The 288,358-nt window shown below is 40.3% G+C and overlaps 1 protein-coding gene across 2 annotated transcripts; it reads right to left on the minus strand.

Annotated features, from left to right (window-relative positions):
- Positions 1 to 15,904: 15,904 nt before the first annotated feature.
- Positions 15,905 to 219,477, minus strand: PPP3CA (protein phosphatase 3 catalytic subunit alpha). Of its 2 annotated transcripts, XM_074823175.1 has the most exons (14): positions 218,892 to 219,477; positions 129,853 to 130,053; positions 74,889 to 75,013; positions 65,483 to 65,594; positions 64,033 to 64,178; positions 61,605 to 61,744; positions 51,241 to 51,318; positions 49,306 to 49,400; positions 39,477 to 39,602; positions 36,743 to 36,817; positions 27,871 to 27,955; positions 23,696 to 23,793; positions 20,949 to 20,978; positions 15,905 to 17,657 (listed from the first exon to the last, which is right to left on the minus strand). In XM_074823175.1, exons 1-14 carry the CDS (start codon positions 218,947 to 218,949, stop codon positions 17,464 to 17,466), a joined length of 1,563 nt encoding a protein of 520 aa, XP_074679276.1. In that variant the 5' UTR covers positions 218,950 to 219,477; the 3' UTR covers positions 15,905 to 17,463. The 2 variants fall into 2 exon arrangements, with proteins under 2 accessions (XP_074679276.1, XP_074679277.1); XM_074823176.1 differs by lacking the exon at positions 20,949 to 20,978 and having other exon boundaries at positions 218,892 to 219,476.
- Between the last annotated feature and the right edge of the window lie 68,881 nt (positions 219,478 to 288,358).

Here is a 288,358-nt window from a genome sequence, read left to right on the forward strand (position 1 = left end):
AGAAGAGGTGTTTGGTTTGCAGTGTGCATGACAGTGTGGAAACCTTTCCAACCAGGTCCTGTAGCGGCATAGCTGAGGCAAGGGCAACCTTGTCCACGCTGCTGGGCAGTGGGAAAAGAGGGGGCATGGAAAGCGAGAAGTGATACTTTCTTCTGTTGAACACTGCAGAAGGGTGAGCCATGAGCGCATTTTAAATACCTAATGGAAGACAAGTAATCAGTAGCAACATTAATGATCATAAATGTTGGTATTTTCAGCCCTCCAAGATTTTCCACCGTGGAAAGGATAACTGCACATGTCAAAGACTGGAGGGATTTGGGCTCTTTGCTCCTCTGTCTCAATCTGAAAAACTCAAGCACTGATTTTCCTTTCTCTCCACTAAAACCCTTCTCTGAAAAGACAAAGGCTGATGAAGAATCAATGATTTAATACTTCCCAATGGTCTTTCTTCTGAAGATTAAAAAACCAAAAGAACAAGGAAATACCTTTGTTTTCAAATGCAGGTGCTTTTTTTCTCTTCATATTTTATTCATTGCATGGCACTTAGAAACTTCACTTTTGGCTTCACCTCCGTCTGTCAAGGCAGGCCCTGGGTGCCTGGGCTCGGGTGGCAGCTCCCCCAGCACCATGCGAGTGGCTGCAGGGAGGAAGGGCTGACATGAAGAGAGATCAGAGATGAAGACACTGCTGTTATGAACCAAACAGATGAGCGGAAGGCAACAGATTTCCCTTCCTATGCAGAGGAATGGAGAGGATGCCATAGGGCTACAGACTGGCAGGTGTCATGGCTCCTCCACGTTCCTGCAGGGAAACGCACCCAGGGAAAACTTTGAGACAGTTGATAGGAAGCATGAGCTTCACGCACCTGCGTGGCGGCAGGTCCCTGGTGATCACTAAAATGAGAGCAGGTATTTACATGAACTGCGGTCAAAACTTTTGGGATTAAATTAATCCCTGTGCAGACCAGTTTATACAGCCATTAGGAGACATCAGGCCTCAGAGGCACCGGAGGCAGCCAGGTACCAACTCCCAGACTGTCTCTGAAGCTGGCATGGAAGCAGAAATGGAAACAGACACCACCAGCACACCTCTAAGGTGTGCTGGCTCCCAAAGCTACTGTGTGGCCCACCTTTTGTGCATCTCCCTGCTGAAGAAATGAACTACTTCCACAGGAGCTACCAGGCATGGGGTGGGGAGTGGAAGAAGCTCCATTAGCCCCAGAAACCTTGTGAAGGGCTGGCTGTGCTCCCTGACAGCAGGGCAGGGAGCAGATGCCATCCCACAGAAAGTACCTTCTCTCTTCATCCACCGGCCACTCATGCCCATACGACCTTGCACACAAGTGCTGCGAGCAGTCGTCAGGGCTCTGTCTCAACAGAGGTTGGATTGAATTAATTAATCCTTAGATATTTCTCTGGTTACTATGTTAGGCCATCGCCAGCCAAAGGGAGGAGCCAGCAGAAGAAAGCGTGGCATGATGGGAGCCAGGGAACCAAAAAACACCACATTAATTTTTGCAGCAATTAACTCTGTCTGGGAAAGGCTGCAGCAGTGTGGCGACAGGGGTCCTAACGAATGCTGCTTTCTTATTAATAATTCACGGATTTCACCAGTGTGAGGTCCAGCTGCTCAAACGCAAAATGAAATCAGCTCCCTCCTGGGTGTCCCAGCGGGGAGGGCACAGGGGGACTAGAGCTGTGGAGGGGCCAGGGGCAGATCCCCAGCAGGATGGGCAGACACTCAGTTGGTCTACATAGTGTAGCGGGGTCTCATGAGGAAAGACAAGAGAGCTTGCAGGAGGAGCACGTTAAGGACGCATGCCTTTCCTGCCTCTAGGCAGTATTTTCCTAATTCATCCCCCAGGAGGCTGTCCTGCTGCTGCAGGGTTTGCCAGGCTACCTCTGCCCAAAGAGCCACACTGCAAAGCTTTGCTTTCATTTGAAACCACCTCCTGCCCTTCAGGTTGTCAAAAGACCAAATCAACCAAACCCCCCTCCCCAAAACCCCTCAAAACCTGAAACAAAACAAAAAAAAACCACCTCAGGAGGAGAAAACCAGTCGGCAGCTGGCTACCATGCAATTGCTTTGAACCATGCTAGGGTGATGGGCTCAAGGACATGACACAAAGAGTTCAGCCAGCCAGATTTACAAGCCAGAGCAAAGAGAAGGGGAAATGCCCGTGGCCCTGTTTTGTGTATAGTTTGCATGATTTTTCACTGGGGTGAGACAGCCTGCTGAGGGACCTTCAGCCAGAAAGAAAAGTGAATAAAAACAGTCACGGACAACTTGCCGCAGTGAGCCTAAACTGACTGAAACGGTTGATTGAAGAAGGGACCAGAAAGCTTTATTAATTAATTGACTGGCAGTGGGAACACACAGGCAGCACCAACCCCTGCCTGCATCTGCTGCCATCTCCCTCCTGCGGGCCCCCCCAGCCAAGGTGCCCAGGACAGAGGGAAAAGGAGGGTCCTGGCAATTCACATGTCCTCCACTGCTTTGCCACTCCTCATGCTCCCAGGTATCAAGGCCTGCGTCCCCCGCCCAGAGGCAACCCAGGTGCCTTTGTATGTTTTTAATGAAGGATATGACTGTGCAGTCCATCAGTACGTGAATGCAAAGAGAACCTAGAAGTTTAAAAAAGAGCTTTTAAGATACGGTCATCATAAAAACAATGTCTCTGCCAGCGCACACACCACACAGCACACTATGGTTCCCTGGGCATCATGGCAGCAGCCACCTGTCCTGCTCTGCCCTGCAGCCATCACCAGCCCCGAAATCTCCTTTTGTTCCCATGGAGCTGGGGCAGATGTCCCCCAAAAACCATGGCAGTGAGACCCCTGACGCTGACAGATTTTGGCTTGTCTCAGCGGTGCAAGTGGCGGAGAGCAAGCACTGCTGCCAGACAAGCCCTGAGCCAGCCAGGCTTCGACAGATCGCTACCAATAACTTGCAATCTCCCTGGAAACACACTGGTGGGCTTTGCAAAGAGTGGGACCCAGATTTATGGTGATGATGGGACTTTTCATTTATTTATTTATTTCTCTTCACCTCCCTCTCCAGTTCTGTGTCCAAGCAGCCCTAGGTTGTAATTAGCAGCGTGATGCTTTCCCACCTCTTACAAAAGTGCAGAGAAAACCAGAACGTGGTGGGCAGGGAAACACAAGCGGGATTAAATACCAACATAAATCATTCCGAGGGTGTAGGACTGGGAACAATTTTATTTTTCACATTTCACTCAGTATTTAAAAAGCACAACCACCTCCGAGCTCCAAAAGACACCACCTCGCCTCCATTGTGAAATGGAAACCAGGGCGATGTGTGGTTCCCATCCTCCAGCCTCCCTCCCTCCCACCAAATTCCTCTCTGCTCCCTTGGATACCACCAGCTACTGCTCAGCCTCAGCCCCATGTGCTGCACCCTTGGCTGCGTGCCTTGGATCAACCTGGAGATCAAACCCAGCACAGAAGCTGGAGGTCCTCCACAGGGGCACCTGCCAAGGGAGGATGTCCCTGATGGCCTTATACCATCTGAATAATTCCTGTTGCTGGCCTCTGTATTTATGTATGTGGTTTTTCATCTGCAAAATTGGTGTGCTTGATCCCCCTTTCCTCTCCCTGCTTTTCCAGTGAGAAGCTGCCCATTGCAGGGCTGCCCCACAGTCTTCCTTCCTCCCTCTCTGCCTTTGCTTCCAGGTTTGTTATGTATTAGCTGCAATGGCTTCTGGAAGTTTTGTGGCATTGTGTTTCTCCCCCTTTGCCATTTTTTTCTCCTCATGCTTCATACTCAAGTATGAGATATTTGTTCTTTTTCAGGAATCTGATATTAAGAAGGTTGCAGCTGCTCCAAGAGGCCAGGAAGCTCTGGAAGACAGGTTGAGCAGGAACTGTGACCTTTTCTGTATTCCCTTCTCCTCCTCTTCCTGCTGCTGCGAGGCCGAGGGGGACCCTCACCTCACATGCTCTCCCTCTGCACTCATCCCACGTGCATGTCCCACAGCTTGCAAAGACACGCCTGTGGCTCCTGCTGAGCTGCCTTGCTGGCTCCAAAACCTGAGGGGAGCTTTTTGTCGGTGGGGACCGGGACCCCTTTATCCTGCCCCACACTGCAGGGAGCCTCACACTGAAATCAGTCGGGTGGGGGAGCCCAGAAGCTGCCTGCGCCAAGGAGAGGGGTCTCACCAACCAGTCCAGAATAACATTTTTCTATCTTTATGATTCACAGCATTAGGAACAAAACGTCCTGGTTATTTTCCTAATTCTCATTGAAACCAAAGTCTCTTTGGGAGTGCTGGAGCAGACTGACGGGGCAGAGCGGGTGCGTGGTCCTCATGTGGCTCTCCCCAGCACGGCATGGCCAGGACCAGAGCCAGGAAAGCCCAGGCTGCTGCATGGAGCCAGGAGCACCATGGCCGCACCTCCTACTGCTCCAGCAACCCCCAGCTCAGCGTGGAGGCCATACAGATGGGCAGGTGGCGCAGAAAAGCTCTCACCTCCTGCAAGAAAATGCCGCCTCTGTGCTCGGGAAGGATGGGCATCACAGGGACCATGGGGTAGCAGGCATGTGAACCTCCCATCTCTCCTCAGTGGGACACTGCCTCACACAGACTGATGGACACACACATCGCTGCATTTCATACCGCAGCTCTCACCAAAAGGTGCAGGCAAAGGTCTGGCAAACACAGGTTTTCTTAGCCTGTAATGCTCCCGTGCCTGACTCTTAGTAGATTTGTACGCTAAACCCAGAGGGGTGTCTGGGGCTGTTACATGTCATTACAAGACTGATAATTGTATCAGATGTAATCTCGCCCCACCTCCGTTCAGCCCTGCACAGATAAGCATTGGAACAGCTATGTAGCTTTAGGCAAGAAGGAACCCAGACATGACAAGTAGTGAAAACGCTGCAAATCCCTCCCTGCACTTGTAAGATAAATACAGTCCACCCTCTTATCAGCTGCAGCACAGGGTCCCAGAGCCAGCCTGCATGTCCTAGGGAGCACCTGGAGTGCTGTGGAAGATAAAAATCAGCAACCCGTAATTAACCCCACCACCGGTTCAGGGGGCTCACCTACCAGTACAAACGCTTTCTCTTCTGGTGAGCCCCAACAGCAGGTTTCTAGTGCTGTCAGGGACCCTGCACGCGCCTTAGTGGTTAGTGCCCATACGATTTTGGGCATTATAGGCCATATTTAGAAATCCCCTCTGTCACCATGGCAACAGGTTTTGCTTACACATAGTGATGCACAGGCGCCTGTGCTCCAAACCTGTGCACAGAGCAAGGCAAGGACACCGCGAGCTCCTCCCTGGGGGGCTGCATCGCTGCTTACCACGCAGCAGGGCTAGTTTGGCCTTTCTGAATATTTTTGCTGGACCTTTGAATGAATCGCCTGGCATGGAAATGGAGGAGAAAAAAAGAGTTCCCATTCTCTCTTTCTTCCCAGGAGGTGCAATTCAGTTCAGGGAAGTGGTCCACAAAGAACCCCTTGAAGGATGTACCTTGCAAGCCTCTGTTGTTCTGAGCTGCACTCTGCAAAACTGCAGCTTTCCAGGAGGGAAAGGGGAGAGGGCTGCGGGAGGCAGTAGGCAGCTGTGCAGCCACAAATCACCCTGCAACATTGCTAGGGATGGCGGCAGCTTTTGAAGAGGATAAGGTCCTCACCGATGGCCTGGGAGGATAGAGCACCAGAAAGAGACTTTGGAGAGGGCTGAATTTAAAGCACCACTTATATCACTTAAATAAATTATTCCCTGCATCCTCCATTGCTTCTGGCTGCCGGCGCCACGCTGCGTAACATCAAGTGCTTTTACAGCACGGGAAGAGAGGTCACATATATTTCATGCTGGGGTTTTCCCCTTTGTTTTCTTTGCGTTGAGGAGGACTCGCGTCCTGCCAGGGAGCCCTCAGGAAAGGAGAGGAGGCAGGAGAGCTCCCTGGGGAAGCAGCGAGGTGTGCTGTTGAGCTAGGAAAGGGCCATGTGTAATAGCAACATGCAGCTTCCCACCGAGCTTTTCATCTGTAATTTTCAAGCCATCACATCCCACGGTCCCTGGCAGCTGTTACGGGTGTATCTGCTACGATCCACTGACGAAGCAGTAGCCTGCCTATAACCGGGCAACAGCCATCCCAAAAGGTTTAGCACCCAAGCCAATTACAAAACCCCAGGGTTTTATTCTAACAACATACAAATGCTCACACGAGCATAGCTTAATTTAATTTTCAGTGCTCAGCAGAAAATGTTTTTTGTTGTACCTCAGCTGTGGCACAGAGATAAACGATGTGTTTAGTCTTTTGACAATTTTGCTAAAGCTTCATTCCCAGCTGATCTCTTTCAAATGATCCATATTTCAGGGATTTTTATCCTTAATTAATCTTGGCAATAATAAGAAAAAAAAAATAAAATGGAGTTTTGAAAAAAATATATTTTCTGCTATTAAAATCATACTTTCTTCCATTTCTCTCTCCTTTCCCTCCACTCCCCCCAGCCTTGGCCTTTCACTGCCCTTGCAGACAGGCAATACCCGAGACCTCTCCAATGTATGTGATACCGCAGGAGACTGGAAATATTTCTGAGCCAGGAAATAATGACAGTTATTCCATTAGATACAATGGTTTTCTTCCACAAGCTTCACTAAAAAAGCATTACACAGTTAATAACATTACCTAAAACTCCCTAGCAGCTCTAAAATGGCCCAGATATCCTTTTATCCTGCTGCTCCAGGCTGTATCGCTCTCTTCTCCTAAGAACACTTTGGGAAAGCATGCTGAACTGCGTAAAATATTTTTACAATAAACGTGCTCTCATCATCCTGATGTAAATCCCAGCAACTGACCGGGCAAGCCCTGCCGGGCTCCTGCAGGTCCGGGTCTTCTGCAAATACATGCAGTGTGCTCCAAGCAGGCAAGCTAGCTCAGCACCGTTGCACATCTCCACCTATACAGAGTCATCTCTAACCTATTGCTTCAGCTAAAGTGGGGTATGGACAGGCAAGGCTGCCAGGCCAGAAACAGCAAGAAAAATAACAATAATGTTACCCAGACATGCGCTTTTCAGCTCAAAAGTGCTGTTTGCTGGGCTGTGCTCTGGTTCCCGAGAGATTTTGGCTTAGTGAGCCGCAGCTATCCCTCCCGGCCCCAGTCCCCACAGACCCGGTGCCACGGGTTGACATAGCGCTGAGAGATATGGTGTAGATGGGAACTGGCAGTGCTAGGTTAATGGTTGGACTAGATGATCTTCAAGGTCCTTTCCAACCTAGTTGATTCTGTGATTCTGTGATTCTCTGTGATTCTGTGGGGTTTGCACCCACCAGTGCCAGCAGCCAGGACAGGCTGCAGGTGCTGTCGGTGCTCATGCTTGTGCACACAGGCTGATTTTAAGCCACAGCAGGGTCCCCTGCGTGCTTCAGCTTTCCCAAAGAGGGAGGGAGAAAGTCCCTCTGTCTTTCTAGGAAAGGGCAGTGAACCCAGAGGAAGGGCTAGATTAGACATGCGGACATGGGGGCAGGGGGAAAGGCAGACATGGCAGTGTCCCAATTTTGTATCTTGTCTCTTGATGCCTGTGGGGTAACAAGGCAGATCCAATCTAAAATGCTGAAAAAAGATCATATTCCCTCCTCAAAACACCTGTGTTAGTTAACATATATATGTTTTATATGTACATATACATGTGTGTATATATACACACATATATACACATATATATGTAGCTGATGCTACATTCACACTCCGGATGAAACTGTGAGGAGCTGGGAGTAATTTCAACACACTAGATACAAAGGTTGAGTTAACTGTGTTTAAAACCAACAATAAAAGCACAACCCATAGGAAGAGGAAAAAGACAAAAGTATTTCCATAGATAGTGTTACCTAAATGTTCATACTCCAGCACTGGCACAGGAGCAAAGATGCCAAAGACCAGCCCAGCAAGAAATCCTGGGTGATGCAGAGTAACTGTGTGCTCTGTAACTACTGCATGGATATCTTAATGGCTATCTGTATCTTAATAGTCAGCGTAATTTAATGTAGATCTCATAGCACATATCTTCCCTCATTGCGGAAGATCACTACAGAGGTGCTCGTTCATGAGGATGAACCCCGTTGAGTTTTGGACAATGGTTTAGAAAGTTTAACAGAAAACTCATCATTTTGGAGCCACCAGCCCAGCCATCGCAGGAACCATGGCTGGGAAGCTGGGTGAATCAGGACCATGATCACAGACATCATTCCCCTCTTTCCCCTTCTGGAAGCTGAAGACCCGCATCCCTGGGGAGCCCGAGCCGGGTGCACCTGCTCTTACACCCTTTGGCAGGGCTGTGCAGGTCTCGCCCAGTGTGTCTGGCTGGGAGTTTTGCAGGACCATGCCCCAGCCCTTCCTGAGCACGGGAAATGAGCCTCATCGTGGGACAGAAAGCTGGCTCTGCGGGCTCAGCTGGGGCATTTCCCTCCAGATTTGGCGTTGAAAGGGAGCATTTAGCACTCAGGGCAGGCAGCCCCACCGCACTGCTTCAGACCCTGTCCTCAGGTCCCTGACCCAGTCTCTCCTTGCCCGTCTCTAACTCTCAGCCCCCACAGAAGCCATTTGCTCTGACTCAGGGGCCAGAGGACATATCCTCATGCAGGCTCTGACAGCTCAGTGCTGCTTCCCAGGCAGCTGAGCCTCCCCAAGCCCCCCTGGCAGCAGCGGGGCTTTCTGGGGACAGGAATCCCCACACCCCCCCCAGCCTGTGTGAGTCATCGAGCTGTTAGAGACGGGAGGTTATTTCTGGATTTAGCTTTCTGGACTGAGGGAAACACTGCCGTGTCAGCACCCAGCTGTGCTTTTAAGAGGTGCGTTGTTTGGCAAGTCTTGCAAATCTATTTCCATACGAAAGCACACACATGAATCACTCCTTATAAGAAAAAGCTGTGGAGGTGAAAGGGCCAAGAGAAATTATTTGCTGGGAGATAGCAAAGGCAAAACTGACCATTAATTTTTTCTCCACTGTGACTAATAGCCATACAGAGGTGGAAAAGACCAGGAGAAGCCTCCCCTTCTCGCCCCATCCAGAGCTGATCCCTCTGCTAATTTTTGCCACCAGCTCCTCAGGAAGGATCAGTGCTATCACTTACTGATGCCAACTTAACTTCTGGGGTGACGTCAGCACTTCTCACTACATATATAATAGCTTTTAGTACCAATATTATTTCCTCATCTCCTAAAAGAAAAAAAAAGTCTTATTCTCTTGCCAAGTCACCCTCTCTCTGCAAATATCAGTGTTTTCCTAACACCACTTACTTGCAAGGAACACTCCTAACTCTGTTAATAGGAACAAAAAGCTTGAGCTGGTGACCTGCTGGTGATGCTCTTGCACTCAGGGCCAGTCTCCATGGAATTCATCAAGTTTTATTCTGTTTTTTGTGAGCAGCAGCTGCCTGGACACACAGGCATCTAGGTCCAGGCATGGTGGAGGCAATGGCAGCAGCATGGGGAACTGAGGCAAGGACACCCCGAGATCACGTGGAGGTGTGCTCCTGGTGCAGCCAGGCTGCAGTGGGGACTTGGCCGGTGTGTGCCCTCCCCACACGCGGAGGTGGGTGCTACGAGCCAGGGCTGGCAGTGGCATTTGCCTCCCTGCAGGCCAGCAGCTGGCAGTGCCCTAGGGACCTGGGAAAAGGAGACAGGGGCAAAACGGTGGCTGTGATAAAGCAAAAGAACGAGGAAGAGAGAAGAAAAAGGGAAGAAAGCCAAGGGAAAGGAAGAGAAATGTGTGGAAGGCAGCTCCCTCCAGCTGAAATCCCCCCTAGTAATACTGATCCCACCCCAGTAATCTTAGTATCCCACCGAAAGCTGGTGAGGGTGTGCAGAGAGATGGACGTAAAAAGAAAGGGGGGAACAATTTATGATGCCACAAGCATTTCTTGCTTAGCTAAATTTCTATCTGCTACCCCTGAGAAACCTTTTCACCACCCAGAACCTCCTCTCCCAACACCAACAGCTGTGATCCTCCCTTCAGCTGACTCCTTTCCACCTTAAATTTCATGTACAGATTCCTGACATCCATAACTTGTTTCTGTACTGTACTGCAGCAAACAGCCCCACTCACACACATTTTGGTCAGCAGTTCCTTCAAAATTTACTTTAAATCTCTGCAGGATTACGCTCAGACCAATGGCCCTGTGGTTGCTTCTTATTTAGATATACTTCTGTACTTATATATTCTCCAAATGTATTTTCAAAGTATACCGCCCATTTAGAGAGCTGCTAAAGAGCATTGCTATTTGATGAGTAAGCAAATGTGGTATTTTCTATTGTGACTGTAGGGAAGAAACTATTGCATTTTCCTGGAATAAGTGCATTAAACGCAGAATTTGCTTCTGTCTCAATTCCTGTAGTTCTTGTTTCCATATCCTAAATCTCATTCTTGGCTCTCCTGCCACAGTCCTTTAGCCAACACATCTACTTTAAATCTCTCCCTTGTCCTCATTGCATCATTTCCCACTTATTTATACCTTGCTCTTTCTATTCAAGTGTCTGGAAAAGGTTTCTGCTGCTTTTTGACCATGATCAGCAAAGACAACTCAGCTGGACTCGTGCTGATTTTCAGTGTATTCCTACACTTTACTGGCCATCCCCGACTTATCTGGCCGACAGGTCATTTTTCCATTCCTTGTTAGCTTTTTATTTTTCTCTGTTTGTTTAACCATTACCTGGTTAGCTTGCAAGCCCTGCCTTACAAATTTAGTTGAGATTTGAGGTCCTCATAATTCCTGCCCTTTTATCCCGTAGAGAGCCCAGGTGTTGGCTAGTCATCCCAGCTGACTTTGTGGCAACTCCCTTGTATCAGGTCCAAACCCCTTAGTTACAGGCATCCTTGCCTTTAAGATGAACTGATTCAACTCTTCAGCATGCAGTACAGCAATCCTGCAATCTCTGCTATTGCTTCTGCCAGGACTGTGAGCCTCAGCCTGCTCTTTATCACAGGTCTGCCCTCCAAAACTTTATTTCCCATGCTGTTCCCTACTCTCCTTTTATGCATGACTGCCTTCAGGTCACAGCCTGAACTCTACCATCATCTTTAAGTGCACATCTAGTCTAAGGTGAATTTTATCAGCCTAAATAGTTTCTGTCATTGCCTACCCAAAGGCAAAGTACATCATACAGCTTCTGTATCTTCTCATCTCAGCCTTGCAGCATAGAGTGCTCAGGTCTCTTCCAGCACTGCCACCACCACCTCTTCTGCTATCTACCTTGAGAAAGGAATGAAATAAATATGCCAAGCTGCTCTGCCAGCCCCAGTCCTCATTCCTTTCCTTTCTCTGGCGCCCTGGTCCATGGCTGCAGGGCTTCCTCAGTCTTTTGCCTAAACATCAGATCTGCAGCCTTGTTTAAGCTCGGCCACAGCGTCATATTCCCTTCAGAGTGCACTTTCTTCTCGTTCTAGAAAAATGCAGTTCAAGTGCAAATCTTATTAAATATGTACTGAAAACAATAAACCACCAAGTGACAGATAAACAAATTAGCTTCTCCTCAGGCAACCTCCTTGGAAGGTTACTTCTCCCTCCCCAGGGAGGCAGAAGATCTCTCATTTATGTGATGTCCTGATAACACGTGCAGATCTGCACTACCGTAATGACTGTATACAAATCACATGCTTCAGGGCTTCAGCCACTTGCCTGCTGAATCCAGGAAGGGACTATTTCCCTCAGTACAAGATTTGCCAGAATTTTTTGATGACTTCTTTGCCTTCTTCTGAAGCACTGAGGATCAGCATTAGGTGGGACACAGTACAGGACAGACGGTGAAGGTCCTCCCTCTTGCAATTGATACCCACCTTGATAATTTGTTCATCAAATTTATTACCAAATTTAGCAATAAATATTATCCCAGTCTTTCACTGTCCTCTCAGACTGGTGAGGCATTCATTTTCTCTTACCTTCATGGATCTGTATCTTAGTACATCTCAGCTCTGTGACTGCAACGTACCTCTGCTTCTTCCGTTTTCTGAGGTATGGCTCCCATCTCTTTGACTAACAAGGCCAGAAATGTCTTCACTTGTCTTAAATATTATTGTCATCAATATATGTTGTAGAAATGTAATGGCATATACAGGTAATTCAACTTCCCCCCGAGCAGCACTGGTGAGACACACCTGGAATACTGTGTCTAGATCTGGGCTCCCCAGCACAAGACAGACATGGACTTAATGGAGTGAGTTCAGCACAGGACCACGAGGGTGATAAGGGACTGGAACATCTGACCTATGAGGAGAGACGGAGAGAACTAAGACTGCTCAACCTGGAGAAAAGGTGTATAAATACTTGATTTATAACATGAAGTCAGTCTCTTCTCAGTGAGGCCTGGTGACAGGACAAAAGGCAGTGGGCACAAACTGAAATAGAGGAAATTTTTAAATGTAAAAAAAAAAAATAATCTTTTTTTACTGTAAGAGCTGCCAAGCACAGGCACAGATTGCCCAGAGAGGTTGCAGAGTTTCCATCCTTGCAGATACTCAAAACCTGACTGGACACATTCCCGAGCAACGTGTTCCAGCTGACCCTGCGTGAGCAGTTGGGTTGGAGGACCCGGTCTCAGCAGTGCCTGCTGGCCTCAGTGAGTCTCGATTCTGTAACCTAACAGGCTCCTCTGGCCTAAAATGCTGTGAAATTAGTCCAAGTCAGTGTTCAACAGCTCATTTAAAGCAAAAGAGATTAATAAACACCCAGATGGTGAGTGAAATGGGCTTGCTCGATTGCACTGTGGCTGTCTACATCAACTGACTCAGGGATGTAACAGCTAAAGTATGAAAAAAACACCTCTTGCTCAAGTCCTGCTGCTGTAAGAGTCGCCTAACTGGGCACCCAGACCGAAACCTCCAGCAAACAACCATGCAAGGCTCCATCCAAAAGGGAGAGGGGGCATTGGTGAACCCCAGAGCAACTAGCGATGGTCACTAGTGGACTCCACAAGCGAGCAGACACTGTCATGTCTGCCACCATTCCTGCAGACTTCCCACTGGCAGCAAAATCAGCCCTTTAGCACATTCTTTGCCAAGTTACTTCACCTAAAACAAGCTTTTGACAGGGACGACGGAGCCAAGGCAGTCCTTCCCTTTGCAATTGAGTGCCATGGCAGAACACTGCCCAAAGCGCACAGCTATCTGTCAGCTAGATGAAACATGGTGTCACATGTAAAACTGAAACTGCCCTCAAGTTATATAAAAAAAAAAAAATCAAAGCCTCCTAAAACACACATTTTATAATGTTCACCAGGCTTGATACCGCAAAATCAACTCAGCAAGACAAAAAAAAAATCTGCTACATCTAGCTCCATCAACTCCTCCTTTTTGTGACCCCCATGGAGCTGGCTGCAAGTCCTCTGTGTTTTCACATACATATGAACATCTACACATGAACGCATGTGAACTTGGATATACTTTTTCCTAAATCACTGAAGAATCAGAAAGTTCATCCTTTTGCATGCCAAAAATGGCCATATTTAGCAGAATTGAACATTCTCCCAAAAGCAACTAAGAAAGTGATCTGCAAACTATTTTCCAAATGGTTGCTTTGGTGCCTGTGGTTTTTTAACATTTGAAATAGCTGATTCTCACATCCCTCTCTTTTTGAAAGAAGTGGGAAGAATCATGGATCTGACTAATCTGAGCAATAGTACCTTGAAAAAAGAAGGGAAACTGATTTCTAAGGACTAAAATTGTAAATTGTTTGAACCTAGAAAGTGTCCCTACATTTTCATTTTTTACACTCTGAACTCCACTCTTTCACTAAAAACCAAAGCTAAAGTGAGAGGAGACAGAGATCAGGTCTGTGCTAACAAGAAGCATCTTTCAGTGCCTGTTTTTAGCCCTGCTTTCTGACCTCAATTTCACTGGCCACACTTTCAGGAGAAAGCCAACTTATACCCAAACTCCTCTAGAGGCTCCAGACGATGCTCCTCTGGCAACAAAAAAAGGGTGTCAAGGAAAATGCTGAAAGAATTTCCATCTGAGCCTGACAGTTGGCAATTCTGGCACAAGCTTAAGCAGGATTAAACCTACCAGACTTCTGGGGGAAACCCTGGACAAAATTTGAATGTTGTCGTCTTCAGAAATGTATGCTAAGAGCTAATACGCTTCATGTTTAATAGCTGTTGAAAAGGAAAATTATGACAGTGCAGAAAATAGAATACATGTGACCCAATATAGTATCTCACATAGTGGGAATAAAGTGGTTAAAAAAAATACAGTAAATCCTGATGTAGGCATGAATGGTTATTTTTGTTATTAAAATAGCATCTTTGGTAAGAAGGAAGAAACCTGTACTGGGAGACATACTCCAGTGTATGGCATGTCACTGAGTGAGGCCACGAAATCCAAAACTCAGCCTTCAGTGGCACCAGGATTTTTCTTCAAATTCATCTACAGCTCCTTCTGCAGCAGGAAAAAGGAAGGACATCTGGAAGAGATGCGATGCCCTGGAAAGAGATAACCTTTGGAAAACTTTTTTTGTCCTTATAGGAACATTTGAGTATAGCCTAGACTATCCCTCAGAGCCAGCCCAGGAACCTGCCCCGTGGTAGGACAGCAGGACTTGCTCCAGAAAAGAGCCAGGCCATCTTACCTGGACACAAGGGACACTGCTATTTTGCATGCTCAGGACATCTTTCATTCTTCTAAGATATAAAAAGTTCAAAAATCTTCCTACTGACCAGACAGACTTTGTACATTTCCTAATGTATTACCCTGGACTACCTTGCTTACCCATAAGCTCTTCGGCAATTACAGCAGGCATTTGCCAACTCACTACTGACTTGTAGCATGGATCTTTTGGGTTAAGTCTACCAATTGAGAGGTCTATGCTACACTGTCACTGCTGAGAAGAAAAACCCCTTTCTTGCTGTTAAATTGGTTTGGGCAATTGCCAGGACCCAGGTCAAATGAAACCAGACAGCACATGTTGCACCGCCCAACAGCACCGCTCTATGTTGCACAAAGTGCCTGCTGAGCGCTAGTTCAGGCGTCTCTACGGAAAAACTTACCTGAAGTAATCTACAGTTGTTCAGCTAGCACAAACTGGCAAGAAAAGTGGTCACTCAAACTTTCACCATTACTTTTTGCAGAGACCACGCTCATTAACAGCTTCACTGATCAGATGAATAGCTTAGACTCTGCACATCTCTCCCTTGTGCTGTATTTCTATACAATCCGAAATAAAAATTTAAATCTAAAATTGATCCATCTTCCTAGTCCCGTATATTATGAATTCTCTTTTTTTTTTTTTGCCACCTGTCATATTTTGCGAAAATTAACAAGAGCTAAAGTGGGAAAAACACATAAGAAAGCAGGTACCAAGTCAACATTTAATAATGCTACTTGAAAGGAGCACTAAAGCAATACCCAAAACATTGCACTGTGTGGCACCGTCCATCAGTTCTTCACAGGATGACAGACTGGGGAAGGATGCTGATCACAGTTAGGGAGAAAATGAGAACAAGGCAGAGCGTTGACAGTTCGTCTCTGACTAAAAGAGAGAGCATTTGAAATCTGAAATTGTTGAATTTTTTTTTTCTTAAAGGAACATTGTAAATTATACTAATTGACTTTTTCAAATACTCCAGATGAGGGGGGAGAAAGCACACAGAGGGTACGTGTTTTCTTCTGCACCCTACTTGTGGGATACATCCTACTCATTTTAGTGAAACCCCAGCTTTCTAACCAGAACCTGGGGAAAGTCTGCAGATGTTCAGTAGCCTAAAACAGCTGGGCAATAAAGGAACTTTTTTCTTGGTAAAGAACTGACCTTGAATCATGAAACAAGTAATTCTTCTCTTACACCATCGGTCTTCTCCTGTCCAAAGTAAAAGAGAGCAACAAGCGCACACACGTGTGTGCCTGCGTGCACTTCTGCAACTGAATCAGCAAGAAAGAGAAGAGTGCTTAAGTTCATGCACATTTTTATTGAGTAGTAATATAAAATGCTTCTTTCATTGTTACAAGTGCATGCTTTGATTGCCAACATTTCGAAGTCAAATTACAAAGGCAAGGCTGTAGGCTGTAGTGAATTACTTGGGCACTTATACAATTGTTAAAAAATATCAATGGACTGTTTTGTTTCTTTTTCTTTTTTAGAATGAACCAGTTGAAACCCGTAACTGATATACAAAGGGAAAAAAGTGAAAAAATTACACATTTTGTGGCACATGACAGAACAGAACAAAATGACTAAACCATTATGACATTAACAGTTATCATGCATTTAGAATTTCACATGTAACTACAAACTTATTTAAATTTCACAAGGTTTGCTAAACATGCTACCCATCTATATGTGCACTGACAAGCTTATGTTAAAAACTTTAAGAATACTCTCCCCTTAGATTTTTCAAAGCTTTTTTTTGATTACAAAATTTCAAAGGCATTAAGCATTTTTTTAGAGAATATAAAGTACGCCAGTATACATACATTTCCAGTATAAGTCAGACCACTAAGCGCATTACAGTCCCATACAGGCCTATACAGCCATTTTTTCTTAAAAAACATGCATAGGCAGATTTTTACAGAATATAGATGCTTTTCACTGCACTTAATATGGTGTCTTGTTCACTATACTTAAAAATGCACCACTCATAAATATTTAAATTCAGCAAGCCACAACCAAGACTTGATTTACCAAAAAAACCCAGAAAACCCCCCAAACCAAACCCCCCTAAATATAAACAGCAAAAAAAGATAAATGTTATAATTATTCCAGTTTTTTTTAAAACAAAGAAAAGGATAATTGCTGCCAAATTAGTAAGATAAGTGTTATATTTAAAGAAGGGCATTGAAGCACACTAAAGAAACCTGAGGTAAGCATAATCTGTACAAAATTAAACTGTCTCTCTCTCTCTCTCTCTCTCTCACTCTCTCTTTCTCTTTTATTTTTTTTGGCATTTTAAACAAATTTCCAACATTCTTTTTTTTTTTCTTTTTTTCTCTATATTTTTAAAGACTGCCTAATTTATTTCATAGCCATTGTCTGACAAGAGTAGCAAAACATTATCAATAAATAGTCCTTATTTAGTTTGTACATTTTGTTAAAAATGTTTCGATGTTGTCCATGTTTAGTGCTGCAACTGTAAACGTACAATAGTTAGTAAGAAATTAAACAAAGTTTTCATGTCCAGTAACATAATAAAAGGCCTTTCAGTAACATATCTAGACGTTCCCAAAGCAGTAGGAAAACATGTTCATTCCCCTAACTTTGCAATATATACCAGCATGAGCTTTCAATTTTCTACAAGCATTTTAAAGGCATATCCAAAGGAGGTGTCTCTCCCCCACCCCCCCTCCCACCAAATTAAAGTTGATGATCTCTTCGTAGATGATTTTTGTAAACTGAATCCAACACCTGGCCCCCAGAGCAAGTAAGCTATTATCAGAGGCAAGAACATCCCACTGCTGATGTGCAGCAACCCCATCGCGCCCTGCAGCTCAACCCCCCTCCCAGACAGTGGTCACTGAATATTGCTGCTATTACTGCCGTTGCTGTCCGTGCCATTAGTCTCTGTGGAGATTGCCTTGTTGATGGAGTTAAGGTTGGCATCGGATGGCACGTCTCTGCGCGGAGGCATTCGCTCATTAATTCGATCTAAGCCTTTGGCCTCTTCGAAGCTAGTGATCTTATGCTGGGGTGAAAATCCTTTGATAGCTAAATAAAGGATTATTAAAAAGTAAAATTAGCAAGGTAAACTCTTGGCAGCTTTTCCCCCAACTTAGCAACGAGTGCGAAAGTCCTTCTTTGCAAAGGTGGCAATGAGAAGATCTGACAACACAACTGACTCCTTACCGTTCTCAGAAAGAGCTGTGGTTAACCCACCTCTTGAAACACAAGTATTTTTTTCAACAAGATCAACTTCCAATATTTTGTTGTCCACTGGGGTTCAGCTTAAAATGCTAAGAAGCTGATGTGAAACTATAGTTTGCAATTAGGAACCATGCTTAGGGCACAGCCGTGAGCCAGCGAATTAGCATTTATCATTATCACTTACAGCCTTAAAGACATCGTGCCTCGCCGTAACATCCTTGATCAGGCAAAACTCCCATTTGACTTTCAAAGACCAGGGGGAAAAAGCACTGGCCAGTTACAGATGGTGATGACACGGTGAGGCCAGTTTGCAGGATATACATTAAAGCTATGGAAGATCTGAGGTGACCCTACGGCAGGTTGCCTTATGTTCTCAACACAAGCGAAGCTGCTTGTTGATCGCTTGGGGCAGTTACCCTCCCCGACACATCCCTGGACTTCTAGAAAGCAGCTTGAGTCAACCAGCAGTAACGCTGTGCAACATGGACCAGGGATATCATCATTTCGGCACATTCGTACAATTTAATTTTGGAAATGCACTGACAAAGGACCAAAGTTCCAACTGAACCTGAGGACTTTTGATCTGCCCTTCAGCAGTGACACTGATGAGGCCACACTGACCTCAGAAGGCAGCCACAGGCTGGGGAATGTATTTGCAGAGTGTGATTTTTCACTACTTTTTTTCTCTCTTTAATTGAAGAGTTGAAGATCTTTAGATTTAAAGCAAAAGAGAAAAAAGCACTGTAGGCAAACAGCAGGTCACAGCTCCATAGATAATTGGTCATAGCCTTCTGTGTGTTTTTCTCTTATCTGCACCAAATCAATGCACTGCAATTCCAGAACTGGCACTTTTGCTATGCCTCTATCTTAACATGCCATAGAGCAGAAATGGTGTGTTAGTACCAGGAAACTGCAAACTCCCTGGGGAGAAAATGGTAGGGGAGTTTCAAAGATCAAATTCAGTATTCCTTCCCTCCCTTTATCTTCTCTTTACCCCAGAGTACTCCTGCTCTCCTTCCAATATGCAGTCCCGATTCTGGACAAGCTGGTAACTTCTGTTAAAAAAACAAAGCGAACAAACCCCAAACACCAGAACATCCCTGGTACCAATCTACCACTCCTTGCACTTTGGGGGGAGCGAGAAAAGCGTTTTCATGCTGATATTTTTGCCAACCATTCCTGTGAAAATGGGTAGATCCTGTTTGCCTCAGGATTTTAGTTCCTTAGCCAGTTTCACAAATGTTATATTGGAACTTTGTGAAGTGCATGGGTTTTAACATGTATTATACTTCAACTCAGAAAAACAACAACAACATAATGGTGATTAGTCGAGTGAGCAGGGATGGAGCAGTGAAAACAGAACAGACCCTACGGTGAATTTTTTCAAGGCTTTTTTTTTTTTTTGGGGGGGGGGGGGGGGTGTGTGTGTTTTTGTTGGTTTTTTTTTTTTTTTACCTTATCTTCTACCACAAAAATGAAGATGTCTAACAAGCACCCAGGCCAATCCCTTAAAGCAACAGTTTAATGGATGGCCGTGTTGAAGCTGAAACACTTGCTGTGTCCTGGAGCTTGCCAGTAGCACAGCCCGGATGGTGTCATCAGGCCCTGAATCAAACTGCAGAGGGACAATTGGTAAAGAGTGAAACATTTTCTCCATGGTTACCTTTGTCTACGTAGACTAGTCGTAACGACTATGGTTATGGTGTCTAACTAGCAAGGATGGCAAATCAAGAATTAACTTGAAGGGTGCATATTGCTGGAATGGGGGCAGGTTCAATCGATTGTATTTCAAGCAGACACATTATTGTCTGTAATACTGAGGAAGGTGCTCTGCTGTAGTTGCTGGTCAGACAACGAGTATTAGCAGTTTACATTGAGAGTTTACTAAAACACAACACATAGTCACAGAAAATCACAGAAAACAGCCAAACTGTCAACAAGTATGCACACTGCAGATTAGAGATTGCCGATAGGAATAGAGAATTCCAACATAAATAGCAGCTTACTCACTGCTATTTAGAAAGCAGTTGTATTTTCTCTTACTTGTTTGTTCTGTAATTTTATTCACTGCTTAACAAAAATCAAAACCAGATTCAACTGGCCAAAAGGGCACATCTTATCAACGGACAGCAATCATCAGATTTTTTTTTTAATTAACTAAAAAAAAAAAAAAAATATCCACAGAAAATTTGAGAGGGGCAAGAACAAAATACAACTGAAGAATTTTGTTTTAAAGGGGAATTCTGAAAATTCTTCTTCCAAAACTTTATAATGCTGAATGAATATTGTGCATCTACATCGCAATATGTGATTACTTAGGTTTTAACCATAGTGTTAAAAATTGCTTAAGGGTTAAGTTAGAGGTCTGTCAATAAAGCACCACAGTTTTCAATACTAAACATTCAGAAATCTTCCGAGGCAGCCAGTCACTTTATATTTGTAACTAAAATGGTGCTGGTGTTAATGGTTGCTCTAATGTAAATATCCAGTGTGTAAACTGCCACTACCAGGGGAAGCAGACATCTTGCAGACAAATGTCTCATGTTGTTTTACTTTTAAAGAGAAACAGAAACATGCTGAACTGTAACAAAAGACCAAAATAAAAATTTTTTATTAGTGACCTAAAAGAAAGGAAATGAACTGAAGCAAAAAAGAAAAAGAGAAAAAAAAAAAAAACAAACACAAAGAGAGAATACTTATAAAAAGCTGTGTGTTTTCCTCGACCAGAGATTGCTGAGGATGGTTTGAGGCAGAGACAAGACCCAGCCTCCAGCACACAGATTTTGAGCTATGTGTCACAGAGCATTTACGAGCTGCTGCCAAGTTATGTCCCATGAAATCCAAGTCCCCTGATCTCCTCCTGTGGCATTACTCAATGCTTAGTTCAACATACAGCAATTCCAACGTGATTGTAACTTTCAGAAAGAAAAAAAACACAACAGCAGCAATGGAAAAAAAAACCAAAACACAACCAAAAAACATTTTCCCCTTTAAAGCAATTACATTTTGGTTAATACCGAGCCACAATTGTTAGCCCAACACCCACACAATCTGTACAAGCTACAGCAAAATGAATACACCCAGCAGAGCCCTTATCTGTTGTGGCACCAACAGAAAGGGGACTGGCCAATTTACCTTCATCAGCCTCAATAGCCTCAACAGTAGCTGAAGAGAAGAAAGGGGTAGCAAAACGAATGAGAAAAATGAGCAGAGGATTTTAACTCTAAGAACAAGTCAGTGAATAGCAAAGGAGCTACAACACTAATGTTACTGTAAGTGCTGGATTTTGGCAAAACAGACACACACAGAAATGCTTACACAAAAACAATAATTTGCAGATTGAATTAAGCTATAGTTTGTTTTGAAGCAGAAGTTTCACAAACTAAAAGTGTTTAAAGACACATTTGAGTAGTTTTCTTTTGACTCAAAAGAACTACAAAATGAAAATGTCTTCCATATTGCACATCTGACCCGAAAAGATTGTATAATTCTCCCAGCTTTGAATAAAAGCAGTTTGATTTGCCCTGTCAAAAGAGAATGAAAAATGGCATAAAGCCATCACACAAAATTTGTACCACTTATGATGTCATCTTGAAAGGTATTAGCTGCCAGTACAAGGCAGAAGAGCCACATACACAACTTCTCAGAACGATTTTTTTCTCTCTGCTGACTAGAAGAAACCTCCCCACAGCATGGGACAGAGTTTGCTCAGACAGCTTTGGCTTCGTCTGCAATCTCGCCCAGCCTGCTCCATCTGTAAGCTTCCTTTTTGTCAACCCAGTCTCTGAAAACAGCATTCTTCTAATATTTTATTTAAATCAACAGACATAGATACAAGATTGAAAGCTGTTGGACCTCCAAAATTGCAAAGTCTGGTCAGAGAGAGTAAAGTTGTAATCGGGAGGTTGCTGCAGTGTTATGAATACCACGTTACCACTGTTTTGAAACCATTCATTGTTCCTAAAGACATAATTTCATTTTAATTCTACCCATCAGCTTTGACACGAATTTGTTTCTACAGTCAGAGATTTAGAAGCTGATGCAAATCAGCAAATGCTGTCCAATATAGCAATGGTATAGCTCAAATATTTAAAAAGAAATTTTGATTTTCAAGAACTTCTCTGGTTTAGAGAAAAGATCAAGAAGTCAAGTTTTTAGGAATGCCTCTCTTCTTCTTTGTCTTATTTTCTTCTATGTAAAAACTTTTTTCATCCTCCATAAAACCCAAACAAATTTTTTTTTTGTAGTTAGGATGTTAAATATGGATTGAGATCAATACTAAAATATGTATACTATTGTCTTGCTGCATGGGGAAATGAGAGGAGCTAACCTGCATGCACCAAGGTAAGCCTATGCCTCTCAAACTACAGAGCAAGAGAGATGGCAAAAAACAAGGAATGAAACCAATACAAACTTAAATGAAAAGGAAACATAACTAGGATGAGAAATTAAAATAACCAGATCCAAACCAGCACTGACACATTAGAAAAAAAATGACAACTAAAATGTATACTTCCACAACAGAACGTACTACTCATATTTTCTGTTAATACATATGGTAATATGAATGTGTGCTTAACAGAAACTATGTAAACTTCAGATTGTTTGGTGAATGGGGTACTATGTGTTAACTAATGCAGAAGCTTGTGTATAGTAATGTTTTACTAAGCCAGAATACTGCAGTATGAGGAGATTTTCCTTTTAGCCATTGTAACAAGAACTCTAGGCAATTTTCTCAAATTCAATTCAATTGCTAATATTTTGCCAGGGCAACAGTAGCAGTTTCCTTGGACCAAATTTTCTGACAAATGTAAAGCAACTATACAGAGAAAAGCCTAGGTAAAGACCACAATCCCATTAAGAAAGGCATCCTGTGGAATCATATTGCAGCATTTTCAAAGCAGAACGTTACTATGTCTGTAACACACAAGTCGTCAATAAGAAAACGGGAAGGGAAAAAACGGGAAAAGGTTTACCACCGTATACCTGAATCTTCTAGGTAAAAGAGACAGTAAAGGGAAAAATACAGAGAAAGAAAGCTCCAGGAAGGAAACAGGAAAACAAGAGGCTGAGACTGTGTTAAGGTTATAAAGCATTTCTATTTCTTACATCTACTGCCAACAGAACCTCAATAAGCAAGAGACATTCTTGTGTGCCTACAATATACTCTACAGCAATACACACACATAAAAAGGAAAGCTTACAGTAGTAAATTAAATACTTTGCAGCACCTTATTCCAAAAGGAATATTTCATCAAAGGCAGCCCTACTAGAGACTTACAGATTTCCTGTAACAAGAACCACTTGGTATAAAACTGAACTGACAATCTGTATTGTTTTGTGTACAAGACAAACGTGGTGTTTGTAAGAGCCTCCCTTCACTTGGGCTTAAATCAGACTGAAATTGTTCCTATGCTGTCACCTAGAATTGCTAGGAGAGAAAATCTAATTCCAGAGCTATTTTCCATTGGTGATTCTCTATGAGGAAGAACAAATCAGATAAAATAAGAGTTTGAGTGTTATTATCTAAAGCTGAACCTTCAGTACTCCATGTATCAAAGGCTGCTCTTAAAGAAAAACCCCAAAAGATGTTGTAAACTGTGGAAAGAGCACACTTCACATGCGATGCTGATCCACTGTTCTGAACAGTTGATTTTCAGGGACTTTCTTCCCCCCCTCTTTCTTTGAAAATCAGTGGTACGTAGTAAGCCTTGAGAAGTGGCCTTACATGAACTGCTCACAAATGCTCCAGTACAAACTACCTGATTTATTCTGTTCTTTATTTTTTTCTGAGAAGACTGGGGTTACTTTTCTTAGGTTCTGCAGTTGAAAACCAACTATTTTTTTTACACATAATGACACACACAGGTAAACATGCTTACCGCTTTGCAGTGTTTGTTTTCCTCCAGAGAGCACACCACTGGGCAGCATTCCTGTTGGAGTCAAACCCTTCAGCGTCAGCACACTTTCACTCTCTTCTCTGCAAAAGGAAAAAAACAAAACAAAAACAATTGTCTGGTTTTTAAACACGGAACACATTTTAGACACCTTAAGCTACACCTGTCCTGCAATGATTTGGTTATCTCCAATCTCCTTACCAGGATAGACTGAATCCAGTGATAACATCAGCACCAGTGCAGTTCCCCTCACTGCTGTGTGAGTGGTTCACCTTTGCACAACCTTATACACAGATTCCCACTATAGTTAACACTATAACCTGCATCTATGAAACAACATACAACATACATTTGAATATATATACACAAAACCACAAACTTGATAGGAGGAGGATCAAAGGAGCAGTTATTGCCAACAATACATTTAAGCGTCTTACACTGTGTGGTCCAAAAATCAACTTAAATTGTTGTTTTTCTTTTGTCTACACCAGCAGTTGGGTGCATTATTTATTAATGATCATCAGCCACTTAAAAAAAAGCAGCTAAAAACTCATTAAAATTAATAAGCACTTCCACCCTTACTAGCCCTGTTCTTAACAGTTTTGTATGCTAAAAATGATACTGGATTAAAGAAAAATGTTTTAGGAAACCTAAATATGTTTTGCCAGTCTTCAAACACATACAGTTTTTAATATATGGCAAGAGGAACACAACAGCTCTATCCAGACAAGATGTTAAATGCAGCTTTCTACCAGCACTGTAAAGCTGACTGTGATGACATACTTTCTCAGCAGCAAAATTGACCCAAATTCTTTAAGAGAAACATATTTTGAAGTGCTTTACTTTGAAATATATAATGACATTAAGATAGAAGAAGCAAAGACAGAACTTAGTTCACTTGAGGATAATGTGGTTTTGTCTATCAAAACTGTCTCTCAGCAATTCTACGACTTACAATTTTCTAGACCTACGTGTCCTGAATTACTCATGTATTTTACACAACTCTTGTTTACCTACTAGATATAGTCTTCAAGTTCTATTTTTAGTTTGAAAATGATTCTCCTTGTACATGCTTTTCTTTGTGTAGTAGTCAAAATCAAATTGTGACTGTTTTCCTTGCACGTTTCCTAAGCGATTAGAACTAATGCAACAGCCAAATACTTCCAGAACTAACACAGTATTTTCATCATGAATTACACACCAAAGTTTTTGCTTTCTGTTGATTATTTGGCTCTGTAAACAAATGCATAATTGGCATTTTCAATTCAGTCCACTTCATCTCTTTTTTTTTTTTTTTTAATTAAACTGAAATGGCACTTTTAGCTTCACCTTCATAGGTTAAGTTTATTCACTTTATCTTTAAACAGCATATTGCCAAGAAACCTTTGTATCACAAATTTTGAGATTGTTTAGCCTTCAGTGTTCCTTATTTTCTACTTGACACCCTTTAATTCCATTTTTAAAAAAGGGAAATAAACTGATTAAATATCTTATTTACCTCCCTCCTGTCTAAATATAGCCAAAGAAAAGTCAGACTTGAGAAACAAAGTTGCAGAGAGGCAATGACAAGGAATTGTGAGGTCTTCCACAGAGCTTAAGCCAATCTTTCTATGATGGCTAATCTTGACAAAGCTCATTTCTAACTTCTGAAACGCAATACAACACCATTTTGATATCTACTTTTGAGACTAATGTGGCTGAAATTATCTCAGTTTTACATTCAGGTTACATCCTCCAGGAAGGTGACCACTCCAGCTCAAAGAAGAGATGTTCAACTGAGTCCTTTGAAGTTCGTTACATCAAATACTGATCATACAGAAACTCTTTTCAAGAATTAGTGAAATAAATTTCATAAACCAGCAATGATTCAAACAGGAACTTCAAAGGTTTCTGAAATACGCTGGTTTAGGTGATGGTGCCACCGCAGCCTTTGTGGGGTTACACAGAATTATCAGACACTCATGTGTTACATGTAGATTGCACTGACAAGACAGAAAAAATAACCCAGGCTTTTCTATAGGAACAGTATTTGCAAGAATAACCCCATGTAATTTTTGCTGTCTACAAGGCTGGCACCTAGCTGAGGAGAATCAACCCTTTCCAGCAAAAGAGAAAAGGTACTCCCAGGGGGGCAATGGTGGCTGGGATGAAACATCACTCATCCCTCTGGAAGACTGGTGAGCAAAACTGCCCATTGGAGGTACCTGTTTATTTGCTGACTAGACCTCTGACCACAGCAAGGATGTGATGTATTTGCTGGTTAAAGCTAAGGGAGAACAAAAATGCTCTTCATCTTCAGTCCTTCCTGCAAAGTTTTAAGGTCCATCAGTAACCAAGAACTGTAAAAGGTTCAGCAGCTTCAGTGAGTGAACCGCTGGCTTTCCCCTCTATGAGATAAAGTCCATTCTGGTCTTCTGGAAATGTTGGGATGCATGTGGTAGGGGCAAAAAAAATGTCTCATGAACAGCTCTGAGATGAACTTGACTGCTTTTCAGGGAAAGATCAAGACTGATTCCCATCAGTGTCTTAAAATGTCAATTTTTGTGAAATAATTTAAAAGGGCTCAAAGTTTCAAATGGTGCTTAGGCCCTAAGCTATGAAACTTATGCATATCACTTTAGACAGGACACATGAAAGAATTAACCTGTACCCTTGTTCCATCCCGGAAACCATTGAAAAGCTTCTGCCCCATAGTTCTCTTTGAAAAAGTCTTTGACATATAGGTGATATCAATCATCTGCAAGTTATCAAAACCCAAATATATCAGCTGAGCATCCAATTTCAGGCCCTTGAACATATGAAAGTCCGCGTTTCTGTTGAATTCATCCTGTACTTCAAAAGAAGCTCCACAACAAAATACAGCGGATCCAGAAGCTGCAGTTCAAGGTTATGGTAGAAAGCCAGGTTTCCCAAACTTTGTTTGCTCAACTATCATCAGAGAAAAATAATCGTGCTGTTTTATGAAGGTGGTGGCAATGTCAGCTCCAGGCTCTCTGCCAGACTTGGTACAGAGGAGCAGGTGGAAACAGTTGATTGCTCCCCCATCTTGTTTAGGGAAGAGGCATGATGCCAACTTTTCATTTTTTTATGGGTACCACTTTGAAGTAGCTTGTGCATCACTAGCAATCCACATATAACACTTTGGAAACCCCAGGTACAAAGTCCTCCATCTCAGTATGCTATTTAAAGCTGTGCTGCTGCAACCTGCAACGCGTGGGCAAACTGCTGTGTCCGTGCAAAGCACCACTGACAACCTGCCCACTGCTTGCATGCTGCAGAAGAGTCTCAAATCAAGCAAATTTGAGTGTTTCATCTGAAATTATGAGTGTATTCTTCAGGTAACTATTTTTATTTTCTCTTTTTATATCAATCATACAATTGTACCAATACACTTTTAAAAAATGCCTTGATTTTGCAACTAATGGTAATAGCCACAAACTGACTACAGCAGAGCAACATACAATTTCCTGAGGAAAAAAATCCCCTTTGCTGAAAGCGAGGGAGAACTGTATTTTCTATATTTAGACGTCAGCACAGCACAGTACAGCATGTTTTCTCTTTTGCTCAGAGACATCAAATGGAGAGTTCTAAACATTGGGTTGCAATTAGTTACTTATGTTGATGTGTTTGGGGGAGTGCAGCCCAAGGTAACAAGTTGCTGTCCTCTGCACAATGATTTCCTGGATTTTTAGTTATATGACCCTAATGCTTTCATCTTTAATCACCTTTGCTCATGGCTGTAGCAACAACTGTGGGTGACAAAGCAGGACAGTTGGCTTCCTTTTTAATGAGAGATGATGTGGAACATACCCTTTTCTCCACATCTAACTCTTGCCTCACAGTGGCTGTTAATTAGTACATCTTGTGAGCAAAAGTCTTTAAAAAAAAAAAAAGGGTAACTGCAATTTTCTTTGCTGATGTCTTTTGTTTGTTTGCCTGTTTTACATTCAGCAAAAGCCCTGAGGTAGAAGAATATTCAGAGCTATAATAAATAGCAGTATTGTATAAACAAAACAATCTTTAAAGGGTTCCAGTAAAACTCAGTTGGGTGGTGTACTAAAATATAAAATTTGCTGTTTGATTAACAGTAGAGTGCTCTAAGTAATCATTCAAAGATGTCCTTTAACATTAAAAAAATATGAAACAGCACAAAACCTTACCTTAACACTGAGAAAACTCTAGCCATTTTTCCTATTGCTCTTATCTTGTTCCTTATAACCTCCTTTCGCGCAGCAGCTGTTGCTCCTATGGAAAACACATTAAAAACAGTTATAGGGATTTGTAAATAATACATCACTACTCTGAACTCTAAATAGAACAAACATCATATTAATGCCATGGTTTACCAAACTAAGCTATATCTGTAGTCAAAACTAAAAATACTATTTTTTTGTTATTTACAGCTCAAGACTGATCACTTTTGAATTATCTAGCTATTAGTACCTTTAGAGATGTGATCCTTTTCCTGCTGCACATTAGAGCTGCATGTTTTTTTATCAATGTAAGCTAATTTTCCATTTCAAAAACATTTTCAGAGACCATACTCTTTTGAAAACAAGTTTCTTAGAAAATGCCAAAAAGATAGTCAACATGAACAGTACCCAAACCATAAAAAGAATTAAAAGTTAAACAACAATGGAGGTGTTAAACTTTTAAAAGTCTGTTTCACAATCTTATCATTTTAAGTGAAAAACAATCACATTTCACTTAGTTTTCTAAAAAAAGTGATTGGGTTAAGCTTAAGGCCAAGAGGATCCACAGTTAGTCCTATTCCTAGTTAAAAACATATATAAATGGTTATAAAACCTGAAGGCAGAGTCCTGAAAACCAACATGAAATGGTAGGGATTGCATTGGCTGGCAGTGGTTAAGAGAGTTCCACAGAGCAACTTCCTTGTCATTACTGCTATGGCCTGCTCAAAATTGTAATTACTTTGAAATTTGTGAATTCATACAATAATCTACCTTTAAAAAAAAAGTATGCTGGAACAGAGACTACAGTTCAGCTAAGTTTGCATGTGTAATTGTTACTTGGATATCATCAAAACCTAGAATATTATCTGTACATCCAAGAGAACCACCTGAATGGGAAAAGCAAATAGTCCTAAATTATCAGAATGAGGAATTTCTTTTAATAAGGACCCCCCACATCCCCAAGAAAATGCCATGTTATACTAAGTAAACCAGTTTCATTTAATTATCACAATCATAATCACATACATCGTGAAGGTATCTCCCAAAGGTTTCTGAATGACAGGTAACCCCAGCTCTTATAGATGCTGCCTGACAACTCCTGCCTCAGAGGTTCAAGAACGCAACCTGAAAGCCACTACACATCACAATAACACTTCTTTCTTCGCTGCTCCAGAATTCAAGGACAAAAATGAAATTTCTATTTTTCAATTCCTAGCAAATTGATCCATTTTATAAAGTGGAGTCCATCATAGAAACTAAAATAGCAGAAAGGGCCAAAGATGAGGGAGGTGGTTATGGCAGCAGAGGGGACAGCCCCAGGGAGCCGACGCAGCAGCAGAGACAGCTGCCTGCAGGGACCAGGCAGGGGAGCAAGGCACTGCTGAACGTGGGTGAGAAAACCTGCAGCCACGAGGCCTTGCCGTGCAGACCTTCCTTTGCTGTATTATGAGTGCAAAGTGACTTTAGCCCAACGGGCTCATAATGAAACACGGGCTCTGCTGAACTCAATGGCAAACGTCCCGTCTGCTTCAGTGGCGCCAGTGTTTCACACACTGCACCTCCGCAGTGCGGTCCCAACTGCTCTGGACAGTACTGGAGCGGTCCAACGCTGCCACAGAGGACATTTGCTGGGTGGCTTCTGTGAGTTGACTGTGCAATAATTCTCACAGTTCCAGTTTTCTCCATGCAGCTCTGCTGATGGCAGCCCCAAGGCTCTTCTATCAGGCCCTGTCACTTTTCCTACTGCAGATTTCTCAATTAGATAAACTCGTAACAGTTTGAGACTACTGCTGGAAATGCAGCATTGCTTCATGACATTTACTAGATGACTAGGTGGCCTGGCATTTTAGAAGAGGTGAAAAGGAGGTACGCTTTTTTTCCTGTGCTTGAATTTCAAAACAAATGGCCATCCCTTGCAAAAAACTTTCAAAATTGAAAATAAACTCAACTCAAATTCTAGAGCTGTTCAAAAGGAAGCCAAGTAACCACAGGAGCAAATATCAGAGATAATGACATAAAAACTCAGGATGAATCTCACTGCAACTATTAACATTGTGGTCAAGATCAAGCTTAACCCCAAACAGTGCAAAAGTTTGAAAAAGTGGGAGCTTGATAGCCATGCACAGGGAATCCTGCAGAGCTGCTTGCGGGGTTGTGTGTCCCTGACCAGCCTGTGTACAAAGGGATCCACAGGAGCCACCTCATATGTCCGCACAGCTACCACAGTCTGAATGCTCAAATGTTGATAACTGTATGCTTACGTACTGGGATATGCTCATACGTCTGCTGAGGAGCGTGAACTAGATGTCGTACAATCATGCATGCTACTTTTGCATGCATCCATCTTTTGAGGCACGTATTAATGCATTATTTCCAGGTATTTCTAATTGTCCTCCTAGACTGTCAAAATCATGAGCCTATATCTTGAGGTTCAAACTGGAAGAAACTATGCTCAGAATGACAGCTTTCAAATCTCCCACATATAAAGGTAAAAATATTAAGAAAAGATATAAAAAACATAAAGATAAAAAAGATATAAAGTCTTAGGCATAAATGTCTAATTCTAGACAATAAAGAGTGGGAGAAACAGATGTAATTCAGTTGTAACTGAATTAAATATATTTGTAACAGCTTAATGAAAAATTTAAATTAAACAGCAATGATTCAGCTGGGTTCGTCAGGAAATAGAGAGAGTACATTCCTGCCTCAGTTATTATGATGTCACTGAATTGTACTCTCAAGATACACCAGACATGGTTTTCAGCTTTTTTTACCCTGAAAGCACTTAAACACAATTTGTCTTTTTCTTTTTTCCCCCAAGTGTCACTATCCCTACTTGTTTCATACAGACCCACACTATTCTAGTTGATCATATAATTGACCTTTTTCAGTCACTGTTTAACTTCCAGAAGACTTGAGAACTGAAAATTGGAAATGTAATTTATGACCAAAGTGAAATACAATGCCCTACATTTAAATATAAAATAAGAATGGAAAAAACACAACAGGTTCAAATGGAGTATTTTGTTTCTCATTAATACACATAAAAGATTACCAAAAAATACACTGAAAAGATTTTGATCTCCACTGAATTTCATAGTTTGTAACAGATCTGTGAAAATGACTTAAAATAGTCTATGTTTACTAAATGTCAGTAATGATTTTCTTTATCCTATTTCTTTTTTTAAAAATGTTATTTGCTAAATAATGCACCTGATATTCACAATGTTTTATTGCCCTATTAGTTTTAACTGAATATCACTCACCTGATACACTATTTGGACTTCCTAAATATTTATACATAAATCTTACTCACATTTCAAGTGTGAATACTACAGTTTAGTATTCTGAAATTCACTATTAATGCGAATCCTTATAAATTACTCAAGCTACATTTAAGCATACATTGATGTGAGAGTAAATGGATCATAACCTGAGAACTGGCTATGGGTAAAAGGGTTAATTTTAGCCTTTGCAAACATTGCCTGATACCTCTTAAGTTTTCACTTTTCTTCAATATCTAAACAAACCCTATTAACATGAAGGAACTTAAAAAAAAAATCATGTACACAGTCAAATTTAAAGTTGGAGTGGAAATATTATTTGGGAAGTAGAATTAAAACTCTGAATCTTACTTCAGTAATTCAACACGTTCTGTTGGATTTCATACTTTGTAGCATCCAAACAAAGCTCTTGCAAGCTGGATATGTAGGACTTACATGAAAAGTAATTTAGACCTTCAGATTAAGAAGCAGAACAATGGGAAAAAAAGGACTATAAACTCTTATATGTAGATGTAGGATTGAACAGATAGAAAACAATACTGAGTAAAAAAGCCAGACCCAAATCTCTCACTGTTATCCTTATATTATATATTATCTAATTAAGCATTAGGAAAATTAATGAAACTTAAGCCTTCCAACTTATTGAATACCTTTCTTCTGTGCATAAATGGGATCTTCTTATGAATTCCAAAGGGGGGGGAAAGAAAAAGATCAGTGATGTTTGTAGAATGAAAATAAAAAATAATACAGAACATTTGACAACATCAATGGAAACGCAATGTTTAAGTAAAGTCTGAAAAACAGAAAAGAAACAAATTAGGCAGGGAACATCCAGAAGGAAAGAAACAGATTGAGAATGATGGGGAAAAAAAGAAAACACCTTTCCAACTTAACGCTTTGTTAGTAGGTTTTGCAGGAAACCAACATGCAGGCAGAAGATCAGCAGCAAAACTTAGCGTCAGTGTTACCACCTCTTGAACGCATACTTTCTCCTACATCACTGCAGCTGTTTCAATAAGGCTTAATTACCCCCCAGTTTAGGTGGGGTGTGCCTGCCTGATGACACCTCTTTTCTTAGAGGAATCAAGCTAATTCTTCCAGTTTATTCACATCTGATAGCTGAAAGAATAGTTTACTATCATAGACATGGCTGCTGCTTCTGTCAAAATCTGTGCTATCTACTACCCCCATGCATTTGTTCAAATGGTCCAGCAGATTACAATTATCAAACCCAAACACCACCATGGTACAAGGTATTGCATTTTAAAATCAACTATTTTTGAGAGCAAGACAAGTGCAGCACTTGGTGCCCAGGCACAGCTGCTCCATGAGACATATTTTGGGGGCACTGGTTATCTAGTGCACACTGCTAGGTTGGTCTAGAGGCAGAGGACACCAATGTGCTGTATTATAGCTCACATGAAAAACGCTTTGGTCATGGAAACAACCATACCTGGCCAAATAAATGAATGAATAAATAAAAGTTCACATTAAAATGCCTCTCTGCCACCAACTCACAGAGAGTAGGTATACATTGCAACCTTGATGGTTTAGAGGAAGAACAACATAAACCAGTGGGAAAAGCTCTCAATTTATTTCTCAGTTAAAAATGAAGTCATTGAAAAGCTAAGACTCTCTCATTTGTCCAGGTAGTATCATGAACACCCTTACCAAGGCACTGGTAAGTAACTGAGACCTGATGACAAGGACTTTGGTTTTGCTCAATCAGTCTCTGTGTAAGTTGGTGCAGAGTTTGCCCCAGGTGCAGTTTATTGCACTGAAGAGCTGTGGCAAATTTCATATGGCACTGTTCACAGCAGAACCAGGTTTTGATCGGCAAGAGACATTTAACTTTGTAATTCTCTTTAGGCTCGGACTACAGCACTGTACTGGGGAAGCTGTATTCCAACTGAGGAATAAATGCTGCAGCTAGCACTGTGACAGAGGGTTTTCTGTGAGAAGGCTGTGAGCCACAATGCTGAAGGCAATACAAAAATTAATGCAGGTAATTTAGGAGTGTCTATGCCAAATCATGATAGCGATGCATACAAAGCAAGACTGTGCATTTGTGTCATCTATTACATTATTGCATCCTTTTAATTAGCAGCTTAGTTTTTTCAATCAAATGCATGAGGCCAGAAATGTTGCTACTTAAAATAAAACAGGACTCCAACTATATGCTGGCTAGGTAAGACGTATTTGCAGCTCCTATTGCTAAGCAATATGTTCGATGCACAAACCATAGAGCACATGAGCTAATGTTCACCCAAGACATTCTTTGCTGGATCAGATTATATTGCAACCACCATAGCAAATAGGACAGAAAGTTCAGCAAGAGTAAACTATCAGAGATAAGAAAACTTGACCTATCATATCTTCTCATTTTTAAAGCAAGTGAAACCGAAAGGCCAATACAGGCCAGCAGGGAGATATGGGATAAAAGGCACTATGATTGCTATTTAGGCTTTCTCTCACTAAACGTATACAGAAACTGCCTACAACAAATTGATCAGATCCCCATGATGTGTCTCCTTAAGCAAAAAAAAAAAAAAAGGAGAAAAAAAACAGGGAATACATGCTGTTGAGCATCCTGCTCATGGCTAGATGCAACATGCATGACTCAGAACCAAAAATAATAATAATAAAAAAAAAAAGGGCTCACAAGAACACCATGCAGTGAGGTCAGGCAATGCTGATGGGGTTTTGTTTTGAAGGGGGAAGTGAGAGGGGAAGACAGGGCAAGAAAGTGTAAGAAAAGATAACAAATGAATGAAATGACTGATCAGTGCAAACCATACTGATGGATCATTCTCATTACATGTGGGAACCCAGGTCAGGGCATGTTCAAACTGCAAGGAGAGAAAGGAAATCAGCAGCGAGCCCTGAAATCTACTGATGATGTAAAAATAAGTGATGATTTTAAAGAATCATTCCATCAAACAAAACGCATCTGCTGTTGCAGATTAGCAGTATTTCCCATAGAAGGAAACGCCTGTTAAGAAAAATGTCAGTGGGTGAATAGGATTGTAGTCCTCCAAGGAAGCTGGACAGAAATTATTGAAAAAGAATAATGGAATGTTGAGCCACTACAAGACTGTCAATGCACAGCCCATACAGCAACAGTTTTATGCTGATAATCATTCCAGTCTGTTTCACCAAGAACACAAATGAAATACATTTCTCCCCAAAAATGCAAGGCTCTAAGGAAAAAAAAAAAAAAAAAAAAAAGAGAGAGAACTCAACTATCTCTGAGAGAAAGAGGATTTTTGTTTGGTGTACAGATAATAAATCAGAACCCACCAGGAAATCATTAAAGATATCAGCCTCTATTTAAATTTAAATCAACCCTCAAATTTACTTTTATGCCCTAATCCTTCAGTCTCCTCCATGTGTATGATCCCCATGAGTCCACTGCTTCCAAGCGTGCGCCCACAGCAAGCTGCAGCACCAGCACCACAGATCCCATTTTACAGCTCTAAGGGGATTATCTGGGAAAGCAGACATGAACATATGCCAGCTCTGGTTTTAGCTATACATGCTAAAGACAACAACATTTCTAATATCTTCCTTAACATAATGTTTTACACAGAGGAATCATTCATACAGAAAAAACTGAAAGCAGATTTAGACAACAGTATTAGCATTACAGTACCAGAAACAGTTTAATTATTCCTCATCTGGAAACTTTTAACGCTGTTAGATATCGTTATGCAGTACACACACATGCAAGCCCAGAGGATTTCAGCGTGTCTCCCTGCTTAGACACCTGCAATGCTGCAAACTCCACGTCTGGATGTGGTAAAACAACCAGGGAGACGGCAGGGGGGAGGTTCACCCTCCTCCCAGAAACACCGCAGTAGATGCAGAGACCTCTTGCAGCTGGAGAGTGCTGCTGTCCCCAAAGGCCCCTAACACCTCATCATTTCTGACTCTGCTTTTGAAAATGTGCTCCTGAACTGTAACTTAGGCATAGGAGTGCTGACACACTAAAATTTTAGAAAAGGACTACAGGCATTGGCCTATCTATCCTCAATGGAATGTTATAGTACAGCTTTTAAAAAAGTATCAGGCCAATGCTGAATTAATTTAAAAATCCTTCCCATAAAGCTTTTGCTTTGGCATTGCATTCAGTGGAATTTCAGCCTGAGCTTAAGTGCTTTCTTGAGCCAAGGATTTTAAGCACGTGGTTTTGTTGCTACTGTATTTAATTTGACACAGTTTTTACTCATTGTATGCCTCAATACTGTTTCACACGCTGCTTTAATTATACAGTAGCTACTTATTTAAATTTCATGAGAAAAAAATTGGGCACAATATTCAAACAGGTGTTTTCTTCTCTCCACTGATTACTGGTTTCAATACATTCAGTCTTTGTCCCAAGTCCTGCAAGATAATTGTTCATGTCCACACTCCGTGGAGGCTGCAGAACAGGGAATTCCATCTGGCTTTTCAGAGTGAAATCAAAGCACTATCATCCATACAGTTCCTCTCCATCGCAAAGGAAACATTTGTCAAAACCCGTGATCTGGCTTTCTCTTCCAAAGATTAAAAATAAAGACTTTGAGAGAGAAGTTTAATTATTAATTACAACTCATTAAATATTTGTCTTACTTGAAAGTTCTTCATTCTCCCTGTTCATTCATTCTACCTACAAACATCCTGAGAATATTTGGTAGTGCTAGATTTTTCCATGTTATTTTTAAATTTTTTAATATTTCTGTTCTTCTCATAGATTTTTTTTTTAAAAACACTGAAAGCATTCATAGTAAGATCATTGGTGATGAATGGGATTTTTTTCAGTTTTGCTCAACTGAGAAGGGACATTCCACAGAGCTGCAATTTACTCTTACACAGCCTAACAGGAAATAACGTCTAATAAAGTAAATTGACTTATAAGAATCCCCAAATTGCAAGATATAAAGTATCATTTACAGTCAAACAGGTACAAGGCAACTTACATTCTTATGAACTCCAACCCAAATGACAACAGAAGTGACCGTTCGTTCCTCTCTTCTTAGCAGAAATATCAGGTCAGAACATTGTCTGTGTTTGCACATTTATTTTTGTTGATTCTAATGCTTCTTAAAGCCTTTTAGATACACAACTGCATTAAAAGAGGTGACGAATGAAATATTTCAAGCACAATCTTCCAAAATTGCAGTACCAATGTTTTGGAAGAAGCTCTTCAGGAAGTTTATTTCATTGTAGAAAGATAATTTCACTGACATAATTAAACTTTCTACAGGAATCCCTGGGATCTTATGCTTGAAATCAACATCTGACCTCTTTGTGACAACACAACACAGACTTCAGGGAGAGAAATACATTTTTTTAAACAAAAGAGTGAGACCAAGGAAAGGGTTAAAGCAGGGCAGAAGGTCCATTAATTCTTTCCAAAGCATGCAGTACAGCAAATCCACTGGAGTCTAGCACAACAGTTGCTTTCAGTGGCACAGAACTTGAACAGGGCTCAGAAAATCATCCCAGGGTTAGTAAATAAACTTCTAAAGTAGTTTCAAGGCAAACGATCTCAACCAAGGGCAGGAGGCTCTTACCATCAAACCCATCTTCCTCTGTCCCTAATTCATCATCTGAGCAGATGTTCAGCACGTTTACCAGCATCTCTGTCACTAAAATGGAAAACAAATGCAAAATTTTGATATTAAGCTTCCCATGGTCTGTCAAAAAGCAAACTCTAGCTAGTAGTGTTAATGAAAATTCAGTACAGAAATGACACCCACTTTTTAAACATGACCTTGTTTTATGTATGTAGTAATATAAGTTTGAAGTGTTTTGTGTAGTTAATAAAAAGTACATGTTCCCATAAAAATTGTTACAAATATAATGAACACCACAACAAATAGACCTTAAAAAAAAAAGTGTTTACAGCCTCTCTTTTTGCAATTGCCAATGAACTAGGTAACTTTTGTTTACTCCCCCTCAATACATTTTTGCCTTTATTCAGCTTGGACAACAGCACTGATTGCTCTCCTCTTGCTGCTACATTGCAATAGCATTTGATTTCCTCACTCAGTAAATGGAAAGCCATTCCAATTGAAAAAGTTACAGCAAGAGGGATCACAGAATATTTATTTATTTATCCAGGTTTTTGGCACTGTACTTTCAGTTCAAGAAAACATTAACCCTTGTAAGATGTCCACAAAGGGGCAGTGTCCCTTGAAATCCAGGACAAATAGACTAGATGATCATTGTAGGTCCCTTCTAGCAGGAACTACTGTATATTCAATAGAAACATCATTATCGGTGAATTCAGAATATATTCAACTCTGCAACTTGGGCACAGAAGGGTCAGCCTCAGGCTGCCCCTAATCTGGTCCCAGCTCCTTCTAGAAAAGCAACAGTGAGACACTAACCAGAGAGCACACAGAGTGAGAACAACCGAAAAAAAAAAACACCAGCAAAAAATCACAACCAAGGAAATGTAATTTAGAGATCAAAAAAGCCAAAGGTACAAGGTAGAATATGAAATCATTAGCAGATTGAGAAAAACTCCACTACATCTACATGTAGTAAGCATCATTAAAAGGGTTACCAGGCATGTCTAGGCTTGCACTAGCTACACAGGTTGAAACTTTAAATTTTTTAATCAAGTGGTTATTAAAATCCTCTTCTATGACAACTATGACGGCTTGGAACATTAGAAGGGTGGGATAAAGCTATATTTTTCCTACATTAGTGAAGGATTTAATACTTCTCTTTGACAGGATTAGTGGAAAGACTTTCCACATTAAGAAGGACCAGTGAAACTAACAACTTCCTACCTTTGTTGGCCTTTGAGGAAAAAAAAAGCTATAAAAAAAAGGAAACAAATAAAAGCTGTGTAGAACATCAACTCTTACATCCATGAGTTTTGTTTTGCAGAGAAAGGGAAAACACTGATTTCACTTCTCAGGGCTCTAAGATTTCCAAGCAACTGGTAAGAGTGACCACTGGGAAGACATGAAGGAGAAAAAAAATTCCAAGAAAAAAGAAGGAGGAGTGTCCATGGTCTCAGAACATCAACAAATCTGACCATGCATCCTGCAGCCCCACCTGAGGAGGCCACCAGTGGGAAGCCTCTGAAAAAACGACCTCACAGAACATTTTACAGGACCTGCAATATGTATGAAGAACAGGCCTATCCTAAAAACAGCCTGGCTGAGTTTATGGCTGAAGAAAATGAAAGCATTTTATCTGCTTCACAAGAGTCTGCAACACGTGTCAGTGTGGATTATGTAATGCCTCCATTAGTGGAAACAGCTGTCTATTCTTTGTTAATCCCTACTTCATTGTCTATCTGCTTTGTTCACAGAGACCTCAGGCATCTAACCAGCAGCTTTCCTTGTACAAAAAGAGTAGCTGAAAACAAAGCTGGTCATGACTGCAGGTAAGAGCCACAGCTGGTTGTACTTCCAGTTGCCTATTAAGAGAGAACTGTTATTCCAAGCAGCTTTTAAGAGTTTATTACAGTTTTCTGGCAGTAATTGCTGTTGCAGCAATATACTATAATGGATGGATCAAAGCAAGCTTCATCTCAGGTCCTGAATAAAATGACTTGGGGTTTAAGCAGTTTGCATTATGTATTCATTTAATATGTTAGACCAAAGTGTTTTCATGCCTTTTGTGTGCTTGCCATTCATAGCATGAAGTTGTCTTCAGGCAACGTCAAGAGCATCATGTTTCAATAAAACATGATTTATGTTATTTACAGTCTTCTTGACAGTGATGAGGCACTATATGCCCTGGGCAAAGAAGGGGCTGAGGAGCAGGTTTTCCTTCTTCCTGCCATCTCTCTACTCTCTCCAGGAACAGTTAACTAGACTGTGTCTTAGCATCACCAGCTCCATGTTTGCTGGTGAAAAAGCAACCCATCATCATCTTATCAGAAAGGTCAGTTGGGTAAGGATGTAACCGTAGTAGTGAAGTCTATTGTGATGTCCCTCAAGCAGTAAGCAATAGCCAAGGGAATGCCCAAGACCTTATAAAGGAACAAATAATAAGAATTTTATTCAGTGAATGCACCTCTGGCCTGCAATGCCATAAAATCTATTTCTACAGCAGAAACATAATGGCATCAGAGCTTGGCAAGAGTGGAAATTACAGGAACATATGAGAAGTGTGATTAACCATTAGTATTTGCTTGCCCCTCTAAGGCCTTTTTCTACAAATTTGTCCTCAAAAGCAAGTTATCTGTCTTCAAATTATTCTTGCCATTTCAAATAAATGAGGCCACATGCAGTGACTAAGAAACCATTTTGCAGATTCTATGAACACAGCCAATTTACATACCTTTCTCACCCACAAACGGCAAGGACCAGGTAAACACATCCATGAAGTTTGGAAGCCAGTACGGATGAGGGGAGCAGTTGAACTGTCTGATATTCATAACGTTGTTCTCATATTTCAATACTGCAGCTAGAAGGGAGAAAGGAAAGAAACAAGAGAGATGTCAGTCACACACGTGTGACTGGCTACCAGACCAGTAACGCTCACAGCATGCACAGCCTGCAGAGCTGCACCAGCTTTCAACCACTTGACCCAGTGGCAGCACCTGACTGCTATCTATAATAGGATACAGCCTCAAAGAAGTTGCAAGCCATTTCCAGTCTGAAAGTGGTGTCATCAGCTTTCCCTGGCACTAAGATGGGTTGGTAAGTGAATTAGTAACTCTGAGTAGTCATGAACATCGGCTCTGGGATCTGCCACCAGCGAGGAACGAGGCAGAGTATCCACAAGCATCCATTTCACACAGTTATCTGAGCTCCTCACAACCATACATTGGAGATAACAGAGAACAGATTTCATCACTCAAGAGTTTGAATGCTGCTCTGCCAATGAACATTTTCAATATATTTAATTCATAGTATTGTGCAGCAGATGATACTTTCTTCTCATATTATTCAAACTCTAGGCACAAGAGACAGTATAGTATATATAGTATGAATAAATACTAATATGATTTGTCTTGCACCATTTAAAATTTGTATCATTCTTGTCACACACACACAAGGACTACTTTTGCAGATATATATTTATGCCATAGACACTTTTTAAAGCAGTATGACAAGTTCAGTGTTAAACTTGTGTTAATGGACTTCAGGTATCTGAAACAGGATCTGATTAACTTTAACCTGGTTTTGCAATATCAACAGAACAAAGTAAATCAAAATATTACAAAGCATATTGGTAAGAAACAGCTATTTATTTCTAGAAGAGACCAGAGCTGTACCCAGGCCCAGTGCAGTCAGAAGTCAGATGAAAAAGGGAAAGGCTGAATGTGGCTTGGGTATAACTGTGAGGGCAGAGAGTGCAAGCGGGAGAGAAAGGGACAACATCAATTTGGTTAGGGAGGAGCAAAGTAACCATGCTGAAAATGCAGCAGATGAAATAAAATGAACTCAACAATAAACCTAGGTAACTGCCCTTATCAAAACATTTGTCCAAAGCATGAAGTTTGCCCAACACTATGCTAATACTATGTTCCATGCCAAATCTAGACTTTCACGCACTTCTAAAATTTTTATAGCTATATGTGGTTATTAGGATGCTGTAGATTACTCAAACCTCAGGCCATTCATTGAGACCACCTGGAAGAACACAGAATGGGGATGGGTTGAGCAGCTGTTTGTATCGCAGGTCTGTTTGCTGGCTTTAAAAGAATGTATTGAGGGGAAGCTTTAAATAATAATGGACTTTCAATGAAAATCATCCAGTGCTGGATTTCTATTGTTCACTTTATGGGCCAACTGCTTCAGCTTGGGAAACAGTAAAACTAAATCTCATCCCTTCCTTCTCCTTTTTTTCTTTTTTTTTTTTCTTTCCGTCTTCTTGCAAAGACACATGTAATGTAAAATCTTAATACAGTTACTCAACCTGGTGACAGTATCTCTAACTTAATTAGGGTATATTTTAATTTACAGAATCTGTTTCCTGAAATTCAGTAATTTCTAAATTGCACAACCACAGAATGCATGTGATCTTGGATGTGAGCAGAACCATTTATGAAACAGAAGAGCAAGTATTTCTTTGCTTATGGAGAAAAAGGTAATTTTGAGATAAGCACCTAAAACCAAAGGGATTTATAACTATCCTGAACACAAAGACATAAAAGTTTTTAAACAATACAGTTACAGGAGCTGCAGGCAGGATCTTTAATCAACATGGGACTGAAACAGTCAACAGAAGCTGAAGCTTCCATCGACTGCAAAAGGTGCTGGCACCTTACATTTTTATTACTGGAAAAATAAGGGTGGGGTTTCACATTTTAAAAGACAGTTCAGTGAACTTCACATGACGTTTGCTGGTCATCTCACTACTAGCATTTACATATAGTTCTGAACGCAATCGCTGCTCAGATGCTTACTCTCATGTATACAGTGCTGACTTCACTATGTCCTGCTGGTCATCATCTGATCTTGTAGCAGTTCTAGTTCTGTAGCTGTAGATGAGCTGTCATCAAATACTTTTGAGACATCAAATACACTAGAGACAATATACTGCACATACTGGAGGACATGTATGTAACTACATAAATCATCCTCAATCTGCCTTTTTAAGCCAGGAATTAAACCATCCTGATGAGATCTAGTAACCTGTGACCTTCATAATGGTACCCCTCAGCTTTAGTCAAAGAACAATGAATCAAGGAAGCAACACAGAGTAACACCTTCATAAATGATGAAACAGCATGAATCAAAATTATGTCAGAAATACAACACACCAAAGACACGTAGAGAAAGAGGTATATCATACTTTGTTCTCCCCTTTCCTCCAGCCTTCCCACCTCTGGCTCCCCAGGGAGGAACACAGTTCCAGGGGCTGGCTATCACTTAACAGCCAGCAATAAAGTTATGTGACTGCAATATGGCACAGCACTGTAGGAAATGCAGTGTATTGCAACATTGGCTGAAGGGGGTAAACAATTTCTTCTGATTATTCATCTCCTTCCATTGACTAAAGTGTGTGGCAATCACAGAAGAAATTTTTTTCATGCACTAGACTATTGCTTCCCACAAAAATTTAATAGGTTGCTAAATGTCTTCCATTTTGTGGCTGATGACAGAGTGCAGAGTCACCTGGGAGTTTCCGAAGTCTACTCACTGATAGACATACAATACAGCTCCCTAACATTTACAGGAACTTTGGCCAGGCAGACGCCCTCCATTTAAATAAACCACATTTGACTCTTGCCCATCCTAGTCTGACAGTTGGCAGCCATTCTGCTGCTCAGTAGAATAAAAATGGCTTAATACTGCTATTAGCAAAAATGAGAAAACTTGTGTCAATGCTCTTCATATTTCCATTACTTTTTGGCTGACATTACATATGGCAGATCGAAATTCATTCTCCTTCTATTACAGTGACACAATTGCATAATAAAAATAAATAGTTTGTGGCTTTACAGCAAAAATGAGTCAAAACCACACAAAAAGGGCCACTTAATGGTTGTGAAGATTCATTTAGAAGGACTAAAACTTCAAATTCATCATCTTAGAGAGCTGAGGTAGGTCCCCTTCCCATTATTTCTGCAATTTATCCATTAAGTCTATTTCTAAATTCTGTGAAAGTTGAATAAATCTTTTTTACAAGGAACTTTTAAAACTGCCCTCTAAAAAAGCTTGAACCATAAGCAAACAGTTGGAAAACATCAAATTAAATATAAATAGCTTAAGTTGGGTTTGTTTTTCTTTTAAAGGAAGGTAAGTTGTTTTGAGACTACTGTAAAAATTTTTCACACCACCTTATTAATTTATGTACTTGAAATCTTCCAAAAGCAATTTTCTATAACAGTATGTTAAAAACTATTGTCCTCTGTAAATGACATGTATAGCTCCCCAAAAATGACTTCAAAAGCCACTTGAAGAAGAACACTATACAACAGAGCCAGGTAATAACAGAGACAGAAGTCTTCTAAAATAACCCTACTCTTAAAATAAAATAAATCAGGGTAGTTACCAGTATCACAAAGATTTTTCTGAATTTTTAATTTAAAATCTTTCACTTATAAGCACAATGTAAACAAAATACTTTTATTAGGTGACTAATGAAGATAATTAACATTAAACAAAGTGGCTCTTGTCATGATTGTGCAGTTCTGACTACTGTTTAGTAGTCAGAAGACGAAAACTTCACCTTGATCAAGTAGAAAATGCTTCTCAGCTAATAGTAGGAGTTTCTCTGAGCTATTCTGGCCCCTTGCTTGCTTTCGGTCATAGCTCTTCTCTTCCTCTCTGTTGGATCAGAAAAGGTTTGGGGGGTTTCACCTCTGCTTCATTTCTTAGTCCACGTTAACTTGATGTCTAAGTAGCTATTGGAGACCTCAGCTACGCTGAAAGAGCAGGAATCTTTTGAAGGCTATATGACTACAGACCACATGGTCGCTGATGGGGGAGAGAGAAGAAAGTGGAATGGGTTCCTTTGGTTATGAAACCTGTAACTGAGGAAAACCTGACTCTTTCCAACACTTGCTTATTATTCCAGGCTGCAACCTCTATACTTTTCTTTCCAAATGTATACTCAGACAGATGCTAGCAGACCAAGCCACCAGCCACAGTTTTATCGTGTATAATCACCAACCAGAGCAAGAATCTTATTTTATTATTCTCAACAGCCACACACATTTTAACCTAATTTTGGTACTTGCTGTTGTAAATGAGTTTTAGAAGCTAATGTTTTGTAAAGTGAAGATGTGCAGATATCCCAAATGACATTATACTTCTTTCCAATGCTAGTAAACCAAGATACGGGATGCTGAAATCACATTAGATTGAAATGAAACACTAACGCAGCAAGCAAAGGGCATTCATACTGTTTAGCTTTAAGCATTTAACATAGGTGCCTAAGGCTGGAAATACGGGTGGTGAAAAATGTGCAGGTAAGAAATCCCTTTCCTTCAGCTAGAAATGGAGACAGCTTTTCTAACCTTCTCAGGGTCAAATATAAGCACCAAATGCCATCTGAGCCCCCCTGCGACATCTCCTTGGTCTCCCTCAGTTAAAGATGAACCTGGATTGCTCCTGTCTCCTGTGTCATACCTCTCAGGTCCAAGTGGATGTGTCAGACCCCTCCGGCATCTCAAATGGCTCTATAAAAGCCTAAAGGTTGGGCAGTGGATTAAGGCCTTAAGCAACGTAAACAACATTAAACTGTCTGACCAATAGTTCAGAAACACCCAAAGACATTACACATCCTGCTTCAAGATCTGCTGAATCAATAAATTCATTTATAACGTTTCCATCAGAGGAGAAAAAAAATGAGCATGGCAGAAATACTAGCTCAGAATGAACAACATGTTTATAGACAAACAACCTCAAAATAATTTTAGCAAACAAGTTAACTAATTTTCCCATAATTTTTTTCAGAAAACTCATCCTGCATTTAGAGAATAAATGCAGTGAAACGTTTCTCAAATTCTCCATACCTAAGAAAGAATTTCAATTTCTGATTTAATGCCAAATTAACTTCAGCATCAACTGGGAACACTGCCTTCTCCTCCAGCAGAGTTGCTAAGTAACCACAGCATTTTCTGCCCAAGACGGGTCAGGGATAAGGGTTAGTAAAATTCTTAAGCAGTTTAAACATTATCAAAGGAAAAAATTATTTACTATACAAGGTAATGATGTAAATAATCTAGTAGAGAAGTGGGGCTAATTGCAGTTGGGAAAATTTTCACTTACAGAATTCTGAAGATGTTTATTTTAAATGTGCAACTGCGTCTTCCAAAGAAACAGTGCAATAACATTCAAGATTTTATCAACAGACTGCAAAAATCACTTCTGGCAACTTCTCTGTATCAGCAATGAGATGGCCTAGATACCCTGACAGCTCCTCTTTAAAAGCTTTTGTTTCCATGACAAGGCCTCATCACAACAGCAGAGATAAAGCATTAAAGAAAACTGATAGGGCAAACAGAAGGTTACACTGCTTTTCTTTCTCCCAAACTGCTATTATTTCTCAAAGACCTTCCTTGTCTTCCAGGTATATTACTCTGCCTTTTTTTTAATATGAAAAAAGCTTTCCTGTTAGATACGTTTGGATTGGGTACACTTCTTACCTTGTATCTATGGTATACCACATGCTGATACTTTATACACGCTTCATTGATGTATTACTTATCTGATACGTTAGCAAGCATACTGATGTACAGCTGGTTTTGATTTTCTAATATCCCAAACTCCCCTGCATACTTTCTTTGTTTCTTTCCTTCATCATCTGCTTTTCCTTTCAGCAACACCATGCGTACATTGCAGCATGTTGGAAGAGACATCATGTTTTTTTTTTTTATAGCTTTGGATACTCTGGTGGTTATCTTGCCACCACGAAACCTAATCTTTTAAGTGTTCAAAAGGTAATAGTCTGTCTTTAGACAGCTAAAGTTGTTCACTCAGCCAAAAAGCGTGCACTTACTAAAGTGACAGACAGACACTAAAGTATGAAGTATTGCCAATGATTTACAAATAAACTGCTTGCATCTGTAGAACTTCTGTAAAATGTTGCATTTTATTTTTTTTTTTTTTGTCGGGGCATAAACAGCATTACAGCAAGCCCTAATTAAGGCATTAAGAAATATTAAATGCGGGAATGAAAGTTTAGACATGGTAGAAGGCCAGCAGATAACACAATGCAGTAATTTTCGGCACCCTCTTATTCTGTTGCTATAGAGAATTTCTCCTGGTGATGGGCACCCTTGAATCCAGGGGTAAACCTGTACTTACACAACACAAGAGTTTCTTGATCAGTACAGCCTTCTCCAAGGCCCTGAAGTCACAGGTAACAATCACAATCCAATTAACATTTATCTTCTTGCATGAGGAGTTTTGATCCTCTCCAGAAGGAGCAGTCTTAGAAAATCATCAATGCACCAGTATTTCTTATAACAAGTTTTAATAATAATCTTAAAGTATCTTTTTCTTCATGCTTTTTAATAATATGAGAGCAGAAATGTTTGCGAAAGCTATGAAGACACTGAACAGAAGCTCAGAAGTTGCCTAAAAATGTATGTATAAATTTCTTCCCTTTGCCAGTGCTCTCCATTATAATATGGAAGGCATTAATGACAATAATGGAGAAGGATAGTCTTGGAACTTGGACACTAGGCCCCCCATATCTAGGCAGTTTCTGAATCACCCCCTGGAAGTGTATCTCTCTGTCTCCATCACCTACACAGGGAATCCCTGACAGGAGCCTCCTAATTGAAAAACCTAACTTGGCACCTGAAGTTGTGCATGTGTGTGGGCTGGGGTTGCAACAGGATCAGCAGACACATGCCGGATGAATTACACACACAGCCTTCATGAGGCAATGGCCAGTAACCAAAAGGATACAAAAAACTCCCTTTGGTGTCAGAATCCAGCAGAGCAAAGCCAAAAGAGATTCCCATGGTGGGTCAGTACCTTGAGATAGCCCATGCAGAGGGTCTGCAGCAGCATTATTAACAGCAGATAGTCTGAACATGGTCTCGCTTGGGTAGCTTGTCTTCAGCTACTCCTGCCAAACCTCCTTTTGCTCCAGGAATGCTGCCTCCCTACTGCTCTTTGAGGATATATCTGATCCCAGGGGCTGCTCTACAGTAGGGACTGAATAAGCCCTTGGATAAAGTTGGCAACTAAGCCCACTCCTTCTGAAGTGCTTTGAAGCAAGTACAAGAAAGTACATCTGCTTTAATGGGCATGAGAACTATCAACCTGGGGTAGAAAATGAGTGCCCCTAGCCCCTTGCCGCTTTTAAAAAAAATGTATTAATTTTAGATGGAGCCTCTCAGGAAATTATTTAAGGTGACTTTATTAGCTAAGTGACAACCAGAAGCATACTAAGAACGCGTACTAAAAAGGAAGACACTTATTAGTAGGAGAGTAACTCCTTTTCCAAGGGCTGATAGTAACCAAACCCCTAAATGATCGGTAAAAATCAATCAGGTTCTGCACCAGTACACAATGAGTCAGCTAGAGCAACTGCCCTGTAACACCTCCGGATGGAAAAGCCTTCCTTCACCTCCTGAAATCAGTCAGTCAGTCAGAAGCTCGGTGTTCTTAGTTAACTCATTTGCTGCAAATCAAGGAAGCCAACAAGTAGCCATGTTTTGGACTGATTGAGGATGATGGTGTTTTTCTTTCTTGAAGAGGGAAGCAAGCACCCAAACGCTATGCAGATGAAGATGCATGAGCAATGCAGCATGAAAAACTATGCATGATGTACTTTAAATGCCAAGAGCCAGTGCAATCAGTCACATGAAATAATGCGTCAAAACTTCTAATGAGAGAAAAGGAGGCAGTTAAACCCAACAGAAATTCATTACAAAGCTGCTAAAGGTCAGCCTCTAAATTTACAACAAGTCATACATTAAAGAGTGGCACACTGGTGCTGATCTCGGACCCACTGCTGATCTGTCTGCGCTCACTCAGAGCAAACATTGAGCAGACATCACCTGCACTGCACGCAAACTTCAGCTGTGACTGCAGATAACCAGCACCCCTCAGCAGCTGGCCTACAGCCCTTCACCAGAAAAGGCTTTCCACCAGTTTTAAGACCTGCCTACCACAGCACAGTATCCTGGAACAAGGGAAATGACCCTATCTTCTGAAACAGAGATAATAGAGAGGCACTTCTCTTCACCACCCAAACTGTGTTTTCAAATTCCAGATTTTGAATATTATAAATCACTGCTTTACATTTAACATTTGCCTTCATGACAAAAGACTCACATTGTTCACCCGTTGCCTTCATGTGCACAGAAATGTCACCATGCATTAAGAAACAAAAGGTGAACACTTTCTGCCACCTCGCTTCTACAGACCTGTCATCGGTTTGCCTTCTACCCAAAGCAGCCAACCCAGAGAGTAAACGCACTTTTCCCACCACCAGCAATAATGCTGCCAAGAAAATTAACACATTCCTTGTTTCATCCTGTGCTTTTTGGGTTGTTAGCAGAGTCCCTGTATTATTTACTTTTAGAGAAGTAGCTACTGACAGTTCTGCTTGCACATTTTTTGCAGAATGCTTTTATTATTTTCTCCACAAGTTAACATGCACATTGAGAACACCAAAGTGTACAAACCCCATTACCTAACAGTGAAGTGTTTCCTCCCCTTGCACACAGTTCATGGCATAACAGCTTTTAGATTATAACTTTTATAATACAAAATAATGCCTGAAGAAGCCTTCTTTTGCAAGTTCAAAAAAAAATTAAAAGTGCTTACTTCCTTTGCAGGCAAGCATCCAAATTAAAAATATTTTTTCTCAAGAAAGATTGATCTCTTTGCAATGGAGCTACCTTTCAAGAACATCACTGAGAAAAATATTATTTTGCTTTGCTCACAGAGGAACACAAATAACTTTAGCTTTAAGTGAACAGGAGAAAGCAAACATTACTGCTCCTTTCAAGATATAGGAGGACAGGTTTATTAGAATGCTTTATTTTTAGAAACATGATTTTTTTTTCCCAGTTCATTAGAGGAGATTTCAGGGCATGTAATAAGCTAAGAAACTCAGAGAAGCTGCAAACACTTGTATTCAGTGGAATCTTTACAGAGTGACCACGGACTGCTTATTTGTGCAGAAACCTTTTTTTTTTTTAGCTGATGATATTTCCTACTTAATGGTTTTCAAGTGATTGAAAAAACAAAAACATAGAGGAACTCGGTCAATATCTATCCCATGCTTTATCCACTGATGATCTGCCAAAGTTTGTTAGCTGGCTAGAGTGTTTGCATATACACTCTCCATTAATTTTATTGGAAAGGAGCAAAGGGACAAATAATTAATTATAAGGAACACTGGGCTCTGAACATCTCACACACAGCATTTCTTAATATACTACTTTTAGTTAAATAGAGCTGTTCTCAGTTTTGCTTCCTGTGTAACACTTAATAACTTGTAGTCAAAATACAAAATATCCTAAGGCATATTAGAATCTACAGTTATGTTCACTAGCATACATCTGCCTGTAATAAATTTAATTAGATTTGTATTATGCAATAAACAGAATGGGCATGAACTAATAAATAGAGGGAAAAAATGGGCATGAACTGATATATAGAGAAAAGAGTGAAAAAAAACCAATAATATATTTGAGTAAAGAGAAGTACAGTCTACTGTATATTAACAGGAATTAAATTCTTACCTTTGTTATTGTATACATCTAGATAGTTTGGTGCTGAAAAAATTGTGATTAGTGAAGGGAAGCCTGTTGTTTGGCTTTTCCTGTACATACGATACCTAGAAGGAAAGACAAGATACTAATTGTTGTCCAGTGTTGTATGTATATTTGTCACTGACCAAATATAGCGCAAAAATACCTACTACATTACTGCACTGACTGTTTACAAATGTCAAGACAGAAAAACGTGCATATGGGCTTTTTAAAGCCATGGAAAAAAAGATCTCCTGCAAGCTTAGGCTTATTCATTATATCAATTTGGGATGGCCAGGGATCCACACCATGTTTGAAAGCTCTTTGCCTGAAATTTAGTAAGCCAGAGGTGGTTTTTATTACAAATTTGCTCAGTACCCATCCCTGGAGCCAGGTGGCCTCTATGCGTGTGCACCCCAGGACATTCCCAGACTTTCCCTCTGTGGGACTGTGGGTGAAGGTGAGCACCACCATCTGCCTTGGAGGGGCACGGTACTGCCTTCAGAAGAGGAGTGCATATCCTCCATGACCCTGCAGCTGCCTGCCCTCTCTGGGCATGCAAGTGACAGCAAGGCCAGGGGAGACGGAAAGTATACGAAGGGGATGGGAAACAAGGGGTCCAATATTTTCAGTGCTGTGTCTAATCTCATCCAGTCTATTAGCCAGTTTAATGCTTGCAAGTTTTCATTACCTTATGAAAAATAAAAGGCTTATTGGACCAACATATAATCAATCAAGCATTAAACCTGTAAGTGATTGGAAGCAAACCAGCCACACTGTACTTTTGTCTTACTAAAACACAAGTAACACCAAATACTGCTCTTCAGTCTTCAGCTACAAGAAACTGGCAATCATCCACAATGGTTGCACTGAAATAATTGTATAGTTTCAATACAATGCCTTCTACAAAATTTTATTTTTCACCCTTTATTAGAAAGCAATACTACAAAAATGAAATTTTCTTACCCTTGGGTATTGCATGCCAGTTATTTTTGGCAGAGTAATAGCTTGCTTTTAATTGCATTGACGTTTTTAAGTATGTGATAATTCAAACATGCAGAATAGCTTTTTATATGCATAGCAAATATCGACCTCATCCCTACAATCTTGCTACTTTATCTTTTATTACTATTCAGGTTGGATAAAGTTTCTACCTCCAAATAAACACATTAATAATTTATGCAAGATATGCAAAGTTATTTATTCAGATACCAATCCTTCATTAAAATCTCACAAGTATGGTACATTTCAATGAATAGATAATTTTTAATAATTTTTTGAAGTGACATAAAAAAAATTCTATCTTTACACTGGCAATAGTTTCATGAGGGAACCATCAACACCACTTGGTGCTTGGTCTGGATTGTTTTTGCACACAGTGTCTTAATAAACTCTTTGAATTCATTAATAATACTCCTGAATGAAATAATTTTTGGCTATTGAGTTCCATAAGTTTATTCTTCTTGATAAACGAGTAGGCCCAGAAGTTTCAGATAGGTGTGAAAGACTTAAAAGGTGACAGTTCTGGCCTTCATGAGCCAAATCACTTCCCAAGTATTATGGCAATCAGTGTGTCAGAAGTCTCAGGCACATTTGCAAAACTTCTTTTTCTGACCTGAATTTGTTTTCCAACCCAAGTTTGGCATTCAAATAACTTTTAGCCATTTTATGCCACTTAAAATCACAAAGGCTAAGTAAGTGGGATATAATGAGGATTCATTAAGTCCTGTAATTCAGTAATAATCTTGTAAAAGACTTTCTAATGCCAGTGTATGTATTTATAGCATTAATAAAAAGTGATAGCTCTTGCAACTTAATTTTCAGTTTTTCAGTTCATTTTTACCCAGTTGTTCTTTCTTTCCTTGCTCTGTTTGACAATGGTAAGCCATTATTCATTATTAGTGCCCCCTCTTCACAGATACTTACCCAGCATCCTGGGCTTCATGAGCTCGGAGTATAGATAACAAGTTATTGTGCTGTAGGAATTCACATACAGCAGGGTAACTGTTGGAAGAAAATAATAACACCTGTTATGACATTATCAGAAGCACCACATTTAGCTTTTCAAAAAATGTTTCATCCAACATGCATCATTCATGAAATCAGCCCCTGCTCTGCAGGCAGATTTCAGTAGAGACAACACTAGCAGCAGCACTTTTTTTAATCCCACCCATAACTGCGTGGAGAGGAACTCTGGAAAGTTGCAATTCATTACATAACAATCTCCCTATTGCTTGTCAGAAAGAAAGTAATTTATTTGATTATACTTTAAGATTCAATGTACTCTGAAAAAGAAAAATGTGATACAATGGTTGCTTGCAACAGAAAACCTCCTCGCCCACTAACTACAGTATGCACAGGCTGCTTATGGACACCAGATAATAAGGTGATGTGCAGAAAGAGAGGGAGAAAGACAGAACGAAGAAAGTCAAATCAATCTCCAAACTAGAGACGTTTCATCATCTGAACTTCATCTCCTTGATAAACAAGAATTATCTTTCCCCTTGGCAATTTAAAATAAGTTCTATGACTTCTGAAACCCCAAAAATGTGCCCATTGAATACATCTTTCCAAGACATGTTCTGCTGTATGAGTGAAAACAGAATCATTAGGTGAAAATGGCAATAGAGGAATCTCTATCATATTTTTCACTGCACGTGGACGATGTTGCTTTCATGGAGAATGGAGGAGCCCTTTCTTACAACCTCAGCACCATGAAAACCATTCTTGCTGTTTAAAGACACTAAACACATGGAAATCACATACAAGAAAAACAAAACAGCATAACCTGAATGCAGTTTTGACAGCACATGTGTGAAATATTAAGTTTTCAGAGAAAAGCTACTTAAAATGATACTTAAATAAGTGTTATAGAACTTAAAATTACTCCATTTTGTTTCTTTCAAAAATAACTTTTGTTTTTCCTGTAATGACTGTTTTCTTCTTGCTTTTAAACCACTGATGACTCTCCATGCCTGTACTGAAGGATAACAAGCATGATGGCCACCTATCACTTCAAGACAGGAAGCAAACCCTCTCCTCTCGTGTCATTAGTAATTTAATACAGAACCCAAGAAAGCCAAAACTTCCTGGCTTCCCCTGTCAAAGGTCAACTGTAGCAAGAGCAAAACAGAACAAAGAACATGCATGCAAGAGAGTAAAGGAGAAGTGGTGTTGGAATAAAAAAGACTTCACAGATTTGGCAAAACCTTACCAGGCCACTTAAAAATATCTAAGGGGTGGGAAAGAGTCTTTATTCAGATGACACTGAGAGCTCTCCCCTTTTCTCCCTCTTCAGGCCAGTTGTGTACAATTTGTTTTGCCTCATCCAGATTTATTTCCCACCCTTGAAACCAAGCAATCATTCAGCTGACTGCTTTGTATTTCATGACCTTTCATCAGGGTAGGAAGTGGGCGCCCCTGCAAGGTAGCAGGTGGCCTCACCCACCCCTGGAGTTCCGTGACTGTCTGAAAGGCACTTCTGAATTTAACGTTGCTCACTGGCAAGGATGCAGCATGGTATTGGCTCCGTTCTCGCTAGCAGCTTAAAGGAGGTGCATTTAAAACATTAAACCTGGGGAGAAACCAAGTGTTACTACCTCCTGTCACTATCTGAATTTAGTTGAGGTTGCCTGCACATCAGCAGCAAGACAAGCTGGCCAGGCACCCGAGTTTGAGTTGTTACTCTCCTGCGCCCCTTTGTCTGACTGAGTCTGACCAGCTCCAAAGCCGATGTGGTGGAGAGGCAGGCTGGCATGGGTGGAGATTTGGGCAACCTTCCAAGTGCAGCCTGCCCCTGAGCAACATCTGACCTGAGACCGGGACCGGGACACAGATTTTCCTGGATTTGAGGCCCAGGATGTGACATGCAGATGTTATAATTCCCTGTTCTCATTGCTGGACAAGTTGGAGAGCAACAATCAAAAAAAATCAGAACTGGTAGCAAAAGGTGTAAACCTCACATAGCAGCTCTGAAATGTCACCTGATGGCCGTAGAAAAAGAAAAATAGACCCTGCATTAACATCCATTCACCATGTTTATTTTCCACTAGCAATTCAACTCTCCCACAGTTCAAGTAATACAACAGCCAAAAAGGCTTAAAGAAGGAAATACAAGGTGTTGGGGAAGACACTAAGGCATCTCCATGATCACTTCTGTGCTGGTTCTGCAGTACGATGGGCTCGCAGTGTGCCTGTAAATAACACAAACAAGACTACAGAGCCTCTGAATCTCCAAGCATAACTCACATACAGGTATTATGTTACAGGACTGTACATATTCTCAAAGACGCTGGCAAGAGCAGACTGTTCTGCAATACCTTAGGGGCAAGATGCAGTTATACAGTAACACTGTTATGCAAAATGCTTAAGTAAAAGCTGTTGCTAAACACACCGAGGCAAGTAAAAAAAAAAAAAAAAATCTCAATTAAACATTATACAAAAGACCTGCTGTCCCAGCCATGATTTCAGGGACCACCTTCAGGGCGCCCTTGTAATCACTTAACAGCCCCATCAGTTTCTAACTTCATGCATGAAAGAGATGAAAATTTATGAAAAAAAAATAATGCAAAAGCTAATGCATCAGCTTCCTTCAGTTTATTCAAGAGAATCACTAGTTCTGGCTTCCAACATTCCTGGATATTTTGAAGCTGAAATGTCATTTGCAGCTAGAGGCTACAAACCCAGTAGAATGGTATATTTGGATTTAACCCATCTAGCATATATTCTCAGTTGCAGGTTTGGTATTTGGAATTGTCTAAAAAGATTGCCATTATAAAATAATTTCAATTCCCAAATTACGTGGGGTATCGTTTTGGCAACTGCAGTGATCTCAAATGCTGACAGGCTGCCATTCAAACCACTGGCAAATGAGAACTAATTTGCATACATTTCTTTTCATAATTAATTGTGACTAAATGTAGACTTATGGTACATTTTGTTTAGAAATTTTTACATTAACTTCTGAAAACTGGGGTCTATAATGAAAAATCTGATAGACAGTTGATTATGTTCATTATCAGTGCAGCTGCTCAAAATGTCTAGCCTATTACTTTTTTTTTCCATAGTATTCTTTTCACCCAGTGTTAAGTACTGCTTTTAAAGAAGATATAATGAAGTGGTAAAAAATGCTCCTAAATAGACATGATAGGTGGTTCTTTCCATTTCAAAGTACAGAAGTGGGGTTTTTTTTATTCTTAATTATCTTATTCTTCATAAATCCATGGAAAATAGACTTCTACTAGCAGAATTTGGCTGATTCTACAGGGCACACACCTAGAAAGGCAGAGATGCCACATACTGCTCTGTGCACACACACACAAAATCTGGCTGACATCTTTTCTCCTAAGTGAATAGCACTGCATCTGTAATGAGCAAGCACTCATATTACCTAGACCACTACAACCCATGAGCAGGCTAACTAGATATTTTATTTCGAAAAAGGCAAAGCAACTCTCAGGCATTTTTCTTCAGCTACTTGTTGAACCGGGGGCTGGGGAGAAGCAAAGTTTTCAATGTACACAGCTATTACATACACTATACCAGTTGTGACAATAAATACAGGGCTTTAATTCACAGCACTTTCATAACATCAGTTTGCTCCTGTCCAAATGTAGTTTCATATTAAACAATATTCTTCAACACAAAAATACATCCCCTCCAGGTAAACAGCAGTAAATCCTGCAAAATGCCAATAAAACAGAGATTATGGCAAAGGTTATCAGAAACAAGCTTTTACAGAAAAGGCCTCTGCTTGGAAATTTTTTTCTAATCTTTCTAATGAAAATTATCATCTTGTAATCAAATTCCTTACTAGCTACCCTTCCAGAAACACTCTCCTCCTTGCCCTGTTTTGCAGAACCCAGACTGTAATTCAGTGGAGCCAGAAATAAAGCAGTTGGCCAAGAGGGAAAACAAACAAACAGAAACCCCCCCACACAGCAGGCTTTTCCAGAATGACCCAGCCTTCTGCCTGCGCTTCATGTGTCATGCTGAATCACAGAAGAGCCATGACTCACGGAGAAAACAAAATACCCCACTGCTAAGCTACAGAGATGTTATTCTCCATGGAGTATGTGATATTCCCTACTTCGGCATCCTTTTTTCATTAAAATGCCTCATGCAGTTTACCACTTCTGAGGTCTCTTTTGCCTGATCACTGATTACATCTACACAGTTCTGGAAGAGAAGCAATACTTTGCTAACATGAACCAAAATGGCAGATGTTTTCTAATTGCTCTTCCACCAATAACTGGAAAAACTGGATGGTTTAATCTAATTTTTTCATATCCTTCATCATACCATTAAAGCAGAGGCATGAATGCTTCTTTAAAAGAGGACATTCAAATTTAGCCCAACAGCATCTCTAAGATTACATGCACATATAAAAACAGGTTTTCAGCAAAGCATATTGGCCTCACACAACAGTCTCCAAAGGGCAGAGGCAAATGCTTTTGCTGTTCTGCTGTCCTAGGCAGCTCCCAGCACATCTCTTCCCACCTGCTTTTTCTTGCCCTAAGCTGTGCTGTCTGCAGAGCTGCACTGCGAAGAGAAGCAGGGAACTGCATGGTATTAGAACGAATAAACACATATCTTTTTTGCAGAGTCATTCTTTTAAAATTGGATGTGTTCCCAGGTCTGATGGAGCACACAAGCAATTCTACCAGTACAGCTGGGCAGATAATGTGAGGGCAGCAAAAAAGCTTCTGGGCTGGGGGAAGGAAGAGTGGAAAAGTGGGCAAAAGAATCTGTTTAAAATGCTGCTACTGAAAAAGAAAAAAATAAAATTCATACAACTGTGCCTCACACCCTGAGGTGGAACACACTACAGTCTTCAAAATCTTTTAGCAGACACTTCTCTAGTCCTTGCATACTCACAAACTTAACATGCATGTAAAGTAAACCACTGAAATGATGTGCTGGCAGGGCCAAAATTATTATTCTAGCCCAGAATATCTGTAAGGCCGAATCATTTCACTGCTATCCAAGGCTAGCAAATGAAGTTCTTCGAGCAGTCTGCAATGCTAGTCACTCCTGCCACTGCAAACCAATTCTGCCTTTGTTTTTTTGTTGTTTTTGAAAAATATAACAATGTAGTCAACAGCCAAACAGCTTTATAAAGCCCAACATGCCTTAAGAACTGATATTAAACTCACTAAGAAACCCCAAGAGGCTGGTGCACCATGCCTGTAGAAAACTTCCAAGTATCTGCTCTACTTCTGAGGCCATCCATTGACTTTGGCGAGGCTCATGACACACTCATGCTCTTGTTAACAGTCAGTAATTATCCAAGTCTCACAAATAAATGATCCCAGAACGTGAGTGTTAAGCTTGCACACGTGCTTACCCCTGATAGGAAGCCCTGGATATACTTTATATAGGCTAAGACACTGCTACTTAACTCAGTGGTGGAACCAAACTCCTGATGTTATTTACCATAGCTTTGACACAAAGGAAATGAAACTAACTGGGCGCGGATCCAAGTGCAATTTTTCACAGTTAGGACCATGCATGCTCATAGTAACTTTGTGTCAATGCGATGAAAGAACATTTTAATTCTTCACCCACCCAGTAAATCTTATGGGAATGATGACATTCCCCATCCTAGTGTGGCTTAGAAAGGAGAGAGTTTTCCCCACACCTCAACAATTGCCTAAACCTGCTTAGTATTAACTTACAGAGAGACAGCCATTATTTTCAGAGAGGAATAAAAGTCCATATGACTTTTTCGAGCTTTGCGATGACTGAAAGAAGTAATTTTCAAGATGGTAAGTAGCAGTATATCTTGCCAAGTCAGATACATTTCTTACAGAAATCTCTGAGAGTTACTGTACCACTAGTCCATGAAATAAATGCAGTAGGTCATTGGCAAGATTAGTACAACTAGCTAAGTGCAAATAAATATTCACTAAATAAATTCAAGGCAAAACCAGATAATCTGATAAAAAAAAGAGGAAAACTTCTTTACTAGCTGGATCAGCTGAAACATTGGGGGGGGGGGGGGGGGGGGGGCGGGCAGGGGAGAGATCACTCAGGGACAAATTCATTCCTCTTATTGATAACTTTCCCTGAATATGATGTTATTTTGGGTAAGGATGAGAGAAAAGCTTCACTCAACTCATAATTAAAAAACAATTTACACAACTAGTACTCCATTAATTATTTCTACTTTTTCATTAAATTGCATCAAACATGACCATGACCGCGAAGGACATACAACATTAAATTTCAGAAAGGAGAAATGAAATCTCATCACTCTTGCTCTTTGTTCACTTTAAGGTAGAGAACTTTAATAAAGTTCCAAGAATTACTTAAATTTCAGTTACTTTGCACTGTAGCATTGTACTATTGCTATTTCCAAGGATCCATAAATTTTGACAATCCACTCTGTGAAATGCTGATGAATGCAAAAGGCATACATTAAGCACTGACTCTTAGCACCCTTGAAAATTAAGCTGACTATTCTTTACATCTCTAAATGACAGGTTAGGCCTGTGGCTTCAAGATCTGACATTTTACAGTGCTAGCCATAACAGTGTCAAAAACTCTTACAAAAAAGGAATTTCTTGAAGATTTTTTATACTACTGAGCTGGAAAGTCCTGTTAACATGTTGCATGTACACAGTTAGAAAGCCACATTACTATTATTTTCCTCATAGCATTTTGTTACAGGAAATAACTTTAAATCAGAGAAAAGTGACTTGAAACTTGCCATTATAATAAACATGTCTGATAAAATGAAAGTTATTACACTTATTTTCTGCTACCTTTCTTACCTTCCATTAAAATGCCCACTGCTACCTTTCTGGAAATGACTGAAGAAACTGAGAAGTTTTATTCACTGAAGAATAAACAAAGTCCATCCTATCAACAGACATTCTTGAAGGAGGACTGCATAATTCAGTCCTTCCTTTACCAGATGAGCTGGCTGTTTAGGGAAATTAGGACCTTTTCTCAGGCAGTAACTAGAAAAGGCAAGCAAAATTAGACATTGCACACCAATGGATACTTTTTTTGCCAGGGGTTATCATTAGGTAAGTAATTAGTGACCATACAGAGCAACTAGGTGCTTCTTTTAAGAGTAACACTTGCCCTTATGTAATCTCAGATAATGTGACCCCAACCTAGTCATCTGCTCGTGTTATTAAGCAGTTACATGTCCTTCACACGACCTGACAATTAGGTATCCTCCAAATATTTCCATTTTTCCTGAAATACATATTTTTCTGAATATGAATCAGGACACAGACTAGATCTGATATATTTTCAAGAGGAAACATATATATTTTAGGGAAATTTTATGGTAAAACAGTGACCTGGGAAAAAGAAAGCCTAAAATCTAGTTGTTCCAGTATATAATAAGCCCTGTATCTGAGTACATTGCATGTTTGCAAGGCTTTTCACTTTTATAAGAGAGGTTCATGAGGGGAAACTGCTATTACTCACTGTTTGCAGTGCCTGGGAGTCCCAGGCATGCTGCAGCGTTTGGTGCTGCTGAGAGGAAGAGGAATGATTTTAGCCCTCCATCATAAGCCCATTTCTGCACAGATCAATTGTTTGCAACAGTTTGACACCTTCATTCATAATGAGACCAAACATATTTATTGAGCACCTTCCAGATGTTATCGATCTGAAGGCAGCGGTATTACTTGCCCATGAAAGGTGTGTGCCGGCAGCCCAGGCTGCAGTGCAAACCGCTTTGTCCTCAGCCCATCCCCACACTGCAGAAATTACAGCTCAAACAAAGGACTAGGAAAACTAAAGTCAAACCATCTGTTACCTTCCTGCTAATATTACCAACAAGGAGGTTGATTCTAGTGGCTGTGTCTCCTGATTACTGGTGGATTTGATTTGATTGATTTAGAATCATAGAATCATTCAGGTTGGAAAAGACCCTTGGGATCATAGAGTCCAACCATCAGCCCCACCCTACAAAGTTCTCCTCTACACCATATGCCCCAACATCTCATCTAAACAACCCTTAAACACATCCAGGGATGGTGACTCCACCACCTCCCTGGGCAGCCTATTCCACTGTCTGACCACTCTTTCTGTGAAAAATTTTTTCCTAATGTCCAGTCTGAACCTCCCCTGTTGGAGTTTAAAGCCATTCCCTCTTGTTCTGTCACTAATTACCTGTGAGAAGAGACCAGCACCAACCTCTCTACAATGTCCTTTCAGGTAGTTGTAGAGAGTGATGAGGTCTCCCCTCAGCCTCCTCTTCCTCAAAATAAACAGTCCCAGCTCCTTCAATTGCTCCTCACAGGATTTATTCTCCAGGCCCTTCACCAGCTTCATTGCCCTCCTCTTCACTCGCTCCAGCACCTCGATATCTCTCTCGTATTGAGGTGCCCAAAACTGGACACAATACTCAAGGTGTGGCCTCACCAGTGCAGAGTACAGGGGGACTATCACCTCCCTATTTCTGCTGGTCACACTATTTCTAATACAAGCCAGGATGCCGTTGGCTTTCTTGGCCACCTGGGCACACTGCTGGCTCATGTTCAGCTGCTGGTCAGTTAGAACCCCCAGATCCTTCTCTTCCAGACAGCTCTCCAGCCACACCTCCCCAAGCCTGTAGTGATGCATGGGGTTGTTGTGTCCCAAGTGCAGGACCTGGCATTTGGCCTTGTTGAAGCTCATCCCCTTGACGTTGGCCCATCGATCCAATCTATCCAAGTCTCTCTGTAGTGCCTCCCTATCTTCATGCAGATCGACACTCCTGCTTAACTTGGTGTTATCTGTGAACTTACTGATGATACACTGTATGTCCTTATCAAGATCATCAATAAAGATGTTGAACAGAAATGGTCCCAACACTGAGCCCTTTACTTTCGACATGTTACTGAACAGCTACAGGTCATCTATGTTCAAGGTGAGATTTTTAAGATAACTAGAAGAGCTGGATTACTCACTTTGCTGAGCTTGTTGGGAAAACTTAGACTTGTGTGTTGCTAGCATGGGCTGAAGTAGAACTGCTCCCTCCAGAAGGTTCAACAACATCTTAACATTTCAATCACACCTTCACATTCCTCTTAATTAAGATTTCACTGGATAAATTGCTCATTTTGCCACTTAACCTCCTCCCCTGTCAGTTTTATTACTCTGGTGTCCTTGTAAGTTGTTCTTAACTACCGTAACCAAAAAAAAAAAAGCAAGCCCAAATCGCCACACTGTCAGAGGAAGGTACAATGTAATCATCACTGCTGTTCATGAGGTAACACAGGCCCGTCCTATGATGAAGAGAGAATGGAAGTAGTGCTTGAGAGGTTCTTCATCACAAGCAAACCTAACAGGCTATCTTCTGCCTGGTGACCACAGGACTTGGTCTACAAACCAAGTCACCTACCACTGGAAACAGCAAAAGGCAGAACTGAGAAAAGGGAACCGTTCATTGCTTGCTTTGGTCTCCCTGTGCATTGCCAAAGAGGGGACAGTGGGTCATCCCCCAGCACCCAAGGAAATCCATTCCTTTAATGTACAGGGGAGAGAGACACACAGAGAGAGAGAACACCCTATGGTTAAAGGACAATTACCACTTAGCAGAAAAGAAACAGAGAAGAAAGTTTTCTTTAAATAGTCACAAACCCACAGATTTGCTTTAGATGTCCTTCTATCCCCATTAATATTACTTTTTTCAGGAATACTCTCACAGTTATGTTTTACTAACAAACATCAATAGAAAGAAATAATTTCAAAGATTAATTACAACTTTATGTCTTTGCATTTAAGTCCATACATGTTTCTGCAAGCATGTTACAGGCACTTGTCTGCATTTCAGCTCTCAGCAAGTCCCATTTAACCAATGCTGTTCAAATCTTGAATTTCTTTGGAAGAACTATTCCCAAACATAAGAGTTTTATCAAACTGAGAGAAAAAAAAGGTACCTGTGTGGGGGAAATCACAATTTTTATTTACCCTGCAGCGCAATCGGTAGTATGTTTTCCAATGCTGGCATCTTTCATTCAAAATTAAGTTCTAATTTTCAAACTAGAAATGTAGTTACCTACCCCTTTTTAAAAGTGATACATTCATTTCCTAACTTACAAGAACAGAAATAAGCAAAATACACAGGCTTTAGTGAATAAAACTAAGTCATTTAAGGGTTTCCCAGTTGTGGGTAAAAGCTAGATACAAATAAGCCAAACATGAATTTACCTGAAAACAAGGTAAGCCTGAAGAAAAAAGGGCCTAATTATCTAAAGTAGTGCCACAAACTTCAAGCAAACATTTATACTGCAAAATGAGAACAAGATCACATACAGAAACCCATTCAAAGTAGTAAGAGTCACCTGTAGAAGTACGAGCACCCCCTGACTGTGTTGTGTGTAAAGTGTTCCTGAGTCTTCTCGTTTCCAAAGTCCTCCAATGGGTCTGACCACAGGATGTCGCACATAGGTCCATATGCAGGTGGTTCCTTGAATCGATCTAACTAAGAAAAATAGGAGACAAAGAAATACTAACTTCTTTCAACTATGTATCACAGAAACACTGAAGCAAAGTTATTATTTTTCATTCCATGGGTTGGCAAAGACCCAAAGCAATCTATTTTTCAGCTTTGGGTTGCTCTCAGCTTTAAAGCACTGGATTTTGAATAACAGTAGAACACTCCTCGCTGATACTGACAAAGAGAAGGAAGTGATATAACCAAAAATTAAGTGGATTCCCATTCTATGTGAATTTTTGTGTGCATTTTTTTTCCTTTTTCTACTGTTTTTTGAAAGCATTTCAGCTGACAAGAGATGATGGTATTTCTGTATTTCATGATTTTTCAAACATCATGGCACTTGATTTATATGAGGCACCTCAAGAAAAAAATACAATAGTTATTTCAAAGCAAGTTCCCATTTTGATTTAAATACATTTTCACAAAAAATTGTATTTAAATACCAAGACAACATCTCTGCATTACAGCATCTTGCCATGACATTCTTGTTGCTCTCTCAACCTTAACCCTGATTAAGATGCTAAAAACTTCTCTCTCTACCTATTGGTATTAAAAAATTCAAATTATATAGAATCATACTGCAAATAAGACAAAGTACAGCAAAATAGGGAAATATAAAAAAATCAGTATTCCTCTTCAAGAATGCTTTAATATAAAAACACTCCTTGTTAAGATGGGCATATGAATCAGGCTTGCAGTCCGAAACATTCTCTAATCTGACCAGAAAGATCAAGTAATGTTTTAGTAGCATACCTAACATACCTTTTTTCGATCAAGTAATGTTTTAGTAGCATACCTAACATACCTTTTTTCCCTCCCAAAAAAAGAAGTGGGTTTATATGTTTAACTGAGTGTTGGAAAAAGTTTTAATAAGAGACCTCTACAATTTTACCTTTGCGTCCTTGTCATGAAATATTCATAGCATACATACACTTCTAACTTATTGCAGCCCTCTACCAATTCTTGCTTTTGTAACTATAATTCATTTGAATTAAATAACAATTCATAAATATGCAAAGCCAATTCCTGCTGATTGCCAAAGATGAATAAACCTGCTAGTGGGAGGGGGGAAAAGTGAAGATGTTAATGACCCTAATCTAGAATCTGAGAACTAAACAGCTTTACTCTGCCATTATATTGTTGCAAAGCCAGCTAATTTTCAGGCAGAGAATATTTTTGCTTAATGAGACAGTGAACCTTTACCTTAGAAACAAAACTTTACATTCAGTGATTTTTAGAAGTGCAGTTAATATCTTAATCTAATTGCTTTTAAACCAAAACATGTAATTACTGGCTCAAGTTTGGGGTTTTTTTTGTTGTTTTTTTTTTTTTTTTTTTTTAAACCATATTAATTTCTTAGTAGACTACAAATTAACCTCAGAATATAATTTATCTTTTAGTAACTTTAAAGCTCAGAAGTACATATCCATGTTTGCAAGTCTCAAACTGCAAGCAAGAAGAAAATCTTTTCTGCTGGATACACTAAGAATGAACAGATTAAATATCTCCTTTTAGAAATACCAACTGAGATCTCTCTTATAAAACACCCGAAAAAAAGTAATCCTTGGTAACATGCAAAAACACTGGATTACGTGAAGAAACTGTTTGACACTGTTCTCTGAACTTTCATGAGATTTACAAGGAACTTCTCAAAACTCAAGAGTACCACACAAGCATCAATTTACTAAGCCTCGCTTAGACAATTTGCTAGGCACTCAAGTGCAGTACTATTAAAAATGTGGCAGGACCTACTGAGAATGAAGCTTTTGACTCTTTTTAAAATAATAATGTTGTTTTGACTATATTCATTGCAATCATACTACACTTTTCTATTACATGTTTTAAATATTGTGAGGTTTTTCTAGAGCTATTTTTATCCCTTCTCCAAGAAAGTGCAGAATGCCTAAGAAGGCGCAAGGAGTCATCAGATGGTGTGCTTACATTGTGCTAGTAGATAATACTTAAATCAACGCCATGGATTCATTTGCACCTAAATACTTACATACCTAACATTTTTTTAAGAACACAAAAATTATAAATTTTTTGCTATACTGGATGCAGGTGATTTTCTCACTTCAATAAAATACGACTAATTGCAGCAATTCCTTTTATGTTCTATTCAGAAAGAGCTTTAAAAGGTAATAATGTCAACATGAATGTCAAAATGACATACAGGCACCTTACACAAATGAATGACAGCAAGAAAGGATTCAAGTTTTAGTTGCTGGCAATTAACTGTTCACTTATTAGACCTGAGCATTAATCAGACTTACTTTTCTGATGTCATCTAAAGTGTTGATCTCTGGAGACAAGCCACCATGTACACACAGGAATTGTTGGTTCATCAGAGCAGCCAAGGGAAGGCAGTCGAAGGCATCCATGCAGGCATCATATACGCGTTCTGAATATTTGATTTTACCTTTTAAAGATTAATATGGTATCAGAAAATGCCATCAATATTTAAGAGAAAAAAAGGAATTAGGGTGCTGCTCTCAATTTTGCTCTCACTGCTCTCTCTTGCACTGAGGACTATTCCAAAGCTTGCCTCATGCGAAAAATTCTTTAGGATTATTGTTATTTGCTGCTGGAAAAATTCTTCAGATTCTGAGGTGAAACTAATAAAAGTTCTGCCAAGTTTATTATTTTTTTCTAAAAATCTGTAAACAAACAATTTAATATAGCATTTTAGTCTGCCATGAAGTCGATATAGCAAACCTCAAAAAGTCTGCTGAATGGTTATCATTTATTACGTTATGACTCAAGATACTGTCTATGAAGTAATCAGAACTTTAGCCCAGTCCCTTATAATTAATTATCTACAGAAATGCCATTATGAAATGAACGACATGATACAATGAAGCCGAAATGTTAATTTACCAATATGCATATTAAACTCAGTAAACCATGAAGCCTTTGAGCCAATTAACATTTCCTTTATCCCCGATGCTAAAAAGGGGACACAGACTTATGGCAATAGCTTCAGCTTACAGTGCCACAGAAAAAAAAAGCTTCATTGTGAAGGTGAAGGTCTACATCTAATGAGTTTTCATGTGTCATTGTATCCTTTCTTGCAACACAGAAAGGAATTCCTATAAAAAGAGCATACCAAAAAGTTTAAGCCTACTTACAAGGTAAATGTGAAAATGCTATACTTAAAGGAAAAAAAACCCAACATAAAAATTCCTTGCATTTTTCTCCTGCTGCAGATGAGACCCAGTGAGATGCCACCTCCTCCACTAGCTATCAGGGACCTGTCGCAGAGGTGCCAGAGCTGACATGCTGGCAGGTTTTCACTGCCAGGCTGCTGCGTGGGGCAGCAAACAGGCTGCAAAAATCATCAGCAGCATGGATTTACCAAGAGCATCCAGGCCTAGATGGCCCCACCGTAGCCCTGGGCTGCTTCCCAGGCCAGGCTGGCAAGCTGAAGTGTCTGGATACCTGCAGCATCAAGTGACAACACCCCTGGGTTTGTATGTATAGTGGGTCACTACCCACTGCAGAGGGTAACTAACCCCTTCCTTTCTCCACCACTGAGACAGCCTCTCCAGCCCCTGCAGGGCAACTGCCCTCTCAGGGAACAGTAATTACAATGTAAAATTAATGATAGCCAACATGAAAAGTACATTTAAAATTACTGATGGCAAACCAGTTCAAATACTCACAAAATAATAAATCAAGTTGTTGAAAAGGAAGTTAACAGGAGAAAGGTTAAGGTAGACTTACATTCTTGCTTAAATGTGAAATACTCTGTTAAATGTCTACATTCATGGTTCCCACGAAGTAAAAACAGTGTTTTGGGGTAAAGGATTTTCAAGGCCCACAAGTACAGCACACACTGTGAATCAGAAATAAAAAAGAAAAATATAATTCATAATTAATGATGTAATTCAACCACTTATGTTCCCCTCCACCCAAAAAAACCTAACAGAACAAAAAGTATTCTGTGTGAAACATTTATTTTCAACAGGCTAACTTCACTCTTCATACATTACATGCAAGCATTTCTTGGCACTTCGAGCTGGACTGCCTGAAACTAGTATCAGTATATTCTGATAAAGTTTTACACTTTTGCTAAGTGGCATCTCCCTGCTCAGCCATGCATTGCCTTCAGTGGCCCCAGCTATCAAGAAGTAATTGCTGTACATCCCCAAAATTAAGCACGTACTCTCTACCTGGCAGATTATGCAGAAACCTGCTGTGGAAGCAATTTCACCAGAAGATCCACATTTCCTGGCTTAAGAAAAAGTTGCCCTAGAACAATTTCATCCACACTTCAGGAAATACCTCAGCTTCCAGTATTACACAGTTTTTACATGAACGCTTGTTCATTTTTCACTTAACATTGCTCTGTACAAACAACTGAGAAAAAAACCCCACAAAGCTCTTCCATTAAATGAAGTTACTACAAAGCTTTTTTAAAGCCTTTTATCTTTCCAGAAGATTTCTATTTGAGATTACATTTTTTCTAGACACGTTTTTAAAGATAAAAAACCAAGAGTTGGGGAGGCTAATCTCTGCTCAGATCTCTCAAAACCATCCAATTAAAATAGTTGTTTTGAAAACAAAACTGACACAGCAATGATACCAAAGCATTATGAGACTCTTGAAAAATGAGTAAACTTGCAATCTTTATGGAAGATTTGTGCAGGATGACCCTGCTCAGGTATCTGGCTGACAAACTCACAGCTCCAAGGAAGCTGATGAAAATAAGACACATTGATCCCAGGAGATGAGCCCACCATCTGCAAGAATGCTGTACAGACCACAACAGCCTCTCAAAAGACATGAGCTAGAAAATGGTCTGAACAATTTCTCCTCCAACCCCTCCTTCCTTAAATATCCATGAACTGCAGAACTGTTGCACGAGAAACCAAAGGTGTCAAACCTCCCCCCACCTTCATTTGCAACTACCTCTTAACACTCCCCTTCATTCTGTTGACAAAAATTTATTTATCTTGATAATCAATAGATTGGAAATGCAGAATGTACTCCTAACCACAGTTTCTGCTTAGAGGAAAATCAGCATGTTTTCAATGTAATGTCTCTAAATTTGTACAGTATGAACTCCCTTCTACAATTAAGAATGTCATCATAAACAGAAAGATATTAATCATGGCTCAACATTTTGATTTCTGCTCATTTGCTACACAGTCCTCATCTTAAAAAAAAAAAAAAAAAAAGGAAAAAGGATGCAACATTTTTATGTTTGTGTTAAACTTCATGCTATCCATAGATAATTACATAGCAGCAGGGGTTTTATACTACTACTCTTTGTCTTGAATTTATTACATGTAAACATCTGATGCTCTGCCTGCACTCCATAATTTTTGTTCTTCTACTCAGAGGGTTTAGAGCCAGGTAAAAAGAGCAGAAAGTACAGGCAGCATCCTCCAGGACTTGCAAAATTAATTCTCCCCCTTGGAAACACATGGAAGGCCTCCCAGCTCACACCACCTCTTCTGCCTCCCACGTGCTATTGCCACTGCAGGAAGCCAGAAGAGATGTCAAAACACCAGGTAGATTGTGCTGACGTAATCTAGCATCCAATTACGGTGTTAGGTCACAGGAATTATCTGCTGTGGCCCAAAACAACCACAAAGGGTGTGCCTGGGGAAAGTCTTCTCCCTCTGTGCAAACTCCAGCAGACTTGGGTTTGAGGATTTCACTTCGATGGGGAAGGAAGCCTGCACTTCTCTGCATCACCAGCACTATTCTCAGTCTCTTTAATGACGGCTTCTTCATTCCTCCAAGAATTCCCAGAACCTTCCACTTCTTTGACCTTACTGGCTAACGCAAAAATTTGATGTAAATTTTCTGAGACAGGAAGTTTAAAGTGACACCTCCATCTACGCAAGAAAGGTTCCTGCTTTTAAAGTTGTATCGAAGTTACCTGAGAGCTTCTAATCTTGCCAAAGCACCTTATAATTTAGAAAAGCACAATGATTAGTGCTTAGATGAAGTGCTTTATTAAAAAAAAAATTAAAAAAAAAAAAAAAAAGAATGGTTTACATTTCCCTGATGAAGTTTTTCATTTTCATAAAGCCTTGGCAAGATTGAAATGATCACTAGGTACTTAAAATATCATCCAAGGAAGATAAGGAAAGCTGAAAGTTTTATCTTTTTGGCATTTGGTACTTGCTTACGGGTAGATCTCTCTACATTTGCTTATCACAGATTTATTTTTTCTTTTTTCTATGCTTCCTTTGAAGCACTCATGAGAACCAGACCGAGAAGATAACATAGAATCAATGCAGTCCAGAAAGTTCTGTTTCCCTGCCACCATTTAAATAATGTAAGCCCACCATTCACATTTTGTGTTTTTTCAGTGGTACCATATCAAAGGCTTATTTTGTTCAGATAATTCCTTTAATTTTCTCCCCTTTCTGCTCAGTAGTCCAGTGATTTAAAATCATAGCAGTAAACAAGAACTAATTAGCAGATTTTTTTTTTCCCCATGCAAACTAAACAACAAATATGAGGGTGACAATTTTTCATGGCTTTTCAACTTACACAGTCACTTACATACAAAAACTTATGTCCAAACAACATATTATGAGCAAACATTCTGTTTTTATTTTTTTCTAACTCTTTGCATATCGTAATTCTTACTGAAGTCAAACAATTTATCATAATTTGCCCTTGTTGAAAATCTGAGTGTACAATCTTCAATCATCATTTGGTAATATTGCTTCCCAATAGCAAAATTTTAAAATCACTTTTTTTTTCCTCCAACTTTGTCATCAAGAATATACTACACATCAGCTCTGCTGTAAATCTGTGTCAAAGGTACAGCAACAACCTTGTGATCTAGACATCTCTTAATGTATTTTTGGCCTGTCTCATTTCATACTATCAAAAAAAAAAAAGAAGTTACATCTCCTAAATGCTAGTCCTCCAAGTGCATCCCTGCTTATTTGCTTACTGTCTTTCAGCTGTTGAAATTGCAGATACGTTAAGTTCAAAACAAAGAGGTAATCTGCCTACCTCCCAGCTCCTATAGTCAAGCTATTTTCCTACTGAGGCTCTGGCAGCCTCAGCATTAGGAAAGAAAAGGTCTGTGCAGTTAAGCCCTGTGTAAGCTAAAGGCACATATTTTCAAAATGGACTGGGGATTTAACTCCACTGTTTCATGCTGAATTTGAGCCTTTGCACAATTCGACATCTTAGCACCTCCTGAAAAGGAAAATCAAAAGCCCCAGACTTCTTGCATGCACCTCAAGTTATGTGCTCAAAACAAGGAACTTTGAAAAATCATTACTCTCTTGCCCCTAGATTGCAACCACAGCAACACCTGTAACTCAGCACACTCACTTCTGGATGTTCTTGCACTGATCATGCCAGGAAGAAAGAGATGCTGCTCGCTCTGTTGGCTGCATGGCTTTGTATGGGTAACAAAAGATGAACCTCTCCCTCTAAATGACTGATGGCATTGGGTACTCCCCCAGCAGATGAAATTAAATGTGAATAAATGCAAGGTAATTCATACTCAAAAGGGTAAGTTGAGCCACGTATTGCTAATCAGTCTCCACTGATGCTCTGTGAGCTGTGGAACAGTATACTGGCATAGCTCCTTCACTTTGTAACTAACACATACCTCACTTAAATACAAAAATTGCATCGAAATAAAATTATATCATCATAGTATCTAGTACAGGTACAGCTTTCTGAAATGGAATAACTATCCCAATGGAAACCATGTACCTTTTTACACACATAGCTGCATTCACACTACTGATATGACTATTTATTAGGGCTCTATTTCAGAGACAAATAAAGATACATTGCATCTGTAACCAAAATACTCACAATACTCACTGCACTACCATCCCTTGAACACAGCGAAAGAAAACTCTGAACACTACTGAAAATAAAGAAAAAAATTGTATTGTCTTCACTACAACCAGGGTTTATTTCTTTTTTTTCCCAACATTCAGGGCATAAAAGATGATCTCTTCTCTTAAGGCTCTGCTGCAGAATGGGGACAACAAGGTAGAGATACTTGCATCAACCACATCTTCAGTGACAACTTACAGTCTTTGCCACAATTTTTTTTGCCAGTGTTCTCTTATTTCACCTGGGTTTTGTGTTTCTAAAAACCACTGCTCATGTACATATAGCTTGTGTATTTAAAAATGAGAAAAGCTACTGCTGTGGAAATAGACTTCTTGTGGAGTAAAAGTGAATTCATTCCTCATGGTCAGGGTCTCAGTTGTTTCTAAATGTTCAGTAATCTCATTCTGCTCATTCAACTTCTGTTTATTTTTTTAATTGAAAATCTGTTGAATATTCCCAAGCTGCTTTGGGATCTTGTTTTGACACTTGCATGGTACTTCAGCACCTCTAGACTTCAATTATTGCAAGATCCTCTTATAGCTAGATTCCCAGATGATTTTATTAAAAGTGACCACCTGCAAAATGTTGCTACTTGCCTTATACTACTCCCATTTCAGCCCTTGGAAGGACCTCAAAATGTCCAAAAAGGAAGGACCTCTTTTTCCATCAAAAAGTGACTAGACAATTCTTTTTCTTAAATGTTCCTCTAATTCTTATACCTAGTACTTTCTAAACAGGTATCCAAGTGCTGGCTCCTAGCTCTTCTCATTGGACCTTGTGTCTTGGCCCCAGCTGTTTTCTGTGGAGATGTGTCCCACAGAGAGATGGAAGCAGTGCAGGGAAAATGGTACGAGCAACCTCCAGAGTACCGTCCCATGTTCTTTCCCTGCAGCCAAAAGGGTTTTTGGTATGTTGGGGACTGGCACAGGACCAGACAAGCTGTGAGGATGGCCCTGACACAAACAGCTGTTCCAGTCTGGGAATCTAATATATACAAAAATAATCTGAATTTGCTGAATTACTGAATATTCACGGCTCTGAGGAGCACTGCCCAGCAAAAATGAGATCTTACAGGATGCAAATTCCTGCTACAGAGAAACATATTTGCTACTGTTACACAGAAGAAAAAGGGAAGGAAATTTAGGATAATTAAGGTATTAGGATTTTCTTTGCTCTGAAAGAAGTGAGAAAACCAATTGATTTCACTGGTAAACTATTCCTGACCAGTCAAAACTATTTTAAATCAAGCTGTTCATTGGGAAACATTAACACAGTAGAGCAATGGAGTAAACTGAAAGGCGTTTATTCTTCCACTAAAGTCCTCTCAAGACTCCGTGCACTTTCTAGACGACAAACACATCGCTTCACCAACATTCACTTCACGCACAGTTTAATAACACTAATTTATTTATATGCAATTCTTTTCTTGGAAGAGACCAGTTAATAATTTCAAACAGTTCACCGAGTTCAGAAGCATCTCAAGTGCCAGATGCTTTTTTAATCAATGCAAGGTCCGATGGTCAAATTCCAGACTCACTCCAAACACCTCACTTTGTTCTTCCAGTTCCTCCTTCTAGAATTTTAGCCTCTGTGTTCAGGAAATGAAGATGTATGAATGTTTTGAACCTTAAAACACAACTCTGGTTTTGTTCATTTTGAATGTTGATGAAATGCTCTATATCTTAACTATCTGCTCTGTCAAAAATGATCAGTTTGTACCTTATGATATTCAACTGACATTTAAGCCTGTATGTTTTATGTGGGATAGAGCAGGAAAATAATTCCAACAGTTCATTTACATAATATTATTAATGCATTATAGTTGGTATTTACTCTGATTGTAATTTTTCCAAGACTGTGATGAAAAGCAGTCTGTATGTATACTTGCCCCTACACTGCATGGCATTTATGTCTGCCTTTCAAAAGAGTTTTCAGATTCAAGTAGAGATTAGTCATTCATCCTTACAGACCATTTCTGCAGAACCACTTATGGTCTAACTATTATTTCAATTTAAAAATAGCCCTCTGTTTTGATCATTTGGGTTTCTTTTCCCCATGACCATAAACTTGTTTGAAAGTGAGAATTGAGGGGTTTTCTACTCTGGAGTCAAACCCCTCGAACAGTGCACAAGCACAACAGGGAAATGTTATTAGTTATGGAGCCGAGGAAACAAGTGCACCATATCAGATACTGCAACTTGCAGAAATTTGTTATTCTAAGTGAAGAAATGCTCAGGCTCTGCCAAGAAATCAAATGGAGAAGAGTGCATCTACAGGATAAAGATTTTGTCTGTGCCAAGAAACTTCGTCTCATCCTACCTACAATTTTGACATTTTTTGATTTACCTGTTGTAATTCCTTTATTAGTCTCTCATCCTGTGACGCCTTGTTTAGAAATAATTTTAAAGACACAAACCATCCCCTGTTCAAACAGCGGAGCTAACTCTGGTAAAAACGGGAGCACACACGTGAAGGATTGAGCCCCTAGATCAAAAGCTCTGTGGGGCAAGGACTGTTATTTCTGCTGAATGCCTTATACAAATACTTTTCTCTTTTACCCTCTGCGTTATCAAATGCCTTCCACCTACCTTATGTAATTTCTTCCTCTGTTCTTAATGATAATAGCTCACATTATATAGTACCTTTCATCCAGAAGAATCCCAAATGCTTTGCAGCCCACAGACAAGGATTATCTCGCCCACTACCAGAACTCAGCTAGGTCTAGGCTCAATGGTGTCACTTTTACGCTAGATATCACAGCAATTGAAGGGATTTTTTTTAAAGCTTACATTACTTGTGATTAGTACCTTGGACCAGTTACTTAATTCTTCTGGAAAGGCCCCAGAACTGCAATAGTCTCATGCCTACATAGCAGAAATGGGAACCAACAGATCAATGGAATAAAGATCACAGTGCGACTGGCGCAGTAGGAATATGCATTGAGATCAGGCTAGGACTGTTTACCACCATGACTTCTCCCGCACAAAGTACTGGCAAGAGCTGGTGCCTGCTAAACATGCTCAGGGCCCCTTCCAAAAGCATCCCCCCCCCCCCCCCCCCCCCCCAAATGCCAAGTTGCATTCTTCACCATTTTCCTTTCCATGTCACTATTTATTGTTCTGAGTTCATGCCTGAATGCATAGCTCTACATCCAAATACACATACAAAAGAGAAACCTGACTTTCCCTTCAAAGGCATTCTTTAATCAAGGTGGCAGGTGGGGAGAATCAGTTATGTGACCAAGAAAGTAGTAATGTGAGAACCTTACATACAAAAAGGAATAGTATAAATGACATCTCAGATATTTCCTTGGCACTGGCAGAAGTCAGTACTGCTTCTAGTGAAAAAGCAGTGTTTCAGAATGGAAAAACTAAATTCAGAATATAATTTGCTAAATATGTATGTGCAGATTGCTAAATGAGTAATTTTAAGGGGCTTATTCCCCACCCGTAAGCTATTTTGCTTTGTGTTATACAGCTTGCTATTCTCTTTAATAGGTATTAGCCCTGGAGTAAATTTTGGCAAACTGTCAGACAAGCACTTGAAAGCTGAAGGAAACCCACTTTTCTATTTCTTATATTAAAAACATATATAGAAATGAAGACAAAACTCTCCTCTTCCAGATACAACTCGGCTTGGTTGAAGTCTACAGGAGATACGAACCAGGTTATCACAACTGAAAAATGGTAGTTCAGGATTGAGTTGCACAATAGTTTAAGCCTGTGAAGCCACTACCCACACTCCCAATCCTCCCCAAGTGATCCATCATGGTAAACCACACAGTGATGATTTAGCTCACAGCTCACTGTGGATTAGAGAAGGACGGAAGCAGGCACATGTGGCTCAAAAAAAATCACGATCAAAGTGTTGACTTTAGTATGAGACTAAATCCTAATTATATTGATTTTTGGCAGGTGGGTGAAAGAACCTTGCAATTCTTAAGTTTTTAGAGCATTTGCACTTGGAACAGCTTATTTCTGTTTGTAAAATGTGCCACCTCCCAAAGATTCTGTTAACATTTTAAATTAAGTTTTAAAGTGAACTAATAAAACAAAAGTAGTTTTACAGAATTTTATTTTAAAGAAACTTCTCTTCATACTATAAATATAAAACTGGCAAGATGATCCATTTTACAATCATATAAGTAACTCGGCTGCTTGGGATTACATATTTTTATATCAATATGGCAACAGTGTACTAAGATGCTGTATGTAGAATGAAACAGCAATATGTGTTCTTGCATGCTGCCATCTTATCTAGTCACAGACACACAGCCACATAATACAGGACCTGTATTGCTTCTAACAGAGAATGGGTATTCTCTCTTGATTCAGAGGGGGTTAAAGTCTGAATGTTTCAAAGAAAGGAGTCCAGTTGTAGTTCAAAAGCTGCTGCAAGGGTTTCTGACTGACCGTTCAGTGACTAGATCAACTAAGACCTGGATGAACAAATCCAGATTAGATTTTAGTTGATAATTGTGCACCTGATCTGTCAGTTTGCATAATCAAGCAGCAACACGGAAGAAAAAATCCCATTTGTTTTTTGAGCACTGGAACAAAGGATTTGTTCTTGGTATTTGACTTGCTTCTAGTCAAATGTGGGCAGTTGGATAGGATGCCGTTTCCTTTGCAAGCCAGCTAAAGATGCTATCATTTGACCTTCACATACTACAACCTGATACTGGAGTCTGCACCATGTCTCAGCACCTTCAACAGGGAACATGTGCATCACTTCTCTGCGGATTCAAGTGCTGCATCAAAAGCCAGAGATCACGCACTCCTGCATGCCATATCTAAACAGAACTCATTCATTTTCTCCAGCACAGCATGATATCTGCTGGCTTTTTGACTCAATTACCCCCTATCTAGTCCTTCCACTTTCATGAAACTTTGCATCCAAAAGACTGAGATCAAATAAACCTAAAAGTCAAACTAAACTATGAGTTGTTAATTTAGTTTTTCTGTTATGTCTCTTTTCTAATACCTCATGTCTATTCATCCTATTTAGCTTGTGCAAGCTGCAGAGCAGACTGCCTTCGGTGCTATATTTGGATGGCCACTAGTTAGCACCAAGGTCTGTTCTCTGTCAGCTTTCCGGCACAGATGTAGTGGGGCTTGGCTGGATACCAAGCAACCTCTATGAAAACACCAACAGTGACATTAACATGGATTTCTTTTGCTCACAAGTTGTATCTGCGAAGCGTTTCAGTATTCCTGAACTGGTTAAATTACAATGCTAAATATACACAATAGGCTGCAAGCAGTTTCACAGCCAAAAACAGAAATAAGAAACTTACTTCAATGCTGAAGTACCCTCTGTCCACGTAGTCCCCCAGGAAGAGATACCGTGTGTTGGCAGGAGAACCTCCCACTTCAAACAGTTTCATCAAGTCAAAGAACTGACCATGGATGTCTCCACAAACTAGAAGAGAAAAAGAACAATATTCAGGTTCACCGTGTGAAGATCATCTTAGGCACATGCGCTCTGAAGTCACTGTCCTATAAGAAATGGGTTACAACAACTTTGTACATCATCCTCTAGTTAAGCGACCAGTGGGAGCTGGCAACTGCTCAGCAGAAGTTGCTTTTCTATGACATGTATCCATATACGTGTGTGCAAAAGGCTACCAACTAATTAATAGGAGCCATCAGGCAAATCTGATCTATAATTATTTTCATAAGTATCTGTCCATTCCTCCTACTGCCCAGCAGAGCATACAATACTGACAATAGTAGTAAGACAAACCAAAGTCGTCCTGAAAAAGAGAACATGTTCAAGCAATGTTAATCTTTCTTTTGATATCACTCCTCTGTTTCTCCTAGTCTTAAACCCAGACAAACACCAACAGGCTTTCTACAAAATGCAAAGCATGCCTGTCCTGTGTATGCCACTGGTTAAACTGACAAGTTCCTGACTTCTGCTTTCTGTATAGAAAAATGGCCTGCTTGCTTTCCCAAAGTATGTCTTTCATGAGAGGACACTGATTTTTCATGCTTTAACCTCTACCACTTTATTTAACCTCATATAATTATGATTTGTTTCACTTCATTGCAATGAAGTAAATCTAACAAGCGGCTTCTCTAAAAAGAGCAGCTCCCAAGAAACATGACAGAGCACAAGTGATGTGAAGTCGGGGCTAATAAGTAAGGATGCCTCTTTTTGTACCTTAGAGCTAAGAGATTGGCTTGGCTATGTTGTGAAATTGTAAACTCTGTGGTGGGTGATTTTAAGCACCTGCAGGAAGGCAGGCAATGCTTTACTTTTGGAGGCCTCTATGGAAGTTCAACTAACAGTGCTGTGCCAAAACCTGCTTCCCTTTGCCTGGCTTTGTTTCCTCTACCTAAGGGAGGGCGAGAAGCCCCCAGTTTAGGGCCAAACCCAGACAAAGAAAATGTTAATGGCCTTGACTGTTACTGAGGTCAGTTTAGACTGGTTCTACCTTCAGTAACCCCAAAAAAATGTGATTTGCAAACTGGAAAGGTGATTATGAAGAAACTGAATAAACTAATGGTCCAAAGTAGACCTTATCTTGCAACAGCAGCACAGCTTCTTATTTATTGCTAACACTAAATTCAGAAGACTTCAGATGCTCTCTCTGATGTAATGGTTCAAGCTTTTGTATTCAAGCAGTGCTCTCATTTGAGCTTTTATCTGGAAGTTGATTCAGAGGTCTTGTTCTATCACAGATAAACAAACCTCACATTTATCGCATGCCATGGAGAAGCTGAAGTCACATCTCCACGAGGATACAAAAGGACTATATAGAACAGCTTGTAACACCAAATCCAACAAACTCGCAGTGCAAACAGTGTTCATACATTATTGTCTTTCATCTCAGCCTAGTGTCACATTATATTTTTTACTTACATCACTTTTCTCTGAATGCATACACTAACAATAGGATCACTATAACATCGTCATTCTGTCTAAAAACAAACAAAAAAATTCCCACCCAAACCAAAACGAAACAACCCCCCCTCAGGTACAGAAAAAAACTCTGATGTCCCAGTCACTGCTTTCATGAATATTTATATGAAATTGGTGACACAATTCACTAGTGCTGGCTAGCTGAGCATTCTCCTATCATAGTAACAAGGTATTTTCCCCATAAAATAGCATATAGTACTCTTATCACTGCTGTGTTACGTTGTATAATCTCTTTTCCCTAGTTGATTTCCCCCCCAAGAGTTTTAGATGACAACCTTAATGTTGAAAGCCATCAACAGTTATCATTTCTATCTAAGAATAATATCTGCCATTAATTATGCAAAATAAATACTATTTAAATCCTCAAGTGGTATAACACCACCCCTCTTTCTCTAAAATAAAAGTACCCCAAAGGAAATTTTTTGATAGCATTTTTATTTGAACACATTAATCTACCAAACCAATACACACTGCTTGACTGTACTCCTCTGCATGGACACTGTGGGAAGATTAAGAACACGTGTCGCATATTGATGGCCAAGCAATCTGCTCTCCTAACTTCCAGCAGAAAAGCTTTTAGTTATATAACTGTACAGCTCTACCAATTATCGCCCGCCCCCATTTGCTCCAACTGCAAAAAACTGAAGTTGAACAAGACTGAAAGATTTTTAAATGGATTTAACTTTTGCTCTTTCACTAAAGCAGGAAGAAACAAGATATTTTTGTTGTTGTTGTTGTTATGCGGACATGTGTGATCAGGTAAATACAGAGGCCATTACAGAGAAACCAAGAATGTTAGAGAGCTTTCTCCAAGTAGCTATATGCCCATGAATTTGTCACAAGTCAGAAAAGCAGAGCAAACTAGTGATGAGGACAGAATAGGAAGTGCAGAGCCCTGCAATCCCATGACTTGCAAAATTCTGAACTTGAGAAATCTTGACTTGAAAAATCAATATTCAATGGATATTCCAGGCACTCTTCATGCAGCAGCCTACTCTTTTTATACTTGACAACAGATGCAGAAACGTATCCAGGAAAAAAAAGATGGAAAGCTAAAAAGCCCTCAGACCCAACCTTGCCAAGCAATTAAAGTAGTTCCAAAGGAGAAGCTTAAAATCTGCAGGTAGGAGGAAGACAAAATGCTCAAAAGTAAGAGTTAACATTGAGATTTAATTTATCATGGTCAGATCCCAGAATTCCTACTGAAAGACCACAATGTTATGTACAGTTAATCCAATTAGTATTTCACTGGAATGGCATGGAATAGTTTAAGGATCTTATACTTTTCAGGTAATCTCAAAACTGGAAGATTTCCCAGGCAGCCAGATCAATGTTTTATCTTCCAATAGGTGAGGGCAAAAGAGATCCAGCATCATATTTCCATTCATAAAGGCAGAAACATCCATCAGCCAGTAACCCTGCCATACCCTTCATGTCTTGTCTTGCAGCTTCCCATCACTAACAAAGAGCCTTGCAGCACTGTCCCACCAAGACCCCACAGGAGCGGTCCCACATCCACTCCACACTGCCTCTACAAAGCTCTTTTAAGTTCACTACCATCCCCCTTCATGTTACAGAAAAAAAATTTGAAAGCACACTAATTATTATATATTCATATTTACTTTTGTACAAGCATTACCACTGGATCTTTTAATTGTGTCAAAAATGTCCTTTTTAGACTTGTGCAGGCCCTTTTTTAGTACTAGAACACTTGCTATCGAACAACGCATTCAACAAGATATGAACATTTTCCCATCAAATAACAACAAAATAAAACCCAGCACAGTGAAGCAGGAAATTCAATTCTTAACAATGATCTCCACGTACTTATGAATTTAAAGTATGAACACAGGGAACATAAAACACAGTTTGTATGTGTATGTAACTAACATTAAAAGCAGTTGTGTTCACATAAAACAAATTTATCAAAAGGAGGAACACCAGGTGGTATGTCTTCTGTTAGAAATACACATATTTTCCTACATCACTGGTCATGACTTGATGGCACTTTTGGGAAACCATTTCCAGGGATCAGTTCAGGCACCAAACTTGTTCCCTGTGAATTTGTCTATCCAAGTCTCTCAATAGTGTCTATCTACCTAACCTCTCAGGGCAGTAAGCTCCAGAACCGCACAACACACTATGTGAAGAAGTTTTTTAAGCTGTTTTCAACTGATCTCCTACTGAATTCATTGGCGCAATCAGAAGGTTTAAGAAACACTGGCTGTTTGTGGACTCCTTAGAAATTTGTCTCTGTCAAGGAAGTTTTAAGGTAAGACACAGGCCCCCCTCCAAAAGATTCAAGTTCACAGGACTGCCCATTATATTATTATATTTTTCCTTCAGATAACTAAATGCTCTTCACGACATATAAACTCAGTCCAGAGATTATTCTGTGTGGTTTCCCACTCTCGATGGATATTAAGAACAAAATTTATATTCATAGTACATTAAACACTGTCAAGTCAAAAATCTTCTATCTGCAACAGTTTGGATATGCTGCACTTATTTTCTCATTTATCATGTATATACTTAATTGGTTTAACATTATAGTCTGATAGTAAAATACTATTAATGTTTCAAGTGAATTTACATTCCATGTATCAAAAAATTATATCTCCATCTTCAAATGTCATCAGGGATTAGGAGCAGATATGCAACACTCCATCATCAGCTTCAGAAGCAACATCTGCAAACTCATACATGTATGACAATTAACAATAATGAAGTAGACACCTTTTAAAGGAGAAACTAACACTGTGTAGGGAATATTATCCATCACTTGACAACTTGTTCTTTACATTCACTGAACTAGGGATGTCTTTGCACTGAGCTCCAAGAGGCTGTGCTTCAGCAAAGCAGCAATGCTGCAAAACCTACTGCAAAACACCCTCTTGAGTTACACTGCAGAATGCAGACTGCAAATCGCAAATGGGTTCTGCTTTGTTTAGGAAGTGTTTAGCTGCTTACCATTCCACTAGTTAGCACATGCTTCCAAGAGCTTACCGTTTTCCACAGACACCAGGTACTTGCAAAGACTTACTGAAAAAGGGACAAGTGCACCATGTAAACCTGCACGTGTCTGAGCTGACTCGTGGACGCTCATTTGTCCAGGTTCACAGGATAAGATGGTAAAGAGGCTGCATACCCCAGTGTATATAGAAGTATATCCCAACTATTTCTCCAGGGAAGCAGTTTGACACAATGAAAAGTTACCAGTGGCTGAATGAAGAAGCCAAGTGAGGAAGGAATAATTACAAGCCATAGTGGATACACAAAAGCAAAGCAAGAACAAGTAGATGAGCTTCTATAGCTGAGGAGTCAAAGACTGGGTTTCCTTAGCCAACTGATAAATATGAGGGAGCTCCAAGAGCTATATGCATGAAATTCTCAGGTGCTTCGAGAAAAACTACTACATTGCTCCTGAAGGGCTCAACTATTAACCAGAAGGCTCTCGTTTTCCCTGAGATTTAAGAACAAAGTCACATATAAAAGTCAAATGTCTTTGATTACACAATCTTTGAGCTTGAACGAGCTTTGCTTCCAAGCGCACATGTTTCTGAGGAACACTATATATTGCCACAGCAGTATGAAATGTTTGAAATACCAGTTTTGTTCCATGCATTTTTATTTTATTTTAATTGTGGAAGATTGAGCAATTTTCTTCCTTACTTTTTGGAGAACAAGGAGGAAGAAGTAGTACAAAATAAAAGAAGAAACTCCAGAAGTTTTTATTCATAGCTGCCCACTAAAGCATTGCTCAAGACACAAACTCAGGGTTAAGTTACATACATTGTTTTATAGTCATGTGGTTCTGTTTCTGTTTATAAGAAAGACATTTAAAGAACTTGCAGACTTCATTACTTACTCAAATTAAAGTCAGAATCATTTAGACAGCTCACTAAGTAACTTATCGTCCTAAGAAAACATCTACTAGGCTCAACATAATGGTTTTTCTTATGAATGTTTGTTATACTAAGTGTATTGAACAACACAGCTCTGTATTTCCAAAAGAGGCATGATCTCATTCATATTCATATCTGGTTATCTAACACGATTATAATAGGCTTTCATCTATCTTCTTCCTTCGATCACTGCATGCAAATTGATGAGTTTATACTACCAGATTGGCATTAACAAAAAAACTGCAATTACGTATTTTCATAAAGAGCCTGCTTCACCAAAGATAAAACCAGAAACCATTAGCCATACAGGTATAGCAAAGAAAACCTCAAGTGGACCATCAATGTCACATTTGACAATGTTTGGTTGCCAACTTTCCTTCTTTGTAGTGAGGAAAAAAAAAGTAGTATCTTGGGAAAAAAACTGTTTTCTGTGCAACACACGAGGACACTATACTGTGTTCTGCTCTGCCAACACTTGAAAAGCTAGTGTCTGCAAAGATCAACCCACGCTCAGTCCTTGTAATAGGAGTTAGTTTTCTCCCACCATCCCCTGAAAGCTAGAACAAATTAATGACACGATTTGAAGAGGTAGAGTGAAAGAGAGAGAGGAAGGAAAACATCACAACAGAAAAGACCTTCAGGACAACAGTCATCAATATTCTCTGGTGAAGGAGGAAGAAAAAAAAACCCTAAACCATGTGGCAGCAAGCCCTTCAAGATGTTAAGGCTACAAAAATATCTTCAGCACAAAGTTTTTAAAAATAGCTCCACAAAATTACTTTTTGTATCACAAAATTATTTGCAGTGTCTCAAAACAAAATAAAAACCATGTACATAAACCTGGCCTTTGTATATATAAGAGATACCAGAACCAACAGAGTCTCAGGAAACAGACTCTACCTAGTACTGTAAAGCCTACACTGGCAGAGAAAACACTTCCCTCCATGCTCCTACCCTAGCTGAGTTTTTCAGAACAGTAAGTGGGTATCACAGCAGTGGGGTGCCAAATGAAAACTTTCAATTCCTGGTCAAAGCAACATAGCAGAGTCATAGTAGAAAGCGGATGGTGATCTAATGAATATTTTGCAGAATTTTTGCAAGATCAACAGGGAAATGTGCTCTCATCCCATGTACCAGACGATGCTCAATCAGGTCACGAGGAGAGCAACAAAACAGGAGAGGAATAAAACAGCATTCACTCCCAGACACATGAAAGAAACAACCAGCTCTTCACCTGCCACCCTCCAAGGTCAGCACCGCCCCTAAGCATCCTCTGCAGCAAATGGAAGAGCAAATGTGCTGTCATTACCCCCTGTTAATGCACCCTCAGTATCTGGGAGCAATGCTTATTCCACAGATAATGCCATCAGAAGGACTACTTGCAAGGAAAGTGCTTCATTGGCGTATGGGTCAGGATTTTCAGCTCATATCCTTAGATCAATGTTACTTATACCAATAGGGAAATTCTCTTATCCTCAGTTTTACAGACATAAAACACAAAGGCCTGGGGAAGTTTAATAATTTATAAGGTCACAAGTTAGGTCAGTGAGAGAGCAGGGATAGCCAGAGAGGGAACAACACATCCTCATATTGCTCCATCCAATTCAATGCACCTGAAGAAGAGAGCCCTTTCAATGAGAAAGGAACACCCTGCACAAGAAGCAGGCACAGCCTGGCTTTACACACAATGCTCCAAATTAAATTTAGGAAAGGTGAAACAAGGCAAAATGAGAAAGGGCTTTTGAAGAGAAGTTCAAACACGCTCAGCTCTGTAGAAAACAGAAGCATAAAATTCAATGTTGTTTTATTCTGGGAATAGCTTTTATTTGCATAGATTGGACCATAATATTGTCCATCCATAACATAGAATTTGTGATTAGAATTACTCAGTGTTACATCTTTCTCACTAATCTTGTTGAAGAGGCCTCCACTAGTTTTTTGCTATACAATATTTATCCAGAGTCAGCAATTTGCCGTTAGAAGTAGTTTGTAGCTGGTCCTTCGTGATTTAATGTGCTTTTTTTTTTTTTTCTGATTTAATTCAACTCTTAGGATCATTTTTCCTTTACAGTAAGTATTTCTCTCAGCAGCACAAATCCCAACCCCAGTAAAGTTAAAACAAAGGCACTGGTATTATATGGATACAGCGACAGTTATATAAAGCTCAAAGAAGCCCTCGGTATTTACAGGGGCTTGATGGATAAGTATCCTTGTTTGCTCTTCTTACTGTAGAATATTAGAGCAGTATTGCCCTAACAGACTGCAATCCAATTACCTTCCAAGCACCCAACAATTTATCAGATTTTATGGTTAGCAGCATTAGCATGCCGAGCTTCAGTATATGAATGCCTAGAATCTAAAAACCTAACCACAAAAACTGGACGTTCATGTTGGCTTGTAATATATATTTTCCATTTTCACCAGAGGGTAACATTTGTTATCACAGTTTCCTCATTCTGTGCCATTACAGACCTGCTTTATGCACAAGCCCACCCCCACTTGGTGTTTTATTAAGAATCAGAAGCATTACTCTATGACAAAAACAATTCTCCTTCCTTCAGCACAACAATTTGTCTTATTGGCAGAAAACAAACATTTGCTCGACACAGACAAATGCATTTGTTCATTACCTTTGGATCTATAGCACTCTGCCTGTATTTCCCAGAAACAGATGTTGAAGGAAAATAAAAATGCTATTTCTCAAACTCCTGGGCTCTTAATAAGCAACTGGCAGTATCCACATGGATACCTGCATGGACCCTGAGTGGAAGGAGCCAGCATAATCAGCTTCCAACAAATTCTATGAAGTTCAGCATTTGGGCTTAATGGTCTATATTCAGAGCCATGAGCAAAAAGAACCAGCAGTGAAGACCTACTGAGCTTTAACCTCAACTTTTGCACCCATGTCTTTAATGGGCTTGAGCTATTACTCACAGGCTAGTGTATGGGTATAGGATTAAGGAAAGCAAATAACATGCAGGTTTCCCAATTCTAGCTCAAGCCACGTAAGATGACTTTTTAAAATTATAGAATCTAAATTCCATAACTAAAATCTTACACAAATCTAATTCTTGGTGAAAAATGATTAACGTTTGAGGAAAGTGCTTTTAAGAGAAAGCTCTCCATAGTTATTTAAGTCCTGGTAAAAGCTGATATGACAATTAGTTAGGGAAGCCAGTGCAAGAAGGAGTTGACCACATTAATTTCCTCTTGCTGAAAACATATACCTAAACATGATCTTGAATAGGTGATTAAATTCATATGCTGATCCTAAGTCAACATGAATCATAGAATGGTTTGGGTTGGAAGGGACCTTAAAGACCATCTAGTTTCAGAAAAAAAACCTGCTGTCACTTAATGACAATTATGAAAATGAACACAAAGAAGTCACACTGATGAAGAGCCTTAATTATGTTTCTTTGCACAACCTTGCTACTATTAGGCACATAAGAAGTGCACACAATTTAGAGGTCTCTGGATAGCGTTAGGGGTAGCACCCAGGCAGATATGGGCTAACTCCTGCACCATGTTCCTCAAGCAAACTAAACAGACTCTCCCACTGTAATGAGATTTGTTTTCCCAATGGTTGGCTGAGGAGGGAAAAACCCAAAAAACAAAGTCAGAGGAGGGGAGAGACAGCCATACCACATGCAGTAAGTTGTTCTGGGAGGTAACAGAGTACTGCTGTTCAGAAACAGAGGTAAGAAGAAAAGGTCACCATCAAAAAATAGCTTGCAAAGAGAATATCAGGTGAAAAAAATGGAAAAAAATCTATTATACCGAATTAGCATTTTATGGCCCTCTTCTAGTCTGTAGTCTATCAGTAATCTCAAATATGACATCCTTTTAGGTTTCCAATATAAACTTATCAGATACATTTTTATTAACTACAGACCACACATTCCAAGGGGAGCTAAATAAATGTTTAATATCTTACCAATCAGCCAAATAGGATTTCACTGGCATTTGATTAGGTTAAATTTGTTATGGGAATTAAATATATGTGAATTCAGTACCTCCATCCATAGATTTCTACCACCTTACTTCTTGCACTTGCCGGATAGAGGCCTCCACTATTTGAATTAGCCTCAGCTGAACAAACCATACAAATGCAAATCATGCAATCAGAATATAGACTGCCTGAAAACACCCCCAGCTACAGTTCCAGATGAGAAAAATAATCTCACAGATTTCAGTTTTTAATTAAAAGTTATATATACAGATCTAAAATAAACATCTGAGTCAGCTTTTTATATTGCAAGGACAAGATTTTCAGGAAGTTCAGAGGATCTAGCTACAGAGTTCATTAATTCTGATGGGAACTATGTCATTACTTCTTTCACAGCACTTTCCAGATTATCTGGTTTCAAAGAATATGGAATACCATAATCCTGGACATACACATAATCTAAATATGAAACAGTGTTTATGTGACCTTATGAAATTTTGTTTTAAAATATAAATGTACATCCATTTAAATGCAGCATGTATAGTAAAAGAAGTATACAATGCATTTCCTCTTAAAGCAACAACATTAATAAGGATGTGTTTTTAACAGAAAATACAAGAGGTCAGACCAGCAACTGATTCCCTCAAACACCAGATCTTTTTTGAGAGAGCAATTCCAACCCTAAACATAAAAGGAGCAAATCCCATTATCAGGAAGCAACGGTGCCACACACCAGAAGAAACAATTACCATGCAAAGTGTCTGACAAAAGAATTGCATAAAACCCCTCAAATATAGGTTTGTTCAAAATACAATACTGCAGCTGTAGGTGTGCATTACTGATGGCAGGGTAGCCATACCTGTATGGCTGTATCAAGAGACTGCCGTAACAAGTATGAAATAAAGCTTTGTACCTGATGTGACTTCAAATATAAGGACCTGGCTTTGCACGCTACTGCTCTGCTGACTGCTGTAATACTCAAACGAGAATATGTTTGGGCCAACTTACTGCTACACAATGTCCATTTTCCTCCTGTTTACTTAGTCCTTGACTTCAAAGATCTGAAGATACACAGCTTCACTGGGTAACTACTAGCATTGACTTCAATCAGTTGCTTAGGCCAAATTTGGTTCTGCTCCACTCAGTTCACACAACCTTGTCTCCTGTTGTCACAGACCTTCTCTTATAGGGATTTCCAAACTGCTATGAAGTAGAAAAACAAGCTACTTCCTAAATTTGCATTTTGTGAAGTCATACTGACCAAGAAAAAGCTATTTGATAAGTAAATCGGTATTTCATCTGGGTTGCAAGCAAAGTTTCTTGGCTATTCTCAAAACACTGGGAAATACCTACTGAACTCTTTTTCTCCAGATTTACCTGTCTGTATTAATGCCATAGCTCATACTCTTCTCTCATCATTGGGACAGTATAAACAGTCTAATATTCAAGTCCTCCTAGTTCAGGGAGGAAATCCAATCTCACACATCTGTTAGTTTCAATAATGAGGTGGCAGAAAAATAAAAAATATGACAGACAAGAAAAAAAACATTTCTTTTTTCTTCTCTCATTTTTGAATAACTGAAGTCACTTCTGAAACAATGTCCCTTGTGCTTGCTCTTCTTGGGAGGTTGGTGTGTGAACTACTACTAGATACAAGCATAATACTCGAGCTCTGTAAGACATTATGCATTTAAGGAGCAGAATACTGCTAAATGACTATTACTTCCGGTGCAAAAAGGCAAATCTGTATTTTAGCAGGAGACGCCTATTGTTCAGAGCCTTAGTGGGCTAATATGAGCTGTACTTCCACAATGTATTGGAATAACCAGAACTGTGATCATTATTTTAGACCACAATGTACATACTCCTTCGAATATTAGAAGTAACACTATCCTGCCAGAGCATACAGCAAAACAATGTTTTAATGGGACACTAAAAGATGACCATTTCCCTGTTTCTATTCCATGCAAGTTGGGTACTAGCGATATTTTTTTCAACACAACACTATGTTCATGCGGTGACTGAAGAAGTTAAGCCCTTCTTTCAGAATTACTTTCTTCTTTAACTCTCTTGCCCTGCAGAATGACTAATTTTTCCGAAAGAAGATTGTCTGCTTTTGGCTAAGACCAAATACATTATCAGTTTAATTCATTGAAGAAAATGTTCTTTCCAACTACAACTATTACAATACTAACCCAAAATGCAGCTATCGTTTACTTTACCTTTGTCCTGCACAAAAACAAGTATAATCCTTTTCATGATATTAAAACAATTGCATTTTTCTCACCTCTCAATTTCTTTAGCATGCACTTCCTGCGCTCTGAATTAATCTCGCAGCTGTAGAAAACAAGGACCACGAAAACATTTATGGTGAAAAGTTATTTGGCAAAAGGAAACATGTGGAAATGCTCACAGCTACAGAGTATTTCTTTTACTTGAAACTATCTAGAGTGTTATTAATTCGTGGGGTGTTTGTGACTCCTCATTAACGCTAAATTTCAGAGGGAAACGCCACTTTCTACCACCTCTTACAGACTGAGGTTCCATCCCATGCAGGTTAGTGACAAGCTGGCATTCACAGCACATGCTTCTGCTCAGCAAAGCTCTGCAACCTCTGGTCAAAGTCAAGCAAAAATGCAAGAAAGCACTCAAAACCACATGCCCTTATCAAGGCAACTACGGGAGTCACTCTGACCATAATCCTTCACCAGAACAATGAAATAATTGACTAAAGAGTGAATCATCAGGGGAAGCTGAACATTCATTAAAATAAAACAAAAACTAGTACTACAAAAAGAAAACCAAACCCAAAAAACAAATGCCAAATGAAGAGTCAACTTTCTCACACATTCAGGACAAATGCACTAAATCCAGCGTTGTTCTAAATTTTCTTGCAATAAAATTGCTGTCATTGGTAAGGAAAACAGTCAACACACAAGACTCCATTGTCTTTTTCAAGCAACAATGTTTTTGTATGCATCTACCCTGGGTTTATAAGCCTTTATGGGTCAAGTGATACTTCCAGATACTTAAATTTTACATTGTTGCTAATTTAAAACAAACAAACAAACAAACAAACAAACATTAAGAGACATTTTCAGGAGAGTTAAAATTGGTAGGTATTGACGGAGAGCTGATGCTACCACCATTCACTTGGTGTCAAGCCAGAAAGTTTGGACCCCAGCACCTGGTAAGAAATCGTAACTCCAGCCTCAATTCAATAGACCTTCACTACAAAAAGTGGGTCCACTCAGCTTTCCTTTATTTACCATATTTACTATTTATTTCATTCATTCCTTTATTAATGTCTAATTCTGTTTATTTTCTAGAATGTGTAGGTAGCTTAACTAACTAGCTCCTCTACAAGAGAAGAATAGCTGACCTGCAATCTTCTACACTGAAGTCACATTTTCATGATGGAATTTATATTATTTCTTCTATGCATATTTCTGGCTATTCTATTCCTTGCAAACTGTAAGAAGTCTTATTCCCAAGAACATGCTGCTTTGATTTTATGAAATGAAATCTTTTGCCCTTGTTATAGATTCCTTTATGAAGCACAGATTGCTGCTGCTGCTTCTCCCTTGTATTGGTAGTACAACTGATCAGTTAAATTTGGCTCTCAGCAGTCCGGCAATTCAAGGGAAACAGTTCTCTCATGAATTTGTTACTGTCAAGTGAAAGAAAAAAAATTCACTATTTGCACTTCAGTGACTTTTCAGGCTTCTTGCTACTCCCTCTGGTTTGCAATAGCATGATTATTTGAAGTGATTGCAAGGCAGAAACCCTTCAGGCACATAAAAATAATAAAATTCTAATGTATTCATATGTTTGTTAAAGCTTGCCTTTGCTTAACTGAAACTGTAGAAATCGCTTGGCAGTCTCTTTTCTAGCTTCTTGTATGTGGCCAAGTAATTAAAAAAAAAATCATAAACCTGTATTTACTACTCCCAGAAGTTTTCATGTAGTCTAAAAGTTTTATAACCTATATTTTGATTGAAAACTTTATATTATTTTCTTGTGTATATATATATTTCAAATTAAAATATTTATGTTACTGAACTTTGTTGAGAAAATTCATTAAAGACCTCCAACCGACAACGGTCTATCTACCATAAATAGCCTGCTAGAAAGCTGAAAAGCATGTGACTAAAAGAAAAAAATCAACAGAAGCTTCTTATAAAAAAAGAAGGCGCATCATGATGACAAAAAATATGAGTCAGTGCAGATAGGATCTTATCTTCAAAAAACATACAAGTAAGATAATCAGGTTTCAGAAGATCATCACCCATAAAGAAAGTAATTGTGGGTCTGTCTTTTCGGTGTCCAAGAGCAGCAGGGATATCTATACATCACAGGAAGCAGTGCTGATGAATCTGCTATGAAAAAACACAAGTCAAAAAGAATATGCTTTCAACCCATTTTTCTCCTTTTTCATGCAGTCTCGGACAACACACAATTCTAAAATACAATCCAAAAAATATTAATTTTCTTAAAAAAATGCATGTAGAGCTAGGAAATATTTGAGGTTTTCCACCAAAGAAAGTTAAAAAGCTATATAACAAAAAGCCAGTTCGGTATGAAAATACTGATGTGGAGGATAAGTACACATTCTCTGGAATAGCCTCTTATTGAGACCTCAAAAGATGAAATTAATCTCTACAACTGTTCCTAAGAAGAACAGTGTCACCTTTCATAAATGTTAGTACTTTGTTTAAGAATTATTAAAGCCTAAAAGGCTATTTTAAGACTAACTACATGAAAAAAAAAAAGTCATCTTGGTTCATTTCAAACACCTGTTCAGCTTTGATTGAAGTCTTATTTAAAGGACTTACTGAAACTGGACCACATAAAAAAAGATGTAAAATGCTGGAGCTGTTTCGACAATTTCTTATAGAGGACTGAGGATTAGAAACTCACCATGGACAAAACTACTGTCATCTATTCCATCAAGGACTGACAAACCAAGTACACAGCTACAAGGGATCCCAGGATCTGGGCAGGGTCTAGAAGATCCTCCTCCAATGTAGGGAGAATCTGAACTGTCCCTCCCAAGATGAGAAATGAGCAGCTGCCAGTCCTGAGCTTCAGCAGGGAAGGACTCAGGACTTTCTCTGAGCCCCTCTTGTTGACCTACCCTTACGAACAGCAGCAATTAGGCAATCAAAAGAACAAAGCCGCAACAGACTTCTGCAGTCTAGCAGTTTTCATTTTCTTCCCTGTAAAGATTGTTATAATAAAGTTCTACTACAGGTATTCATATCTCTGCTAAAAACAATCTAAATCGCCATTCTTAGTGAGCCATCAGTAGCATGGGTAAATGATGAGGATCAGGTGTGATTTCCATTGGATCAATGATTCTTAATATTCACTGTCCTCCTTGTCTCATCTCAAGATTGTTCCTTGGCTGGCTTGTTGGATATAACTGAATACAAATAACTACCTTATATAAAATTATCTCAACTAAAGAACATATTTTTTGCCATTTAAAGAAATTGGTGGGCAGTTTATACCCAAGAAACTTATTAGCATTCAGCAGTCCCTTCGCAATAAAATCTTTATCCACTTACAAACTGAGTCACACAGATCTCATTTACAGACTATTGTCTCTCTTCAGAAAACACACCTCCAGAAATATTTGCAAAAGAGAAAAAAATACCCAAATAAACACTTACTGCTTGTTTTCTGGGTGGGTCTGGTACTCAAAGATAGTAAATATGATTATCTTTCTTGCCTTTAATTAATTATGGTGTCCTTTCAGGCACAGATGATGATGTTGTGAAATGTCAAGAGAGTCTCACACCCCTGAAGAGGCATTACAAGATATAGTCATGAAGAACTGGACTAACCCTGTCTTCTTTCTGTAGATTATTCATATTAATGATTTGTGGGATTATTTCACAACTGAAATAGCCAACATACTTTTTCAGATTGAGGTTTTGTCTCTACCAGAGGTTTTTATTTGCCACCTACAAGAACAGTATTTCTGGGAAGTTCCTTTTTAAGTAAAAGAGTAAAGAACCATCTCTTGAGATAAATTTTCAGTGGACTGCAGGACTGCTGTGCTTTTCACGGCAGCCCTTGAACAGGGATTCGCTAATGATCTAGGCTCATTAACTAGAAAGATATAAATCATTACAGCAGGAAACAGACTGCAACATTTAAAACTCAATTAGTGACCATGCAAGCAAGTGGTAGGCTGCAAAATTTGGCTTTTCTGTTGAATCAAAAATTTAGTAGAAGAATCAGCACCAGCTTTTATTGTTACTTTAGTTTGCTGGGAAATCAGGAAATATTTCTTTGTTGTAAACTGCAACAGTAAAAGAGTTTATAACTTAAAAGGCCATTTCTAGTCTCAGCACCCTCATGTAGTTTTTCATCATTCTTATGTACAGTATTCTAATATTCATTATTGGCTGATGCAGTTCTTAAGTTGCTAAGCAGAACAAAGTAATTTTCTTAGCATTTGTAGAAAACAAAGCTATTTCATACAACAGTGCATCTTGGTTTTTAAAATACGTTTTAATTCAGTAAACCTCTAGAAAATAAAAATTCACATTTTGGAATTGCTGAAGGATACATTCCTCAAACCAGAGAAATGGTGTAAGTGGTGGGAGAAGAAAGGTACAACAGGAGCACCTTATGACCTGGAGGATGTCACTTTACCTGTCCCCCAAACTTCTGGCACAGAGTGATCATTCTGCACACAGAATGGTAATTTTCTGCATTCAGTAGAAGAAAAAGACTATATTTTTCTTCCAGGACCATGTGTATCCTGAGCAAAATACATATAATGCAAGCAAAAAGGTTTTCTTCTGCTACTTAAGTAATCATTACAGGAGGAAAAGGGCTGCCTGAATACAGTGAAGGGAAAATATATCTATTTAATCGCAGTTTAGTCGTCTGTTCTTGACCTGACTGTTCAGGACTGGAGACAGTGAGGGGTTCAGCATGGCAATCTTTGTGAGAAATTACAGAAAAAGCAACACCAAGGAAAAAAAATATGATCATACAAAAGTATCGATATACTTCTGAAATTAAGTACAGACACATTGTTAAAATTGCTCTAATTACATGCTTTACAATGTTTTAATTCCTACTTTTAGTTTGCTCTTTCCCTTGTGCTTCATTTCAACACATCAGGACAAAGATGGCAGAGCTACAGCAGGAGGGAACAAAGGGAGCATGGCTTTCAAAGCACCTGCTTGTCCTGAAACTTGAACTACATCAAAACCTGGGACACCCAGAATCAATCCTCAGTCTCAAGTCAGGAACAGGTCCATACTTAAGTGACAGGCCAAGAATAAATGAAGTACAGATGTGAAAAAAATTAATTCCTGAAGAGAATTCTGAGACAACAGCCATCATCTAATAATCCACTACTGTGCTTTCTTTTTTAAATGATGTAAGCCAGAAAAAAAATCTGCCATTCTGAAAGGAATGAGTAAACACACCCAGTGTATATTCAAAGTTAGAATCAAGTTTCACGCTTAGTTTAATGCATTTTTCACAGAAAATACATCCTCTGTAATCATCAGTCTAATGTTACCCGTAAGCATGAGTCATGTAGAGATTTTGCATCCCAGATAAAAAATTCTTCCTCATCACTTTCTTCATATTATTAGAGAGAAGTTTATTTCAACAGAAAACAAAAGAGAAGCATGTAATTGTTTCCATTGAAAATCATCAGGAAAATGAAGTGGAAAATAGCAGCTTCACAACACAAAAAAATGCATATAAGGCTGCAAAACACCATTAAAGTTTAATCATCTCTCCAAACCTTTAAACTCTGCTGGGGTCCTCCAATTTTTGTACTTATCAAGAAGAGCTGCATCAGCTCGGTCTCTGATTTGGTACGAATCACGTGTCCTGTGTAAGAGTCAGCATGAAAGCCTTATCACCATGAAGGTGTCATTCCCACTTTCACTGGACTTACACTGCAGCCTGCTTCTGCAACGGTAGCATCACAGGCAACACACTGATGATGGCACTGCACCAACTGGTGTGGAGCCAAGTCATCCTGCCTTGTGTTGCTGGGCTGAGCAAGGACCAGAACAGACCATCAGTAGGTTCAGGTAACGCTGAAGAATGGCTGAGAGCTTACAGTAGGTGGTATTCCTTCCCAGGAACTATCTGCACCTCCTTCATTTTTTGTTTTAAAAAATAAAATCTCCCTGATGTGCTGTTAGTTTCTCAATGCACAGTACTCACAATGCAGAACAGCTGTCAAACATTAGGTGGATATTCTGCAATAAAGTAAGGTAATATCTGCTGGCAGCACTTCAAATTAGTTTTTAAGGACTGTAAAGGACAGTGTCAACAGAGTGCAGGGATAGGCACCATGCTATGCCAAGTAGCCACAGTTACATTAGTCACTATTAAAGCAGTTTTACAGCCTACAATACAATATGCTTAACCCTCACCTCAAATTTATGCCGGTTCTTTCTACCTCCTTTTCAATTCAGTTTTACTTGATTTGTCCATTCAAACCTAATTCTGTTCCTCTGCACCTTTGGGGGAAACAGTTCCTGCTGTATTAGGTGTAGAGAGGGTGTGCCTGACATTAATACTAGAGGCTTGGGAACAGATCTGATAGTCAGATGCCCTATTTGAAAAGGATTTATGGCATTCCCAGTTGAAACAATGTACACCAGAAATCACAAAATCTAAACAAAACCTGTTTTCAAGCTCCCTGGGCATGAACAAGAATTAAGGAAGACATCCAGAGTACAACCTATTTTTACAACTAATTTCCAACCAGTGTCATTGGATCTTTATGCTTCACCTCACCTGTTCATCTCAAGGGTTTACCTTTGTCAGGGTGACAGCAAAGGAGAACAAAACAAAGAGAAAAAAGTCCACCAAATCCAAGCCTGTAGTCACTTAAATCAACTTTTGTTTAGAGAGCAGACATTCACAGCTCAAAATAAAATCTATGGCATAGCATTATAAACTAACTTTAGAACAGCAATATTACTAAAACTCCCAGAAGGATCTGAGATGCTGTAAGAAACAACATCTATAGATCTGAAATAAAGGAAATGAAAAAACCATAAGGTAAGACTTTATTTTCATAAAGTAAAGCCTTAACACCGTCAGTGGCATAATCCACACAGGATTAAGTACTAACCAAGATGAGCTGTTACAAACCAAAGATGGACCAGGAGACTTTACGACTAAATGGAGAGTTTATAGGAAGTAACTTACTTCTCCTCCTTAAATCTCCTTTGTCTGGCCATTGTGCTTCAGACACCTAGTCCACTGATGGACATCCAAGTGATATTAGAGATTAACAGCAGTTGACCTGATGGAATAGAGAAACTCCCTGGAAAACAAGGCAAATTAGCCCACATGAAGCTCTAGGCTCTGCAGTCAAGCTAATGCAGGTGTCCATGCTAATCTGTTTAGCAAATGACTTCACTGTAACTGCAGGTAGGAAGAAAAAGGTTTCCAGGTGTGAGCTTTCACTCAACAGGTGAGGAGGTTCATGCTGACAGAGGCATCTAGCTGGAGTGTTCAGTGAGGGGGGATGTTTTGGTTTCATTCCAACCCATACTTTGGCTTTTAAAGAACAAACACAAGTTTAAGCACATGGTCCAGAGCAGACTGTCAGCAAACTGGCAAGCACCAAACAAGCATATAAGTGATGCCTGGAGAAGAATCCTTTCCCCTGTCTTATGAAATACTACACCAGTAACACCATCTTTATGGAAACCTGGACAGTGTTACTGAATGGTACATAGCCCTTTGCAGCTCGCGTTGCTCTCGCACAAAAATCTCTTATCGCACATTCTGTAAAATGAAGAAGAATCACATTAGCATCTCTATTAAAAGGGTTTTGAAACCAAATCCTGGAGTTAACAAGCGTGAAACATCAACCACAAAACACATCTAAAAAGCTTTTGGTTTCCCAGGAGGGTTTTGGCTTTTTTTTTCTTCCTATTTTCCTCAACAGCAAATGAAATAATAATAACAAATGGTTCTGATAATTAAATGCCTCCACATGTTTCTGGAGGCATTCATTTCTTTGCACTTACATACCAGTAAAATAACCGTTTGGTATGCTGCAGCAGAGTTTTTTCTTATGTACCTTATGTACCTCCTCAGGAAAGAAAATTATTAAGTCACCAGATGCAACAGATAATGACATTTCTCCATCATCAGGATCATGCCAAAACATAAAGACATTCACACAACAGAAATTATACTCCTACATTAAAGAAAAAGAGCTGCAAATACAAAGAGCTATTCCTCACTTGAAGGAGGAATCCCCAGAAGTGTAAAGAAATCTCAGCAATTCCTTGTTCACTTCTATGACTTAACCCATGTCTTCATGTAACAAATCACTTCTGGATTGACTTGTAAAGAGGGCTGGGTAGGCTATGATGACTTTCCAGAACAAAAGCCAGAAGATTCAACAAGAAGTCACAAGAGACAGCATGTTGCCCCATGACACCAAACAGATGACTAGGAAGCCACCATTAAGTAACAAAAAAGGTTTAAGTACCAAAGAAAACATTTCTTCTTCACTAATATGAGTGTAAAAAAAAGTCCCTGTGACCTTATGATGCTGAGCATCACAAGAGGATAAAGTAACTTAAATCTGTTTTCATTAAGTTCCAGAGTCTAGAAAGATGCATTGACTTTGGAAACCTTATAAAACTAATGAAAATGTTTCAGAAATATCAGTGTCCATCTTCTTACTACTCTTAATTAAAAGTAATTACTGTTAATTAAAAGTAAGCAATCTTATAATGGAATTTGTCCTCTATTTTCCATCTTACCAAACTCACTTAACCAAATTAGCTACCGGAACTGTAATTTACTCTGTACATATTACTTCACGGGTAGCAGAAAGCTGACTACCTTTCTAGCTATGACAACTCTGCATCTTTCTGGTTCATGACAAACATGTGGTGCTAAAAAAAAAGAGCACATCACACTTTTGCAGAAATGAATCTCTACCTCCCTCAGATCAGCTCCCTGCAATTCAGTCCTCCAACACATAATAGCAAGGTTTATATCCTCAGCAGGAGGTTATGTTAATAGCACTGCATTTCCCACATGGGAAGAGTAGCTTTAAGAACAAGTGCATTATCAGATCCAAAACATGCAATTATTGGTTTGAATAAGATACCAAAGTGTTAAAAGATCTGAATGGGAAAAAGCAAAAATCGTTTCACACAGATGTTGAGTGACCCACAGGAAAGACATCTTTTTTCTTTTTTTTTTTTTTTTATAACTCCCAAATTGACAGCATTCTCTTCTAGCACAAGTTGTTGTTATTAGTCACAGAAACTTTTTATTTTTTTGTTTATAATTCACTCAAGTTTCTCTGGCCAAGAAATTACAGGCATGTAACCTCAGCAGCAGGGAGAACAGATGGACATTTCCAACAGAGTCTCCTGTCCCCCTAGTCCGGCCTCTTCTTCCCAGCATACTCGATATTCTTAAGTGATGGGATAGAGGTTTAGCTGCCAGCACTACCCATGTGCTCAATTTGCAGAGTGCCCACTTCAGCTATTTGGCCTGCTCAGCCATGTCACAGGTGCCAAATATCGGTGAATTACGATGTACAGGCTGCTCTCCTTTTCTGCTGACAATGCATTACTATTCCTTCACTGGATATGTATCACCAAAAGATACAACAGTAAATAAAATTAATGAAATTGACCTCATCTTTTAATATTAGCTTTTCCCCCTCCTTTTGAAGTGAAAGTGTAGAACTTAATGATTTTTTTTACCTCATTAAAATAAAAAAAAATAATCTATACTTGTCTACATGAACCCAAACAATAGTACTAAATTGTAGGCATGGTAAAAGAGTTAAATGACATTTTGCAACCTTGAAGTCAAGTATTCAGTACCAGAATTCAGCCTTCTTTCCATATGCGTTATCATCATCTTCAATTAGAGACCAAAGTATCATCTCCTTTCTCCCCAGGAACCTTGCCACATGCAGTGCAAAGGATGGACTGTAGAGATTTTCAAAGAGCAATGTTCTGGTTTTCTGCTGCTTCATCATATGGTTCCATGCTGAAGCCTTGCACTCTTTCTTTCTCACACCAAGATTCAAACACAGAGCCTCTTACTTTCCCTGGGGGTTCTTCCAAGGCATGCAGCACCAGGCACAGGGGGGCTTCAAGTGGGACATCATAACAATCTTTTCACAGGAGCTGGATTCCTGTTAAATACCTATCAACTCTGCATATCAATCTGAGATACACAAGGCTAATGAAAATTCTCAAGGAAAAAACCAAACAAAACAACATTCAGCATGTGATGAATTCAAGCACAGTCCCCAGCAACTTCATGTGACGATCTATGTAATCAGCAATTCATCAAAATCACAATCCAGGGGCTCAACTCAGGAGCTCATATAATGAGACAAACCTAATGAAAAGCCAGCTGTAAAATGTCTGGGTTGCACTGACAAGCAGGCTACACTGCTGGCTCTGCCAGGGGGAAAGACCTGGACAGGCAGCAAGATTTCAGGAACAGCAGAGGAACCCTAAATTCACACCTAGTTTGTGCGCTTGTGTCCTTTTTTGGGGTTATCTGACTTTAAATTGCAGTTCTTACAATTACAAGCTCAGTCACAGATGTGTACCTTGTCTACACCATAATTTTAACAGCATTAATGGGGGCTTCCTAGTTCATACTACACAAGTGAAATTGGAATGAGATAATGAAGACTAAAGATGACTCTACAGCTAAAGTTACCCCAGATGCCATAAGTTAATGTCCCTGTCACTTGTACCAGTGCTGTACTGCAGAGTAAATGTAGCAGGAGATATCTGGTCTGATCTTTACAGCCTCCATACTGCAAAACCTGACAGAATTCCTTTTGGACTTGTGCTGTAACAACTCCAATGGCTTAAACTACAATTTACAATACAATAAAATTTCAAACTTCTAAGTATGCCAGCAGTGTTTTGAAAAGGAAATACTATTTAATGACATAGATAGCTCTTTGACCCTTCTGTTTTTCTTAATTCTGCTCCATGTCTAGTGAAGCCCTGTAAATCAGGCAGAAGCACCAACTCCCACCAGCACCTACAACTGGAAGCGTTTACAAGAACACTTGTGCTTCTAAATTTTCAAGATACTGAAGCAAATTTTCTTTGCTTTCAAGATTTGCTGTTGTTCTTCAATAGGTCCTTTCCTCACCCTACTCTAAAGCTATTTTAGAGCTACTTTAAAGATGGGCTTTTGAATTTATTTTTCATGATCTTCATACACTTCCATTTTTACACTGCAATATGAAATCTCAAAAGAAACCACCAACTGGAATTCTGGCTCATGCATTAATTAAAAAAATCATGTGGATACTTCTGCCTTAAGATTGCTTTCTGAAGCCCTCAGAGGAAAAAAAAAACAAATGTAAAGACCTTCTAGTGGTACCCTACTATGGGAAGAATTCATTCATGCACTGAGAACAACAGTTCAGTCAATGATCTATGCATCTCATCAGAATTCAGATGCTTTTTACTACAGCAGTACCAGTTCAAGTCACAAGGACATATACAGATTAAATGTTTTAAAACAAAAAAAATCCCCAACCTTTAGTCAGTGAAAACATCATGTTAAACACACAAACACCCAATTACGATTTCTAGAGGCACTGCAATATAGGATTGAAGGGGATCAAAGCCCACAGTCCTCAAATCTCGATAATTCTGCTCATGAATCCTTAAAAAAACAAAAAACACAGAAAACCCCAGTCCAATTTTAAGCAAATTCATTCTTTGTCCTTACTAATTCTAGTGGAACCCTTCCAGAACATTTTTGCTCTGAAGATTATGAACTTTTTTTTTCCTAACTCTCAGGTGACTTATCTTTATTAATAGGTAACCATCCGTTCTTGTACCAACACTGACTTTTTTTAAAAATAGGTCATTTTCCCTCTAGCTTTTTCCCCTCAACCTTCTGTTTTTAGTCTGCCCTGTTCCCCCACTTGTGCACTCTTCATCCTTGGAGCATTTTCTCTATACCTTCTTCTGTTTAATTTCATCTTGAATACAAACAATCAGAAATACACCGGTTTTCCAGGCAAGTTTCACCAGGGCTTTGAACCACACACTGATGAAAAACAGCTCAACACTTCTCTGTGTTTGTTAGAAATGCCTTCTCAGACAGGACGGAATTTGTCTTTTCCACACTTAAAGACATTTTGCAATTAACTATCGAAGCCAGGACTTTCTCCTCCACAGACAAGCTGATAAGCAACCTGCTCACAACAGAAACTCCGAGGTTCACATACAAAACTAAGGATGTCATCCCATTTCTACTACTGTGACCTTTAATACATTCCAGTTTTTCCCTCATTTCCAGTCCTTCTCTATTTGACAGTCCCTCCCACAGTGCATTAGTAATATTTATTAACATATGTCCACTCTCTTATACCAAGATAATTAATGAAAATATTATACACAATTTGTCTCCTGATCAACCTCCAAGCCTTCTGGAAAGACACACTTTCTTCCTTCAGGCCACCTCATCTTAGCATTATAAGGCTGACAGTTTTGGTGAGAATTGCAAGCCCGGTGACCTCAATGATGACCAGATTACCTAGATGCCCCAGCCTAAACCCAAACTCTCATGCAGCCAGTCAGCCCTAGAACAAACTGACTGCAATATTAGAAAGAGATTATCTTTATCCTAAGTTATGGTACCTTGTAATATTCTCCTGGAATTAATTGGTATCCCCAGTGTTAAGTTCCAGCTTGGAAGGATGTGACCTAGCAGCCTTTTCTATTGCTGTTGCCTTTCCTCAGAGCTTCTCCCATCTCCAGCATCTGCACACTCAGACTGGCAGCTGCACTTGCATCTGGAGAGAATGGAGTGGACGATTTTGCAAAATGTAACCTATCAGTCACTACACCTGCTCACTTTTCTTGCCTGGCTCCCCTCTTATTTCTGATCAACCTCCTTGTATATCTCCCCCACTACATGTTGAAAGGGCAATCATTTCATGTTTAGCAGGAATGCTGCAGCCAGCTTTGTAACAGACCAACCCAACAGCCAAACTCCTACTTATACACCTTTCTTCTCTAACTCTGCAATCTGTGACCAACATTCCCCTGAGCATTCTGTTCTTGGTTGAGATGCCAACTGTGTCCAAACAACAAAAGAAAAATCAGATCACACAAATGTGTTCACTGAAAGCAGACAATACAATCAAGTAGTCAGTGTAAAATTGCCGGGTTATCCTCCCCTCAATACATGCCTTAACAAGGACTTACCATTGGGATAAAGCCTGTAAGAGGTAGCATTGCATCAATTCTGAAACTCTAGGTAAGAAACCTGTAATTCACACAGCTATTTACAAGCCACGAAGGTGGTTAACCTCCAGTACCTAATGTCATCATGAAAAAACATCTATGTGCAGCAAGCTTTAATCACACTGTAGAGAACAGAAGATGGAATTGCAGATGCATAAATTGCTTTTACAGGGCATTACGAGACAGGTTTGCCTTCTCCCTCATTCCTTTTAGGTGCCAAGGCTCTCCTAGTCACACAACACAATGCAGCCAACTGTGCCCATGGCTATGTGGCTGTGCATAACTTGGCTTCATTTAGCTTTCTTCCACACACGCTATTTGGTCCCGCAGGTCAGGACTGCAGGAGTCAATATCGCACAGCCTGCAGAACTGCCAATACATTTACTAATCAAACATCATGCCTTAGGTTACAGCCTTGGATCCACAAATGTGAATAGAACCACAAAGAACAACTACATACCATGACACAAACTAAAACGACAAATAAACAGTTTCTAAAATAGTAGACGATTCAATCACTCTCACAGAGGCTGTCATAAGCAGCAACGTGCCCTTGCTGCAACAAAGGCTAACGGTTTGCTGGTCAAGGGAGGTGATCCTTCCCCTCTACTCAGCACTGGTGAGGACATACCTGGAGTCCTGTGTCCAGTTCTGGCTCCCCAGCAGAAGATAGACATGGACATACCAGAAACAGTCCAACAAAGGGCTGCAAAGGTCATTTAGGGGCTGAGCATTGCTCCTATGAGGAAAGGCTGAAAGAGCTGGGACTCTTCAGCCTGGAGAACAGAAGGGTTTTTTCAGAGGTACCCAATGACAGGACAAAGGCAATGGACACAAGCTGAAATACAGGAGGTTCCCTCTGAACTGAACATCAGGGAACACATTTTCCCTGTCAAGGTGACTGAGCACTGGCACAGGTTGCCCAGGGAGGCTGTGGAGTCTCCAGTCTTGGAGACTCAAAAGTTGTCCAGACATGGCCCTGGGCAACTGGCTCCAGGTGACCCTGCTTGAGCAGGGGGGTTGGACCAGAAAACCTTCAGAGGTCCCTTCCAACCAAGACCATTCTGACATAACATGTCCTTAGTGAGTGTCATTTAAGAGAAAGCATTTTTCACAGGATGCTCTAAACATCTTGGAAATCCCTAAAATTTTGCCTCTCGAGTCCTTAGAAAAGCTCTCCTCCCATTTGCTCTAGAAACATCGTACAGCTGTAATATCTCAGGTGCATAACAACTGGCAGCCACAAGCCTTCTAATTACTGACCCTTTGTCTCTGAAAACAGCATGCTACTGTCATCACAGCTTTGGCTCAATAAAAAGCTTTACTAGCTATGGTACTATAGTCTAAGTACCATACATTCAAGAAAAAAAGAAAAATAAAAAACAAAGCAAGCCCCAGGAGAACTTTAGCAGCATGTATTAATTCTGGTGAACCACAGCAGCTACACTGAAGCACAATAAAGAAGTTCCTCTTTCTTCTTATATCCCTGGCATGAATTATACGTATACATGCTCCCAGAAAATACTAACAGCTTGCTTTATCTCAGTTTCACTGTTAGAAACCACAGGCAAAATCACTGATTGTACCTTGAAGACTGGCAAGGTCTCAAAGGTACATTGACAGCACCCTCTTAGCAGTAGGGCAAAGCTCCTACCCGAAGACTCAATATGCCTGTTGGTTGCTAATGGTTCATCAGCTAATGCTTCATTAGGATGGCCAAAGCTCAGCTGGCAAAAGTCCAGATGGAAAGCAAAAGCCACATACTTCTTCCAAACACCCTGCAAGGTGGTCTCCTGTTTGCATGCTACTGCAACGTCTCAGGGCAGGTTCTTTTAATATCTGCAGAGAAAAGTCCCTGGTGGTCCCAAATGTTTGTAACCCATGTGCTCCTGATCATCCCAGGTTTGATGCATACTCTGATCCTGCCAATCAGCACTTATCACAGGGGAGAGGCTTTGTTCGGGAAGATGACTAAAATTCTCGACAGCTGGTTGTCCTTTTTAACCTTACTTTCTTTTTGGTGCAACTTCAGACAAGAGACACTGCTGCAGACATTACTGTCAAAGCTGAAGATCAAGTTCCTTAGCGGCACATCAGCTGTCTGGCATGACATGGCCACCACACAGAAACAGGGCAAACATCTGCACAACAGCCAAGTACTACCCATGATTAGCCTGGCAAGGGAAAGTACCATTTGCCAGCAAAGATCCCTTAGCTATTTGACAAAAGCACTAGATACACAACATGAGTCAGACACCTCCATAGGTGACTCAAGAGAGGAATTATGGGTTGGTTTGTTTTTCTTGACATCAACACCCAGGCAAGGAATTGCAGACTCCCTCTTCACCTCCGCTCCACAGCGAGCATCACCCCACAGTGCACACAATCTCTCAGCAGTGGTAAGCAGCATGGGCCATCCACCCACACCGCTGAGCTTACGCCTTAAAAGAAGTTTAAGCCTTCTAGAAATAAGTTTGCTCTGAAATACAGAACTTGAGAGATGCACTTGCTCCATACCATTTAGTACAAAGGCACTGCAATATTCTTGTCAAAAAACCAGAACACTTACTGTAGGTAACACAATGCTATTTTAAACCCCATTGTTTGGTTAGACTTGCTGGGGAATGTGCAATTAGGCACAGTGGCCCTTTACCACAGGTAAAGTCGTGGACAAGGGATTCTTTTGCTAGCATTTCAGTTACTGTTTTCAGTAATTATCATGCCTGTCTCTCAAAAAACCCTCACCTACAGCTGTATCAGCTAAAGGGGCATCCTGCCTTAGCGACAAGCTACTGATAATATTCTGGGGCATCCCTGCAATCTCAACCAGACATCTAGGATCTAAATCATACTCCTCAAAGCATGTGTTAGCAATGGCCAATAAACTATCTGTATGCTCCTTAGATAGTTTTCCAAGAACAGCAGGTTTTATTGTTTCAGTTTCAAGAGACTAATCATAAATATTTGGCATACATATCCTAATGCAGTAACAGTGTGCACTAGCAATTAGGATGAAAACACGATGTAAACCAATACTCTAAGAAGAGCAAGCCTATTTTTCCATCACATTCAGAAACCCTTCAAGTCAATTTTAAATACATGCATTTTGTTGAGATCGTTGTTAGATTTCCCACTCCCTCTTTCTTTAAAAAAAATAATTAAAAGAACACTCTTAGTTCATAACAAGAATCCCATTTTAGATAATGAAAACCTGAATTTAAAAAAACCACCATATCCTCATCCCTTTTTCTTCACATACACTTAATTTTATATTACATTACATTTTATAAGAAATAAAACTAAACTTGCTCTATTCTTTTGTTTCTCTCAACCTAATTTGCAGATGCTCATTTTCCCTACAGAAATGTAACCTATTTAGATGCAAGTAAAAACCACCATCTTCACTAATGGCCTCTAAAATGCTTGTTTGAAGATACACATTAAAACTGGGAGGCTCAAATATGCACTGTCAGTCATTCCAGTAGCTTCCTTCTACAGTATGTGTCTGGAGATAAAAAGTTGGAACTAATTTCTCCTTTAATTCCATTTTTAAGACTTCTACAATCTCCGTATGTAGCTCTTTGACCTCACTGTTCTGTCTGAACATCTGAACATTAACATCCCAACTCAGGTAGAAACTCGAAGTTCAGAGGACTCAGCTGACACATAAGGGACGCTCTTTCAGAGGGGGTGGGAGGCAGGGTCAAGGGTCTTCCTGAGACTGGACTCATTAAGTGACACATTGAGTTTATGCAGCATCACCAACAGCTGTTATTTAACACAAATGAAAGAGAAAACATGAAGGCTTGAACCCCCTTTTCTTGTCCTTTGTGACTTTCAAAGCACAATTTCTGTTGCTTCTCAAGAAATGTTGACAGACTGCGTATAAGTACATGTGCTACCTCTTCCTGTCTTCCACTCTCCTCCTCTCTCCCTCTTTTTATACCCTGAGAAAAGATGTCAAGTCATATGAAATGACACTTACTGTCCTTTGGAACGAGCAAATCCAGACCATACAACATTACTTCCCCAATGCCCACACAATCATAAGTTCAAAGCAAAGGCCAAAGTCACTTTAAAAACACATTCAAGAGCAAGAGCAACACAAAGTAAAAGAGAAGACATTATAATCCTTTATTTAGAAGGATCGAACACTGTTCGGATTAAAAAATTGGTATCTTCACTCTAGGCTGGTAACAAAAACTGCAATATATAAACACCGTAATTTCCTTTTATCCAATGCACCTGCACCAAAATTTGATGGGTAACGTAGTACAAAAAGAATTTTGCCCCAAATGCTGTTTAGCTCAAATTCTTACATTAGTTATTTAGCATCAGTTATTACACATAAGCAAAAAAAACCCCACCACCACCAAAAACCTACACCAAAAAAAGGGGACAATAACTAGTGGGACAGACTGATTTGCGAAGTAAAAACTCTTTTACTAGATAACTGCAGAGAGCTTGGCGTAACAGTACTGCAACCTGATTAGCATGGCTCACTGCTTCTTTTATTAAATAATAATTTACAATAACAAACCCTCAGATGATAGAGATTAAAATAATGCAGTATTACAGTAAATTCAGGTGGTACTAAATACATGTCCAAATTTAATTCTTAGAAGAGATTCCAGCATATATGTTAACTGATCATCAGGACTCTCCTCCAAATTAACTGCTCCGTGTCAGCTGTGTGTATACATCACATCAGGGACACTAACCCCTATCACTTCATCTCCTTTTCTGCTGTCTCACTGACATAGTGATGCATCCAAAAACATAGCAACAACCTTCCTCTGCAGTGGATATACAGATAAAATGAAGCCCACTCATCAGCCCAAGCCCTCCTCTCCTTCACATGCAGCCAGAGAGGCTGTGAAATGTGGAGCACCACTCCAGTGCAGAAGTTAAAGGTCTTTTCAAAAGGAGAAACCGGTCATCTCAGTGCATACACAAAACCTCCCAAGGAAGAGGCTTGTGTTCCAGCATTGTGTTTAGCCCCGCAACCACCTGCCTTTTGCCAGAGTCATCTACAGTCAGATGAACAGGACACCATCAGTGAAGCTTTGACGAGAGTCCCATATAACATTGACACATAGTGGAGAGAGCCCCAAGTTCAACCCTGGAAGAAAATATAAGAGTACCTGCTCTCTTAGACATTTCAGCATAGGAGCAAGGGAAAAGTCTTATTCTAAACAAGACAATAATAACTTGGATTTCTCTTTGACAGTCTCACACGTACACAAGCAAAAGGAACCATAAAAGCAAAACATGAAAAAATGCCCCAAGTAGAAGGTAACACGTGCTTACTATATACTTTCAACCATCGGCTGCTTGAAAAGGACAACTGCACATATCAAAGCACTCTGTTACACACCAGAATTTTTATTGCTGCAAACAAAATTAATTCAAAAGAAAAACCACGTCACTCAAATTTAGGATGGAACAATAGCCATTAATCATGTAAAGAACTGATGTGATACACCCCTTCAAGAATCCTCTCCAGCCAGGGATGCTGCAAGACACATTGCTTCTTGCTTTCATTCCCAGTTGAGTTTCCATCTGCTGCCAGACTTTCATCAAACCTAGCTACTTGCTACAGACATATTAAATTAACACTTGCCTGCCTTTGTAGCCTATTCTCTGAGATGCAAACCCATCCTTCCTCTTGGACAGGACATTGAAGCCTCCCAAGGGTAAGCAAGATGCAGATGTGCTAAAGGAGATGAAAGAAGCAGCTCATGCAAGCAAGTCCATATTTCTTATGTAGAGGCCTTGAAGTTGTGCTTGTATGTCTGCTAAAGAGACAGGAAATTTCCTCGAAGGCCAAAGAAAAAGATGCTTTCATGTTGAGAAGGGAACCACCACCATTTTGATATAAGGTACAGCTACGTTATCTGCAGGAAATTCTACAGTTTAAAGAGCACAACAGAAAAGAGAGGAAAGAAATCCCTCAAATACAAACATGTATGACTATAAAAATGACTGGATGCTGCCTTCAGAGAAGGGGACAAACTGGAGAACACCAAATTTACAGGGCTTGCTGTAAGCCAGGAACAGAAGCATTCCTTCTACATCTATTCACATGCCAGGTACTCAACAAACTACGTATTTATGGGTTTATCACAAGAAATGGGCCATGGCTTTTAAAAGTGGTTGTCTTTCCTCACTGACTGTTTAGCAACTCCATAGGTAAAAGGGAACTAAACTTCAAGCACAATTATATATCTAAAATCTATTCTCACCTGCTGCTATTCAAGTATTTCTTTGTGTTCCCCAAGAAATAATCCAGTGAATTACATTCTGCCCCACTTTGACCTGTGACTATTTTTCATTTGTGAATTCTGGGTTGTTGCTGTTCTGCTTTTAAGGCAAGCTCAGGCAGCAGATTGTCCTGCATGGTCTGGCACCATTAGATTGCACTCTGCAATTCTGCATTTCACTCTCCTGGAGAGAACCATCTGCTCTACAGGTTTTAGAAGCTGACCACCTGGGTGGAAGCAACTTCATTAAAAATAAAAAAAAAATAAATTTAAAAAGTGCTTTTGCAGAGTACTTCCACTTACATAGGATGTACATGTATAACAAAAATACTCTCTGTGTTTTTAAAAATACATTACATATATACTTTCTAGGTATTACAGTATCTAGCAATCAAGAAGTTCTTGGTTTTATTATTTTGCTTCAATTTAGCATATTTTTTCTGCAGTGCCTTAAACTTCTGCAGAAATCTGATGGTTCCTTTCACATGAACACCACTGACTTCTTATTGGAGCAGATACCTAGAAAATATATATGAAGGCTCTAAATTCAGTTAAAATTCATAAGGAATAGCCAATAGTGAAGTTTGAACAGGTAAACAAAATAGTTATATCAAAGAGGAGGAATTAAAAAGGGAACATGGGTTTTTTCAGTTGAAAAACATAAAGAACATATAAAAATTATGCTCTAAGCTAGGAAGTGCCTCATTAATCCAGTCAGCATGTATGAACGGGGAGCTTTTCAAAACCTTTTAACATCTGCCTGATTCTGTCCCTTGGAAATCCTTTTCCATTTCAGTAGGATGAAACAAAGACCTAGGCAGAGTACTTTCTAAAAGCCTTTGGCTACAGACAGTCCACTGCATACATCATTATACACAAATCCTCGGCAGTGGGGGGTATACAAGGAAATTAACTCAGTCTTCAAATCCTACCATTTGCTTGGGTGTTGTTTCCTGGGAGTTCATAATCCATTCCAATTTACCTTTTTAACCCCTGAAATACTCTGTTTTCTGGAACATTACCATTATTATTTGTATCACTTGTTTGACACTGTGCTCCTCTGAATAGTAAATAAGCAAACTACACGTTTCGTCCGTGTCCTGTTCCCATTACACCTTTACAGAGTACTCCATGTGAGCCAGCTACTGCCAAAACCTTTCTGACAAATATCAAATTAATATACCTTTCCAAAGAATAAAGCATCAAACTACCACATGCTCCAAGAGAATACAAAAGGCCACACCATGCAATCTTCAAGGTTTTTTAAAATACAGAGGTTTTTAAGTCTTCGGCACAAAGATTAGCCACTCTATAGAGCAAATATGTCCTGCTGTTCCCAGAAGTCTGTGTTCCTTCCAAATTCATTTCCATCGCAGGTCATTCTTTAGCTCTTCCTCAGCTCTGCTGGTAAGAAACAGCAGCCCAAACGAACAGAACTAATAAAATATATCTATCTATTTTTATATATATATATGTATCTCTTTATCTCCATACATACTATAACAAACACAATAAAAAATAGTGGTTAAATACCACTGAGGGCTCATCTGTTCTTAAGTGACTATACTGAACACAGTAAAATAGCATTTGCAATTTCTGACTGTGCTTGACCCCAATGTTAAGGAAGGATAATAGCAACACGTCAAAAAGCAATATGACTAGGCATGTTTAGACTAAAGAATAACCACACTGACTCATGTTCTTCCTAGGTCAACTGCACAAATAAAAGAATGTTTTGCTCTTCAGTTTTCCTTAAGTTTCCCAGTGATAACTATGTACCCACACTTTCACCCTTCCCCAGAAACTATTGTGTGAAGACACAGTGTCACAGGCACAACCACAACAGTGATTACCCATCATACCCCCTACAACCTCTGGAGCTCATGGCTAACAGCTGAATCAAGCTACCACAACTCAACCTAGCAGAAATAACTGTTTTCTTCGCTTCCTGGAGACAATACAGTGACAAATATAATTACAAGCAAGATGTTCAGTACTACAGAACTACAGCCACCCTGAATTGTGTTATGGACCAATACAAGTGGTCACTTCCATAGTCGATATTGTTGCAAAGCAAAAAAAAAGTGGCTGTCTAAGAGCTGCTTATGCTAAGAACAGCAAACAGCTGCCAAGAGCAATAGGTCTGCCCAAGCTGTATATAATGAGCTAACAAATAAAATAAGGAATTGGAAAGGCACATTAGATTCCAGAAAAAGTTGCTATTAATGTAGGAACCAAAACAGTGTTAATGCCTAGTTCTCTGTGATATTTATTGCTACATACTGTAGCTACTTCATGGAATAAAAGATTAAACAGAACTCTGTATAACTTTGACTTCTAGAAACCAAAGCAGGAAGGCTGTACAGTAACTTGGGACAAGTAACCTAAAGAATACCTACTTCGACCTTACTTACACATACGCTGTTACGAAATTAGGAGACACCTGAAAGGTGCTTACAGGAGAAAACATCTGGAACAAAACGTTAATAAACAAATAAAAGCACAGCTGAAAGCTCTGCAAACGTGAGCAGTGACACAGAGGAGAGAAGATTACTGCTCCACTCTGTCAGAGCACACATGGGTACAGAGCCCTTAAACTGTTCCTTAGACCAGAGCTCACCATATTAAAAGTTCCTTCAGCAAACACTCTGGCTAGTTATGAAATATTAACTACAGTGAGAATCATCACTCAGGATTAGCAGCAGTCACCCGTTAAGCAGAGAGCCAAGCTTTATGGTTCCTTTGAGAACTGCAGCAAACAGTGCTCACTGCCATTCTTCTTTCAAAAGCCATCCTCAGTAAATGAATTAGAAGTTGATTCTTCCTGAGTCAGGAGCAGAGAACACACATGCCCAATTCTAGAGCAAAAGAAGGTCTTTTAATATCCAATTCCAGAGGAAAAAAAAAGGCCATTTAATATCCCTTTAAATGAGAGATTATACTAGATACTTCAGCAGTGTCATCTCCGTTACTGCAGTCTACCCTGGATGTAGTGTCTAAAATCACTACATAGCAGTATTCCAGCACTTGCTGTAGTATTACTACTAGCATTACACCAAATGCAGACAAACTGTATTTCATACTATGGGATATGAGAAGCAAAACCTAAAACTTAAGTCCAACCAGGGGCTCATGTAGTTTATCTGTTTAAATTGCAAAGCTACACAACTCATAAGAAAAGTCTAAGATGAGAACTGTAATAATTTTAAGCTCCTTTGTGAACAGAAGTATTTTTAATGATTTTTTTTTAAAAAAAAAGAACCAGTCACCCCCAACTCAGAGACATCTAAAGCAGACCCTGTTTTTCTTGAGGGATGAGACAGATGTTCTTCCTTACATTAGGATTTTTTCTTGTCTTTTTTTTTTTATTAAAGCAATGCTGCATCTTTCTCCAGAAGTTATTAAAACCTTTTAACAAACATACTTGAGACTAACTAATACATCTTCACATTTCCTCACACCCCCAGAAGTCAGTTTAAACAGCTTGTTTCAAACTGAAACTTTGTGTTTCCTTCATGCAGATGGATGTTCAACAGGTGCTAAGGCAACTCTGTGAGATTCACTGTAAATCAGCCTATTGAAGTGACCTGGAGTAAAGACAGAACTAAAATGGGTTTTCTTCTTTCTTTTTAAAATGCAAGTAATTTCAACTCTGTTTATAATGGACCTTTGCAAAACTTAAAGAAAAAAAATAATAATTTGCACTGCTGCAGATATACCTAGCTGCCTTGCAAAAGAAGGGCCAAGTCATAGGTTGTGGCAGGAACTTTTTTCCAGCAGTCAGAAGGGTATCGTACACCTTGAGGCTTCACAAGACACTGCCTACATCCAGAGAATGGGGTTTCAGCCATCTGGTCTCCACCCTGCCTCCAAGACATTCCCCAGACTTCCAAAGGAAACTGAAGGGGAAATCTGACTTTCAGGGGATGAGCAGGGGTTACTGCCTTGATCCTGACTTTAGATTTCTGAGCTTACTCTGTAGGTGAAAGATCTCACCCTTTTATACCGGGACCCTGATGTTTTAAATCTCATATATGAACCACGACAGCCAATAAAGAACTGGCACACTGGTATCAAAAATCTGCAGCTCGGTTTCACCAATCTAAAAAAAATTTCAGAGGAAGTTCTGCATTATCCATATGTCAGCCCCTAGACACAGCATTTAAAGGACAGCCAAGATAAAGCAAAAACTCACACTGATTCCATGTGTTTCTGAGGAAAGAAAGGACCAAGAGAGGAAGGGAGCTCCAGATAGATCAAAGAGAAACAACAGGAGGAGACAAGGCCAGTTGTGTTGAGAAAGAAGAGAGAGGAGTAAACAGAAGATCATGGATAGCTTTGAAAGCTGATGCGGGAGAGAGATGTGGAGGAAGATGACTGAACAAGAACTTGCACAGGGCTTTTGACAAGGCAAAGGTGCTGCTGTGCTTTCAGTATGAGGTGACTCAGCACAATACAACCTGCTCCAAAAACATTGCATGATGCTTTAAGAAACAGAAATTTCTGAGTGATTTTGATTTCTTTGTTTGAGAGTGACTGTTTTCTAATCTAAGAAGAGAACACCTGAGAGAATGTGCTAAATTCTCCCCAGAATGACTTTAACTTCCCTCCCTCCACCTTACTTTCAGCAAGAGGTTCTGGTGGTAAAAAAGGGATTTAAAAAAAAAAAAAAAAAAAAAAAATTAAGCAGACTTAAGTGGTTCTCAGCCCCAGTATTCAAGCAGTCTTCTCCCAAACATGAAATAGAAACAGATGTTGGGTGCCTGTCCCAGGAAGGCTGGAAACACCACATTATCCACTTAAGATTCTGCAAAAAGAAAATGCAGAGGGAGAAGACAATCAAAAAAATCACCACTTCCAGGTGTCCACAGCCTAGATACAGCTAAAAGCTTCCCGTCAGAACTAAATACAAAGTTAAATACACGCTGGCATTCCTTACATGAGGTTAGCTGGCTTCTTTAAGGATGGCATAAAGAGAATACAACCAAGAGCAAGAGAAGATCGTTTATCACCAAAAACAAACAAATAAAAAAAATCTATAAGCAGAGTTACTGAGTGAAAAGGAGAAAAAGTAGCAAATGCATGCTAAGGCATCAGAAAATACTTTTAAACTGATACATCCCGGAGTATAACAAAATGAAACTTGCAAAAATAGAATTCAAAACCCTGGGAAGACTGCAGCAAAACAGAGTATGGGCATCCCTCATAAAGCAATACATCTACTATACAATCAGATAGTATTCAGTATACAAGAAACGTGATTGCAAACCAAGCCATAATTTTGAGCACTGGCACAAGCAATGTTGTTACTTTGAAGAAGAATGTTAGCTCATTTACTGTAAACACCTCAAATATCTTTAAAAACCATGTCAAATGTATACCCTGTCTGATGCTTCACCAGGATAGAGTGCAGTATGTGCGCACATATACATACAAGTGCATGAAACCCAACTCAAAATAAGTGTAAACTTTATCTCATGTGTTCATACACACATACCGATTTCAGACTTTTTTTAAGTCTACAAGTGAACGGTTGACCTTCCTTACCCTGGTTCCACAGAGAATTATTTCAATGAAAACAAATACAACCTTTTCATCTTTTAAGCACATTTCACAAGTATAATTTAGGCATATTTACCAAATAGAAATCACAGTGAAGAAGCATCATGCTATACTGAATTTCTTGATGACAAAAGCATCACAGCTCATTTGACAAAGGATGACTCAAATACTGAGTCTAGGATTACTCTGCAACACTCAGAAAAATATCAGCAGATTTTCCATATAGTAGCAATATAAGGACTATAGCAGATTACCTTTCAAGAAATGTTGCATTTCTCCTATAGTTTAAGTATCATACCGTAAGAAAATGAAAAAAGCATTACATGCTTTGGCTATGCATATTAAACATGCCCAGATTACACATTTGACTTTACCAGGTACTGGTATTTATTCTTTCCCAAGCATTCAGGAAAATACTTTATTTCAAAGAAATGACAGAGTACCTTCAGCTTCCCTAATACGCAAATGTAATTTCAGCCTGAGGGTTCATGGCAGTCTCAGCTAATCATGCTCCTGGCCACTGCAGTCCCCCTCACTGCCTTGCTCCGGTTCCTGGTCTCAGACACCCTCAAGCAAAATGAACTGCTTCAGCACATTAAACCAGCAAAAAGCCAAGCACTATATTTGATTACCTAGTTTTTGCCAGGTTAGATTTCAGTGGGCTTAGCACACTGGAACAGCTGAACACAGGTCCAGGGGAGCTCCAGAGCCCAGGGGGACAGGACAGCCAGTGGGCGGGTCAGGCTGCTGCCACGTAACAGCCCCCAGCCAGCCAAGCTGACCACAAATACAGCTCAAGAGATCAACTGGAGGAAAGGATCACTTACGTTGGCTCAGCATTTCAGGAGGTGAAAGGAAAATGGAGGACCTAGATGCCCAGCTCTGCTCACCTGAGGAAACATCTTCTGCAGGACTTGTTTGCTCTCTTCAATCAACAATATGTATAATGGTATTATTATAATAATTTGGTGATTGTGTCAGGCCAAAAAGGATATTTCGCAGTTATGTGGCTGGCAAACTAACAGAAGTGACAGTACAAGAACATGCTCTAAATTCCTTATGTGATGAGCCAAATTCACTATTACAGCCAATTTTACAAAACTGTCTCAGCATTTTAACTTTAAACCCAAAAAAGCAATAGCTCATATTAAAAAAAAAAAATAAAATGAAGAGCAATCTCTTCATATATCTCAAAAAAGGAAGCAATTAAGATCTGTACTTTTTCCAATATCATCAAGGACACTGGAAAATTGCAGAGAAAATAAGATTGTCAGGAATTACACTATTTTTGTAGATGAAAGGATGGGGAAGAAGTAGGAGGAGACTGAGTTAACTTCCATATTGTGTAGTTAATTTTCCAATTGAATTGTCATCACAATGCTTTTACTTCAAAGTTTACCACACAATTGCAGAGACATAAACCACTATCAAATCTTCCAAATGCAGCTCAGACTTTCAGTCCAGAACTACATTATCATCTTTATACTAAACTTCACAAAATATGCCATTCTGAAAACTCACAGAAGTGACGTTGCTCCAAACCCCAATGTAATAAGCATGGATTAATCAGTTAGTTTCTCCAACTCTCTGCTTTTTCTATCCAAAAACTGGGTTACATTAAAATTTCTTACTTTTCTGTATCTTAATTTAAGACACTCAGTATATCAGCCATAACCTTCGAAATCCTACTTGTCAGGCTGCAGATCACATGTTATTTTTGGAGGATGGAGTTCTCTCTCCTGCAAGAAGTATCAAACACTACTGAATTTGGACTCAAAGATACATTATAGAAATGGCTTCAAATGTGTATTTATGCAATGCAGAAGAAGAAAGCAAGGAGGGATAACCATGAAAGACCACCAGGCATTGGCACTGTCAAAAGCTTCCTCCACTAAACACACTCACACAGCTTGACTGCATCTGCAGAATAAGAAACTACTGAAAAATATAAACCTGCGTGATATTTTAAAAATATATCTGCTCCCTTTTGTTTGATCCAAGAATCTTCCTCAGACCACATCCCCCTCACAGTTTGATTAGCGTATTGAAGTGATGTATGCAGCAGATACCATGGAGACGCAGATTAAGGAGCCACTGAAATTAAAACTTTCCACACATGGAAAGCAGTGATATTAATATACTAATTATATGTTTCTTCACAACTATGTTTAAACCATTTTAAACAGCCACAGTACTTAAGGAAAGGACAGGAGACAGTATTTTTTCCTGCAGTGTAGCATAAGTTTTTCTGCATGATTAAGCTAAAAGGAGAGCCATCATTTGTCATAATGTCTATCAAAAGATTTAAAAGTCACTGGAAGTGTATGATAACACAGAATTAGGAATTTCTCATCTCTCAATCTTTGTCACACCACCTTACCCATCATTTTATCCTCAGGAGGAGGATAAAAGCCTCCTATCCTTGACAACATTTACTAAGTAGCTTGCTGGTTTCCCTTACATAGTTCATTAATTAAGAATGCAAATATAATCTTCTTTTAAACTTCATCATAGTCCAAAAGACTATACTTTTCCTTTTTTGTGTGATTTTCACTATGTGGTTTTTCTTTTCATTTCTCATTGATACTTTCAAAACCAAACAACAGTTTTATTTGTGACATGAAACACATGGTGTTTCAGCAAATATAGTAATAAAAAAACCCTATCCTTCCACGTAACTGCATCATAATGAAGGGTCATCTTCTCTTCTTTGTTTTACAAGTCCTATGCCACAGCAGTGCAGGAAAGGATGCACTCTTGGAACATCTGATGGATCAAAATAGGAAGGTGTTGGGCAGAAAGTGTCATGTATTACTTCTTCCTTAAGATAAAGGTTTTTTTAAACAAATGTATAAAACTATAAAACTTTACTCTTCAGTCAAAGTGTCAAAGCACAACATACAGTTTAACTAAAGACATCTCTAGTGCCCAAAATCTTGTGAGGAGGCTTCTCCCCACCCCGTTACACAACCTGTATTAGAAATTTCTCATTGGAGTGTAACTGAGCAATACAAAGAATCAGCTTTTGAATTCCTGTTGGTTAGTATTGCTAAACTATTCTCCTCTGCTTTCTCCTTTCTAATATTTACCTTTACACCAGGCTTTCCATGTCTGTTTCTAAATGACATAGCTATCGTGTGAGTAATCTCTTCTGGTTGAAAATGTAATTTATTTTAATTGGAACTGAAAACTTGTTTGAGGGGTGGCAGGAGGAAACTGTTCCTATTTCCTGCTACAGTTCTCTCAGCATCTAATTACACCCATAAAGAGAAACAATGGGGAGGCTGTGTTATTCAGTTTAATGTGGTTAATTACATGATTCCCTGTATGCATGCAAATACACCAGAGCCTCACAACTGATAGAGCACCCACACAGCACATTTATCAGCTGTAACAATTGTGCTTTGAGATCACATACTGTATACCCTGTGGATATAAATACTTATTTACTGGAAAACATTTCTCGTTCACAAGAAAAAAAATGGAAAATGGAACAGAACAAGACACCAAATCAACAGTTCTAACCATCTGCATTTTCCACAAAATTCTTGTCAAGGTGAATTAATTTCTTGCAACTAAAAACATACCCGTCGTACTGAAATACCTTCCTCCATGCTTTCCCTGTAGATAGATACTTTTGGGAGGTCCTTTTTTATACTCCCATACCCCAAAACAGTAACAGGATTTGAACCAGACACTTCACTTCCAATAGCTTGAAGAGATTTGGGCCACCTCAGAATGAAATAAAGGTACCAGTCAAATTTTTTGCAAGTCAGATTCTGTGCTCAGGTACTCCTGAGGACACAAAAATCGTGTTTTATATATTATCTATTCCTGAGACCAAGGTTTCAGTTGGGACAATGACACATCAGGTGGATGGATCCTCTTCATTATTACTCTTTCTTCAAAGTCTTGCATAAGCAATATTTTGCAAGTCCAAAGGCAGACAGAGAGGGTAGATGGTCAACGAGGGTACAGATGAGACAGATGCAGGCATTCAGTACATGCTCTCCTCCATATACTTCCGTAAGCTTAATGGGGAGCAATCATCAGTTGGGCATTGCAGAGTAATAGCTCTTAATGATAACTTAAATGTCAACACTGCCTGTCCCCAAAAGCAAATGTGAAAGGACTTGGTCTTGAGAAAAGTCAGACAACTCAGTGCTCAAAGAATAACTTTCAAGGACAGATTTTTCAAGAATAAAGTCACCAAGGGAAAAAAAAAAATGTGAAAAAGAACTGCATATGGTCCTGCTATGAAGAGTCAAAGAAATGTTTCAGATGCTTAGCATGAAACAGTCTAAGCTCAGATAAGTCACTGGGGTTCTTGAAGCAAAACAACATGGATAATTGATAAAATAGAGGCAGACATTAAGAGGGACAGTCTTGACACTTGAAGAATATGATGGCTTTTGTGAGAAGTGAACCTCCCTCTCTCACTACACCACTGGAACAGTAGGAGGTCTGTTCAGAAACACGGTGTTAAGAGAGAAGGAGGAATGTGTGCAAATTGGAAGGACAAAGATGGATTAGTTGAGAAAAAAAGTGGCAGAATTTAGCCCTGATCGATCTTTGAAGTTGGTCCTGCTTGAACAATGGGTAGGACCATGTGACTTCCAAAGGTACTGCCCAACCTAAATTACTCTGTGGTTTTAAGGAAAGGTCTTAATGTAGGAAGAACATAACAAAAATAACATTATCGTCATTACTGAATGAAACCCTATGCTGAAAAAAGAAAGCTCTAGTTTGGAGAGTAAGTCACTGATGCCTAGGGAAAGCACATGATGAAATAAGAGCAGAAGAACCTGCAAAAGAGAAGATAGATGTCTTTTGGCAGACTAATGCTTTGCTGTTGTTTAAACTAGCTGAAGTGAGTAATTTAGCTTCAATAGCACAGTGAGTAACTGCTATTGCTACAAAGTTTTAACCTTTACCCATTCCATTAACGTTAGGCCTTAAAAGCTCTTCTCAAAGAAAAAAGCTTTACATAAAAACTAGGAAGGATGATATTCATATTTCTGATATTCTTCCAGATTAAAAAAAGAAATACAGCCATTGAGGTTCTAGAACATACACAGAATAAGGTTTGATCAACTAATGTAAAAACTTACAATTTTTGCTTACGCAATTGAAACGCATTTTGTTCTGCCATAAAAATCTGCACCAAGAAAAGGTGGCAGATCTTCACCATTTAATTGCCACCTCAATCCAACACAAACCCAGTTTATTTTTCACTGCCTACCCAAGTAAGATAACCTGTTTTTTTGTTTTTTTTTTTTTTTTTCCTCCAAATGCTTATTTAGAAAATCAGACTTAAAAATGAAAGGCTGACCTGCATTAATTTCTTAGGCTTATCTTCTCTCCCACACCAGTGGTAGTCTTCCAGCCTGTGCCTATAGCAACAACTAGAGACCTCTGCATTCATTCTGGTCTTACCATAACGGTTATTCTTTCTCTCTTGCACACATTAAAGAACACATGGCCTTGATGGCAGATACCTCAAGAGGCAGCCAGACATACCAAATGCATACCACCAGATGGCATCTTCAACTAGTTACATTTTAAACAGCTCATGCCTTCAGAAGGAGATCTTACATTTGATATAGATAGTCTTCGTATACAAAAAGCAGAAGCACTTTTGAACACCTACATTGGCACCAGTGATTGGGAAGTCGTTTTGTATTGCTGAAATAATCAGTTTACTGAGGATACATTTGTTCCCTCAACAAAGATTCAGGGAGCCACAGAAGTATTCTGCACCATGTTTGGTGTCCTCTCCTCACAGATCTCCTTAATGATTCTTCTACTAATTTTACAATAAAATCTAGGTGCAATGCCATTGGATTTCCACAGAGGGTGTACTAATTTATACAGGATTTAATTACATTCAGTGATGGCCCTCTATATTAAGAGATGGTTTTGGCTATAAATAACCTCTACATGTGTTTGGAAATTAAGTTTTTCCACTATAATGAGCCAGTCTATTTGCAGTAGCAGATCATTTATTAAAAACAAAACAAAAAACCCCCCAAACCAAACACCTCCAAACCCCAAGTAATTTTAAGAGAATCAGTAGTTACAAACCTATCTTTAATCTGCTGCAATCAATCATTAAAATAATAAGTATAGCATACAACCACCCTCAAATCCTTAGCAATGACTGCTTTATTGTACTTGGAGAGCAACCTAGTCTCACTTCAACACTGGCTTACCATGTAATCTCATTTCAAGTACAATTTTGATGAAATGGCTATCACCTGTCATAGACTCTAATAATTAACTGCAGTTTAGAGATACATATTTTCTTATTTGTTTAGAATCTAAAGATGACTTTCTTCTCAAAGGAGTTTTACCCTTTCAACTAGAGTTTTTGAGATTGTTTGGGGAAAAAATATAACCAAGTTTTAAGTATTTAGGCTGATCTCAGAAACAGCTCTTAGGTCTACTTCTCTTTACTTTTAATTGTGTATCTGAACTGAGGCTAGCTTTTACCCCTCTTGAAGTCTAATAAGAGCCAAAATAAATGAAGTAGAACAAAGAAGCAACATTAACTTTCATAATTTATTGTTCTAGACAACTCCAATTATTGCCCATCACAGAAAGCAAGTCAGGCAGAAAGAAAATGGAAGTGTTCTTGCACTGCCACTTTGTCAAAGGCTGAAGTCACAGGATTGATTTCTATGGCCACCGGCAATGCCCCCAACCCATGTTGACACCCTGCAGCTCTTGGGCTGTATGTACAGAGGGCACTGAACACAGAAAAGAACATGCATGAAAGATGAGTTGAAATGTGTTGTGGGTTGTTTTCTTTGTTTTTTAAGGTTATAGATTAAAAATGACACTTTAAAGTGTTCTGTATTAGTACAAGTTCATAAAGAATAAATCTGACATCATTCACTCAATTTTATCTCCTTGATTGTTCAGAAAAAGGTATTTTAGGTCTGGCTGGATAAATTCCTGCAGTGAACTGTAACAACGAATTCATTTTGATTTCTGAACTCAACCTATTTTGATTGAAGCAAAAATTCTGTGGTGTTTTCCACTTGTAAAGGTAGAATCTCTTGTGGAGGTACATTTGGAGCAAGAAGCAGGGAGTAAAAGTGTCAAATACTCAACATGGCAACTGTCAGAAGTAACATCTGAAAGCAATGATGCTGATACACCTAAGGAGCCAGAAGGATTCTTCACAGCGCCTTCCCTTGTCCTGAGCACTGAAAGGCTGGTTTTGATTCTTAGCCACAAGCTCTTAAACTGAAGCTTAATCCATTGCCATTGTGTCCTTGGGTTGCCTACTTGAAAGATGATGATGTCAGTGGATCCAAAAAAACACACAAAAAGGAACAACACTGACTTAAACCAAGCGATCCACAAGGTTCAACACAACTGCTGAGCTCAAGGGATTTGTTTACACAATAAAGGCAGGCAATGACAAAATGGCATAGGACTTAGATTCCTCTTGAAAATTTAATTCATGCTGAATCTTCATCAGAAGATGAGGTGCAAGATCCTCCTCACTTATCAAGAATATTTTCTGCAGGAAATAATTAGCACCCCAAGAGGCATCAATACACTAATTTCAACTAGATTTAGATGTCCAAACCTAAGAGAAGAGAGAAGCAGAAGCCAGCACAGCCATTCTGGAAACAGCACCAAGGAACAACTTGAAACTCAGCATTTACAGAATCACAGAATTGTCTAGGTTGGGAAAGACCTTGAAGATCATCCAGTCCAACCATCAACCCAACATCAACAGTTCCCAACTACACCATATTCTTCAGCGCTAAGTCGACCCTGCTCTTAAACACCTCCAGGGATGGGGACTCCACCACCCCCCTGGGCAGCCCATCCCAACGCCTAACAACCCGTTCTGTAAAGAAATGCTTCCTAATATCCAGTCTAAACCTTCCCTGGTGCAACTTGAGGCTATTCCCTCTTGTCCTATCGCTTGTTACTTGGGAAAAGAGACTCATGCCCAGTTCCCTGCAACCTCCTTTCAGGTAGATGTAGAGGGCGATGAGGTCTCCCCTCAGCCTCCTCTTCTCCAGACTAAACACCCCCAGTTCCCTCAGCCACTCCTCGTACGACATGTGCTCCAGACCTTTCACCAGCTTTGTTGCTCTTCTCTGGACACGCTCAAGTAATTCAATGTCCTTTTTGTAGTGAGGGGCCCAAAACTGAACACAGGAATCAAGGTGCGGCCTCACCAGTGCTGAGTACAGGGGTAAGATCTCTTCCCTGTCCCTGCTGGCCACGCTATTTCTGATGCAAATGATTTAATGATTTGATGCCCTAAAAAAGGCACATAATGAACCCTAGGTCAGAAGAAAATGTTATTGCTTGACACACTACTGGTACAAATCACATGCACTACTGCCACATTTCCCTGTGACACTGCCCAAGACTTTCCAAAATCAACTGCAGATTGAAAACATGATCCTGTTCAGCACAGTTAATCTTCACAACTGGTGCATTTATTTAGAAAGCATGGATTTTATAGAGTTTAAAGAAAATTTAAAAATACAACTTTTTAAACTAATTAAAATGTTTTGAACTGTAGCAGATTTTTTTTTTTCATTTAAAAAAGCAGTATCTTCACAGAGGATATTATATACACTTGCAAATTATTCTATAAATGTTTTATCTACACAAACTGCAGAAAACCAAATAGAGAAAGTATGTGTCTCAGCTCCGGTAGTATTTTTTTAGAATTATTAAAATGCTAATGAAAAAGCATCTAAAGTCAGGAAGAAGTAGAACCACCACCCATCCCAGCATAACATCCTTCTATAAGCATCATTTCCAACTTCTAATGCTCTCTGAGTTACGCTCTTCCTAAGTGATGACAGGTAATGTTTATAATATCTCTTAAGAACAAACCTGCTAGTTATCTCCTTTACACTTGCCAGTGCTTCACAGTCAGATTGTGGTGAAAGGTTAGACACACAAATGTAAAGCACAGAAGAAGGCAGGAGATGGCTGGTGTTGGCTCTGAAAGCATAAATGGACTCTAAAAGGTGCATGCATCTGTACAGCAATTCTCAAATCAGGTGAACACTGTGGTACCTCCAAGTGGCAACGATCATCTGACACAAAACACTGTTTGTCTTTGTCTTGCTATTAGTCTGCTCCCTTGCACTCCTCCAGTCCCTTTTCTTCTCTCTCATAGCTGTTCCCAGCTTGATCTCTACACTACAGCTGCTCTACAGCTGTTGTAGGTTTGGTGTGATTAAGACAGAATCAATCCCCCTTCCAGCCTCACGCACATATACATCATGATCCTCTATTATTTCACACACACACATAAAGTGGGGAACACCAGTTCATGCATGACTGGTAGATTTTTCTTTTGCTGGGGGAAAGGCAAACATAGGCTGGAATGCCCCCTTCTAGGTCTTACTCATTTCAGTAGCTCCTCCTTCCAAAACGGGGGAGGAACAAACATGGGCAGATGCAATTTCAGCAGTGATCCCACTGCATTCCCACACCCCTTGCCAATATAAACTACAACCTAAGATTGAGTTAAATTAACCTGAGGCGAGAATCAAAAGGAAGAATAACTAGGCAAAGCTAAGAGAACACGAAAGGCAAGAACAAAGGATCTCTTTCTTTCTAATGAGGATTATACAGTGCAAACATCATGGTTATTTTCAAAAAAAGAATCCAAATGTCAAAGACCCAGAACTACCCAGTTCTAACTCAAGTTGTGCCACTGACTACATAATTGCAACGCAAATAAAAAACCTGATTTACAAGTTTCAGAAAAATCTTTGAGAAGCTACAATAAACACCACTGCTAAGATGTACTATGTCTTCTTGGAATAGCCCTAGAAGAAATGCTAACATGCTATACTGTGCCATCAGTATTTACATGTTGAAGCAGCACCCAAATGCTAAATAAAAGATGTTAAGAACAAAGTCCTAAAGGCTTAGGTATTTGCAAACAGTTGTTTTTGTATTTTTGCTGGTGGCTATTTTTTAAATTAATGCAATTTCTGTTCTGACTTGAAGCCTGATATGTATTTGATCCTCCATTTCACAGCATCAAATTAAGCATCATATCTGAAAGGCATCTCAAATTCCACAATTTCACTTTGGCTTATTTGACTACGATTTTTGCACCAAAACAAGTTAACTATAGATGGATTATTTATAAGAACAAGTGAGGCAGTTGTAAAGAATACTGTCTGTAGTATCCACTGCCTTGGCAATAATGATAGATTTAAGCAGCTGCTACTAGAAAACATCAGCTCTGCCAAAATGTCAGATGCTAATGTCTGAAGCAGCTCAATTAAGCTACAAGACGCAATCACTTTGTTCTACCAGGGATGCAGGCAGGCATATTTCAATCTATATCTGGAACCGACAGAAGCATTTAGGGAAGGAACAGATCAAAAAAAAAATTTGAATACATACAGCCTTGCATATTCACCTTCTTTCAGAAGTCCCAGTTTTTAAGCCACAAGTGATTTGATGTATTATGAGTTCTCAATAAAGCCTGCAAAATAGCTGGAGCAGTGTCAGTTTTAATCAGCAATCCAATTAAAGGATCCTATCAAGTTCACTTTAGCTGTTCAATAGTATGTTTATATAATAAATTATTTTTAACAGCAGTTTAACATGCAGGTTCTCTGTACTTTAATAACATATTCAACAGTGATATGTAAAGTGAAATCATTGTTGCAACAGCAAACTGTGCTCGCGCGTACACTGAGAAGAGTATATCTAACATATTTAAAAATGATGGCAAATATTTCTTCATAAGGTCTAATTTATTAAGTCAGAGAACACACCTGCCTTACACAGGCATGTAAAAAGAATTGGACTATCATTTGTTTCCAACAGGATGCAAGAGTAGATGGTGCTGTTGATACTTTCCCCTTCCTCCTCTTCCATGGTTTCAATCTGTTCTGTTGAAATGTCATTATTTATGCAAATGAGATCATGAATTGATACTAAGAAAGAAACAAGTCAAAGTTTATTTCAAACTAACATTTACCTCACTGCAGACAAAGTTAATTCTCCTGTGATGAAGGAGAATTAACTGCAGGCAATTTATTCTGAAAGTGAGAATAATCTGCTGAAATGTGTCCGGTTCTCAGGCGTTACTGTTCCACACAGGGAATGTATACCAGTATAATGCAGAAACTCAAACTGATGTAGTTATACCAGGAACACTTGGGACTCTCACACATTTTAAGGCTAGAATGAACAAAATACCAGCACGTTTTCAGAATGACTAGCAATACAATTAAAGCAGCTGAAGAAGTTACTCACAATTGAAAGATACCAGATACAGAAAAAAAGTGTTCTGCTGTAAGCAGCACCCTGTTTGGAGGGCAGACCCCATCACTCACTCACTCTTAGCATCACAAACAATAATAAAGATGCTTTTTAAAGATAACTTTAATGAATACATTATAACAAAGAAGGGAAAAGAATAGTTCTTCTGTTTAACAGTTACCCTCAGAAGCTGCAGTCATCTAGACCTCAAACCAGCAGTAAAGCTTTTATACTTGGGAATCTGAAGACACCAGCCACCCAGGATGAAGTTTTACAATTTGATCATACAAATGCTTTTTTCACAACATGTAAGTAAATATTTTAGTTATAACAGTGTCCTGGAAATTCAATGGTCTCCTCAACAGTAATCATGGTACACTGGGTTTCGAGTATAAATCAAATTACTTAAGTGTGAAATAGAGAAGTTTTAACTAAAATTGTTTTTACTGAAATGTTAGTTTCAGACAAACTTTGATGTTGTGCTAACATGGATAGATCTTACAGTAATTGTAGGCCCCTAATAAGCAACCTTGTTTACTTTCCATGCTGGAATTCTATCTTAAACTGCTTCAAAAGTAAAAATCAGAAAGAACTGTTTTAGTTCGACTCTCCTCTTGCATCAGATAATTTACATGTGTGCTACAGTTCAATGCAATTTTAAACATTAGTGCCTTTTTACTATAATGTGGACATAAATACTTTTATCAGCTTGGTTTCGCACTGATTATTTTAGCTAGAAATTCTCGATGTTTACGAAGTTTTAACTTGCACAGCACTAGCAACCTACTAATATTATTTTATGCTACCAAATGAGGGAAACTGGGCAAGGGAAAAATGTATGTGGAATATGAAGAAACGTTCAGGCGCAGGAAACCCTACCACCCCATGGGATAATGTACCCAGAGAATATCTGGAAGCCTCAAAGATCATAAAGGCACATGCTGGCAGGAAAGGGCTTTCCCTCTATAGTTTTTATGAACCTATAATGCACCAAAGGTTTCCAAAGGTCACCAGAGTTGCCACAGTTATTCCCACATAGGCTATCCCCAGATACTTACCACCTCTCCCCTCCCATCAATTTAGAGTTCAAATTGCAAAAACTCTCAGTGCTCACTACAATACAAACATTACAAGCAATTCAAGTATTTAATTTGTATTTCCATAGCGCTGCAACATTCAACCAAGCCAATGGAATTTTTAACCCAAAGACACTACAATGAAACTGCAAGTGGGTGTATTCCCTCTTCACATGCACAAGGTTAGCATCTATATATGTATTGGAATACGCACCCCACCTTACATTATGCGATGCAAAGGGAATAGCAAGGAAGGCTCTGCAAGCAACAGTGGTTTCCTTGCATCTATCACATCCGTAAACGCGGGAGCTGCAAAAACCACAACTAGTAGAGGAAAACAATATGGCCAAGGAAAAGACCTGCTGAGACTGAGACACTTTCTACGCTGCAGCAATAAGCTTTTATTCTGTCTTCATCCGGTGCTCTCCTATCTTCACATACCAAGCTGCATGCACCGGGCGTTTCCGAAAGCTTTGAACACAGGATTGCACAGAGTCAGGGCTTTCTCAGTGAAGCATGTGAAGGTTCACAACAAGAGTATATGCTTGTTTTACTTATTTTCCATTTTTTTTCTCAATGAGGGACTGACAGATGCTGCCCCTTGTGCCTGCAAATGGCCTGGCTATCGTCATCAGGCCAGAAACCATTGTCATTGCCACTGCTGGTGGTGGCACCCACACAAAAAGAATTGAGAGCCTGTACACAGGCAGCTGCGTAGGTAACGGTCATATGTTACTCGTAAGTACCATTTGCAAAAAAGCACAGGTTTACAAAGATGCATATGACTTAAGCTTTTGTGTTCTTAGTTTACTAGAGAAAACTCTTGTTAGTAACGATGGGCAGACTAACCAAAAGGAGTACACAAAGTACACACTGAGTACACAAAAAGAGAGATGTCAAATGTTACAAGAAACAGAGCACATGTTAATTATTTTTAAAATAGATAGCAACAGGGAAGAAAGGCTTACCTTAAAAACACCAACGCACATCTCTTACAAGCTTATTCACTTGTGCAGTCATACGTTCAAGAGATATCACACTATTTTCATTCAGTATGTGTAAATCTAACAATATCCTCAAGAAAAATAATCCAAAAGGCACAAGAAAAGACACACAATGATAGCTACTTGACAAACATCCCACTTAGAGTTCTAGGTCTACCCTGTAGTTAAGTATGTCATTTAAGGAGGTATAAATTAAAATCACAGAAAAGTTAAGGTGGGACAGTCATCTAGCACAACCTGCTCCACTCAAAACAGGGCCAACTTCAAAATTAGATCTAGCTTTGAAGTTGGAACTGGCTGTTGTCATCAGCTACTTTGCTGTTGAAATCAAATTCTGCAATATGACCTTTGGGTTCTTGTATTTTAGTTCCAGACCCTCCTGATTAGTAACACTTTTTAACCTCTTGTAGCTGGAAATTTTTGCAGATGTTGGAAAACAACAATCTATCACATTCCAAAAGTGCAGGTTTGGTTGCTTTGAAAAGGACCACTGAACTGAGGCCCGTTAATGCCAATAAATCATATACCTAGTAATTAAAGTGAACACCACAGATGTTGGCAAAAACACCCCAAACAACAGAACAAACTCCATATTTAAGATGTGACAGAATTAAGGTTTCAAGTACAACCTCTCTTGCATATGCATTACGCTACAAATTCCTTAATTATATAGTCACTTTCTGCTCTTCTCCATGCAGTGGACGGAATGAACCATACTCATGCAGCGAGCAACTTTCAAGTTGTGTTCTCTTCACTTGTGCGAAATATGCTTTAGTTACAAAACTTCTATGAACCTTACTCTGAAGACAACATGATCAGCTTGCTTACATGCTTTTAACACCATTCATATTAACAGTATCTCATCACTTCAAAAGACATGTGTGAATTGATGTCTTCGAAACACAGGTGAGCTAAAGGGTCCACTCTACAGACTGGGAGCCAAGCAAGGCAACATCACCATCAAAGCTTTTACCTAAATTTGTTTTTCTGACCTAACACATTCAAAAACCCAAAAAAACTTATCATTGTATGGATCATTCTATAATATACAGAGGTATACATGTATATTCATGCACAAAGTTATCCATGCACTGAAGTCAAAGGGACACATGCTTGGCATGCAGTTAAGAGTGTTGAACACTTAAGAACAGCAGATTTTAGATCTGGAAGTGAGGGCCCATAAAAACAAGCAGGTAATTAATAAGTCATCATGTGAAGGGTAGTGTATATCACTTGCCCAGAATTGGTCTGTATAGTAATGAGCCTATCTACTAAGGCCACATAAAACAACTCCAGCAATTCAAAATCTGGCATTTCCAACCGTTCTTTGGAGTGTGACTTCAGTAAATATTGCCATCAGGGAGGTTCAGAGATATACTTCCTTAACCTTCTAGAAAAAAACAATTACATATGAGCCAATTTCTCCATGTGTCATTATACTGTTATGAACATAAAACAGGACTGGAAATTCTAAGGCTGCCACAGAGACATTTTTCCTCTGAACACTGAACAGCTGTGGTCTAGTGGTAGATCAATCTCGTAAAACTCAGGCTTAAGACAAAGATCACATGCCTCCAAGAGAAGAGGGTACAGATGAAGAAGAGGGCAACAATCCATCTGTTGAAGGTGACTCCCTCTCCCCTTGCTGTCTGCTCATTCCCTGGTGAGTGAAGGTTGGCATGGACGCTCCCCATGGTGCTGCAGGGTGCCTGGCTCGCTTCTTCCCCACACTGGAAGCACAGATAACCCCACAACCCTTGTGCCACTCCCTCGCTGCTGCCAGTCATGAGACAGGTCTGTACTGCTGTAACTGCTTCTACCACAGTGGGCAGCCATGCCCACTCCACCATGTGGCCCTTCACCCCCCACACCGGATACCTTGCCCAGCTAGTCCCAATACTCTGTCAATCTCTTGCTCATCTTTCTAATTTGCCTGACCAGACATCCTCTGTCAACCTCCAACTCAGCCTCTCGACCATTTCCTTGTCTCCCAAGCTTTTCACCTCTACCACATTCTTGTCTTCAAGTGGCCAGTCTCAACCAACTCCTTGTCGTCTGTCACCACTTTTCATGCCTACTTTCAGCCTTCTCCTCAATACACTCATTTTTTTTGACCCAATTCTCTCCATCCTTCCCAACTCACATTCACCAGACAAAGCTGCCTCAACACTTCCCAGGTGCAAGGAGAGTCCAGATAGCAGAGAACTCGGAGTCTCATAGTTCAAGCTCTGTTCAGATTCATACCCACTGAACAGCAGCCCTGTGTAACAACTGCAGGAATAGTTCACCTTGGTTGTAAACCAAAACTGTAGCAAACTATGCATGCATGTAGGTATGTATGTAGCAAACAATGGGAATTTGAGCTAAGGTTGCAAATGAATTCATCAGCAATACTTCAAAACACTCGCTAAATTTGAAAACAAAATGTATTAACCCAAAATGACAATCACATTGGTGCTCCCAGCTAACCACAGAGTCAGTTTTATAAATAAATGCAAAATAATGGATTGTGCATTCCATATTAAGGCTCTTTGGATGCCTCTCCCCATCTTCTCCCTCAAATCCAGGTCTTGTATATAACCACTTCGTTTCACATGACTTTGCTTATAAACAGAACTCTGGTATTTTTTCTGAGGACAATTATATCACCCCTTAAAATAAAAAAAAGTGAAATTTCAAACTGAGGGATGGCTGCACAAGGCTTTCAAACTTTATGTTCTTTAACATAACATTTATCAAGTATATCACTGTACTAATCCACAGTTCTCTTACTTCAACAGTTACGCTTTTCTATCTCTTCTTTTTGAAGATCACCATCTCACTATCCAGCTACAGGGATATATTTCTAAAAGATGAATGCATCTCCCACAAAGGATCCCATATTAATGATTTATGACTGTCACTCTTCAACAAGACTGCTTGCCATGTCTAAAAATCTAAAATTTATTTTCCTCTCCACTCTATCAGTAGTTTGTTTGTTTTTCCTTATGCTTGAAAAAAGCTTTCCTCTACTCCATAGTTATTTCTTGGTTGCCTTTATACCTTGCACTTTCACCACATCATCAGTCAATTGATATTCTCTTTATCCTGCTGCCATACTACTCATATAAAGAAAATTGTCAGGCCCAGAACAACATGCTTCACAAGCTTTCCCAACCTCCCCCTCACAATTTATTTTTTTCCTTCTTTTGATGATCACTTTCATAACTCCAACTTTCATGTTTGTTCATACAGAACATTAGCACTTCTCAGCTACCCTGCTAACAAGCATTAAGAGCCCAGCTTTCCTACACTAGCTTAAAAGAGAGTAGCTACCAGTCACCCTGAAGAATGCTGCAGTATCACAATCACTGCGTGAGAATAATTTCAAAAGCAGGAACAAAGCAAGATGTAGGTTCAACTGAAAAAAGAATCAAAGACTTAAATTATACCAGTGTTATACAATGGGGTAACCTTTAGGAGATTAATCTCCAAACTATAATTCAGAACAATTCTGATACCTTCAAAAGCATTTAAGAAAAATTTTTGAGAAAAATTTAAGAGTTTAAAAGAGAGAACATTAAACATGTACTCATGGAAATCAGTTGGGACACGACACATCCTACAGTCCACATCTCTCAATAGATTAAAAAAAAAATTCACGCTCCCAAAAAAGAGAACATCCACAGAAAGGTAGAATTTCCGCATGTCTGCCCCTCAGTTATGGACAAAGGTATTGCACCTCTACAACTTCTTCCATTTACCCTGAAGTGTCAGTGAAAATGCCTGTAGAACTTTACTCTCGGTCTACTTGGGGGATCCTTTAATTTGTCCTATTTCCTTTATTCATCCATGAGCTGCAACATGATTGACATCTTTTCAATCAGAATTGTATGGCAGCATGACAAGCTAATTATTACGTAAAAGGTGATACACATTACATCTCCAGGTCAAGATACAAACCCGTATTTGGATGTCATTTTTAAAGTTACAAGCTTTAATAACTTGTGCATCATTCTAGTCCAGACACTGTGCTCTTCAGTTTCAGAGGAGGTTTCCAGAAAATGAAGGCTCTGCTACTTCTATGTAGTTTTTGGTGAATGCTACTAGTACTGATAATAAAGACTGGTAACTCTACTTCTGCAGCAGATAAACTTCTTTCTTTTACATTTGTCAGGGCTCTCCAGAAACAAAAGTGACAGAAGGACCTGCTTTCCTAAACCAAGTTTTATAGTTTGGTTTCATAGTTTAAGATGGCTGGAATTAGTTATCTTTTGCCCCACAGCTAACTTTCTATGCCACAGATTAATTTCTGGCCAAAAATGCATTCATATTCAATAACAACAACAAAACAAGGGAGGAGGCACTTTAAAGCAAGCAAATGCATTCACACATTCAGAATGCAGTCAGAGGCAGGAGACAATTAGAGAAGGAAATTCAAATATAAGGCATTTCCTGAGGATTAATGAGTGGGTGGTAGTGTTTGATAGTCAAGGGCAGGATGGGTTCTGCAACCAGCACAATTCATTAATTCCCCAGGCAACACAAACTGGGATTCTGCTATTTTTTTTTTTCCTTTTTTCTGTACTCATTATTTTCCTTAGCATTAATTAAAATTTCCATTTACTCTGACACTATTGTTCCTTCAGAGCCCAATACTGTCTGTATGTCTGAACGATGCTACTATGGTAAATGACATCCATAAAATTATGGAATTAATACCTGGTGCAAAAGGCCAGAAAACTTTTCAAGTTTAAGAAAGTTCTTCTAATCTTCTCCTAAACACTAAAAATGTTCTCTACCTTAGAAACAGAATGGGTTCAGCAGACAAGATCCTTTCCTCTAATTTACAAGCTCTTGATGGCCTCCATTATCCTAGTGGTAACAGACAAATTGAGAATCAAGTATTGGAGAGAACAAATGATTTTCAAGCTGCCTTTCAGCTCTTTAGAAAGTCACATACACTAATGAGTTACTTAACATGTCCCAAACCAGCAACCACCGCCTCCATCATCACAACTCCATACTAACCTGTGACTGGTGCGTCTATGTCCAGCAAATTTTTTTCCTGGCGGAGAATTGAAGCTCCCTCTGTTATTATTCTCAAAGCAACGCTCTCTTCCAGTCTCCCTTCTTTCATAAGGTGTGCCTTTAAGATATCCACACGAGGTTTTCCATCATTATCAAACACTTCCTTCGCTGTGAGCCGGTGACTTGGAGGAAATGGGACAGCTGAATGGAAAAAACACAAAAATATCTGGTCACTTTTTACAGCAAAGCCTCTATTACTGATAATGACACATTTCAAAAGACATCTCTGCTGGAAAACACCGTTAACGTGAATTTTCAACTGCCTCTTATAATTTGTGGTTTAAATTGCACATAGATTATCAAAGATATCATTAAAGCACATGCATCCTGCAGGCTACATTATTCACACATGCAAGAAGAACTAATTCATGCTGATAAAAAAATTGAGAGTAAGATTTAGGCCATGTTTACAGGTAGACACATTCAAACAAGCCCCCCAAAATGCATGGGAATATCAGGGAAAGAAGGGAATGGAGCTTAAACTGCTCTAGTAGTACTAGAGAACATTGATATAATGTTCCCTTCCATTAAGAGCATAAAATGCATAAACAAGTGCAATATTTGATTTCTGTGCATGGACACACATAGATACACTCCAATTAAAATGCTAAAAACCAAGACAGACACCTCTCTAATGACTCAGGGTAGGGGGTGGGCGATGTCTTCCCTGTATAAGTAATAGTTAGCTACGCGAGATACATTTAAAGCCCATCAAAGTGCGCCTGAGTGCCAAACAGACCACTCCAGGAAAGGCAGGGCAAAGGATGTATCAGACTGAAGTTGGAAATAAACGGATAAATAGGCGGGTTGCCCTAGCAACATGGCAGCGACTAGTGAGCTACGTACTGCCATCACATAAGGTCTGAGGCATACAGCAAACTTCAGATGCTCCTGCTCTCGCTCTTGTGGAGCCAGCTGGAGCGAGAAGGCTCAGAGGTGATGCTGTCAGTTGCCAGGATGAGGCTGGAGCATTATCCCAGCTTAACTCCCTTTCCCTTGCAGTTCAATCGGAGTGGCATTAGGCACCACCTGCCTGGCCAGCCACAGGGTAATTATACTGATCCCTACCACAGCTGCGGGAGGGTCAGGTTATTCAAGAGCTCTGAGCAGGGCGAGGAGGTGGCTGCAGGGCTGGTCTCAGCTGGCCGCATCTGCAGCTCAACCCCATCACTGCCAAAGGGACTTGTCTCCTGCAGAGTGTCTTACTGGCAACTTTGCCACATGTGGTGGTTTAGCCCCTGCCGGGGTCTGAGACCACGCGGCCGCTGCCCCTCCCCCACAAAGGGAGTGAAGTACAAAGCCCCAAGACTGAAATAAGGAAAGGTTTAATACAACAATGCAATAGCAACACAACAAACAACAACAATAACAATAACAGTAATAGTGATAGCAATGAACAGAGCAAAATAGCTACCAAATACAGCAGTGAGAAGCACGATGTACAAAACCACCAGTGCACCGCGCTCCTGCGCCAGGAAGATGTGACCTGCCAGGATGTGACGTTGGCATGGTATCTGAATAACCCGGCTAGAGCTCCCCCCTCTGCTGGGGAAACTTAACCCTATCCTGGTTAAACCAGGACACCACATCGTGAGAAAAAAAACCCTAATGCAGCGGATCAATATATCCGTTAGCTTCAATTTTCTTCTCATTTCATAATCAGTATACTTCAGGAACAGGCCACAAATCATACACATCCTTTAAAGCCCAACCCAAGAACTCTTCACTTACACTACCAGAAGTAACGGAGCAGGTAACAAACAATTTCACCTTGTGCAGTTATTTTCCACTGAGACTTTAAACACAAACATCTACAGAAAATGCTTTTTTTTGGGGCTCAATTTTGTTTTTTTTTTTTTTTTCCTTTTTGCTGCCCCAGCTTCAGCAATCCATTCACTAAAGTAGTCTGGTGGGGACTAACAAATATCTTTGCAATACACTGACACCCAACCGCTCTCAGATTTAAAAAGTGGGACAAAAAGGAGAGAAGGTGAAAGTTTATGACGTCCCTGACACCACCAGGATCCTCCTGAAGCAATGACACCTACAACCAACAGTGAAGTTAAAATACAGTCCTTGGCCCTGGAAAGCCCTGCCACAGATCTGTGATGATCTCTCTCAATCGACGAGAACTCCTCGACTGCTTTAAATCAGTTTATGTTTTGAATGGTACTTCTATGATAAGAAGTAGGCTGTTAAAGACCAAAACCTCACCCTATTTTTTGCAGCTACTGCAGTTAAGCCTATCCCATGACACTCACAAAAATGAGGTTACGTGCTTTGTCAATCTTTCATATGTATCTGCAGCAGACCATCAAAACCAAGACGGCTACATACATGAGCTATAAACAACCTTCTTTATGCAACAGAAAAAAAATAATCATTGCAAGAAAAAAGAAGGTGAATGTCAACTCAGCAGTGCTCCAAGCTTCCATTCTCCTTCTGGAAAAACAAACAAACAAACAAAACCAAAAACAACCATCCAGACAGCTAGCTAGTCCTAATGGTCCTGTATTTCCTGCATGGAGGAAGGAGGAGAGCGAAAAGTTCTTATCTCCAATCAGTTTGGCTGGAAGAACCATGTACTATTAGCTTGCATTACTTTGCAAGACAACTGCCTCTGTTCTTCCGCAAAGGTGTCATGGTGTATGCAGCATACTATTATTTTGAGGTAACTACCATATATGCATGTATGCTGAAAGGAAATTTTTACTTTTATAAAGATAGAGCAAACCAGACAAATAATCAAGAAAACAAACGCTATTAAGTGTTACCTACTGATTAAGAGAAAAATATGGTATACACTGCTGCATGGTAAAAGCTCTGCAGGCAGATTTCCAACAAACACGTACCAGTGACTAATTAAAGAAAAAAGATACTATTCCAATAGCAGATGATTAATGATTAATTAGCAAAAACATGAGTGACTGAGTAGACCACAAACTGCATCTTCCATTATGAGAATATTAATTTTGTATGTACACATACACAGAGCTTCCATAGAAGAACAACATAAGAAATGGTCATGTTCATGTGGAGGTCAGTTAAGCATTATTTTTTACTGGTCTCACCCACAAATACCTGGATCAACCAAAATCCTTTTATAAATATAACAAACATTTAATTTCCATTGCTTTACATATATAGCAATATTACTATCTGAATACACAGGTATCCATCAGCGTCCCCATACCTGCTTCTTTTTCCACTTTTTTTAAACCCATGCTATTAGCACTTTCAGGAAGTAACTCTCTCACTGGTTTTGCCTTCATCAGAAATAAAACCAAGAGCCGCATCATCAGACAGCAACTGTGCACACAGCACACACAACAGGGAATAGCATAAAGCTGGGAGAAGAGCCCACCAGGGAGAAGCAGGAGGAGGAAGGACTGGCAGGTTGAACTGCCAGCAGCAAGCTCCTCACCACTGCCCAGGCTCAGGGGATGTTTTTGTTTTTTTTTTTAAAGACGTGGGAATCTGTATTAAGCAAAGGACATAAAAAAAGGGAGAGGCAATAAAATTTGCGTGTACATACCACATGTATTTTTAGGAAGTTTAGTGACAAATCCCACTACAAGACCACCACACAAGAAAGTCATGCACAGTTAACCATATTCTGTAAAACTTAAAACCTGGACTGGTCTCCACCTCCATTTACATTTATTTCTTGTACTGGCATTAAAAAAAAAACACCACAAAAAACCCCAACCAACTATTTACCATATGAAATACTACCATGGTGGTTTGGTAATAAAACACAAAAATCAAAGAAACAAAGTTTTTAACCCTTTACCTCTGTCAGTAGCATCCTCCTGAGATCTGAAAACACAAAAAAATATTCTTTAACCACTTACTGTTGTTTTTTTTTTCTTGTGCTTTCAGGTCTCTTGAGCATGTTCCAGCAAATGGAAAAAAAGATCAACCTGCTATTTTACTGCTCTTGCAGGCTCTAGCAAAACCCATCTTGCCGTTAACACGGCCACTGCAAAGGTCAGACACATCATTACTGTTTCTCTCAAATATTAAGCAGCCTCTCTAGAACAAATAAATAAACCATAAAGAGCTGTGCTTAATTAGAGTGGACCATGCGTGCTCATATAAATAAAATACAAGCATGCAACAAAGCAAGCATTATTTTGTTTATATATTATTCATTTTAAAATGAAGCTGTACACTAAATTAATACTCTCAGAGGAAGCTACCCATAAGAAAAAAACTATCATCAACATTCAAGTTCCTTGCAAATTATCTCACTCCTAATGCTTGTCCTGTAATTTCATACAACTTCTGCTATATGTCTGTATGTAACTGTTTATAGCACACCATACTTTTATGAAAAACAAATGCTTTCCTCTTCATTTGTAGGGAAAACACACCAATAATTACCACCATCTCAATAACCCAATGCATTGCATTTGTCCAATGGCAATTTGCAATTCTGCATTTTGAGAAACATTTGCACTATAGCAGTGGTTAGAGCACAAGTTATTAAATGGGTCAACATTTACTCTATGTGTGCAAAAAAAGTCAGGTCACACTGCAGCTTTATTCCTTTACATCTACTTATTCATAACCTTCAGACTTGGTATACATAAAATTTTCTCATCATCTCAGAAACTCCAACAAAACTGTATTTTTGAAGCCAGGAACATTTTTAATAGTTAACTAACGCTTTCTGCAGGCTGACTTTGAAAATCTACCCCCATTTTACAATGTGGTTCAACACATGGCATATTCTTGGGCATTCCTTCTGAACAACATCCGTACCAGAGTATTTACTATTTAATCAGAGTTCCACATTTCTGTACCATGCCATGTCTGACCAAAGCTATGCTCCAGGCTATAAAGAAGCAGCCAGAAATCAACTTTTTCACCTAATGGCAATAGTTTAACACCTCATAATTCTGAGCATGTTCCTGTACAGTTGCCTACAAATTTCTGGCTTACAGAGTTCCTATGAATCAAAAGGGAAGGAACGATGAATTTTTTTTTCAAGAACACTACTTCCTTCAAGTTCCAGACAGGAACAAGAGTCACTGCCATCCACAGCTGCTAAGGGGAACAAAACAAAGGGAGATTAACAAGAAGAGTTTAATATCTTTATTAATGATCTAGACGAGGGGATCGAGTGCACCCTCAGTAAGTTTGCAGATGACACCAAGTTGGGTGGGAGTGTTGATCTGCTCGAGGGTAGGGAGGCTCTGCAGAGAGACCTGGACAGGCTGGAGTGATGGGCTAAGGCCAACTGTATGAGCTTCAATAAGGCCAAATGCCGGGTGCTGCACTTGGGCCACAACAACCCCCAGCAGCGCTACAGGCTTGGGGAGGAGTGGCTGGAGAGCTGCCAGTCAGAGAGGGACCTGGGGGTGTTGATTGACAGCCGGCTGAACATGAGCCAGCAGTGTGCCCAGGTGGCCAAGAAGGCCAATGGTATCCTGGCTTGTATCAGAAATAGCGTGGCCAGCAGGGACAGGGAAGTGATCTTACCCCTGTACTCGGCACTGGTGAGGCCACACCATATGACATCTGCTCAAGTATAAATCTGGGAAAAAGGAAGAAGGGGGTGAGGTCACCCTTGGTCCTCCAAGGCAACCACTACGTGTATCGGAGCCCTGCTTCCTGAGAAGGCCCAACATCGCCTGTTAATGGGAAGTAGAGAATAAATCTGTTTTCTTTTTTTGCTTCCACACGCAGACCTTTGCTTCACTTTGCTTACATTAAAACTGCTTTTGTTTTACCCACAAGGGTTGGTTTGTTTTTTTTTTTCCTATCTTATTTTCTTTCCCCTCTTTGCCCTGTTGAGAAAAAAGGGGGAAGGGGTGGGAAGTGATAGAGCGACTTGGTGGGTACCTGGCATTTAGCCAAGGTCAAACCACCACACTGTGTTCAGTTTTGGGCCCCTCACTACAAAAAGGACATTGAATTACTTGAGCGTGTCCAGAGAAGGGCAGCGAAGCTGGTGAAGGGTCTGGAGCACATGTCGTACGAGGAGCGGCTGAGGGAACTGGGGGTGTTTAGTCTGGAGAAGAGGAGGCTGAGGGGAGACCTCATCACCTTCTACATCTACCTGAAAGGAGGCTGCAGAGAACTGGGGATGAGTCTCTTTAACCAAGTATCAAGTGATAGGACAAGAGGTAATGGCCTCAAGTTGCACCAGGGAAGGTTTAGACTGGATATTAGGAAGCATTTCTTTACAGAACGGGTTGTTAGGCGTTGGAATGGGCTGCCCAGGGAGGTGGTGGAGTCCCCATCCCTGGAGGTGTTTAAGAGTAGAGTCGACATAGCGCTTACGGATGTGGTGGAGTTGAGAACTGTCAATGTTAGGTTAATGGTTGGACTGGATGATCTTCAAGGTCTTTTCCAACCTAGATGATTCTGTGATTCTGTGAGCACAGGGCTGAAAGTGGTAGGCAAGGGAAAGGGCGCTGCCAGAAACACTCAGCCACACAAGACACCAAATGCTCATGTGACAAACATCCCCCTCCACAGATTTCCTCAGGCGACACGTGGACAATGCTTTCACCTCCATGAACAAGTTATCTGGTGACAGATTCACCACTCAAACACATTGGATGCCTGGGTTCTTTTTTTAACCTACACATTTTTTTCTTAGCAGGTATTTTTTAGGAGTAGCATACAGAAGGGTGAGTTATCTAGGAAACAAAATTTCTTTTCAATATAAAAATTTGTACTATAGCATTCATAACATGTCCAAGTTCTTATTAGTTTTTTGTCTTGAATTTTAGACAGGAAAACATGTTTCTACCTGGTAAAAAAAAAAATAATCAACCCACAACTATTTATATGACAGCATAAGACTCAAACCAAAATTTTCTCAGTGGAACTGAAAGTGGAACTCATGTTCTAATGTTTTCTAACAAAAACTATCAGGTTTCATTTTATGTTAGCTACTGTCATTAGAGTAGGCACATGCAATGTAAAGCCTGCCTGGAAGCTACTCCTGACTCTAAAACATCACTAGAATTAGCAACCCCTTTCTAAAAGATCAAGCTTTCTTCTACCATTTTAAGACATGATGTATTTGAGGACTGTTTTTTACTAAATCTGCTCACCGAACAGTGAAAGTGTTGGAAAATAAAATCTGAAAAATAAATTATAACATAACAAGAAACTATGATGATTCCTATAGAAATTTAGCATTAATTTTTACCCATGGCCAAGAAGCTCTTGCAGTTTAATGAGAAGTGCTCACAGCTGTATTTGTTTAAAGACATGATTAAATCAATGTCGCTCAAGAGCAAGGTATGCTGCTTCACAGAAAGCTGAGGGTTCCACTGGGCGATCTAGTCAATACTACATAAAGAAACAGTCTATCAAAAAGGTGCTGTTGCATGAAGTCACCTTAGTGTAACAGCATGTAAACCAAATCAGGAGCAGACAAGAGGGTCAATCCTCAGCGAAGCCCACATATACCAAATTTAGAGAGAAAATATAAAGGAGTTCCTCTGACAGATATCTCAGCTGACAGCATGGAAAACAGGTCACTTAAGAAGAGGCAGTAACACCTGTGATACAGAAATAACCATTATCAATAGACCTGGCAGTCACTTGTAAAAATGGTCAGTATTTACCCAAGATCACAGACATGTAACATGCGAAGGGGGGGGGGGGGGGGCGCATCTTTCTCAAAGAACAGTTGGGGGCAATAAAACCCACCATAACCGAGCTACTTAATAGCTGTTGAAGCCATTAACCAATTCTAGTCCTTGGTGTCATCATCACAAGGTACTACAGGCTGGCAAGGAAACTGCTTCACAGAAGACTGAGATGAGCCTTGCTAGTATAATTTCTTGATGTATGAAGACTCAAAATAAAAAAAAAAGAAAAAATAACAAAGCCATTTCATCAAATATCCCAGCTCTATTACTATTTTTAATATCTTCTGACATTTCAGTCCCAAATGGAGAACACAACAAAGGCAGAATTGCCTCAGAGAGGCTCACCTAACTTTGGACAGAAGCTATGCTAGGAAAGCGTTTGTAAAACGAAGGGCTATGTCAATGGTGTAGCGTCCCCAACATATTGCCAAGTTGTTTCCAGAAGCTAAGGCACCTGACATGGCCTTCTAATCAGTACACTTCACCCCTCCACTCCTCATGTGTCATTCCCCACCCTAAGCCAACTCATTCGAGCATACTGCAAGCAGTCCTCATGTAGCATAACTCTGTCATATCTAAGGGAAGCAAATTCTTCACAAAAAACACTTTTGAAGGATCTGAGCCTCAAACTTGTGAAGGGAAGATTAAGTCTCATCCCCTGTAGCACCTTGCTACTTCACAGGAGAAGGCTGCATCCAACTGGCTGCGAAGCTGGGACTGCACATTGTGCCAGAACCTATTTCATTACCTCTCAATGATGCGGTTAAGTTTTTGACAGAATGATCTTGTCTGAACTACTTCCACCATTTCAGTGAGCATACAAGGATCTTTTTGCAAACAGATGAGGCACAGCAGACAAGAATGGCACCAAAAGTCACCATTAACTTGGAACCACAGAACAGGGCTGAAATCCTGTAATTTCTGTTGAATTACCCATCTAAGGTGTGGTGGGTTGACCCTGGCTGGATGCCAGGTGCCCACCAAATCTGCTCTATCACTCCCCATCCTCAGCTGGACAGGGGAGAGAAAATATAATGAAAGGCTCATGGGTGAAGATAAGGACAGGGAGATCACTCAGCGATTACTGTCACAGGCAAAACAAACTCAACTTGGAGAAATTAGTTGAATTTATTACCAATCAAAATCAGAGGAGGATAATGAGAAGTAAAACCAAATCTTAAAACACCTTCCCCCCACTCCTCCCTTCTTTCTGGGCTAAACTTTACTCCCGAATTTTCTACCTCCTCCCCTCGAGTGGCACAGGGGGATGGGGAATGGGGGTTGTGGTCAGTTCATCATGTGTTGTTTCTGCTGCTCCTTCCTCCTCGGGGGAAGGACTCCTCACACACTTCCCCTGCTCCAGTGTGGGGTCCCTCCCACCGGAGACAGTCCTCCATGAAATTTTGCAACATGAGTCCTTCACAGACTGCTCCAGTGTGGGTCTCTTCCACAGGGTGCAGTCCTCCAGGAACAGATTGCTCCAGCATGGGTCCCCCACAGGGTCCACAGGTCCTGCCAGCAAACCTGCTCCAGCGTGGACTCCTCGCTCTACAGGGCCGCAGGTCCTGCCAAGAGATCCTTCCCATGGGGTCACAGCCTCCTTCAGGCACATACCCCTGCTCCTGTGTGGGGTCCTCCACAGGCTGCAGGTGGGCATCTGGTCCACCACTAACCTCCATGGACTGCAGGGGGACAGCCTGCCTCACCATGGGCTTCACCATGGGCTGCAGGGGAATCTCTTCTCTACTAATTCAAAGAAATGGGTCTGTTTGAAATATCAAATTGTAGGGTATGTGGTTATTTACTAACAGCATTCCCAGAGGATCTTTTGGCCCACTACTGGAATAAGCAAACAAATCCTACCAGTCTTATAGAGCACAAAGCAACACATGCCCCTATAAAATATTACAAAAATATATCCCTTCCCCATGTTTGAGATCATATGCAAGTATCTTTGACATTTATTATCCCCTCCTGTCCACAGTTTATGCATAAAAAAACAACTATGAAATAAAATAGAAAGGAAAAATTCCGTTTAACAGGAAACATTCCCAGCTAGGACCAACACATACAGTTAAAACTGGAAAATGTGATCGTAGCTTCCTGGCCTCATCAGCAAAGTTTGTTTTTCTACTTTGTGTGTTACACCCACGTTTTTCCATAGGCCTCCAACTACATACTGTTGAGCTTTGTTTTTATTAGCTTTTGGAACAGAGAACAATAATTATCCAGAGTTTAAATTCCTTTATAGGAACAATTCATTTGGAGAAAACAAAGTCAGGGAAAAAACCCTGTAACAATGGAAAATACCAAAGGTCTTCCAAGGCTTAGATAAGGAATCAGGCACACTCCTCCATCCCCCAAATCACTTGAGTGATGGATAATTTCTTTTCTATGGTAAGATTTCATTATTGTTCCTAATTGAAAGCAAGTAGGAAGCGATCGCATGTGAAATTAGTTCAATCTATTGGAAAAAAATAATCTATTCTAGGACCTGAATAACCTTCAGGTGTCAATCCAGATTTATGCCACCATTTTCTTCTGACTTTCTGGTTCAACCTACTTGACACTACCAAATTTCAGTCTCTTATCCAGCAGTGTAGCTAAAGGGGGCACTGCAGACAATTCCTCACCTAGAAACTGAAGTCTCAGTTAAGACCCACTCACATCTTTTGAGCATAACGGGGTACCATTACCAAGTTTGGTCAGAAATCAGCTTAGTTTTGAGGTCTACCTTTCCTTTGCTTTCCAAAGCTGCTCCATCAGGACAAGGTTTAAATACAAGACTTAACTTCTAAAAACTGACCACTATGCAGAGTCCGGCATTAGTCACACAAATTTGTTAAAACCAGTCCTAGAAGGAGAGATGAGGAAGCACAAGTAAAGCAACCTCTATTTGCAGATACTCTGTTTTTTAACACTGCTTAAATGTTACATTACAGAAGCTGCTCTGCTTAAATGACAGCCTGCAGAAGTTGCTTCCCTGAACGAGAAGCACCAGCTCACCTCTTGCTGTTACCAGAAAGTCAGCAAGCTATTCACCAGGCAGAGAAAATTGAAATTTCTGCCAGCGTTACAAAGTAATCCTTAAAAAATAATCTTACATCTCAAATTTAGGACATTTTGGCATCTAGCGAGCCATACCTTGCCCAAAGAGCCTGCAGCCTACAGGGCAAAGACAAGGAGATAGGGACGCTAACAGAGCATTGTACTTCACCGCATGTGTCTTCCAGGCTCTAAGCTGCTAACACTTCACCAAAGGACTTGCAAGTAGCATCTCTGAATTGTTTAATTTTTAGTTTTTTTTTTTTAAAAAAGCAAACCTTGGGGAAAATAAACAAAAATTCAAACACCTTACCTAAGCCAATAAATATCAGGATGTGAAGATCATTTAAAACATTAGTTTGAACTATTCCATGTGAACTAAATCAAAAAATCACACTGATTGTAAATGTTCACATGGTTTATTATTTTGCTGATGATGAGACATGCAGTAAGTAGCAGATCTACACCAGCACTTCATAAATCAATCAGACAAGGCCAAACCTGTATAAATTAAAGCCTTACAAATATAAATATGTGTATGGACTAAGTGCATCAGGAGCCAAATTAACCTTTACATGTAGTTGGAAACAGCAGTTGATCAGGTTTTTTTGGTGTTTGGGTTTTGTTTGGGGTTTTATTTCATACTTCCAAGCAGCTTTGCTTGTTTTAGTAGAATTTTTGCCTTTGACAGAAGGTTTAAATCAGCATACTTCTGCACAAGTAAATCTATACTGACTCATACTAGGTTTATGCTGTATGACTGGCCAAGCCCCACACATACTAGTGTGAAAAACATCATTTCAGAATTATACTAAAACTGAATTCTGCTTGTTTAGCCATAACCAGTAGACAGGAAACACAGGAGAGGCATGAAAAAATGCACCTGATTATATAAGAAAACTAATTTGTGCCAAATTATACCTAATACTAATCCAGTAACAGCCCTTTCTTGTTTAGGGGTCAGGTCTGGAAAAACACCAGTATAAAAAGGTACTAGTCATTTTTTATTTTTTTTTTTTATCTGCAGTTTAACAGCTAGATACCAACAGTCTTCACAGCATAGTTTGGCTTTGTCTAGATTAGGATTTAGGGACATACACATCATGTTACATAGAGTCATATTAAAAAAACCCAAACCACCAGAGTCTTTACTAAATACCCAGTTTAAATAACTGGCTTGGAACTGAACTTTTAATCAACTCCGCACATGCTCAGCACAATTAAGTTTTGTCTTGCCTGGTATCAGAGATACTGCTTGCCTGTTCAGACTAGAACTTTTAATAGGGAAATTCAGCCCTTCATTTTCAGAAAGGTCACAAGCAGAAGGCAAAGGATATGCAAGTCCTCCATGGGCCCTGTAAGCAACAGTGCCTTTCACTCCCAATGAAAAGAATTGAAACTCTTCCAATACATTGTATGAACCAATTTCCAATAACTACTTGCTCTTCCCTCCAACAAACTCGAAGAACTAATTTTCTTGTGACATTATTACAGTTCACATAGATCAAAACTAGAGATTATGGACCACATTCACCACCACGCTATGCTGCTGTAATGCCATTAAACACATGTTCTTTCTCATCCAGCATTAACGGATCACACTGAGCTCTGAAACTGGGTTCAGCCTGCTCTTGATCTCTAAATAAAATTTACCAAACCAAACCCAGTGACATTGGCATTAATCTGAAGCAATGTGGCTGTGAATCAGCCCTGGTATTTTTGTTTGGTTTTCATGGCTCAAGTCTACCAGTGAGTACACCACAGAGCATCCACATGGAAATTCTGCCTTCAACTCATCTCTAAAGCATGTTTATTTCCATCAACTAACCTGGACTGCTGCAGAAAGTTGGTTTTATTTTAAAAAAAAACCACATGCAGGATCGTAAAAAAAAAGTTTTAAAAGGCAAGTTTTTGTTGCTTGCACCATTACACACTTTAATAGACTTGCCTTTTTTTTTTTTTTTTTTTAAACTGTTTTTCTGGGTTTTATCTTGGTATACGTGGCAGCAATAGAGTTTCAAAGCCCTCAGTATAAGCTTCTAGTCCTGTATTTAAAAAGATATTTAATAAATAAAAGGAGGATTTGGATTAAAGGTGCTTTTACATTTTTTGTAAACGATATCTTCTCTCAAATCTCAATTGCTGCGTAATAAACGTGTTGGATAAAAATAAATCTGTCTAAATTTACCATTTTGCTGATACTCTCTGAAACATCCTGTTCTTAAGCAGAATATTGGAGTTTTAAAAAGCAGCTTTATGAGGCTATGAGAGAATCAAGACACTTGTGCTTTATTCCCAGATCTGTTGTGTGCAAGCAATTTAATCTTCACTTGCTGATAACTACACCCACAGAGGGAACTCAGCACTGGAGCTCTCAGTTCTATCATCCACTGGCATGTGTTGGGTATGGTGGCTCTGTGAAGGATGCCAGCGTGGAGATCAGCATGGCACAACAGGACTTCCAGCATCCTTTCCAAAAAAGCCAGCGAACACAGCTACCAGAGAGAAACTGAGAACTCTCTCATCTGCTAATTGCAAGGTGGAGGGAGGTCCTTTCGGTCACATCTCAGGTCTCAAAATCCCTTAGTACAGAACAGGTCACTTACTTCAATTCAAGATCAAGAGACTTCAATCACCCAGTGAAGTGCTGTGGCTGAAAGACCTTACCGCAATACCACCTCCTCTTCTTGGTTAATGTCTCAGCTATAGAAATGTCCGAGCTGAGGTTTCTCCCTGACCCTGACCAAGCCTGAAACGCTTTTCCAAAGATGACTCAAAAGCCCTGGATCAAACAGGAGGAGAGGAAATGTGATGCTGCAACCTAGGTAGATGCAGGCACCACGCAGCAGGGAAACTAAACTCATGCCTTCTGCTCCAAAGACCGCTTCCACATTTGACAAATGCGACACATGACGAATTTGGCAAAACCACAAGACATGAAGGCAGAAGCCCAAGGAAGACAGAGAGCCTCAAGTCGCCTCCCCCTTGAGCGGGAAGAGTGAGCTGCGAATGAGGGCAGCAGTGACTCAGAGTGGATGGAGACCGGACTAACAGCACCAAACGCCCCTCACGTACAAGAGCAGCACCCAGGGAGTGCGAGCGACCAGGGCGTGCAAACAGGGCCTGGCGCATCAGAAGGTTGTGGCACATCAGTTGGCGCGGCAGTTGGCGCGGACAGGGCGAGTGGACAGGGTGCAGCAGTCCATCTCCTGGGTCTAGAACTTATCTGAGCTAGTTTCATCTTACCGTCCTCCACGAGTAGACTGAGCTATAGTCTCCATTCGCATCAAAACCACCACCAGAAAGAACATGGCAACCCAGACAGAGCTGCCACGCAAACATGCAGCGGTCCAGGTCCCAGGCTGCAGGGAGTGCCTGAGCCTGTCAATCCTGCCGGAGGGCAGCAGTAACAGCACCTGTCTGTGCTGCGATCAGCTGGATGACCTGCTCAGCTGGTGGTGGAACTCAAAGAAGAGGTCACAAGATTAAGAAGTATTAGGGAGGGTGAAAGGGAAATTGATTGGTGGAGTAGCGCCTTGGCATCCATGAAGCAACAGGAGCAAATGGAGGCTGCAAACGAGGCAGGCGATCTCTCACCCTCTTGCTACCAGGCAGAAGGAGGGGACCTAAGAGATGGGGGAGGCTGGAAACAGGTCCCTGCTCACGGAGGCAGGAAAATCCTCTCCCAACCTCCCTCACCCTCCATGGTGTCCCTTCACAATAGATTCGGGGCCCTGGAACTTTTGAATGAAGAAGAGAAGGAGGAAGAAAATGAGACAAACAAGGAGGAAGACCAAGGTCCACCAAGGCTGGGTCGTTCTGGACCAGATATTAAAACCAGTTCTAAAAAGAACCCCAGAAGAGTCATTGTAGAGGGTAACTCCATTCTGAGGGGTGTCGAAGGCCCAATATGCAGACCAGACCTGCTTCATAGGGAAGTCTGCTGCCTCCCTGGGGCCCACGTCAAGGACCTCATGGCAAAACTCCCTGCTCTAGTGACACCCAAGGACTACTACCCTCTCTTGGGTTTCAGGTAGGTAGCAACGACATTACCAGGAGAAGGCCTAAAGCAATGAAGAGAGATTTCAGGTCCTTGAGGATACTGGTTAAGGGGTCGGGGGCACAAATTGTGTTCTCCTCCATCCCTTCAGTTGGGCAGATGGATGAAGAAGAATACTGGAGAACTCAACAGATGAACTTGTGGCTCCAAGACTGGTGCTACCGTCAGGGCTTCGGATTTTTCAATCATGGATTGGTATACAGGACACCAGACCTTTTGGCATTAGATGGGATGCACCTGTCCCAGAGGGGGAAGAGGATCTTGGGGCAGGAGTTAGCTGGGCTCATTGACAGAGCTTTAAACTAGATTTGAAGGGGGAAGGGGGCAAAACACCAGCCCATCTGAAGTGCATCTATACCAATGCACACAGCATGGGTAACAAACAGGAGGAGCTTGAAGCCATGATGAAACAGGAAAATTATGATGTCGTGGCTATAACAGAAACATGGTGGGATGTCTCCCATGACTGGAGTGCGCCAATTGATGGCTACAAGCTCTTTAGGAGGGATAGACAAGGAAGGAGAGGTGGTGGGGTGGTGCTGTATGTCAGGGACTGTTACGATTGCTTTGAGTACAAGTGTAGTGAAGACAGGGTGGAGTGTCTTTGTGTTAGAATCAGGGGGAAGGCCAACAGGGCAGATGTTGTAGTGGGAGTCTACTATAGGCCACCCACCCAGGACAGAGAGGTGGATGAAATATTCTATAGGCATTGAGGTGAAATCTCATGATCGCTTGCCCTTGTTCTTGTGGGAGACTTTAACTTCCCAGACATCTGCTGGAAATACAACACAACAGAGTGGGATCAGTCCCGGAGATTCCTGGAATGTGTGGCAGATAACTTCCTGACACAGCTGGTGAGTGAACCGACCAGAGAAGGTGCCCTGCTGGATCTCCTCTTTGTGAACAGAGAAGGACTGGTGGATGATGTGGTGGTTGGAGGCCGACTAGGGCACAGCAACCATGAAATAATAGAGTTCTCTATTCTTAGGGAGGCCAGGAGAGGGGGAAGCAGAACTGACATCCTGGACTTCCAAAGGGCTGACTTTGTCTTGTTTGGGCACCTGCTTGACAGAATCCCTTGGGAGACTGTCCTGAAGGGTATAGGGGTCCAGGAAGGCTGGACACTCTTTAAGAATGAAGTGTTAATGGCTCAGGAGCAGGCAGTCCCCAGGTGCTGTAAGAGAAGCCGGTGACAGAGAAGACCACCCTGGCTAAACAGGGAGCTTTGGCTGCAACTCAGGGAGAAAAGGAGAGTTTACAGCTTTTGGAAGAAGGGGTTAGCCACTCACAATGATTACAAAGATGCTGTGAGGCTATGCAGGGTGGAAATCAGGAGGTCTAAAGCCCAGCTGGAAATTAATCTGGCTTCAGCAATCAAAGACAAGAAATGTTTCTATAAGTATGTGAGCAGCAAAAGAAAGACCAGGGAGAGCCTTCATCCCCTGCTAGACGCAGGAGGAAACATGGTAACAAGTGATGAGGAAAAGGCTGAGGTGCTTAATGCCTTCTTTGCCTCAGTCTTTAATAACAAGACTAGTTGTATTGAGGGAACCCAGCTTCCTCAGTCAGAAGACAGAGACAGGGAGAACAACCCCCCCGCAATCCAGGAGGAGACAGTCAGTGACCTACTGCATCACATAGACACACACAAGTCTATGGGACCGTATGGGATACACCCGAGGGTGCTGAAGGAGCTGGCTGGGGTGATCACCAAGATGCTTTCCATCATTTACCAGCAGTCCTGGCTGACTGGGGAGGTCCCGACAGATTGGAAATTGGCCAATGTGACACCCATATATAAGAAGGGTTGGAAGGATGATCCAGGAAATTCCAGGCCTGTCAGCTTGACTGCGGTGCCCGGGAAGCTGATGGAGCAGCTCATGCTAAGTACCATCATACAACACATGTGGAACAGCCAAATGATCAGGCCCAGTCAGCATGGGTTTATGAAAGGCAGGTCCTGCTTGACAAACCTGATCTCCTTCTACGACAGGGCGACCTGCTTATTGGATGAGGGAAAGGCTGTGGATGTTGTTTACCTTGACTTCAGTAAGGCCTTTGACACCGTTTCCCACAGCATTCCCCTGGCAAAACTGGCTGCTCGAGGCTTGGATGGGCACACGCTTTGCTGGGTAAAAAACTGTCTGGATGGCCGGGCCCAAAGAGTTGTGGTGAACGGAGTTAAAACCAGTTGGCGGCCGGTCATGAGTGGTGTCCCCTAGGGCTCGGTTTTGGGGCCACTCCTGTTTAACATCTTTATTGATGACCTAGATGAGGGGATAGAATGCACCCTCAGTAAATTTGCAGATGACACCAAGTTGGGTGGGAGTGTTGATCTGCTCGAGGGTAGGGAGGCTCTGCAGAGAGACCTGGACAGACTGGAGCGATGGGCTAAGGCCAACTGTTGGAGTTTCAATAAGGCCAAATGCCGGGTGCTGCACTTTGGCCACAACAGCCCCCAGCAGCGCTACAGGCTTGGGGAGGAGTGGCTGGAGAGCTGCCAGTCAGAGAGGGACCTGGGGGTGTTGATTGACAGCCGGCTGAACATGAGCCAGCAGTGTGCCCAGGTGGCCAAGAAGGCCAATGGTATCCTGGCTTGTATCAGCAATAGCGTGGCCAGCAGGGACAGGGAAGTGATCTTACCCCTGTACTCAGCACTGGTGAGGCCGCACCTCGATGACTGTGTTCAGTTTTGGGCCCCTCACTACAAAAAGGACATTGAATTACTCGAGCGTGTCCAGAGAAGGGCAATGAAGCTGGTGAAGGGTCTGGAGCACATGTCGTATGAGGAGCGGCTGAGGGAACTGGGGTTGTTTAGTCTGGAGAAGAGGAGGCTGAGGGGAGACTCATCGCCCTCTACATCTACCTGAAAGGAGGTTGCAGGGAACTGGGCATGAGTCTCTTTTCCCAAGTAACAAGCGATAGGACAAGAGGGAATAGCCTCAAGTTGCACCAGGGAAGGTTTAGACTGGATATTACGAAGCATTTCTTTACAGAAGGGGTTGTTAGGTGTTGGAATGGGCTACCCAGGGGGGTGGTGGAGTCCCCATCCCTGGAGGTGTTTAAGAGTCGGGTCGACATAGCGCCTAGGGATATGGTGTAGTTGGCAACTGTCAGGTTAATGGTTGGACTGGATGATCTTCAAGGTCTTTCCAACCTAGATGAATCTGTGATTCTGTGACATTCGGTGGTCGCTGGGCATAAAAAAATGGCCTCATCTGTCCAAAGGTCAGGAACAACTTTGATGGTGGCATTCCACTCCTGCAAGAGCAACCTTCTTCTGGTCTTTCGGAGTCTGAAAAACTTCTTTACGCTAAGCAGTTAAATTTTCAAGAGAAGATGAGGAAATTGTCTTTTCCTCCAGGAAGAAGTAATAGAGTGTCAGTGCACCTTCCCAGAGGTGAGAAATTCTACTCCTCCTTGAACTGAAAAGTTTTATTAGCCTGGGATGCAGGTATGGTTACAAAATTAAGGGTGGAGAGGAATGGAGGGACAACTGTGCAAGTTATTACTGCAGCATGGCAGGATTGCAGTGTGAATACATTTATTGAAGTTATTATTAGTAATGAATGTTAGGAAAAATAAAATCAAGATGTTTTCCACATAAGGAACAGTAAAAACCAAAAGTGGAAAAGAGGACTCGAGTGCTCTAACAAAGATCTCAAGTCAGGTTTTCTGTAAGATTTCTGCTTATATATGGAAGTAAGTACCATTAGCCAGAGAAGCCACAGATACTATTTCTCACGGAAATATAAAACCGGATCCATTTACCAATGGATTGCAAATGATAAAACTAGCCTACACATTTTCACCAGTTCTTAATCTCTCAAGACCATTCACTCACTGTATTACAAAGAGATGAGCTTCTCTGTAAGGTTCACCAGAATTTTTTGATTAAATGACCTTAGCAACAAACAGGAATTTATCCATCTGAAATATCATTATACTGACATTACTGATATCACTAATATAGCTGGCCTATTACATTATTACCGTAATGAAGCAAAGCAGCATCAGCCAAAGCAGGACGTAAAGAAGCAAGCCATAACAACAACCTATACCACAAAGCCATCCAGCATATACAATCCATGAACATGCCACTCGTTTTTTATCTCCAAGTGCTGCGCCGTTTGTTAAATGCATTACTTTGTTTCTGCGTATCATCTTGATTCAAGGAAAACAACTCTGACTTAAGTCGAACATGGCAGTGTTAGTGCTTTTGTTCAAATATCAAGGGGCTAGTTCCTGCTACTTGTAAATGAAAGAAGCACCTTTCCAAGGCTGAGTTGCTTCTCATACTGAACAATGGGTTTGCATTAAGCGTATAATAAAGACCCAGAGATAAAAGGCATACTTCACAACTCAAATGAGGGAGCACAAGGCGGCACGAGGCCAGAGAATTCACTGGTTCTTGCTTCATGCAGATCTTCCCACCAATGCAAGAGAGGCAGCAGGAAGGTCAGAGAAGCTCAGGTGGAAAGGAAATTTCACAGCCTGAGCAAGCAGTGGGAAAACAAGCAGGAAAAAAAAATAAAAAAAGCAGGGAAAAGAGTTTGGGTGCTCAGCACCTCCTGAAACAGATCTGTAACTACACACAGAAGAAACACCTCTTTGATTCAACTTTCACATTTGTATTTACTCCTACAGTTTTAATAAAGCCTTAGGAAACTATAATCAACAAAATTACCCCTTACACACTTTTTATTTCTCCTACACAAAACAATCTCCAAGACCTCTGGTGTAAAGCTGGCCTCTAAAATCAAATGGAGTAAAAATACCACACATAAAACCTGGTAATTCCCAAGGCATCCAAAATTTAGAAATATTTAGGTTTTGGAATTGTCCCTTCTTTCACTCTGTTTTAAAGGCAAACTTCTGATGTACCCCTGACATGGCCTCACTGCGTTGTCAGCTCAACCTGTGATTTGATAATACACGGCAACAAAATCTCTGAGGCAATGCTGCGTGCTAACGCCCTGATGCAACACCAACTAGGCTGGGTGAAGACATCACAGAAGAAGCAAAATATTTGCTATATCTCTCAGCTGAGACTCCAGCAGGAACCCTGCAGATGCCTGGTATTTACTCGCAAGACCAGCACTTCAAACTATCTCTGTCAAGGCTTGCTATGGTTCTCTCCTTGGTAAGAGGATGAACGTCTTTGCAAAGTGGTTTGTTGTTCAAAGGAAGGGCAAAGCTCACCTAGTTTTGACCATACCTGAGAATGACATTAAAAAAGGGTACATAATATCATTAACTGGAAAAGGGAGTTGGAAATATATGCCTTGCTGACCTGAAAGGTACATGAAGATTTGCATAGCCAGTACCTCATCACCACTTCTCTGGATATGCTGTGACCAAGGCAACAGTTACTCCAGGGAGCAGTGTAACAAAAGAAAGCCCCTTTAGAATGTACACGGATATCCCAAACTGAGCAATTTGCTCTACACATTTTCAAAAACAAGATGCTTTGTGGTTTCATTTTTGTTTGTTTTTGTTTGTTTGTTTGTTTTTAAATACCTTCGGCTTTGCGCAGTTAAAAATAATTGAAAATATTACAATGATTACGCTTCTTGAAGTGATTTTTAACTTCTGTTACCCTGCACCATCTGCAGGAAATGCAGAAGTACCTGTAAGGTAGACAGAGATTGCACATGGACATGAAGTATTTATAATATCTATCTGTGCATAATTATTCTAAACAAAACACTGCAATGTATCTGGTATTTAATAGACAATCTACTGAGGAAATAAGAGACACTGTAGTGGTATCAAGACATACTGCTGACTCCCTTGTTACACACTCTTACATGTTTAATAATAAAGGAGTGAATTACAATTACAGATATTGTAATGAACTTATATATCCGTGTGCCTGTGTTTGCATGCATGTTCATGTACGTAAGTAAAACCTATACAGATTATGATTTTATCTACTAAAGCTATACAAAACTAGAAAGAAGTACCAAAGGCTTGTACTGACCTCTATTTCCTTCTCTCACAAAAAACCCCCACATCACACACAGCTGAGAAATTAAAAATGTTTCTCTAGGTTTGCTGACAGGTAACGTTACATTGTACAGATGTGAACAATCGGCCACTTCTAAAGTGCCGCCCTAAGAAATCAAACCAATTTCATAAAAGTTTGGAGGAAGTATACGTCTTAAAGTCTCACCACCTCAAATGAGAGACTCCAGCTGAATTCAAAGGATAATGGACACTAATACACATGCTCCCAAAAGTCTCAAAGATCGTATCTAGCAAACACACCAAACAGCTGCAAGGCTTCTAAACTATACTAACTCTCGATCAATACAGATTCAAGCACAAACCTCCAAAAGCACATTACCACCAGAAATATCTATTCCATTTGAACAAGTTTTTGAGGGAATAGGTAAAAAGAAATGCATCTTGGGGCTGTAAGTAACCTCAGGCAATTTGGATCCTTCAGATCCTTCTAAAATGATGTGTGTTATACCCAAAGCGCATATCGAAAGAAACTCCTCAGTACAGGCTATCTTCATTTTGACCCAAATCATTACAGCATCCTTGCCTCTGTTCAAAGAGTGTCTTCAGCAAAGCCATTATCTCCAGAAGCAATATTGCTCTGAGAGAACACAAAAGACTCTCTCATGTTCTGTGGGCAGCCAGTGGGTAGCTCCAGGTTTGAAGTACTGAAGTACCCTCTTTTATCACCAGAAAACCCAAGGGAGAGGTGAGCCTTTCAAAAGCCCTCCCCATTTCACAAAAAGTGCCTGTACAAACAAATTAAACCCAGGCAGACATTGCAGGCAAGTGCTCAACTGAGGGACAGATGCTTGTCTCCTTCTTACCCTAAGGAGTACTTTTTGATCAGGTAGAAAATGTTTGCTCTGTTATTAAGGTCTCCAAAACACAATCAGAAAGGTACAGAACACCTTGGTTTCCAATTTAATAATCCATTTTTTTAAAATAAATTTTCCAGCACAGAACAATTAGAAAGATGATAGCAGGTCCCAGTCCTCCTATTCTGCTAACTTCCTCTGGAAAACCACTGCAGAGGTGAAACAATATTTAAACTTGCTTCCACACTTTTTTATAGTCTTTTCATATTTGTAACGCAACAGACACTAAGCAGAGTGGCATGACTGCTTTTTCTGACTTCACTACAGACTTCTAGAATGGCCTACAGTATTCCTTGTAAATGCAGTTGAGAGTTGCATTTTTAATACATTGTATACTCATCACCAAAAAGAGAAAACATTCCAGTATAAAAAGAACATAGCTTAAAGATAAATAAATTTATAAATAGAGACAATAGAGATCAATAACCACCTTTGCATTAGGAATAACTTTGTTTTTTCCCCTAGAACACGTTATGACTGGATAAAAAGCATTTTTCTATACTTGTTAAAACCAGCTCCTTGTAGACTACGTTGTAGATGTCAGAACAAAAAAAAGACAATTTCAGAACAGAATGCTCCCAGTCCATTAATCTGGTTCCAGTTCTGACATGGAGGAAAGCACATCTCTTATCATTCACTTGACAGTTTTCCAGCAGCATGTGTCCAAAAAGACTGCAGAATCTGCCTCTCTTACCCTGCTTTTCCCCCACTCTGTCTCATACGCTAGAACATACTAAAAATATGATTAACCATCTCAATTGTACTTTACCGTAAAACAGCGCTGTATTTTTTACCATCTTATACTGTATTGCATAAGACTTCCTTCAGAGAACTAATTCTTGTCATCCAACATGTACAAAATCTCAACGGGAGCTGCAAAGGCCTAAGTGATTTTCAGCTAATTTGGTTTTGAAAACATGTCACTGTGTATCTTCTGAACACTGAAGTCTAATTTACATCTGTTTATTAGAATGCAATAAACTACTGTGGCTCAGGGAGGGGATGGGGAGTTATTACACTCCAAAATCCAGCTAGCACTGTAACTAGTTCTATGCTTTCTGACTACCATCCATTCATTGGTGGCCACCTAATCTGTTGAAGTCTATGAAAAAAAGTTGGTGGTGGGGTTTTGGTTGGGTTTTTTCCCCTGTTTGGAGAAGCATATCCAAGAATTAATCCATCTTTGAGTACATGAGTATTGTAATTCAGTTCAATGTATATTCAAGCTCCAGAGCATCAGGATTTTTGCTCTTCATTTCAGCACAGCTGATTTCCTTCTATCACAGCCTGCAGAACCAGTAAGGATGTCTCCATCGATGCAAACAAGGCACAGCACAGTGTACTTCAGCTCAAAGAAGCTCATTTAACCATGAATGCCTCACATCACACGCACAGAGTCTTTGTTTATATTACCTCCCTGCTAGGAAAGGTTACTATGCTAAAAATAAGATATTTTGGTACTACAAATTGTGGCAAAAGCTTGGTCAACAGTCTTCCTCCAACATAACCATGCATGTTCATTTTCCAACGTGCTTACCCTGTCACTCTCATGAAATACACTGATTTTGCTAGGTCATCTCCTGACTTGGTACATCAGGTGAAGAGAAGCTACTGTTGGAATAATTTCAGCCTTACCTGAGCCACACAATTGCTACCTGGTTTGCTTTGCCAGAGACCTGCGAAGAGCTGTGGAAATTCCTTGGCACACAAGCTTATCAGTGTATTCCATCTCCAGCTCCTGACCAGAACTGGTAGGCTTCAGCTTCTTGAACCATTTTCCAAATAATTTTATTGAATGCTTGAATTAAAAAGGGTTTATGCTGTGCACCCACAGACTTCCCTCTGTCTCTTTTCAAGGTATGAAGTGAAACCCTACAATTATCTACTATATTACTTCTTTGTTAATGCCCCCAAAAGTAACACACGGCAGCAGCAATATCGCACAGATTGTGGAAAGAGTATCTTTCACCTCGCAACTGGCAAGTTATTTTAGATTTCGTTTAAACTACAAAATAATAGATTTAATTAGAGTCATTATTTGCTTAAAAGTTTTTTCCTTCCCCTATCTCCTTCAAACTTTGTTAATCTCTTTGACTGCTCTGCTCATAAACCATATCTGATCTTTCTTTTTTAAGATATATTTTGTTTTCCTGAATAGCTTTAAAGAACAATCTTTAACAAAATCATCACCATTTTGTTAGACAAGAAGGAGACAACTTTATTTTCTAACAAAAATGATAGTGAAAGACAGGGAGGAAATTTGCTCTGTTGAAGACAGGGTAGTATTTCTAGCATTGTCTGCTGGGGAAAAACACAGAACACCCAACACTGAATTAGAGAAACAGTAAAAAAGCACTGAGAACAAAAACAGAAGAGGGGACCATTTTCCCCTTTATTTAAAAAGAAAAACTGAGGACATGCAAGTGAGGCAGAAATGAATTTTTTACTCTTGTCACTATCAAGGTGATTGTAATGACTGGGATGACAACCAGTAAGGAACTCACCTTACAGAACCAGCACCCTGACCACCCTTCCAGTGAACTATTGTCTGTGAAATAAGCAGCAAAACTAATCCCAGACTTTCATGTGTTCCCCTCACCCTTTCCAAGTTACTTTCACAAATTAATGAAAAGATTCTTGTTAGAAAAATCTAGAACTCATTGGATATTGAATCAATCATTGGTCACCTCGTGGCCAGCAATAACTTTCTTGGATTATCAATTCAGCATTCCCACTTGTAAGGCAGAGAATAATATAACAACTACATTTTAGATGCACATTTAACTGGCTGTTCCATCAGCTCTGGACTGAGTCCATAAATGGCTTACTTTCCAGCATAATTCACATTACAAATAAGATCAATTGACCTTTAAAAGCGAGCAGGAAAAAAAAAAAGGCAAACCAAAGTCTGGTTTAACTACAAATACAACTTTCTGAAGCACAAGTTGAGGCATTTTCAATTATCTTTTATCAAATACTCAGTGAAACAGAGGAGATTAAATTAAGTGCACTTCAACTGAATCATTTTCTGCAGAATCAAGCAGTCTCAAACTGCTCGGCAACTTGATAAAGAGTAGAAAATCCTGCCCTTCTGTCACGTAAGTGAAAGGCTAGTACAAATGTATTATATATTACATTTGTATGATACAAAGGCTTTTCTAAGATTAATATTATCTTAGCATTAAGAACATAAAGATACTAATGTTTACTAAGTAGGATTTAGCACACAAGAAACAAAATCCTTTGTGCTTAATTTCTTGAACATGTATTAACAAAGTCCAAGACTGCCCCTGGGAATTTCCCAAAGCAGCAAAGAATCCATCCTTTATCCAGATGCAGGCAAGTCAGCAAGCTCAAACTCCAGTTTCTCGAGTTTTATCATTGTTGATCATACTGTTGTCACAGAATAACTTTCACATTTTTCTTTGTTTAAAGATTAGACTAACAATAACCTCAAAGATTGCTAGTCTAATTGCACTGTCATCCAAAAAGCAGTAATGTGGGTCTAAAAGATTTGTCCCAAATTATCCCCTGCTCCCTTAGATGCAAATAACGTTATAGTTTCCACCCTTCCTCATGCTAGTTCAGTATAGCATGCCAGAATTAAACCTTATAAGCTAAATAATCATATTAATTTTTAGTAATATTAATTTTTGACTCTTGTATTGCTGCCATTTTCTACTTGAGGCACCATCACACAACGTGCTTTGGCAAAGCCTGCATCATCATCAGGCTCCTTCAGACCCCTGCACTAATGTTATCTTTTACAGACTTAACCTTATAGAAAGCCTGTCAACCTGAAAATCAAGAGACTCAGCTGCATGAAGACAGTTATCACACTTTTAAGGCCTCTGAGTTCAAACTCAAACCTGTTTTACGGTTGTGCCCTGTGGGATGCATTAAAGAATCACAGTACATGGATATCCAGTCTTTTTTCATTATCTGAAGATCTTAAAAGCCATGTCACTGCCCTTATCATTTAAAGACCTTAAATATTAAAATGAATACTTAACAGAAAATTCAAAAGGATAAATTCCATATTTAAAGCTTTATGGTCAAACTTAATAGCTTCTGATTTAATTCCTTTGGGGGAAAAAACCCTACTTACTAAATTCTCAGTCTTACAAAAATGGTATTTCTAAATTACTCAGGTCCTATGCTTACACTTCATATGCTGATAGTAGCACTGTCAGAATCTACCCTGCCTATAGTCAGGGGCAGATACACAGGGAGATCTCTTAAATTGAATCAAACTCTTAACCAGTAATCATCACTTGAATCAGCAACCTTGACTGACAGGACAAACAGTACTGAATTTATGGTTTTAGTATTTCCCTCTTCTGCAGGCAGCCAAAGTGAGCCAAAGTGATCTGACACATTTAGGCACATCAACTTCAGCAGCAGATGTCACGCAAGTTAAGCTGTTTTGTCTATTCCCCCCCACCCCTACCCCACTATGCTTAAAACCTTCCAAATGGAATCCCAGAACATTTCCTGGCTAGAAGCTATGTACGAAGCTACTTTTTCAAGAAGGAAAAAAAAAATTGTTTGGGCTAATCCAGCAGGCAAGAAGAAAGCATTTCCCCTTACAGCAAATGCAGGGCAGAGGACAATGAACGGGCTTTCTGAGATTCACTGAGTCCCAGAGAACAGAAAGAAAACATTGCATCTCTACCTTTTCCATACAAGGGACTGTGCTTTCTTTTATAATGCCACAATATAGATAAAAGATATTATGCCTTCCTCTACAAATGGAGGGCCTTGGCAGAGATCCTGCAAAACAGAACTGATCCAGTTCCAACAGCAGTCCCTCTTTCCTCAAACTTCACCCTGAAGTTGTTGGGATGCACACTGGACTGCGTCCAAATTCTCTCTTCTCTGGAATTCCCCAGTAATGAGATGAACATACTGAAATCGTAACTCCAGCAGCGCTCACATACAGCAACTTCAAAATGGGTTAGATTTAATTGATTTGTGTTACAAATAGACGTTTCAGCACAAGAGCAAAAGGCCTGCTTCCCAGTGCACGGGGCCTATGAACTAGTAATAACACATTACTTCTCAAAGGGTGTGAGAGTGCTGGATTGTGTAAAACACTAACAGTCTTGAGAGGTGGGGCCCATGCAAACCTCATGAAATTCAGCAAGGTCAAGTGCAAGGTCCTGCACATGGGTCAGGGTAATCCCAGGCACAAATACAGGCTGGGCGAGGAGTGGATTGAGAGGAGACCTGTGGAGAAGGACTTGGGGATATCAGTGGATGGAAAACTGACTGTGAGCCAGCAATGTGCACTCACAGCCCAGAAAGCCAACTGTGTCCTGGGCTATATCAAGAGAAGTGTGGCCAGCAGGTCGAGGGAGGGAATTCTCCCTCTACTCCACTCTTGTGAGACCCCACCTGGAATACTACGTCCAGCTCTGGGGCCCCCAACATAAGAAGGACATGGACCTGCTTGAGTGGGTCCAGAGGAGGCCACAAAGATGATCAGGGGGCTGGAGCACCTCCACCATGAGGACAGGCTGAGAGAGTTAGTGTTGTTCAGCCTGGAGAAGAGAAGGCTCCAGGGGGACCTTATAGCAGCCTTCCAGTACTTCAGGGGGGCTACAGGAAAGATGGGGAAGGACTCTTCATCAGGGAGTGTAGGGATAGGACGAGGGGTAATAGTTTTATACTGCAAGAGGGTAAATTTAGATTAAATCTAAGGAAGAAATTCTTTACTGCAAGAGTGGTGAGACACTGGTACAGGTTGCCCAGAGAAGTTGTGGATGTCCCCTCCCTGGAAGTGTTCAAGGCCAGGTTGGATGGGGCTTTGAGCAACCTGGTCTAGTGGAAGGTGTCCCTGCCCACAGCACCAGGGTTGGAACTAGATCATCTTTAAGGTCCCTTCCAACTCAAACCATTCTGTGATTCACGCACTTGAACTAACTTCATACGCTCTCCAGCAAAACACAATACAGAAGCATACTTAAGATTTATTTATTGCAAAAATCTTGCCGCAGGGAAAAAAGCAAGATTTTTGCAATAAATAAATCTTAAGTATGCTTCTGTATTGTGTTTTTACTTACATATACATATGTTAATAGAGAGAGCTTAAAATCCTCTCCTCTGGAATTCAAAATGAACCAGGACATGCAATCACACTTTTTTTTTTTTTTCTTTCTGCAGCACTAAGAAATTAAGTCTACCATCCACACCATTTAACTCTACCTGGTTTACTTGAAAAATGACATTTCAAAAACAATACTTGAAACACATTTTCTTGCTCATCTTCCAGTGTTCAGAAGCACGTATTGAAAAAACCCTAATGGCAAACCACAAGCACAGAATAAATGCATCTATAAGGCAAGGACAGAACAGGGGCACACATGTTTTTCTGAGTAATAGGCTGCTATAGTTAATTCAGAATACAAAAAGACAAAATAAAGCTACATCCAGAAACAACAAATAACTTATCCTGCAGCAGTAACAGACAACAGTTATTTTGGTGTAAATACTGAGCAGCTCTTTAAAGTTTACATATAATGCATAGACAAGCCCTTCTTTCAAACAGGAGGCTGTATTGCCTGCCTTTGCCTCTATGCTACTCATGTTTTCTCCTTCCCTTACTTCCATTTTGTGAAGCCTTAGGCTCAAGGACAGGCTTACTCTTTCAGAATTGAAAATGACCCCTGAACATCTGGTAGCTTGCATTAGCTCAGCTCTCTGTTTGCCACAGAAGTCAGGCAACATTCACCCTCAGAGATTTTTTCCCCCTAATACAAGGATTTCCAATTAGAATTCTTCTCATCCTCTTAGGAACAACTATTTGCAGCATTGCATGTCAGTCTGCAGGGTTTTATCGCTGTCATGGTATGGGGGTACTTGGGGTTTGGGGTTTTTGTTTGGATTTTTTTTTTTTTTAATGCTACTATATCAAAACAGGTATCTAACATCTCACTATGTTTATATAAACAAGCAGCAGCTTCATAATACAACCAAGCTTTTTGCTAGATTAGGATTAACTCCTATTTATAAAAATAGAGGACTGGAAATACCCGGAGTTGAGGAACTTTGTAAGCCAGATATGTTTTTCGTACTTGCTCTCAGTGGATTTCGTCCACTCAGATTTTTAATTCACTTTTTGAATTCCTGCAAACTTTCATCATAGCTTACCACAGCATTCAGAGAACCTTGTGGTAGACAGTCCTATAGCTTAACTAGGCTTCATGGTGGTCTAGAACTGCTCCCAGCATTAAAGACCTAGGCACACCACTATACAACAATGTCTTGCAACTTGTTCATCTTTCCCCTAGTGATACCTGCTGTTCAATTTACTGTGTGCTACTTAGCCCTGCTGAGCATCAAGCTCCTGCCTTTCCAGAGTTACCCATGGAAAGATGATCCTGGAGCAACAACTAAATGACAAGAACCAGGTCAGAGCCTAGCATGGTAGAACTGTAATTTTGTCATGTTTCCCATTCCCATGTGCGCACTCACATTTCTCTACATCGAACTCCATTTAGAATTTTGCAGCTTAGTTAAGCAGGATTGTAAAACAGTTGCACGATTCTTTAGAGCTGGCCCTTAACTACCCTGAATAAATTAGTACTTCATTACCTCACTGTTTACCTGCTCTTCCAGATCATTTATACAGCCAACACAACAGGGAGCAGAAATCTTAATTTTCCCATACAGATTACAAGGTTTCCAGCTTTCCACAGTTGATACTGTCTATTCCAAAGGTATATATTCTTGGAAGGTACTGTTTAATTTGACATTTAGGGCTACGGAACACAGTGCTTTTCAGCAGGAGTAAAAAAAAAAAACCTCTGTCTTACTCATACTCTTCATTTTTGGCAATCTCTCTCAGAAACACTTTGTCTCATCACAGAGATCATTATCCTGAGATGATGCAGCCTGTGTGCAGGAATGAGCTATGTGCCATTATGTCTCTCGCTGTAACAGACCTGATTCCAGTTTCACACTATTACAACACATCACACTTTGTCCTTATTTTATTGCTCTTGACTCCATTAAGAATGACAGTTTGATCTATTACCAGGGACTTGGCTCAAAGGGAATACAAAATAAGGAACTTAAATTTCTACTCAAACTTCTACTGAGCCATGTTACTTAGAAAACTAGAGTAAGATTGTTTAAACGTCATTGCAGCACAAGAAAAAGCTTTTTCGATGCTTACAATACACATTTTGGCTTTTGCCAACAGATCTTCCATCCCATTGCATAAAATTTCAAGCCTACTAGCTACTGCAGTCCCACTGCAAGATGAACTAATAATCTGGTAGGTCTCCTGCCCCAATGACCTGTAACACACAGGGATTTATTTTGAAAAGAGTTATCAAAACACAGATTGGCAGACCTGATGAGACTTCACGCATTTGAGCAAGGTAGTACGTAAGAGGAGAGACGAAAAGCAGTGAGACAGTCATGTGCTTAGACTTGAAAAGAAATCTAACTTAGCAGCTTGTGCCTAACAGAAAGACAGTGCAGGGCTTGCAATTAAATTACTGAAGATTAATAAAGTAGGAATTTCTCATAAGCTTGGAATACATGGCTGAATCTTAGATAAATGTCTAAGACCTAACAGATGGAAGATGAAATCAACAGCCATGGAAGTCAAGAATAAAACTTCCAGTCAGCATATCTTGGTTTCAGACAATACATAGCTACAGTAAAAGCCAACAATGGATTTATCTCTGCCCATCAGTTTCAGCAGCTGATACTTTTTTAACATACTAAAGAACAGGTACAAACAAAACTCCGGGTCTAATTATCAAAATATTATGTGAAATGACAAATCGACGCAGCAGTAAGGGGTCTTCCTGAAGCACAAAAGCAAAAGGTGCATATTACATGCTGTAGCAACTAAGTCGGAAGAAAAGGAGCTCTCAGGTCAACTGAGATAATGTAAATTTTGGGCACATCAGCAAGTATCTTGCTAAGGGTCTGCATAAATCTAGACCCCAGGATTATAAAACTGGGGTGGGGGGTGGGTGGGAGGCAATCAAGGGAGTGATTATTGCCCTATACAGTGAAGTATCCTAACTGTTCCTGCTGTTAGACAAGTCTCTTCACACTACACTTTATGATCATTTCAGAAGAAAATATGCAAGGCCAGTGCTGGAGAGCTGGGGTTCACCTCACCACTACTTATCATGTCCAGTAGCTAGAAACTGTCTTAAACACAGACACGTGCACTTCCATTCGTAATACCATCTCTATTGCAGTCATAGAACATCATTCATTTGCATAGATTTCCTGAAATACTTAAACAGGAAGATAACAGTAATGCAGGATAAAAGGCAGAGGCAACCAAATATGAGCAACCAGTGTGAGTTACAAGTTAGTTAATATGATTTTTTTTATATTTCCTGAAAAATATCTTCCTTCTGCTATTTTCTTAGGGTTTTTCAGTTTCATCTGTCTTTTCTGTTTTTTACAGAAATTACTGCTTATAGCAGAGTGCAAGAGACAGAGTGAAAGACCCTGATTAGAAATTCAAAGACTGAATTTGGGGAAGACTTCTTTTTTCTCTTCTAACTCTGAATTGTGAGTTGCAGATTGGTTTTGGTCTGGCTTCTTCACACAGGTAATTTTTTTTCCTTTTGTCCCCTCCCTAATTACAGAAAGAGAGGAGCGGTGCCATACCTCTGCGTGCTCTTTTTCATTTGCCTAATCACTCTTTCTGTTCAGACTCCTACTCATGAGCATTTCAGAGGCCTACATAAAACATTTGGCTGCCAAAATGTTTATTTTAATGACTTTTCAACCCATTAAACCATGTTCATCATGGTATCATTAATAATCTCTTCACACACCACGCTTGTACAGTCTTTCACTGGTAGCGCATCTTCCTAGGTAATATATTTTCAGCACTTCAGTATTGGGAGGAGGTGAGAAGAAATCTGAGAACTGCAAGCACATGGCACAAAGGACACGAGCAGCACTCAGTATCTGGACCTTGGCTTGTCAGAGGTGCACTGCCTGCACAGTTCTCTCCCTGTTCGCTCTGAAAGTACACGGTTTCTGACAGTCATCCAGTGATGCTGGTTTGCTTGCACAGGGACTGTGACGGCCCTAACAACACAAACCTGTCACTTCAGTCTGGCAGCAAGGGGAAGGTTGGCTAAGGGAGACTGCAGTGGAGGATGCAAGGAGGTCAAACAGAAGGAGAGACAAAACCAGAAGAGGCAGCCTGTGTTCCAGAGTCTCCTGTCACTCCAAATAAAATGTTGCAGAAAAGCTAGATCAACAATATGTACTAATGTGACTAAACAACTCCATCTAAAGCAAAAACCTGTACTATAATAATTTTTAACCTTAGTCTCTTTACCATATTCATTAATCCTGCATTATTTCCCATTTTTATCTTTAGATTCTCACAGAAGTGTAAAGTGCTGAAGCTGAGGACTGTGTCCAGTTGGGTTTTGAGTACGTCTAAGAATGAAGACTCTACAATCTCTCTGGGCAACCTATGCCAGCATTTGACAACCCTCACAGTAAATTTCTTCTTATGTGTTTAAACAAAGTCCTCTGTATTTTAGTTTGTGCCCACTGCCTCTTGTCCTGTCAGTGGGCACCACTGAGAAGAGCCTGGCTCCGTTGTCTTTATTCTCCCTCCCCCCAAGATATTTATACACGCTGGCAAGATCCCCCTGAGCCTTCTCTTCTATGGGCTGAACATCCCCAGGTCTCTCGGACTTTCCTCATGTAAGAGATGTTCCAGTCCCTTAGTCACCTTCATGGTCCTTTACTGGGTTCACTCCAGTATGTCCATATCTCTCTTGTACTGTGGAGCCCAGAACTGGACCCAGCATTCCAGGTGTGGCCTCACCAGTGCTGTGTAGGGTTGATCCTGTAACTGGGTACTTCCTGCTTGTGCCAAGATATCCCAACACATTCTGAGGTGCTGGTGGAGAACCATCAGGGTTTCATACCACATACAAAAGACATCAATTGATATTTAATAATGAGCACAGTTCCATATTTCTGTGGATTGTCCTACGGCACAGAGTGATCTGATACACTGATAATGTAGTAATTTAGTATCACTCTTAACGGAATAATGTCATCACAAACTAAGATGACAAATGAACTAAGCCTTCAACTTGAAAGTTAGCAGAATTGGTCAAAAAGTGACAAAATCATGAAAAAAAATGAGTTACAAACATGCATTTAAATTTGTGTTAGCCATGTTCTGGCTAACCAGAGCATCCATTTGCATTCTGATTCAACTGAATATCTCAACTCTTATTCTGACACATAGAAATACCGGTATTCTGACACTGAGAACTGTTCACCAAAGGAAATCAGGCAATGAGGAACACTTATATTCCCTTAATAAAAAAGAAGAGTAGCCACAAGAAGAAAGTCAACTCTGCAAAACAGTTCCTTCCTTACTCAAAGCACAGAACTCAATGGCACAGAAACAGGAGCTAAAATTCAGAGGCAAAGGGAAAACTTATCACAAAGGACATGAGAAACCAGAAGGCCAGGGCAAATTAAAAGGAAGCTCTCGGGGGGAGACTCCATTTGTGATCACACAACCAACACGGGTACCACGATGCACACGTAAACAGCAACTGAACAAGTATTCACACTTTAGTAATGCTTGGTTTGTAAGCTCTAGTGTTTTGTACTGATTTCATGCCATCTGCTTTGTGACAAGCCCATGTCCCACTATCCTTAGTAACAATGCAGAACCAGCAGCTGAAAGCTGCAGGAGTAAGTGCTGGATTCTTTTCTGACTCACGCATCATTAAAAGAGCTCTTTAGATTTAATTGCAGAACCTCTATGTAACAGAAATAACGTATGTACTAAAAATACATATTACATGTATATTTTTTCATTTTCATGCTCTAGGCTATGACCAAAAACCTGGCAATTACAAGCTTGGGGAGGGGGGGGGGGGAAATCTTATTTTTACCTGCAGACTGAGCAAGTTTGTTCTGGAGAGTCTCTTAAACAAAAGCGTAACTCAATCATCATCAATCATGCTTTAAAAATCACCCATTTGTGTACTTTTGCAAATAAAGTTCTCTGATGTTAGTGAGGGAAAAAAACCCCAACACACGTCTAAGCTCCAAAAATTCTTTTTTATCACCAAAAATATTACTTAAAATCACTAAGGGCTAAACAAAGATACAGAATCAGTCTCTCAGTTGTCATTTTCATTCAGCACAGTTAAAACATTAAACACACACACACTAACAATAAACCTAGAACTGCTTTGTCCTCACTGTACACTAGACTACAGGAAATAATCTTAAAAGAAGCAGGAAAAGCAATACCAAAACCCAAAATAAAAAGTACATACTGAAAGAAATTACCTATCCCACCATATAGTGCAACTACACAAAAGCTGTCACACAGTCCTGATCCTATCAGGAGCTAACCAGGCAACTACTTTATGGTACAACTTGAGAAAACGTCACATTTTATTGGGATTTAACCAACACAGGGCTACTATTGCCTAAATAAACCTTACCAAGGTGTGCTCAGTTTGTGTGATTCAGTTGTGACTGTGCCATTCTTCCAGTAACTCTCAACAAAAGGAAATACCAGCAAATTTTGATTAAAGCTTACCATGCTCTCATTCCAAGGGGACCAAAAACCCTAGATTAGTATCAACAGCCAAACTAGATAGGGCACACTCAGCACGTTGATCAGTTGGTTATCAATACTTACAGTATCTTTTTATGTCTAGTATATGACGGAGAGGGAGAAATAAAATTGTAGGTTTCCCTAGAAACATGATAAACTGCCTTTGCTCTTGTAAAAAGAAACAGGTTTTGATTTAAATATACCTAGAGAAGAATGGAGTAAGGGGAGTATTATTCTTAAAATGTCTGTATTTTTAAAATAAGGAACCCACAAGCATGTTCTTGGAAATTAAAATTAGCTGATGACAGGATTCAGGTGTGATACTGCTACCTCCAGAATAAGAAGGCCAGTCAGCATTTCTCATTCTCTGTTTTAACACATCTTTGAAATCAGATGCAGCAAGAACAAAAAAAAAAATGAATGGGACCATTTAATTGAGCTGTATTCCCTGCTGTCCTAATTTCCTAACAGTTTGATTTCAGGGAGTTACCAACAGAATAAGATGTGGTCTTCCAAAACCTCTCTCTTCAACACTGTATGCACAAAATTGAAAGACATAAATGCACGCACACACGGTGAAAGAGCTTTACTGCTTGAATACTTAGCCTTTACATACTTGGTCCCTCTGATATCCTTGTTCTTCAACAGTTACCATCACTGTCCTTCCTATTCATATTTAATATTGCTATTCATACGCTGTGAACAACTCTTTAAATGGAATAGCCAGTTGCAAGAAGCCATGAGGAACTTCATCCTTTGAGCATTGACATTACAGTCACTGGAAAAAGAAGCAAGAAGGAAGAACAAATTCCAAGTACATTGCTCATTCACAATCAGTAAAATGAATCCCTGCATGTGCCCTTTATTCCATCACCATCAGAAATGAGTGCAAGACTGAGGCATGGCATGCCCACCTACCCCTGTGGCCAGAGCAGCCAGGGAAGGGGAGAATGCGCTGCCTGGGCAACTGCCATGCAATGGCAACGGTCGCTTGGGCAGCAACTTCACATCTATGTTAAAAATCTCCTGCAAGTGCCAGCCACAAGGATTATACAGGGTTTTTATCTGCTTTACAGCAAACAAAGCAGTTGCCAATATAAAGCCATTGTGCACAACACAGCAGGGTTACAAATGCGCAAACTTAAAAAGGTAACAGGAATAGCAATAAACTACTACCCATCTCTCCTGCCACTGTAAGACTATACTGCAAAGACATTCGTGTCAGTTTGAAGGCAAGGATAAAAAGCAGTGGATAATCTCCAGCTCTTTACGTGATTCTGTCTGTTACCTCCTGCACCCTAACATCAGGGCTTGACATTGCCAGGGGCTCTCTTCCTCTCCTATGTACTCTTGTAATGCTTCCACATACAAGGGATTATGACAGCCCATTTCTCTCAGCAACTCTTGCTAAATGTTGTAATTCAAAATCAGCTTTAGATCATGTAACAAATCACAAAAGCACAAACATACGTATTTCATCTACATAGTGTTAATTCCAGATATCTTTTTTGCTGCTTTTCTTTTTCCTTGTCAGATTTTTTGGGACTGGAAGGAAAGGCAGGCTAAGAGAAAATGAGGTTTTAGCCCAAACCCCAACTACATCTGAATCTGCAACCGAGAAGTCTTCCTATCTCTTAAATCTCTTGGTATCCCCCATTAAGGACAGGGATTTATAAAGCAGAAGTTAAATGTCAGGTTTTAAAAGTTACAGTTGTACATTGGTTTCAACACGCTTTTGTCACTGTAAATCCATTTAGCTTGTTGCTGTCCCCATGATTTTCTTGCAAAAGCAGGTTTCCAGTTTTGGTTTATGTCTAACAGTTGCAAGAGTTGTCTGTTTTCTCTGTTGGGAGACAAAATATAGAACATTATTTATCTAATCTATAGATTAGCATAAGAAGCATAACCACCTTTTCACAGCACTCGGGAGAAAGCAGCTGAAATGCAGATGAATGTATCAGATATGTTCATTTCCAAGTAAAACACAAAACGTAGGAAGTCATGTTTTGGTCTGAATTCTTTTACTTAGAAAAGAGTAGGGGGGATGCTGTCAGGGTTTTTTCTCAAAATGTTGGACCTCCCTTATTTTACTCAAGACCTCTTTATATTCAAGTATACTAAAACCAGGAATAAAGAACTCCTCCTCTAGCTCTGCCTGACCCAGTTATGAAATTATAGTCAGGTCTTATTTAGACTTCCAGAGATGACCTAATATTCTGAACATCAAAAGCTAGACCAACCGATTTCTTTATGCTTTGTTAGATGAACCTAAAAGTTAGTTCAGTCCAGAGGACTGGCTCTCAGATGCTCTAAACATTCTGGCTCTGCCATGAACCTGCTCATGACTGCAAGCAAACTTCACCACTTTCCTGTACTCTTTGCTTGCCTACTCTGCATTTGTTTGAGAACCCAGACAAACCAGAATCCAGATCATGAAATCACCTTGGTGACCATTCCAGTCAGAACTACATTAAACACCTTTTCAAGTCCCCTTGAATTTTCCATTGATGTAACAAACACTGACACTGTCTTAAAGTGGAACATGGTCTCGGAGCAGAGACTTCGACTGCAAGACCATCCAGGCAAATCTCATCCCTAACATACGATTACCTACAGATGTGCATGACTAACCTAGTATCTTTAGACTTCCTTTACTAGCATTTTTGACAGCATGATTGAGCCCATTGCATGGGATGAATCTTAAATAGGCTGGATTTGTGCCTCACATGCATGTTGCTCTCCACTGCCTAGAAAAGAAGATGAAGGCAATTAGCTGAGGTGGAGACACAGAGCAAGGTGAATCCAGCCCCAAGTCTCTATACAAACCTCATAAACAGTCTCTCCTATTCAGCTAAGGCCTCTAGCTGCTACCACCACGCAATTTTAGCAATATAGTCAGTTAAAAGATTTGAGTCAGTAGAGCAAAACAAAACAAAACAACACGCCACTGATTATACACATCGTGATAGGTGCACATGTAAACCTCTAAATATAAAAGCTGGGCTGTCCATCTATTTGGTTTGAATGCTTACATGACAGTAATCAGAAATGAGAAGCTTTTTCTCCTATCTACCACTCTTTCTCTGGATTCCTTTTGAAGAAGATGGCAACCACACTACCCACACACATAATACCTACAGCAGGAGAAACTGTCAACTTCCACCAGCCTCCCACCAACACAACTGACACCATCTGAGCTCTGAGGTTTAATCTGATTCAAATCAACCAACCTCCTGAACCACGCTCAGCAAAACATATTTTACTTTTACCCTTTCAGGAATCCCTCCCCCCCAGCACATTAGAACATTGCTCAGAGTGACTAGCTCTTTTGGAAACAGATTTCAAGTGACATGACAGACTGATCTGGGAAGAAGGCAAAATTAATGCCTTCATTTTCAACCCATGTACTCAAGATGTAGCTTTCCACATGTCTATTACTAGACAGCAAAAATAAGTATAAAACCCTGACAGTATGACAAATATCAGTTAAAGGTAATAGGTACACTCTAAATGCAAACTTAATTAGAATGGAATTGAAAAGTTAAGAAGCCATAAAAAAAACATTAATAAAATATTGCCAGAGAGTACAGATAATGGATAAAAAAACCCTACTCATTTTCTCCCCCCTCCTTCCCCCAAGTCTTTCCCTGAAGTCTGTTGCTTCTACAGACATCTTTTGCTCAGTTATGTATTTGTTAACCTGTTTGAGTGCTGTAAGGCTCTGCTCCTGGGATAAAAATCTGGGCTAATTTCTTCTTCTGGTATAAAAGGCATCTACAACTAAATAAAGGACAGCAGCAACTTCCTCCCTCACACTGCAGGTTTTCACACACACATCTCCCAGTTGCAGGACTCCAAATGACCCTCCTAAGAGGATGGTGAGGGTGAGGCCACCTTTAGAAGCAATACAGTCAAGCCCACACTGTTAAGCTTCAAATTACCGCCTTAAAAAAAACCCTGCTGATGTAACCCCACATTTGAATAACAGCAAGTGTAACATTAAAGTTGAGGATTGTACCATCTACAGACGAATGCCTTGAAAATATAATGCAAAGCCAGACTTGCATATGAAAGACCTTTAAATCAGGAGATGAGTGACTGGCCAAGCAGCAAGTTTTCTCAATATTTCAATTTTACTTTTAAATTTGTGTTTATATTTTTTCTTTGAAAGGTTAGAACAGATATTCAGCAACCAAGGAGAGCTTTTATGGATGTTGTCAGGACAAGTCTACAATTCCAGCCTCCTTCAGTGCTGACAGGAGAAATTTTGTGTATTTCTACTAGGTAAAATTAGAGTTACCATGTTCCCCCCCAGCCCCGAAAAGGGACTCTTGCATTTGAGAAGCATTTCTTCCCCTTTTAGTGTTCAACTACTACAACCCAGTCAGAATTCAGAAGCACCACTGCAAGTAAGAAAAGGCATCATTTATTAGCACCTGAAATACTTCATCTGTAGGTCACTATCCATTTAATTTGAACATCACACAGTTAAAGACCAGTTATTAATTTGGTTTAGTACAATGCAAAGTTTTGGAGTAGCTGCACATTTGCTTGTTTTCAAAACCTGATCATGAAAGTGTTCCTTTTGTGCAAATGCGTTATTTAATCTCTTTCTCACTGTTAAACTTAATTGCCAAAAGAAAAACGAACACAACTCCCTGCTATCAGGGAATACCGTACTGAGGACTTTTGATGTATTTTCTTTATACTTATAGTCTTACAAATTATGTATGTGAGAAGCAGATGATGAGCAGCAATTTGGCAACACTTCACCATCTGCTATTTGCAGATCTAGTCAAATTCAGAGAGTTAATTAAAGATTAAAGACAGGGACCAATACTGTTGAAGCAAAGAGCCATTTTCTTTCCTGTTATGACCATAAATAAATAACTTTGGTAGCTTGTTCCCACTCACTCCAGTACAGTCATAAAACTGCAACATCGTAAGGATGACAACTTGCATTCGTAATATACCTGTACATCTTCTATTTTAATTGACAAAAAGATACTAAGAATCACATCAGCTTTATTAGAATGCCACAATCACAACAGGCTACCCACAAAGCCCTATTCAGGAAAAGTGTAACATCTACCACTATAAGGAACAGAAATTATAACTGAAAGCCTCTTGTAGAAGGGCTTACAGAAAATCCTAGCTAAAGAAAAAAAATTTTAGCCAGCTTGCAACAACTTTCACCTTCTATTTACATATTTAAGCAAGCAATATTTAATTAAGGGTGAATGAAGAATGAGATGGTCCTGACAGTTCCCTTTCGCTACTACCCTGATAGCAGTAGTCATGTAGTCAGCCAGTCTACATCTCCTACACTGCTTCTGCAAGAACCAGCCCATGTCTGAATACCACTCTCCCTCCCACAGGCTCCCAGACCCTTTCCCTCTGAGCCTTACTTCAGCTGCCTTCCCCATATACTGCACCTCTTTTTTCAGGGCTGGGAAGGAACAACAAAAAGATGCAAAACTGGAATGGGTGCAACAAGTCCTCCCAAGACGCTGATTCAGGTCTACGAAGAAGCAAAGGTTTCTGCTCAACTCTGAAGAGCAGCAACCTGAGTCTGCTCTTTCACAATGGGTCGGAAAGCGCTGCTCTGCTTCCTCTGCTACCTGAGGCTGCATCTGTGCCGTGCCAAGTCCAAAAGCTGCACCGGGCTGCTGCACAGCAGCTCACAGTGGCTGGCTGCCAATTAGAGCAACACTGGTGGAGCTGAGCTCCCCGAGATGCCGGTTGCCAGCTGCCCCTGCCTGCTGTTCAGGGCTCCTCCGACAGCCTGAGAGTGATTGATAAAAACATCACGACTGCAAGGCTGCAGGACACACGGGTATGGAAGTTATTCAAGGATGAGAAGCCAGCTTGAAGGATGTTGTGGGAAAGAGCAGGAGAGGGCTATGAGCTAAAAAATGGCAAACTCTGTCCTCCCCCCATCAAACAGAAGCTGGCGATGGGTTGAGAGATAATTACTGAAAAGTAATTATACTAGAAACAGATTACTTCTGTAGATTGCCAACAATTTTTTTTTCTTTTTTTAATTAAATGCCATCAAACATCAGTCTTCTTCCTTTTTCCTGCTCATTTTCCCAGCAGTAAAAATTTTCAGAACTGGCTGTGACAGCATCATGGCAGCAAACAAGCTCAGGTTCACCAGCACTTCATTGAAGCTTACCTCTTATTACAATGTTACATAGGAAACAGGGCAAATAGAGATTTATGGTATCTGATTTGAGTTAAACAATATTTTGGTTAGATGAAGAAAACTTGAACCAATGGAAATTTTATGTGAAAACATTTATTTAAGTACCAACATTAAGTTCTCCTCAACTTTTGAAATATCATCTCTCCACAAGAGATAAACCACAGCCTAAGATCAGAATGAATCCAGAAATATTTTAGAATTGCACTTTCTGCCACAAGCACTAACTGGAAATTCTGCCCAGTTTGTATTAGGTGTTGAGCTTACAGTTCCTAGGGTGAAGAGGAAAAAGAAGGAAGTTGTCTTGACACATGTCATTGCAAGTTTAGGCAAAATCCAAGGTTTTCACTGGTCCTGTGGTAGAGAGGAACCACACCACCAGAATGACTCACTCATGATGAAAACCTGCAAGAAACTGCAAGAATCTCTCAGATTTCTTTAAAAAATATTCCCTAGATGAAGGGTATTACCTGCTGAAAGTAGACAATTACATGAGCAATTTGTGGGCTTACAGCTCCTAACTGCAAAACTGAACTGAATTTACACATACAATACCATCTTTGGTCCTGTACATGACAGTTGGCTGCTACACCAGAGAAGTTTGCATGAAGTATTCGTTGTGGGCACAATATTCTGCAGAGAATAGAACTGTCAAGCAAACTTTCTACGAGACTAACTAGAAATTACTTATTAACCCTCAGAGAAAAATCAGGAGATTTGTCACTATATATGAAATAGAACTCCTGTCACTGTCACTCCTGTCTGTGTTGAAATCACAAGGTGAATGTGTGATAACTTAGACGAACAAAAACCATTAGGTCATTTTCTAGTTTGTATACCTAAAGTGTTTCTTCAGAAATGGAGTAGGAGGGTACTATTGCATTTTACCTTTTCACCACAGAGAATTACTCAACCCTCTGAGCCACATGCCACAGATGCCAATGCACACAGTCCACACAACCAGCGTGAGAGTCTTACAAGGTTTGAGATTACCATTTCCAGTCATGTGGTTTGAAGCAGGTTTTTATAGTCCCATCCCTACACAGGCTTCTATGACAATCCATGAGCAATCCAGTGTCCCCACCCCAAGTTTCAGCATCCAGGGTTCAGCATATTCCCATGCTATGAATCCCTAATTCCTATCTGTGTAACTCTGGGCATTAATTTTGCAAACATCTGCCTTGCTGTTAAATTTCTCCACCTCACCTCTAAGAGTTCATGCCATGTTCGAAAGATTTTTAGATGCTTAGTGCTACCATTACTGCAGAGGTCATATGGAGTTTTTGAGGTAAATAGGGTAAAAAAAAAAATCTTGTTTGATGTGAAAGTAAATGCATCACATGCACAGTGATAGCAATTACACAGTCTAGAGGTAACATTTCTGTAGTCTTTGTTAGGCTGGGCACTCAGCAGGTAAGAATTAACTTGAATTTCATGATTTCTTGTTCTCTCATGTCAACAGCAACTATTAAAACCGGAAAGTTTTGTTTGCTTTCCAAATACATCCCATGTCCCTCCATGAAAGGAAGGGGAAACAAAAGCTTGAGGAAAAAAAAAAAAGGGGGGGGGGGGGGGAAGAGGTGTGTATTCCCACAGTACCAAAGGCAAGTACTCAGTCTCCAGTACTATATTCTGAACACCAAAATTGCAACGCAGCAGTTTTTGATGTGCAAAGAACCAGCTGATGATTCCCCTCAAGTTGGTTACTGCACTTAGAGACTTCATGTATCACATCCAAGACCATTTTTAGGCTGTGTTTCCACTGCAGTCTGTTTATTTCTGGCTGTCTCTGTATACGATTTCCTGAAGTGAGTATCAATGGTATATTACAGAAATATTGAGATTAAAAAAGGAAATGCTGATGGCATCACCCAGAGCATTCTCCTGACAGGGCAGGATTTTGTTCCTATTGGTAAATTCAGGATGTTTTGCACAGTCCAACTTGAGAGCAGTAACTTTTTAAACTATTCCTGTCACTGATATCTATTTACCAGCAGAGGTTTGAGGGTCTTCTGTTTTCTTCCTGGAAGACTCCACTAAAATTTTTCATTTCATTAGTGTAAGTTTTATATTTCTATTTCTCAAACTTTCTACCTTCAAAACATGCCCTTGTTCTAGATCCTCACCATCAGGTCACTCCTTGCTTAAATTAGCTACACACGTTCAGTCTTTCTGTTTCTAAATACATTTAAGACAGAGGAAAGAAAGGCAGTAAACAGCACAAGTGATTTAATATAACCCTGGAACTTAAGAGGTAAGTTTAAGATGCAGTAACTGGAAAAGCTGTGGTGAGCCGTTGCCGGGAACACCATACACAGTTCTGGCCACCTGCAATCAAGAAATAAATTCATACCCTAACAGGTGCAGAGCAGGGCTCTGAAGATGATCACAGCAACCCGAAGTCTGTTTTCTGAGAAGCTAAAAGAGTTTGCCTCCTTCTGCTAGGCAAAATGAACGTGGAAGGAAGGGAGGGAGATGTTTGTCTGCTGTAGGGACTTCAGAGCGGTAAAGGGAAAAGATGGGCTGGCGAGGAACCACTGGACAGTGCTGACCAAAGAACAAGTGGGTATAAATTGGATCATAAATAAGAAACTTGCCAGGCATGAGTGCTGAAAAGGTCTCACACAGTCTTTGAATCCAGGTAGATAGAGAAACAAATCTCAGCAGTGTTAAAGTGGAGTGTGAACCACTTCTGGAAAGGGCTGCAAGAGCACTGGAGGTGACAGATGAGTGGATTCAGTGCTCCAAGAGAGGTCTGTTCTGGTCCTGTAATTCCTCCTTTTGCAATTTTAAAATAACCCCTCCAGATTCTCAATCCATTGTCATTACTGCTCTGCTCATTTTGTCACTGGTACCATGCATATGGTGCTCTGCTTTTACAGAGTTCATGTAAGCAGCTTCCCAGAGGACTAGCAACTGCTAGTTAGTTATCAAACAAGTATTTACATATGCAGAAACACAGGGAAGAGCCCTAACAGCAATAAGGCAGCACTGCTACAGCAGGGAGAGGACATCAGATGCTGTCTTGGAGACAGGAATTTCTTCGGAGATCAACATTCCCAGTTATGGTTTGGGTTTCGCCAATACTGTCCAACACAGGCAACACTTCCATAATGGTCACTATCAGCATTACTCAGTGTCCACTATATAAAAGATATCTTTGTATTTTATATAATTTTATTTTATGTGTATTTCATATGTATGATTTTAATAATTTTATAGTGTGCTTACACACACAATAGACTTTACTTATGTATTTATATATATTATATATATATATATAATGCCTATCCAAAAGTTACTTCAGATAAATATTTAGGAAAGCATTATTGCACAGTAACCTCTACTAAATATAAGGCTGAAGACTGTTCACATACTGTTTCACTTAAAAAATATATACATTTTCTAATATTAGGTATAAAAGTATGAATTATGGATAATTTTACAATGTGGTTTAAATAACATTATGCCCCGTGTAGCTTTCCACATCACTTACCTTACAGTGCTTCCTGTAAAGGAATCCAGTTTGTTGAGTGAGGCTCTTGCTATTTGAGCCAGCAGGTCACTTCTGAATCAAAAAGCCAGAATAATTTTCCTAATAATTGTCTTCTTTTCTTTTAATTGATCATTTATTATCCTCAGAGACACTCTTGCAACTGTTTCCATTAGGAAACCCTGCTATGTATTAGCCGCTTTCACTTCACAAAACTCATTTGGCTTAAAAGGAGGACAATTATTACTACTTTTATTTTATCATGCATGTTATTTCTGAGATTTAACATGCAGATAACAGGGAGGCTTTATCATCCTAAACCCAGCATTTTTGTACAGATATTTATCTATAAAACTAGACTGCTTCCAACTTGTACTTAAGTCTACATTTCGGAAATTCTCTCTTCTTCCACCCATATATACTTTTGTCACATTTACACATCACCTTGGTTGATGCCCATATGTGGGATATTCTTCAGGCCTATATGAAACATAATGAACACAGCCATGTCTCAAATGTCGTTAAGACATCAAACGCTTCATATATAAGACTTTCTAAATTATTAATTAGTTAACTTCTCCAATTCATTTGCCCAACAATTCAATTAACTAATAGACAGGTCAACAGAATTCTGAAAAGCAGCTGAGTAAGAAAAATTACCATACCATTTTAGTCAACCTAATTTCTCCAAAATTAACTAATGGTAAAGGAACTAAGTACTAGTGAGAGGCTTACACATTTGCTTAGAAATGCACAATTAACTGTGAGTCTTGCTAATTCCCAGCTCAATTACTGGAAGAAATGCGATAATTTAAAACATATTAAAAAAAAAAAAAAGAAAACTTAGCTATGAAAACAAAGAACATTTTAACAGATGTGAGCTTAAAAATGTTAATAAACTAAAACCAAATCCAGTGTTCTACTATTTGACTGGAAAGGATAAAAAGCTTTGAATTGGACAGAAAAAACAAAGCCCTGTTTCTGAGAGAGTAGTTGGTTTAGGGTTGAACGGGGGTCATTGGTGTGCTTTGTTTTGTTGCAATCTTCCTTTTTTATCACTAAGATGCATTAAAAGAGTTTGAAGCACACTGAACACCTTTGGTTTAGGAAACAGCAGTATTAAGTATTTGAAGACTATGAATGCCTACAGTTTTGTCCCATATATAAGCATTTTAAGTTCCCAAACACATCATATTTGAAAATGCAGGCATCTTAAGACTCATTTCTTTTGCTGGACTTTTCTACTGGTTATTTTTCTTAGCTATTGTAGTGTCATGATCATAAATACCAGAATTAATTCTAAGTTTTTAAATTTTAAATGGGGGCATATATTTGAATCTGCATCACTGACTTCTGATTTGAGTTCACTTTTCAAACTGAAATTTTGATGGACCTTTCAATAAAACTGAGATCAGTCCCTTAAATAAGATGGCAATAGAGAAAACAGAAATCTTTCAAAATGGAGAATTCTGGTGTTCAGAATTCACATATCCCTTTAGTGCCTTTTTTTTTCCCCCCTTCCCTTTGCAGTAGGAAAATTGCACACAGACTTTTAGTAAAAGATTTTCCATGTTTTGGGTTGAGGGTTAAAAGGTTAGTGGTTTACCAATTTAAGAAAGGAAAACGAACGATACTTCTGCAGAACTGAACAAGTTTCCTATATATTCTCATATTTAGAACAGATCTGTGCACTACAAGAAATGCAGACCAAAATGACGGCCTGCATGTAGCAGCAAACAGTAAATAAGCAGATGTAGTTTTGGAGCCTATACACTGATCAAGTCTCTTTCATGGGAAAAGCCTTTGCAAAACATACAATAATAATTACACCCCACAAAATAGTGAAATCATCCAGGTTTGTTTTTAAATGGGTAGGGAGGAGAAGCAACCTCCCTTGTGAAATACGTTCCAGTAAAGGCAGCACTGCACTACATCTGACAAGGATTACAAAGGTCAAGCTATACAGCAGTCTGAAACTAACAGATGGCACCACACGACTTGTTTCAAGCCCAACAGGAACAAGCAAATCTAAGCTAGGAAAGCAAATACTTAAATGCTGCTAACAATTATCTGAGTAAAGAACTAACACAGACCAAAACACCTACACACACTCATGTCCTGGTACATGCACAGAATGTTACTGCAAATCTGACATTAAGAAACCAAGAGGAAAAAATTTGGTTAACTTTAGTTATGGAACATATTAGAACAAATGCTAAAAGAAAGCTAAGCACCAGAATTCAGACAATGAGATCAAGTAAAGTAAATATTTGATCCTGTAAAAGACTATTCTGAAAAAATACATTATCAGGAGATCACATGTATCTTTTTCCTTCAAGCAGAAAGAGCTATCATTTGTGAGCTGGGGAAATATTTTTAAGTTTTAATACGTATAATTTAAATTTTAATACAATATTTTTAGATTTTAATAAGTTTATCATCATGCACATTTCATAAAAAAAGAAACAGAAGAATAACTGCCTTTACTCCAGAAAAGCACTCGTTATGTTTGCACGTGTACAGACATCAATAGTGGACTCCAGAAAGCCTACAGAGTTAACAGCCCTGCTACAGAGAAACCAGTACTAGATCTTGACTGTCACACAGGAACAGGAGTTATAACGCAGCCCCGAAATGCAGATGGCTCAGTACATCTTCCTTGCAAGCAACAGGTCCAAGTATTTTGACATGAAATAGAAGACTGCCAATTTGTTCTAAACGGCATTTTTTCAGACTTTACTAATGCAAAATGCCGCAGAATGTCCATACACCAAAGATCCAACATTGACTATCATTAGAAACAAATGCATACATCAAGAGAAACCAGTGATGGTACAGAGGAGACCCCATCATCCCAAAAAGGCACTTCAGTGGTTTTTTTGAAAGGTACCCATTTAGATTTCCAAGCAGTACAGAGCTTTAACGATCTTCCTTCTCTTCCACCCTACACAACTGCAAGCAAGAGAAGAGCGCTAAATGAAAATGATCTAATTCTGCTTAGTGGAGTACACAAAGGTTCACAGCAACTCTCCGCAAGTCAAACAGGGCCAGTCTCCTCACACACTTCCACTAGATTAGGCAGCCTTGCATTCAGGCAGCACTTTGAACCTATTCAGCTGGCGAGTTTTCTCCCTGGTATCACTATGAACACAAGAGGATTTGACAGACATTCACACCCCAACCCCACATTAGTCCCAAAGTAGGATAATAAAATTGTAGAGCAACACTCCACTTATCAACGGACTCAGCTAATGTCAAGTAGACAGCACAAATGCCAAATTCAGCTTCTACCTGCAGATTTTCAAAGACAATAGCAGGAAATACATCCATTCAAGTCTTCACCACCATCCAGAAACTCAAAATACAAGCAATTGTTACTTTTACTCTGCACAACTTACATAAGAAAATTGAGGATTTAGTCCTGTTTTATAAAGAAGCAGTTTTTGCAGACCAGGTGCCAGTGCCAACATTTTCACTGCATGCAAAAAAGCTTAATCTACGTAAAGGCACGTGCCTTCAGACTCCAGTTTCCAAAGTTTTTAAAGAACTTATATATATATCAAGCCAAAAAGAAAGAAAAAAAGGAAAAAAAAATCACTCTCTTTTTCAAGAGCATTTATTTGTTTATCTGTTTTAACATTATCAATCAGGCTCCCCCACTCCCCCCCCAAAAAAATCAAACACATTCTGAAACAGCACAGCTAGTTTACATTCTTACTGTCAACTTTACCACTGACCTCTGAAGAAAGGTAAATATCTACTTTATTCCTCCTTTCCTCAAAGTATTCCTAGGAAGCATGATAAATGTTAAAAATAAATTTTAACCTTTTACAGTTTGAAGCAATAGCACATTAACTGCGTATTTTAAAGTACACAAAATAATAGAAGTTAGCCAATGGTATCAGAATGCTTTCTTCCATTTTTTCCAGAATGTTTTGAAGCCAGATACTATTAAAAAGTGTAAACCATAAAAGGAATAGGCTCATCTTCTGTAGCCTTGCAGTGACTTTTATTGATAATATCTGGCTTGACATTAAAGAAGTGCTGAATAATAATAAAAACCATCCTTTTTAGTTTCAGACCACAACCACACTGGTAAGTCTTTTTCTTTTAAAGACACATTAATCTTTTATCTCTTCTAATCTCCATTTACAGTTTTGAATACAAATATTTTGTTTGTGGAAAATGGTCTGATTTGTCTGTATTACCTGCCGAAAAAAATGCGATAACTCCTGGTACAGTCTTAAAATGCTAAGCCTGCCCGTGCAGAGCCCAGGCACCTTTCCACCCCTCCAGGTGGCTTTCAGATCTTAAAAATTACAATTCTGCCTAATTCCAACTCTGGACTCAGCACTTGCAAGCTGAACTTCAACTTTCTAGATTTTGCTGTTCTCCAACATCATATCTGGGAAGACACAGCAGAAGACAGAGAAGGACTGATGCCAGTTAAAGATGAAATTACACAGTCTTTCTCATAACACTTCAAAAATCATGTGGGTTTTTTTTTAATGAAAGATAAAGTGTGGTTGCAAGAGTCTGATTTATAGTTTAGATCAATAAGAAATACTTAGTGGTGATGTGATTCAAGAGCCCGGTTGTGCTCAACTGCTGCCATGTATTTGGCCACTGAACCCAGTCTCAAAATTATTGTGTTCTTAGTACATATGGACTAGAAATGTGCAGAGCTAGACCAAGCTATTACCACACTTACAGCAACAGGACTGCACCGACAGTTTAATACTACTGTATATGAACGGCTCATACTGAACTAAATGCATTTTGTAGACTCCAAGAATCACCTCTCCTGAGACCTAGCTACAAAGCTTAATCCCATATGTGTGCTCTTAAATAAGATGCCCCCCTCAAACTGGCAGATATATTTTCTCAACATGGAGCTTTATTCCCTCCTTTCAAATATGCAACTCATAGAAGACAGCTTAAGCACAAGCAAAACTGATCCTGCATGTGTGTCTTCGTGCTTCATGACCACGGGGCTTGGATGCCCCCGTCGTGTCCCCCTTCCCACCGGCACAGAGCGCCTTGCTCTCCCGTGCTGTTATGGCAGATATCACTGGGTGGCACTGTTAGACAATGTTCGTGTCCTTGTCAAGGTAAGCAATATCCTTTCTCTTCCCCCCACCTCTGCCAATTTTTAACTGCCGGGAGTTCAGTTGTGGGGGTTTTTCAGGGACTCTGTTGCAAGCAGCAGCAGCGTTGCCCTCTTAAATCCCCTTTCCCACTACACTGCACTCTGAAACAGCGCTCGCTCCTCGGGGAAACGAAGCCTCCTGCTTTGCAAAAATTCCAGAGTGTTTTTTTTCCTTGATTGTTGTAGATGTACAGTGTTATATTTGCAAATCCTCAAATATAAAATAGTTGCTCTAAAATTCCACCACCAGTCCCTGTAGTTGTTTTTACTGTCAATTAAGTCAGTGTCCTAAAGATACCAAAATCTGATCTCAGAAGGGCCACACACACTCATACTGCTACAGAGGTGCTCCCAACCTTGCCCTGTCTGCACTCAGAAGTCCAATTTTGCCCAACTAGAGAGAAAATACTTAACTTATATTGCTCTGCTCTTTAAGACACTGTCAACTGCTATTGAATTTGAAAAGATACTAAAACCAACACTCGTTATAGGATAGTAATAATAAACTTCTAAAATAGAGGCAGCTTAGTTGCAATTAGAATACCTTTTTTTTTTTTTTAATTCTTTATTAGAATAATATCTTTACAGATTAGTATACGCTCAGCAATATGCTCAAAACTGCAGTAAGATACTTCGTGAAAGCAGGGACGGCTACTCCTGATGGCCCAAAATGTGTGGGTTGATAATTACCAGAAATTTCATGTAGGTTCTTCACCTTCCAGCACAAATTACAAGGTTGATGTAATATTACAGGATGTGGAAAATTAGAAGCCAGTGCCTTGACAATGACTACATGACTTCAAATATAGCTATTATTTGACTAAAAGCAGGCTTGACTCACATACACCAAAAAAAGTCCAACTCTACAAATATGTCTGAGGGTCAGAAGTTAGATACTGTACTTTAATATCGCAGATGGTACAGTGACATTTTGGAATAATTATTTAAAATCTTAGTACTATTAACTATTTGTGTCCACATTATACAATTTGGTAATCATAATCAACAGCTCTGCAGAAAAAACATACCTTATTTTCAGAGAAATAGGATGGGAAGAAGGAGGTTGAAAAATGATGTTAAGATAAAACTTTTACAGCTCATGGGTTTTCAATGCTGCACTGCGTACAAGGAATTTGGAGTAGTCAGACCCTGAATCCAGAGCCATACAGGCCTCATGACATGATGTCACCGTGAAGAGGAATATTAGAGAAGCGGACCATGCGGGTTCAACAGCTTGGGTCACCCAAGGATTCCCCCACACCTCCCACAAATGTATATACTGGATATTGCACATGGCATTCAGCTTTCACAGAAGAAAATGGCAGCTTCTGGGTGACTGAATGAGATAGGACTGGTTAGGACTTTGTTCTTCACCTCTTAAACCTCACAGGCTCAATTACTTTCTATTCCTGTATTATGCTCTTGGGATTGAGACAAGTTAGAGCTGCTGGGAATAAAAACCTAGATGTGACCACTGATTCACCATCTCTAACTGATCTTGAACCAGGAGTACACGGCCTGTCACACCTACCACAATGCTGCTGGCTCCTGACACCAGGAGGGCTCGAGGCCATAGGGTGTGACCCACTGGGATCCCATTTGCAAACAAATTGATCCTCAAAAATTCTTCTGTAGCTGGCCACCTTCTGATGCTTAAAAGCAAATTCTACTGCAGCTTTGTCTACACCAAGTTGGATGTTTGAGCATCTCAGCATTCAGGACACCCAACGCACTTACTGGGAACCAGAGGGCTGCCAGCATTAAGTTAACCCACAGCATGAACATTTCTCAGTTTGTTCCCATGTTGTCAGAGCCTGGCAGCTAAACAGGAAAGTCAACCAAAATAAAGGAAGCAGTACTACCAAACAAGTATCACATATAAGCTACTGCCTGTGATGTACTTCTCATCCACAAAATATCATCCTGAAGTCCTGATACAACATGCAGATGTGTGTTTTAAAATAAAAGCAAAATATGAACTTTCACACCAAAACTAATATGGCAATGAAGAAGTAACCTTAATTCTCAGCTAAACTGACCATTACTATCTGTTTTATTCTGTTCTTCCCATCATCAATCCCCAACATCATGCTAAAAAAAAGCAAACAAGAAAACCCCACACCATTACTTTAATAACTGGGAAATTTAAATCCTCCTGTGTGCTATCTCCAAACTTGGGATCTACCCTTTGAACAGGCAGAAATTAATACGCCATATCAGGGCCGAATTTGGACAAGTCCAGACCAGCAGCCTGCACCTGGACAACAACATGAGCTGCTATACATGACACAATGTCTTCATTAATTCAAGCAATTACAGTGAAGAGCTGCATTAATGGGTGCTGAAAATATTTAGCCCTCTTTCTTTTCCCTTTTCTAATTGACAAATACATTTCTCTCCTGCCTTATGTTAATACCGTTTTCAAGATGGTCAAACCCACAAAATTTTGACTTCACAAATTTGCCATCAAGGACAAAAGGGCCCCTAGCAGAAATTTTTAACGCAGCAAAGATTTCAGATCTATCAGCATATACACATTGGGGTCTATTTTAAAAATAAATAGAGAGATGCATAGGGAGACATCTTTGTTTTACCAAGAAGCAATATTACCTGGTTCCCATACATTTGCACGCCCTGGCTAGGGAATGCTGGCCTTCGCACCAGCAAAAGCTGTGCTTTCGGCAGTTCTATTTGTGTCTTCTCTCTTTGCTTCTTTACCTCTTCTCACAGAAACAGGATAAAAGCCTAACCAAAAAAACCTCTAAGCTGCACTGTACGCAGCCATTATTCCCTTTATTTTAAGGTTCATAAAAACAGCAGTTCTTCACAGAGAAAATGACTAGGCTGCACGGTATGACTAATGGCCCCAGCTGAAGAAAGCACTCCAGCGTGCACTCAGCCCCAAGCACACACTCACGGCCCAGTGATATGAAGAGGAACTAATTGTTTTCCTTCCTCAGGATGGCTGCCAGAGAGAGTGCAAGGCATGCAATACATTTCCAATTTCACTTGACTTAAATGACCAGCATACAAGTAGCAATAACAAAACTCCTACTGATGTGCTTTCTTGGTCCTTCTCCCTCCCTCCCACTGCAATTCTGAAAACAAGTAAATTAGGATCCCAGAGTGATATGTCTCTGCTAACATTTGATGGGAATTAATACATTCTTTGAAGCAATTAGCAAGGTAAGAGGGGAGAGTTAATCATGACTGGTAGTACAAGAAAGCCTGAACACACACTTTACCTTAAGCAACTGAATCTTATTTTGAAGAGCTTAAAAAGGGATGAAGCAAACTAAGTTTTTTAAAAGACATATATATTTCAAAGGATATGCAAGTCACTGTGTTAAATGGTATAGTCTACACAGTAAGCTTTCCTTCCTTCTACAACCTCTCAGCCACCAGACATCTTCCTTTTACACAAGCTTAAACCACACAGGCATTTTGCAAACCATGTCCCTTTTATCTCTCCTCCCTTGGGTATGGGCTTTTATTAAAAGCACCAAACTGTTCTCAGTGTGCTGGTTTAACCACTGCCACTAATTACATGGAGGAGACAGAAGATTTCTTGTAGGGCAGGCAGCCAGGGCAGGGTCCCCGCGGGGCGGCCGCACGTCCCCGTCCCTCACGGGCACCAGGGCTGGCCACTGCTCTTCAGCCAGGCTTGAGTAAGTAGGTCAGCTGTCACCTGCAACAGGGTTCAAGCTTCTCACAGAGGAGCATGTTATCAGCAGTATCTCAGGATCAGTTGTCGACAGCTGAGGCTGAAATCTTTTTGCCTTTAGAAAACCCCAGTATGTTTTTCGGCCAAGAAATCAGTTTCTTCCCCCTCCTTGATTTTGTAAGGCAAAAACAGGAGCAGGAGGAGCCCCCCAGCTGCTGTTTTGACCACCTCTTCCCCTACACACTTTTAGCTGTCTGGAGACTTGCACAAGAATCAAAACACAAGAATCGGTCATTTTGAAGTAAACAAAAACTAACATACCCGGTGTTTTCAAGTTTGGAAACACATCCTGAATACCAACTTTTTTTTTTTGCCTAGCTAAGCATATCACTTTGTGCCTCAAAATGGAACTAAACTGGGGAGGGAACCAGGGAGTCATACTTACCATTTTCAGCAATTTCCTAAATACCTCCTTTTGATATGTATCTATACTCTGCTGGTCCTGCCAGCAACAATAACTGTCATAATATCAATCATATCAATGAACTGTTTGTTTTTAAAAAGCACCTCTCCCAAACTACTTCCTTCCCACACAAACATTTCTGAAATGCACAGGTCACTGTAGATATATTATTTTAAAAAGGACTTGTTTCCTCTCTATTTTAGCTACAACTTTATCCCTAATCTGATTCACCATGACTAAAATCTCTAGAGCAAGCCCCACCTTAAACTTGACGTTGCTGGACCACTGGGGGACAAAGAAGGGGAAGTAGTTCAAATGTTCTGGCACTCAGGCAAGTGAAGTGGGGATACAGTTGCTCAAGTTTCAACAGCCCATCAGCTGCTGCTCCAGTTCTGCCATGCTGCAAATCAAAAATCATTCTGGGGAGCCCAACTGCTGCTTTTGCTACATGATCACTGTCTCTCTGCTTAACTCCATTACCTGGGCTCAGGCCTGCAGTGAAGGCAAACCTGAAATGCAGAAAGCTGGATCCCATGCCGTTTGGGGTTTTAGAATTATTCTTTTTTCAAAAAAGAAAAAAAAAAAAGCAGTCCATGACCACTCCAAATCCTTATCTACAAGATGGGACAAGGTTTATCCTCCCTCCTCAGGTACTTGGACTTTCCCAGATAAGGTCCATACATACCTCTTGTCAAAAAAATACTTTATTGCTTAACATGAATAGGAGTAAATGCTGATTTCCGTTTTTCTCCCATAGAAGTCTTTTTCTTCCTCAGATAAAAAAAAAATATATATATAGGTGGCAAATAAGCTACATATATGCCTCATGTACATTGACTTTTCCTAATGATACTGTCCAATCCTTGGATATGTAAAAGAAGGAATGCTGAGGGTTCAAGAGGACAAAGAGACAATAAAACATGTTTCCCAGTAGCCCCACCTGCCACAAAAGGTACCTTTATTGTCAGAACGAGGCTCCTCAAGTTTCATACAATTTGTGTTCCACCACTTGGAAGACAAGGAAATTAAAATATCTTCTCTGTTTGCTTCAAAAAGTTCCACTTTTAAGTTCCACTTGAAAAGAAATACAAAGGAGTCTTCAGGATGGAAAAAAGTGGGTGGACAGTTTAAAAATTCAAGACCAAGCCTGCAACAGGAGTTTTGAGCCATTATTTCTTCAGGGAGTAAGAAGCGGGTAAGATACTATGTCTTTGCACATACTCTCTATAAAAGGCATTTTGCACGCTCTCTTATCTCATCTGTACTAAAGGGTTGTTCCCTCCTTGCCATGCCAGCAGGAGGCTGCTGTGCAGACGAGATGATGTCACCTCCAGGAATCCCCCCCAATCCCTGCCAGATGAGTCCTCCCAGTAACAGAGATACTGGCTATAAATAGTTATCTGAGGAAAACAAGGATAGTTAAGGAATTCTGAGGAAAACAAGAAATGAGGAACAATCTTAAAAAATATTTTAAAAGATACTATTTCATCATCTTTGGACATTAATAGTTAAGATTCTTAGAAAAAGGACAGGACCACTGGGAGAACACTTTTGCCATGCAGTAACTCTACAAAGCCCATTATCCAAATTTGCCACTGTTCCTAAAATTAACTGAGAAGTGGAAAAGAACATGAACGTATACACGGTTATATCCATATAAACATACTTCTGGCATACAAATCTGCTATTCAGAACAATCTCTGGCAAATACAGTTATTGCATGCTGAGTAACATCACTCCATGCTTCACAACCTTGCAACACAGAAAGCTGTAGACTGCGAAAGCCTTGTTTTGGGGAGCACTGTACTGTTTTCCCAGCACTGCATGTATTTCAAACACTAGCTCTGTGTGCCATAAAAAGTATTTTGAAAGTTCTGTAGAATTGTAAACATAGGGAAATTTCTCACTAAATATGAAAATTATTAGTAATACAGAAAGTCTAGAATACATGCTGCAGAGTTATTTAGCCTACCTAGAACTACAGGTTTAAAAGCCCTCCTATGCAACCGCTTTGCTGACTACAAATTGTCATTAAGTACATGATGTTCAAAGCAGGACTGACAGTAAATACCACTCAAAGAAGTTCAGCAAACCTCTACCATGAGGTGCCTCAGATTTCTGTGATTCTAGGATGCACAAAGATGCGCCAGCTGAAAACACAAAGTGTGTCTCAAGTAAGTACTAAGTTTAAATCAGTATATTAAAGCATGTGGTGTATTTAAGTAGTATATTTACATCCTGCAAAAGTAGCAGGTACTGCTGGTACATAAAATCCTATCAGATGATAAATAATAAATGCCTTTCAACTAATGTGGAAAGCGCTCAGAGCTTTTCGGGGGGGATTTTCAGAAGTGCTGGTGTGTGGAAACCGATGCCGAGCACTGCCTGGGCTGGTAAGAGAACACTAGTCTCATTTTAGCACAACAAGACTATGTTGGATATGTATAAAATATTCATGAAGCCTGAATTTACCACACTGAAAACTACTTCAGGTTTTCAGGGAAGTCGAGTCCTATCCCAGATACCATTCAATATTACACATGCAAAATCCCTTGATAAAATACCTGCTGGGCCTCATACAGTGAGAGCAGAAAGTGCCGCAGAGAAATAAGAGAACAGACTATCATAAACCAATTGTCTTAGCAGAGAGAAGGCAAAACAACAAGCCAAATGAATTAATGAGTTAGTTTAAGAGCACAGTGTCAGGGTAGTAAAAATATCCTCTTTAGTGGTGTATTGAATAAAGGAAACAGCTGTCTAAATATTTGAGTTTTTCTGAAAAAACATTACTATACTATGGCAAACAGCAAAGCTAATGCTTTCACACAATGAAGAAAAAAGAACTAACCAGAAGCAAAGGGAACCCTAACAGTGATGTTAGCCAATTAACAAAGCTATTTTCACTTGAAAAAAAACTTCATGAGAAACTTTTGTAGGTATCCTCTCAAGGAAGGAAATTAAATTAAAACAGACTAGGCTAAAGCAAGCTGCTAAATGAAGGAGTCCAAGTGAAACCAGCCTTGCTCCTGACAGGGCACTGAAAGAGCTAGTTACAAGACGACTGTCACTTTATCACTGAATCTGCATCTCAATGACTGCCACAAAACTGATCAAGGACTATCTGTGAAAACCTTTACACTATTAGTTTTACTTTGAGCAATAAGAGGGACTTCCAGCATAAACCTTGAATCAGCTGAGGAGGCAACTGCATCAAGTGTTGTATCGTTTCTACAGCTGAGATACAGAGACCCCAATAAAGAGAAAATGTAGGGATTAACACTAGTCTTCATTTCATGCCAGAAGACAGAAAGTCTGAATACCACCAGGTGCGGTTGGCCAAAGAACAAGGTTTTCCAAATTAAATGCTCCCTTCTTCTCAAGAAGCACCCGAGTGAGGAATTAACAGCAGCAGTCTGGAAGTTACACTGTGCTAAATTATAATAGTCATCTCCTGTAAATCATCTGGAACACGTGTTCCTTCTGTAGGCGACATTTTAACTCGACTTCCCTGAGACTGATATAAATGGTCAATGGCCTCAGTGCTGAATGCCAGTGTTTTGGTTTTGTAAGCTTTCACTTGACCAAATAATATCAAAATGCACAATTTTCATGTTTGTAGCACTTTGAAAATCAGGCCCTTAGAAAGTGATGAACTTACATGAATGGTGAAGTTCCAAAATTTTAGCCTCTGCAAATTACGTAGAGTTAAAAAGCCAACTTGTTGTGAGTATAAATACATTGATTTCACTTCTGTGCACTTTTCTCCACTCTCAAGAAGAAAATAATTTCACAGAAGGCTCAGATTAATCTTCACCCCTTAACAAAATATGCATCCTCTCTTTGCAGTAGCGCCTAAGTTAAAAGTGACTTCACTGAGCTCAAAAGTCAGTGTCCAGTAAACCCCCTGAACTAGAGCTCTATAACTTCTATAAAAACTGTTAATTTCCTTTTCCCTGAAATTGACTCATCCCCCCTTTCGTGTGCAAGAGTTAAGACATGAATTTCAAAAATAGCAAGCATATTTAAAAAGAAAAAAAGTCATTGGGATCTGTAATCAGGATTTTCTTTTCCCCCATGATGTTCAAGCATAACAAATTCTTCAATATACCACTCTATTGTTTAAGGCCAGTGGGGAGTGGAAAAAAAAAGAAAGAAAAAAAATCACCTCTTATTCATCAGTGCAAGCAGCTCCTACTACAAGTCACAGCAAAAGGCAAGTAAACAATTTATCTGAGTCCAGTTCTCTGTGCAGCTGGATAGATCTGGACAGGAAAAGAAAAACCTTTTGACTTTAGCTACCACCTAATAATTCTCTAAACACAGTAGTTAACATAGGCTGACTCAAAATCAGTAGTCCTGCCAAATACAGAGCAGAGGAAAGACTGCTTTTCCCTGTACCACAGCTATGGGGCTGATGAACATGCCCCAGGGTCAGGTAGCTCAGTGCTGCAGAGGCTCCCAAGCCACTTCTCAACACGTTAGCTCAGGTACAAGAACCAATTTAGCCCTTGTAGCACAGAGTCTCTTGTAGGCAAATTTACCCAACTGAGAAGCTAACCCTGCATTGACTCAGATGTGTACACTACAGCCAGCTCTGTTATTTTACCTGCTTCTGAGCCTGCTAAACTACAGGCTTCTTATGAATCTGAGACTTGGTTTAAAGTCGCAAGCTAATCCTCATATATTCGTTTTCCCAACTTTGAAATGCACCTTTAGATAAAACTGAAAAAAATCCAAGAAATAATCACTTGGTACTATTTAGAGAACATGAAAACTATCCAATTAAAGTATTCACACACACAGAGGGGGAATCCAGAAGTACATGCTGTACTTTTCAGAAATAAAAAGGGAAGCAATAAAACTACCACTTGCTACAGAACGTCAATTCATTGCATAGTTGCATGCAGTTTTATCAAAGCTACAAAGGCGACACAAATCCCAACAACCTGAAATCCCAAGACTAAAGCACCTGGATAATTAGAAAGAAATAAAAAAGCATATTTTTTCCTGGGTAACTTCAACACAAAATTGACCTCAATGAGTATAGAGCTAAGCATGCATCACATTAGCTTATCAAACTCAGTTCAGATGGTACTGGAAAGAAAAGTGAACATAGTCTTTGTATACAAGAGTATAAGTAAATGTTAACAACATCTTAAAAGCAATATTGCTAGTGTTAATATTCTGTAGATGAAAGATGCTGTCCTGAAAGAAGCTAGTTTACAGAGAAAAGAAATTGAACAAGGTAGATATAAGGTTTCAGGCTCAATCAGTTGCAGTCTTGAATTACACAAAGAGCTGATCATTTTAACGGTGAATGACAGAAAAATAGAACTCAGAAAATAGCCCCTGGCAATCACCTATGCCTGTTCTTCCCCACTTGCGAGGTGTAACTCACTGTTGAAACACTGCAGAAAACAAGTGGGGCATGAAGACCCTTCCCCACTCCAAGAACCACATAATGTAATGAGACAAGAATTTTTAAAAGGAAAAACTGGATATGGACTGGAAAAGCTGAGAAGCCTTGACTAACACCAGTCCCTGCCTCCAGGACAGACTCTGGCATCTTCAGGCCATCTCTTACCACACGCAGCAAAATTTCTCTGCAGAAGCATCCCAGGCAGCTACATGAACAGAACCAGATATCCCTGGCTACGTCAGTGCAGCTTTAAGGCTGAGCTGACAGGCTCTCAACAGGGTTAACTCAATGCTCTGTTGCTTTCAGAGTCCAGCTATGATTTCCTTTCCTATGCTGTATACCACAGCTAGGGGACTGAGGGGGTTACCCACCTAGGCCAGCTTTTATCTGTGCATCTTTGCAATGGTGTCAATGTTTCATCTCTCTAAGTCTCTGGAGAATTTCTTTCAGCCCTTGAAAACATGTTCAGTACTGGAAAATTTCCATCCTGTGTAATCTAAAGCTCCACCACTGCAAATTAAAATAAATTATTTTAGCCTCAGTAAAAATGAAGAATTGTTGTTCTCTATCTTCCTTACACCATCTTTTCATATAACTGAAGATTTGGGTACTCCCCAATCTTTGTGTTTTCCAGGCTAAAGAAACTCAAAGGCTTAAGATTTTCCCAAAACGCTGGAGTTTTTCAAACCTCTCATCCTAGCCTTGTTGGTGCCATTGAGACCCTGCCCACTTTATCTACCACATCATTCTTTAATAACAAGTCTAAAACAGAGGCTAAAAGCACAGTGCTAAGCACAGAAGAGTAATTACCTCCTCCGCTATTTATCTGACATATTTCATCACCTATACAATGAAATCTCAGCATTATGCACACCACCCCTGACAAATTTAGTTTGCAATCCACTGCGATTCCTGGGTCCTTCCAGGCCAGCATGCTGACGAGCCCATTCATATTTGTGCATTTGATTTTTCCTAAGCGTAACACTTTACAGTTGTCTTTATTAAATTTCACCTCATCGATTTCAGACCATTTTTCCAATTCATCATCTGAAATTCTAAATCTGTCCTCCTAACTGTTTATAATCCCTTCCCACTTTGTCTTCCAAAAAAATGCTCAAATTATCCTCTTTGACAGTAACAAATGGATGATGAATACTGAGCATATCGACTAGTAAACAACTTAAGCCAGCCTCCTCCAGGAATTAACTTAATAGTCTGACAGCAAACAACCGAGTCTAGCTCAACATTTCAGCCTAATTTCTCAGTGGACTGCAGCATTGCCTGTTATCATCCAGGCAATGCAAAGAAATCACTTCTTCAGCACATGCTTTAACCAAGCTAATCCCACCTCATCACTATGAATGCTTCTTTCCTCACGGAGTTTCCTGATAGACTTTTAAACACTAACATTTAGCTTGGTAGTCAGAGTTTGAGCAGGGCCTATTTTTATACGCATATACCCATTTACTGTCCTAAAAAACATTCATCACCAAAAGTATGTAATTAAGCAGAAACCAAGAAGATATCTGGAAAAGAAGTCACTAGGAATGGAAGTAACTATATGAGCTGCAGACTCATCACAAAGTTTTCAGATATAAGGAAACTCTCCCAAAACCATGTGCTCCCCTAAATGGGGAAAAAGAAACCAAATCAAAACAAAATCCACCCACCCTTCCCAAGCACACAGAAGACATAGGTAATAAAACTATAGTAAATGATCCATGTACTTCAACTAAAGTAGGAACACATCTCTGTAGATTAGAAGACTATTCACTTGACTGTGAAGCTATTTCATGTTTGCAAAGTTATACAAAAAAATAACTTGCTACTTAAGTCCCAAAATAGCAACTACTCTTCGGCCTGAACATCACGTCAGCTTTGTAAACAGAGCTGAAAATAATTTTATTTAATTAAAGACTTACATCTTCAATTGGAATTACTGAACCTTAGAGAACAATCTATATAAACAAACTGCGGTTTAATCTATCAAAATTCTGTAGTGTCAGCAGTCTACTGTAACATTATACAGATCACTTCAGTAGGACAAGTGCCAGCCTCTTCAGGAGCTACACATATCTTCCTGTTGCTCCATTCTGCACACGAATGCTCAGCTCTTCTTTGCAACGCCCATTATTGGTACCATTTCTTAACTCTACAACCCCCTAGATTTGCTCCTGGGTTTAAAACAAGATGATGAATAATATCCCTTCAGTTAGTTCAGCACATTACCTGAAAACCCCCTCACACCCTTAATTTCCTGCATGGGACACACTTGGGCAGCTCTTCTTCTATGAGGAGAGCTCATGAGGAAGCCCAGCTATAGGTGTCTTCTGCAAAAGCCCACCCAGGGTCCAGCACCCCAAGCCAGGGCAAGGCTGCACAGCACCCAGGCATCCTGTCAAACGCCACTCAAGCTTCATTGTGCTTGGAAAATACAGTGGAAGAGAGCCTGGGAAAGGGAAAAAGATGTTAGACATCATCTTTCATCCTGAGATAGAGTCATGGTGTAACTGGGACATGTAGATGGGCCCGGGAAGCTGCCTTGATCCCACTGCTTTGGAGTCCCAGCACAATTCATCTCCTTCTACCTCATCACTAGACCTTCTCTGTAGTTTTGGAGACTGCTCACTGAAAACGTTCTCAACAGGAAACATCAACTTACAAGTCACATTGGTGCTTCTGACAGCTTTTATACAGTGTAGCTATTTTGTAGTTTGAAGGAAAGCTTTGCATCTCTTTTCCTGTTTCATGCAAGAATGACCAAGGGAGAATAGTAATATATCTGTTACATTCTAAAAGGAGGGATACATTTATGAATTAAATCCTACTCCTTAGGGTAGCAATTAAAACCTTGTTTATTCATACAAAAAGAGAAATGTACACTTACCACACTCAGTTCATACATGTTTTTTCTATAAATTAAATACCAAGAAGTACAAGGACTACCTACTACTAGCTAAATAACTTAAGATCATCTATAGTTCATTTCCTGTAGGTGAAATAAAATAAAGCAGTATTTGATAATTCACAATATGTTGTATCATAATGAAAGTAAGCTTCTTCATGAACGCACTCAGGATTTCTTCAAAATGCAGAACTAATAAACACAGTCATACAAGTTGGCAAATTTGCTTCAAAAGGATGTTTTAGGTCATGTGAACCTTGCCACTAACAAATTAAGTTAAACACAAAATAATGATAAAACAGGAAACACATGAATACCGCCTTCCTTTTCAGTAGTTTCTATTTCTTATCGCTATGCTTCTGTTTAACAAGGTTTGCAAGTCCATAGTATGCTTCCAGTTGAAATAATTTTTCTACTCTCAGTTTTTAGAACTTCATCATAATTCTTAACAAGTAGCCATCTCAGCAATCACAAAAATTGCAAGAGCACTGCTGCTTCCTCTTCTTCTTGTCAAGCACTAGTCTGGGTTGCATGAATTATTCAAGTTTTATTGAGCATAGTAAAGGTGAGATCTGATATTTATGCAGACTGAACAACAAAAGAGTCATCCCAAAAGAAATGCAAACCCCACCTTATGGATCAAGCCAAGTTTTTAATTCATTACATGCTTTGAGCCAAGGCTCCTTCAGGCTATCACTACTGGAACCTGGCCTTTACACCCCAGTTGTGAAATGCACATACTGAAAATCTATCGAGCAGAAGGGTTTCACAAATCTGAAACTAATAACACCCAAAACTGCTCTGAGAGCAGGTTAGCATCTGCATTAATCTGAGAGGCTGAAAGAAAAATCATTCAGCAGATCATGTAACTGAAAATATCCTCAAGAGTAGTAAGAGCCTTCTGCTGTGCTGCTAGCAGAGCCATACACCACTGTCACTGTCCTGGTCCCTCCTCTGGGGGGGTACAGCTTTCAGCTTGACACCTCTTGGCATAAATATCAAGGCAAAATGCACCCACCTTACTGGCACTGCTTGATGATCAGTATGTTATGTTACACTGCACATGAGCAACAACTCTTCCTGCCTCTTGCTTCCATACCATAATTAAAGCCACAGAGTCACAGCTCGAGAAGACACGGGGTCATGTACCAAGAGACATGGTCTAGTTTCAACTCTGTGACCTGGGCAGATATCTCCACATTTAAAAGAAAAATGAGCAAGGAAATCTGAGGCACCAACCACACCCAGATGTGGGAAAAGCCTCTGCATCTTCTGACTTCATGAGCACAAAATTAGTATCTGGCCAGGCACCAGAGCACACCCTGGTCTCCAGAGAAGGGTAGGAGATGCCCCGGAGCAGTTCAGCAGTGCTCAACTGCCAATGTGCCGTCCCTGAAGGAGCTTCCCACCCCACTGTGGGACTGGCAGGGAGCACCAGGATGCAGAGGAATGTGGCCACCATCCCACGCCTGACATGTCTCCTCCAGCCTTTCAGGAGTTTTGCACTTTCCATGTTAGTTTGGAAGTTTACAATATATTGTATATTTAGCTGATGCTACATTTGCCTGGGATACGTTTATATTTGGTTTTGCTGTTAGCACACCCCAATGGATACTTAAACAATTAGATACAGATGTAAGTAGTAAGACAGGTATTTTATCCATCAAATTCACATCTTCCAAGCTTTAGTGATCAACTCTCTAATTGTCTTTATATACAGTGTCAAAAAAAACCACCTAACGTTACCACAGGAAGCCTAGCAGATTTTAAAATACTACCTGAAACATATTCATATTGCACCTGTAGATATATAAGTACTGTCATTATTTTTTCTGGACTTCAAAGTCCGTGACTAAAAACAGAGACTATGTGAAGTTTTCCCAGCATTGTAATTCCAGTAGAAAATAGTGTTGGTCAGCTGTTTTGTAACATATGAATTACATATACACTCTATATTTTAAAAATGACAATTCTGATGAGGCACAGATCATTAGGCCTAATGTAACAGCCTGTACTATTTGGGTCCCAAAGAAGAGGTATGGATGCAAAAAAAGTTCAACCTGGAAGCCTAGGTCTATGTTCTTCCACACTAATCTCTAAATCAGGATGTTCAGGATTCAGAAAATTCCTACAAAGGGACCAAATCCTTCACCCCTCAACAACCAGGAGAGCCTTTCCCAGGAAAGGTAGAAATCACCACAGAAGGTCAACAGGCAATGGTCTGGCCAGCAGCTCAGCCTTCTCTGCCACAAACAGAGAACAGCACTTGGATTTCCAACTAGGTGAAATTCAGCTGACCATGGACAGTGGCAGGGTTGCCATTGGTTTCTAATTATCAGTAAAAGCAGCATGTCTGGTTAATTCAATTTTGCAGCCCTTTGAGCGATGCTAGAGGCACTGCAGCTGCTTGTCTCAAGATATCAGTTTTAAAAAAACCCATAAAAACTCACACGGTCCCACCCACAAATATGGATCTGGATCTATTTCCAGAAGCCCCATTCTCTCTCACCACTGCATTCATAAACAGTAAGGATTGTTTTTAAAAGTCACAAGAGCCTATGCTCTGCACACAGCTAGAGAAAAGTTCTGCTAGAACAACACCGGTAAGGAGATTTGAAAGGAAGCTTCCCTGCATCACTTCAGCACATTCCAGCATAGGGGAAAGATTTCTGTATGAATACAAAAAATACAGAATGTTGGATTTGAAAGGCAACTCTACAACTCTACATTATAGCAAGTCTACTTACTCCTTCATGATTTTAGAAGATGCTTATGACTCTTTCTTATACTTCAACTTTGGAGAATATCATAGTTCATATACTGTGTTTGGTCCTTTAAAAAGCTGCAACATTCAACTCAAAGAAACCTTTTAAAGAAATTAAGGGACAAGCACATCCATAGCTACACTTTATTACATCCAGACGTGATCTCAGATGTTCTACAAAATGGTCTTATGATTCTTCATTTTAACAGTGACTTCAGTTAGTTAGTTAGTTAGCTATTGTGATTTTTGCCTTCATCACAGATGAAACTGCTGTTTTAGCAATCAGCTAATGATCTTTTTCATGTTGGAAAGAAAAAAAGAGGATCTGAACACTCCCAGCCTCTCTTTTCTTTCCTCCTCCTGCATAAAGAAAAATATTTTAAACTGGCACAGAAGCTTTGAAGAATCCTACACCATACAGAAGATCACAGGCCCTCCTCACCCATAAGCGAGAAGTCCCCTGACCTGCATTATGTTACAGGGATCATGGCAACAGCACCAGAAATGCTGAAGTTGCTCTGTCTGGATGGTGGTGGAAGAAAGCAGGCCACCAGCAGCATCTCATCCTCTCACATGGATGGCAACAGCAACCAAGACATCTTCAGCAAGCAGAGGTGACTGGTATTGAGTAATTTAGAAACCCTGGGCAGTCACCCTCCATGCCCTCCAGAAGGATAGGTGGCAGCAGAATCTGTTTTAAACATACTTTTTTACAAATTATAAAATCAAAAGGATTTCACAGGTCAAGCAAAGCAAGAGAAAATAAATTTCAGAGATGTTCCTAACATTTTATACCACAAGGTAAAGCAAGAGGATGACAAAGTTTAAAACAAACCGTAACTTTTATATTAATCAGTAAGACATCATGAGCTGAACAGGACCTGGCAACACTATCAAAAATACATCATTAAGTTACTGAACAAGTGTTCCATACTTGGCTTTAGGCAAGACTCTGAGAAAACAGGTCATCTAGCCTTTGCAAGAAAATGTCAAGGGTTGTATCTCCCTCACAGCCAAGACACCGTGCCTCTTCATTATCCTTTCAGCTGACCATGGAGCAGTAAATGAGATGTCAGCAGGAAAAAACCTTTTGATCCATCCCTGCTTCTACAAAATGACAAAGTAACAAACTCCAGCCTCTTGCTGATGTTTGCAAAAGCACTACACTGAAATAGTTTTTCTAATCATTCTGAGGGGATGCTGAAACTTTTACAATTTCTGGCAACCACTTCCATAAAACAACAGATTACATAATTCTGGAAAAAGTAACTAACCTTTTAAGAACAAAAAACGATGGAAGAGAAATCTTGGTATTTCAATTTGAGTTTAAGATTCCTAATATATTTCATTAGCCTGTCTCAAGACCACCCATACATGATTTTATGATTTATTTGAAAATTTACCATCACAGACAAGTAAACTCTGGCTGGTCTCTTGAACTAATTTAAAATGAAATAATTTATTTTCATATAACTTAGCCAAGACCACTTACCACCAGCCATTTAGAGAAACTGTTTAGGTTAATAGAGATAAGGCAAACAGTATTTACCAGTCCTTAAGTGAATTTCCTCAGTCTTGTATAAACTGTTATGCTTATCTGATACATTAAGACAGGACTGACTGCCGATACAGGGAGCCGACTCACATGCCATGCATTATAAGGAACTGGCTCTTCAGCCATACTGCAAAACCAGTGTTAGTGAATAACCAAAAAAAACCACCACCAGAAAAAAGGCTGCATTTGCCACTTTAATAAGCTGACTTGATAACAAGCCTGCGAACTGAGAAGATTGTCGCCCTTCCCTGAAGAGGTTTTCTTGCAAGGAGCATGGGTGAGGCGCTGGGGCTGTGCTAAGCCATCCTACCTAGCAACTGCACACTCAGCAGCCAGGATCACAGCTTTCATTGGCTGTGTGTGCAAGAGGCAATCAGGTGGATGGATATTACATTAGTTGAATTAAAGGCAAAACATAGTCTCCATACAGCTAAAGCAAATACTTGATTAGACAAGACTGAAGTGAGTAGTCTGCTTCCACTCACGGCCAGTCCAGTAATGTGGAGGCTCAGGAATACAGCCCAGTATGAATACTGAGAAACTTCTATATGACTAGAAGTGATTTAGACAAATATCCACAAATATCCCCTTCAGCTTACTTTCCGCTAATTGCGAGTTTAGATGGAAAGTCAGTTTATGTATAAAAATAACTGTAATTTACAAGAATCCTATCCTAAAACTAGGCAACCTGCTTTTTTCACTTTTGTAAACAAATGTCCCCAGAAGGGCGATACTCCTGACAGCCCACCTGAGCTAGAACACTTGTAACAATATATTTTGTTCCTCTTTTGTAGTGACCAAAATGAAAAGCAGTCTCACATTTAATATTTGATCTGACTTTCTGTACATGTTAGAATTAGGTATTTTTCCAAAAGCCTTCTGGCACCAGATCTCAAAGAATGTCAACCTGTCACCACACTTTGTTTTCATTGTTTTTTGGATCACGTCACAAATCTACACAGTTCAGCTACAAAGAAAAAGACACACACCAAAAAAAAAAAAAAAAAAAGGAGGCAAGATGCAAAAGTGGAAGGCAAGATAAAATGGGACAGAATTTCTTTCCCAGACAACATCACCTCCCCTGCAAGTCAGCACCTCTAACGCACGGAATGAGCTGTTCTGCAGACAGGACAAATCTTCATGGTCCTTCTTTTCATTAAATGCACAAGTCACATGCCATTATGAATAGCAATGTCAGGTTTTGGTTGAATTGAAAAACCACTTTAATTGTTGCCACTCAAGGTTAAAAACATGAAAAATTATTTCGTAGTTGCCCTCCTTAATGCTGTAAATGTATTATCTTTTCAATTTGTAACAACATTTTCTCCCTCTGAGAAGCTAAGAGCAATAAATTTTCTATACACAGTTCTTTACGAAGTTCACATAGGTTTTCTTGGGGGAGAAAAATCACCACAGAAGATACAGATTTTATAGAATAATCCCTTTGCCTTAAGAAAATGTGTATTAAAGAAAATAAGACCTTTTCTTCCTAAAATTTTAAGAGGCTTTTCAGAGGATGTCTTAATTAGTCATTGCTATATAAAAACAAATTACTGCAAACTCCCAGTATAGTTTTCAAGGGTTGTGATAATCTGTATCTGGCTGAGTGTCCAAGAACATCCTCAAGGTCTGAGGATATACTAAAGTGATGCACACACTGTTTTAAGATACAATAAAGCCTCTGGAAAGTTAAGTGACTACACACCTAAGTCGTCATCTGAATGAGATTATTTTGGCCTTTCACATTTACTTTCCAGTGCCAGAGAGACTCTGGGTTTTGATGAAGTAAGACAAGAGAGAGGAATCAAAAACAAAAGGTGCTGTGAAAGCAACAGACTCTTAGTACATACTGCAAACCTTTAAATATTGTGCTGTGAGCAGCTCAACTACTTTCCATCCATAACAATTCAAGTAAAGTTTTTAAAAGGTAGCAGATATTCCAGTTAAAAAATAAAACAAGATAGAGAAAAGATTTGCTGCTGAAAACACAAGGACAACAGTCTGTATTTCAAGTCCAGGCTTCACAGTAACAATTCATATTCTCATTTAAAGATCAATCCTTGCTTATGTTCTGGAATCCCAGTTGTGGACAGAAGGATCATGTACATGGTAGGGAAAAATATACATGCTCTAATTTAAGCAAAAGGCAAAGCAGTACAAGGAGAACACAGCTCTGTATGACAGACCAAATGTTTTCATCATACAGGTAGCACCAGGTGGCACTATTTTGAGAGCAATATTGATACAACAGATTGGGGCACTGGATTCCAAATCAGGAGACTAAAATGCCATTCCTGACTCTGCTATTGGCTTCCTGCAAGACCATGGGAAAGTCACTGAGCAGCTGTGGACTCAGACAGGCAAGTTCTTCTGTCTCTCAAAGAACGGAAAAAACACACAGCTTGCATGTTAAAAAAGAGTACCAGCACAGCAAAATACCATTTTTATTGTTATTTACTTTGATGTGCAACGTTATGCAATGAACTCCAGTAACTCACAGCATATTTTCAGAGAGAAAATTTGCTGTGGGTCTCACCACATGTATTAAGTCCCACTGGGGCCACCTGAACCATTTCTCCTTTCAGTAACTCACACTGAGACCAGAAGGAGGATGCTAACATATCAGTAACCAGAAGAAAAAAAAAAAAAAACAAACCACAAAACAACAACAACAACAAAAACACAAAAAAAACCAAACCCAAACCAAACAAAAAGCAACACAAAACCAAAATCCGTAACATTCCCCTTTCTTGGCTTGGGCTCAAGTGAAAACTATCAGGAAAGAAAATAAGTTGGTAGAGAACAAAACATTGTATTGCCCCTGCTTTCCACTCTTCCCCTTTCTGCAGATTATCCCTTCCTGAAGCACTTCTGCTAATGTCATGTCATCACCCCCCCCAGTAAACATCTGAAAACCTGAATAATAGTCCACAGACAGATGTGAAGAAAGATGTTCATAAGTCATTTAAATTTAAATTTACAATATAGTTTTTTTTAAACACAAGTCAAAATAACCAAAGGCTATACAGGCAAGGTGAACCTTAGTCATGCATCCCATGAGTCAATAACCATTAACTACACAGGGATCAAACAAATGAGAGACCAATAATGAAATGGTCTGAGTGAAGTTATGCCCAAGACATGTTTGTAACACCCAGGTGGGTTTTTGGGGTTTTTTTTGGTTTTGTGTTTTAAGGTTTTTAAAAAAACGAAACAATTTCTGGTAGATTTACTATAAGAAAAATAAAAGTCCATATTGGATCATATTCTGCACAAGAGGAAATTAAAAGTGATTCATAACAAATCTTCCTAGCTGTTTTACAAGGTATAAGAGTGAACAAAACCAAAAGGGAAGCCAAAGGAATACCATTGACCTCACTGCACTTTCCTCCTGGGAGGACTAGTGGGCTTGCTTCCACTATTCTTCAAGAAAATCTTGAGGTAGTTTATGTACATCAACATACAAGAGATGACCTTTGGGGGAGGGGACTGGACTCCAAAAAAAAAAAAAAAAACCCTGCAAAATGGAAAATTCTCAAGACAGGTGAAAAAAAACCTGTTAAAACCTGGTCAGGAAGACAGACTGCACAGCCTGGCAGTGCAGGCCAGGTGAGTCAGTCAGGCACGAACTGAGAAGTCCTGGTCTCTGAAGGAAGACAAAAGCTAGACGGCCACTTATATGGGCATGATTTGTTTCTATCGCTACTTGTTTTCACTTCTTGTTCTTACATCGTCCTTCTTGCTGGAGAACCTGAACCGAACTAAACAACAATTAGCATCTGCAACATGAGGTCTGAACTCTTTGCTGTTCCACAGAGAGATGGGCAAGCAAAAAAAAAAAAAAAAAAAAAAAAAAAGAAAAGAAAAAAAGCTTTAATGCTTTATTTTGGTGGGAGTTACATCAAACCACCCAGATTTTAAACAGATAATAGATTGCACAAGAAAAGGAAAGATAAACACATCTTACACAGGTGTACAGAGCATAAGATCTAGGACCACCCTTCATCCCAGTGGAAAGAGAGACTGGATTCCACAACTTCAGCCTAGCAATAAAGCAAAATCCATATCCTCTTGCTGTGGGTACTCCCCTTGTGCCAGAGGAGCAAAACCACTTACAAAAGCCTCATTTTGGAGCCCTAAGCTCCAGCATAAAAGATTCTACAAGATCCTCAGCAAGAAGCAATCTAAGAGGGAAGTTGCTTCACCTATTGCTGAGTAGGCACGTTCTTTCATGCTGCCTCCTCCTGGGCAGAAAACAGATGCCTGGCAATCCAGTTACAGGAGAACATCTTCTATTAGTGCCACCAAATCCTCTCCAGTTTCATGCCCTGGACTCAATCCAAGATATGCCCAGTTTAAAGTATGGGATTCAATTAAATGAGTCTGTAGTCAGGGTTTAGAAGGTTTTCTGTAAACTCTGGCCATCAGACAGGAAACATTACAGCTGTAATAGTTTGGGGCTACCTTATTATTTCCCATTGGACTATCAGGGTCTGAAACATGAAGTAGAAATTGCTTTCAAAAAGGATGGGCACCAACTGTTCACAGCTCTTCTACACAATAAAAGTGTATTGGACTACTGAGCCTTGCCCTGAAACTCCTCCACATCTCATACCTACTAAGTAACATGGGTGGGCAGTTAGTTATTCATAGGCTGATCCTGGGCATCTGAGGTGTCCTTAAAAACACAGGGGCCTTTCCAGAAAATCCTTTCCAGGATTTTTACCCCTGCTGCTCAATTCCATTTGCTGAATCCATGGAAAGGTTTGAGTCTCTTGACAGACAAACCCCTGACAACAGAATTTGGCAGGTTCAGTACACATTTGAAGGTTTGGTTTTTGCCTGTGAAAAGCTTCAAACATTGCATGATTGCTCCCTCCTGCTTATCTCACTAGGATATTTTATAAGTGTCTACATGGCAAACCTCAGACAGGAGATAAAGAAGATTGCATTTTATTCATTTTTGCCAAACACCTTAGGTTAAAAATCAAAAAACAAGAATAGGAGCCTAACCAGGACATAAACTTGAAAGGTAAAAATATGTCGGACAGCTACACTGTGTGTGCATGTATATGTATATAAGAAGTTTTACAATAACCACAGTATTGTAAATATTTCAAGTACCTTGATTACAGAAGTTGACAACATGCATTCCAGTCATCACCAGTTTCTTGGTATGACATTAGACAGGCCATATGAACAGGTTTCATAGCAGCGAGGTCACCAAAGCAAGAAAACATCCTCCTTTTCAAGAATAGTCCATATATTGCATATAAAGAAAAAAAAAAATACATGTACAGATGCATACATTTTTCTAAGATGTTTGGTTGGTTTTGGTTTGTTTTTTTTTTTAAAGAATCAAAAGGCATTCATTTGGGTTAACTCAGGAACAAATTTATTAATTTTCACTAAGACTTAGCAATCTGGGACCCAAGACTTTTCTCCGGTAAAAAACCTGAAGTTTTCTAAAGCATCAAAACCTAGACAGTACATAGCACAAAATATTAATTAATGCTACTGCCTCTGCAAGACCTACCTGGCCACACAAGTACCCACAGTTATTTCACCATCTAAACTAGAAGTTAAAGGCTGAAGAGGGAATTGGTGGGGTTTCAAGCAAAGAGATTTTAACACTTACCTTTCCTTTATACACCAGTTCAGGTTCGAATATTGTCTCTTCTGCTGCAATGCCAGTGAACCAGAAACGGGTACACATACACAGACTGGGGATGCTGTTCTATCAGAAACAAGCTTGTAGCATGCCCAGTATTTACCATTCAACAGAAAACATCCAACATTTTTCTATTTCCAGTTCTGACGTAAAGGTTGAAAGTACCCGTTGATCTCAGTAAGAGGTTTGCGGGATGTTACAGTCCTGCCATGTACAAACACATCACCCATGTCGACCTGTTTTCTTCTAGTGGCTTCCTTCAAGAGAAACCAGCCCCTTGATGGAGACTTCTACAGTGCAGCAGATACATAATCATGAATAAATAACTAACTATCCTCTTTGGTCCATTTATCATACTCAGCACTCATTACTAGCGAAGGTTAATACCAAATGAGATTTGTCCTTTGAATTACTTAAATGTAAAGTTTACACTAAATAGCACAATACCCAAATAGAGTGTTCCAAGGCGAGCTAGTACAAAATCACTTTCTTTAACTCAAAAATGCAAAAGCATGGCCTGCTAGGTTTGTAGAAAATATTTACACTGTTAGTAGCATGGTAACAAAGCAGACAGAAGGCATAAGGATAAGCCTCATACAAATGCTGATGCAGAAAAGGAAAGGTAATTCAAACTCCACTTGTGTTTTTCCCTAGCTCTGAGCAGCATCCTTTCTAACTGCTGCTGTGTACTGCACCAGTAGTAAATTCAGCCTGTTACTTTCTCAGCCTCCTACAGCATGGAAAGTTTGAGCTAACTCATCCTGCTCCTCCTTAGGTCCCTAGTACCCTGAAACTTTCAGAAGACTCAACTGACATAAAATAAATCTGACAAATCTTGGCAGATACTCATAAAGAAATACAATTTCACATGTCTAGAAGTTGAAGAAAAAAAACAAGCAAACATTGCTTTCAACAAGGACTCCACCAATGAAATTGTTGCCATGTATTATTCCCATGTTTATAGACGACTGTTTGTAAATGCTGTTATGCTTTTTTAAAAAAAGGTATCTTTTCTAAAAGACTGATGCTCAGGAGGGAAGAGGAACACTTTGAAAGGAATGATTTTCACCAAAATAATCTATGGTACTGGATTAACATAAACTCAGGCAAAGGTAATGCACTCTGTAGTTAAAATACAGTTGTGAAAGGATTTTATAGCATTCTCTGGCTAGACAGGCCATCTGATCTCACTGACTCTTCCAAGTTCGTTCAGCTTCTCTGCACGTTAGAAAGTGTTATTACTGCCACCAGTTATCTTTGAACAAAGATAAAACCTGCATTTTTGAAGTAAAAAATGTTTCTTCTAAACCTTTAGGGATGCAGTTAAAATTCTGTCCCTGCATCAAGGTGTGGGAAGAATCCACTGCGCTCATACAGCCCTTTATTTTCTGAGAATCATGATAGAACCAGTGTTCAGTTTTGCCGATTTTGTTATGTTAAGACTGTAGGCAAAAATTTTAAAAGCCTTATGAAACCATGGTTTTGTGTTAATAGTTGCTGATAAAATTATTTATTAGAAGCAGCTTACATCATTGGTTCAGATAAAACATGGCACAAACTGAAGTCAGCTTTTAATCTTGCCCAATATATCAGAGCATCAGGATACAGTAGGTTGTTAACAACAAATCCCAACATCATACGTTTTCCTTCATAAAAACATATTTTAATAGCTATACAGTAACTTTTCCTCCACGGTCACTCTCAAGAAGTTTTTCACTAATATAACCCATAGAAACATTTTCCTCTGGTGATTTATTTGTGGCTATGACAGGTGCTCACTGTGCTAAAAAAACCTTCTCTTTGCATGGCCTGTACCTGAGCAGGAGATGAAGGCGTAACCATCAGAGAGCCCTTTTGGAAGAAATGCCCTGCAGCACAGCTTGAAGAGATATTCCTGGAATAGCCATTCACACTTCGGGTAGGTGAACATATGCTATTACCAGCACCTGTGGGTTGTTGGGGTTTCTCATTTGCTCTTCATTTCCATCTATTCAAAGCACCTCTTCAGCTCCTTTGGTGTATTCAGTTGCCAGGAACATCCTTCCAGGTCATGATATCTATGTTCAACTTGTCTTTTCGTTTCCTTTCTTTAAGTATCTTTAAGGCAACTCTTCGACATTCTACTTGCCTTTTTGCAACCAGAAGTTCTCCAGAACAAGGGATCTTTTGACATAACTTTTCTAATTACAAATAATTAGGCCAAAGATTTATTAGCTGCACTAGTATGTCCACTTCCCAGTTGTTGTCCAGAATGTTGTAAAGACAGTAAACACATTTAAACTTCTTTCATAAGGATGCATGCTGCCCCAAGTTTTTATTATACAGTATGATCTATATGAGCACTGAGGTAATTCACAGTTTCTGTCTATCATTTTCCTCAAATGTATCTAGTCACCGAGCAACCCTGGAAGCTGCATTTTTACTACAAAAAAAAATATCTCCATTATCCAGATTAATTATCCACGAAGGTCATTCCACCTAGAAAACTTGTTCAAAACTTCTAGTGTGGTAGCTCTACTAACTTTTCTAAAGCTGTCAGCATACTTTTGTCACACTCACACTCTTCTAAAATGCTTATTTTCATTCCCTGTCACCCACATCAAGAGATTACCTTATCACAGGTTTGATTTTACTTTTATACTTGCAATATTCAGGTATTTCCTAGTCAGCTTTACAGGGCAATGTGCATCCTCAGAGGGAAATAAAAAAGCATGAGAAAGCAGTGAAGAAAAAGAGAGAGTATTAGAGCTGAAAGACAATTGCCATCACCCTCAGTTTTAATCATCATGCCACTATGGAAATATCAGATGAACCAAGGACTAGTAAAAGATAACAACTCCTTTCAGTAATTAGAAAATGGACCTTTCTGATGGTCACAACAGAAGCGTTGGTAATAAATATGAGAAATTTATATAAAAGCTTTCTTCCATTTCTCTTACAATTGCCCAAAGCAAAGTACAGTGGGCATACTATCTGTCCCTGCTTTCAAGGTACACCAAACCTTTACTGTTGTTTACCTTGACTTTACGTTGTTTATCTTGACTTTAGTGAGACCTTTGACACCATTTCCCACAGCATTCTCCTGGCAAAACTGGCTGCTCGAGGCTTGGATGGGCACATGCTTTGCTGGGTAAAAAACTGTCTGGATGGCCGGGCCCAAAGAGTTGTGGTGAACGGAGTTAAATCCAGTTGGCGGCCGGTCATGAGTGGTGTCCCCCAGGGCTCAGTTTTGGGGCCACTCCTGTTTAACATCTTTATTGATGACCTAGATGAGGGGATTGAGTGCACCCTCAGTAAATTTGCAGCTGACACCAAGTTGGGTGGGAGTGTTGACTGCTCGAGGGTAGGGAGGCTCTGCAGAGAGACCTGGACAGGCTGGAGCGATGGGCTAAGGCCAACTGTATGAGCTTCAATAAGGCCAAATGCCGGGTGCTGCACTTGGGCCACAACAACCCCCAGCAGTGCTACAGGCTTGGGGAGGAGTGGCTGGAGAGCTGCCAGTCAGAGAGGGACCTGGGGGTGTTGATTGACAGCCGGCTGAACATGAGCCAGCAGTGTGCCCAGGTGGCCAAGAAGGCCAATGGCATCCTGGCTTGTATCAGAAATAGCTTGGCCAGCAGGGACAGGGAAGTGATCTTACCCCTGTACTCGGCACTGGTGAGGCCGCACCTTGATTCCTGTGCTCAGTTTTGGGCCCCTCACTACAAAATGGACATTGAATTACTCAAGTGTGTCCAGAGAAGGGCAGCGAAGCTGGTGAAGGGTCTGGAGCACATGTCGTACGAGGAGCGGCTGAGGGAACTGGGGTTGTTTAGTCTGGAGAAGAGGAGGCTGAGGGGAGACCTCATCACCTTCTACAACTACCTGAAAGGAGGTTGCAGAGAGCAGGGGACGAGTCTCTTTTCCCAAGTAATAAGCAATAGGACAAGAGGGAATGGCCTCAAGTTGCACCAGGGAAGGTTTACACTGGATATTAGGAAGCATTTCTTTACAGAAGGGGTTATTAGGTGTTGGAATGGGCTGCCCAGGGATGTGGTGGAGTCCCCATCCCTGAAGGTGTTTAAGAGTAGAGTCGACATAGCGCTGAGGGATATGGTGTAGCTGGGAACTGTCAATGCTAGGTTAATGGTTGGACTGGATGATCTTCAAGGTCTTCTCCAACCTAGAAGATTCTGTGATTCTGTGAACTCCAGAGCTACACATGCTCAGGAGATTCTGCAACTTGTCAAGAGTGATTTGTGCAAATGTTTTGCCAGCAACACTACCAGCTACATATGGATGCGTCAACTAAAAAAAAAACCAATATAATTTCCCAATGCAACATGTCTTGTGCTATTTCAAAGTATATGAATGTATGGTGGATCCTCATAATCATACAAAGCATTCTTTTTGTAGAATACCTCATTAGCAGAGATAGCCTTTCATTTTTAAAGGGAGATTTCTGTATTCCATGTTTGGTCAAAAGGTCTGGGAATTGATAAACAGCATTTTAATTATCCATTTAAAAGTGTTCAGTAAAACATGATCACAGAATGGTTGAGGTTGGAAGGGACCTCTAGAGGTCATCTCGTCCAACAGCCCTGCTCAACAAGGCCACCTAGAGCCAGCTTCCCACAGCCACATCCAGATGGCTTTTGAATGTCTTCAGGGACGGAGACTCCACAACCTCCCTGGGCAACCTGTGCCAGTGTTTGAAAATCAGAAAATTCACTTACTGTGAGAGATGCCAATTTGTGCCCGTTACCTCTTGCCCTGTCACTGGGCACTACTGAGAAAAGCCTGACTCCTGCTTCTTCGTTTCCTCCCACCAGGTATTTATACACAAGGATGAGATCCCCCTGAGCCTTGTCTTCTCCCAGCTGAACAGCCTCTCCTCTTATGAAAGATGCTCCAGTCCCACAGGCATCTCTGTCGCCCTGCACTGGACTTGTTCTAGTATGTCCATGTCTTTCCCATACTGTGGAGCCCAGAACTGGATCGAGCACTCCAGGTGTGGCCTTACCAGTGCTGAGAAGAGGGGAAGGATCACCTCCCTCGACCTGCTGGCAACACTCCTCCTAACGCAGTCCAGGAGGCTGCTGGCAAATTCTCTAAAATGACCTATAATAACCTTTGTCTCCTTCAACTCCCATAAATCTGAGGGGGTGGGAGGGGGAAAAAAAAAAAAAAAGGTCTAATATATGTTCAGACACCATAGCAACCAGATTATAACCTAAAAGATATCTGCAGAGTAACTTTCTGACTAGTAGTACTTCTAAGATTAGCCTAGGTTATACAAACAATATCCTACAGTGAAGTATTGTCTGTGACAATAGGATACAAGATGTGAGGTTAATACTGTACAAAAAGTTCACACAGAGTTAAGACTTTTGTTAATGACAGCAATATCCCTCATCTTCTATGTGGTAAACAGACAGTATTTACATGTGATGTAGCTGTCACCTGAGATTCAATGCTCCAGGGAAGCAGCAGTACCTTGTTAAAAAGAGTAAGAGTGTGCTACTCCCTAATATGCAAGTTCTTTATATGTATAAATTAACATTTATTTACTTTTAGATTTCACACAGAAACTGTGAGATACAGTGCAACTGCAGAAAGTCCAGCAAAGGGCCACTAAGATTATTTAAGGGACTGAGGTATCTCTCCTATGATGAAAGGCTGAGAGAGCTGGGACTGGATCAGATGACCTCCAGAGGTCCCTTCCACCTCAACCAATCTGTGCTTCTGTGAAGTTGTCAGAGCTCATACTTTTTAGTTATGAGTGATTGAGAAAGCATTTCTGACATCATTTATAAAAATTAAGGATACTCTGTTTCTCCAGTGGAGTGGCGAGCAGAAAGTTAAATAATAAAGAAAACAACCCATACCTGTTAAGGTAGTCAACAGCCCAGAAGCTAAAACTAATCTCTCAACTGAAATGAATGCAGGTTCATCCTCTTTTGTAGTACAAATATGGTTTTTTTGAGTTCACTCCTCCGTCCCTCCCTCTACCAAAAGTAATCTCATCTCAGTATGCTCAGAAGATAGCATCTCAAAGTCATTTTCCCCTCCTTATTACTGATAACATAAGGACAAACAGCTTAAAAGTTGTTACAGTTAACAGAAACTATAAGCACTTTATCTCAGGAAACTCTTCTTAAAGATGCAGAAAGATCATTCACTGTTAATCCAAGCTAAACTTAGGTTTATACACACAGAGTATATGAGTAACTAAAAATTTCACCAACTGCCTTTGCCAGTTCTCTGCTTGTTGATAGTCAAGCTCCTTAGTAGCTACCACATAGCTTCTCGCCCTGCTGCACAGACACCACTAAGATATTCACCTGAGCCAATATAACTCATTAGGCAAAGCACTCCTAAAACAGCTCTCTGCTTCTGATTTCCAAACTAGATACGATTCTCTAAGTAACGCTTCACTGCACCGAAAACACACACCCTTGCCCACTGTGCTCTTCATTTCTTCTTTCCAAACTCCTCAGCTTTACACCCAATGTACCTTGATTATGCCATTAGGCTCCTCTCTAGTAATCACAGACTGATATCACCACTTGTGACACAGAACAGCACATCTCTCAGGGAAAAAAACAATGCGCTGATGGAGATCTGGTATGTACATCTTTAGTACTACCAGTGTGATTTTAATATTAAGTCTTACTCTATACCAGAAAAATAAGTTAAACAGATTTTACTTAAGGCAACCCAGATGTGTTCATTACTGAAGAAAATTTATTTGTAAGGGGACACAAAAAAAATTATACATGAGAAAGGCTCCTACTTGTTTTTGCAACGATAAACATGGAAAATGTTTTAGACTACACTTGGGAAGACACAGCAACAAAACAGCAAACTATTTCTTGGGAAACCAGCCACCTACAAAGAGACAAGTCCCTTTCCACTTGCTAAATGAGAGCACTGCAAAGTAGAAGTGTACTTTGCTCAGTGTTAAGAGCTAATGCTGTCCTGCCCTAAGCTGTGTAAGATCAGATATAACAAAGCAGTTTAAACCAAAGAGAAATCATGGACTGAAAAGTAAGGCCAAAATTATAAGCCCTTGGATGATGACTTGATTCACAGTTTACTCAAGTTAATGACAAGACTCCAACTCCTGCAGATTTCAGTGGGTTATGAAACAGGTCCTGCAGAGGGAAATGTTCCAAGTCACAAACAGCATGGCATATTTTGATACCTAATTGCCACCACTGCCTATGAAGAAATCCCTGGTGTAAAATAGAGAACAAATACAATAATCTTGCTTTCTCATTTTAAAAATGGCATGAAAGGAACAATAAAAGAAAGTTATTGAAGAGAACTAGATTGTTCCCAGCTGTTATCATAAAATACTACAGCTGTTCGTGTCATTGCAGCTAATGACCAGTTGCACTTTTTCAAAGATTGTAACACAGTATGACCATTGTAATCTACATCAAACCAACACTTGGCAAGCATGATGGAAAAGAGACTAAAAAATTATTTAAATTCTGTTTTGATTTTTTTTTTTTTTAAACTTTCTGTTCATGGGTTGCTTTTTGTGTTTGGGGGGATAGGAAGGGATTTTGTATGAATGGTTCTGCATTCAAATTGCCAATTATGTTAAACTGCTTAAAAAATGATGGTAAATAAATGGTATTAAGTTATTAAAATTGTCTTTTCCAGTAATAAAAGCAGAATTCAGCCAAGTAATCCTGAATTTGTTACAGAAAAGAAGTGTGCTGAGTAAAACTATCTCAAGGCCAAAGTGGCTGATAAAACATCTTTTCTCTGAAGCCAACAACAGGGTGAGCTTCCCTATCTAGAAGATTTTAATTGTTTTGTTTACTGTACTATATGTGAACCAAATCAGATTTTTTATAAGAATTCAAATACAAAAGCAAAGAAAAGGTTAAAATAGAAAAAAACCCACATATATAAGCACAAAGAATTTTCAGATACAACTCTCTCTACTGGAGCATTACTCCTTAACAGATGAAGAAAAAGCCAAGGCAAAGTATGTATTCCTACATCAAGTCTCCACAGTACCTGGAACATACTATTTCAGGTAATTTCATGTCACTTCTAGAGAAAATAGATATATGTTCCCCTCCAGCCATGTGCCTTCCCCTCAAAACTCACCCATACAGAACTATAGACCAGAACAAAGTCACCAGTTCCTGCACGTTTTGTTGGGGTTTTTTTTCCCCTAGTTACCAAGGAAATCACTAATTTATTAAGAAAACTAGCATTCATGTTACCAGTTTCTCCACTTCAGGACAGAAGAGCACTTCCAGAAGAATTCCAGACACTTCAGAAAGACTACCACCTAATCATACACAGCATACATCCATTTTCATAGGAACCAATCTGGGACTCAATAACAAGTAACAAATACAGTCACAGCAAAAGAACAATAGAAACGAAGCATCCCTATCCAAAGAAAGAGAGAAATAATTGTTAAACACGTGCTCATAACCAAACACAGCAACGGAAAACATGTCAGAAGCCAGGCCTCTTTTTCTCGCTTTGGGCCATCTATCTAGACTGCAAAGGATTTCTTTCCAAATGATGGTTACTTCAAAACATGAACAACTCAGGAACTTTGCTTTATGCAGCCACACAATTACTGAGCTGTCACTATCAGCAAGTTAAGAAAAAAAAAAATTAAAAAGTCACACAAGCTACCTTCAAAGACACTCACAAAAGCTTAAAATTAAAAATTAAAATCTAATCACACACTAAATTAGGCCAAAAACCTGTAGTTTGGATTCTATTAATTAAGCCTATTGAACAATGCCCAGAATGAGTGTTAAAGACTGTCTGCAGCATCACATCTGCGTAACCCATTATTAACATATGTTATTTCCACCATTCCAATCAGAAGTTCAAAGTGCACTTCCTTTCTTGTGGCAACACTGTGCAGGCTTGATATTTCTGTATAATTAGCAAGTATCACAGCCAACATTATAGCAGAATTTGCTCCATAGCAGGTTAGTTATACTTTTTCGCTCCATCTGTTCTATATTGTGCAACAGTCAGGACGACTCAAGGAAAGTATTTTTTGGCCAATGCAAATCCAATGCAATAAAATGCCTAAGCTGCATGCCTCTAAAAGATGGGATGAAGAAAAATAATATGGTGTAGAATACCCGTATTGTTATACCAATACCTGTCTCCATCAGTACATGTTTAATCCCATTACAGCACTTCTCAATTTTGAAAGTCCTGTAATGCAGCAGACTTCAATTATTTTATTAAGTCATATGTGCCTACCTGAAAGATGAGAAAATAGCTATTACTACTGGAAGACTTAATGCAACCATATTTTAGCATAGTTCTTTCTTTACCACAAAGATTTTGCAGAATCTCTATACAGACTAGGTTCTGCACCTTTTATGCTTAGAGTTTAAGCTGGCGGTTTTAAAGCTCACTCATCTGTGGTGAACTTCAGGGTATTACCAACTTCACCAAATACTGCCTTCCTAACTTCTGTGTCTGATTGCAAAGACACCAAAGCATGAGTGCTTATACTGTCTCTCCAAGTTAATGAAAACACACCACTGTCTATGCTAGCCCTCAGAGATTTTTGCAAACTACACAAGTTAAAACTAACAGTCACGCTGTGAGTTTTCCACATTACTGCTAAGCAACCTGCAAGCTGCAGCTGAACTGCAAAACAGAGACATCCTTCTGTGACAAGTTGGGTAGAGCTTGAGCAGCACACCGATAGTGGAGCTATTCACTGAAACGAAAGCTAGAGTCAGCAGCTGGCTGCAGAATTACAACAGAAGCCTGAGGAAGGGGCAGAATATACTTCCCCTGTTCTCACATGCTTCCCCAGGCACCTACAGATGCCTATAGATGCACCAAAGGAAAGACACCATGTTCAGTGAACTTCTTGCATTAGGTACACGCACCCAAATCACAACTACAAGGCAGCACTTACACTGCTCAACATACTCAGCAGTAAGTATGAGAACAGTAAGGAGAAAAAAGTTTGTAGGAAAGGAATAGGCAGGAAAAGAAAGGACATATTGAAACACGAAGACAACTCACCAAAAACAAAAGAAAGCTGCAACAGAAGTTGAGTACAGCACAGCTTTATTTCTAAGTAGAAAGAAGTTTGAGTGGTAGACAATCCTCAGACTAAATTTTTTTCAAAAAATTCATGAAGTACACCCTAAAAGGACATAATAGCATTCATCTACACGTTAAGCACATGCTTAACACCCAGACATGCAGACACCCAGAAATTAACTTCTAACTAAAACCACCATTTTTGAACTCTGGTGCCCTTCCACTCTGCTCCTTCCCTCTCCAGCTCCAAACATAAATGGTATTAGTTGGAAATTAGTTGGAGATTGTGTTGGCATCATAATTCAATCTTAGATAAGACAGTCATGTTCTCCTCATACAGCAGCGTTGCCATATCAACGTTAACATGACTAACTTCGCTTATAAATATAGATATCATAGTCCGTTTAAAATGCACGTAAATTACTGTCAAGGAGGTACTACTCTGGAGGTGTTATTTCAACAGTAGTGGCTTTCTGGTAGAGGAGTAAGTAGGGTAGGAATAAGTAGTTCAGATTTTTATCTTTAAAAGAAAAATTTACCATCATAGCACTTATTGTCTCCCTGTTTCTCCACACACGCTCTTCTATCTCTTCCTTCATTCAATAATTGAAGGAAAACAACAAGAATGTACCTGGGGTACAACCTTCAGCAATAACACATCTGAATCTACAACCTGAGTGACAGATCGCTCAATGAGCCACGCACTTACATGAACCAGGCTGCACATAAGCTATAATATTTTTCAGAACTGGGATGATACTTTCCACCATTATTGACTGAGTAGCCATAAAATGATATTTTATGGGAGAAAGTCAAGGTAAATGACTGATAATCAGAACAGGAAGTTATTTTAAGTGTTCTGCTCAAGAACCATTATGCAATAGTAACTTGCATTTGACTTGTGAAACCACATACAAAAGAATATAAGAAGGCACCTTTTCATGAAGATGATTTGAAGTGGCTTTTACTTCAGAAACTTGTGGCTTCTTTTATGGCACGCTTGAGAAGTGTTAAGCAGTATCTTTGTATCTTAAAATACTCTTAAGGAAGTACTTTTCTCCACATTCTTTAAAGGTCCAAAGAGGGAACTACGCCACTACATGCTGCTTCAACATTACTGGGAAGCCTTGGACACATTAACATTCATATTTAAAATGAAGTACTGAATTTAAATTATAGTCCTGCTTTTGTCCTTTAAGTAGGAACCACTCAGCAAAATAGAATGAACTGAAAAACAGGATGAGTTTGGAGTATCCAAGCTACAGGTACTTATTTATTGACATTACCCAAGATGACTTTTGACAGAAAATCCCTTCAGAATACCAGATGGGAAAGAATGTGACGAGTTCTGGAAGTCATGGAGCTACAAAAAAATAATTTAAAATATCAAGTTATGTAATCAAAGGCAAATATATTTTGCATTTGATCTTCCTGCCACAACCTGCATAGAAAAGCAAGAATAACCATGCAATATCTATCATCTCTAAGTGGGATGCATGCAATGGAAGTAGATACCATTGAATTTGGGAATGGATAGCAGAGAGGAAACAACTGTTCCATACAACATCCCCCTATGGAAAATGACCTCAACTGTCTCATATTTTCCAATTAAGTTAAATGCTGATAACATCCAGCATGAACTTCTCTTTCAAGTTTCTCACCACCACCGGTGGTATCAAAAGCACCAGCTCTCTTGATAGGCTCGGCCAAAAAGAACAGGTAACAGAAGACTGCTTTAGCCACAGAAACAAAAGCAATTTCATCCCTCACCTCGTATCAGTCCTGAGACAGCACACTCAGCAAGCCACTCTCATAATATAGACCATGAGAAAAGCCTCCCACCTATGCAGTACAGCAAGAACTACACAAGAAAGGCACCCTTCAGTGTGAGCACGATTCTTCCCCTACACCTATAGAGCAAAAGACTTGTTTTGCTAAAGGGCTTATTTACAAAATGATCTTAATGACTAAGAGGCTCAGTGAGTTCACAAATCAAAATAAATCATCAGCTTTATTACACAAGCATAACTGTCAAGCACAGTACTTTGGTTTTGTTTCAGTTTCTCATTACTACATTCACAATCCTTTAGAAGTGTTATACACCCGTCACACATATATACAGGTTTACACAGCGTAAAATACACAAAGACTGCAATACCCAAGCAACATCCAACTGACAGAACCCACTGGTCTTACAAGTATTAACTTAGTTTTGACCATGAGATAAGAACAAAGTAGCTACATATAAGAAAATAACAAGCCAACCTAATTTTTTTTAATAAGTAACCATAAGCCTATGCAAGTATATTCAGTTGTTTTCCGCTCTCAGCTGCACCCCATATTGCTTGCTCACCAAGGTACCAGAGGATCTGCAATTACAGAGTTACCAAAACTGAGGTGGAGGAACACCCATTCCTTCAAATGAAGGTAAAAGTGGATGGAGAAGATCAGATAATCCCCAGCTGTACCAGTGCCACCGTTCTGACAGAGCTGAAGGTGGATTCTCTAGTTAATAACACTCTTTAAACCCAGATGCAGGCTTCCTCAGAGCAAGCAAGCGCATTCCAGAAAAACAGAGTCAGCTTTCCTATGCCAGAGCAACTCCTTCCTTTCCCTTATGAGAATCAGGCAGATTCTGAATCTTCAGCACCCTCAGAATAGGGGCACATAGCCATTTACTCTACTGTCATTAGACAGCTATAACTATCCCAGTAACACTGATCCTTATAATACATTTCCTAACACTCAAATTTACACCAAAATATATATCAATTTCACCAATGCTACTGACATTCAGGTCATCACACAATTACTCAAAAAAATCACAGAAGGGCAGCCCAGCACTTGCAGGATACATCTATGCTGGAAAAACTCCGCTTGATTCAGAGCAAGACAGAGACAGGCTTCTGCAATACACCAATACTGGATTTCAGCCTGGAGCAAAAGCCTTTGGCAAGTACACACAAGTCTCCCTGGACTAATGGAAACTCTAAACTTCATTGCTAATTCCCATTATTGACAGCACTTCACCTTTCACAAATCTGAAATTAACACTGATGGCTAACATATTGATCGTGAGCTGGCATTCATATTATATTACAAACAACCAACAGCCTGAACATTAGAAGACCATTAACAATGACACAGTTTAAAATCCAGAGACAGCAGAGACCAGTGTCTAGTTTTTTTGGGTGTTGTCAATTGTTGATATAACTGTGTACACCTCCGCATGCAACGCACAGAGGAAAAGGAGATTGCCAACACCAAGGTTCACAAGCCATGGCAGGAGCCCATCTAAACAGCCAAGATGGAAGGATTGCCTTAAAACTCCACTTTCCTTCAAAGAAAAAAAAAAAAAGAAAGAAAAGAAAAGAAAGCAGGAAAAAAACAACCAGAAAACCAAACCACTCAAAAAGCGCATAACCATCTGACGGGCCCAGAAGAATCAAAACAATCGTTGTATCTAGCTAACAGCAAGATTTCCAAGAAATACTGACTTCACTTCTTTGTATGATCACTCCAGTTCACTTTCAGTTTTTGTTTAGGATGACTCTGCTTTAGATCAGTATTTCTAGAAGGCAGTAATGCAACACTGAATATTCTGAAGAGGTCAAGTAACACGATACACAGCTTTTCCCTCCAGGTCAGTGGGGTTCAAATCTTACTAATGTCAGTAGTGACCAAAAGCTGTTGACATCAGACAGCTGGTATGTGACCCATGAGGAATGAGCTAGTATCCTCAATCCAGTTTTTCCTGGACAGGTATTCCTACCTTCACAAGAACAACCAAGCCCAGACTGGCTGTCAAGTCTCAGGAGTTAAAAGCAGCGTGTATAAGGAGTAGCTTTCTCAGTCCTGAAGGAAAACAAGAACTTAAAGACAGCTCTGACCAGGTGAAGACTGCATCATACCTCTAACAAAAAAGCAAGAAATTTCAATTAATACATATGTCAAGTCAGCATCTGCTGCAACAGTATGTTGTCCTGAGCTTGATCCTACAAGATTCTAAATGTACAGGTTATTGTATTTGCAGCCAACAGACCAAAGTATTGCTCCTCCACAGGATCACAAAATCCAGAGAGCAATGGTGAATTATCTAATTTGCATCATAACATATGTACCATCTCAAGGAGAACACAAGAGTAAATCAAAAAAAGCACTTCTCAAACCGTAACTGCATCCTCTGCATTCACATACTTTTCCTTTAGTTCCGCAGAACAGAGTTTTGCCAACTTCAACACGAGTTAGTCTGCTTCTGAAAACTTAACAATACACAGACTTGAATTTCTTCTATACGCTGCTCATTGCACGACAGTGTCAGAGCCAAAAATTTCACTCCAACCACCAAATGTAATTGTGCATTAGCTGCATAAGAGAGGTGGGAGAAGACCAGGACCTTACAAGCATTAGGGGTTCCTAAGGCTTTTTCCCCTTCTCCCAAAAGCATGTTTCATTTTTGATTTAAATCACTCTAAGCACAGTTCAGGCAATTCAACACAAAGCAAAATGAGTGCGAGATGAAGTCCTCAGCTATGCAAATACCCCACTTCCCAGAGTATTTGAGTTTTTTAAGCTGAGAAGACAAAACAAAAATCCCAGAGCAACTCCCTGAAGAGGCAGCCCTCAGCCACAAGCAATCTGCATGAAGCTGCCGGAACCGTAACCTCCCCAAACCCACCTGGCCATTACATAACAGTGCCCAGCCAGGATTTTCACCAGTCAGCCCAGAACTGTTGTTAGAAGGAGACATCTCCTGTCACACACCAGCAAACCAAAAAGGTTTAAAAAAAAAAAAAAAGCCAAACTCAATAAAAACAAGCAAAAAACCCCACACAAGCAAACAGAAGAGAGAGTTTAATCCAGAGCCTTCATCCATATACTAAAGACATTTCCTTTCCAAGTAATGTTTCATATGATATTCTAACTTCAAAAAATAAGAAGTTGTTTTCACAGGTTATATCTCACCAACATCAGATTATCTGTTTTTCCTCTCTAAAATACCAAGGTTCTCCAACTACTTGCATAGGTGCTTACAAGATGCCTTTTTATTTTTTCAATTATTCCTTATCCATTGAACACTGCAAGCCTATTTCAGTTGTTCGTCTCCAGAAGGTACAAATCATGTCCTATAGGAAAGAAACAACAACATAATCTTTTCCTATCTCTATTATTGCCACCAATTATTTTCTTACTCGATTTCCTTACAGTGTATACGAAGGCAGTGTGAAGTGCCTATGATACAGCAAAGAATAATCCTATTAAGATTCAGTTTACTGTGTACTACTCTCTTTGGATGCTATTTTAAGACCTTAAAGAGATTTCAATATTTAATAAAGGACTGAACCAGTTAAATCTTCACATCTCCAATGAAGCACTGACACTGTGAGACAACAGTTACCAGGTGAGATGGACACCTAAGCAGCATGTATGTTCTTTTCATTCAATAGTTTAACTCAGTTAAACAAAGTTGATTTCTCTTTCAGTCGCACTATAAAAATATGTAACCATACATACTGCTAAGTTTTCTTAGAAATGGTAATTTCAGATGTTTGAGATGCTACATGTGTGAAAAATGCAAAAGGCGATTACTGACAAAATAGATTGAGATGTACTGAAACCATTTAGGGGTTTGTAAATACAGACGTAATTCCTATTCATGATGAACATCAACTTAAGCCAAAGGAAGTTCTGCCGCAGCAAAGATCAGGACATTTGGTCATGTGCTATGACCAAGGCAGATTTTAAAAAAAAAAAAAAAAAAAAAGTTATGCATCCCATAATCACGAAGAAGTCTTCCCAATGGGATGGTCATTTGTTGTTTCTACAGAAGACAAGCATCAGCTAAACATAGCTGTTCCAGGCTTCTAAAGCCTACTCTTAGTGTGATATAACAGACTGACTACTTAAACAAGCAGTAAATATTCCAGATATTAGAAGATAAAGGTGAATCCAAGTAATTTTTAAAAAAATATTTATCCTGCTTGTAATTACATTTCTTGCAACATCTGAAGATCTACAATTTCATTTGGAGGGAAAAAAAATTAAGAGGGGGGAAAAGGCATAAGAAGGTTAGTGTAAATATAAACACAAAAACATAAATAATATGCCTTTCCAAATAATATTTACATTGAGTGTTTAGTTTCGGTGTACACTCATGTAAATACAAAAGTGTATATATTCCAAGGCCATTTCAGTTTCCAGCCTCCTGGTTTCTGGAAGGATGGATACTGCATCTAGGACCTGTGCTCTCCACCACAACCTGTACTGGTATGGGGGTTAGAACCTAACCGGATGCAATACACTGTATCCAAGTGCACCCAGCTATGTGGCCGGGGGTGGGAAGGGGAACACGAAACCAAACCGAAAAAACAAACCCCTAAATACACACGCACTCCGCACGTACCGAGAAACGCACGTGTGCAATTTATATCAGGCACTGCCCCGGTAAATAAGATCTTGGTCTGTACTGCAGGGCACAATGTGTCGTTCATCCAAACCCTAGTTTGTTTACACGGCCGAGGCTCGCAGCACACGGATACCTTCGAAACCGAGCAAAAATCATGGAGCCGATACGTGTTTGCGCCGAGCACCCCCACGCACATCTGCACGCACACGCGGGTGCACGGCCACGGTACGCCTGCTGGATAACTTCACATCCACGCAGGCCGGGCCCTCAGTAAGAGACGGCGATGGAGGAGCAGGAGGAGGAGGAGGAGGAGGAAGCTGCCTTCGCCGCCTCCCACAGCACCCGCGGCCCATCGCCCCCCTGCGCCCACGGCCCCTCACCCCCCGCCCGGCATCCCCGCCGCGGGGGCCGCGGGGGCGGCCCTGCAGGGAGCGGGGGGGGTTGGTTTGGGGAGAGCGGAGCTCCGGCTGTCGGCGCGGGGAGGTTTCCAGACATCCTTGCTGCATGCGGGGAGCCGAACGGCAGTGACAAGCGGCGGCGCAGCCTACGGGGGGGCTCCGGGGAGCGCAGTCCGGAGAAGGAGGAGGAGGAGGAGGAAAGGGGGGATGCCCGGAGGAGCGGGCGGGCTGGGGGAGGGGGCCGAGCCCTGCCCCCCTCTCCCCCAGGCACTGGGGCTGGCGAGGAAGCTGGGGCTCCCCCTCTCTCCAACGCCAGCCCTGTGCAGCGCCTTCAAGGCGGAGAAGGGGAGGCGGCGGGGGGGGAGGAAGGGGGGGAAATGCTGCAATGTAGCGCCGGGCGGGCAGGCGAGGGAAAACGCAAACCCTCCACCGGGGCCCGGCGCAAGTCCCCGGGCCGAGCCTGACGCTTCCAGCGGCGGTGCCGCCGGCAGCCCCGCGGTACCTGCCCGGGGCGGGGAAGGGGCGGACGGACGCGACCCCAGCCGGGGCCACGGCGGGACGACCCGGCCGAAAGGGCGGCGGGGGGGGGGGGGGGGGGGGGGGGAAGGGCGGGGGGCGCAGCACCCACCTTTCACCACCCTGTCCGTCGTCGATAACTTGGGATCAACGGCCTTATGCTCCGACATATCCGGCGGCCGGGGAGGCGGCGGGGCTCTCCCCCCTCGGGCAGGGCAGGCGCGGGCTGAGGCGGCGGCCGCCGCTGCGGTCAGGGCTCCGGCTTCTCCGCTGCGGCCGAAGTTGCCGCGTCCCGCCGCCGCTCGCTGGCTCGGCTGGGCTCTGCCGCGCGGTGCCTTCCTCCTTCGTCTTCCTCCACCCCCGTCCTCCTCCTCCTCCTCTTCCTCCTCCAGTTAATTATTGCTCGCTTTCAATCACGCCTCCGGGTCGGTTAGGACGGCTGGCTCTTTCCCCCCCCCCCCGCCAAAGCCCCCGGCGACAACACCCGCGGCGGGCGGCTGTCAGGCAGCGCCGGCAGGAAAAGCCGCGAGTGGACGCGGGCAGCAGGAACAGCCAGGTTGCACACGCAGCGGCCAGCCCTGCGCTTCCTTCCTCCACGGCGCGCCGCCGGCTGCTCCGGCTCCTCCCGCCGCCGCCACCGGCCGCCGCACCGGATCGGGATCCGGATCCGTCTCTCCCCCCCGCCCCCCGCAGGGTCTCTCCCCTCACTCGCACCGACACCGGCCGCGGCCCCGCGGCGCTGCACACGCTCCGCGGCGCAGCTCCCCCCTCCCCCCCCCCCCCGCTCCGCGCCGCCCGGCCCCGCCCTCCCGGCTCCCGCTTCCCCGCGCCGCCATTGGCTGCCGCCGAGCTGCCAATCACTGTCAGGTAGCCCCGCCCAGGTGCGCCGCCTGCGCCCACCCGCGCCGTGGGGACCGGCGGGGCCATAGCGCGCCGCGCTTCCCCACGGGGCCGCGGCTCGGCGGGCGCGGAGGGACCGCGGGGCCGCAGGCGGGGCGGGGCGGGGGAGTCCGCGTGTGGCCGCGGGGGCCGCTGCCACTTGTCACTCGCTCACGGCGGCGGCCGCACGCCGGGGAACCGCGCCCGGGGGCCGCGCCTGCGTGCCGAGCCCGCCCGCGCTGGTGCGAGGGGGCGCGGGCAGCCGCCGAGCACCGGCGGCTCCAGCCGCCCACCCCCAGGGGGTGCCTGCCCCAAGGGGGTGCCGGCCCCTGGGGAGGCGGCCCCGGCGCGGTCACACGCAGGCAAAAGCACCGCCGGGGCCGGCCTGCGCGAAAGGGAAACTGCTTGAGTGACGTCCTTCAGTGGGGGGGGTTTGCTAATCCATCCCCCCGGGACGAGACTCTCCGTTACAGATAAAACTAAAAATGCGTCCATCTCCCCAGGCGTGCCCCTTGCCCGGCGCACCTGGCGCAGGTCAACTTGCCGAACGGGCTGGCGCGGGTTGCAGGGCTCGGCCTTGCTGCTGGGGCCCGTCCAGCCTTGCCATCTCCTCAAACTGCCCAGCGAGGACAAACGCAATGGTCAAACACAGGGTGTAAAGTGTTCGTTGTCCCCAGTTGGAAGACCACAACTCTTTATGTTTTTGGGGGACTGGAAAGTAATTTACTCTTGTGACAGTGTCCCCCATGGCTCCAGACAACATAAATGTTGTTTACGGCTTGTTTATACATGTAGATGTTCAGGAGGAGCTATTCCTGACTAATTTCATGACTAATTTCCAGAATAAGGCTGAGCTGTTCCGGTTTAGTTTAACACTGTGAGTTTTAATTAAAGAGGAAAATAGGGCACACCTATTCTGGAAGAGGGATGTTTACAGAGTTGTTGAATAACTTATGTGTAGATGAGCCAAGAATCAACAGACACCTAACCCAGCTTCCAATTTCCCTCCAGGGTGATGTACAAGTTGCTTGCTTAGCAGATACTATTGCTTAGAAAGCCACAAAGAAAAGAAGATGGCAGTTATGACACATGTTCTCTGCCTTGATTTGCCTGACATTTTTAGGGGACATTTTGTTGGCTGTCCTTGTGGTATTTTCACTGAACACGGGAAGACATTGTATGTAACTGACATTCAGTACAACAGCATGAGTTCTCAGCTTGTTCCGACAACCGTGGTGAGCTCCATGTGGTGGGACCATCCTTTTGTCCCACGAGCACAAACTCGCTGAGTAATGAAGTTGCCATCTGAGATTCCTAGCCTGATGGTAACACAAGAAAAAGAAACAGAGCTAGTGCTCTAGCAAGGGTATTTTATATATGCCCAAACAAATCCTGAAGCCCATGACAAGTATGCAGAAGGCTCCCCATATGTTAGGCATACTTCATGAAGCACCAAATGCATGGAAGAATCTGGGCAGAAGAAACCCTACATCTTCATTCCCGCTGCTGGGAAGCGCTGCTTAGCGGCACTCGGTGCTTGGACACAGAAGGAGAAGCAGCATGTTAGGAATGCAGTATGGCCAGTCAATTCAGGTATTGCCTACACCTTGTGGGCCACAACTTCATGAGACGCGGAGGACCAGTTTGGATCCGTTCTTCTGTGACTGCGGGCTGTTTGCATGAGTCACCTGGATTCTTCTTGATAGGCTGCCGTAACAGAGACTCTGGGTCTCTCCAGCTTACACTTGCTCCCCCATTAGTCATGGGACAAGACTTCAGCTCTGATTTTTTAACAAGAAAGTATGATTATTGTTGCTGCTATATAAGGACATTTAGTGTCACAACTCCTGTATGTTTATATTAATTCTGAAAGCTATCAACAACTTTTTTTTTAACAGTTTTCCTTTGCTTCTAAGTTTTCAATTATGCCATCCAGGCTAGGTAAAGTTCCTTCATTTTATCTTGTGGAGGGTCTTGATTATCCATCTGTTGAATGCATTTAGTCTTCCTTTCCAAGGTAGAATTCCCATTTCAGGTAATTTCTTCTAAAGAAGAGTTTTCAAACAAGCTGTCATAAGACAAAGGTGAGTACCACTGCCAAATATCACGTATCATACCACTTCTGCAAGGTATGATACAGCCAAGATTCAGATCACAAGTATAAGACCTCATGACTACTCTGTCATGGTGTGGTGCAATCCTAACCCCATGACTTGTTTCAGGAGCATTTGCAAAAGCCTCATCTTTTCTGTGAGGGAGGGAAAGGAAGACAGAGAAATCACCGAACATCGTTTTTGTTCTCCCATAATGTTAACAGAGTAGAAAAATTCTGTATTTCAGATCTATGTTAGTAGTAAAGGTTGTATAACTATTCCTTATTACTGAAATCTGTCCTTTTTCCCCCATCTACACAGGTGGTCCTTTAGTTTTTTCTCACAAAGATCTTTACCATAGATGGATTTCTTTTTCATGGGATCAGAGTCCTACTAGATTCCTTTTTCTCATTCAACAGTAGGAGGAGACCATGAAGATCACATCTTTGAATGGAAAGAACACAGTCCGTGGATTCTGGGAAAATTCTACCACCACTTGACCTCTTGCATCACCAATCCCTAGTAGCATCATTAGTCATTTCATCCCTTAGTAGACTAGAAGCCCAGCATGATACATTGGAGGCTCTGATCTTCTGAAGAGCAGTCACTTCTGATCACAGATTTTGGAGACAACATCTGTGAGAGCTGGGGGAGAGAGAATTTTTTCAAGTCTGAGATAAGTCAGTCCCCACCTCTTTGCCTCAGATGAGTGATTCTTTTCCATTTTAGCTGAGACATGACAATTCTTTTAAGCACACAGCAGCTTCAGAAAGCAGCAGCATCCAGCTAAAGTAGACGGAGGAATAAATGCCCATACAATGAGAAGGCAGTAATTTTAAGCCAGAGTTTCATAAAGACATACAGACTAACGGATTCCAAAATTTGTCATAGGTCCCATGAAAAATTAGCAATCGAGTTGCCTGGACTTTATTTCAGCAGCAAGATGAAGATTATCTTCTACAAATATAACCATATGTTGCACACTGACTCAACCAATTAAGATACTGTTTTACACTATTGATTGTAAGAGATAGCATTTAAAATTTTAATCATTATTATTAGAGAAAAACTGTTCTAGCTACAGGGAGTCTGTCCTTCACGCATTAGCTTTTAGCCCCTGGAAGTTCTGGCTTCACATGTAATAAATGCAAGTTTGACAGTATCTTGGAAGTAAAGGGGAGTTAGAGAGTGTTCTTGAGTATAATGAAGGCTGTATGGAAAATATGTGCAACGAGGTTAGTCTGGATATTGGTGCTGCCTTAACTGATTATTTTCCTGTTTTTTCTTTTAAGACAGATTTGTAATTGTTTGTTTACTTCCTTTCAATATAAAAATTAATGGGGATTCTTAACATCTGTGTATCTAAGGCTATTGCCTAGGCCATAATCTCTATAACACAGTTGTCTACAAGATTAAAACCACTATGTACTAGTCTATGTGGCCAGTGCATCTTCAGGAGATGCTCCACAGTGGAATCAATGTTCTGTTACAGCCCATGCACACAGCACTGACTACAAGCACCTAAAACTTCCGAAAGAACTATGTTTGTCTACATCTGACCAAAATAAATTTCATAGTAAGTGCTGTATACTAGCCTTCGAAAGAAGATACAATTTATCAGTACTTCACATGCCATTTGGTTCCATCATATCCAAGAGAGGAAATTCACCTCAGTGTAGAGCACCTATACAATTAGATCTCCATCAAGGGGCATTGCCTGAGCATTCTCTTGACAACTGGTTTCCCACTCTTCTTCCGCCTCAGTACACAAGAGGGAGCTAGATAAAGGCCCTGTAGCAGGTAACAATTCTTTGTATCATCCAAATGCTTTCTGGCTATGTTTGCAAAGGGATGGGAAGTTCAGACGGCAAAACATAGCCACATAATCCATCACCAAATGTATCTCCTCTTTTCCCCACACGTGGTCTTCATGCATCCACTGTGGGCACTTAACCTGTTGCATTGTCAGCCGCTCTGGAGCTTTGCATGTTTTCCCCTTCCATACATCTGTCAGGCTTTTGGCTCAGATGTTTATACAGGTTCTGGATTTAGTCTTGAAGCTTTTAGCAGAATTTATACACACTGTTAGTGATACTGTGCCTGGTTTAGAAAGCAAAGCAAAATAGATAATTCTACACAGAGTCATGGAATGGATGATATCAAAATGAATTGTGTTGGAATAAAATGCAAGCAATGGCATCCAGAATACTGGAGAGGAAAAGCAGGTTAGCTCCAAATTGCAAGATGCTGAATCAACATGGAACACAGTAACAAATGGTGCCATGAGCAATTATACAGAGCTTGACTGACATTTGAAAAGTCAACAGATAGTAAAAGAAAAGAACACAAGTGAAAGAAAATAACCTTGAACCCTGGAAATAGTTATACCCCCTGCCAAAACTGGCCTGCTTACAACAGGTTTCAATACAAAAGAAGCATAACTGGTCTTCTAAGGCTGCGAATGAATATTTGCATTCAGATTAAGCCTCTGGTGCAAAACTGATCCACAAGTCATGCCTGTAATCCCTAACAGCATGCAGACTCAAAAGAAATCATGCAAGGGACTCCCACATCTGTCCTTTTCCAATACTGCCGAGAAGCAAGCTAACGCAAGTTTCCTCTGCTGCAGTTTCAGATTTCTTAAGAGGCACGTACTTTCATTAGACTACTCTAGTAAGCCCAAAGGTGAAGACCAGGTTAGAATTAAGTTTGGAGACAAGTACTGAAGCCAGCATAAGAATAAATCAAGACACCAGAGATGCAAAGAGTCATGCCAAACTGAAGAGCACAGTCAGAATGTCATAGAGCCAGAAGTTTGAAAACCAAAGAGTCCCTATTATAAGTCAGGGCTGGAACAAGGTGAGGTATAGGAGCACAACACAAAGGAGACAGTAACCAGGGATCAAGACTAAGCAAACAAGAATGAAAAGCAAGAGAGTCAGAAGCAAAGCTACAGCCAAATGGCACTGCAGACTGCCAAGAGCAACTGGTGGAGTTGCCTGACACATCTGCTATTAGAGGAAATTGGCCAAGCCTTAGCTCCTGCACAGCTGGGCCACAGTCCCAGTTGCCCTATTGCATCCAGCTGCAGGGCCAGTAGCCCAGGCAGAGCCCAACAGTGGATAAATGTGCATTGACCTACAGGAGTAGCTTGATCCTATGAATTTACTGGTGCAAGCAGCAGATTTAATTCAACTTATGTATTCAGTAGAGCACTGCACCGATTTGCCTAAATGTGCTTAAAATTATAGCTTTAATTAAGCACTGCAAGTTTGTGCAGTGGAAATGCCGTAGTGTAGAAGAAATAGACGTATCTGAAGGCAGGCAACAGTGCCAAGGTTCCCAGAAGTGGAAAGACATCCCCTCATCTCCCCCTGCTGGTGTGCACATCCCCGAGCCTCTCCGCAGAGTGACAGGAGCATCTACCTCCTCTGCTTCGTCTATGCCAGGACTTCGTGAAAACTGAAAGAAAGGACCTTTGGGAGCAGCTTCCAGCATCGAACTGTTCTCAAGATGCTGGCAACAGCTTGAAACCACAGTCCTGCTATCAAGAATTAGTCATTTGCTCCCAGAGAGTTCATCCTGCAGGCTTTGGTTCTTAATTAGACATTGCTTTTAATGGGAGACTACAGAATAGAGATTTCGCAACGGGCTTTAGGATGTTATCCCAGTGAATATAAAAATCTTCCAGAAAATATAAATTAAGAAAGGAATGGAAGGAAAGCTTTTTTAAGATGTTCTTGCAGTAGAAAATGTCATGACAGACCAATGCCTGTTTAGAAAGAAAGGAACAGTATTTGAAGGAAATGGAAACAGCAGAATAACGAGATACACGTTCATTTTGTATTATAAGTATCTAACATATAGCTAATTTAACTCTGGTGTGTTATTAAAAACTACTAGTGGCAGGAGCAGCTGAAGAGATCCTGAAGTAAGACGTGATACTCAGTATGTTTAATACCCAGGATGCTTTTCTGTCTCCTTTTTCAGGAGCAATGCTGTTGTCAGAGACATAAGAACAAACAGGAACGTGCATAATTGTTTTTGCAAGAGTAGAGCCTTATTTGTTTTCATAAAGATGCCACGATTTATTATTTATTTTTGCTGCCTTTATGGCCAGAAAACAGTATAGATTAAATCCCTGCTACTTTAAAGGTAACATGCATGGAACACATCCTGGAGTAAATGATTTATTCAAATGCCATCAGTGCCAACTGAGGGCTCAGTGGTAACAAACAGACCATAACTAGTGTTAGGGGTGATATAATTAATCACAATAAGTTAATACCCAAGGAACAAACACTGAAAACTTTAATTCAGTTGCCAAAAATTCTCAGAATATAAAGTGTCTTGTGATGTATTATTTAAAGAAACATAGTGAACATGAAAAGGAACAATGGACTAGAATGTGTTTTCCATACTGACCTCCTCTGCTATGTCTTTTCCTAGGAACTTTGGAATGAAAAAAAAAAGGACAGAACAACCTGATCTCTGAATGTGTGTCTGTAAAATTCCCAAATATTTACAAAGCAAAACATGGAAACCTGGAGATTACCATACAGTTTAAGGAGCTCTAATGAATACAATTGTTATATTGAATTAAATGTAACTAACTTATTCAAGTTGGTTTAGTGGTAGCATTACAAAACATAAAAATCTTCAATTAATTTTCAGTCGGACTGGCCATAATTTATACATTGGGAATCCAGATTCTCACTTATCCCAAGGCTTTAAACTGCTGTAAGATGCAAAGCTGCTTTATAATGGTTATAAGTTACACTTACACTCACTTAAAATCCATTTTATATTCCCGGGGTGATGAAAAGCAGCCCTAATGTAAGGCAGAACCAGGTTTCTAATTGACTACAAACATTCTCAACCAAGGATGCAAATTCAGGGCTGCCATTTTAACCAACTGCTGCAAAGGGACTCCTTCACTGTAGCAGTGCCCTACTAGTCCCACAGGGCTTTCCTGCAGGACAGCTTGCAAGATTAGGTGTTAATATCCTTAAAAATACAACAGAAATATCAACAACCAAACTCCCTCCTTCTCCCCCATGCACCTATGTCATTTAAAACCATCAGCCTCAGGCATGCCACAGAACATCCTTTCAATCATATTTTAATCAAATTGCTTTTCAGCTTCTCAAGTTTTATGTAAGAAGCACATGAGCTGCTTTAATCTTTCCTCCTCCTCCCTCACTCCTCAAAAAAAAGTTTCAGTGCTCTGTGCTTACTCAAAGAATGGCATTCAGCACAGCAACAGACACATAAATCTTCTGAATTGCTAAAAAAGTGCTACCCAGAGGCTGGTATGGCTCTAGATGATGACAATCAAGTGCACAGGACTGGAGAATGCAGTTGAAAAGCACTCAGATAATATATTTTCCTTTTAAAAGATCCTTATTGGTACAGCGCACATCCATTCTATAAATAGATGTGCTCTAGATGTGCTCTACAGGATGGGGCAATTTCATCATCTTGACTTTAATGGTTTGTGAAAATAATTTAAACCATAAGCAAGGAACAGACATTAACATTATTCAAAACTATGAAGATGTTGTTTATTGAGTGTAAGTAAATATTTTTCAGTTACTCTTGCTATCTTAGCATTGCCAATAAGCCCAGCACTTGTGCTAGTTGCTTTATATGACACTGCTTTCTGCCTAAGAAGGAAATATTTCTCTAACTCTCCTGGAGTTCACAGCTATCCCAAGAGTAATGACTTCTTCCTGGTTGTCTTCCAAAGGATGTTGTCAGCCCCTCAGTAGTTCATTTCGGGTGAAAATAGCCCTTGTGACGAGGCCAGGCCAAGATCATATACCAAATAAGTCCCATTAAAATCTTCAGATAAGGCTTAAGTGATATTTAAGTACTACAGTGCTGGCCTTCTGCTCAGTAGTGAATTCATCTGCAAAAACAGGTTTGCTCTGAGTTAAAAATTAACAAGGGGGATATGGTGAGACTTCCAAAATTGAGTAGCCCAGGAAATGCATGCTCTGCCAGATTCTCAGGAGTTTTCCACTTAAATACATCAGCTGGCAGAGGGCTGATCACAACTATACCAGTGGACGATCTGGATGCTGTTGCAATACATTGGTCCCTGGAGACCTGACGGCGAGGACCAGCCCTGACACTGTGATTGGTGCCAAACACAAGAGTCACAGAGAGTGCTAGCACCATGTGCTTGCGCCATGTTCCCTCAAGCTGGGAAATACGGTGCTAGAGGATGTAGTCATGTCACCTCATCTATGTATCCACTTATTTTAGTAATGAAGCTTTCATCAAAGAGAAAGCAGCAGGAGATAAGACATAAGAAAGTGATTGTTGCTATGCAAATATACAATTAAACGTGGTCTACCAAGATCCTACCAGATGGCAGATGACCTGACCTCCATCATTTCACTAAAATGCTTTCCTTTTGCCTCTGTCTTGTCCAGACCTAGCTTGAGCTGACACCTTTTATTCTTGCTCCAATTTCTTTTAGATGTTGGGTCAGCCGGAAAAAAGGTCTTGTTCATACTAGAAGGAAACAAGACAAATGGATGTTTCCAGCACTATATAATTAGTGCAAAGCATGGCCACAGATAAAATATAGATGCATGTAAAATATGGGAACCAGACCTTCTGCCTTACTAATGCAATTATTCATATGCATGGCAACACAAATATGCTGTGGAAGGGAATCTGTGTCAGGGATAATGTTTGCTCAGATATTCACTTGCATATTCATGGGCTCAGACGGAGAATATGCAGTGGGGAATGACTGGTTCACCTCCTTCCATATCTGTGTCCTCAAAATTTTCCTTCTTTGTTTTCCTTTCTTCTTTTCTCTCTTTTTAGTCTGAATTTTTTATTCCCTATCCCCTCATTTCAGAAGTATCTGCAACAATATTTCAGAAAAGTTTTATAACAGCATGTTTCCTCTTAATGATGTAGATTGCACCTTCCAGTACCATACATATTCCCTTTCTCTTAGAAGAACCTTTGTAATACCCACTGAGAGCTACTGGCCCTTCTCTCTCACTCTCACTCCCCTCCCCCCCCCCCCCCCCCCATCCCCTTTTTCTTCTTTCCCCTCATCTACTTAGCTCTGTTGTAGCCAACGGTGGGCAGTGATAGGCAGGGATGGATAAATCCCTGCTGTGACATTTTCCAGTGATGCTTTCCCAGGAAGGAGCCATTTCACAGCATTCCCAGAATATACTCTCATAGTGTCCAGAAACACCTTCCAAAGTATTCTGGAGATTCTTAAACTCTATTATTGCAAGCGGTCTCCAATTTTTCCCTATCAGAGCATCTACTTTGAATGACTGCAAGCTTTCTCTGGCCATTCTCTTTGAAGTATCTACCACCTAAATACATTAGGGTAAAATCTGACTATGTTACTCACAAACAGAGGTAAGCTTAGTAAATCTATTGTTTTCCCATTAAAAAAAAATAAATTGCTAATACTGCTCTAAATACATAGTCACTGCCAACAGTAACACACATAGCAGCCAGCTTCCATCTGCACTGAGATTTCCCAGACAAGCTGCACAATATCACTCCAGAAACTGCTACGCCTTGGCAATAATCAAAAGATTGGTGGGGAGACACTGCAGAGACATTGGATAAAGTTAATCAGGCAGGCCAATGAAATAAATATTAGCACAAAACTGAGGAAGAAGCAGCTGCTGACCCACTCGGGACAGACACCAGCCTTTTACTCTGATGTTCTGCGTATTTTGCATATCATTCATATATAATGTTCACATTATATGAAGATTGTATATGAAAACTTGTATGAATTAATGCTAAAAAAATTACATTGACTTTCTCTTAAGAGTATGCTGAATTCCCAAATGAGGGAGGAAGAAGAGAGAAGGTTTATAATTTCTTGGTATTTAGCAGTAAACAGATGCCTTCTAGCCTTTCACTTACTTTCTGTTAGACTAAAAGCATATATTTATTTTAATTCAAGGCCTCTCCTATTGCTCCTGACACTACCTGCTAAGGCTTATCCTTTTAGGGCAAAAGCCACCACATGGCATCTTTCATAATTGCTTATGCAGAAGGGCAGGAATGCTAACACCCTTCTGTCCACCCTACTCACCAACTGCAGAGAATCGTTTCCTTTCCTTGTGCAGATAAGCTGTGTAAGTAATCAACAACAAGAAGGTTTCACATTTCACATTCAAAGATGCAGAGCCTGGAAGCTGAACTCAGCAAAATTCAAACTGGAGACAAGACACACATTTTTAACAGTGTGGGTAATTAACCATTGGAATTGCTTGCCCTGGAATATGCTGTGACACTTGGAGTTTTTAAATCAAGTCTGGATGTCTATAAAAAGATGCTGTCTGCTTCAGTTGCAAGATGCTGAACTCAGTGTAGAAACCATTGGCCTTGCTATGCAGAAAGTTAGACTAAGTAAGGTCCTAAGGGCTTTAGTGGCTCGGAAATATACTCAAAACACAGTCGAGTGTAAAACAACTTGCACAAATACAGGTAATGCACACTATTTATGAATTCACTTTTGCTGAGAAGATCAAGCACTTGAACTTAAAATTAGCTTTCTGTGGGTGCACTAGTCATACTGGAATATACAACATAGACAACAGAATGTGTACAAGTGGAAGAGAGTGTGGCTTCAAGTGCAACCAAACCAAAATTCCCATAAAATGTGAACCCTGTGTTTGCACATTTTTGTTCCTGTATGTATTTTTTTCAGCAGTTCTTTTTAATAGCCTGAAAATGAAGAACTGTATTCCTGTAAAAATAACAGAGTGACTGGCTACAGGTAGAGAACAAAAGGGTAGCAGTTCGGCAAAGTCATACTGCTTAACCCTGCATTGACCAAGACCAAGCTGCTGAGACTCCCAAGGCACTGCAGTCTAGATTTCTTCTTATACACCTATATATCTTCATCATCCCAGTAAAACTGAGCATAATTACAGATCTGTCAAACAGTTTTAGTCCCCTGCAAAGCAAAATACTTGTTGGAGAGAGCAAAGAGAAAAACTCTGCTCTCACCAGCCATTGTCACAAAGAAACTTCAGTCCCCACTGATGAAGCTTTCCCTTCGAGCACTGGTCACGGCAGACCAGGCAGCAAGAAAGAAGTGAAGCAGTTTCCACAGCTCATGCCTTTCTGGTTTGCATAAAAATTTGGCTTCTATCCAAAGAGCTAGAATCCATGGCAGCTTCTCATTCTTAGGAATCACATATTTGAATGCTGGATGCCCTGTGTCATCCTGCCACCTCCAATTAATTCAAAAAGTTCTTTATGGTATTTTATGCCAGCAAATTTATCAATCCAGCCTGCTGACTATGTGGGTCTTTTTCCTAAATACTCCACACTGAGTACCTGTAGGCAAGTAAAATATGCCATGCATGAAAACACAGAACTGTTTGTCTTAGAAGCTCAGTGACAAAGCCTCTTACCTGGCTGCTTCATGGCACTGACCCAATGGGACATCTTTCTAGTGATACTAGTACAAGTTACTCCTCATAGTCCATCATTACTTTGCGCAACTTCATCCAATTATGCATTTGATTGCCAGATTAATTTCACCACTCAGACTACTTAGATGGAATATTTTAGCCAGAACTGTGCCCTAAAATGCACCTTGTTTATGATTTTATATAAAAAAAAAAGAACACAACACACAGTCCATTCAGTATGTGCATGAAAACCACTAAAGCCAGTGGTTTTACCTTACTCCTTAATTAGTCCATCTATTTCAGTGAAGCTCCACAAGCTTCCACAAGAGCTAAATATGTCTCCTAGGATATTTTTACTGCCCAGTGCAATTGTGCAATTCAGAGCCTCCTGAGCCAGCATCAAAGCGAGGGAACATGGTGGTCTCAAAGAAACCAGGCCTCTTAGGTGAGATGTCAAACTGAGGTCCTCGGGACTGCATTTCCAGCCAGTAAGACTAAACTGAACCATCTGGGGACATCACAGTCCTGCCTGCATAGACCTCCTGTAGCCACAAATGAGCTAGTTGTTTGTCATTTTGCAACGTAAACTCTCCTACAGTGTTTCTGCATTTTTGATTTCAAGAATTGACAAGGAAAGCGTGGAGCTTAATGCTTTTTCAAAATGCAATACATGCCAGACGCGTATTTGTCCACCACACAGTTATGTAAGAGTGGATCAACAAGTCTCTCTGCCTCTCCTTTCCCATGGCACAGCAGAGATGATTTAAATCCTAGTCTGCAATGTTTGCTGTGTGCTGATGGCTTTTCATGTGAAAGGTTTGAGATGTCACAGGCCACAGGACCACAGGTAGGCAGCTAGCTATCAGTGCTGTAAGTTTTTCCTCGTCTGTGGCTAGATATTAAATAGCTATAACAAGAAAGCCCACATAGTCTTTCCTTAAAGCAGAACTCTTCAGGCCTGAAAATTACACAGTAGGATTCTGTCAGAATTGATACCCCCCAAAAAATTCAACAGAATTTTAGGAAATTTTGACCTACGAATAAACAAAAGTTACAGAGTAAGAAGAGACATACATGCTTTGATTCTTCTCTTCTTTCTCTTTTCTCCCTCTTCCCCCTATTTATATGAGTTTTTAAATCTAGACGATCAAAGCAGAACCTATTGTAGCAGTACAAGAAAAAGAACTCTTCGCTCTAGGTGGTTCAGGCCCACACACTAATGCTGAGGTACCATTCTGATGTCCTGTTCTGGCAACTGTGTAATTATATCTCAAGTAGCACAATTAGATTCACTGTGCACACTCAGTGAAAGGGATAAACAACTGCAGTGGCTTTCAAGATAAGATTTTTATACTGATGCTCTTTCTGCCGCTGTACCAAAATTGTTGTGGTGAAGTCAGTGAATCACAGTAATATATAAGTGTTGACAGCTATTTATGTTAGGTCCTTTTGAATTTGTAAACAGAATATGACAGAACTAAAGCAAACGCCAAGAGGTTATTTTACACTCTGCTGAACTATGTGAAGTGATATAAAGCCATTTCAGAGAAGTTTTACAGAGCTGGGGGAAAACGCAGCACTGTAGGACAAAAATTCAGAATTGTGTTGGAGAAAAAACCCTAACATGGTTCCTACAATGAAAGTTCATCCTTGTAACATCACACTAGTTCACATTAGCTTCCTAACTGTATAAAGCAGATAATTAACAAACCAGGCGTGCAGAGTATTAAGGATGTGGTGCCAAGGCACAGTCTCTCTTTTTATATCAGATACATAAGCCATTGTGGCAGGCATCGTCTAAGGACCTAGCGCACACACAAAAAACAAAAAAAAAAAACACAGGGTGTGCAAGTTCTGGCCTAGCCACAGGCAGGATGTAGACCACAGAGCCTTTCAGCAGCCAGCCACATCCTCCTCCACTGCTTCTTTTTTAGATTTTATGGGAGTCCCCAGGATCTGCATGTGAGCAACACTCATTTATTCTTCATTCTGCTCTTTCCCTCAAACTTCCACTCTCAACCCACTAGAAATCACATAGGAAAGAAAAATAAATGAGGACCTGGGTATAAGAATGTGAAGAACTTGCTTGGTGAAGCCATAGACAAAATAGATTTGGAGTTAAAATTCACAAGAAATTTCTACTCTGCATCCTAGCTCTAGTTTTCAAACAGCTGGCCATGACATATTCACACTTTTGGGGTCCTTTGGGGGGGGGGGGGGGCATATTTCTATTTCTGAACACACTTCAAGGCAAAGGAAGAGAGTACTTTCATGCAATCAAGCCCAATTCCCATTTGATAATGCAATGACTTCCAGCGAGGCTCAGGCTGACCCAAGGTATGGTCAGACTGATCTGGTGATATCGTAGAGGGATGGAGATGATAGGCATAAACAAATTAACACAAGAACTAACCAGCCTGGCAGCATGGATGCCTTCACTGCTTCAGTTCTCTATTTAATTGCACAGCATGCCCTTCCATCTTCAAGAGCTTTTGTTTACTTGATTCTTAAAAAGAAATAATATGGAACCCGTAGGGAGGGGCAGTGATCCTCTAAGTTCTAACAGGTGAAAAAATACATCATTTTTGTTGCACACAGTCATTTATAAGTTATTTATGCAGCATTCTCATTTACTTATGCTAGTATAAATCAGGAGTAACTCAGTCACTCAGCATGAAGCAGTTCTCAAAAGTGAGAGATCTGATGTTTTCTTAGCTCAGAGGGGGTCACAATATTTTGTGTGAATATCTGCCGTCACTTCTGCCCTCCACACAAGAAAGCCCATTTCCTGCTAGCTACAGGAAAATGCTTGAAAGTGCAAGCACTTTGGGTTAAGAACTTCTAAATGTATTATTGCTTAAAGCGTTATCTCTTTCAAGCCTATTTCATGATTTTGAACACTTGGGGTTGGCAACTAAGCAAGTTGGAACAAATGAGGTGGAATGCTAAGTGAGGCCAACAAAATATACACTGCACGAAGAGCATCATTGTCCCCAGTTGTCCACTGTTCTGTTGGCTGACCTCTAGATAGTATGTGGAATGCTACTTACTGAATATTGCTTCAGTAACCTCTGTCCTACTGCCAAAATCAATACTCCTGTTTGTGGTAACATGACCTGTTATGATACATGTTATTTAGACATGAACTGATCATAAAGAACCTGATGAAAACTGGAAAGATTGAGGAAACAGACAATGTTTTCAGGAAAAAATTATAAGACATGGAAAATTTTACTTATTTGGGCAGCTGAGCACAGCAGATGGCAAGATCTTCAGGGAAATAAACACAAAGTTTGGGAAAGCAAGAGTTTGTTCTAGCAGTTGCCAGTGATCTCATGCAGCAGGAAAATCAGTCAAAAATCAAATAGACACTCAGTAGCACCAGTGTTTTGTCAACATTTTGTAAAGAACAGGGACTTGGCAGCCAGAGAGGATAGGACAGAGAAGGCTGACTGGCTTCGGGGGCCAGTGTTTGCAAAAAATAACTGTCAAGATCATATGGTATTATAACTTTAGCAATCAGGAGTTTTTAATGGAGATTCATCAATTGTATATCAAAGAGTGTGCAGCTATAAAACTAAACTAAATGTGCATCTGCTACAGTCCACTCCCAGGCTAGTGACTGTCAACTGATCAAACAAACCATGAGCAGGAACTGAACATATTACATGATGGAGCAAACAATATTGTCCCAAGGAAACATTTTTATCAATTGATATGGTTCATAACTATGCTTATTAATTAATATGGTTTATACACATATGAATACGTTTATAAATCCATGTTATTCCATAGAAGGCCCATAACCGTCTCTTTCACTGAAATACTGCACAATATCTCACCCAGTACTTATCCTTTCTCCAGTCGCTGCTACTCAGATTTCACATTTTGTATCTTTGGGATAAATAAGGAAGGTAAGATTGGCCTATTATGTCAAACTGAATTAGCAAGTGATTTCATTTTAAAATAAGAAATTACAGATGGCCAGAAATATCCATCATTCTGCTTGTGTTTCAGATTTAAATCTCTACTCAAGGTCTCTTTGTACATGAGATTCCTTCTTAGGCCTCATTTTAAATTACTACCAGCTACCCAGCTGCCAAAACTTAGAAAAAGGATATCTATGGATACAAGGAAAAGTGATTGTGGAGAGAAATTATACATGCTTTCTGTACATAGGCCCTAGAAGTGTAATCATTGTGGAACTGAGATGAGTTGATCATCATTTACAACCATACAACTTCCGTAATATCTGCCTCATGACCAAATATCAATTAAAAGAGAAAAGGTTGGGTATATAAACAAATTAGAGAAAGCCTTTTGCATGCATCTCTGCCTACATGTGAAACTTATGTCTGCATGTATATATCTGAGATTGGAAGGGAGCAGGCAATAACTCTGGCAATAACACTGGAGAAGACCACAGCATCGATACAGTTCCTTAACCCCAGAATTTTATCTGGGTACCAATTTCTTCCTTCTACCCTCAGGAAGCACCTTTCTGCCCATGAAGTTGATAGTCCCTGGTTTAAGTTTTCAGATGAGATGAATTAAGTGTTCTCCATGGTAAAGTTGAGTTAGTTACTTTTTTTTAAATAGAACTTACACACCCAATAACAATCCTGCACTAATGAACTGGGTAAATTCCTTACTGGTGTCAGAGGTTTTCCCTTCAGAAAGAGGAAAGGATTTCAGGTAGCATATTTAAAGGGCTGAATCAAGTAAAATGATGCATGATATTTGTATGGATGTGGATATCTTAGGCTTAAATCTAGATACAATAGGACCATGACCATTACCAATAATAACTTATGAACTCTATCAGGAATCATGACCAATTTATAGTATTTTGGTAATTTACATCGCCTTTGAATCTGGTTTTAGGTATTCCCAGATGCCTAACATTAAGACTTGCAGAAAACAATCCCTTTCATTTTTGTTGATTTTGATATTAATTGTATGTTCCAGCAGTTTAAAAATCTCACTAGAGTCTTAGACTCCCAAGTACTTAAAAACATTAAGGCACACATCTACTTCAAAACACTGGGCCATGAGAAATCAAGATTTGATTTCAAGAATGATCTAGTCCAGTATTTTGCTATTAATACAGGCAAAAAATTACACAGTGGACAATTTTTGAGACATGTCTCCAGAAAAAATTTTCTTCCAAAATTTATTAATTTGAAATGCATTGGTCCTCTGAAACTTGACAGCTGATTATGTACTTTCTGTGCATTTAATATTATAATTCTGAATATATTTGTTTTCTAGGTATTTTAAAAGATTCTTTTTTGTACCCAGATAAAGAAGCTGACTCCAAATGTAACTTCCACTACTGAATCCAATAGTCTATTTTCCATTTACATGGAAAGAACAGTCTTTCCATCATTTCTGCATTTACAATTGTTGAGTTACAATGAACCCAGCTCACCCCTTGGCCAGACAAATTGAAGTTTTTTTATCTGCCTTCTGTAGACCTTTTTTTTTTTTTTTAAATTATACATGCATGCACTTGTTTTTTCTTTAGTATGAGTGTTTCAAGTCTAAACATTCTGTCTCTCCACTGGTTCTAGCAATGACAAGGCAAAGGCAGTACAAATGTCTTATCTGAAAGCAACCAACATTTTCTTCTTTGCTTTTTGTTTTTTCAATAAAAGGACATTTCTAACTCTCCCCCAAAATTATGTATAATATGCAGAATGTTCTCTCAAAAAATTTCTGTACCCAGTTGTCACCCAGCAGACTGAAATCTCCTTCAAAAATTATTTGTAATAATCCAGTCAACCACCTACCTTGTCTCACTGATGTCTATCACCAGACAAATGAAAAACAACCTGTGCAAAGGTTTATTCCTCAGCCAGTGTGTCTACAGACTTAATATACCTGTGGAATTCAATGGATCTTAATGTCTTTCCTATTAGGATCTGTAACATCCTGAGCAAATTCCAAGATGAGAAAAAAAAAAATTCCCTCCCACTGATTCAGTGGGAGGGACTTTAAGACACTCCTCATCTCTTCTGCACCTTCAAAACCTCACAGGATAAAACCTATGAGTCACTGAGCAGGGATCTCATCTTTATTTATGTACATCTTAGTGGCAATAAATAGCTTTCATTGTTTATAAACAGGTAAGTACATACCTATAAACATACACACATGCATGATTCTGGCATATAAAATAGGAGACAAATAAATAACCTGTGCTGTCAAATGTATGGAAAGTAAGTCTGAAGTGTTACAGGCTACAGGTATTTCTATCTTCTTAGCTTGGTGACAATTTTCTTCACATTTAGCAATGATTTTAGTCTTTCACCATGTCACAAACATCTTTAAGATATACACCTTATTTACATGCTGAAGGAAATCACTTTTACAGCTGGATGTGTTCCTGGTCAAATATCATGGTTCAGTCAGGACAGACAGAGCATATGCAGTGTGGAGAGGCTACCTCATCTTAATGATTAAGACTGTATTACTTAACATCTAAACTTCTATCTGTTTTCTGGTTTGCAATCCAACAACACTCAAAACAAGCACACACATGACTAAGTTTGTAGCCTTCTCCTCCTACCCCCTTTAAACTTTTGATTAAACATCCTTGTAATGTTTTTGATGAAACATCCATCAAAATATAAAATTTTAACAAAGAAGTTCTACATCATTTCCTGTCCTAAATCCACATAAAGGCCCAAATTCATGGGTCTAACGAGAAGGAGGTTTGGAGCAGAAAGTCTGCACTGTACCTTGCCTCCTGAGGGAAAATGCAGTACATGTTGATGGCAGAGTAAGCCAACCATAGCAGGAAGCGAATGTAGCTTTTCAATGTGAAATGTCAAAATGACTTTTCATTGTCAGTCCAGAATGTCAAACATAAGTTCTGACAATAAATCAATTTACAATTTGGGTAGTTGTACTTTCATTCTCTGTCACAAAAAGTACTGCATTTGTTTACACTTAGATTTCATCTCAAGTTTATTTGTGGGTGTACCAAGAAGGTGGGGTTTTTTCACATCTGCAACCCATTTGAACTTGTAATAACAGCTTAAACTTTTCAAATAGATCCAGGAGTCCTGTCTGACTAAAGATGGTTGAAATCAATACTGCTGGCAGATGATACTCCTGGCAACCATAAGAGCACGGTTATGAAAGATTCAACTTTTCATTTGTAAACCTATCTTACAAGTTATTCATTTTTCTCTGGATCATATTTTGCAACACAAATTCATAGCTATGTTTCTCAACTCAAAGGTAGTGTAGAAAAAAACCAAAATTGGATTCTGAGAAATCATCATTATTACTAAAAAAAATTAAAGAATTTTCTAACTATTTCAGTGGATATGTTAACCTGCCTTTAACTGTAAAACACTTTGTAACCTGGCAGGCTCTTTCCCGAAGTAGGGAAGTAAACACCTTGACTGTGTCCTTTAAAGGTCCTTGCTTCACAGGACAATTTATCATTTGAATACAGAGACATAATACAAACCCAAAACTACTCAACTGATAAGTATTAGCTTTAAGTGGTTTCCTCTCTTGCCTTCATGTAGAAAACAGACAAACCCTGGCTTGCTTTGCTTCATGGGTTAGCTCAGACAGATAGCCACAAACCTCTCTGGACTGTTCCTTCACTCTTTCATATGCCTGGGTTCAGCTACCTGGTTCAGGCAGAAACTGTATCAAATCCAAATACCATACGTGCAATCATGTCGTGGACAACCAGTTTTATCTTTTGAGCAGTAAAGAACAATTTTCAATGGCAAGACTGAAGCTAAACTGTTAGATCAATATAACAGGTATTCTTTTGCAGTGTCTATTCATAAATACATCTGTATCATAGCAAAGCTGTTATGCACTTTCTAATTCTCTAACATATTTTCATACGCTGGTGATTATTTAATGAAAGTACAATGGTAAAAGGAATTATCGCCCACTGATTGCTTCTAGTTTAAGCCTAGGAGGGTGGATAAGCCTTCACATTTACATTCTGTTTCTTCATTTAAACATACAGGGCTTGGTCTGTAGATCTGTATCATGTTAAATACATATGTAGCTTGTGAGGTGGTCATAGTGCTGGGATGAGCAAATCCAGCTTTGAAGTCTACAACTCTTCCTGTTAATAAATAGAGTCCTGAATGTTAAATATTACATTGAAGCAGATGGTACCTGCCAAAGGAAGCCATTAAATAGCTTTAATTTTACTGTATCCATTGTTGTACATGCAAGTAGAAAATGCATGCACATTTATGTGGACAAACATGCAAATTGAGTCTCATCCTCACACTTCTGACAAGTCTCTAATGTTGCAAAATCTGTGTTTTTCATAGCATAAAAGGGCCCTTCACCCTATTAGGAACAGCACATGCCCTTTAAGCCTTACACAGAGATAGTCAGGTGCACACACGCACTGGTTACTGTGGCTGGGAATAGACCCAGGAGAAAGCTGCGCTCCCTGGCCGCAAAGGCCACACCACCCCACCTGGGCACAGGCTCTGCAGCCTGCTGTCCTGATGCAGTCCTGAGCTGCCCTGCACCATCTGCATCGCCCAGCATCAGGACTTCACAATTAAGACTTAAAACAAACCAACAAAAGCTATCGAGACTTAGTCAGCAAGTATCTGAAGTGATCCTTCTACATCAACTGCAAACAGACTCAGTACAAACATTACAAGTCTGATAAAATAACTGTGTTTAATGGGGCATGGCAAAATTAATTCTGAAGTCCAGAGGCTCCTTAATGGCTGGAGACTGGAAAGGCAAAGCGGCAGAGAGGTGGAGAGGCTCTTGGAGCCACAGCCCGACAAAACTGCAAAAGTAACAGCAAAGTGTATATAACCAAATCGACAGACACAAGCTCCAGGAATCAAACTACAGAGAAATGTTAATGGTGCTTGATCTCCAGTGAGCTATTGTAAATGAAGATGACTACTGCCAAGCGTGTTGTGCAATTAAAAGAGACAGAGCGCGAGAGACAGGTATTTCTAGATCAGTCAGACTGGATCCTAAGAAGCTAGAGAGTTGCTTCACTTGTGAAGAATGCTGGGTAAAACAATGTACTGTAATAAAAGTTTAACACTATATACTGGAACAATCTTGGGAAGCTAAATTCCCTTTCTTTTCCTGGGAGATTCCACAGTATGATTGTTTCTTTCTCTTTCAAAGTCTGTTTGATGTATTCCACTTTCTCCCTCAGGAAATAACATTTTATTTATGCTGCTCCTTTCCCGTATATTCAAGAATTTCTGGTTTTATGCACTCAGTTACGCTGAGGTTTCTGGCACCTTCTGTGCTGCAGGTACAATTTGTTCAGTACTCTCTGTGTTGTCCTCAGGCATCACTGGGCAACACAGTAATGTTGTGATATCAGTGTCTGTCACAGGTCTGGCTGACAATCCTAACCTCTCCCTAAAAGTACAAATCTAATCCTCAATTTGCTAATGCATTTTTAACAAAAGAAGGTATTTTGTTTGGAGTAAGCCATGCAATAATTACTTATTTTGAAGCATTCAAGCTACTTCTGGATGCTAATTAAGTGCTTGTGACTATTAGACTCCCTGTAGTTACAGTAGCGTAATTATATCCCCATCTTTCACAGCAGAGCTCATTTGTGAAACCCTTGCATAAAAAGTGTCAACTACCTAATCAGAAAATAAAAATGATCCCATGAGATTTAGGTGACTAGCTATGATAACAAATAAAAAAGCACAGTGAAGGTGAGTGATTCCCAAACATACCATAGTTTTTAGTGGGACTACCTGGGTAAGCATTACGGATAGTGAAAAAAATCAGAGGGAACTGAAACTAGGTCATGAATAATTGTTTAACCAAAACAGAGCTAATTAATTATTTAAAAAGAACTGTTTGACCTGGAAAGCACTGTACAAAGAATAATTGTTAAAGAAGCTCTGTAAGTTGGGAGATATTTTGAAACTACAGTAGGTGTGGGATGTGTAAACATAGAAGTACTTCTACGTTATATGGAGGATGAGCAATGCACTCAAGTTGCCCATGGATGTGTTGATAAAGAAAGTCCTTCAAATCAGAGATCTTGGTTCCACGCTTATGGAAAACCTTCAGCAGAGAACACAGTTCTGGAAATCTGCATTTCAAGCATTAGGGATCTGAATTTGCTTTGAGATGCATCATTTTCAGTGAGACATTGAATATGTTACATATACAGAGGACCAAAGAGGAGTTGCTCCTAATTGTGTTGGGATTATAACAATATATGATTTTATGCACTTTAATTTGCCATAACAATCATTAACTAGATTTGTAGCAGTTGGCGTTTTCCATGAAATTAAGATGATCGGGTCAGTAATGAAGGGTTTGTCATGTCTTTGCAGCTGGGATTTTACTTGCTTTATCAGAATTTTCATGTTTCCACCATACATGTTTTTCTCTACTCTAGTGAATCTGGCTGCTTTGCCAACTGAGCATTGCTTCAAAGAGACTGAAATTGGGAAAAGTCTTCAACTCTTTTTTGGTTTTAATTTTTAAAAAAAAGCTTCTAACCTCAAAAGTTTGCTACATTAACTAAAAATATTACTGATAATTGGCTACATGCTGCAAGTAGTTTTTCCACATCTGAGCAACAAAATGAGAGTAGGACATTCCATGTACGGTGCAGAAGGAGGCATTATGTTGATTACAGTCCAAGGCAGAACCAAATCAATCTCTATCACTTTTGGTACTACCTAATTAGCAAGATTCTTCTAAGTATCATAGGAATTCATACAGAAAAGTAATAATGTAGAACTTACTCCAGCAGGCAAAAGTTCCCTCATAAGGAATCTGTGCATTGATAGCAATGATTTATCATGATATAAATCTAGGGGGGGGGGGGGGAAATCTAAAATGTATTTGCCAATCTGGAGAAAATAACCAAACAAATGACATGCCATTCCACATCACAGCAGCACAGGAAGCATGGAAGGTTTCATTCACAGTGTCACCAATACCTTGTTACATATGAGACTGAGAGAAATTTGAGTCCTCTCTGAAATTCTAGGGGAAAAAAAGCCTTGCCAATGCCATACACATGACCTTCAACTTTGAGCACTCAGAGAAGTTTGCTTACAACTGTGTTTGCAATCAAACTGCATAAAGGATTGTGCTGGGCTTAATCCCTTGCCTCTGGCCTTAATTAATCTACAGTGTATAGTTACCAATCATAGCATTGATTTTCCTCCATCGCTTTCAAATATAATGTGCCTTCAGACTCTCAGGCACAATATCAAATAGAATTCCACTCTGCTCTGTTCTATTGGCATGTTGTTGAAATCAGTGAAATATAAGCATAAGCTTGGAGAAATACAGTGGTGACAGAAATGCAGTAAATGACTTTGTATACAGGGTGTATAAATTGGGCAGCAAATGAGTTATAGTTACTTGTATCCATTTAATGCTTAATAGCCATGCAAAATTGATGTAACTACATAGATTTATCATTTGCTGGGTTCACATTAAACCCTGAAGCTGGAGGAACATGTACCTAATAAAGTTACCCAGAGCTGCTTTTGGAGCTTTGAGGAAGGTCAGTCACGCCTTAAAGCATGTGATGTTGAGGAATTAACTTTCATATTTAAGCATGCATACTCACTAAAAATCGACCTGCCAGGAACTTATAAGTACTTAACGTATCTTCTGTCCAGCCTGCACCCAATATTTAGCTTGTACCATATATTTTCATGGTCAGTCAACATTTAATTTTCTGTACCTAAACTAAGGAGCAGGGACCAGAGGCCCTATAGGTGAAAACAAGTTTTGCTTCAGTTTTTCTGCCATTGCTCATTCTAAAAACTACTACCTACTACTACCTACTGCCAAACGATTATTAACTACCAAGTGATTCAGTTCATTTTGAAAGAGTTCTTTAAGCTGCAAATGGAGCTGTCCTTAGAAGTGGGGAAAAATATTCCATCCACTCTAGCAACACAGTTATAGCATTAGAAAATGTATCCATCACTAGCAGTTCACCATCACAGGAAGGAACGTTGAAGTCTTTCCTGGATTAGAAGTGATGATGAAATGACTCCAGTTAATAGCACAAATTTAAAAATCATGGTGTCTGCAGAAAGTCTGGTATTTATGAAGTGGGCTTTTTCAATCTGAGTCAGTGTTTTCTGCTACTAAACGCAGCTCTAACTCTATAAGAAGACTTACTCTAGAACTGCAAGTATTCAACAGTTGATCAAGGTAAGAGTGACTTTGACAGGACAGTCTCTCTACCTCATCACAAACGCCAGTGCATAGGCAAAATGAGAACCCATGTGCTGGTCTAAATGAGAATCCCATCAGATGGTAAAAGCCAAGAAAAGGACATAAAAATTAATAGTTTTTCAGTGTTATGAACAGCTTGTGTTATGGAAAATCACAAAGTTCAGGAAAAAGGGACATAAAGACAGCTTCATTCGGGTGCAAATCCCTCCAGTTTGACTATCCACTCTTTGCCAGTGGCCATTAGCACTTATGTAGGGAAGAAATGCAGGAAGAACAATTAAGAGATCCATTCTTTTAAATACTTCTTAACCAGTCATTTAAGAACTTCTCAAGCTGAAAACTGCACCTGAAAAAAACTTTTAATAGCCACTGACTGACCTGTCTCCCATAGGAATGTCTAGACCTTTCTTTGTCACTCAGTACTTTGTCTTCACACTGTCATGAGTTAACAAGCTGCACCAATTCACTCTGCCTTGCCTGCACAACTACCTCCATTTGTATGTTTGAAGTCACTTGATAGTGCAGGTGTAGAAGCCTTTTACTGTAAAAAACAGTGAGTAATCACTGCCTACCTGCTTCCTCTGAACAATCTATCACTTTAGGGACCCTTAGACACTTCCTTTTCATAATGAAGGCAACCATGCTACAACTGTTAATGGGGTCAGTTTTCCCTTTTTTTCCTTATCACATCAATTTATTTCCAACCGAAAGAAAACTTCCAACAGAATAAAGATACTATTTGTAACTGTAAGCCAGGCTCCTGCCCTACCCTGTTCCTTGCAAAATAAGGTGATACTTCTATCCTACTTTTCCAGATCAATCATAACTTGCATAACACTTACTAAATAACTTCATTAATCCTTTAGATATGGTAAGTGTAGCAGTACGTGTCTTGTTTTTCATGGAGGCCTAGAAAAGTCAAAGAAGATTGTGTGTGGTTCATGTGTCAGATAGGTGTGCACAGTCTCATTTTACAGCAGGGCAGTAATTACAGAAGTATCTGTGGTCAAGGAATTCTTCATGCAAAGTATCTGAATGCATTGGACAGTCTGATCGTCTGTAGGCATCAAAGAGCAGTTGATCACATTGCATTTGGGAGAAGAGTGACTGCTAAATTTTAACACTAAAATTATATAACAAGAGCAAGATTTCTGTAGTATATGTTTCTATACATATTCCAAGAGAGACTGTAAAATATCGCTTCAAAGAGCTCCACACCCCAGAGTTGCCTAAGAGTCAGTAAGATCTATGCAGCAAAATCACCACCACACCAAGGAAAGATGTCTGCAAACATTTTTTTTTAAATCTTTGTCTTCAGACCATTATAATCTCTCAGTAGCAGGAGGTAATAATTGTCATCTTTTCTTAATTGCTTTTTGGTAATTAATTCAGTCCTTGATCCTTAGTATCTCTGCATCCCTCTCCTTCCTAATTTGATGCTACTTTGTCCTAAAAATGTCAGCCTTTGTATAAATGGACTAAAACCTCCCTCTCTTTGACTGGAACTAGGGTATTTCCCAGCTACCAGGTCTGCAAGGGCAAACAGTGTGCTGACCCAATATGATGTTCAGACTCACACCCTCTTCCTGGCCTTTTGCACCCAGACTGCCTGCGGAGGAAACCCAGGTGCAAGCAGCAGGCAGTAGCCAAAAGGAGCTTGGTGACTGAGGCAGGACTGCAGGGTATGTCACGGAACCAGCCTGCTCCAACCCAGCCAAAGGCAGGTAGCACTAGTAGAACTGAAAGTATGTGGTCAAATCTTAAGAGATACTGAGGGTGGATTTTGCCATCACCCTCTCCAAATTGTGAATATTTTCCTTGTTTCTTGGAAGATGCACAAATACTAAAAACAAGCACAGAATAACAGTGTCATATCAAATATCTTGGTTTTTTTCTTTTCCCTTCTCTTATAAACAGTGTTAAACCTTTGGGACAATTTTGTGTGCCAATTCAAACTCAAAGGATGTGAATTCCATGATCAGCTGAGAAAAACAAATTGGTAAAAATTTACATGATTCTGTGCTTTGTCAACAAGTTATTTCATAATAAACAAACGTATGGTTTATTTGTATATTATTTTGAATTTAAGTTCAAAACATTGAGTAACTGTACGAGCGTTACTAATGGCATTTACATGCCTCACCAGTGTTCCAGAGTACACTGAAATTCCTGTTCTACTGCCTAAAACCAATCTAAGAACTTGATGTGAACATTTTTTTGAAAAAATAATTAGTAAACCAAACATTGGCCTGACAAGAGCTGAAGTTTGGTTCTGCAGATCAAACTTACAGTGGTACATTTTCAATTAGGCATAATCAAAATATGACTACTGGAAGTGTTTTACTTTGGTTTCTAATATTTTATGTGTAGATGCTTAGCTATGGATAGGAAGAGCTCAGGGAAGAGCTTCAGGGACCAGAGTCCCATGTATTTTTTCATGATGACTTTAGCACCTAAACACTTTGGAGAGTCTGAGTCTATTCCACAGAAAAGATGCACAAGGGAGTTGTTTGAGAGCAATGAGACGAAAGACATTGGAAATTTTATTTCAAGATTTAAACTAATGAATTGCTTTATTTTGTCAATGTTTTGTGCTCAATCAATACATTGTGTTGCCAGGCTGGGCATCAGAATAGACTTGAGTGTAGTATTGATCCATATTCTGCTGGTGTTTTACACTGTTATAATCCAGATGGGCAACTAAGGGAGTAATTATTCAGTCAAATCTGTGTTGAATCTGGTTCTGTGCCAGAGTAAATCAAGCTAAACTTTTAAATAGCCAGTGGAGTTAATTACAAGGAAAAATAATTGTGCCAGGGAGATCAAAATGAAAGCATTTTGACGTGCACAACATTGTAAGCATTGGAATAAGAAGTGTTGTGCCTGTGCTGCATGGCCACTCACTGCTTTCTGTTTTGCCAGGGGCAAGTATATTTCATTAGGTTTCTGAATCTTAGTAGCTTGTGAAGTACCTTACAGTTCGCTGGGATATGTGACACTGTACGGAAGTACTGGCAGCTTAATGCGCTACCATGTTACAGGCCTCTGCTAACTATACTATAAACAGGTTGTGCCCATGTAAAAATTGAATCATCCTAACGAAGATTTCTTATATAGATTTAATTTGCATTTATACCTAATTTACAACTGCATTCCCATATATTTTAATTGAAATAAAAATGTTTCACTATTTCGTATGATAGACCCGAAGTCTGTCATTAGATTTTTCCTTCACACATGGGAGGCCCATTTTATACTGAAAATCTGTGTTTCCTGTGAATGTTACTGAAAGATGAAATCATGCATGGTTTGGACAATGAAGCAGAAAAACTGTGTGGCTGTTCTAGGGAGATTTCAACATAAATAGGCAATATACAATAGCAGTGTAAGTGAGGTTATTTATAGATGCATATTATGCCATGCAGATAGGCTGTGATGAGACAGTAATAAAACAATTTCTCAGTTATACATATTTGATAAAGTTGTTCATACTTTCTATTTTCAATGGAAAACTTTCTGCTCCCTTTTTAGAGCACATATTTACCGGATTTTCTTTTGTGTTAGTATGTAGTGATCCACATCTTTGGTAGCTTTTAAATTTACCAAAGATAAATTGTTGTATTAAACTAGAAAACAATTTTTTCTGTGTAGAGTGCCTTCTGTTCCTACACCTGTTTTTTCTGGAGTATGGAAATTCCCAAACAGAAATTGGGGAGGAAGGGGGGGAAGAAACCCCTTTCCAGGTCCCAGGGTTGATATAAGCCTAGCTATATGTTTCTGCATTACATTTTTTTAACATTTACTCATAGAGCTGCTCCTCTGATAAACTTTAATTCTTCTGAGTGCAGTACCACTAATTATGAACATTCAAAACATGACCAAAGGGTGCGTAACATACAAGGCTGGTTTAAAAACATGAGAATTCTTGAACTTTGGAATTTTGTTTTTTAATATTCTTTTTGGACCCAAAGCTTTGGGTTTTATATTCTTAAGATGACTTTGACAACAATAATGGGCAGAAACAGTATCTTGTTTTCATAAATGAAAAAGGAGACTTCCAGATAATTATACAGATACATGGATCCAGGAGACTTGTAGTAGAAATGCTGGTTTGGGAAAAAAAAAAAAAAAAAGGTGCATGTTTGATGACTAGATCATTTCTGAGAGCTGCAAAGCAGAGTGGAAAAGAACAAAAAAACTTCAAGAAAGGAAAAATACATAATAGAGTATAGAAGACTGATGATCAGAAATGTATAAAATGAGTCTTTTAATATTCTGAATTGTTGATTCGTATCAGTGATGACAGAGTTATTGATGGCATTTCCAGATTTTTGGCATTATAGGCAGAGTGTTTTCATAAATTTTTATCCTATTTTGCTAGATATTCTTCTTGTTATTCAAGGGAGCAAGTCCAGCCTTTTTTAAATGTAAACTGGATAAAGGATCCACTTGGGTTTTTTGTGAATCTCTGTGAGAAGCGGCTGTACTTAGCTACTCAGGGATATTTTAATATCATCCAGGCAAGATGGCACATTAGTTCTAGTAGTGTTAGATGTTCCTTGCTAAGAAAAGTTCCATATGACAAATAAAAATGAAAGCATGAACTTTTTTTAACAACATGACACAATTCTTCAAGTTGTAGAAATAGTTCTGTTCTGTGGTTTGGGGTTTTTTTTTTCCCCTTACTGTTTGTTTAGTCCTAGATTATTTTTATGCTAAGAAACCACAGAAGGCTACGTAGAATCTGTTGTATTCATGGTGTCTGGTCTAAAAGCATTTCTCTAAAAATATCAGAGGATTATGGGTTACAGTAGGCAAGTTTCAGAGCTGCTCGAAGTTAAATAAACATTTTTGCATTTGTTTTCTAAAATAACATGACAAACCAAACCATATCAACTTTCTTGAAGTTATAGCCAATTGAAATCAAACTTTATATACATCTGGAATATTTTGGGTTATAACTGTGAGAGCATGTATTTTGCACAGTGCTGAAATTTGGTTGTATTTAATTCCATGTAATTTTTAGACCTAAACATAGTGCTTTTCACAGAGGTTGGTTTCAAAGTATTGGAGAATGCTGTTCATCGGGTGGGTACAACACAAACTGCACAGACAACATATGCGGAAGAACCATGGTCAGACTGAGACTGCAACTTTGCTGTTAGACCCTCTCCCTGAGGCTGCCAATAAGGCACTTACATTAGCAGTGCTAATGGGTTTTATGCATGCAGGTAGTTTTCTGCGGAAGTTCACTCATTTTTCAAAAGCCAAAAACAATTCTAAAAAAAGTGACAACAGCTTCTCTGTGATTTGAACTGGAACAAATACAAAATTAACATGTTGAAGGTATTTCAGGACTTTTGTTCCCAGTCTCCTCATCCTTACTCCCACTGTCTGCATTTTTGCTTAATAGGACCTTTTTTTAAAAGTTGAGTGCAGTATCCTCAATGGTAAGTCCATCAAGATTTCCACATGTCAAGAGAGTCAAAGGAGCTCTCCTCCACAGACAAGGAATGGGGTGAACTGAGGGCCCTTTCATGATGGACTGAATCCAATCACACACATTTCTGCAGCAGCAGTAGCTGCTTTGGCTTTTCCCCATGCTGACCTTTGCAGAGCCTGCTTCTGCTCTGTGCAGGCAGAACTTTCCTCATGAAACTCCTCCTGAACTCACACTCATGCTGTCTTTACAATGTAAAAGTTAAAGACCTCTCTTTCTTTACAGCAAGAGCTCCCAAAGGTGAGGCATTTGTTCAGTAATACTCATTCAGGCACATTCAGCACACATATGCAAGCAAAAGAATGTAAACACATTGTTTTTTCTGTGGATATGGAAAGGGGAAATTTAGATTTATTCTTAATGAGCATATTTCTTAAAAGACATCTAACATCGGAATAACAAATTGAACATACAGAAGAAGGGTGGTTGCCTCACATGCTTCCTCTCTCTGCATGTGCCTCTCATATCACAATTTCTTTCATTTACTGCAGTCAGACACCTACATTGACTTTTAAAAACTATTTCTTCAAACACCACCTTTGCAAAATTCAAGAGAAAACTCATTATTAAAATCTCCTTCTCCAACGTGGTAAGAATGTCATCACAGGGAAATCAGAAACCAAAGCGCTTATGGGATGACCAAGAACTGAAAGGATGAAAAGAAATTCTAAAATCCATAAGTCTATGAGAAAAGCAATCTACTCTGGAGCTTACAATGTTATTTACAATGACACTTTCCCAGACTTTTTGCCAATTTCTGTGATAAAGGCTGAAGAATGATTTTTGTATCTCTCTCCCTTTCCAAATGGCTTCATTCAAGCAATTCTCTTGGCAGTTTCATCCATTCCCTCCCTATTAGAAAGAGAAATAGAAACTTCTGAATTGTTTATACAGCCATAACACTTCATAAGTATGATCTATATCTCTTTCACTTTTTAATTAATTCCCACCTGATCAGTTTATTTGAATTAATTTCAACTCCTGAGTACTATCCTCTTAGGAGACTGAACCTATCCTCTTGATTTTCATTTCAGCCTCATTCCTCAAACTTAGTGTTAGTCACTTTTATGCAGGGATTAGATGTCCTATTATACCTCCATAGGGTTTTTAAACTCTTTTTCTTAGACCATCACCTCAGCCCAGTTTAACTGCAGAGGAGTACTGGACTTCTATTTGTGCTCTAGATGCATCACATTATTTTTGTGGCTTCTTCCCAAATAATACATTAACATTTCCCAGATAATGCTAAAACAATCATGCTTCTACAGAAAACAATAGAAGGAAACTTAAAAGTAAGATTCTGGAAATTGTTTAAAACCACACACACACACACACTTACTTATATCCCTTGTTGATATATGTGTATATATGCTACAAGATGAGTAATTTCAGTGTTTTTAATTTCTATGTCTTGTCTGATATCTGAACTGCCACATAATTTTGCTGTGTTATCCTTCACAATTTCTCTTATGTTTGTGAAGATGCCACATTGTAGGAGATATAAAAAAGTAACTAAGACGAAAGGACTGAAAAAAAAAAAGGGTAAATCAACCAACAAACAAAAATGAACCAGCCAGCTGAACTAAAAATCTTCTTTATTCCAACTTTTGTTTAGTTTCCCACTGCCTCCTTTCAAACCACAGGCTCTGCTCCAGCTTCAAGAATGTTTCCAAAAGCTCTGAATTCGCAAAGCATCAGCTCAATTTGAAACAGCCCGGTATATAGGCAGCTCCAGGATAATAGTACAGCCCATCTCCAAGGCTGATTACCAGAACATAGCGGTGCACAGTATGGGTTTGCTATCCTTGTTTCTAAATGTGTGAGGTTTATCAGTTAACAGCTGCTGACTTCTCGTTAGTATTACTGGCCTGCAAGGTTGTGCATGTGAGACGCTTGTCTAGGAATCTACGTTTGACTTATAACCTTGAGAGACATACACCCAGTTGGGGCTGAAAGGCACCCCAGCCAACTCCACAATGCATCTCGCGACAAGATCCCTACACGGCAGGCACGCTGGATGTTTGTGTCTGTCATGTCTGGCCAGTTGCCTCCCTGCATGGGCGGGTGGGTGAACTGAGGCTGGCTCCAGTGTTTGTTCCTCACTGTCTGCTTTCAAGCTCAACCCTTCACATTATTGCAATTCATTGCTTGGTGTGAGACTGTATCAAAGCTCCATCAGATCCTTGGGTGCTTAATACCTATTTGTCATCAGGCTTTTTAACAGGCAAAGAAAAAGATGAATCGTCAGTCCCTAAACCAATTGTTTCTTTAAAACACACCAGGACTGAGCCCTTCTGTATTGGTGGCTACCATTTGCAAAAGCCCGTGACTCCCTGCCTCATTTTATGAGAAAAGTACACAGCACTGTGTAGCAGTGGTTCAGGCACACTGAACTTTCAGTATACATGGAAGAGGGACATCTTCCAGACAGAAACACAGAACTCCATATTTCTAAATTCCCATTGTCAAAAAGCATCACCAGATGCAAAATAATGGACACATAACAAGGAGAACCTAGTAGGAGCAGAAACCTTGCACAATGCCTTCATTTGGCATTCCTGCCACAGTTACAGGCTGATTATCTCCAATTCCGGTATTGACAATTCAAGAAGGATAATGAAAATGATGCAGAAAATGTATAGAAGAGCCATGAGAATGCTTAAAGGATTACAAAATGTCCTGCATCAGTGAAAAACTAAAAACTTAGTCTATTTAACTTACAATGGAAAAGGTTAAGAAGCAACTTAACCCCTCTCTTGAGTAATAACATGAGGAGTAAAAAGCCATTTGGATTAGCAGACATGAGTGTAACTGGCTAAAAGGTGCAGATGAACTGGCCTAGATGGGCAATAGAGAGCTTTTTCTGTAAGTGATGATAGTTAAGCACTGGAACAACTTGTCAAGGGCCATGGTGAATTCTCCAAGGCTGGTAGTTTTTGAAAAAGGAGCTGAGGTTTTCATAGAAATTATGCTTTGGTTCTAATGGCAATTATTTTGGGGAAATTCTAAGACCAGTGTTATGGAGGGAAGACAAGCTAGAGTCTCTGTGACCACTTCTGATGTTGTAATCTATAGATCATTGTATTTACTTTAAAGAATCAACAAGACCTTTGTATGACTCTTTGTTTAGATGTCTTCTGTGGGTTAGGTACTAATCACTTACAGGTTTCCTGTCTTTAGATGGTACCGCAACAGTCAAAAAGGGGAGCATTTCTGTAGACTTGTCTGGAGATTCTTCATGGTAGTTATTTAGGTCCATAAAGAGAACATATTTGGGGTTTTGATCATAGGTCCCATTTTTATTGAAGCGTTTCACAATGACTAGATATACACACACAGCATTAGCATGTGCAAGTCTAGTTTATTAATTAAAAAAAATGTTGTATTTTAAGAAGTGCTTCTGCAAGCATCTGTATTTCAGCATACACTTTATAGATAAGACAATTATCAGTATCTTGTCTGAACAAAGGCCAAAAAATCAATGCAGCAGGATAGCAGACCCCCAAAGTAAAAGAGCACCACTCTTGTTCGCTTTCAGTTTGCACTTTTCATAAGGAAGAAATTTAATAATTTCCACACTGCTATGTAGGATGGTTATCCTAGCATTGCTAAGGGTTTTTATTATGTGGTCAGTTCCTAGAAGTATTCAATAACTGATAAAATTATTTTTTTGTAGCTTTTAGGTCCATGATTTCTACATCAAGCCATTTGCTGATAGAAGGCTCTCAAACTGAGTCTTATAGTCCAATTTGGCAATTTTATATCTGAATATATATTTGAATCAAAGGTAGCATTTTAGTTAGTCCTATTAATTTCTTTTCTAAGGACACTGGACATCTGAAGATTCAAGAAGAGTTTCTTGTGGTCAGAAATGTCTACAAGAGAAAGGTTGTTCAGAAATATCTCAGCTTAAAAAGTATAACTGAGGGGAAGGAGGGCCTCTTCCACTCAACCCCTTCTTTCTCCAAAAGCATAAGTGAGGATACAGCAGAGGGAACACAGTCCCCTGAAAATGATTTAATGGGCCCACAAGTAGAACAGTAACAGCATTACCGCAGAGTAGCCTCTGAATGTATTGGCCATTGTTGTCCTCATTATGACACTGAGACACCAAACATTTGAAGTCTCTTCCTTACTTAAAGACATTTGAATTTTTTAATGTGCACTGCCATAGTCTTTTTATTAAAAAGAAAACTCTTGATAAAAGGCTTTAAAGCCCAAAAGAAAGCAGCAGCAGCAAGCACTGGCTTCATTCAGTCACAGGAAACAGCTGGTAGCTAGCTTTAACTGAGAGCTGCCAAGAAAAGGTTGATTGTCATATCTGGCAGTGAGGATCCTGTGCCTGACCTTGCCAGGCAGAGAGCAATGGGGCAGGGGGATTTCCAATAGGATGGGGCTGAAACTCAGCTGTAAAGCAGTGATGCAAACATACAAAGCAGCTCTGCTTTGAGTGTTTCAGTTTAAGTTCAAAGGCAGATTTGAGCCCTGCTGGAGCCCAGTCTGACCTTCCAAAAAGTTGAAAGGCATTTCAGCGTGGTATTCGTTTTCTTTTCAATAAAGATCTAGCTATTAATCTTCACTGTTACCTTACAAATTGTGTCTACTTCCACTCAAAAGGAAATGGTGGAGGATCATGTTACCCCTTATGGCTAGCTGGTACAAAAGAATCTACTGGACACCTGCAGGTATTAAAAAGGTCTTACTTACTGGAAAGCAAGCTGTAATTAACTCTTTTATGCTAGTCAGCAACTACTTAGTTTGCAGAGGGGTTATTTAAGCACTTTAAACCTTTTCTCCTCTGTACACATTAGAATTTTCATGCTATTTTCAAATAATACCTGGTTTTCTGTATTTAGTGTTCCCTCATATTTCATGAGACAAAGCATTTTGACACACTTTGCTCTGCTGAATTGAGAATATTACAGAATCACAGAATCGTCTAGGTTGGAAAAGACCTTGAAGATCATCCAGTCCAACCATCAACCCAACATTAACAGTTCCCAACTACACCATATCCCCAAGCGCTATGTCGACTCTACTCTTAAACACCTCCAGGGATGGGGACTCCACCACTCCCTGGGCAGCCCATTCCAATGCCTAACAACCCATTCGGTAAAGAAATACTTCCTAATATCCAGTCTAAACCTTCCCTGGTGCAACTTGAGGCCATTCCCTCCTGTCCTATCGCTTATTACTTGGTTAAAGAGACTCATCCCCAGCTCTCTGCAACCTCCTTTCAGGTAGTTGTAGAAGGTGATGAGGTCTCCCCTCAGCCTCCTCTTCTCCAGACTAAACAACCCCAGTTCCCTCAGCCGCTCCTCGTACGACATGTGCTCCAGACCCTTCGCCAGCTTCGTTGCCCTTCTCTGGACACGCTCGAGTAATTCAATGTCCTTTTTGTAGTGAGGGGCCCAAAACTGAACACAGTCATCAAGGTGCGGCCTCACCAGTGCCGAGTACAGGGGTAAGATCACTTCCCTGTCCCTGCTGGCCACGCTATTTCTGACAAAAGCCAGGATACCATTGGCCTTCTTGGCCACCTGGGCACACTGCGGGCTGACTTTCAGCCGGCTGTCAATCAGCACCCCCAGGTCCCTCTCTGACTGGCAGCTCTCCAGCCACTCCTCCCCAAGCCTGTAGCACTGCTGGGGGTTGTTGTGGCAGAAGTGCAGCACCCGGCATTTGGCCGTATTGAAACTTCTACAGTTGGCCTTAGCCCATCGCTCCAGCCTGTCCAGGTCTCTCTGCAGAGCCTCCCTACCCTCGAGCAGATCAACACTCCCACCCAACTTGCTGTCAGCTGCAAACTTACTGACAGTGCATTCGATCCCCTCATCTAGATCATCAATAAAGATATTAAAGAGGAGTGGCCCCAAAACCGAGCCCTGGGGGACACCACTCATTACTGGCTGCCAACCGGATTTAACTCCATTCACCACAACTCTTTGGGCCCGGCCATCCAGCCAGTTTTTTACCCAGCAAAGCGTGTGCCCATCCAAGCCACGAGCAGCCAGTTTTGCCAGGAGAATGCTGTGGGAAACGGTGTCAAAGGCCTTACTAAAGTCAAGGTAGACAACATCCACAGCCTTTCCCTCATCCAATAAGCGGGTTGCCCTGTCGTAGAAGGAGATCAGGTTTGTCAAGCAGGACCTGCCTTTCATAAACCCATGCTGACTGGGCCTGATCATCTGGTTGTCCCGCATGTGTTGTATGATGGTACTCAGCATGAGCTGCTCCATCAGTTTCCCGGGCACTGAAGTCAAGCTGACAGGCCTGTAATTTCCCAGATCATCCTTCCGACCCTTCTTATATATGGGTGTCACATTGGCCAATTTCCAATCTGTCGGGACCTCCCCGGTCAGCCAGGACTGCTGGTAAATGATGGAAAGCGTCTTGGTGATCACCCCAGCCAGCTCCTTCAGCACCCTCGGGTGTATCCCATCCAGTCCCATAGACTTGTGTGTGTCTATGTGATGCAGTAGGTCACTGACTATCTCCTTCTGGATTGTGGGGGGGGTCGTTCTCCCAGTCTCTGTCTTCTGGCTGAGGAGGCTGGATTCCCTCAGTACAACTAGTCTTGTTATTAAAGACTGAGGCAAAGAAGGCATTAAGCACCTCAGCCTTTTCCTCATCACTTGTTACCATATTTCCTCCTGCATCTAGCAGGGGATGAAGGCTCTCCCTGGTCTTTCTTTTGCTGCTCACATACTTATAGAAACGTTTCTTGTTGTCCTTGATTGCTGAAGCCAGAGTAATTTCCAGCTGGGCTTTGGACCTCCTGATTTCCACCCTGCATAGCCTCACAGCATCTTTGTAATCATTGTGAGTGGCTAACCCCTTCTTCCAAAAGTGGTAAACTCTCCTTTTCTCCCTGAGTTGCAGCCAAAGCTCCCTGTTTAGCCAGAGTGGTCTCCTTTGTCGCTGGCTTCTCCTACAGCACTTGGGGACTGCCTGCTCCTGAGCCATTAACACTTCCTTCTTAAAGAGTGTCCAGCCTTCCTGGACCCCTTATACCCTTCAGGAGATCCTGTCAAGCAGGTGCCCAAACAAGACAAAGTCAGCCCTTTGGAAGTCCAGGATGTCAGTTCTGCTTCCCCCTCTCCTGGCCTCCCTAAGAATAGAGAACTCTATTATTTCATGATTGCTGTGCCCTAGTCAGCCTCCAACCACCACATCATCCACCAGTCCTTCTCTGTTCACAAAGAGGAGATCCAGCAGGGCACCTTCTCTGGTCGGTTCACTCACCAGCTGTGTCAGGAAGTTATCTGCCACACATTCCAGGAATCTCCGGGACTGGTCCTGCTCTGCTGTGTTGTATTTCCAGCAGATGTCTGGGAGTTAAAGTCTCCCACAAGAACAAGGGCAAGCAATCATGAGATTTCTCCTAAGTACCTATAGAATATTTCATCCACCTCTCTGTCCTGGGTGGGTGGCCTATAGTAGACTCCCACTACAACATCTGCCCTGTTGGCCTTCCCCCTGATTCTAACACAAAGACACTCCACCCTGTCTTCACTACACTTGTACTCAAAGCAATCATAACAGTCCCTGACATACAGCACCACCCCACCACCTCTCCTTCCTTGTCTATCCCTCCTAAAGAGCTTGTAGCCATCAATTGGCGCACTCCAGTCATGGGAGACATCCCACCATGTTTCTGTTATAGCCACTAGATCATAATTTTCCTGTTTCATCATGGCTTCAAGCTCCTCCTGTTTGTTACCCATGCTTTGTGCATTGGTATAGATGCACTTCAGATGGGCTGGTGTTTTGCCCCCTTCCCCCTTCAAATCTAGTTTAAAGCTCTGTCAATGAGCCCAGCTAACTCCTGCCCCAAGATCCTCTTCCCCCTCTGGGACAGGTGCATCCCATCTAATGCCAAAAGGTCTGGTGTCCTGTATACCAATCCATGATTGAAAAATCCGAAGCCCTGACGGTAGAATCAGTCTTGGAGCCACAAGTTCATCTGTTGAGTTCTCCAGTATTCTTCTTCATCCATCTGCCCAACTGAAGGGATGGAGGAGAACACAATTTGTGCCCCCAACCCCTTAATCACTTTCCCCAAGGACCTGAAATCTCTCTTCATCGCTTTAGGACTTCTCCTGGTAATGTCGTCGCTACCTACCTGAAACCCAAGAGAGGGTAGTAGTCCTTGGGTCTCACTAGAGCGGGGAGTTTTGCCATGAGGTCCTTGACGTGGGCCCCAGGGAGGCAGCAGACTTCCCTATGAAGCAGGTCTGGTCTGCATATTGGGCCTTCGACACCCCTCAGAATGGAGTTACCCTCTACAATGACTCTTCTGGGGTTCTTTTTAGAACTGGTCTTAATACCTGGTCCAGAATGACCCAGCCTTGGTGGACCTTGGTCTTCCTCCTTGTTTGTCTCATTTTCTTCCTCCTTCTCTTCTTCATTCAAAAGTTCCAGGGCCCCGAATCTATTGTGAAGGGACACCATGGAGGGTGAGGGAGGTTGGGAGAGGATTTTCCTGCCTCCGTGAGCAGGGACCTGTTTCCAGCCTCCCGCATCTCTTAGGTCCCCTCCTTCTGCCTGGTAGCAAGAGGGTGAGGGATCACCTGCCTCGTTTGCAGCCTCCATTTGCTCGTGTTGCCACATAAGGTAATTTTACACTACCCCAACCTTGTGTTGGGGACACAGAACATAACAGAATCCTAGTGGAACAGAACAAGTTATATTCCTTAAAAAGGACAAATAACTCAGTACCAAATTATCACTTTTTTCTTGCTCTCTTGTTGACCAAATTTTCCACAGATGCTTCTGTCCATCTGTATATGTATTGCAGTATAAATGACCTTTGCAACAGGCTCAGCTCATGTTCACATGTCCATGAATCATCTCAGAGCGACATCAGCCTGTCACTAGGGCCATGTCAGGAAGCATTGTACACCTACATTGCTTGTGTTGAGTATCAGGCTTAATGGAATTTTGTCCAAGGTTTGGGCACACGTACGAAAACATCCGTTTGTGTCACCATGTCAGTCCGCACAAGCTCTTCTTTTCAGGTGGATCTAATCCCACATAATATATATTCGTACTAAATCACACAGATCCCAACAACTATGCAGAATAAGTTGTATATACAGTCATGGGCAGGAATTTCATAAAATTGCATCATGTACTGCCATCTGTTAAGATTTACCCATGGTTTCTACTGACAGTCAACCTTTATTTTCAGAAATATAACTTTCTAGGCAGAAATTGCAGTTTCTAAGGTCAGGACCGAGTAAATTTGAACTCGCTGAACGTAAAATTTCTTTGCTAATGAAAAAAACCACCTCAATCAGATGCTGAAAAAATGAAAAAAGGGTTTAAAAGTAACCAAAGTAGGTTAGTTTTATTTAAAGAATAAATCACTGTGTTTATATGAGGAGATGAATGTCAAATTTTCATTTCTCTAGTAATCTTGTCTCTGCATGCAAATCAGTAGCAACTGAAATTACTAAAACCTTCACGTCCAAAATACGACACTCTTCTCATCTCTAAACAGGATTTCTCAGTGCCGGTCCAATTCTGAACCAGGCAATGACAACAACGCAAAAAACCCCAACTTGGTTAACATCACATAGGGCAAAGTAAGAGAGGATGTGAGCCATTAAGCTGAATACTAGTTCTAGACAACATTAACTTCATACAAAGTGTCTAAAAAGAAAACATTATCTTTATATGTATATGTACACATATATAAAACAATGTTCTTTTCATTTTATGACTGCCAGCTTTGCCTCAGCTCTACCTGAAATAACGTATGAAAAATACAAGTCATAAAGAATTTCTTCCATAGAATATGCAGGCAGAAGAATGCAAAAAGAAGCAGTAGCTGGCATTAAAGAGGAGAAGGCAGTGGCACTGCAAGTATTGTGTAAGAGGCCAGGGTGTCACTGACTTAGGAAATGACTGTATCATCAAACTTGGTGTGATGGCTTAAAGGTCTTTTTCATGGGAAGCTCTACCAAATCTGCACTCCCAAGAAGCCTTCCAACTCTTTGGTACTTGCTAATGCTAAGAGGCTGCCACTGTTCTGCTAATTTGGGGTGGATGTGAGCCTGTACTATAGCCGTCTTTTACTGAGAATCGCTTCTTCACACAGTAGCTGCTAATATAACCCTTGATGGCTATTAGAATGATATAATAGGCTTCAGAAATCTGAAAGCTCTTCACTAATGCTTCTGTCTAGCCATGGAAATATACTCTTTAAAGCAGGGTTGGGAAATATTTTCCGTAATGGAAACCAACCAGACAGGAATCTCAAGTAGCTTTCTGCAGACCAACCATAAGGCTACATCTTGGTCTTATGTCCCCATTCCCTGCAGCTCTCCATGTTACACTGTGGTCCTGCATGGCCCACAGCCCTGCTGTGCCCTGGCCTTCCAGCCTCCTGTCTCCAGAACCCAGCCAGCACACAGCACTAGCTCAGAGTCCCCACCAGCAAGCTGCCTGGGGTTTTGCCACTGCACCAGGATCCTTCCACACCCCATGACAAGCAGCCCCATACCACCACCACTGAACACACCAACACTGTTGTGCTCACCCCGTACTCAGGCTTCCCTAAGGACTGCCCACAGCATCTCTCAAACATTGCTCAAGTCCTGCACAGAACATGCAGGACTGGTTTGGAAGGTCATCGTCACAAATGGACCAAAAAAAATTAGAGACTCATGAGCAGTGTGGCTATATGGCATGCTAGCAATAAAAGCTTTGACTGACTCACAAACCAATTTCATCAGTAAATACCTGCTGGGATTTGTTTCCCCAGATAAGTACTAGTATCTTTTTCATGCACATACACAGTACAGTATTCCAGCCCATTTTTTCTTATTTAACTCATTTACCTTTTCCCAGCATATTGTACAGTTTTTTGCCATTTTCTATCCATGAACTTCACGGCAGAATGGAGAATCAGGCCAGACATATCTGATGCGTGAAACTTGTATGTCTTCCAAAATGGCTGAACAAACTTTATCCGTAACAATGCCAAAGAGCAGAAGGTATCATTAAACTATATATTAGTATTTGCAGATGTTAACAACACCTGGAATTATGTACTCTGAATTGTGAGATAATTTCTAATGAACAAACACTGATTTCAGTTGTGATGTATTGTCCCTCTAAGCCTCTTTATAAGAAAATGGACATCTGTTTGAATAAATCTCACTTTCCTGCTGACCTTTTTTCTACTGCTAGAGAAGTTAAGCTTGTTGTTTTTTAATTTGTCTCTCAAACATGAACTCAGTTTATTAGAGACAGAAGTAAATTTGGTGTTAGAGATTATGTTTAGCTTTGCAATTCTGGTATTAACTCATTCTTACAACTAATCACAAGGTGACATAGTTTTACTTTCTGAAGAAGCTTGATCTCTTATTAGCATATACAGTTACTTTAAGAGTTGTTGCCTGAAGGTGAACTGCTGCCTTGGTAGCAAAAAATGAAGTACAGATGCCCTCTAGGCCAGAAGAACTAAAACACTTAATAGAGCTGCATCCTGTACGCTTAAGTTTTGCTGTTAAACGTTAACACATACAGTCCAAAGCAGAGAATAACAAATGCTGACCTCTGCACTCAGGCATTTGATTTTAACATTTACACCTCAAGAAGATTCAAACAGCTAGCAGAAACCTTAACATGAAAAACATAATATATGAAAGACATGAAAGATGAGAATAAATACAAACATGAAATAGAAGTGCAACATACATCCTGGTGCAAGTTCTGAGTATTTATAGTTCGAAGGATACTAAAACATACAGCTTCTGTACCTGTGGCAAAGGATGGTTTCTGTTACTGATCTCTGCTGTGAACACTAATTTGTGCTGTGCCATATGCCTGTATGGTGATGTACAGCCCCACCCTTCGTTGTCTTGATTAATGCACAGTATTCAAAGACAGTAGTTACTGTTATGTTAAATACCTTGTCTCATGTATCTGTCTTGACTCTGATCCTGGATGCAGAAGTCTTTTCAAAGTTTTCCTCTGTGGCCTAATGAGGTCACTCTTTGGCTTAAGAGGTTAGGGTGTCTCTGGGATGTTGTCACTTTCCGCATTACCAACATATAATGTATCACATACACTGGCCCTTGGCATCAGTGTGACATTCAAATCAGCACGTGGCACAGCTCATAACCCTTTTGTATTTCTGGACACTAGCCCTAGATATTTTGCTGTGCCATGTCACCAAAGAGCCAAACTTTGTGCAGTAGTGACAGGATTTCCTAGTGTGTGCCCTGTATATTGAAGGTGTTGCTGAACTGCAAAGAGTAAAAGCATATACACATAAACTATCATAGCTATCTTGTTCATAACAGTTGTGCTTCAACTATTTTGTTCCTATTTTTTTTATTTCAGTGAATTAGAATAGCTGTCTATGTATGTTTAGAGAAGTGTATTCATTTATGCTCAGCTCATCTTTGCATCTTACACCAAATACACAGTGACCAAAATATAAAAATTTACACAAGATTTTATAGAGATCATAGTATGATGCACAATCCTGAAAGCATTCATTCAATACGTAAGAAAGATTTTCATTTAATCTACTTTGGCAGGGGAGGCAGGGGGGGAGAGACACAATGTGCCTCTTCCATAAACTAAATTAAATTGCTTTTCATTGACTCAGGTTACCCTGGGCACTGCTCATTCTAATGCAGCCTTATTAAATTCAGGGAAAGCTGCTACAGTGAAGTCTGGGGTAAACTAAACAGTGTTCAGATGCTACACTTTAGATACATATTTCAGATGCTGTCTTTGAAGAATGACATGTAATGGAAACAGTGCTTAACTTGCACCAGGAATGCATCTTTAAAAAGTCTTCTGCTGTCTAATTACAGCAACTCAAAGACATTTAAGCTAGAAAGGTCATTAACATTTTAAACATACACTACGCCATGACTACTGCATATTTCCTGACATTCCTATAAAACCTAGTGCTCTTGGGAAACTGATGGCTCACAGGGTTGTTAATGAGTGAGAGACCCTTTGCCTCTTGATCACTGGTCCGAATTTTGTTTAATCTGGAAGCAGCAAAGAACTGTCAGTGGCTGATGATGTTTATGAATTAATCTGATAACTACTTTTGGTTTAGACTGTAGCAGGGAAATGTCCCAATTTAAAAACCTTTTCTTACCTTCCTTGCCCCCTTATTCATTAAATCATCTCTGAGGTGTCTGGATCAGCATGGCACAGAGAACTACAGACTCCTACAAAAGACTGCGCAGACACGATGTCAGTGGCCATACAGCTTCAGCGCAACTTGCTGAGGTGACTGTATAGCTCACTGGATACACAAAAGGTGCAGTATAGACCTACTGACTCCAGGTCAGATTAAAAACTCTTCTTTCTTCCCAAGGATACTACTGTGTTCTGGGAAGAAAGATTCTCCTTTATGAATGAGTAAGATCAAGTTACGGGATTTGTTTTAAGGATTGTGCTGGGTGCTTCTGGAAAACATGAGGGCATTTTCCCCTTATTACCTCATTTGCTTGTAATGAAGGTTTCCTCTAAAACATGTTTTTGGTAGAGATGGTTATAAAATCCCTTTTCCTGCAACTTGCCAGACACACAACCCAGACATGGCCCCAACAGCGGTATGTTTCCCTGGCATATGGGACTTTAAAATGCATTAGGGAAGAAACATCCTGGAGGTGTAAGTAACAGAGGTGGCACTCCTCTTACCTGGCAGACCGAGGCAAAGACTCTCCTCCCTTTCCGCTTCCGCTTCTCTTTCCTCTCTTTTTGTGCCAGACCTGTGAAAAAATAGTATGAATTACAAAGGAAGAATGGTCTGAATCAGACAAGGTATCACCAGATGGTTCCCACTATCTTTCTACTGCACATCATTCTACTATTTGCTTTTCAGCCTGGTTAAAGCACCTTCCTAATGTGTTGAATTAATACCTTCCTATGACATCTAAAACAATGAGCATTATTAGACCATCTATGAAACAGCAGTATCTCCAGGTAAAAAGACGGATCCATTATATACGATATATGTTATATTCATTATATAACTATATAGGCTTCTCCATGTATTGGTACCCACCCTTCATTCTGAAGACAGAGATTCTCTTAGGCTGCGTCTGAAGTGATATGTGGATATGTGCCATGATGTTGTCAGGTGTCCTGTGATCATCCAGACTACAGACAAGCTCAGAGCAGACCAGGATTTCTATCCATTCCATATGCCAAGATTCCCACTCAGTAGAAATCAAGGCACCAAGGAGTGGAGAACCTAATGAATGCTTGAGTTTTACCCAATATGCAGCTGGGATGTGGCTAAGTGGGACACACCAACTATATATATCTAGTCTCCAAAAATGTACAGCAAGTGATTTTTTGAGTCTTTTTCTGTTAACCTGGTAGAGTTTTAAGTACTAAGAAGGAAATTCTGACTCCACTAGAGACTATGATGAACCTCCCATTGACTTAAGCAAGGATAGCACATTAATTTGGTAACAGCATTGCTTAGCTTCTCACTCTTCTAAAAGTTCTTCCTGGTTCGTCTCTGATCTACAAGGAGGCCACAGTTTACACCACCCACAGCTCTGCAGTCCCCAGATCAAAATATTTTGCTTCTGTTTTCTGACATTATCTTACTGTAGTTAAGTCTAGCAGCTGCCTGCTCAGAGAGACAGAATGGGAATAAGTGTGATAGAATGTAAAACATTGCTAAGTCTATATTGCTTCTCACCTTTTCTTAATTACAGGATCAGTAGAGAGAATCATTCCTCACCTAATTTTCCTGCCCCTTCATCTGTCATATGCAACTGGCTACAAAAATCAGCTCACTAAGTAACTATATGGGGCCCAGCATCAACACTGATTCCACAGTGATCTGAGATTAATATTAATGACTATTTTTAATTAATTTGGTATAGGATGGAGATTGTTGAGAACAAACTCAAGATGCTATAAACTGGGAAGGGATGACAAATTATTTAAGGATAAGATTAAAGTGCATCACAGTGAATGAATGAGAGAACCAGACACAATCAGTGGGGCAAAATATGGGTAGTAGCTGAGATCCCAGTAGAAGATGGAGTATCCCAGCCTTCTCGGTGGCTCCTATTCCTCAGGTACAGTTTGTGAGAAACCAGAGAAAGTCAAGTGTGTTAGGGAGGCTTCTTGGTCATTACCTGCTGTCTAAAAATGGTTCTGAATTAGCTCGAAGTTGTCGTTATGTCTGCATAAGTTTGCCATGTGTCTAAACAGGGCATGAATTTCAGCACTAGATCATGACCATTTATATTGGTCTAATTGTTCGCATGCTGCTTTGCATGAATTTGGTCCATACCAATTAATGCTCCGCCAGACAATGCTACAGCATGGCTCAGCAGAAGGACAAGGTCCATCTTCTGTAAGTAGCAAGGACAGATTATACCAGAAGACCTTAGTCATATAGTTATAAGCTCTGACATGACTCTGCCAGAGACCAGGCCATGGCATTATAATGTTTATTAGCATAAAGAGATGCAGCCCACATGTTTGCACTGTGGCATGCCTCTGGAGGAAAACCGCATATGCAACAAATCTATCCATTTCCCCCCTTTTTAAAATAAAGTTGTTATTGTCTTTGAAGGAGGACCAGATATTGCACAGAAATACTGAAAAAGGAGATGGCTTATGTTACTTCAGACTATACAGACAATAGCCTCACTGTATGTGTCATAAGAGCTGTAGAAACTAGCTCTGCAGAAACTAACTAGTGCGCGAAGCAGTATGGGTGTTCCCCCAGCCATGAGACATTATCCCAAACATAAATGTCTTTTTATAGTTAATGATTCCTTGTGAACATGTATTTGTAGCTGCAACAATAATGATAGAGCTGTGTCTGCTGGATCTTGAAACAATACATTTCTAAAGTCTCAACCAAAAGGACCGTATTGCTAAGGTGTGTCATTCCCAGTCATCACTGGGCGTATGCAAAGCACCACAGTGAAAAATGTGGGCAATCCCTTGTTCAACTATAACATGGCCAGAGTCTGGCACCCATTGTTATCCTCAGCTGAGGAACAAGCCTCCTGCCTTCTTGCCTCACGTCCACAAAGCCAGACTGTTGACCTTCTTGTCCAAGTTGTTAACCTTTGGGTCTTTCTTCAGGCTGGGTTGTTTTTCCTGATCTCTGGGGGAGAGATGCAGTTTATGATGAGTTTATGAGGTTTTGGGGAGATTCTGGTTGTAAGATGTGCATTATTTTGGTGACAGAGTTACTTTTGTAATGCATAGTATGTCTAGAACATGCAACGGGCAGGGTTTTTACATTTCTTTTTATGCTGGTATGTTTAAAAGGTTTATTTTTCCTGTCAAATTTAGCTATGCTTTCAAAAGCGCAAACATTTCTTGATAGGACAGCAGACATACTTGCAAGAAACTCCAATTTGTTTCCATCGCCCACTCCCCATTTTAGATCATCTTTCACATGGGAACAGCTTCCCTCCTCCTCACGCACCTCCTCCTCCAAAAAATTTCTGACATCTGTTCCTTTACCTCTCTAGCAGCCACCCTCCCCTCATCATTTGCCTTTTATTTTATGGTACCCACTTGTGCACTTCAACTCTATGCTCTTCGGGGTACTAAGCTGTTATGTGTGTTGCACTTCTAACCCTTTGTAAAGCATCTTAAATATTGTAGACATTTACAGCACAATGTAAATGATAATGTAGTTAGACTGGAAAGGCAATTCCCTAGTTAACACCTCCCACATGTGGTGATTAAGTACTAGGCTCAAAAGCGTACAGCAAACCCAGTGCAGATACATCTCTAGAAAGAGACTGCAAATTCCTAACTCCAGATGGTCTGCAGTTGGTGAATTATTACATGGATTGTTTGGTGCTTCACTAATCAATCATGACAGCAACAAGGAGAAAAAGCATGTCTGGTAAAGGAAAATGTCCTTTGGATAAACCCCAAGTTATCATTTTGTGCATTTGATCTGCTCATCAAACATAATTTTTTTTCCCCTCTTCTGGTCTTACGCTGTTCTTAATTGTTTAAAAATAAATCAAGAAAAAGCAGTTGGTTTTTTTTCCTATAAAATACACAAGAGGGGAGGCTGAACAGCATCAGCATGACTGCAAAGCTCCATTGTATTTCACAGACTGCAAAAATTATAAATGGGAGAGGAAGAGGAAGAAAATTCATCTCCTGCATTAGGTTCTTGAGACTTCTCCAACTATTTCTGTAATATCAGCACAAAACCTGCAATTTAGGATGTAGAAAACAAGGATTGAAAGGGAGAATGCCAATCTCCAAATTTCTTCCTCACAGCATGAGAAGAGTTTGATTTTAAACAAATAAAAGTAATTATCTAAATCAGATCATAAGCGATGAATATAGGGCCAGCTTTAATTGAAACATATAAAACAAAGTCCAACATTATCTTGGTTACATACTGTCCAGTTTAATTTGATTGCTCTGTGCATCAAAAGGAGGGACACAATATAATTAAATACATAAAAGATAGAAAGGGTGGATGGAGATACTGCAGGAGTCAGAAGTAGATTAGGTGGTCTGGGGGTTTTATTTGGGGGGGGGAAGGGAAAAAAGTACTAAAAAGTCCAGTTACCCCACTGAATCTGTTGTTCTGAGTGCAGATATCTTTGTGGTTCCTTGCACTTGTGTACAGTATTTTGCAACCTAGTATGTGCAAATGGCCCCAGATAACTTAGAAAACCTCTATTTTCTTCCAAAGTAGTAAGTCTTGAAGAAATGAACTGCATGGCAGTAGACACAATAAATTGTAATAAGCATGATAAACTGTGTGGCTGTTGTTCAAAGTTTGGACATAAGAGCAGCAGAGAGCAGAGACACAATGTGCTGTATTTCAATCTGTCTGGATTTTCCATCAAATAAGCAAAACTGGTTTTCAGTTACTGTAGGCATGACTCAGAAAAATATAAGTGGGCAATATAGAAAGTCTGTGAAAGCAGTGAGGTAAAAAGGGCAGAATAACTGGATTTCCAAGATCTAAAATTGCAGAAAATTTATCCATATTAAGGCTAACTACTGTTTGTCTCTCTGTACTACTTCATTAGAGTCCTGTAGCATATACCTAACCTGATCTTCTTAGGGAGGACAGTTGCCAGAAGGTGTATATAGTGCACACTGATGACATTAATACTTCCTTCTAGTACCAGCCTAAGTAATTTGGAATGAGATCTATATAAATTATGTGCAGATATTGCTGGTGGCAGTGCTTTAGCTGATGTTTTAGAAGGTATGCCTGCAACACAGGCTAAGCTAACAAAGTACTTATCCATGTACAACGGGAAGAAAATTAGGTGAATAAGCTTTTATCTGCTCTTCTTTTCTTCATTACCTTGGACTTACAATGTGTTGAAAAAAGTCTAAAATAGAACAGTTACTCATAGAATCATAGAATGGTTTGGCTTGGAAAGGACCTGGGGGCCCCAGAGCTGGACACAGTACTGCAGGTGGGGTCTCACAAGAGTGAAGGGGGAGAATCCCCTCTCTTGACCTGCTGGCCACACTTCTCTTGATGCAGCCCAGGACACAGTTGGCTTTCTGGGCTGTGAGCACACATTGCTGGCTCACAGTCAGTTTTCCATCCACTAATACCCCAAGTCCTTCTCCACCGGGCTGCTCTCAATCCACTCTTTGCCCAGCCTGTATTTGTGCTTGGGATTGCCCCGACCCACATGCAGGACCTTGCACTTGGCCTTGTTGAACTTCATGAGGTTTGCACAGACCCACCTCTCAAGCCTGTCCAGGTCCCTCTGGATGGCATCCTTCCCTCCAGCGTGTCGATCACGCTACACAGCTTGGTGTTGTTAGCAAACTTGCTGAGGATGCACTCAATCCCACTGTCCATGTCACCAACAAAGATGTTAAACAGCGCCAGTCCCAATATCAACCCCTGAGGAACGCCACTTGTCACTGCTCTCTACTTGGACATTTTGCTGTTGACCGCAACTCTGAGTGCAACCATCCAGCCAATTCCTTATACAACAAGTGGTCCATCCATCAAATCCATGTCTCTCTAGTTTAGAGACAAGGATGTCATGCAGGACAGTATCAGAAGCTTTGCACAAGTCCACGTAGATGATATCAGTTGCTCTTCACTTATCCACCAACTCTGTAAACCCATCGTAGAAGGCCACCAGATTTGTCAGGCATGATTTGCCCTTAGTGAAGCCATGTCGGCTGTCACCAATCACCTCCTTATTTTCCATGTGCCTTAGCATAGTTTCCAGGAAGATCCACTCCATGATCTTGCCAGGCACAGAGATGAAACTGACTGGCCTGTAGTTCCCTGGGTCTTCCTTTCTTCCCTTTTTAAAAATGGGGGTTATGTTTCCCTTTTCCAGTCATCGGGAACTTCACTGGACTACCACAACTTCCCAAATATGACGGATAGTGGCTTAGCCACTTCATCTGCCAGTTCCCTCAGGACCCGTGGATGCATCTCATCAGATCCCATGGACTTGTGCACCTTCAGGTTCCTTAGATGGTCTCTAACCTGATCTTCTCCTACAGTGGGAGGTTCTTCATTCTCCCAGTCCCCACCTTTACCTTCTGTGAATTGGGTGGTGTGGCTGGAGCACTTGCTGGTGAAGACTGAGGCAAAAAAGACATTGAATACCTCAGCCTTCTCCAGATCCCAGGTAACCAGGTCTCCTGTTTCCTTCCAGAGAGGGCCCACATTTTCCCTAGTCTTCCTTTCATCACTGACGTACCTATAGAAGGTTTTCTTGTTGCCCTTGATGTCCCTGGTCAGATGTAACTCTGTCAGGGCTTTCTCCTTCCTAATCTGATCCCTGGCTCCTCAGACAGTTTCTCTGTATTCCTTCCAGGCTACCTGTCCTTGCTTCCACCCTCTGTAGGCTTCCTTTTTGTGTTTGAACTTGTCCAGAAGCTCCTTGTTCATCCATGCAGACCTCCTGGAGGTCTTACTTGACCTCCTCTTTGCTGGGATGCATCACTCCTGAGCTTGGAGGAGGTAACCCTTGAATATTAACGAGCTTTCTTGGGCCCCTCTTCCCTCCAGGGCTTTATCCCATGGTACTCTGCCAAGCAGATCCCTGAAGAGGCTGAAGTCTGCTCCCCTCAAGTCCAGGACAGCGAGCTTGCTGTGCGCCCTCCTTGCTGCCCTAAGGTTCTTGAACTCCACCATTTCATGGTCACTGCAGCCAAGGCTGCCCTTGAGCTTCACATTCTCCACCAGCCCCTCCTTGCTGGTGAGAACAAGGTCCAGCATAGCACCTCTCCTTGTTGGCTCCTCTATCCCTTGGAGAAGTGATAATCTTTTATTGTTCCAAATGACCAAAGTTGCAATAAGTTGCTTTTCTTACATTCATTTGCTTACAGACCACTATATGATCTATTTCACTATGTGTCTTGCTCAAAGAGGACTCATCTGTAAACAATGGTTTTTAAGGTGGCATCTAAAGCAAGCCACTGAGAGGCTAACAAGAAATGCAAGAGAGTTCAGAACTGGTCAACTCTGAACAGTAAAAGAAAAAGCAAGGGATTTAGCTGGGAACATTTCTGACAGAATTTTTAGAAGGCTTCTTGAAAGAATGCATTGTTGAGATGCAGAATACAATACAGTACATGCCACCTTTCTGTATCATTCTAGTTGTTCCCATCTGGTACAAAGCACAGTCATTCCCTCCTTTGTAAATCTCTCATTCTCTCTTCTTTATGTCTTAAGCACTGATACCCAAGTTCATAGAATCACAGAATCGTTTGAGTTGGAAGGGACCTTAAAAATCATCTAGTTCCAATCCCCCTGCCATGGGCAGGGACACCTTCCACTAGACCAGGTTGCTCAAAGCCCCGTCCAACCTGGCCTTGAACACTTCCAGGGAGGAGGCAGCCACAGCTTCTCTGGGCAACCTGTTCCAGTGTCTCACCACCCTCACACTGAAGAATTTCTTTCTTAGATCTAATCTAAATCTACTTATTTTCAGTTTAAAACCATTACCCCTTGTCCTGTCCCTACACTCCCTGATAGAGAGTCCCTCCCCATCTTTCCTGCAGGCCCCCTTGAAGTACTGGAAGGCTGCTATAAGATGTCCCTAGAGCCTTCTCTTCTCCAGTTGAACAGCCCCAACTCTCTCAGCCTGTCCTCGCAGGGGAGGTGCTCCAGCCCCCTGATCATCTTCGTGGCCTCCTCTGGACCCGCTCGAGCAGGTCCATGTCCTTCTGATGTTGGGGCCCCAGAGCTGGACACAGCACTGCAGGTGGGGTCTCACAAGAGTGGAGTAGAGGGGGAGAATCTCTCCCTTGGTCTGCTGGCCACACTTCTCTTGATGCAGCCCAGGATATGGTTGGCTTTTTGGGTTGTGAGTGCACATTGACAGCTCACAGTGAGTTTTCCATCCAGTTGCTCCTGCTTCTCTCTTACAGAAGATCATTCCTATCTTTCAATATTTCACAGAATCTCAGAATCACAGAATTGTCTAGGTTGGAAAAGACCTTGAAGGTCATCCAGTCCAACCATTGACCTAGCACTGACAGTTTCCAACTACACCATATCCCTAAGCGCTAAGTCAACTTTACTCTTAAACACCTCCAGGGATGGGGACTCTACCACCTCCCTGGGCAGCCCATTCCAATGCCTAACCACCCATTCCATAAAGAAATGTTTTCTAATATCCAGTCTAAACCTTCCCTGGTGCAACTTGAGGCCATTACGTCTTGTCCTATCACTTGTTACTTGGTTAAAGAGACTCGTCCCCAGCTCTCTGCAACCTCCTTTCAGGTAGCTGTAGAGGGTGATGAGGTCTCCCCTCAGCCTCCTCTTCTCCAGACTAAACAACCCCAGTTCCCTCAGCCGCTCCTCATACGACATGTGCTCCAGACCCTGCACCAGCTTCGTGGCTCTTCTTTGGACATGCTCAAGTGATTCAATGTCCTTTTTGTAGTGAGGGGCCCAAAACTGAACACAGTCATCGAGGTGTGGCCTCACCAGTGCCGAGTACAGGGGTAAGATCACTTCCCTGTCCCTGCTGGCCACGCTATTGCTGATACAAGCCAGGATACCATTGGCCTTCTTGGCCACCTGGGCACACTGCTGGCTCATGTTCAGCCAGCTGTCAATCAACACCCCCAGGTCCCTCTCTGACTGGCAGCTCTCCAGCCACTCCTCCCCAAGCCTGTAGCGCTGCTGGGGGTTGTTGTGGCAGAAGTGCAGCACCCGGCGTTTGGCCTTATTAAAACTTCTACAGTTGGCCTTAGCCCATCGCTCCAGCCTGTCCAGGTCTCTCTGCAGAGCCTCCCTACCCTCGAGCAGATCAACACTCCCACCCAACTTGCTGTCAGCTGCAAACTTACTGACAGTGCATTCGATCCCCTCATCTAGATCATCAATAAAGATATTAAAGAGGAGTGGCCCCAAAACCGAGCCCTGGGGGACACCACTCATGACTGGCCACCAATCGGATTTAACTCCGTTCACCACAACTCTTTGGGCCCGGCCATCCAGACAGTTTTTTACCCAGCAAAGCGTGTGCCCATCCAAGCCGCGAGTAGTCAGTTTCGCCAGGAGAATGCTGTGGGAAACGGTGTCAAAGGCCTTACTAATGTCAATGTAGACAACATCCACAGCCTTTCCCTCATCCAATAAGCGGGTTGCCCTGTCGTAGAAGGAGATCCGGATGGTCAGGCAGTACCTGCCTTTCATAAACCCATGCTGACTAGGCCTGATCCCCTGGTTGTCCATTATATGACTTTTAATGGCACCCAAGATGACCTGCTCCATGGCCTTCCCTGGCACTGAGGTCAGACTGACAGGTCTATAGTTACCTGGATCCTCCTTCCTGCCTTTCTTGTAGATGGGTGTCACATTTGCCACCCTCCAGTCCAATGGGACCTCCCCATTTAGCCATGACTTCAGGTAGATCATGGACAGCGGCTTGGCGAGCACATCTGCCAACTCCCTCAGCACCCTTAGGCATAACCCATCCAGTCCCACAGACTTGTGTGCATCCAAGTGGTGTAGCAGGTCTCTGACCACCTCCTCTTCAACTGTGCTGACGTCAGTCTGCTTCCCCTCCCCATTTCCCAGCTCATGAGGCTGGGCGTCCAGGGAACAGCCAGTTCCACTGCTAAAGACTGAGGCAAAGTAGGCGTTGAGCACCTCAGACTTTTCCTCATCCTTAGTTACCATGTTCCCCTCTGCATCCAGTAGGGGAGGGAGATTTTCTCTAATCCTCCTCTTGCTGTTGATGAATTTATAGAAAGATTTTTTGTTATCCTTAACAGCTGCAGCCAAGTTGAGCTCTAGCTGCGCTTTGGCTCTCCTAATGTTCTCCCTGCATAACTTCACTACATCTTTATAGTCTTCATGAGAGGCCTGGCCCCTCTTCCAAAGGTGATAGATTCTCCTTTTTTTCTTGAGATCCAGCCAAAGGTCCCTGTTTAGCCAGGCCAGTCTCCTTCCCCTCCTGCTTGTTTTTCAGCAGACGGGAACAGCCTGCTCCTGTGCCTTTAAGACTTCGCTCTTGAAGTCTGTCCAGCCTTCCTGGACTCCCATTTCCTTCAAGGCAGCCTCCCAAGGGATTTTGTTAACCAGTCTCTTGAACAGGTCGAAGTTAGCCCTCCGGAAGTCTAACGTGGCAGTTTTACTAACCCCTCTCTTTGTTTCTCGAAGGATCAAAAATTCGATCATCTCATGATCACTGCACCCTAGACAGCCTCCAACCTTTACCTCCCCCGCAAGCTCTTCCCTGTTCACAAGAAGCAGGTCCAGGAGGGCACCTTCCCTGGTCGGTTCACTCACCAGCTGTATGAGGAAGTTATCCTCCATACATTCCAGGAACCTCCTGGATTGTTCCTTCTCCGCTGTGTTGTGATCCCAGCAGATATCCGGGAGGTTAAAGTCCCCCACAAGAACAACGGCAAGTGACCGCGAGATTTCTCCCAACTGTTTGTAGAAAGCTTCATCCACCTCACTGCTTTGGTTGGGAGGTCTATAGAAGACTCCCACAGCTAGATCTGCTTTATTGGCCCTTAACCTGATCCACACACTCTCAACCCCATTATCACTATACTTGATTTCCGAGCTATCATAGCATTCTCTTACATATAGGGCCACTCCACCACCTCTCCTTCCCTGTCTATCCCTCCTGAAGAGCTTGTAGCCATCAATTGCTGCACTCCAGTCGTGTGAGGCATCCCACCACGTTTCTGTTATAGCTACTATGTCATAGTTCTCGTGCTGCATTATGGCTTCAAGCTCACCCTGTTTGTTGCTCATACTGCGTGCGTTGGTATAGATGCACTTGAGATGAGCTAATGAATCCAACACCCTCTTGTGAGCATGGGCCCCATTCCCTACCAGACCCTTCTCAGGTGCTTCCACGGTTCCTGAACATCTTTCCCTTCTCTCAAATGAAGTGGCAGAGGGAGAGTCCTCACCAGTCCACCATCCTTCAAGCTTTGGCACGTTTCCCTTAAGCTTGTTCCTAACATGCCCAGTTATCTCCTCGTCCCCCCTCATATCTAGTTTAAAGCCCTGTTAATAAGCCCTGCTAACTCCTGCCCCAGAATCCTTTTCCCCCTCGGGGACAGTTGCATCCCACCTTTCTCATTTGTCGCCAGCAGACCAGGGGCCTTATAAACCTCACCATGGTCAAAGAACCCAAAATTCCAACGGTGGCACCAGTCTCTGAGCCACGTGATAATCAGATACATTGTCCACCCTCTATCAGTGGTTTTCCCTTCCACCTGAGGGATTGACAAAAACACGACCTGAGCTCCCGAGCCTTCAATTAGCCACCCCAGTGCTTTGAAGTCTTTTTTGAGTGACTTAAGACTTCTTTCTACCACCTCATTGTTACCTGCCTGGATAACCAATAAGGGGTAGTAATCAGAGGGCCGTACCAGACTAGTGATTTTCCTTTTAATATCTCTGACCCGAGCCCCAGGGAGGCAGCAGACCTCTCTATGGTATGGGTCTGGTCCACATATTTCTACCAAGCATTTTTATTCTTTTCTATCTACAATATGCATACAGGTTACACATCTCAGATGTCTTTCTGTGATCAGGCTTAGTTTCCTACAATTTGCTTCTCCAAGCCAGTGTTGAAAAAAATTAAGCTTTTCACCTGTTGAACCTTCATACTTTTCTAAATGCTTCTAGGGTTTCTCATGCTTTTCTCTGTGAGAAGATAGAGCTGAATCGGATATCTGCCTCCACTTCCCTTTTAATATCTTTGTGGTTGAATGTAAAAATTTCCAGATAACGGAACTTATCTATTGCTTCTGCAGTTGATCACTAGGTAATGTTTGCTTGCATACTATCTGTGATAACTGAGTCAGGATACAGGCGTTTCATTCCCTCCCACATTAAGGTCCTTAATGTACTTTTTGTGGTTTTCACCAAGTCCAGCATTTGCTGCCTGTTATCTAGGACTGCAGTATGCCTTGTTATCTCATCAGCACATCTGACTTGTTCCCCAGTTGGGGGGGGGGGGGGGGGGGGGGGGGAAGGGGATGGGATGGGACATTCTATTCCTTTTTAGTTTGCAAAGCCTTTCATTCTCTCAAAGCAGTTTCTCTATACACATTGAAAAATTCTGGGCAGCATATGTTACTGTTTCACACACCATCTAATCAAATGGTTGCTTGCTGCTCTTCACAGATGCTCAGAGTCCAGTACTGACTTATCAGGAGGTGTTTATTGGTACCTTGCACTTGGCAGTTTTATTTCATAGCCCATTTGGATTAACTGACTACTCCCTCATGGCAATACCACCAACCTCCTCTGGATAGACATCACATAGATTTTTCTGCCTCTGGACAAGAAGGAATGGGCTCCTGAATATCGATCTTTTGACATTCTAAAATCCAACAATTGATCTTCCAACTCAGAGTGTTCTTTGCTTGCTACATGTTCATCTTTCAGCATCACTTGGCTCTTAGCTACGATACCATACTCATCTGTACAAATATCTTGGACATTCAATTTAGGTGTTAAATGAAGAATGAATGAACATGAAAGCAACAAAGTTCAACCAGATGCCTCTTTCATTCAATAAACCAAGATGAGTAGTCATTTCCCATTACTTCTATTGGAGGGCTCATACATCTGACAGCCAAACTTTCACAGTTAGGTCCCCAGTTGCAAGGGTGATAGCTTTTCTTCATTTTTAATGAATGTCTCTTCAAGCTGTTGATAGAACTCATCAACTGCGTCTTTGTCATCTGCTATCGTAGGAGTGTTAATCTGTATGATCGACATATTGACTGGATTTGCTAGAAAAAGAACTGTAATGATTTTATAGCTGATTGGATTATATCCAAGCATATACTTTGATCTCCTCTTGGATATGACAAACACAGTGCAAGTTTCTTCTAATTTTTCTGAGCTAAAGCAGCACCCTGAGTAGCTGTTCATCATCGTAGAATGACACCTATTATTCCACTGTAGCACTGATTCTATATTTATCTACTTCAGATTTTTCCCATTCTTTTGTCACAATAATGCACTTTTTTCCCCACACATTTCATGTTCTTACATTAATGCTTGATCTGCAAAAGACTGGTGGTATAACCATCAGGAATTATCTCCCTAAAGGCTTGGTAGAGCCACAAATACTCTGTATGACCAAGGACTCTATATGACCAGATACTCTATATGAACTTCTTCTGAGCTGTAGTGTCTTGCATTCCATCATGGGAGAAAGATAAGAGGATGGGTCTGTTGACCATTGCTCTGCCATACTCTTTTCCTAACCCAGCAACCTCTCCAGTTGTCATCTACCCAGTCTTTCACATCCTGAAGTTTTTCAGTTTACCTGTACCATGATCAGCATTTGGAGTTCGCATACTCTACTGATCCTACAAGTAATGAACTGCTTATCCAACAAGAGCCAGGTGACTTGGTGAATATTCGATCCAGAAAAAAGACTGATGAAAGTGGAAGTAGAAAAGGGATGGATTTGGTAACTGATGGAGTGGGTCACAGAAGTTGGAGGAAGTACAGAGCATTTGAAAACCAAATGGAGAGTCTGAGTATTGAACAAGTTACTTTAAGTAATGCATATATAAGTGTTGTTTAGCTGTAAGTGCAAGTTGGGTGAGCACTGTGAAACCTCCAAAATGTAGTAGATGTAGTTGACACACCTATGCTCAATCTTGTTTTGCATCTCATAACATTTTGTATTTATATTTGATCTGGAAACACAGCAAATGTCAAATTACTTTAAATCAGAACACTATTACAACTAAAGCTATGGCTCAAGTTCATTTTTAAACTCATTTCATGCTTTTTAGAGCATGTTTCTCTTTTGAAGGTACTCCTTTGCTACAGAGCACAAAATGGTAGCTTAAGGAAAAACTAAAAAAAAACAGAACAACTTCCTAGTCTTTCTTGAATGCTTACGTAATATTTTAAATGTGTTTTTCTGAACTGAAATAAATTTTACTTCTAGGGAGAAACCACCCACTGACGTTCCACTAAACCATTTTACTTTTCTGGGGTGCAAGTCAAAGCAGAATTTGGGGTATTTCTGGGTCATCTTTGTAATTTCGCATTATATTCCTCAGTGGCTTTTCTGGCTTCATCTTCAGGACTTCTCTCATATTCATTTTTTTAATTAACCTTTTTCTTCCTTCAGATACCTGTGGATATGACCTTGCAGAAAAAACAGTGGTGTCAATATTTTCAGTTCAGTCTGTAATTTCTTCCATCAATCCCTCTTCATGAGTAAAAGAGACAAGCGAATGGCAGGGTCGGAGACTGCCTTTTATTGATCATTATGAGATGTCATTAGGACAGATTGCTTGCTTTTTTTTTTTTTTTCTGTTTACCTGAACATACTAGAATTTCTCTTAAGGATTTGTTGACTCTAAGCTGTGATGCAGATATTTTAGGAAACTATATAAATCACCAGAAAAAATTATTCTGATTGAGTCCACCCACTGGTCTAACCCTCTGTCACACATCTCAGGTTCAGCAGCTGCCTAGAGGCTCTCCATATGACCACAGAAACCTTTAGATGATGACAAAAACATTGCAATGTGAATTTGGACCTGGAGCTGGCAATCAAAGTAGAATCCGTTTAGTCTGTTCTTCTCAGGTTCTTCATGTACTTCTCTCCAGAGCAATCCTGTAATGCAAGAAGTCCCACTGATTTAAGTAGACTCTTTTGCTTGGAAAGGCTGCACATGAGATTTGAAAAGTAAAAAATTGTTACATCTAATCTTCTGTCAGAAGAATTTCATAGATTTATGTAGCCACTTGTTTAAACTGCTTAGAATTATATCCTGGTACTCTGAAAAAATGTTTTCAATACGTATAACATAAATCCATAACCTTTACCTCAGATTTCTGAAATGTAGAAAAGAACTATTTTTTTCTTCACATTTTTGCATTATAGTAAGAAATCATGATCTTTTATAGATAGATACTCACTCACAGTCAACAAATCATTATCATTTTCATTACCACCAATTAAAATACAACAATCATTTCAGATACACTTCATTCTTCTCAGAGTCTACATCCTTGTAGCTGCAGTATCATAAAAATCAATAGGAAGTAAACAAAAATGCAAAAATATGAATGAGGATCAGTAAAGAACTCAGAGAAACCACCTGGCTGGATCCTATCTCAGGAGAGTTTGAGTGTAGCTGCAGTGTTGTCAAATCTTACAGAACTCATTTTGTATAGCCATGTTATCATGCGCTTTATTATTTTTGTTAAATTGTGGGTTTGGGTTTTTTTAATTACTCATGAGAATATGGAGAAGAGTCAGTTAGCAAAAAGAAGTCAGGTTAACCATTTTATTTAGAATTTAAAGATTTTTTTTAAGTTGGCCTGATGACATCCCATGTGTTGTCAATGTTTGGGAAGCCTGTATAAAAGACACAGTGACCAAATCCATACTGCCAGCATGAAGTATGGTACTGACCTACAAAGCCCCTTGGCCGTTATTTAATTTCTGGCGTGGACAACTGACTACGATCCATCCTAGTATGAAATATTAGGTCTGCTGTATCTGCAGAAGCAGAGATGACAACTTTCTCTTTTCCTGTTGCTATTGCAGCTCATAACTGGTATGTTCTGGTGCACCAGTAAGGAAACATCTTTGTCTACCTTTACCCATGCAGATGTACTATTCCTGACTTCAGCTGCACAGACCCTATACAGGATATGTGTCACATTATGTTGGAGGATAAACTTTTAGAACAATGTAGCAATATTATGCTTAGGTCAAGAAAGTGTTCTTTGTATATGTTAAAGCCAAAGGCATCCCTAATCAGAAGAACAAGTAGATAGCCTTCTTTGAGCAAGGACATCCGGGAGCCATTAGACCCTGAAGAGGATACACTGCCAACTTGGCAAGCAAACTCAAGGTCCATGTATATACAGCCCAAAAAGTCCCATTGGTGTGCTTGATTTGTTGGAAACCACCGAGCACCTAGGCTTGCACAACACTAAAATAAATAAGCAATGTCTCTCCTGAGTGTGTGATTATTGACCAGGCAATAAATCCACTTTTCGGACAACAATTATGCTGGCCTCTTGACTAAAAGTCACTTTCTGCCCAGGGGAAATGCCAGCACTAGGAAAGTAAGCAATAACACAGTATTTTGATCAAAGTCAATATGCACATTAGGGCTTTTCAAGCCACACCTAAGAAAGCAAGGATGATTTAGCTGCAATGGTAGCAGGAGTTGGTGCAGAAAGTGTTCATTCCCTGTTTTGCCCCACAGTTCTGGTGTGACTTTGAGCAGTGATGGAATTACAGAGCTTAGGCTAGGAAAGAGCTCATGAGGTTATTAAGTCCATCTATCTGCCCTGAGGCAGGATCAGCTGCATCTCTGCCAAGTTTTGTCTAACTGCTCTTAAAAAACACTCAGTGACTGGGGCTCTAAAACCTCTATGCAGTCTATTTCTGTGATTAATTAATCCTTACCTTTAGGAAGATTTTTTTTTCTCCTAATGTCTAGCTTAAACCTCCTTTACTACAATTTAAGCCTGTTACTTTTGTCTTATCCAGCATAGACTGAGAAATATTTTCCTTCTTTTTCAGCGAGTTATTAAGCATTTGAAGAATGTCAGTGAATTTCCACTCTTCTCACCTCAAGTCTAAACAGTATGTAAACAGTTTAGGTGTGTAAACCCATGCTTCAGAAATTACTTAGCTGGGTGGCACACCACACATATCCCTTCCCCAAAGGGTGTTCAGACCCGCAAAGCCATTGTTAATATCAGATACTGTACTTCTAGGAACAGGACTGTTGCAGTTGCCAACTTCCACCAACAGTCTTTTCAGTAGTCTTTTCATTAACAACTTCAGCTAGAACACAATGTTTTTGTATTTAAAAGTCAGCCAACTCAGCTGTTTACCACTGATATGCAACAGGGACAAATGGACAAGTGCCAAAAGGACTATTTAGAAGTGAGATTATGATTGTAAGATTTACCTAAGCAATAAAGTTCCAGAAAAAACATCCAGAGACTCCTAAGTACAGTTTGTGGAAGCCCTTCAGGAAATCTGCATATTGAAGTATTTTAAGAAACATGAAGAGCTTGTGGGGGTAGCAAGTTCAGAACAAGGCTTCCTTGTGTTCAAGTGGGCTGGAGAATAAGAAAACTGAAACATGCTAACTGCTTTCTAAATACTGACAAAAGAGATTTGTTCTAATGGATTTTCCAATGAACAATCTTGAAGTTCTTACCCAGAATTTACATTTACCCAGTTTCCAAATTTCAGTGAGATCTCTACAGAAGGAATAAGGATTTTCATGTACAATTTATGCTTGTACGCACGAAACATACCTCATATCAGGAGGGCACAAACTGTTAAGAGGAAAGTACGGTGCAATGTAAAACAGTAAATAGAGGCACTGATAACCAGAAGGCTGCCTGATAAACCAGAAGGCTGCCTGATAACTCAGCAGAGTTGTGTTCCTCTGTGCTTTGTACGAGTAAGGATCCTTCCCCTCTCCACCTCCAGGGACAACTGTTCTTTCAAGAAGAGAATTTTGAATAGTAAGAAACGTTTTCAAGTAGAATTGAAGGGAGGAGCGCAAGAGGGAAGTGATTCATTACCATAACTGAAGTAGAAGAATAACCCATTCATATGCAAGGTCATCTGTTGTTCTATGTCATTGTGATAATGAATCACCGTTTGTTTATACACTGGGAGTAGTACCTTGCCAGTACAGAGAGGAAACAGAGATATTTGCAGCAGGGATTATGCCAGTAATTTTAGTGAAAACTTCTGATTTCAAAACACCTGGCCGAAGAAAGGGCTGTATTCATACCTAAACCTGCAGAGACTTCCCCACTTCTTTGGGCTGTGTGAGATTTCAACATATTTGTCCTAGTGCCAGATCTGTGGCCATCTGATCTGAAGCAGAATCTGACAGTGCAGACACTGATCTACTATGAAATGCCAAAAGTACAAACTAGGGAGCACAATGTTTGTGCTTCTTCTACAACTGAAGTGTTCATTAGTGGTTTAGAGGAGACGAAAAATGGAAAGGCTGTGACAAGGAATAATTTTACTGGCAATATGACTAATTTATGCTTTAATTTTCCATCTAAAGGTCTTACGAAATAAGTTACATCAACTATGAGCCATTTATTCCAATAACTCTTAATCTGGATATTTAGGAATTTTTCAGTATGTTCAAATGTTGCCAAAGAATCTAAACAGAGAGAATCTCTTAGCTAAATTCCCAAGAGGTGATCTCTTGATTTGACTAGACCAGTTCAAGGGGCTGCTCTCTGAAGAGGACTGTTTTCTGAATTGGTTTTTGGATATGAAAACCTATGATTTGTTGAATTCCAGCCAAAGCCTAAGTGACAAAAGACATATCAATGAAGTTTAGGAATATTTTTCTGATAAAACTATTTTTCTTCCTCAAATTAGTAGATTTCTCAGTATAAATAACCATTTTTTTTCCTTGATTCACATGATTTGACGATTCCTCAGGGCCAAATTCTGAGGCCAGAATGCAGTTCTTTGAACTGAGCACATTCTTGAGAATCACTGTGGGATCAGGACGCTACCTGTCTTGGATGAGCTGGTTGCAATGTTCAATCATAATCATCACAGGCCAGATTTTGTCAGCCATCCTCAATGGAGAACTCTTGCATTAAATGCCCAACCGGGTTGGAACTACATAGGTAAAGTCAACCTTTGCTTTAGGAACCTGTTTTCAATCATGGTCAGTGTATTTGGGAACCCCTCACCTAAAAGGATACAATGGCATCCTTTAGGGGCTTGACATTTCTGAGATTCTCAGACACTTGCAGCATTTAAAGAAAAAAAAAAAAGTATGATTTAAATATATTTTTTAAGGTTTGGAAGGAAAAGCCTTGTTTACTAGCCTGATATATAAAGCACAAAGTAATCCCACCCCCAGACATAAATTGTAGAAACTCCAAATGTTGGAAAGATTAATAATTACACATTTACAGGAGAATTACAATTAATGGCATTGCAAAATGCCTTTTTTATCCCACTCTGTCATAGGAGCCCACTACATGGATGCTTATCCTAACTTTATCTGAAAGTCTATAAAACAGAACTGGCAAAAAACAGGAGTCTGGATTAATTCGAGGACTTTCATGTACTTCTCCTTCGTTACTGTTTAAATACCATGTGATGGATGAGGAGTATGTGTGGAGCACAGTTTGTATTTTTTAACAATTGTTCTGAAACCTGAAGGGGGTCACTTACATGCTTCGTGAGGCACAACCATGGGCCTCCCACTGTATTTCACTTCCTGACATGGAAAAGTAATGCAAGATTCAACAATAGATTCCTTCAGACCTCTACTGATTTTCAGAGAGAAAAAAAAAGCACCCAGGAAACAACTTCTGTACAGATTCTCACACCCTTGTGAAAACTGAACAACACAGGTGGTACTGCAGTACTTCAGCTTTCAGTGCCAGATCTATGAGCAATGGACAAATAACTACCCTAGCAGGAACAGAGTAGAGACAGGAATGAGACAGATAGGTACTTCATTTGCTACTCCGTAGAGCCATGTACCTCTGAAAAGAGCCTGGCACTACCCATCTGTCTGTACCCGATGAATGCTCCACAGCCCTTCAGACCTCCTAGTTCTTACAAGGGATCAAGCTTATGTTATTGTCCAGCTTTCCATGTGAGCTGTAAGCCCTAGATTTGCTTCATTACTCCTTCCTCTAAATCTCTGGGAAATGAAAATGCAGAGAACTCCCAGGCTCCTGGTGATCAAGTCAGACATCCTATTACAAGAAAAAGCATGGAAGATACTGTATCCAATTAAAGACACAAAAAAGCCACACAGCAACAACCAAAAATGGCACCTTGGATTGATACCCAGGGAAAGTTTCAGATATATCAGTACATCCATAAAACTGTAGTTCTTGTTATGAATTAAAAAAACAGAAAGAGTATGGTTTAGGGAATGGTAGGAATAGAGATTGTGAGGGAGTTAGAACAGATGAAAAACATTTTAACGTTACCTTCAGGGGAGAAACTGAACGGAATTTTTAATAGTTTCATAGTAGGCAAATGGTAAAATTATTACTAATAGACCCCTTCTCTAGTTGTAAATTTATTCAAAGGGAATAACAACATTTTCTTTTTTTTTTTCCCCCTAACATTGCAGGGGAAGTTATTTGGTATGCACTTCGCAAACAAACAGAAGACAAGTAGTTGTGCTTGTTGCTTAAGTTTTTGATGCTTAGATATAATAACTACTTCACAATTTTATAAACTTAGTTATAGTTTCACCTAAGTTTAAACACCTGCTTTACTTTGTTACAGCTGTGGACTAATAACGTTTGTAAATAGCTCAAAGAAGCTTTGCCTTCCTTTTCTTTTGTTTGCTTGTTTCTCTGTTAGACTGTCTATCCTATAAGATGTTTGCAAAAATCAATTCAGAATGTAAAGGAAGAAACCCACTATAATATCTTCATCTTCCGATTCATGGGAAGATGGGGAAGAAAACAGAAAAGACAAATGACACAAATGACCTTATCTGGATAAAAACTATCTGAGTTGTTGATAAAGATTTGGAATAACCTGGCTAAACTCTATGGGCTTGATATGTCAGCTCTGCACAATACCATCAGAAAGTTCAAGAGGAAGAACAGGTCATGCTCAAACATTACAGGGCTGAAGGAGTCGTCGCCTCTTTGAAGAAATTCCAAGAGACTACTCAAAATCTCAAGTATTTAGCCTTCTGCTTCTCTCCAGGATCTACTTAATCATAAATATACTATCATCAGCATGGCTTGGGTTATCCACAAAAAATAAGCCCTAATTTATGTCTTGAATACCAGAAGATATTGCTAACTCTTGTAACTGTAGTTGAACCTTATCTTTTCACATTAACTAGCCACTATACTGCATATGTTACACACAATAAAGTAGTTCATTAAATAAGTCAGTCAAACGAGGTAATCAAAAAAGGTAAAGAAGAATGAGAAAAATATGGGGGCCGTCTTCCCCCTACGCTCTGAACCCACTCATAAACTGTGGAGAAGACTGGATTTCTTTTGGGGTAGAATAATTCCATACTCTTCCTGTCAGGTCAATGAGAAAGTTACAAAATTAAGTCTATACTAATAAATTAAGCAGTACCAGAGTATGTTTTCAAGCTTGGCACTCTCTCATCTCTACAGCTGAATTACTAAAACTGTCCCTGGCACAGGTTTGTCCTGTACCAACTTGTGCTCTTCTAAGCATTTCCAGGGATGTTTAAGGTGTGAACACAGACCCAAAGCCACTTCCAGTAGCAATTTAGACAGAATGACAAATATAGATATGGCCTATATAGGGCATGCATACCAGTATGCACCTTATGGATCTCTTCAGACTACAGGCACAAGCAGCTAGAAAAGCACATAAAAAGGTTAGGGCATCTGCATAGACATAAAATGTCTATCCCATCATGTATTGGGCCACAGACACCTAAGTATTAATTACAGACGTATTAATTTCTCTTGGCCATTCTTGCAGAATGGGCATACATAATATCCATTTCAGGCAACAGTGTTCCACCTTTTTTTGATATGTGTGATGTAAGGCAGTTATTAGAACATGTATGCAAGTTTTATAAAGGACTGTGCCAGAGTTCACAGAACAAAACTCTACCATTAAGTGTCTCAGAGTAACACACATTTGAAAATCACTGAACTGCAAGATAATAATGCTTAGTAGGCCAGCGAAGCATAAACACATGCATTGCTAAAACCAGTTTCTTTTAATTGGCACAAATAACTATGCAGTTCTTATAAAGAACTCACCTACCGATTTGGAGAAAAAGACCTGTTCAAATGTAGCTTGATTGAAAGGGATTATCTTCAATTTCAGTGTGTTACAGAGTAATTATTTAAAGAGCTGAATTCCTCATTTTTCCCCTACTAGGGATGTTAATCAGTTCCTTGATGTGATATTAGTTGCATTTAACTTGAAAGGAGATGGATTCACTCATGCTTACATGACTAACTCTGTTAAAACATCAACAGAACAGATGATCTACCACCTAGATTTTAACTGGACTATACAACTAACAAAGGCCACACTTTAAGATTCAGGGCCCTAAAATGTCAATAATCACATTAAGTCTGTGACAAACAAAAACCAGTAAGAGCAAAGGATGACACTCTTAATGTGTACTTAACTGAAAAGGTAAAAAAGAATATACACCATACCCTTTATTACAATTTAGCCCATATTGTAAATGTTTTCAGAGACACAGCTGTCTATTCCAAGCAAATCAAGTGGCATTTAAGCAACCTGAACTTTATATAGTCAGAACCCTGAACATTCCACAAATTAACAGATGTTAATTTTACCAGGTACTTCACTCCTTGGTACAGACTTACACTTTGGACTTAGACCTCTATCTTGACAAAGCCTTTGATTTGTTTTGACACAACGGAGACTATTAGAAGGGGTTAACTGTACCCTGATGTGTAAGAAGATTCAGAGGACAACTCTGACTTCACTGATGGAATACAGTTGATACCATTGGGGACTAGTGAACTCAATCCCACCATTTCTTTCCACCCTGGTGTCTTCCTGATTATGCAGGGCAGAAAATGTTTTTCAAAGGAAGCAGAGCAGAATACATTTCTCATAGAGGTCCAGTATTTCCCAAACCTCTGGTTTATATGCACTAGGTGGAAAGAGGTTCAGGAATTATCATCTGCAGAGAGTGATAAACTATCTTTGAGAAGAAAGACCTTGCCACCTCTCATTCTCACAATAAGTCAAGGAATGGAAAGGCCATCAGCACTTCCAAACAGTTTTCCCTGGCAGCTCTGCTAATACAATTTGTTGCTGCTAACTCTAAAACAAACAAACAAACAAACCACCCCAAAAACCATATTTGGGCATGGGAGGGTACCAGAAAAAGATATTATCCAAAATAAGAGACAAACAATTCTGTGTTCATTTATTTGGTTGATTTAGTCAAGTTTTCTAATCACTAGAGTGAGGTTTAAGGATCAATATAAAGACATCTTTTGCCATGTTAGATGCTTTAGAATATCTATTCCCCACTAGCCTCTAGCTTTCGTTCCAGAAGGGTATAAAGCTCTTGTAGGGTTTGTGACATAACTCATCCATCTAAATGTATAAAACGGCACTAGATGCCTTGGTTTAAGCATCTGCACAGAGGTAAATTACCTAAACTCTGAAGTATTTGAAGTGGTTTTCTGTGGTGGCAAACTGGATTTGTTACAATTCAGATCAAATTAGGTGCACCACACAGGCACTCTTCCCTTTTTCACTGATGAATAGGTGGCTGAACTAGAATTTTCCTCAGGAATTCTTCTTTTTCCTCTCTCTTCATTACAGCTCATTATTACAAGAAGGTTGTTACAGAGGCCAAACATGTGTCCTGAAGGCATTCGAGAAGGCTATCATATCTTTTGCAGAAAACACCCTGATACACACACACCCCCACTTCACTCCATCAGTGAGTTTTGTCCTTCTTAACCATGGCTAGAGGCAGCTTAGGACACCCTGGACACAAAGTCAGGGTTTGGTTTGGTTTGGTTTGGTTTGGTTTGGTTTGGTTTGGTTTGGTTTGGTTTGGTTTGGTTTGGTGGGGTTTTTTTAAAAAGATCAATAGTAGGAGTTTAGATTTCATTGTCTTCAGGCACACTGGAAACCAGAACCCCAAATCAACATGCTGGACAACCTGCTTGGTGATAAATAATCCATCTTCTGGATGTGGCATGAGTTACTGAGGTTTCACAGTTTAATTGTTAAGATAGTATAATCATGTAACTAGAAATCAATGTCCCAGCCTAGTAATTAAAAATATATTGATCGTAATTGTGTTTGAAAGAACTCACTTAACAGATTGAAGATAGTTTTATTTGCTATTACTAATAGGTCCCTACCAATTCTATGTATCCAAAGTCACAACCTTTGAAAACACAGCCCCTCACCTGACTAGTCAAGCACCACAACAGACCTGCAATCTGTTTGCAATAGCCTGCCTCCAGTCAATTTACAGAGTGTGCAGTTTGTTTCATTCTAGTTTAACATTTTAATCTAGAAATAGACCAAATCTTTAAAATCAGAGAATTCTGCCTGGGTTATTAAATCAGTAGTCTAGATGAATAAAACTAAGAGTAGGTAATACATTCCTTATTTAAATAATCCCAAATTCTCTCTCTCTTTGGCTGAATAGATAGTCAATACTTCAGTGGACAATCATGGGTGCCCCAAATACTTAACTCAAAACACAGATACTTTAGGATTTCTACCTCCTAGACTGTATCACAGTGCTACTGTGAGACAGTTTTCCTTAATTACAACAAACTACTAAGACTGACTTACACTGCTATGGAAAAAACAATGCATTCGTGCTTGCATTTCCTTCCCCTTAAACTCCAACCATGGTTCTTGGCAGGCAACACTGGGCCCTTCTAAGCACCAAGGGCTGTGGTCTCTGAGGTTTAAAGGAAATAGAAAATTGGTACTCCTGGATCACACTCTTTGGCTCAGGCAGTCAGCTTGCACCAACCTGAGCTGAGCTGGAATCACTGCTTCCAACAGGACTCTTGGTTTTGCCTTCTGAACTCCCACAGTTGCTAATGCCAACAGGACCCACACTGGAGTTCACTAGGCTAGATATCTGTTTCCTACCAGTGATATCGTTTGGTTACATGCTGTAAAACACACAAGCAAGAGAACAAGCCAAAACCTTTTTCTGGAGGCACAGTTGCTGAGGAAACCATCTTCTCTCTGTATTCAGTGCTTCAATAACACTTTAGCTCCAATAAAACAAACAAACAAACCATGGTCAATTTGCCTAGGAGCATGCATAGCATTAATGCTATTTTTTTTGTCTTGCACCTCCAAGGCAACTGCTTTTCCTTTACAAGTTGTACTGGTTGATAAGCCTATTTTCTAGCTGTCACTGTATTGCCACACTTATTTTTGAACACAGATGTAAACCAAATATATACAGTCTAACACCATTCATACTAGTTTGCTTCAGAAAAGGTAAGCTGCAGAGTTTGTTTTAGCCATTACAAGAGAAAAGCCTGTGTACCTGTAAGAGCTGGTGAAGTGAGTGAGGAAGCAGAAGCAGCAGAAGGAACCTGACAGATGAAAATGGAAATGGTCTTCCTAAGAAATCTTGCAGCCTGATTGCCCCTGTTTTACAGTTTTACTGTTGGTCTCAGTGATTCTGGAGATATTATCATTTAAGAAACACTAACCCTTCCTCTAGCCTCAGCCAGTGTCAATTGCTTTAAATTGCAGTGAATGAAACAGGTCAGGTTCAAGCCAGCAAGAAACCGTCACACATTTGAAAATTTTTCAGAGGACCACATGCTTATGTCTGTAAGGCTGTTTGACCTGACTGAATCCTCTGCAAGATCATGGCTCTGCTTTGCATCTCCTTACTTCATGAGCTTAATGTGTCTTCATATGAATCTAAATTTTGTCTTCATGTTATAATAGAACTGGGGTATTTATTTGAAATTATTTCTTACTCTTTAACACTGCATAAGCAGTACTGTGTTTATTTACAATGGCTACTGCTATTAGGTTCTTGAAAGCCACCAAACATAAAAAAAAAATCTTCCTAATATTGTAGATTTTGAGTAACCTCTGTCAGCAAACAGCATGACCTTAGAGTAGGATGCATTTATAAACTTATAGCAGTGAATGAAGAATTTTATAAACATGCTTAAGAATTCTTGTCCTGATTTTGCAAACTGCAATTATTGCTCATCTTAAATGCACATGAATTTCTCCGTTAGGTTTAACACCAATACTTCTTTGTAATTGTAAACAGTTGGGTTATTATTTCATGCCCTCCCCTGAACTTATCTTCTGAAAATTATTTTGGAAAAAAAAGCACAACAAAACCTCATCCCAAATGCAGATGTCAAGAACAAGAGGAGTGCAAGCTGAAATAATTTGATTTACAGTAACAACAGACTGGAGCTACCCACTACTTGTTTTAACTACAAATCACTATACAGAACAACCATCAGTTATGCAAC

This window comes from Strix aluco, chromosome 4, assembly GCF_031877795.1.
Source record: "Strix aluco isolate bStrAlu1 chromosome 4, bStrAlu1.hap1, whole genome shotgun sequence".
NCBI classification, from domain to species: domain Eukaryota; kingdom Metazoa; phylum Chordata; class Aves; order Strigiformes; family Strigidae; genus Strix; species Strix aluco.

Coding starts and splice junctions, on each gene's coding strand:
- PPP3CA (XM_074823175.1), bottom strand. CDS start 218,949: ATGTCGGAGCATAAGGCCGTTGATCCCAAGTTATCGACGACGGACAGG. Junction 61,745..64,032: donor CTTTAGATGACATCAGAAAA/GTAAGTCTGATT, acceptor TATTTTTCTTAG/TTAGATCGATTCAAGGAACC. Junction 39,603..49,305: donor AGATGTATACAATAACAAAG/GTAAGAATTTAA, acceptor TCTCCCTTCTAG/CTGCAGTATTGAAATATGAG.